The 288,358-nt window shown below is 42.4% G+C and overlaps 3 protein-coding genes across 15 annotated transcripts; 1 reads left to right on the forward strand and 2 right to left on the reverse strand.

The window, feature by feature from the left end:
* Positions 1-3,314: 3,314 nt before the first annotated feature.
* PIK3CA (phosphatidylinositol-4,5-bisphosphate 3-kinase catalytic subunit alpha) lies at positions 3,315-37,812 on the reverse strand. Of its 3 annotated transcripts, none has more exons than XM_027647675.1 (21): positions 37,782-37,812; positions 21,614-22,027; positions 19,882-20,091; positions 18,958-19,208; positions 17,091-17,336; positions 16,149-16,234; positions 14,183-14,288; positions 13,056-13,208; positions 12,820-12,954; positions 11,209-11,333; positions 10,750-10,831; positions 10,111-10,275; positions 9,436-9,539; positions 8,462-8,633; positions 8,129-8,235; positions 7,496-7,617; positions 6,893-6,971; positions 5,867-6,037; positions 5,495-5,612; positions 5,166-5,317; positions 3,315-4,052 (listed from the first exon to the last, which is right to left on the reverse strand). In XM_027647675.1, exons 2-21 carry the CDS (start codon positions 21,963-21,965, stop codon positions 3,782-3,784), a joined length of 3,207 nt encoding a protein of 1,068 aa, XP_027503476.1. In that variant the 5' UTR covers positions 21,966-22,027; positions 37,782-37,812; the 3' UTR covers positions 3,315-3,781. The 3 variants fall into 3 exon arrangements, with proteins under 3 accessions (XP_027503476.1, XP_027503477.1, XP_027503475.1); XM_027647676.1 differs by lacking the exon at positions 37,782-37,812 and adding an exon at positions 37,165-37,505; XM_027647674.1 differs by lacking the exon at positions 37,782-37,812 and adding an exon at positions 28,664-28,821.
* On the forward strand, positions 33,864-53,859 carry ZMAT3 (zinc finger matrin-type 3). Of its 4 annotated transcripts, none has more exons than XM_027647678.1 (6): positions 33,864-33,976; positions 43,360-43,689; positions 45,235-45,354; positions 47,116-47,282; positions 47,394-47,494; positions 48,489-53,859. In XM_027647678.1, the coding sequence occupies exons 2-6, from the start codon at positions 43,420-43,422 to the stop codon at positions 48,698-48,700; spliced, it is 870 nt and encodes a 289-aa protein (XP_027503479.1). In that variant the 5' UTR covers positions 33,864-33,976; positions 43,360-43,419; the 3' UTR covers positions 48,701-53,859. The 4 variants fall into 4 exon arrangements, with proteins under 4 accessions (XP_027503479.1, XP_027503481.1, XP_027503478.1 ...); XM_027647680.1 differs by lacking the exon at positions 33,864-33,976 and adding an exon at positions 38,068-38,269; XM_027647677.1 differs by lacking the exon at positions 33,864-33,976 and adding an exon at positions 39,478-39,551.
* Positions 53,860-89,183: 35,324 nt separating this feature from the next.
* Positions 89,184-234,895, reverse strand: KCNMB2 (potassium calcium-activated channel subfamily M regulatory beta subunit 2). Of its 8 annotated transcripts, none has more exons than XM_027647548.1 (5): positions 139,905-140,840; positions 106,460-106,570; positions 100,245-100,415; positions 97,066-97,261; positions 89,184-91,336 (listed from the first exon to the last, which is right to left on the reverse strand). In XM_027647548.1, exons 1-5 carry the CDS (start codon positions 139,976-139,978, stop codon positions 91,052-91,054), a joined length of 837 nt encoding a protein of 278 aa, XP_027503349.1. In that variant the 5' UTR covers positions 139,979-140,840; the 3' UTR covers positions 89,184-91,051. The 8 variants fall into 8 exon arrangements, with proteins under 8 accessions (XP_027503349.1, XP_027503354.1, XP_027503355.1 ...); XM_027647553.1 differs by lacking the exon at positions 139,905-140,840 and adding an exon at positions 101,292-101,444 and having other exon boundaries at positions 106,460-106,564; XM_027647550.1 differs by lacking the exon at positions 139,905-140,840 and adding an exon at positions 187,733-188,299 and having other exon boundaries at positions 90,326-91,336.
* Between the last annotated feature and the right edge of the window lie 53,463 nt (positions 234,896-288,358).

Consider the following 288,358-nt stretch of genomic DNA (forward strand, 5'->3'; position numbering starts at 1 on the left):
TCTCATTTACAGCAGTGTAAGGAAACAGAACCTCCACTACCTGCAGTGAAGTTACACCAGCACAGAATGGGCGTAACAGGATACGGTAATTAGGGTTGAACACTTTGAAGCTGAGAAAAGGATTTGTTTTTTTCCTGAAACACCAGTAAAATATTTTTCAAATGCCCATCCTGGTTATGGTAAGAACTGCTTAAAGCCCATGAGTGCCTCCTACTTTTTAAAAAAAAATTATTTAAAATTTTTGTAATTATCCTGAATTGTATTATGTCTGCATCCCTATGAAGTTTCCTTTCTTTTACTATTTGATTCTCATAATAACTTCTACAGCTTATGCACAACATTTCATTGCAGTAACTTTTGGAAACAGAGCCTGATTCCTCATACCTCTGTCTGGGCAAAAAGGGTGCAGAACACTGTGTGCTTGAACTGAAAGACATTTATACTCATATTTACAGAAGTAAAGGGCTAGGAAGGGGCAAAGTACAAAGAAAGTTGGGCTCATAACATCTGATAAATTTGAGTTGATCTTTTCATCCAGGCTGGAAAAAGCTGACCATCTCTTAGATAAACGAGGTAAAGCATTGTTTCAACACCAGATAAATAAGGATAATATAGCACCTAATGTGACGTTTGTGCAACAGGTTTACTCAGTTAAAATAAGAGAGACAGCCAACAGGGTTTCAGATTTTGTGAACTAAACTTAAACTGAAACTAAACCATGTTTCAAGAGCTAAACCATTAGTGTGTGTTGACTGAAAAGTAATAGATACAAGGGTAACTTTGCTCTAGAAAGTACAACCACGGTTAGCAGGAGTTAAAATATTCATATGAACAAAAAGGAATATGTAACAGTCAATAAAAAGAGTAATGGGAAGTCTATTGGACTACTCCAAAATATTTAGGAGAACTAAGGAAACAAAACTTCACATTTCCCATACTATTCTTGGAGCTTCTGTAGTGTTCACAAACCCAGGTTTTCCCCCAAACATCAAGAGTCCTTGTGTGCAGTAATCGACTGCAGGATCCCGACTATGAAAGTGTCTTGAAACACCAAAGCCTTGGCTTTACAATCCCCAAAGTCTTTCATAATGTAATTGATTGCACATTTTTAATATATTACAATTTGCCTAATGAAGCCAACCACTCATTACCTCATCAGTACAGCCTGCACAAAGTACAGTTTATTATATACTTATATTCTAATCTAACACCAACTGTCAGCATATTTTATATTACACGTGGTATTGCACTTTCTGAGTGGCACCTCGGTGCGTGTTTGCAAGTGAAGAAGCTGAACCCCCCCAAAGCCCCAAACCTTTGGAATTCACTCCAAGTGCTGCCAATCTAGCAAGTTTAAGATGTTAGGGTGAACATCACCCACAGAATCATGGGCTTCACTAATTAGAAAAACCTCTTTAATAATTAGAAAAACAGTCCTATCTGAAGTTGTGCATAAGGGCAATCTGAAATCCTTGGTACTCTGAACAGTTTCAAAAAGTGGTGCCAATTTCATTAATTGCACACATCGTAATTGTGTTAAAGGACAACGACTAGATTTACAAATATATATTACACACAGGCACAAAACAGACAAAGCTATAAAATGTTTGGTAACTCCACATGCTTTGAGCTAGCCAACATATCTGCTGCATGTTGAACTGCTTATTATTGATCATATTGAAAATCTAAATTGCTATTTCTGATGTATCTTACTGGATTCAACAACCACTTCCAAAGGAGGAAGAAAGAGGAGAAATGGTAGACCCAAAAATGGAGGGTTTAAATGTACTTTCTTTGAATAGCCAGCATATCACTTCCATAATGTGAAGAGTGATTCCCCAAATTTTTTTAAGAGACTTAGGCCAAGTTTACCTCTGGCATTAGTGAGTGTATCCCCCACTACTTCACTGGTACTTGTGTCCTCTTTCACTAGGGCTGAATTTGGTCCCAGGAGTATATCTGGTAACCTTAAGTGACATTAATGAAAACGGGAGTCTTGGACAGATAGAACTGGGCTGCAAAATTAAAAGAGTGAATATGGGACAAATCATGTAAATAAAGAATATATATTAATAATAGTTCCTATTATATAAATAGCCTTTATAAAAAAATAATCTTTCAATAATTTTAATAACTCACCTTTCTTTAGGTTCTGGAAAACATGTATGAAAAAAATCTATTCAGTTCAAGTTAGATTAAAGCAAACCTAAGATGAACACTACAGCTCTCTGTTGCACTAAACCCAATTCTGACCATTCAATTTCCAGGTTAGTCAGCTTTTGGGGATGATAGGGAGTTTCTTTGTGAAGGTATGAATTGCACCCCTAGAAATACTGAGCAGAAGAAACACCATACTGAGTGGGCCTATTTCCTACTGCTTTCAGAAACTGCAGATGACGGACCCAGAAATCAAAGGGTCACCTGAACCCCGCAAATGTTAATGCCTCCGAGCACATTTAAAAGGCACTGTCCTCTCACTATTGTTTTTAGATCTTTGAGCTTACAACTCCTTCTCGTCAAACTGTGTTGCATTTAAGCATTTGCTACCACTTGAATTCTATTTCCACTCTTCTCGATCCAGCATAGTCTCTACCTGCTGTACCAGATCTAAGATAATAAGTGATGGACTCTTTATGTTCATGCTAGAACTATTTTCTTTTTCCTTCTAATTTATCCTGTCAAATGAAAAAAGGAAACATTCTTCCAAGTTTACCTTCTTGGGCTTAAGGCATAACATGAATCATAAAATCATACAATCTGCTGAGTTGGAAGGGACCCACAAGGATCATCAATTCCAACTCCTGGCTCTGCACAGGACACTCCAAGAGTCACACCATGTGCCTGAGAATGTTGTCCAAATGCTTCTTGAACTCTGTCAGGCTTGGTGCTGTGACCACTTCCCTGGGGAGCCTGTTCCAGTGCCCAACCACTCCCTGTGTGAAAAACCTTTTCCTGATATCCAACCTAAACCTCCCCTGACTCAGCTTCATGCCATTTCCTCGAGTCCTGTCACTGGTCACCACAGAGCAGAGATCAGTGCCTGTCCCTCCTCTCCCCGTCACGAGGAAGTTGTAACTGCAATGAGGTCTCCCCTCAGTCTCCTCCAGGCTGAACAAACCAAGTGACCTCATCCACTCCTCTCAAGGCTTCCCCTCCAGACCCTTTACCATCTTCATGGCCCTCCTTTGGACGCTCTCTAACAGCTTAATGTCTTTTTTACATTGTAGTGCCCCAAACTGCACACAGAACTCAAGGTGAGGCCGCCCCAGTGCAGAGCAGAGCAGGACAATCCCCTCCCTCACTGGGCTGGCGATGCTTTGCCTGATGCCCCCCAGGCCCTCCTGGCTGCCAGGGCACTGCTGACTCATATTCAACCTGCCAGGGACCAGGACCCCCAAGTCCCTTTCCACAGCTACTCTTCAGCCTCATTCCCCAGTCTTTACAGCCAGGGTTGCCCCATCCCAGGTGCAGAATCTGGCACTTGCCCTTGTTAAAATTCACACAGCTGGTGATTGCCCATCTCTCTAATTTGTCAAGGTCTCTCTGCACACATCATACTAAAGCTTAATTTTTGAAGTGTACAATTTTAGTGCTATCTGAAACCCTGTTTTACATTATTTTCTGACAGTTGTCTGAACAATTAATCTCTTTTCTTGCCATAAATTCTAGTGTTGTTCATGGTTTGTGCAATTCCTATGCAACCAGTCTTTGCTGCTAACAGGTATTAACAGTGCAGTACCCACAAAGCGGGGTATCAGTTCTTGTTTTCTCTGCTGTCTGTTCAGTTCAAAGCATGTTGCTTTATTGTGTGGAAGATCCAGTCCATTTTTGTTGTCCAGCCACCATGGTGAGCATCATTCATTTGCTTCATGAAGTACTCCAGAGCTTCCTGCTCAGTTTTGTCCAATGCAAGGGTCTTTCGAATGTAAGCAATGTCATCAAAGGACTGCAGTTCTGGCATTCCTGAGCCCAGCATCATGGAGAAAAGGTTGATGAAGAGATTGGCGTGCTGCCGAATTGCTAGGTAAGCCTTATAGCACATCTCCTGAAACCTGGAAGAGACCAGGGGGAAAAAAGCTCAGTGTATTTCCCTACGAGGTGCATGTTACTTTTTCACCTCCAAACCAGTTTTCAGGTAACTAGACACTAAAAACTGGACATTCTTAGTCTACTAAGAACACCGTGATGTTGCTGAGAAGGTACACTCCTCTTCCTACTTAGTTTATCTTCATCTGTACAGGAGTTAGTAGTGGTCAGACTAACACAACAGCCAAACTAAAGTCAGGCTTTCCAGCCTTAAACCCCACGTGCAATTCATGCAACTGTTCAGCACAAATTTATGGGAGTTCACAAAGCCGTTTGAGTCATTGCTACTGACATTTTTCAGATTTTAAAACATGTTTCCAGATACACTGCTGCAAACAGTGCTTTCCTGGTTATCATCAGAGATGTGCTTTTCCTGTAGTTTTACGAAGGCAGTAGCTTTTGCTCCTTAGATACTCTGAAGAACACATTGAAAACAGGGACATTTGCTGTATCACACTGGATGAAAAATACACATTTATGCTGAAATCATTAACTTGAGTCAGGTTAATGGGAAAAAGACTGGACCGCTGGAGAGAGATATTACAAATGACTACAGCAACTATTATTATCATTATCATTATTGTTATGATTATTTTAAAGTTCTCCTTTCTCAGCAGGTTTTGGACAATATCACAAACTACAGAGGACATCTGAAGAGCTGATATCACAGCAGCTACAGGAGGGAGAAGTATGGCTGAGTGACCAGCAAGGCTCTGATGCACATAACACCCAACATTTAAGAATTCTCAGTACTTGCAGTTTTGCAGTGCCAAGAGGATTTTAAATGTTAAATCAAAGAAATTTCAGATGTTTAAAAAATGATCATCTTTAATCACATGTATGCTGACCCTGTAAATCTCAGTGAGATTTCATGGACCAAAGGTCACATAAGTGCTAAGATTACCTACTGATTTACAAGGGGGTGGCTGATCTTCAACTAAAGAATTGGAACATACCCACTGCAAGCCAATTAAAATACTACTTTTCAGTTATAAGGTCTAATTATTAAATGTCACCATAGTAAAGTGCATTTTAGGTACAAAATACTCTGGAGTTTAAATGCTTAAAAGAAGGCTCACCTTTCAAACTCCCTTGTTTTGGTACATTCTTGGGCTCCTTTACTAATCACTATTAGAAAGTCTTGTGTTAAGACAAATGGCACACGCTCTCTTTTATAACCAAATTTTTTCTTCTTGTGATCGAGGAAGTGCCCAAAGTCAATGTGAAACAGCTTGGAAAGACAGAAAGGTATTTTAAGATTAGTAATTCTGCGTTTAAATGAAGTCACAGTAAAATCGATCATTTACTTATAGTTCTGATAGGTTTTTTTGTTGTTGTTTTTTTGAAAACAAACTCATATCAAAGTGAGGATGACCTTAGGGTATGGTTTTAGAAAAACATGTCTTACTTGTCCATCATCTTTGACCATGATGTTACTGTTGTGGCGATCACCAATGCCCAGGATAAAGGTGGCAACACAGTAGCCGGCACAAGAACGTGTAAACAAGTCAATAGCTGCATCATACCTATCCAAAACAGAAAAGGAGACACTTTCCTCAGGTATTCTAATAACACAGAAGTGCAAATTTTCCTTTCTCATTAAAAGAGCTACAAGCAGGAATACCGGGGAAACAAGGGCAGGTAAAAAAAGAAAACAAAACCAAAACCAGGTAGACGTAATTACGGACATAAATTTCCCACTTGATGAACTTTAGTTCTCTTGAAATTTCCATCAAAAACAAGCACACGGACAAGAAAAACAGGCAACAGGAAATCTCACATGTCTCCTTTGTTCTTGTCCTTGAGCCACTGGTGCAATGTATGGCTGTTGAACTGCAGTGCTCCTTTTAAGCCTCCTTTACACTGAATCTGCATGATCGTGTGAGAGCTCCTCACGACCTCGATGAGTCCCACACAGTCACCAATTGATAAACAACCATAAGGCAACATCCTGAAAGACAAAGGTTAGTTCTTTGTTGTTTTGTTTCTTTATAGATAATGGTAGCAAGAGGTGGGAGAGGATGTATTTTTGCAGATTTTTGTATCTGGTTACTCCTTAAGCCACAGGCAAGTGTAACTCTGCAAATACTCTTGGACAAAGCCATAATTCTGTCACTCCTTACAGTACTGGAGACAAAACTGTGACCCACGAGAGATGATGACCAGTAGGTCCTTTTGTCTAGATAAGGAAATGAAAACTGGGGTTTCCTTGACAGTGCAGTGACAGCTGTTACACCCCCACCTAAAAATCCACCATGCAGCAAACACAAATTTGGAAGCACAACCTGTCTAGCATCAGTTTTCCAGAAGCAGAATAGTTTATACTGAATGCCCTGCAGAAGCTGTGTACTCACAGGCTGTCTAGACAAGGAGAAGCTGCACACAGATCACAGTGGGCAATACCTACTGTGGGTACTGAAATGACAACCCCAATTACAAGGAGTCACTCCTCAAGAGGGCTGCGGGTTTGGCAACATGTTGAAAGCCAAATCTACAGACACAATCAGTTGACCACAGTGTGGCTACTGAGCATTAGCTCTTGTATCCATCCCTGGTACGTAAGTCACTCCTACTCACTTGAATAAGACTTGAGCATTTCTCAAATATGATCCTGGGTTTAGAAAATCCAGTAGTTTAGTTAACCAAAGGTTATTAAAAAATCAAATATTGCTCTAAAATGTACAAACATGCCTATTTATAGCATTTCATTTATTACCCTTGGGAAAACAGGAGCAATCTCTGGGAAAAAAAACAATGCAAAATCCATTAAGAATAGTATTGCTTGGAAATGACTTCTAATGCTTACCGAAGGTCAAGACCCTGGTTTTGCCAGATGTTTTCCATAATTCTAATTATCTGAAGTGTCAGCATGTCCTGACGCAAGTCTGAAATAGTCAAAGATTGCAAATTTTGTAACACCAGAATACTTGGTTAGATCTTACTTTACTTTTCCCCCCCAAAAGTATGTCTAAATACATCTAAAGGTAATGAGCTTTCCACAGTTTAGGGTTTGTTCCCTCAACAGAGAAAAGGGTGTTTTAAATAGTCAAAAAATAATATAAACTTGTGGTGGTGATTTTAAAAATATACACTAAAACCATGAAAATGGAATTATAGATTACACATCTGTAGCATCCTGAAGACATCTTCAAATAAAAAGAACAAATATTACACAGTATCATGTTCCACTTCAACAGACTGAACATCTTAGAACACACAAAATTTGTACTTGATTTGAGATAAATACTTATTTGTCCATGTTTAATTTTTCTGGAAAAAAAAAAGGCTTTGCTGATTTTTAAAATTTTTTTTTTATATATGTATTTTATATGCTTAAAAAAACCACTAAAGAATAGGTTAGGAAAATAAACAGATATGTAGCGTTTGAATTACACTTATTTTTCCTTACCATCTCCATTTTTAAATATTATCTCATTGTTCTGAAATAACAATTCAGACATAATATCTGGGTTTTCCCAGTTCAACCACAGCGGCCTTTTTGCAGATGACATTATCCTGCACTCCTCAAGCCTAAAAGAGATAAGATATCTATGAAATAGGCACAATTTGATTCTCGTATCATGTTTCTGTAATACTGTATAGTTTTGTTCCCCCTGTTTTGGACAATATCTGAACTAGTACCAAATTAAAGATGCAGAGGTAACTGACAATCCATGATTTTTAATTTCAGACTCAGACTTAAATTAGTAAGTGCAATGTTAACCATTTGCTAAGACCAACAGAAGACATGATTATGCAGTAAATACTCCTTTGGTAGTGTGTAGTCCTTACAACTGGAAAAAGGACTGCAGTTCCCATCACCTTAAATGAACAGCTAAGGGTCATGTTGTTCCCTCATTTGTTACACCATTAGATTGAAATGACTGTCCTGTTTATGGATTACTCTGCTACAGATTTTATTCAGTGAAGTTTGAAGATACTAACATTTAATATGTTAACTTTTAATCTCAACACTGTCAGTGTTACCATGGCTAAACATTTACTTAAATACCCAGACAAACTTCAGAACTGAATACGATACCGAAGATTTCCCAGCTGATGCGCAGGATTGAGAGGAGAGATAAAACCTTGCAAAGCATCCATGAAATCTGGCCGTCTCATCTGTTCCACAAGGAACTTCATCTGTACCTGATAAATAATCACATTACACAAATTGAAACCTTTAACTTTAGCTCTATTGCCTGAAGGGGTAGACAATGGCATTGCACAGAAAATATCACAGCTCCTAGGATAACGTAAACCTAAACCTCCTGAAGTTGGCATTAACGCTTTCCTAATTCATCACATAGAACAGTTCTAAGTAATTCCTATGACAAAACAGCAACAGTTTTGATACATGGACAGATTATAATACCTTCTGGGTCTCATCTTTCTTCTCCTGCTTGAGAATATCTGTGAGGTTGATCAACTTCTCCATAGCCTCCACCTGCCTGCTCAGATGCTTTAGGTACATTCCACACGCTCGACAGTAGGACTCCAGAAGTAAACCAAACCTCTGACTGACAGTTTTATTGTGCATTTCAGACCTACACAAAGAGGAAGAACAGTTGCAGCTTAGAGACAAGACCACTTAGAGGTGCCAAAAATGAAGCTACACTTGTATCTTCCTCATACAGTCCTAAAATACATTCCCTCAAACAAGTTAACCAGGCAACTTATTCCCTTTTCCTTGATGGTTACCAAGGAAAGCAGAAAACTGAAAGCACAAAGATGCCTTGCTTCTATTTCTGTGTCTGATCACACCAGCTTAGAGCAGCATTTTTAGGTGAGACCAAGCTACAGCCTTGTATGTTGGAGACTGATCTATACTCAGTCTTCTCAACATTAGGAATTTCAAAAGCCCATGTTATATTCAGTAAGGAAGAACACTGAGATATTTGGGCTATCAAGGTCTATAATAAGCCTGTAATAGGCAAGAAAAAATAGTTTTTAGTAAGCTTTTTCAAAGCTTTATCTGGTCAAATTGAGTGGCTTTCATTAGGCCTCATATATTTGTAAAATTATCTGGAAAAAACTGATGGAGGATTGGGCAGCTAAAAATCTGAGAGGCTTTCAGTAGTCTCAGACTACCTTGTTTTTACAATAATCATCATTAGACAAAAAGAAGGACATGCCTAAGTATCTATTATTAACTAGCTTTTGAAACTGCAAGACATGATTTCTATCACCAAACTATGCATTCAAACTCTTAACCAGTATAAACCAATCTTTATTCTGAGTGGTAATATTTTCTTAAGAATGGACATTTAGCCTGCCAAGCCTTTAGAACAACTAATTGTTTATAGGTAATAGGAATCCCACCACCCCCTAACATGACATTAAGCTTACTTTAGATGCCAAAAGAAGAAGTGTCCTATCCTTTGATTGGTCAGTGCTTTCTTGAGTAAAAATCTCACAAGTTGATTATCTAAATACTGTTCGTATTTCAGAACCTAGTTAAGGATAAAAGAAAATTAAAAAAAATCATCTGCAGTTATTATTTCTATGAAAAATATACAGATTAAAGAGAGTTAAATAAAAAGCAATCTATCTTTTATATTAATTTTTTAGAATGACTGATCTTGGTATTAATACTTGCATGTGTTAGGATTTGAACAATATATGCACTGTGCATATATTGAACAACTGTGCACTGGCTGCTTCTATTTCAGGAACTTACCATCTGATGCTTGTTACCAAATATTTTAGCCTCAACTTGCTCAAAATTTTGAGAAGATGCTTCTGCTCATACTTTCCCTTATGTTAGGACAGCTGAAATAGCTGCCTGTTCCAGTTGGTAGAACAATTTTGCATCTCTACTAAAATTCTGGCACTCAGTATCAACAAGCAAAACCACAGCACTACAGAAAATAAACTACATTTCATCTTCACCTAAATAATCCACAAAGCAAACATATTTTTGCTGACCTATTTTTCACAATATCTTAACTTTTGTTGTATTTTAAGCCTCTGTGATCACTGAATATACACAAGACAACAAATACACCAAAATATGTTATATACCTGTACCAGCTGGATTAGATACTGAGACAGTTTGTCATCTGTCAGGGACTTCTCCAGACATCGAACTGCAAAAGCTCGCACCATTGGGTCTGGATAATTACAGTCCAAGAGCTCCATTGCTTGCTCTGGCTTGATTGAAGGCCAATCTTTTACCAAACAGTACATCTGTGGACAAGAAGTCCAGGCATGTTACAAGTTTGCACTGATTAGGAAGAAGCTGTAATACAGAGCCATTGGCAGGTATTGTCAAGACGCAAACTACATCCGAGTAGAAGCAATTTACTTCCTTGTCCTCTCAATCAACAATTTGATATTAGTTGCCAGTTGACTTCATTGTTTTATCCACTACAAAAAGAATGAAAATGAACCCTCACATTTAACTGCAACTGACAAGTTGCAACATAAGAGGGATTCAAGTAATGCCAACCAAGAGAAAAATCTTAAGACTCAGGCTGAGCTAAAGAACAAGAACTCTGGACCAGAGGCATCTGTCAATTATAGTGGCAATTCGAATCATCCAAGTTTTCATTCAATGTATCATGCATACATAACATGTTTTTAACTTCTAGGAGTTTTCTTTAAAATAGCATATTTTAAAGCTTCTTCAAAACTTAAAACTTTTTCAGTGCTTTTTGTTACCTGGGCCACTTCATCTCTAGAATTCCATTTAACAGACAAAAGTAATTTGGGCAGAATTTCTGGAGTATTCACACAATAGTGTCTGCAAAAGAGAAAAAAGTTGCATGTAAAAACCATTATTTTTGTTTCAATGACCACCTTCTATGTCCCCACAGCGTTGCACCTTTTTCTTCCTTTGTCAGCAGAATCCCAAGAGGGGCTGTCAGGATCCATGCATGCAGGTAAGACTGAAGCAACAGGGAAAATGTGAACTCATTCAGCAACTGACTTTTCTCCATGGCCTTAACCAAGACATTCAATACAGAACGCTTTGCAAGCCTTGTCTAAAATACCAACTCCACAGTACAGAGGAAGAGGGAGCAAAACCCAATATAACCCTGACAAATTTAGAGGGAATGGGGTGAAGTCTTGTTATGCCAACAAGGGTTTTTCTTTGGTTTGGTTTTTAATTTCCAATACCTGTGTCTCCAGAGGAAGTCCTTCTCTTGCTCAGTGATTTCAGACAGAGGGTCTCGTGTACAGATGGCTCGCAACTGCTCCTTGTCACTCTCTGTCAATTCGCTGTCTCTGGCTATTCTGTTACTCTGCAGAGAGAAAGTGGTACATTAACCCTCCACACAATTCTTTCTGTTGCCATACAACACACAGGAAATACAGTATTTTAACATTTTGACTAAATCAGCAGTGTGGAGAAATGGCAGCAGTTGATATCTGATAAACAACATAAGGCAGCACAAAATGAAACTGGTCATTTCTACCCCCAGTTTGAGACTGCTGAGAGGAGTGAAAAAGATTCAGAACTAAAACCAAAGGTTTTTCCATATTTAACTACTATGACTTTCTTCTACGGTGTTGTAAGGATTATCACCAAAAAAGGACAAGAGAGTAATCTGAGACCTTATTCTACTTCAGGGGTTTTTTTTTCAATTGTAAAGTGTAAGTTGACTCCTACTTTGCCAGTGAAGTGAGTTTATCCTCCTCATCATTTTTTATTTTTGCCTACAGACAAAAAAAAAAAAACTGAGTTGAGCATATACAAGCCCAGGTAATAGGCTGTATTATAGCAAAGGCATGTTATTTACCAAGAAGCCAGCTGGCTTTGCACATTCATTGAGAGCCCTGCAGCATTGCTGCATAAACCACAGCAGATATGCTACTCTATGAGGGACTTCCTGCAGAGTATGAAGAGAAATCAAATGCCTACAGTCTGTTGTTCAAGATATGTTGATATGTTATAAATATCACCAGAATTCCCAAACTGGACGCTCACTACCACCTACGCAGTTTTTGGCACAGCAAAACTTTCCACCACGAGACTCTTCTTCACACAGATCACAGAGCTCTCTTGGGGAAACTCTCAAGTCTTTGAAGCAGCCTCCAGAAGAAAATGTAAAACAACTAATTTCACAGCCATGGTTTTAAATACAGAGCAATTTTAGCTTTGCTGCTTTTCTTTTTTTACTTCTTTTATTCATCCAACAAGTGCTTTGAAGAAAGCTCCAAACCTCACCAAAAAGCCAACTGTCAACGCCCAAGCTCCCTTTCTTGGAAGAGAAGAGATAAAGGACTACACCCATGTGTGTGCCAGTCAATTCCCTTAAAATTCCCTCTACTTATGATTGTAAGTAGCCCATAAAACAGTCAGTAAAGAGTTTAAGCACCTCTGGGTTACACAGGAAAGCCTATATTTAAAAATGAAACTGCAACAAAGAAAAACAATGTCACTGAGGGAGAATTACAACTTTTGAATAGTTAAACTAAGTAGTTTAGACACCTGAATAGCAATACAAAAATATTAAAAATGCCCTAACATTTTGTACAGTAAGACAGTTTCTCTTTGAAGTGTTCTGCTTGCTGAGTGAAGCATTAGGTCAGTTTACTGGTAATATAAAGAAAGGAGAATATATTACCCATTTTACTAAACACACGACAAAAAACTGATTCCTTGATTTTACAATAAATCAGGGCATAAAAGAAAAAAGTTTTATCACTAACATACTGAGTAAAATAAAGTAATAAATAATACTTTCCTATCTGAGTAGCTGATCTTGGAATGGGGGTTTGTCTTACCTGCCCTGCATAGCTGTAGTTGAATCCCAGTTCACGTGATATTGTCCAGTTGGCATGTTCTTCTATCACAGCCATATCTGGAAACTTTACAGGATTGCTAAACCAATCAAACTCCAGCTCTAAACATGGAGTTTCCTGTGTAAAGGGAATTCAAATTACTTTTTCCGTCGAATGATACTTATTAGAATACAGCATATTTTGAAAATATATTCTTGAGGAAGCTGGCATGCAAATACCTTATTTGGATTTGATCCAGTAACACCAATAGGATTCAGCAAATCCTCCAGCCCATGAGGTACTGCCCAGAGATTCAAAGCCATTTTCCCAGATACAAGAGTGTCTGTGTAATCGAACATGTTTATATTTCCCCAAGCCAAGGGACAGTGCTCCTTAAAGAGATTAAAATATGATTCTTTTCAGGGTCATCTATGAATTACTGCAGAGTGAGTCAGAAGAAACAATATAATCCTCCCAGATCAAGTTGTTACATTCCCAGCTTAGCAGAAAGCAGATTGTGGAAGCTGTACCGTATTTTTCTGTGAATGACTATCACAGCAATCATTTTACAAAATTATATCAAACGAATTGCAAACAAATGCTGACACCTTCCTCACATGAGAATAAGTCAGGATGATGTAGAAAGTTTTTTTGACACAGAGAGACTTTTTACCAAGGCCTGTAGTGAAAGAACAAGGAGCAACAGTTTTAGACTGAAAGCCAATAGTTTTAGATTACGCAAAAGAAATATTTAATTTTTTTTTATTGTAAAGGTGGTCAGACACTGGCACAGGTTGCCCTGAGAAGGTGTGGATGCTCCATCCCTGAAAGTATCCAGGACAAAACCCTCCTGTATAGTACCTGTGACACACACTCAAACCCAGAATGAAATGATGCTGGTGGCTAGAATTAGATGTTGCGTGTAAACTATTAAAAATTACTATTTGAGATCTTTCATCAAATGCTGTAGGAACACAGATTTTCTTTACTTGAAAATTCAGCTCTAAAAGTGTAAATATCGTCCTTTAAAGATTAAATAAGTTAGTAACATGGGTTTACAAAATTAAGTTCAAAGGGATTTCCACCTCAAAACACTAACACTGGTCTTTGTGTCTGGCAATGCAGCATAGACATGATTTACAGGCCTCAAATGATAAGCTTTTTTCTGTGTAGTTTAATTTCCAAACACAAAAATAGTGGTAGCCTGAATAAGACACAAGAAAAAAACCCCACCCTATTTTAAGCAGATTCAAATCAAACAGTGCCCTAAGACTCCTTGCCAGGACAGCATCTACCACATATTTTTCCCAAACTTGATTTAAGTAGCTTTTGCTCATTAGTGCATTAAATCCATGAAGCATTTTACCTCCTTAGCTCCCTTCCGGCCTTTAACGGAGCAGATCGAGAGGCAGAGCCGAGCAGCACGTGGGAGATCAGGAATGTACATGTCATACAACAGCCATTCATTCCATCTGCAGGATTCAGAAAGCAGAATTAAACCAGGTTAAAGGAGAGCATGGAGGCAAGTGCATTCAATCAGGAGTAACACCAAAAGGCATTTGCTATATTCCAGTCTAAACTCTGTATGTGGATAAAGAGTACATTTTCTTACTAAAAAGGGATCTCCATACACACATTTGACCACATCCACTTCTTTTGGGAATGGTAACCTCCCCAATAGCCTTCTAGCACCAACACTGTTTAAAAAATCATGGTAGGTTCAATTCCTGCAACCTAAACATAATGGATTTGCATATGTACAATATATGCAATATAAACCTTACTGATGTCAGGTTTAGCCTGTGAAATATTTTTCACTTCAGGGAAAAAAAGAAACTGGGAAAAACGTGGCATAGCTTTCAGAACTGAATTAAATTTGAACTGTTGAAAAATATAACTGCAAGATGAGGATATAACATGGAAAATCAAATCAATATTCCTAACTCAAAGATTATTTTATTTACTACAGTAGTAAGAGCACAGATTGGTTCTACAGGAATAGTTTGGTTTTGTTTTCATTAGCTTCTCTAAGTAGAATTTAGCTCTCAGTTGGAAGAACTGTGCTTTTGAAGAGGAACTTCTGAATACAGTTTCTTCTCCTAAGCAGATTGTCATGTTGAATTTTCTCAGTTGAAAGAGGCAGCAGCTTCCAAGGACACCATTAATTTTTTCAATGTGTCTGTAGCTACTAAAAGCAGTTTTACATAGAAATAACTGTGAAAGCCTTTCTCTAAGAATGAAGAAATTGGCAGATAAACTTCAATTCACTTTTCTTATGTGTTCATTTCATAAAATAGAGATCTGTGTGATTATGTTAATGCTTTTAAGTCATAACCTTCACCACCTTTCCCAGATTTTCTCTCTGAAACAGTTTAAACTATCAGTTCAAGTACAGCTATATTCAGGGCAACTCAGAAGGAGAGTCTATTTTTCAACAACTATGTATATTATTAGCCCTTTAATTATAAAACCTAATCATATTCAAAGAAAATGTACAGATAAAAATAAAAGTTTCAAAATTTATTAATAAAGACATGAAGTCAGAAAATGCAAGTCAAGAATTACTTCTGCACACATACTTTGCATCTAATCCTAGCAGATGCTGGAATTTCATACCTCCTCATTAGTTAAAGTATGAGAACAGGCAGCTAAAAGATGTCTTCAGTGTTTATATATAAATATATATAAAAATTGGTTTTGCCCTTGTGAGTTCAGGTCATTTTTTTTCCCAGATAATATTGACAGTATGTCAAACACCCTGGAAAATCAGCCCAGCTCTGGCAGTCACTTCCATGTTAGCAGGTGATACCCATCTCTCCACATCCACGTGGTTCCCCTTTGGAACACACTGTGCAACCTCCCCAGAACCAATATGCAGGTTACATCACATCACACTGCCTCGTGCTGAGAGTGAAATCTGAACCTGCAGCTGGAACACCTGCTGCTGATCCATAGGCAAAACCAGAGCTCAGCTTCCTAGAGCTGTGCTGGTTTCACAGTATTAATGAGTGAATTATGAATTATATTTTATATATATGAATTATATTGGTGTTTCAGAGGCAACAATAAATGCTCATGTAAAACTGATCTGTTCAGTAAAGGAACTATACTTTTACATGCAAGACAAAATGCTTGTGTTTGAATTAAATTAATGTTATTTTTATATATAGGGTTATGTAATATATTTTTACAAAACTTAAAGCAAAGGATTTCCAGCCATTACTTCACTCAGGTAGAGCTCCTTGCTAAGTGGAGTCTTTACTCCCTCAGTGCTATCATTTATGATGCCCTGGAAGTCAGGTTCCCTACAGCCACTCAGGTGTTTAACTTACCTGGGATTAGAACAAGGTACCCTCTGAGTATTCACATTGTCACACAAAGGTTCCCCTCCATGGTAGATACCTGTTCTAACATAGATCTGAAAACAACATCCATATTAGTACTGTCTCTGAAATGTTACTATAAACAAATTTTTATATTGCTATCAACACATACCAGGATTACAACCCAGTATCCTTTCGTTTTCAGCAAGTGCAAAACAAAAACAAAACTGAAAACCAAACAGCCCCAACATTCTCCAACCCAAATTAATTCATGCTCTGTCAGGTGTGAAGCCAAGCATATAAGCAAACCCTTCTAGAACAAACATTTTGGTCTTTTTCCTCATTAATTGCAAAACTAGTCCTTAAAAATAAAGTAACCAACTTGAAATGAACACTAAAAAAAAACAACCCTGGAATTTATTCTAAATTCTTCCTGTGCCGAGGTATAGTGAGAGAAAAGACTGAACAAATTCCGAGGAAAGAGAGCCAGGGTTGTAGATGTCTTCAATGGGATTGAACCCTCCACCTGCCTTTTCTGCCTTATCACCCCACACACATCTCTTTTCATAAACACAGACAGCAACACATTATCCAGCATCCCCTAACCAAAAGTACTGTCAATTACTGTAACATCCTTAAACATAATTATTTAGAAGCAACATGGGTTTTCTTTTTCTATCCCTTACATACTCTGCTGAAGGGAACTATGCAAACTGAATCCTGCTTCTCCCAGGCAGAATATTTAGCTGATTACCACAACTTGAACTTTTTAAGCAGTATACAAGTTTCCATATGCTGAAACATGGATATATTCTTCAGAATCGAGCACTTCAATTTAAATAAAAAGTGGTACAATTTTCTAGCACGTTAAATAACTCTTCCAGTGTCAACGCAGAACCGAAAACTCAGGAGGAAAACTATGAGTTGCTGAAAATCATGTGACGCCTTTACCTTGTCTATGTCTCTAATGTTCACATTTACATAGGTTGCACAGAGGATTCTTATTCTGAGAGCACTGTTTATAGTCCAGAGGGATTTGGTTGTAGCCTCTCCGTTCATGTAGGGTGTAGCTGTGGAGATCCGCCTGGAGTAGGATGGCATTGTGAAGGTGTCCAGGGGCAGCTGGGTGTACAGGCTTTCCTTGGCCATCAGCATCAGGTTGGGCATCCGACCAAGCATTATACAGCTTCTTATGTACTGCAGCAAAACAAAACCAAAAAAAATGCTGTATGTTTTAAAAGTCTACACTCCTGGTAATTCAAACCTATGCAGGAAATCAGAAAAGTAAAAGTGCATTTAAAGAGCTCGCTGTGTCCCTGTGTGCACACCCTTTACAGTGTTCATAGTTACAACATCCAAAAATTTCAATACATGCTGGATAGGGTTGCACAGCTGCACTTCATACAGATTTTGTGATATGAACAATGTCTACAACAAGAGGTTGAACTGGAGAGAGAGAGCAGAGCTGTCAAAAAGACCAGGTTTCTTGTAAGCTCTTTAGCTCTGGTGCAGTGCAGTGCAAAGCAGACGGACTTGAGCTGTCCCTGAAAGCAGTTGACATGTTTTTGAACAGCAAGTGCTGTACCAGCCTGCTGTGCAGCCCTAGCACAGGTGACTGGTACTCCTGGTCACAGGCAGGAGCACGAGGCAAATGGCAGACAGTCATTTTTGGTTCAGTTGTGCTTATTACCTTACACTCAGCACTGATCCTGACAGACTCTGCTCCTGACACACTTTAGCTGTAAGGCTGTTGGTGTCCAGTCGGGTCTGAGTGCTGAGAGTATTTAGTCTGGCAACAGCACCACAAAATATAGTGTTAATTCAGGTCCAGCCCTGGAGTTAATGAGCAAGCTCTGCTGCAGCACAGCAAAGGCAAACCAGATGCTTCTGAGGAAGCCACGCTAGATCAAATAGGTCTGGTGTTTGATCTTAAGATGACTCTACAGAATTATTCATGTATGCCTGCACTTGTTCCCCAGCTCCCATAGTACAGAGCTGCTTTTCCCATTACTCAGGATCCCCCACCCCTCCTTCTCTCCTCCATCATCTCCTCTGAAGATCAGACTGTCAACCATTTTAGCTGAAGGAATGGAAGCTGTTTATTACAACAATTCATTCCTCAGAGAGGAAGCAGCAGCAGTCTGTCAGGAAATCTACAGGGTGACATTATTGTCTGTTCCAGAGAGGGCTGCTCAGATGCTCTTCTGGCAAATGTTCTGTCTCACACTCCCAGCACTAACAAAAGCCAGGCAGTGAAGGACAGACCGACACAAGCAAGGCTTAGCAATGATTTCTGTGGTGCTGGAGGTTTACATTTTTTATCTTATTAAAGGAGTGATAAAGATGTAAGTAACAGGAAAAGAGAGTTTTCTCTTTTTCCACTCCTTTAGGACAAGATTTACAGTAGCAACAGTTGTCTCATAATTTACAATCTGATTGAATTTCCTTTGGTGTTGCATCAGCACCATTCAAATCTAACTCATCTCTTGCCATTAAAAATCTAGGATATTTCTGGAAGTACCTACCACTGATTTCTCACTAATGTTAGACTTAAGAAAGAAGAATAAAAATTATGCTAGTGACACAAATTCTAGTTTAAATTACCTTTTCTCCCCATGTTCTTTTGAAAGCACATAAAGCAACAAATATGCACACTACACACATGCATCAGCCAATTTGTTTAAAGGGGCATACACTGTTACTTTCTATGTTTTGGATTAATTTAATGAAAAAGCCAAACCTAAAATCGATTTCTTTTCTCCCCCACAAATCTGGACTATTTTAGTGCAGTTCAAAATACATCCTTTATGTTACTTACCTTGTACTGGCTCAGTGGACATTTTTCTAGCAAGTATTCATCACAGCCACACACTTTTAAGATATATTTGCCCTGGTACTCCAAGACACAAAGTTTCAGTTGTTCAGATGACAACAACATACTTCGTGTTTTCTTCCTAATTGCTTCAGCAATAACTTGCTCAGGCACACAGTCATGGTTGATTTTTAAGGTGTATTTCTGCTTATCGTTGTTTGGTGAGACTATTACCCATATCACCACTATAATTTGCCCTAGAACAAATGTAAAATCATGTTAGGTCTATCTTTTTAATGCAGTTTCAAAACAAAAAGCAGGAACTTTCCCCCCCCCCCAAAAAAAACCCAAACCAAACAACTCTCATCCCCTTCCCAACACAGAGAATTGCTTTCAGTATTAAATAAAGATGTAAGCAAGATTCATAGTCCAAACCGACAGAGGGGTTTATAACTTCTGCAAGGAACTGGGTGCACTCAGTTTATTTTTGACTCTAGTGTAAATGCAAACTTTTAGCCCTGAGGTTAAGAATGTTTTTATTAACTGAATACTACTGACTATTTGGCCTTCAAGAAAACAGCAGTAACTCACTCATATTTCAGGACTGCAAGATAACTCACTGATTCAGCATGATTTAATTCCAGATTTCTGAATGTCATAGAAAACTGCAAAACCCATTCAAAAGTCACCTCTATTTACCGAGTTATATTTCAAGATTTAGTTATCAGAATAGCAAAAAGTGTAATTTTAATTATTCTTTTGAACCCATACTCTATCAGGAAAATTATTCTGAAGAACTTAAGGTGTAAGGGATTGCTATAGTGTACTAAATACAGTACATAAACCAGTGATTTACCTAAGTCACCAACTGTACTTTTTGACTTCAAACACTGAAAATACATTGGTTTCTACTGTAAATATTGATCTTACCTTTGTCTAGTTTATTGTATATGTGTTTGGGTAGTTCAGCTGAAGACTCTACATTTGGAGGGTAGACATACAGTGCTCTGCTGTGCGGTGCATTGGCATCTCGAAGATCCACTGCTTCTTTACAAACATTGAGAATGTTTCTTCTGAAGTCTTGTACTTCTGGATCCTTGACCATGTCAAATTCACAGACAGGCATGCCAATAGCAAAACCTGCAGTGTGGAAGTAGCATGAGGAAATAATTGTAACTGACAATTACAGCTAAAGATTCCTTCTGTCAGCCACAAAAAAAAGCATGTTTTAAACAAAACACAGCATAAAATATGTCTTAAACATTGGTTTCTACATAATTGTTTTATATCATTCAAGAACCACACAACTCTAAAGTTAAGTGCACTCAGCAGACACAGAAAAGGTTAGAAAACAGGTGCTCATTCCCTGAAGATCCTGGAAGCCTTAAATCACTGTTCTCACAGCTGACATTCCTCCTGGAGGAAAAGGACCAGTACTGAACTTCCTTTGAAGTCAGCACAAAGTTTCCTAAGGGGACCAGAGGAGCTGTGACACCTGATTTTTAATAAAACCCTGACAGGATTGTTGGTAGCTATTAGGACCATAATCAACTGTGCTTACAACTGAATGACAGCTATTAATATTTTTGTTTAATGACCTACATTATTTAAGACACACAACAAGCATGCCAAGAGATACTGAACTTAAGCTCTTTGGCAAAGATTCATGTAATAACAGTCCACTTCTCTCAGGTCCTCAGTCTCAGAAGTAATTCCATTTGCTTTAATGGGATGACTTGAATATATCATTATTTATGCATGAATGTTCAAATGGAACCTTTCAATTGTCATGTAGCAGGGTTACCTGACCACCGCTCTCCCCTAGTCCTGAACAGGTTGAGCTTTACAAAACAGAAGCACTTTACTTATGATGCATTCACAACTATTAAATAATTTAACAATTAGGAGCACCCCAGAACAAGTATTTCCAGTTGACAAGTCTCTACTACTGCAGTACTCCCTTGTTAGCAATGAAACGGGAGTGGGGATGTTTGTATTGCCTGAATTTAATACTTAACCAAGATGGTGGAATATATGCCAGTCTCCCTGTGCTTCCTCAGTGGATCATGGAAAACAACAAGCTACTCCAGAGATGACTCAAAACATCACAGTTTGTCTCCTCTCTCCCTCTCCAACCTCAGGTGTTTGTTTCCCTCCTCTTTCCATGCTCTCTTGTCCAAAGGGGAAAAGGGAAGACAAAACCCACCTAAGAAATTTCACTTTCTAAGCAAGCCAGAGCAAACATGTGTTATTGCAAATGTGGTTTAAGATTTGTAGTTAAATCCAGAACTGACAATTCTGTACACTTCAAAACAAATTATGATTGACTTCCCAAAAAATAGAACAGGCTTTGCTCTGTAATAATTCGAAATCTTGATAATAAGAGACAAGCAAAAAGATATCCTCTAACCCACAGGCAAGTAGAAATATGTTTTACAAAGCCAAGGCTTTAAATGTGAATGAATCAGAACAGCAAAAGGAGTTTAACTCAGAGTTTACAAATATTGGTTCTACTATGATCAGCATCCTTGGACATTTGATGCAACAACTGACAGTTACGAAATGCAAATGTGACAAACACAACCCATCTCAATTCTTTATATTTTGAAGAGGAGTAGTTAGTTAAACAGGTTAGCTATGTTTAAATAAAATATAATCTCACCTATTTCTCTATTAAGAATCTTTTCTTCTCTGTTACCTACTGGTTCAATAACTTTTAGAAAAGGCTGAAACAGTCGCAGGTCACAAAGTCTCCGTGTTTCATCAAAAAATTCTTCTCTTTCCGCTTCTTGCGTAACACTTACAAAAATGTAAGAAGATTCATCCTGAAGGAGCTGATAGAGAGGGTATTTTCTTGCTTCTTTAAAGAGTTCATGTTTAATAGTCAGTAAGGTGGCCTCACGGAGGCATTCTAGTGTCACTATCATTCCGTTCGGGAGAAGACACTCCACAAGGATCCTCGGTGGCATCAAGTGGATGCCCCATAGTTCACCAGATGATGGTCGTGGAGGCATTTTTAAGTCTTGAGATAACTTGGCACTCCAAGCCCTTCAAGCAGTGACTCGTACGCGCAAACCTAAGGAAGAATCAGAAATCTGGACATTAAAACTTAAAATACAAACATCGCCAGGAATTTCAGATAAAATTGTTCGAACACCGCTTATAATTACACATGAATATTCGTGGCTGTATTTTACAATCACAAAAAAAGACCTGATGCAACTGATGCCTAAGTAACTTGTATTTTATCTAAATATCTACTCAAACAAAACAGTTAATGGCAGAATCATATTAGTTTGGAAAAAATGCCAATATACACATGGTCTTAAAAATAGAGGATTTTTTTTTTTACCTGGACCTTATAAGTCATGATTATAACATTTCAGTAGCATGAGAGATGAAAATATCTAATATTCAGTTTATTACAGACATTTTTAAACAAACCTCAAACCCAGTTCTTCACATTTCTAATTTGTAAAGAGAAACATATTATCACGTGGATGATATAAACCATCTGCTTTGTTAAGTTTAGCCAAAACCAATGCTTCTATACTTCTTTTTTAAACTTTTTTCTCATCTCAAACCTCTGAAGTATTCAAACAACACTAACATAATAGTTATAAATATTTATTAAAACCCCTAAGCTTGATTTTAAGAATCCATGTACACACAAGATTGGTTGTAGCTTTTCTGAATTAGTATAAGCTACTTACTGCAACAAAATCTTTTCTTCCATGAATGAGACAGAAGAACTGAGCTCCATTAACACTTTTTAGTTGGGCTTGTTTTACTTAGCATCGATTCCCTGTTCCAGTTCCCTCTGGCAGCTGCATGAATGTCTTTGCCAGGCCAAAGGAAAGGAGGGGAACACGTGTCTGACCTTCCAGCTGTGCTGCTCATGCCACCCTAGAGGAGCTACAAGGAAAACAGTATCTGGACAGAGCAGAGATGTCTCATAGCCCAGGGGCCAAGGGCAGATGCCAAAAAAAGAGCAGAACCACCAGGTAGACACACGGTGATACTTCACCAAGAAACACTCGTAATCACTACCTATTTTTGATGTCCTTAACCAGAGGTAACATTTCTGTATTTGCAAAAGAAATCCATCAAGAACTGATGAATTTGTTCAGGATGTTTTCACACATAAACTGTTGGCATCCTGGGACAAGAGTGGCGAACATTTCATGCTGCAAAATACTTGCTCTTCTTTGTTCTGAGGCCTGCTACTTCCACCCAGTATCTCAGATTTTTAGTTTTGAAACAAAGTTCCTTATCTTTGCATTCCTTGCTCTTAATTTTACAGACATCCATTACAGAATCATCAAATGTTAAGGGTTGGAGGGGACCTTAAAGATCATCTCATTCCAACCCCCTCCCACTGCACCAAGTTGCTCAAGGCTTTGTCCAACCTGGCCTTGAACACTTCCAGGGATGGGGCATCCACAGCTTCTCTGGGCAACTTGTGCCAGTGCCTCACCACCCTCACAGCAAAGAATTTTTTTCTAGTATCCATCTAGACTAAACCTTCCCTCTTTCAGTTTGTACTGCTCCTTGTCCTATCACTACAGTCACAAACCCTCTTTGGACTGCCCCTCTATCTTAGTTTTCTTAATAACAGGAAGGAAGGGAAAGCCGCAAACCAACAGCTTCACATCACTTCTGTTTGACCAGCTTTCTGAAAGCTCTCACTGTGGAAAAGCGACGAATGCTATGCTTGCCCCTTTGATCAGCAAATTTTTAAAATATATATTTATATAAATATACATTGTGTATATACGAATAAATTTATAAACATATAAAATTGATATATAATTTCTTTACGTAAGTTAAAAAATAAAATAATGATCCTCACTTCTGCATTTCTACGTCTTGGTACTTATTTTCCGAAAAGTTTTTTTCCAAGTACATCCAGTACCTGCTCTTGCCACACTCCAGTTCTTACAAAGAAGCACTAGAATGAAAATGATGTTTTCCCAAATCCACTGCTTCCTAAGCAACTCTGAGTAGCAATAGGGTTGTCTTTTTTAATCCCTCCTTTGTAGTTGTAGTTTGGGCTTTTAAAAATATCCACACAAGTACTGAAGTGCCACTGCAGATTTAGAAAAATGCTTTTCCACTAATACCTCATGCATATTTTGAAAGGCTTTGCAAATTACTTCTTTTTCAAAGAGAGCTTAAAGAAGCTGTTTTATTTCCCTCATCATTGTAATAGTCTCAGTGAGCGGATGCTGAAATGGAAAGTTCTAAGCACACACAGTGTATTTCAAGAGGCAAACTTGGGAAGCTTACCAATTACAAAACATTACCAGTGAACCCAAATAACACCATTTAGAGTAACTCAGAGGATTCCAAATTACCGATAACTATCCTCAGCCTATAGATAAAAAGAAATACACAGGTTAAATGGCATCTGTTTGATCAGTCAAAGCATGAACAAGACTCCCTCCCCACATCACTGCATCAAGTGCCATCAAATTACATTTCTTAATTACAATCACAGGCAGAAACACATCACTGTTATGGCATAAACCAGCACAAAACCCCCAAACAAACAAAAATATGCAGTTAAATGAACTTTTCCTGTCCACACTCATACAATGGTAGTATAGATGGACCACAGTCAAATTAAATATTTACAACACTTGACTGAGTATATCAGAAGTCTTTGAGTTTCACAATCCTGCTGAGACTCCTCAAGAGCCCATTTTCACTGCAAGAATGGTGGCTCGTTCCACTGTAATTTTTCCTTCCTCCTCACCAACAATTGCCAACAAAGAACCAGAGGCAGCAGTGGGGGACACACACACATACATATTAAATCCTTCTAGCCAAGTGTCTCTCCAAAATAAACATCAGCCTTGGCTTCTTAAATAATTCAAACGATAAATGACAACTCAACACCATTTCTTCAAAAACTTGTGAACGGTCCAAAAATGACATCCCAAAACCTACACTTTTTAGAGCAACTGCACCAAGACAGCAGCTTTTGTTTTAAGCTGGGATACAGACATGTGCTAGAATGGTGCACACAGTCATTCTGTGTGCACATTCAACTCACTCGCACATGTAATCACGCCTCCAGGGTTTGGATTTGGAAAGCAAAAATGTAAACAGAAACAGTTTTGAAGTATAGCTGGCAGCTTGTGTTTCTGTGTACACTTTCAAATCTGGAAGGCTGCCTGGAATAAATAGAATCAATTATGTTCTTCGACAGTGAAAGGACTATAATTTTAAGGGAATTCTAGAGAGATGTTATTTAAGTCAAACTAAGGGTAGAGGCAAACACTGCAAATGAACGCTACACCACACCTGCAATCCCTGACCTTCCAAAAGCACTTTAAACATTTTCCCCCTGCCAAAAGCTTTGGGACACCTGGGCTTGTGCAAAACACTTGACATGTCCTGCACCCTTGTCTCTAAACTGGAGACATGGATATGACAGACGGACTGCTCAGTGGATAAGGAATTGGCTGGATGGTCACACTCAAGAGTTGGGGACAACGGTTCAGTGTCCAAGGGGAGCCCAGAGACAAGTGGCATCCTCAGGGAGATGGACCTGCACAGGCTGGAAAGGTGAGACTGTGCAAACCTTCGGAACTACAACAAGGCCACGTGCAAGTTGCTGCACTCGGATCAGGGCATTTCGAAGCACAAACACAGGCTGGGAGGAGAACAGATGGAGAGCAACCCACTGCCCTTGCTGAGCATCCAGCCTAGAGGTGATCAAGTTTTGAGATTCCATTCAAAAAGAGTAAACATACATGTGGTGGAAGAAAGTGGGATGATAAACAACATACCTTCCACAACACAGATTCCTACTTGCATCCAGATATACTTGCCATATTAATGCTGATTTATATAATCTATTTTCTCACAGGATAGAAATTAGCTATCATCTGATATAGCTGATATAACTCCTTATTAAGAATAAGAGATTCCAAGCTTAGAAAATTTGGTTTTGGTAAACTATGACAGTTTTATCACCTCACAGGTAAAGAGACACCATGCACGTCAATGGGACAATCTATGGAAAAAACAATATTGTTCCCTTTAGGAGACGTATAGCTAAGGCTCTCTCTCATCAGCACAAGGACCTACAGGTTCTAGAAGGAAATTTTTCCACCTCTGATGTATCAACTAGCAAGAAATCTATCAAGCATAGAAGGAAGCAAGAAATATACTGTGCTGTAACATTGTATTGAATGTATAAAGTATGGGTGCTTATGCAAAGAGGTGCACACATTCTAGTGACTGAGAACTGAGTAATTTTGCATTGCTATAAACATCAGCTAGTGTTTCAAAACCCATTCAAAAGGACAGACTAAACACTCAGTGCAGTTTTATCAGTCCATATTTGAAAGTGAATGAGTCATTCAGTAAACTGCTACACTTTAATTGAGGCCCATTAGTTTTTCCAGTCACAAGACAAATCCCATTACACTGTTTTTACAGACAGGATGTAGCAATGTTTTATAATAATTTGTGGTATCTTTGGTATCAGAGAGCTGCTCGTAAGAATTTGTGTCTAATTTGATTTCTTTTCCAGGCAGAAGTTTCCTCTAGAATCCCAGCTTTGCCTTAAGAAAAAGGCTTCTCTTCATTAAATAACCTTAATTCTCTATCAAATTGACAGAATCATGAACTTCCATGTATGAACCCCAAATAAGCCTTTATAAAATACTGTGGAATCCCCAAAACAGAAGTTGTGGGTTTGTGTAGATAAAAGAGTTCCCGGAACAAGAACAACACTTTTCAGAATGCAAGAGACATTTCAAACTTCCTAAATGCCAGAATGTTTTATCCTCATCTTCAGAAACATCAGGAACTCCAAAACATGAAGAAAACTGGGCAGAGTTGCCTGTCTGATTTTGCTGCTGTCCAAACCTGCTGTGTGGTGACAGTAAGACTGCCTCACACTAGATATTTTCAGTACTGTCCTTTTGTTCTTCCCGCTTGCCAAGCTGGCACTTTTCCAAAATCCAGGAAGACTGGTACAAAGATGTCTGAAACTGTCCTCCATGAAAACATTATTACACACAGATTTAAATGGTAGAAATAGTGCTTTGTTTAGAATAGAAAACAGAAGATGGTGCATTGCAGTCGTGTCTCATTTTTTGTGTTTTACTTTCATCCTTATTTCCCAGAAAACACGTGGATACACGGAATTGCTTATCTGATCACAAACAGCAGCTCAAGGGAAGCAAAACAGAAGGGTTTAACACTGTCAAAAACATTTTAGCAATTAGTTTCCCTCTGAAACAGGCAAATAGTTTCCAACACCACCAATTTTATTTGTAGCTACCCACTTCTTCCCACGTTCAAAAACAGGGCCAAGTACATTTGCCTTGCTCTAGAAGGAGCTAAAATTATTGGTAGCATCTGCAGAATTATAGTACAGCAGAAATACAATATCATTCTTTCCTGTGAATGTAAAACCTCACTGGAAATTAGTGAAAAGCAGTTTCAGTTGAGTTAGATACAAGAGCATGGGGCAACTACGTTTCAGAGCTGTTTTCTTTAAAGTTATCTTATGTCCAGGGTTTTTTTTTAAATTTCAGAATACAATATTCTTGTCGGGACTTTCAGATACCACGAATAAAATTAATGGTGAGGTCATCCTGAAAAAAAAAAGAACTCACTATAAAGTATTGCCTAAGAGGTAATATGTGCTTTATGTTACTAAATAAAACAAAGGATCAAACAGCTGTAATAAAACCGAGATGAAGAGTTTAAAAAGATTTATTATTGCTGGAATATTTCTTTTTACTCTCCAAGAAAATCAAAAGAGCTTTGTGAATTCTTATTTTCAAATCCCCTCGCTCACCCTCCCCCACCCATGCAGGCACAGTGTTTATAGCTTCGCTCAGTGTCTGGGAGCCACGAAAACAGGATCACGAGAAAGAAACATTCACAAGTTGCTGATGACCTCTACAATTCCCACTACGACTGTGCTTTTCCCCTAGGGATCCCATGACATACCAAAGGCAGAATGTCTGTCCTAGAACATTTTCTTCAGTTAAAGGCAGAATTAAACAAAGGAAAGCTTGGAATTAAATCTCCCCTTTTAGTCTGAAATCATTCAGTAATTCCATTTCTAGATCCACCTCAAAGGGTAGGACTTTGTCATTTATAGAGGACTAATAGTCATAAAGCACAACAAAGAATTAGAAAAGCAAGGCATCTTCTCTTTACACTTCACATATCTGCTTACTCATTACTTCAGCAATTAGCTTGGCTTGCTGTGTAGCAGGATGAGAATTTCTCTCCCACCTGGTTCTGGTCTGGTTGGAGCTGTTCCTCCACACCAAGGTGTGAGCTCTGGAGCTCAGCAAGCACCACACAAACTCTTTCAAGCTCTTTAAATAAAAAGCCTTAAAGTTTGGCAACAAAATCAGAGCAACATGCCACTTTGTACCCATAGAAATAAGGTTTTCCTTTGATTATATATTTTTCTTTAATACTCCATGGCTGACAAACATTGTTTTATGTGAGCATGAATAGAAAGAACACGAAGCAAAAGCACACCACGAACCATACTCTGCTCCTTGCTACAAATATTAAAGATTTCAATGTCAGCATTTGCATGCAGTTCTGCTTTTGGAAATTAGTGCAAAACGATGCAAACAAATGATTACTCTAGAATGTAATTCATTAAGCTAGATTTGAGAAGTAACAAATGCCGAATACAAAACTAAAAATATAAAAAGTCCACCTTAAATAACGCTGTTTAGTTTTCTTTCCATGTTTCTTCCCATCCTCCCACCTTCCTGGGATATTTGGACCGCAGACAGTAAACAGGATCTTTAAAAACAGGAAGTGCTGGCACACAGACAAGGAACCAGAGCAGAGTTAATCCAGGTGTTCTGCACTCCGGCCGACTCCGACTCTCCACGCGACGGGAGCAGCTGTGGAGCAGACCTGGGATAGGGCCTTCCCTAGTGCTGACCTCCCCGGGGCACGTCACCTCGGCTTTTAGAAGTAACTCCCTCTGCTGCAGCAAGATAAACCTCCAGTTGCACTGAGGAAGAGGAAAGATTTCCTCTCCCACTGTCCATACCCAGAAGGGCAGGGAAAGAACGGCAATAAAACTCCGGAGGTGCTGCAGACCTCACACAGACCCCATTTGCCTCTCTAACACAAGCTACAGCATCAAGATGGTTCAATCCACAACGTTCACCTGACCAGCTCCTCTGGATGGAAGGCACAAAGAGCACTGTGTGTTCCTCAGAAAATGCGACTGAGATTAGGTCCACTCCTGTTTACCAATTTACAATTATCTCTACACAAAATATTCACCCTGTGAGCCCTTTCTTTAATAAGACGCAGCTGAGAAAGACATCAGACTCAGACTGACTTACAGTATCTTGTGTACTTCCCATGTAACATTTCTTAGGATGGAATCTGGCAGCAACTTTAAATTGAGATAATGGCTTTCTGCTATACTAAGTTACTCCAGACCCTGAAAGCAACTAGTGTGTAAAAACAAAAAACTTCTGCATGGACTTACTGAATTCAGCTAGCAGAAATAATTATTTACTGACAAACAGAGGATGGGATGCAACTTCATTTTTGTTAGGACATTTTTAAGGAACAATTGCCTCGGCAAAAGCTGTGGAAGTAGGTTGTTTTATTTTTCTCTTTGTTTGAGCTCCTAAACTGAAAAACAGACACAATACTTTCTCCATTGAGCCATTTCTTAGCTCCCTTTTCAAAACCATTTGTTGAGAGAAGGAAGTTTGTGGCAGAGTTAACACAAAGAGGCAGCCACTGTAATGAAAAAAAAATTCAATTCTGCAGCTAAACACACTAGTGCTATAAACAGCTGAAATTCAGACAGTTCTTAGCAAACTATTCAATACAAAGACACGTGGAATAAGATAGCAGGCAAACAAATCCAGTTCCCTGCAAACCCTGCCCTGTAGAAGCTACACGAGCTGTAACCGCAACTGGAAAACCCCACAGCTTTTCAGAGTCAGTTGGAAACACTGAAGTCCTACTCCATAGTAAACTTGTTTGTGATACAGAGTCAATGGTGATTAACTAAATATTTATTTAGCAGTAGATGATAACCCTGCTGAAAAGTAAGCAGCAACAGTTTTCCACAGAATATTATCAACAGACCTTTATTTACTCCAGAAACAGACTGAGACTGTCCTGCCTACCCCCCACACCAAGTGGGGAGACTATTCAGCTGCAAAGCATTTGGCACCACTAACTGCTCCCATCAGGATTCATCTCCCTAAAAGTCAGAGATCCCACAGGTGTATTGCATCTAAGCACAAAGGAAAACTGGGCCTTCTATGTGACACAACACTGAAGACTAAATTCCTAATTTTGTAAGAGTATCTGACTTCATTGTATAAGTTACAAAGAAACCAAAGTTTCTCTAAAACCTTAAAGAGTGTTAATTCCTGTTCTAGCTGTTGACCCTGGTAGAACAGCCCTTTTCTCCACATTTACAGGTTGGATGCCACCATCCCGATGCTCGAGACACGAATGCATTTATATTTGTGTTCAACAAGTGCAAACAAACATGATTCATTGTCATTAGGTCCTGCATGCTTCAGCCTGAAGTACAAAATCAGCTCTGGTGAACTGTGACAAATGGTTCTTCAGCATCTTCATCCAAATGTTTATCATCCCTGTACATGTCTGTTGGAAGCACCTGATATGATTCGATGTTAAAGTGCTCTGCCCAAATTAAGATATTTAAGGCATATACTGCAAATGTTAGTAACCCTTTCCTTACAGCATTTCCTTGCAAACCACACAAATGCATGATGCATGTGTAGGGCTACTGAGTCATTCAGCTGCTTGCAGTGCATCTTTTTCCTCCACTTCAAGCTGTAACCCAAATTGTTTCTGTAACAAGGTCAGGGTACCCGCAATTTGTATTTAATATATCTAAAACACATGGCTAATGTTTGCATAAATAGATAATGTTAGCAGTTAACATGAACTTTCCAAAGAAGTGACATAAGCTCATAGGTATTTAGGCAGAGACTATCAGCCACATCTCCACAATGGTTTAAAGATTTCCCAGCTTCCCAATTTGGAAAGTCACTTTCATATCCACATTAAACGCTTCGAGACTAAGGCACATGCAACCTACTACAGTCAGAGCTCTATAAGAGGGATACATTTCACAGAAAGACTTTTTAAAAAGCCAAAAAGATACTGGCAATAGTCAGTCACTGCTATTAAGAGAACTTTACACATCTGCACAAACAAGGAAGTATTTTTTTAATACATGGATAGTTCATTGGAAACATTTTGTTAATGTTTTTGTAGGTGTGTATATTCAAAAAAACTGAAAGCAGTTTTCAGACTGGTGAAGTTTAACCCTGGAACAGAAGAGAAGATCACAAAAGCTTAAGTGTTTTATTTAATTTTCACTCATTAAAAAAACACCAATTACAGAAAGGTAACTATCTTGTAAATCATCTTTTTTGTTGTTTAAATAAATAACCTGCTCACATATCAGGACAACAAGAGATTGGAATCTATAATTATGGTTACACTTCTCTTATCACTCTAAAGTTATTTGCAATACTCTCCTATCTCCTGATATAACAATGAAAAGCTTGGAAAAGAGGTGGTGAAAGAAGAGTTGAAGAGTTGGATTGCAAACCAACTTGATCATGTATTTAAGAAGAGTTTCTATAGCCAGGAATAGCTTTTGATATCCCACTTTTTGCGTATCAACTCCCCTGTTTTACTGCTCGTTGGCTTCCGTTTCCAGTTTTCATCTTTATCTCTCAGTGGTAGTTATGCCATTGCTCCCCAACACGTCAAAACATTCCAGCTTGGAGGTATCTAAGATCAAGGGAGTGCTGCTGAGCAGTGATAACAACATCAGTGCTTTATCCTCCATTTCACAGCAAGTTGGAGAGGAAGGCAAGTTATTAGTATTTTACTAACCACAACCATGGCAAGAAGACAAACACAAGAAAAAGCATTAAACTTTACTTTCTCAAATAAAATGTTCAAGCTGATTGAAGCTCGTTCTTTTAGCTAGCAAACACTCATCCAAAAATTCACGCAACTGGTTAAGTTTATCATCTACAATGACATCATTATAATCTCACATATTACTATTTTACACCAAAGTATAGATGTGATTTATTATAAATCAAACTCTGAAACAAACTTTCTAGACTAAGAGCAGCACTCACAGGCACATCCTCAATTACACACCACAATCAAGACTAAGATGTCTGGTTGTCACTTAAAAATTAGCTCTTTTACCTAGACACCAGTGACTTTTTTGGGACAAGTGCTCTTTTACAGCTTAGCATTAAAACTGAAGATTTCAGAAGTGACAGCATGAAACTGAAAGAAGATAAAATACAATATATTAATCACTTTCCTCCCACCAGTGGAGACTGCCTTGATTAACTGGTAAGTGGAACTGGTTGTTCAACATCCACAAAGGCAGAAGAGCAATTTTCAGTTTTATTAGTACCACTTCCACTTTTATAATCCAGTTGAAAGATTTCCTGATTATTCTGTTGAGAGCTGGGAATGTAAATACAAAAATGAAGAATAAGTGGTATGTTTTATAATCTAAGCAGTTTAATGATACCACAAGCATATTTTAGGGTATTTGGAATGATAGTTTTGACTTCCCTTTTCCCAGAGAAAGTTAGCCCTATACAGAAACTTCTTATGTCAGCACTATTAACTTCTTTCAAACTATGCCTGTAGTCAAGAGGCAAGTTAGTTTTTCCAGCTTTAATAAAAAATAACTTAATGGCACAAGCAGCAAAGTTGGATCCCATCACAGAAAACATATTTATTGAGTTTGAGAAAGAAACAAATCATCTCCACTGTGCTTGCTTGGTAATCAAGTCTTTACCTTCTGCTCATTCTCTCTTTTTTGTGCTTGTATTTTCAAGCACTCTGTGTTTAGTTTACCAACATCTTTGCAGAGATCAGTCTCCTCACTTTTCCAGCAAGTCAGATGTCAAAGTCCTAAGGTACGGAAAATTTTGTTCTATTAGATTCAGATCACAGAATAGGCAGGTATTTCTGCTTGTTGTTGATCAGTCTCAGGCAAAATGCTGAATCTTGATCATTTACTTTTCAGTAATTTTCAAAGTTTCTTGCATTTTGAAGAAATTCAAGAATTTGTTTCTTTGTTGACTGCTAATGGCTAAAAGAAGGAATAAGGTTGCAACAAGGAGTAATTTTTTTTATTCCTCAACTTATATCCTCTGCACTCTTCTAATACAACAAATGTAATCTCAGGAGAAAATCCATGTTTCTGGAAGGAGCATGACACAACTTATGAGCAAGAGTTAAAGATCAGGAACAGTCTTGGAACATATTAGGCAAGAGTCATTCATCACCATTAACTGGTACTTAAGTATTGGCAGAAGACTGACTAATGAATATGGAAAAAAACAAATCCAGTTAAGTCTTAATGATAGATAAGTTTTTTGACATGTTGTACAATCTAGGAGACAATTTTTCAGTTTTCTTTCTTTTCCATTTGAAAGGAAATAACCCAAAGGATGTTTCTCTGCCTTATATTTCTTTGCCTTAGAAGAGGGTCATCATATACATCAACAATGTGACTCAGCTGTCTCGAAATTTCAGGGAATTCATAGTCAGTCTTACTCAATTCAGTAAGTCTCCTGTATTTGGCAAATATGCTCTGTGGTTCACAACCCTCAAAAGCTACATGTGCAAGTGTTTCTTTAATCAGAAGCTGTAGGCAAAAGTGTCAAAGTTTTTCTACATAAAAAAACGTGAAGGTAAGGTAATTTAAGGAAATGTGTTAACAGGTAAACCAAAAACCCAAACAGCAAAGAACAGTCTGAGGTTTATCTAACCCTCTACTGGTAAAAAGCAATGAGGCATGAAACCAGAGATCACTGAACCTTAAGTTCTATGTTTGACCCAACTGTTTGTACTTAAACCAGACTGAAGAAGTCACTTCTGTTGCTGCAAGTCAGCAACATGCCAGAGGGACAAGAGCTTCACCAGTGCTCCATCATTTCTCCCCTGCGATGTGACAAAGGTAAGCTGGCCTCTTACAATTTAATTTTTACATTTCTGGAGCTCAGATATGTGAGCACAGTTTTTCAAAGACAGACTATAAATGTTCCCAGGGAGTTTCCTTAGCAGGCATAATTGACCAAGTGCTTTTATTCTCTGCTTTGGTGGCTTTAAGAACACTCTTAATAGAGAACAAGTGATCACGTCTACTCACATTTCCTGTTTGAAACACATGGGCTTCTTAAGACTGCCTTTCACAAAATCTGTGCCCAGAATTAACTAGAAAAATGCTTTTCTAGAATTCAAGTGTAAATATATGCTATATAAAAGAACATATGTTCTGCAAAACCTTTAAGTATTGCTTGGACTGAGAAGTCAGATCCAGAACTACATAAACTGTAGTCAGCCTGCTGCATTTCCATTTGACCACAAGTTAACATGCTGGATTTATAAAAATGCCTTTTTTCCTTTTCTAAAACAGTTTAATTCCCCCTACCCCCCCTCCCCGCCAGCCTTGGTTTTCTGTTGGGTTTTTTGTTTGTTTGGTTTGATTTTGTTAAAGTTAATACTATACCAGTACTGCAAGGAGACAAAAAACCCCCGCCAGTTAATACACAGAATATTATTTCTGGTTCATTTAACACTTCATTAACCATTCAGAAATAGATCTATAGAACAAATTCAGTTGGGAGGAACCTCTGGAGGTTATCATGACCAATTAAATACAGAGAGAAACAAATCTATTTTCTCTCTCCAGTGCTCCCATTTGGATTAGGATACTACAAAGAGACACTTATAACAGAATTCTTTGCTATGACACATTCAACTTAAAAGAGCAAAAGAAAATTCCCGTCCAGTTTTAGCATAAATATTTTTGTGGCCTCCTCTAGTCATAGTTTCAATTTCAGACAGGCATCATCCACTTGGAGCAGCTGGATGTCTGCCTTTTTAAAAGGATGATACAAAACTCCCACAAGCATGGAATGTAATGCATGAAAAGCTACAAAAGCCCCAAACCTTAGCTAACACTAGAAGCCAGTGTGTTCTTCAGTTAGCCAAAGTGTGAACTCTTATTTTTTCCCTAATGCTCCCCATCCAACTCCATCACATACAAAAAAATGCACATATTGCCCACTTTTCCTCAACGGGGAGGATTTACCAGATCTCACACATTTTTTAGTAATTACAAACCAGTAAGTAATAAGATAAGACTTAGTTTCATAAAGGTATTTTAAGACTAAACTGGAAAGACTAGTTTCACAGTATTATTCTTGTCCAGTTATAAATATAAAAAAATCAGTTTCTGCATCAGTATCAAAGTAAAAAAAATAAAATCTTAACTTCCCCTCACTCTAATACATTTCTCAAATGTCCTATTAACTATAACATTTGTAAACCTTCATTAATGTACTCAACTAAGCAAAGCAAACCTACATGATACCAGGCTAGAGATGCTAGTATTTCTTGCATGATTTGGAATTAATGTATCATCGTCCCAATTTCCTTTCCCCTGAAGCAGGCAGAGAAAAGCAATGTGAACAGTTTTCTATCTGGAAGTGACTGATATTTGCAAGATGTTCAGAGTATTCCTGGTACACAGAGAATCTCCACCAGAAGTCTCAAAAACTACATAATGAGTTGACTTTTTATGTGCAAAAGCAGTTTTTTGCAGACAGAATGTCAGCCTTAGGCTTGTTGTTGGGCAATTTACAGATAACTTTAATTTCTTTTTGAGTTAAAACTATGATGATCATCAAGGTTGTTCCACGTTCAATTACATGTGAGCAAGGCATTAAAAAACACACCCCACACTAGAATCCAGGGAACAACTGTGATCAGGAAGTCCATTCCTTATGTGATAACACCTTTTAAAGGTGTTATAACTAGAAACCTCTTGTGATATACTTTGTCTTGTGATGGTACAGCATTAAACCCTTGCTGGTTGCAGAAATTCATATTGTAAAGCTTTCGGCAACTTTTAAAAAGTGAGTTATCCTGGAAAAACTATCCCCCATTTGCTCTCAGAAAGCAGGAATAGCCTGATTATCAGAGAAAGAGTTAACTAAGTATTGAACTACTTTATGACTTCCAATAAAGCACAATTGCTTTGTAAACAGCTCAGCCACACCACCTTTCCCAAAGAATACTCTAGAAAGACCACAAAAAAAAAAAAAAAAAGAAGCAAAACCCAAAAAACCCATTGGTGCCATCATTCATGCAGTAAACTGCAACAAGAAACAGAACATACTTGCTATTAACTCAGAACAACAGTTTGAAGCAGCCAAACAATTAAAACACTTTAGCATGGATTTGTAGGTTGATTTGTTTGCCTGCTCTGAAAAAAACCACAGAACTCTGTCTCCAGGTTGCTAAGAACGGCACCAAGCTAACACCTAAGGAAATGCAGGGCATCTGCAACAGTCAAGTTACAACTGCAGCTCTGAAGTTGCCATATTTACTGCCTTAATGAAAAAGCCGAATGCTTCATGGAACCCATAAGGAATTGTGTGGTTTTATAAATTCCTCTGTGAACACTATGAGCTTGGCTGATGTGTGGTTTGTCTACACTGGCTAAAGCTTCCAAGTAAGTAACCCATCTCAAAAAATTGGCCAATGCCATTGTTTGAGAATAAAGCTATTTACTGGGAAGCTTTAAGTTCCCATGGGGCTTTATTTTAGAACAGCTTATCCAGTCAGTTCCTCATAGCAGACAAACCATTAAATCCCATCACTGAGTACTGGAATATTCCTAGGAAGTAAAGAAGTTTACACCGAAGAACTGGACTTTGATTATTACATTGCATTATAGAATTACAGCACGGAAGCAACAAGTATGAGAACATCTCTATAAATTAACTGTGAGGTGAGAGAGACTAAACAATGATTCAGATCACGATGGGAAAGATCCTAACTTTATCCAGTGTCATAAATTTGAATGCCTGCTATAGCTCAAAGCAGGGATGTGAGAACACAAATAACTAATAGAACAGAATAGCTTCCGTCTATTAAGTTCTAGAAAATCCAGATTCAGAATCCAGTTTAGCACTTCTTTACAAGTTTGCTGCAGAATTAAACCAAGAAAAGCTTCACAGTCCCTACCATTTACTTTAAAACATATACTTTCCTCCTGCTTGTTCTGAATGGGCAGTGTTTATAAAGCAACCTCTGTTCAATCAAAAGAATTATAGAAAAAAAAAATTATAGACATACCCATAACAGCAACAGAAGTAATTGGCCTGATTGCTTAATAACTTCAGGAATACTGAAAACAGCCATGAAAGCCCCAAAGAAAAACAACCAGGTAGTTTGTACTAGTTTGGCCAAAGTTTTGCCAATACTCAGTCTACTACAAAACACACAAGCACCGGTAAGAAAGAGCAGTTTTATAAGCAACATCAGTAAAAGCAGATCTCGGGATAGCATGAAATAAGGTTTTACAGGTAGCACAGATGAGACACCGGCTCTGTCAGCCGAGTGCATCTGGGAGCAGGAGGTTGTATGCCAGGATCCACACACACACCCATCGGGAGAGGCTCCGCTCCCATTATCCACCGTGAGCCCACACAGAGCCCATCCCAAGAACTGCCGGAACACACGGATAGAAAACAGCTCTGTTTCAGGGGTGGACGGACCCACACAGGAAAACAACAACCCGCTATTCCTCCTCTCCCAGGTCGCGTCCCTGGGAGCACCCGGAGCCCGGGATGTGCCGGAGGAGCTCTCCGGGCTGAACGCAGCGCCCCGAGCCCCGCGGGTCGCGCTGCCCCTGCGGCTGCCAGAGCCCCTCGGCCCCGCACCGACCCCGCCTCACTCCCTCTCTCACTCACCTCAGAGCCGCGGCCTCGCCGCCCCGGCCCGGAGCCGCCGCCCCGCCGGGCAGCGCCCGCAGCGCTCGCCGCCGCCCCGCTCCCCTCGGGCCGTGCCTGTGCCCCGGGCGCGGGCGGCAGCGGCTCCGGCAGCCGCTCCCCGAGAGCCGCCGCCTCCCGCACGGGAATAACAGGAAGGGAGCGGGGCTGACCCCGGATGGGGAAGGCACCGCCCGCCGGAACGGGAACCGCGGCGGGGGGAGGCGGGCGCGGAGCCCGCGGGGCCGGAGGTGCCGCCGGACCCGGGTGATCGCGGCGGTGGGTGCGGAGGGGACCGAGGGGACCCGCGGGATCGTCCTGCCCCGCGCTGTCCCCGTTTCTTGCCATAAGGTCCTAAACACCCCCGTGCCCGCGGTCATGAGAGCGGGTCTGACCCAGCCCTGACCCTTCTCCCAGTTGGATCGCCAGTTTTCTTTTACAGTCTGAGCCGCCACTGGGATCGAGTCGCTGTACGTGAGTCTGGTGTTGTCAGAGCGGCCTGCCGAGTGGATGCCCGTACCAGTTGGAAATGGAAGAGAAATCTGTAACATTTAAAATTCGCACTCCCAGCTGGTTTGGGTTTTCGGGGCGGGGGCACCTTGGTGAGAGCCAACAAGACGCAACAAGTGAGGATGGTATTGAGGTGGTGACAGGAAGGAGGGAGAAGGATAACCCGAGTGATTAATCATCAAGACATCTTGGTTAATCGTTCTGTTTTCAAGGGATATTTATCCTTTCATCAAGAGATGGCATAAGCAACTTTTGGAGCCAGGTGTGAACACAGTGAGGGTATGGGTGAATTCTCTTCCTGTTCTCTTCCATGTTCTGAAGGGAGCCTACAATAGTGTTGGAGAGGGACATTTTACCAGGGCTTGGAGTGGTAGGACTAGGGGTACTGGCTTAAAACTGAAAGAGGAGATGGTTAGATTAGATATTAGAAAGAAATTCTTTACTGTGAGAGTGGTGAGGCCCTGGCACAGGTTGCCCAGAGAAGCTGTGGATGCCCCATCCCTGGAATTGTTCAAGGCCAGGCTGGATGGGGCTTGGAGTGACCTGGTCTAGTGGAAGTCCAACCCAAATTTTCTGTGATCCTATGGTTCTATGAATCTGATAAATGGTATGCTTTCAGATCTAACAAAAATTAGAGATAATGAGTGCATCTAACTGATGGATTCCCGGGTGGGTTGGCTGATGGCTGCTGGAAAGTCTGGGCGATGGTTTCAGCCTGTAGTGACTTCTCAGCACTTTCCTGTTCCAACAAAAAGGGGAGAAAAACCAACAGAAACTCCGTATGCTTTTGAAACAGAGTGGCCCGACTGTACGGGTGAGGCCTTTGGGTGGCTCGAGGGGAAATTATTACTCACTTTGGCTGCGAGGGGCGTGAATAAGCTGAAGATGTTTATATATGCAAATCAGGCTAATTGTAATTCCTGCTGCGAAAAACAGGACCTAAAATAAATAAATAAATAAAAAAATAAGTAAATAAAATGACCTTGTGCAGTACCACAGCTGAGCACTGCAGAATATTCGGAGCAACTTCCCGACGGCGTTGCAGCTCGTAATGCCATCAAGTGTGTGTTTCTGGGAGGCTGTTCCGAGCCCGGCCGGCCCCGCCTCGCCCGTCCCGCCCCGTCCCGCCCCTTGGCCGCCGTCACTTCCCGCAGCTGCCGGCTCGGAGCCCGCCGGCCCCGGCCCTGCCCGGCCCTGCTCCGGGGGCAGCCGCAGCGAGGGCAGCGCGGGGCCCGGCCCGCGGTAGGTGCGGGGGGCGCGGGGCGCGGGTGTTGCGGGGCCGGGGCTGCCCGTGCGGTCGGTTCGCTGCCGGGGGGTGGCGGTACCGGAGCCCCCCGGGGATGCGGGTGCCCGTCCCCGCCTCCCCGCGCTGCCGGTCTGGGCTCTGCGCTTCCAGAGCCGTGCGCCGGTGCCGGGAGCTCCTGCTCGGGTCGCGGTTGTTCCGAGGCGGTCGATGCCCGGGCTTGTTTTTTTCTCGTTCTCCATCCCCCCAGACTGCAAGGCAAGCGGCTTGGCAGGGATGTCTGCTAGGAGTCGGGATTTACACCGTGGTTTCTGATACCCCATTGACGTAAGAGATGGTTCTGGGTTACGGAACGCGTGCCCTCATCAGTAGATCAGTAGATGAGGGCGCGCATCAATGTACCTTAAGGTAGAGCTGTGCGTGATGCGTGTTTGTTTGGTGCTGTCTTCAATTCCTGCAGCATTATAAAACAACCTGTCTTTCAGAGTGAAGGTCTGGAGGCCCAGTCCATGGCCAGAGGAAACTTTCTGGCACAATTATGTTAAGTGGTGTCCATGTTTTGTTTTCTTTGAGAAGAAACACTTCCTTGTCTTGAAAATAAAACAGTGAAACTCACAGCTTGTTCATCATTTCTGTAGATTTCATCACTGTTGTTAGTTGCCTCAACTGCATTTAGAAACAAATTCTGGTGGGAACACAGATTTCTCTCTGTGGTTTACACCTATGGCCAAGGAAGGTTACATTGTGCCTTCCCCATCAAACAGTGCTCAGATTTGAGGCCAGGCCAGCTTGTTTCCCAGTACTGTGTTGTTGTCAGAGGTTGCTCCCCATTTCTGTGCCACCAGCAGTGCCTGGGCACTACCAGGCTGTGGTACTCGGGGCATGAAGTCTGGGTCTCCTCCTCCAGTGCTGCCCTTGGGATGCCCCAACGTGAGAGGAGGGAGACAGACTGTGTGCCCTTGCCTCCACCCAAGGACAACTGATGTGGAATGGAAGCACATTCCAGCCCATACAGTGTGTTGGAGAAGGCATGGCTGAGCTCTGAGAGGTGCTATCCTGAGGCAGAATGTCCGCTCAGCTCACCCTGGAGAACTGCAGGTCCTTACCCTGCTTTGGGCTGTGCTGTTAGGAGTCCTTGGTGATGGACATTTCTCATTCCTTTACTGTGTCCTGGTGTAAAGATTTTGCAGCTTCTTACGTGAAGGGAAAGGAGGCATTAAAAATGTTCTTTTACCTTCCCCTGGACAGAGTATCTGTAACAACCAACAGTGGAGGGAGGATTAAAGGGACATGTAATTAAGCTGAATTTGAGTGATAATTTTTTTTTTTTAAATATCAGTAAGAAGGAAATCAACATAATTTGAGCAATTTCAGTGATGAAAGAGTGCTGTCAGAAGATAGTCGCATATGCCAAGTCAAGAAGTTCTAATATTGAAATTGTCCATGCAGCCTTAATTTTATCTTCAGACTACTGCTTACTTTAAGGAACAGTAAATGACCTTAAAGATTTTCTAAGAATATTACATTACATCCTTTCCCCTGTGGATACAGACCCTGTAAGCACTGAGTCCTGTCTTGTATATGACAAATCCCATTTGTGGCAGTTGCAAGAAGACATGATGCAACAAACGCTCATGCAAAATTAAGCAGATGAATCTCGATTGCCATTTACTGTACATTTCTTTATATCACTCTATAAAGTATTTGGCTATACTTTACTCCCATTTTAAGGTAAGAGGCCCATTATACTGGTGTAATAAAACTCTGAAATTAGCTGGCATGCTTACCTGCTTGCACAGTTGATCTAAACTGCCTTGATAGGACTGTGTTGTGATATATTTAACCATCATGAATATGAACTCGGTCCATCTGTAGTTCCACTGAAATTAATTAGTCTACAGAGTACTAGTTGAGGAAACTAAAGATAAAAAAGTTTCTTCTATTCAGTTTAACCAGGAACATGTATGCTGAAAGTGGGAGAGAAGTTAGGTAATGCTCCAGAATTTACACTGCTGATGGATTATTTGCATCAGACAATTCCTGTGTGCCTTCTTCCTTCTTTGTGGTGGATCCCAGCTATTTTTCATGATACCAGTTTTGATTTGTTTTTTATGGTCACATCATGTTAGTTATAGTTAACCTGGAATTTCACAGAGCCTTGGTGGTAAAGGACTATTCTAAACAGGAAAACTCCTGCTGGCTCTATTACTGTCTTAAAACCTTGTCCCCAAGGCAGTGCATGCTGCTCTTTTTAAAAAATTATTATTACTATTTATTATTTTTAATAAATTATTATTACTATTTATTATTTTTAATTTTTTCCTTGCCTGTAGTTACTAATAATGACTGAACTGTCTTGTATCAGTGTAAGTCTGGGTTTGAGGTAAACATTTCAGAAATGTTTTTGTCATTTGAGTTCTTTAGTCCCACTGATCTTTTTTTATTGTGATCTTTTATTTTTCCTAATAGAACATAGATCTCTCTGGGAAGACTTTCAAACATAATACAGTACCTAAAATTGCAGGTATCAACTGGGATTTTCTATAGCTTTAGTATAGAAGGTATTTGTGTCCAGCTAATTTTAGCAGATCGAAAATCCCGGAAGTTACTTCAGATAAATGCTGTTTGCTTCTCCAGGTTCCTAAATGCCTTTGAATTCGAGCTCTATTTTCAAAAGTGACTAATTTTGCAGAAGTGTTGGTTTAAAATGCAGATGGGTCTCATTATTTGCTTAAACAAATGAACAAAGCCTATAGGATAAACATGGTTGCTGCCAATGCAGCCCTAGCTGGAAGTGATCTGCAAAGGCCAAGATAATGCTGCTCTTGATCCCAGTGTGGCAGTGAACAGGATTTGTTATGATAAGAAGCTAATAAGACATTAACAAAAGTAACTGTGCCTTGATTCATAATGTGAGTGTTCTGCATTATTATAGGGATGTTCATCCGGGCTTTATTTAATTATAAACATTAATTAAATAAATCTCTCAGAACCTCTTGTTGGAAATGTAGGGCTAGTTCTAATAACTTGAATTAACTGAGAAATAATTGAATAAAGGCTAATATGAGATAAGTTCTCCATTTTGTAGCAGAAGATGCAGCTTTAAATGCTGCACTGGTTGTAGTTAGTAAAGGAAATGTGAGAAATAGCTCAGGGTCATTCAAGAGAGCCCTTGGGAGCTGACTGTGTACAAGATGTGCTCCAGGTGATTCCTACTCTTTCTCTTTTGTTACTAGAGAAAAGTTATGTGTAGAGATCTCTCCTCTGGAAAGTCTTTGTGAGTATTTGAGGGATAGATGTGTTTATGTATTTTGTATCTACCTATATACAATAAGCCTGCTTCAAACTATTTTGATTCTTTATAAGTCATCATTGCAGTAATACACTGTAATATTTGTTTAGGTCTTGTAGTATGAGTTTGTCCTTAGGCTCCCAAAAGAGGATGTGGCTAGTGGTGGTGTCCATTAACACAGCTTTATGTGCTGTGCTTGTTGAATGTCACCACTTCTCGTGGTCATGGAGCAGTGGGGGTGTGTGCTGTCAGTCAAGTACTGTGGGTGGTCAGGAATCTCCCACCTGTCCAGGAGGGTGCCATGGGATCCACTTCTTGCACAATATCTTTTGATCTGTCCCCGGTTCTCTGGGATGCTGCTCTTCCTGTGGGTTTAAAGGGTTATAAACTGACCTTGTCCTGCTTGGCATTGTGAAAAGGCACAAGGTAGAGGCAGTGGTTACAGAAGTTGCCTCTGGATTGTCAATGTTCCTGTTAGTGCTGCTTGTTTCAGCATCTGTGTCTCTCTGGTCTAGGTCTGAAGACAACACCCTCCTCCTCCTTCAGAAGTAGCATGCCCACAGTCTTCCTGGCCAATGATTCTTCTACAGCAATCAACACTTCTTCCTCATCCTGAGAAGCCTTCATCTCTTCCTATGTCAGTGGCTACAAGGCCAAGAGCCAGCTCACCACTGTCCCCACCAAAGTCTCTCGGACTGGGGCCTTCCTTCCATCACGCACAAGAAGAGGAACTTGCAAAGGTGGTGGAGCAGGACCCTATGCTGGAGGAACTATGTAAGCCCCTGTGCTGTAAGCTTTGCAATGTCACCCTGAATTCGGCCCAGCAAGCCCAGGCTCATTACCAGGTAAGGAGATCAGCAGGGGGCACAGCTTTTGGGGCTCTGCTGCATCTGCAGGTTGTGTAGAGAATCCTGTGCCAGTGTGAGCACTGCCAGCAGCGTTGCTGTGGCAGCACAGAGGGAAGTGTGGGCTAATGCACAAGGACTAACTCAGCTTCTTGAGGGGGTTTTGAGTGCTGCCTTGGGGTGGCTGTGCATCAACAGCAGCATTTGAGTTGGCTTATCTGGAGCTACCTTTGCATCATCTAATGGACTGAAACTGCTCTGTAGACATATCCTCACCCTGCTTGGATTTGTTGGTTGTCCAGACATGCTGCAGTGCTTTCATTTAAGGTATCATCACCGGAGCTGTTTGCAAAAACTTTGTCCACAGGGACAGAGAAGTGGTACCAAGATGGCTTGGGTGAAAAAACAGACACTTGTGATTTTCCCTTTCTTTTATGAGACTTATATTTCACCTCTATATTCAGTAACATTGAACTTGATTCCAGATGTGATTTTGTGAGGCCTGGACAGATTTTTTTCTACTGGATCTAGGTGTGCCATTAGGAAAGGGGCTGCTGCCTTGTGTTTATCGCTGTCTGCTTTCTGAGGCTACACACACCACTGATCGGGAGTGGCCATTTTTGCAAATACTCTCATCGGCTGGGTCAGCTCAGACCAAATTCATTTTGTTTGAGCTGATCTGGTTGAGCTGCCTGAAATAGGGAAGGGACTCTGCATATGCTTCTTGCTGAGAGGTTGAATATGTCAGCCTTGCAGTACCCTATTTTACTAGCACCCTCTCTGCCTAGCGCTGTATTTGTGTGAGATGTGGAAATAGTGACTTATCCACCTGTGAATCAAAAGGGGTTTCTCCATATTGTCAGGATACCACACACAGATCTCAAATTTGCAGTTGGCCCTGAAAAAGTGGTATCCTGCTAGTGTGGGGGTAGGTTGAATTAGTGTTACACTCTCAGTGTCTGATTTCTGCCATGAGGGTACAGGTGTGCATTCGTACTACAAACTTGCATTTATACCTTACTGTGCATCCACAGTGCATATACATATTCTCATATAGCTCTACCAGGTTTCCAGAACACCAAGAAAGAAACACGGAGAACTATGATACATGTTTTCCAAGGGAAAATAAAATATGAAACAGGAGGTTTTTTTACATTCAGTCTCATGTTTTAACTCATGTTTGCAATCTCCTGAAGAAGTGTGTATGTGTGTGTGTGTTCAAGCTTATCCAAAAACTTGCAAAGCAGTTAATATTTCATGTTTAAAATACAGAATAGTGGTTTTAAGTGAAATGGAAACATATTGAGAAACTAATTGTAACCTTACTGAGAAAATCAGTTGCGGAGAAGGCCAAGTCATGCTAGGTGATGAGCATTTTGGAGAAAGGGAGGGATGCCAGCATCTCTTAAATTCAGAGCTGTTATTTTCTGAGTGACCTGAGCTGCCATCTTCATGGCCACTTTCTCATTTTGATTTCTGTATCATTTTTCATTCAGTGTAAGATACTATTGTTAGGACAGTGGTTAATCTGAGTTCTCTTTCCAGGGTAAAAACCACAGTAAGAAACTCCGAAATTACTATGCTGCCAACAGCTGTCCAGCACCTGCCAGGATGAGTAATGCAGTTGAGCCTGCCCCACCTCAGGTTGTCTCCCTTCCCACCCAGGTAAGGCATGGGAAGGGGACTGAGATCATGCTGCTCACTTGTCACCTAACCCCCAGTAAGAATAACTAGATCTCAGACTTTGAGGATTACTGCAGGAGCTGGGAGGGAATTTTCCTTGTGATGGCAGAGGATGGTGGAAGTGGCCTGTTGTGAGCTGTTTGCTTTCCTTTGAAGATGCAGATATTGATCTGCTCTTGCAGCACAATATTGGACTTCAAATGTTCTATTTCTGCCTGGCAAATACTTTGATTCCTAGGTAAGTCTGATGTGCTGCTGATTATGGTTGTTTAAAGGCAGGTATAAAACAGCGTTGTTGGAACTGGGTTTGGATGTGAGGGTGTGGCATCTGCTCTGCACAGTCATCCCTCTGTTGTGTGGGGGAAGCCTACATGGAAAAAGTGCTTTGGTGCTCCTACACCCATTGCCCAGGGCTGTTAGCTAATTCCTCTTTTGTTGTTCCTTTTGAAGTGCTCATTCCTGTGTGTAGAGTGAATGGATTGTTCCCTCAGTGATCCAGATTAATTCTGTTTTGGGCACATTAGAGGCAAAAGAGATGATTTTTGCTTTCTTCTAGAATTCATCCCTTGGGATTGTCATGGGATGTGGCAGCTAACCTGGCTTTTGCATGTGACTGTGCAGGGAAGCACAGCTGGGCCGCGGGGTTTGAGGCTGTGCCTGTCACTTCCCAAAGCATAAGCCTCTGTCTGTAGGGAAGCAAAGAGCATTTGCAAAGTGGCAGATTGTTCCAGACGCTGCTGGAGCCGCCAGAGGGAGACTCAGCCCCGTGTAAATTGGCTTTGCAGCTCACAGATCTGCACTGGGATCAGTGGGGTCCAATCTGGGATACTGGGACTTGGCTGCTGTACCTTCGAGGGTATCTGATGGTGCTTTCTTTGATGGAGAAGATGGTTCATGGCAATAAAAATACCACTCTGTGGCCGCATGAGTATTCACATTGTAAGACAGAAGTCAGAATAGACAGTGTGTGTCTATAAGCTTGAACAGTATCGAAAGAGATGAGAAAGAAAGTCGACTTGTCAAGTGCCGCAGTGACATGGCTGAGTGAATCACTGCTGCTGCACTGTTTACAAAACACTCTTCCCTGGATGTTACATGCTGAGGAGATGCAGTTGCTGCCCCAATCAGTGTATTGGTCTGACTCGACAGGCAAGGTGTCCTTCATATGGCAGGAGCTACTCATGTGAGGCTGCATCTATCCTTTGAAATCTGGATCCAGGTGTCCTCCTACTTGAAGGGTAAGGATCAGAGGTTTGGCACCTTTGCTATTGTTTTTTTTCTTCTTGCTGTGGTCAGGGAGCTGTATAAAGACAGGGTACTGTGGAGAGATTAGGTCCACTGTAAATAGAGAGCACTGGGTCTCCCCCAGTGTGAAAGTCACTATTCATCAGCTCCCAGCAGTCAGAAGTAGAGGAGTTAAATTGCTGCTGTGATATAAACAAGTCTCTATGGCTACTGCAGAGGTACAGGGTGTTTGTTCAGATTGTTTTCCTCTCCATCTGAGGCCAGGGATTTGCCCAGATCTCTACGAATTGGCAGCTTGTCCTGGAGGCTGAGGCAGGAAAAATGAAGTTCTTGTAAGAACGCTTTAGAGAGAACTTGAGAATGTCCTAATCCACGTGCTTTAATTCCAGCTCTCTTGCTGTCTGATGAAGATGATACCGGTCTCAATCCCTGTGCTTGAAATATTCCAACAATTTAACCTTCTTGTGTTTCACATGCTGTCTCTCCCTTTGCTGCTAGATGGGATCCAGTAAGCCAGGTGGCCGAGTGATCTTGGCTACAGAGAATGATTACTGCAAGCTCTGTGATGCCTCGTTTAGCTCTCCGGCCGTGGCACAGGCTCACTACCAGGGGAAAAATCACGCCAAAAGGCTGCGCCTTGCAGAAGCACAGAATAACTCATTCTCGTAGGTATTGTTCAACTTCATGCTCAGGCTGAAAGCATGTGGCAGTGTCTCTGGCAGTCTTTTCCTCAGAAAGCTCTGAATTGCAGCTGCTCGTATTTGTTTAATCTTCAGGGATGCGTCAGAGCTGGGCAAGCGAAGGGCAAGGAAAGAAGGGAGTGAATATAAGATGATGCAGAACAGAAGAAATATGTATACAGTTCAGAACAACACAGGTAACTTGGAGCTTGCATCTGTTCTATAGTTGGAATAGTAACAAATAATAAACAGACTTGTTTGTGTTCTGTTTCTGAGGTCTGTTTTATCAGAGACAGGTTGTGAAAGGAGCTGGTCCAAGCTCTGCTGATCCTTCATGAATGCATGTTTTTTTTCCCAGCTGCTAAAGTTGCTTTGTTTTGTCAGCCTGCTTGTTAGTTCTGTTTCTCAATTTGTAACTTAATTTACCATCTGCCTATCTCTAAGGCTGCTCTAAGTGGTGACAATTTTCCTGCTTTATTTTCTTGGCAGGTGGCCAGGTGCTTTGACTCCTACTGTGGCACATCAACCTGTACTTGCACTCCCATGACCAGAATGAGAGAGCATGTTAGCCTCCCTCTAAGACCATCTGTTCTAGCGTAGAGTCCTTCCTCAGGTGTTAGACACTAACTTTGCCTCTTTACTATGATTTAAAGAGCACAGCATCTATTTCTCTTTTTCATTTTAAGTTGTTTTATGTGCACACATTAACTGAAACCCTGATTCCCAGTGAAGCTTGGTTTAATCATGTCATTCTAACCAGTGTCATGTGGAAAAGATAAAACTTTTAAAGTCCCGTTCAATATAATTTTGTGACTTTTAAACTGAGGCAGCTTATTCTAATCAAAAGACTGTTCTAGTTCTGGAATTGGATGGTTAAAGAAAAATAAGAACTGGTTAATTACTTAAATTGTAAGACTCCTAATTTTCAAAGCCCTATGGATTTGCAGTAAGACTGGGGCATTAAGCCCACTCTACTACTTTATAAAATTCAAGTACTGCTGCCCTGTGTGCTGCACCTCGGTAAATCTGGATATCAGCGGAGAAGTTGTGGGAACATAAGATTCAGACTCTACACAGAGAAGCAAATCTCTGTCTGCTTTTTAATCATTCACTGGGCTTAGAAATTTTCACTGTGCTGCCTCAAGCTTTTATTTCTGACAGATAAAAGAGGCTTTTCTGTTGACTCCTCAGGTCCCTACTTCAACCCCCGCTCGCGCCAGAGGATTCCTCGGGACCTGGCCATGTGTGTCACACCCAGTGGCCAGTTCTACTGCTCCATGTGCAACGCCGGCGCCAGCGAGGAGTTGGAGTTCAGGCAGCACTTGGAGAGCAAACAGCATAAAAGCAAAGTGTCCGAGCAGCGGTACAGGAACGAGATGGAGAACCTGGGCTATGTACAATGACGCGCCACCCCTGGTCGTAGTTTGCAATTAGAGCAGCTTGTCTCTCGCCTGCTGTTTGCCACATGCCCTGCTTTGTGCTCCATTTGATAGGAGTATGCTCTCGAGCTATACATGTAACACCTGCAAACTTAATGGTATGGTTAGATTTTTTTTCTATCATAGTCGGCAGGATGACGCTGTGCAGGACATGAAGTGTTTTTTGATGTTTGTTTGCTAATTACCTAAGGCTCTTCGTTGTGTTGAGTGGCGGGGAGGACTTGGTCTTCTCCTCAGCCTTCTGCATGAATATGCAAAGCCCAAGAAGTGCTGGGAACTTCTGTGGTTCAACCACATGGGTAGACCATGTGCAAAGCCTGCTCCCCTCTTTGCACACCACAGAGCAGTGCTCCAGAATGCCTCCCCCTACAGCAGACTGAATCTCTGGGCAGCTTGTAAAAGAGGGGCAGGAGTAGGGCCTGTGAATGTGTGAATTAGGTGGTGTACTTGTCCGCACATTGCTGCTTCTGGCCCCCATTACAGCCCAGAGTAGGTTCTTTCCACATCCTTGTAGAAAGGCTGTGCATACCTCTCCTCCTTGGAGGGTCTTGCCTCTTACCGCTTCCTCTGCAATGCAGATTTCATTCTGAACATCTGACATTGATTTCAGCTGATTAGCCCCATTCAGAAATACTCTCTTCTACCAGTTAGCAGTGAAAAAAGATTCTCAGTGTTGTTACCTGGACACCTTAATGCACCATGGGTGTAGCTCATCTCCCTGAAGAGAGTCTCTGGGGATCTCAGTGGTTAATTGAGTGAATTGGAAAGCAAACCTGCTCAGGTGAGATGTGCTTTGCTCTGATTCTGCCTTAGACTGAGTAGGGTTAAGAATAGATTGGAAGGAGCTGTCAGCTGTAATGTCTTTGCATAGTGATGTAGAAGAGAGCAAGTGTTGGTTTCTGGCCTGCAGCTCTTGCTCTGGGAGAGCAGGGCTGCCTGGACCATGGGTAGCAGATACTGGTGTATCCCACTTCCATGCCATTCCCTGGATAAAGCCCAATGGATGTTACAGAGCAAAGCTGAAATGCTCATTTGAACCAGAGCTACCAATATTGGACGATTTTCCCCCCCCCTTTCTTTTTCCATCTCAGGATGGGTTTTAATTCCATTCCTTGATGTGACCTTGACTGTTTTAGGGACCATCAAAAATCCAACGTTAGATAGGATTTAGATGTCAGGGGTGATGATTGTTTGAGTAACAGCTTTTTGGTTCACACAGAAGTATTCATGAAACTTGTTAAGCAACTTTTAGGTGTAGACAAATTCAAAGGGTGGGTGTTTTGATATTCCTTAGCAAAAGTAGAAAAGGGATAAAGAGCAGAAGTAGGGCATTTATTCTTCTGCTTGTTTAGATAGCTGTGAGGAGCTGTGAATGGAATCCAGTTCAGTTTTTTTAAAACATTGGCTCCAGTGGCAAGTGCAGCGTGTAGGTGGCCTTTGTTGGACCTGATTCCCCACTGTGCTGCTGCAGCTGTGCCCTGGTGTAGCTTCACTGACTTCAGTGGCAGGTGCAGAGAGAAGGTCCAGGAAGCATCATGGCTCATGTCTCACCCCTCTTCAGGCAGTGCACTGAATTAGATGCAGCTCCATTGGTTTCAGTAACATTTTACCAGGAATAACTTGTACCTGGTGCATAATGTTTAAAGTAACTCCCCCACCTCCTTTTTTTTTGCCATTCTGATCCTGCCTCTTGCATTCCAGAAGGACTTTCTGCTTGCCTTAAAAAATGAAAAATGAGTAAACTAACAAAAAAATCCAGATAGTTTTTATTCATCTTTCTAGTCCACCTTCAAATGATTTGTTGCACTTGGCTGCTCCTCAGAAGCTGAGTACTGTTTTCTTTAGCTACCTGAGCATCAGGCAGCCATACAACCTTAATGCAGCCTTCCTAAATCCAGGCAAGGTGAGCTCTTGCACACTAGCCAAAACCAACCCCCTAGATCATTTCATGCCAACCCTTGCTCTGCAGATACAGGCCGAGCAATGGATGTCCTCATGAGTGGGATTCCCCCTCCTCCTTTGTGCAAAACTCAGTAAAATGGGATTTGTGCACTGGAGCACGTTAGGAGGTAGGGGGACAGGTGCCCAGGTTGTAGAGCACTCACTGAGCAGTTCTGACAGCCTGTAAATCTGTTTCTTCTGTACTTTCCTGCCCCTGCCTCACCCTCTGTGTAGCCTTCAAGAACATTCCTCTTGCCAAAATCTCTCATCAGCCTTTTACCCTCCTCATTTGCAGTCACAAGAGGGCTCTGGTTTTCTCTTTATGCTCTGTCCCTTGGTTTGCCAGTGTGACAACACTGTGCAGAGGGACAGAGGGAGTTAGATGAGCCTCACCACGATGTGCTCCACCAGAGTGATCCCTGCATTATGGTTAAACATCCCTTTGGCTGTAAGTTAAAGCGTGGCATTTTCCACAGGCTGCAGTTAGTAGCAGAAAAGCACCACTTTGTGAAATAGGAGCTGGAGGAGCTGTAGGTACTGGTGCCGTGTGGCTTTATTGCTCGGGATGAGGAGACATTTTTGCTTGCTTTCATGTGTCCCAAAAGTCAGCTGTTCACCACTTAGCTTTGGTTGCTGCTCCTGCTTCCAGCCCAGCCATCTGCTCCTTGTTTGGCATTTCCAGTGACTGCTGGAGGTGTCAGAACTTGGTTTGCTCCAGCTGGTGTTTGCTGGTGCTTTTGGGAGGCTGTATGAGGGAGGTGCAAGGGGCTGTTCTTGCAGGTTCCTCTCTGCATGGGGCTTAGTCTGGTTTTGAGGTATGGCTTCAGTCTGCCCTGAACAGAGAGTCTGCTTTGTTTTGTTAAAGGGATCACAACAGTGTGCTCATCCTGGGAATTTCAAAGTGGTGGGTTACATAGCAGGTATAAAGCAGACAGTGGGACTCAAGTGACAAGAGCAGGACAGGTTTCCTGCGTAGGAGGAAAGATGTCTTGCTGGGAGAAGCAGCTGGGACACACTTTGCCCCAGTGCTCTGTTGTGGTTCTTCCTACAAGTGACCGAGGCTTTCTTCTCCCTCTTCAGCATTGCTAAACAGCTTGTGATCTTCCCACTCTCCCTTCAGCATAGGGAGTTGTTGACTGCAAAGAGAAAACACCCCCCCTCACTATTGTTATTAGGGTTCAGGACAATCCAAACTCACACTTATCTGTAGGAGAAACTGAGTGGGTCCTGATTTTGTTTCTTTTTGTGAAAGGCGTTCTCCAAATTAGTGTTCAAAACACAGATTGAAAACACATCCTGGGCAAAGCCTCTTTGAAATAGATGGGCTGGGGAGAACACTGTACAGCTGAAGTACCATTTTGCAGACACAATTTTTCTCATGTTAAACAAAGTACCAAACCCAAGAAACAGGACTTCTGTGAAGCTGTCACATTGGCCAGTAGGTTAATGACCTTTGCTGCTAGAAACAAAATGTAAATCAATGTGTTCATATTTATTTTACTGTACTGACCACTAATTGATTTGTTAATATTTAAGGCATTATGCTGGTAGGTTGTTTTTGTTTAAGTAGGAAAATTCTACATCGCACTTTGCTTTTGGATTGGAACAATTATTTATTATATTTGTGAAAATGTTTTTCTCCCATATAAGTATTGTTTTCTTTCCCTTGATACAAAAAAACCCCACCAAACTTATACAGGAAAACCCACCCCAAACCCAAAAAAACCCTGAACCAAATCCAACCAGTGGAACTTTGTTTCTTTTTATGCTAAACAAAATGGGGATTTCCTTGCAACTTGTTATTAAATGTCCATTTCTAATTTCTTTTTCCTCAAATGGTTCCTTTACTAACTTGGAATAATATTTTTAGAGACATTAAGTTCATGCTTCATTTAAGCATTTCTTTTAAGGCAAGGAAGTAAACCATGTGGAATCCATGAATTTGTGAGGAGTATGAAAGTGATACTGTTTTGTTTGTATTAAGCATTAGCTGTCGTTTTGCATTCTGCACTAATGAGTAAATGTGTTAAAATCTTGCCTAACACTGGTCTATTTTTGACTTTTGCTTTCTTTACGTACATTGAAAAAAACAATGAAAACTTCTGTGGAGTTGCAGTGTAACAAAATGCAGATTTTTTTTCTGTAAAGCTGCTTGTCTTTTTTCCTTTCCTGGATGCCCATTATAGGGCATTAGAAGGGAAAGCTATTGCCATAAGCATGAATTCATATTTTAGCTTATTAATGCATGATGTCCTTTTGCTACATTACTTAAGTGATGCTCTCACTGTAACCACTGGGAATCTTGCCCGGGTCAGGAGTAAATGAAATACCTGAGCCAAAGATACTATGTTGGCTAGGGCCAGGCAAGGTACATTGCTAAAATTTATCTTTTACTCCTGTGTTTGGATTACAACACTCTCAAGGTTTTGATTTTTGAGGACTGAGTAGCTGGTTCTTTAAGGATTTGGTTTTGCTCCCTTTAAAATAGTTTCAAGTACGTTGACTTTAGTTGAGTAGGAGCAAGCCTTGGAAACCTTCAGGAATTTCATACTGCTGATGTTTTCTCTTTTATGTGTTTTTCGTTTTGTGCTTTTAAAAAAAAGTTTTACAACCACGTGTACAAGGATGCTCTGGATGAGATGGACATCTGCTGCTAGTTATGGAAAAACAAATGCCACAGTTGCCAAAGGATAACAGAAAATGGAGAAATACGGACCTGGTTTCTTTGAAGTTAGTGGCTAAGCTTCTCTTATTTTGAGCTGGGCTGGCTTCTTTGCCACCTGAATAAAGTTGGAATGGAAAATAAAATCCACTTTGAAATAAATGTAGTCAAACAGTAGTTCTGGGATCTCTCCTTTTAAAAACGTATCACAAATAAAACTGTGTCTTTTTACCTGAAATATCTGCAGGTAAAGGCAGGACTGTGGATTTTTAAAAATAAAATCAGTCTGTGTTTTGCAGGGGAAAAATTACTTGATTTAATTTCCTTCTACATCTGTACAGCAACACCATTTGCAAGTGCATGTTTCATCTGGAGCCTTCTTGTCAGGTTGTTTTGTTGTTTTGTACATTTTTCTGTATTTTCTTTATATTGTACTGACCCTTGTGAGGGAATACTTGATTAAAATGATTTTTTTTTTCTTCTTCATTATATAATAAATCATCTTGCTCTTACCGTTGTACAGCCTTGTGTTTGGTATTGCTACTGCTCACAGCTGGACTACGCATGACTGAGTTGACTGAGTTGATTTTAGCCTAGCATCGAGAGTAACTACATGAATATATTTTAACACACTTATAAAGGAGTATAGTTTGGGGTGGAATTTGTTGCTCTGGAGGAGGGTCATTTACTTTCAGCTGTTACTGAAAGCCAGCTGAGGGTTGTCTTGGCTTCAGGAGGGGTTGAGAGTGCTCAGGATCTGGCAGGATGGGAGCCAAAAGGTACAGGAAAGGCTCTATTTGCATTTGCTTTCCCCTTGAGAAGACATCACAAGCTCTGCAATAGCCCCAGGCTGAACCACGGACTGACTTTCAACTCTAACTGTGAAAAGGTGGGGACGAGCTGAGCCCGATACTTACATTTGCACATTTTTTATTTTTTTTTTTACCCGTGTGCTCTCTCCCTCTTTCATTACTTGAGGGCTCCAGAAGAGCATGTGCTTATGCAGCATAGATGACTTTCCAAACAAAAAGGACATTCTGAACTGGAGCCTCGGAAGCAGAGAAAATCTGGTGATTTTGAGTTCAGCTCAGGTAAGAGAAAAGCATTGCCCTTCCTTGGTGCTGCAGCCATGCTGTTGGTGCAGTGACCTCTTGACCTCAAGGGCAGTGTCCTGGTGGCACAGCTGACATTTGGGATGTGTGACTGCTGTTGAGGCACAGCTCTGGGTGTATGAGCTGCTGTGAACAGGGATGTGTCCCTGCACTCCTCTGTCCTCTGTTATTCAGGGCATCAGACCATTACAGAGAATACTTGACACTGGTGGAATTATCCTGATTTACCATTTGGGATGAGAGCTGCCTCAGTGCTTAGGTGACATCTGTGCTAACAAAGCAAGAGGCTTTATGTGTTCTCATTTATGGTAAATAGAGTCATAAAAACTTGTAAGTGCAGTTTAATGTTAAATCTGACCCCAGCCCTTCACTGTCTTATGCCCATCCAGGCTGTGCTGTGTTCGGTCATCCCAGGAAGCAGAGAGGAGCAAACCTCTACAGAGCAGAATGTCCCCATTATCATGTGTTAAAGCACTGCCTTTTTAATTCTTACATGTGGTAATTGTGTTTTGTATCAGTTCCATAGCAATTTGGTACAGCCAAAAACCCTAGTGACACATAGAGATACCTGGGCACCCTAATTCAGAGTCACAGGCATTTGTTCAGTTAGTCAGCAAAGAAAATACTGCAAACCAGAGATGAAAATCTTAAAGACTAAATGTAGGATTTCAAAGCATAAATAGCCCTGTGTCTGCTTCAACAATTACCCTGGTGTCTAAGGATCTCACTTAGTTGTCTTGCAACGTGTTACAGCTGAGGAAGTAAAGTTTGGGGGGAAAAAACAAAAGAGATTTGCCCAGAAAGTCTGTGGCTGAAAAGGAAGATTGAACTCAAGGCCTTTAAATACCAGGTTGCTGATCCTCCCTCATCTCCATCTAGCCTCCCTGTTCACAGGATGATGAAAATGACTGGATTTTAAAACCAATTTGATTAATAACAGTTGGCCTTTCATTGTTTATATAGCAGCTTTATAATGCATTAGGAAATGGACTTTAGCATGTGGTTTAAATAATGAATCCTGGCAGAGAGATCTTCCAATATTGCTCTGCCATTAAACCTTGGTGGAGAGGTAGAAAAACAGCAGCTTTTAGGAGGATTGTAAAGGGTGCAGGTTTGCAAAGCACAGGTTTGGGGGCTCTTCTGTATTCATTTATGTCCCCTTCACATAAATTCTCTTTATTCCTACTTCTAGTTCTGCTAGAGTGTTTAGATTGAATGCTACTTCTCTGTTTGGGAATAGTAATGAGCTGCTGTAACAGATAATACCAAGGATTCATTGGCCTATGCTTCAGTAAATGACACACTCTCAACTGGCCTTATTCCACTGGGCTTCCCTCACTTCTCTACCTGTGTGAAACAGGAGCAGAGCTGTTTAAAGTCAGGGGAATTACATGAGTGTAAAGAGAGATAGGAAGATTATCCGCAGTGTATTATCTGAGACTACGGAATGTGACAGGTGTTTGCAGTACATATAAAGATGTTAAAAAAGTATTAATCTAAGGCTTGCTTCTTAGTATCAAGGTACAAAAAAGGTACTGTGAGGGAAGGAACAAGGTGTAGGGTTATAAGAAGAAATGAACATAGTTGCATGATAAATAAAATATGCTGCATTTGATGTGTCCGTGTAATTCTGTGCAGGAATTCAGTATTTATCTGAAGAAGCCAGACTATGTACGTAACTAAATGCAACAAGACCAATAGTGTGAAAAACACAAAAGTTGAAATGTGGGTATGAAAAAAACTCTGGAAAATCAAACGGCCAAATCCCTGTGGACCAGAAGAGATGATGACATATGGATTAACACCTGATATTTTGCGGAGTCTGGAAAGAATACTTCAGAATTAAGGGACTTGTAAAAACAACATCATGATGCCAAAAATCTCTGTTTGCAGCTGACTAGAGAGTTTGGGGGTTGAGATATCATTTATGACAATAGCTTCTTTTGCTCTGTGTGAACTTGTAGGGGGGGGTATTGTTTCTGCAAAGAGGGAGGATCCTGTGCAAGGCAGGGCTGGCTGTGGTCTCAGTAGCCTTGAGGGATTCATTCCTCTCTTCTCTGACCTGCTGTGTTTGTGCTTGCATGTCCCTTCAAGGACTTTTCTTCCTTGGTATGGTCCAGTAATTATGAAAGATCATTTTCCAGGAGCTCCTTACTGCAACTACCTCTAACATTTTGCAGCATCTCAGCAGCAACGTGTTGGGCTTAATTAGGAAATGGCCAAACTACCCAATACCTGGGAGTCTTGGACAAGTATCTTATGTTTGTAAAAGCTGGTGAGCACCTGCTGCTTGTGGAATAGTGATAATCAGAGCACGTTTGGATTAGCTGGTCTGAATTCAGACAGAGGAACAATGCCATTTGTCTTGAGGATATTGCATTTATTTATGTAGGTGGGATTATGGGTTGCTGTACATTCTGCTGGTCTGTCTGGTACCCATGCTTCTCAGAAGTTGCCTCCTCTTGTGACTGCTCTCAGGGACTATGTCTTTGAGAATCTGTTTCTGACTAGTCTATCTTTGGTTTACCTTGTCACACAGTCACAGAAGTGTAATTAATAGGACACCTTTTATAATGTTTGTTTAACCACTTTGATTTAAAAGTCTGTTTACTTGTGTGAAGCGCAGATTTTTATTATGCAACCCTCAAGTAATTTCTAATGAATGTTGTTGAAAAGTACAGAGAAAAGTGATAACAGAAGAAGAATATAAATAAAAATAAGAGATGTTTCAAGGTTGTGGTGACCCCAGGCACACAAAACTGAGGAGGTAGAAGTGGGAGGAAGCAGTGGGTAGTACCGGTCTGTCTTTTGCCGATCCCATGGTTCCAAGACACACTCTGGATGTTCAGCTGCCTTGTTGCAATTATACCCTTGAAATAATGTCTGATTAAATCCGGGCTGTGCTGCTGACCGTTTGTATTAGCCTTCCCTCGAGGCTGATCTCCTGCAGTTCCAGGCAAGAGGCAGGATGCAGGAGGCTCAGGGATCGTTCCGCGTAGCTGAGCAGGCTGAGCCTTCCCCTGCACTCCCTTCCCACACAGGCAAAATGCAGCAGGCTGGGTTAAGCCCTTGTCCTTGGGGTGGGCTGTGTGTTAGCCTGGTGTCAGCACAGAAGAATGACCATTATTAAAATGTAAAATGTAGCCACATACCCAAAGCTTTGAAGGAAGCGTTGGAGGCTGCGGGTGAACAGAGCACGAAGAGAGGCATTGGCAGTTCAGGGGGGATGTGGGTGCATGGAATGGCATCTCTCCTCTTAACAGGTTTCCTGACAGACAGTTGCATCAGCCTGGAGTCCTTTCATGCATTGCCCAGTGTCTAACACATGGGACAGATTTCTGCAGACGCCTTGTTAATCTAGATTAGCATTGATTTTCAAACAATTCCTCACAGCTGCTGAGAAGTGCAAAGGTGGGGCAGAGCACAGCTATGTGTCTGCATGTGCTGGCTGTATATTAGGGCGTAATAGGCTTCCAAGGGAGGAGTTCTTAATTTGGACAGAGACTATATATGCTAATTATATGGCATCAGTCCTGGCAATTAGCAAGCATATTTTCAACTTGCGTTTTTGACTGAGGTAACAAAGCCAGCATTGCCTTCCCCACTCACTAACTTGAAAGGCTTTGTCTTGATTTAAGAAACGATGTCCTAAAGCTGTTAGGAGAAAGTGAAGCTGTGTTACTGAGACTGTCAGGCTGCCCACTTAACAAACTGCATGGTAAATGGATGAGCAGCCAAGCTCCCTGCAATGGTTCATGAGAGCTTTGAGGTTATAAAATGCCAGCCAGCATTTATTGTCATTGGCACACAACATAATATTCCCACAGTGAATACAGCACGGGTCTTCCAAATCAGAGCATGCATCCCTAAAATATCAGGACCCAAAGATACACCTTTGGTCTGGATCATAGGTTGTCATACTTAAAAGAGAAAATAATGTACACCTCCCAGAAAGGAAAGTAATAATCAGTGGAAGAAACAGGAATGGAAACAAAGAGACAGAAAATTTGAAGTTCCCCTGGGTGATCCTGCCAACCCTCAGACATAAGACTGGCATAGGTTATGAGCAACATTTAAAAACATTTGTCACCTTAATTTGCTTGGATGTTTTCATAAATCTCAGCAGACATTTTAAATTGCTGTAGCATTTTTTGTAAATCTAGTTGCAAGCTATCTTTGAAAACTAGCCTTAACCCCCCAAGTGAGTTAGCCTTTTACAAAATTTAACCCTACAGGGAGGGTCATCAGCATGTGATTGTGCCACTGCAGTTGTAGCCTTTGAGCCTGGCTAGAAATATCCAGAGCAGTTCCCTACACAGAGCTGGGGTTACCTAACTACCTACACCAAAATTAAAGACAACAACCCCCTGTTGCTCCCAGTCCCAAGCCGTATGTTCCACACAGAAACCCATCATCTCAACACTGCAGTGCCACAGTCAAATTGCAAATATTTGAACGTCTTCCTGGAGACTGGCTGAGGTCACTCTGTGCTCAGCAGGTGCTACTGGAGATGATCTAGATTTCCTCCAGAAGGAAGTGAAGCTGTGTCACATCATACAGGAGCATCACTTAATGTTTGGCATTTGGGATGAAACTTAATGTTCTACAATTATAGTGTCGGATGGCTGGCAGCAATTTTTCCAGACAAATATCACATGTCTTTCCCAGAAGGATTCAATCTTTAATATTGTTTCGATGCTGGAGGCTTTTCCAATTTCTGTTTATTAGAAACTACTTATCTGTGTTGGAAGTGCTGCCTTTAACCCAATACAGCTGGTTCCAACAACAGCCCTGTGGAACAATCATGTCTCTAGCTTTTTACTTCCCTGAACTTGTAATATGACCAAAGCAAACTGTCACCTTGCAGAAATTAAGCCTTTGAAGGGCTAAATGAGTTTTAGCTCTTTATCTGCTTTGTGTGGTTTGAGGCTCTTTCAAAAGTTTAACTTTTACACCCTCAAAGCACGGAAATCTCTTTCTGATAATGCAGGGAAGTGTTGAAAGTCAAGGGGTGCACATGGAAAGTCCATGGAAGGAAAAACAAAACAAGAGCTGTGAGAGGCCAGGGCTGTGCCAGCCCAGAGCTGAGTTAAGGAGAGGTACAGCCACCCAAATTTACTCCTCTTTTTTCTACCTTTATGTTATTACCTTTCTAAACCCAAATAGCCAACTGCAGTGGAATTTCTTGCTATGAAGGTTGACTGGTGATGAAATGTAGTATTTTGGGGGACAATCTTGTTCATTTGGAGCACATGTACAAAAACAGGTGCCCTAATTCCAGGCAGGCTTTATTACTTGGCAAAGATTTGCACATTCACAACAAGAGGCTGTTTTATAATCATCATCCTCATGCCCAGCTTTAGGAGCAGAGAATGGGGAGCAGCTGTTTGTTCCATCTTCACCTATTTGAGCCACTGCTTTTTTTTTTTAATGGGACCTTAGTGAAGCTGTGATGTTTTTCTGTCTCAGGAGAATTTTTTTTTATCCCTCTGGAGAAAGAGCAAATGTGGGGTGACTGGGTTCATTACTGTTTCAAGGAAATAAGTAAGATTCAAAGTGTAATACATGAGTGGCAAATCTGACTGTGGTGAATGTCAATGTAAATGCAGTGATGTGCTTAATCCTTCTTTACTAGGGCAGCTCAGGCATTTTTTTGTTTTATTTTATGGGGTAGAGGAGACAAGTGAGCAGTGATAATGTGAGATGACGAGTCACCTTCCTGAAATGCTCTAACAAGTGTTTAATCTTTATTCCTTGGAGGAATGGCTTTAGTAACTAGAAAATTGAGAACAATAGAGAACTGAGGGAAGTTTTGGAGGAAATGGGTCACAGTAATTCATAACTCAAAAATAACTCATACTGGTTGGTATCCACCTTCCCAGGTTCCATTTTTGCCACCTCCCTGCAGGTCCAGCAGCTTTGCTGTGGGCTGTGATGTGCTGCTTGGGTAGCACTGACCAGCCTCACACCTGCTGCAGATTCAAGCCGTAGTTTTCTAACTGACTACTAAAAAAAGTCAAGAGAAAAAAATTACAAAAGCCTCGTAGCCCCTGCACGTTTCCATGTGTTTGAGCCTCCTGGATGCAGAATTCCCATCAGATCTCAACAGGGTTAGGGCTCTGAAGTTCTGGCTGCAACTGGAGGTGTGGTTGCAGAGGTGGCCACACTTTGTTGGGGCTCTACAGTTGCCTGTAGCCATCAAGATGCTGTTGTCTCTGGAAAGATGTATGTGAGATGACTGTCCCCACATTCATGCACCAGTGTCCATCTGTCCTGATGGTTGTACTCCCTAACCCAGCCGGCTTGGCCTCAGCTCAGTCCAGCCTTCCTATGCTGTGATCACACCTCCTGATGGCACTGCAGACACACTTTCAGAAATCCCAAACAATTCCCTCCTTACACCCATATTTCAAGCTCTTATTTAATATTGCCCCCTTTTCAGAGGCTTTAAGAAAGGTGGCAGTGCTTTATTGAGATTGGGTTGTTGTTTTGAGGCAGGCAGAGTGATGGTATTTTATTTTGATTTCAACAGCACAACCATTAGGATTTTGAAAGGTGGTAATATTCCCTGGAAACAGAAGAGGGCAGCTGTTTTTTGGGAAATGAAGACTGCATTGACTATTTTTGAGAATGAAATTGCAGTCACTCAGATCTAGATGAGAGAGGGATTTTTTTTTTCATGAATGAATAAAAATAGCACAGTACTGCAGGGCCTGTGTGAGTGTAATTAGTGTGTGAAATAGCTGGACCCCCATCACCTTCCTCAGAGTCCCTGGGCTTCGTCTGGCAAAATTAGATTGCTTGCAATTTTATTGCAATGTAATTAAAAAGTAACCAAGGGAATACAGAACTCAGTCGTCAGAGATGTTTGGCATCAGACAGAGTAAAAAGCATCCAGCAGCTCACTGGATTAAGAGCCAGTTTCTTTGTTTACTGCCCAAAGGAAAAAAAATGCTCTGAATTGTCTGTATGTATGGAAAAACATGGAAAAATAAGATTCAGTAAATGTTATTAAACCCTCCAGAGTTTTTTTTTTAATTAAAAGATTTTTTCAATTTGTATTAAACAACAAATGCATAAATGCCAAGATAAAACATCCTTTTGGAATGAAATCTATTTTTTATAACCCAAAATAAGGCATCTTAATGTTTCAAACTTCAATGTCCAATGAAATCAATTATACAAGTTTGACAGGACTTTACAGTGGGGTTAAGTTCACCCAAATCTTTATTTCCTGGCAAATATTTAGCTGAAAAGCCTGCAGCTGCTCTGTTGTGTCTGATTTTAGTCCCAGAACAGCTCCCCTGTTGCAGCAGCCTCAACCTCCCTTGTCCTCTAAGCCTGTACACCTATTTTTTTGTGTATGCAGGTTGCACACAGGCAGCACAAGGTAGCCAGGTTTTTTGTAAGAAATTACCCATGCCTGATTTTCCACACAATACCTGTTCCCCATCCAAAACCAGCAATTCCCTCTTCCCAGGTCCCTATGGCCTGGGCTGTGCTGGGGCTATGGCTGGATCCAGAGTCAGGAAGTTGGGTCTATTTTTAAAATAACTGTACTGGTTCTCATGGAAACACATATCCTGGATGTGGCTCTTAATGAGAGGGACAGTTGATTCCCAAGTCCTTAAATCACACATGGAGGGAGCATAGGAGAGGTGCTACCTCTACTAGTGGAGAAAAGTGATGAACAAGGAAGATGGTACAGCAGCTTCTGGAGCTGAGGAAGGCTAAGTATCCACGTGGGACTTACACCTTCCAGTGCTTTCGTTGGTCCAGTTGGTAGGTAATTTGGAAAACTCAACAGTGACTCCTTCCAGCACCTTCCCACTGTCACTGGGTATTTCCAGCTCTGAAAACAAATGGGAATTTTTGTATTTGGCTTCACAGATGAGCATGTGAAAAGCAAATTGTCTCTTATTTTTTTTAAAATAGCTCTGAGGCAGAAATAATTAGAGATTCTCCGTAATGAAACAGTACTGACTGAAAGGGTAGCCCAAAAAACTGCTCTTCTGATGCAGAAAATAATGAGGGCTGCCCTAAACTTTTAATCAGAAGCTCAACTTTTATTTGCAGTTCCTGACAAGGATAGCATCCCTTAGTAATGCTTTTGACAGTTCCAAACTCCTGAAATTAATATGAGAGCAATGAGAATTTAATGGAAGCACTAATTACAGATGCTGAAATTATTCTGCTGCAATTCAAAACCTCTGATGTGGAGAAACTCTTAACACGGTTGGGCTGTCATCTAATTTCTGTGAAGTTTTGCTGTGAAAGGTGACCCTGGCCTTACCCACCTGAATCCTGCAAGATATGGGCATCCTTCCCTCACATTGACTTCCACACCTTGCAAAGAATTAGGATGCAAGCAATTAATTCTTCCTGCTCTGGAGACTGTACTACTCATACCCCTCCTCTGTACTGTTCCCTCCATTTCCCCTCTCATAATTAGTCATAAGGTCCTGGATTCAGGGGCTCACATCCAGGCTTTTTCCCAAAATGCTGGGTGATTATGCAGGTGGATTAAACACAGCTGGCTGTAGCAGTCTGTACCTAGAGTGCCACCTCTGCAGCAGAAATAGCTGAACCACACATGGAAAAGCTCCTGCTTTGCTGTGCTTCGTGGTCCAATCTATTAGAATAGACTGGTACCAGCAATTTGGTGCCACTTCATGTGGTTATTCAGGTATCAGTGGTGCACAGACAGAAGTGATGGCCAGGTAGCCTCTAGGAGATGTGGGAGAAGAACGTTTCATGGAGAGGAGTCACCTCAGTCTTTAATCTACCCATACTCCTGAGTGCACATCCCAAAAATCAGAGATTTTTGGAAAGCAAATTGACGTTATCAGAGAGAATGTCTTGCTCCAGAGACACTTTTCACCCTGAACTTCCTCCAAACCTCCCAGAGGTTCTGCCAGGTCCCTGGGTGCCACTGGGCTGTGGGAGGTGGTCCCCACTCCACAGAACAGCCAGACCTTGGCACGCTGGGCTGGTGGGCTGCGCCCTTGGAACAGTGCCTGCCTCTTTGGAGCCTTCGTGGTGATGCCAGGAGATTGCTGTTGGACTGATGTCATGCTCTAAACACCCAGAAGAACCTAATCATTATTCTTCCAGAGGTTTTGCTGTTTTTTTGGAGGCTGGCTACATGGCAGCAAGCCCACACTGCCCTCCTTGCACATCCTGAAAATGCTTCATCTGGATGTTTAGCATTCAGGAGAACAAGAATTAAATTTGAAGGCTTTAAAGGGAGATCTTCGATTACCAAGATGAGGGGAAGTCACAGACTGAACGACTGGACATGGATTTTCCCCAAAACATGAACATCTTTTATCTATGTAACTTTATTTCCTGTCTCTCTTACAGCCAGCTGTGAAACCTGAATCTTGATATTAGTTCCAACTGTTGAATGTCATTAGATGATTCATCTCTTCTATTAATACAAAAAGTAATACCATTTTCTGCTTTGCACATAATGCCTTTTGAGAAATAGATGAAGACATAAGGGACATCGAAGAATTATTTAATCTAAGCTTTTTACTTCAGCCTTGTGTTTTGTCTCTCCACTGAATGATTACACTACAGTTCCTGCCCTTCCCCAATTACTCTGGAGACAGTGCACAAAGGCAGGAGCCATCTCGTCCTGCTTCAGTGCCCCTCTCCTAAGGGAGGGGTGTGCATCTTTTATCAAAAAGTAATAAATGTCCTTTGGTATAACGGAGTGAAAAAAGGAGGGGAAAATCAACAAGCTGGTTTCAACATGCTCTGTTAATAAGCCAAAGCCACTGTCATAAAAATGTCAGCACCAGCACTGAAAATCGGAGTATAGTCCTAATGACTGAGCTGAAAAATCTAATTTTGGCAAAAAGCTGGCTTGGAGATTTTCCACCCTCTCTGGTCAACGTTCACGGAGTCATGTGCATAAATACAAACATTCCTGGGAAACTTTTCAATGAATCAATATACCCTTTGGCAATAAAGATGGAGAAGTTTTTATGGTTGTGGTAATTCTTGGCATGTGATGTGGATTTTGCAGCTGAAAGACAATGGCCAATTTTATGGATTTTTAAGCTCCTATTAGATTGTGAGGACCTTGATAGGGTGGAATTTGAACACGCCATTCCTCCTCCCCTTCCCCTCTGATATTAAAAAAGGGAACAATAAATCAAAGATGAATTGAGAGAAGTAAAAATGAGAGTCAAGAGAAATCTTATGGTATTAAATTTTGGGGAAAGATATTTGTAAACCAACTACTTAGTTCCAAATATCTCTGTAAAATAATGTTCTCTCTAAACTTACCTAAAATCATGGACCACATGTTGACTTATGGATGCTGAGTGCTGAAGCATTAGTTAGTACTATCAGACAATGCCTGATCTCAGCTCACACTAAAGCTACTGAAGAATTTTCTTACCAAAATTTCTTACTATAGAGAATTTTGGGTGCTGTCAGTGGGGAGACAATGATATTTTACACAAGCATATTAAAAGCTCCAGTTATCCATTTAACTTAGGGGTAGGTGGCATCCTAACAAATCCATATTTCTGTTTACTGAGGTTTGTAAGTGCTGTTATAATGATGGTAAATTATACGGAAAGAAACCAGTTAACTTCCCAGGACTGGGAACAGAAAGTTCTTTCTCCTTTAGTGCCTTTCTTGCTGCTGTCAAAGGTTTATCGAGAGGAAGCTGCATTTTTCTCAGCACATTATTATTGTGATGGTTTCCCCAGCACTGACAGCAACCCCGGCACTTTCTCATTATTTGGTAGATGTGCAAAAGCCTGTTCTGTCTCCCATTAAAGTCAATAACTATCTTTCCTAATTAGCATTCAAATTACGATCGGTTTCCTAACACTCCTATCAATTAGGCACAGCACAGCCACGCTCTGTTGTTTGTTTGAATTCTTCGAAATGAGCCGGGTCCTGAGAGGCTGGGCAGGATCATGGGCAGGAGCCAGACCCTATGGATTTGGGTTGCATCCACTGGTAAATCATGGGCTCTGAAATGCTGCTGGAGGAGGAGGAAAAGGAGACTCTCCCGAAACAGCGGACCCAGCACAGCTGGTTTAATTGCCCTGTTCCAATCAAATGAATAACTGGAAAGTGTCGGAAAGGTAATTGTATCTACAGAAATGGGGCTTTTTTTTCTCCTTTTTCCTCTGTGCTGGATGCTTAGGGCTGTAGTGACCTTGGTACTCAGTGAACTTTCACCAAGAGTTGGGCTGGGGCTCAAAAATCGAGACCTGCAGGTTTCCGAGGCCAATTCCAGCACACGGGAGCAAAGGATAACTGACTGGGATGCTGCAGCTTGGAAAGCCGGCACATTGTACTGCTGGGTTTCCTCAGCTCCAAACACAGTATGTCAAGGAATTGATGTAGATGTTGAGGAGGCACAAAGGGAGTTTGGAATGATTGATGTGTCATCATGACTCCTCCAAAGGACCTGCCAAGTGGGAAGCGGGACGGTGCAATGCAGGTACCGGGGACTGCAGCTTGTGTTTGCTGTGCAAGATTGTTTCTTCAGATTGGGATCAGAGTATTTGCAGTACTCCAGTCAAAAAGAGGAAAAAAAAAAAAAGAAAAAAAGAAAAAAAGGAAAGAACCAATGTGTTTTGATGAAGTTCAAGCACAGAACAAACAGAACAAACCTGGCTCCCTGATGACTCTACCAAGGTTTGCTAGAAATTAGCTTCTCAGCACATGGTGGTATTTGCTAGCAAAACAGACTAAATGATCTAAACCAAAGCACATGGGGCTGTTATAAACCTCCTATGCCTTAGAACAGAAAATTACTTAGCACTGGTGGTTTGCTCCTAACATCCTTCCCCAACCTAATAGAGACCTCTGAAAGGTCTGTTTTCTACTGTGCAAACTCGGGCTGCTGCCTATCTTCCTCTGTCCCCAAAGCTTATATTACATTTGCACTATTTAAACTCCTGACTGTTTCTCAGGCTATTGTGTTTTTCAACCATGTGGTACACTTGAATTAATTCTGTATGTGAGAAATGGAGGCAGACAGAAACCTGTTCTTTGCCCATAATGTGGGAGTGAGGATTATTTCCCCTTGGAGCTCTATACTTCACCTCCTTTCTCCATTTTCCTTATCTAACTTGATAGAAGACCCTCTTGGCAAGGATAGCAGTTGTCCATGTGGAAAAGTGACCTTTTAATCTATATTTTCCGCTTGCTTGGATGCAGTGAGCATCTGGATGAAGGAGTGTAGCTAGCACTACGCTGCCAGAGGGTTTTCAAGGACTGCCAGCAGCTGGTCCATAGAGGTAAGGCAGTCAGCTCCAGACCAGAATGAACCTATTAGCATTAATTAAAAGATAGAAGTATCTAAATGTGATGGAGCTTGCCTGTGTTGCTGCTGGAGATGAATCTTAGTCTTATTTATACCTCTTTACTGTGTATTGAAGGACAAGCCTCAGTCACCCCAGCACTATCCAGTGGTAAAACACCAGTAAATATGGACAACCAGGACTTTTCTTGCAGGATAGACAATGTGAGCTGCCAGAAAATACAAGAATGGTGCCCAGGTGCCACTTCAAGTGTTCAAGGCCGGGTTGAACAGGGCCGTGAGCAACCTGATCTAGTGGGTGGTTCCCCTGCCTGTGGCAGAGGGTTTGTAACTAGATGATCCTTAAGGTCCCTTCTAACACAAACCACTGTGTGATTCACCTGAACATTTATCCAGGACTGCCTGTCAGAGCAGGATATGGGGATTCAGGAGCAGGAAAGGGAGCAGCAACCACCCCCCCCCCCCACCTTCCATCCCCACATCTCTGCTGTCTTTATTCATTTACGTCTCACAACCAGATTTGATTTATCTGGATGTGCCAGCTCAATGAAACTTCAGTTTCTTCTCTTAACTGCTGCGATAATCTCACCTCTGCTGCCTTTTGAAAACAGAAAAAGCCGTGCAGCTAAAATGGCCCATTTCGATGAGCATCTCTGTGCTTTTTCAGCTTTGCTTCACATCACAGAAAACTTCATCTCAGCACCTGAAGCACTGATTTCAATTTACATTAATTTCAGACATACAAAGTGATTCCCTAATGGCTGAGAGCATTGTTAATGTGTGTCTTTTTTTGAGGTAAAGAATGAAGAAAAGGGTCTAAAAGTAATCCATATATTTTATGTAATAACAATTCGCAATGAAGCAAAAACTCTTAATGTCCCCGTGAAAGTTCTTGCAATAAAATATATACAGCCCCCTGTTTGGTTGTTAATTCTTATTTCACACTTTTTATCTGCTGAGCTTTTCAATTTTCTGAGCAAGACAAGAAAAATGAACTCTTGGTGCTCGGTGCACAGAAGCCATCTAATGGAAGAGAAGAGAGTTTCCTCTCTAACCTTGAGTAACTCACCTGCCTTCCAGAGGAAAGGAGGGAGATAAGGGGAAATCCTCATCCTGAGTAGGGTTTTCCAGTTACATTGCAAGGTCTGATGGGGAGTCTCCTGAGGAGAACTTCAAAGACCGGTCACTTAAAACCCAAAATTGTGATACGTATTCTGACAGAAAGGTCACAACTCTTTCTTCAGCTTGGGAAACTGAAAAATGGCTTTATTTAACAGCAATGTACTTATCCCCCTTGGAATGTGAATGAAGATTAATCCTCAGTCACGCTGGGAAAGACTTCGCTTAGAAATGACTGTTATAGTGATTTTAAATTAACATATACAGCATACAGAGTGAATTCTTTTCCTCTGAGTGTGTCCACTCTGGGCACTTTTTACCACAATTTAATTGACTGCCAATTAATGTAAAGTAGTCACACATTTTTAAGGCCAGTGCAGACACTTTCTCACATTAATCTGCGAGTTGGCTGATAATTAATCTGAGACATCTATCCTCACAAACCCCAGAGATAGCTTTACCTATCAGATATGAAGCACTTGTTACTAAAAAACACAATTATATCTTCATTTATAACAGCTGAGAACCAATGTTTAATTAGTTACTTGATATAATTCGTGGACAACTGACTTTCATATAGACAGGGTCTCAAGTGATCTGAGTTATATATTTAGCTTTCCTGTCAGGTTTGTAAATCATCTTGGGAAATCATTTGCTCCTTTGTGCTTCTTTTTTAACCTCCTACTTACCACCAACAAAAGAGAATGAAAAAACGCTATATCAAAGGTAGGAGGTATACTTTTTAGTACTCAATTTGTGGATTTTTTTCCAGTCCAGGAAATCTCATGAAATTTAGTAAAATATTTATCTCCAAATATTAATTCAACCTGAAGCTATTTGTGACTCTCTTTGTAAAAAATGGAAGCATTTTGAGAAGAACCAGGTGTCTACAAAGCATGCTGCTGTTCTTGCCTACACCTGGTTCATCTGTCATCACTTGAACCCAGATGAAGTAAATATACAGGTGCTTTTGTCTTCACCTGACATTTTCCATTCACTCTGTACACAGGCACACGATAATGTCAGCTCGCTACAAGCACAGGATCTGTTTGGTACTTTCACTCTTTGCTTCCCTTGTCCTGCAGAGATACCCCAGCACCCACAGAAACAGCATTACCTCCCTGTACGAGGGTCCTGCACCTTCGTACAGCCCAGCCCTTATGAGGAGCCATCCTGTTTATGGTGGAACATACAGGGGAGTGAGCAGCTCACAGAGACCTCAAAACCTCTCATTTCACATCTCATTTCCGAGTGAGCACAACCACCTGCTTACAGCTGCCTAGCTATGAAAACCATCCCCTTTGCTGGCTAATAACTGTGGTTGAGCCAGCCTAGTCCTTGAAAGAGAAAAAACAGAGCTGGCATAGCCTCCTGCTTTCTGCTGGTACCCACCCACCTCCCAGAGTGCCAGTGACTCATGCTTAGATCTCAAACAACAGATGTGTTGCCCAGTACTGTTGTGACAGATGCTGCCAAAACCATTGGGGCCTCTTTTCTTTGCTGAACTAAAGCAAAATATTTAAGTAAGTGAGACCAAGTGTATTGTTCTGCTCCCAAGGCCCTTGTTGAGCTCATTGCCTCAGGACTTGCACCAACACTTCAATGACTAGTTCTGCTGGGCTACAAAACCCCCAAACCCTAGAGCACGTCTCAAAGTCAGGTTGTTGCAGGCAAGCTCAGAGGGATCTGGAAACCACAGGTTGGACTGGGCTGGCCAATCTTCCTGAGTCAGTCCTACCAAATCTACACTGTTCACTGTTCATACTGGGGGACTGGGGATGTCTGTGAATGTCCTTGTTGCCTATATTGCAGGATGAGCCTCAGCCATTGTACTGCCCCCCAGTTAAGAACAATAAAGCAGCTGTCACCTTCACTTGCAGAGATGAGCTTCAGCTCTGTGATTTCCCCACGCACCCCATCAAAGTCCTTCCAATTCTGTAGATACTCCCATGGCTCAAGGATTAGAAACTTCTGCCAGGCTGGTTGGAGCAAAGCCCCCTCCACAAATATTGAAAGGGTCTTAATCAAAGTCAGTAAGTGCCAGAGCAAAATGAATTGAACTTTGGGGTGAAAAATGGCTTTTATTTTTAAGGAAGGTGGATACTTTCTATTGATTTTTTTTCTTTACTCAGGATTTTGCAGTGAATCCATAAAGCAACTTTCACTGCAATGTTCTTGGAAATAAATGGACCCTATATTATGCACATTCATTTAAACCCAGCAGATCTATTTAAAAAGAATAGGAACTGATTGAGTTAGCTTTCTGTAATTGAAAAGGGGCTTGGCTGTACCAGTCTTTTTGCAAAGTATTTTATCTTCTTGAAAGTTGGATCATCAGCTGTAGTTAACTTCATTTTGCTTTCAAGATGCTTGTTTTGTGCTTCCAGTCTAGGCTTTTCCTAAACCACCCGGAGCTTAACTTTTAGCTTAAGCTTGCACAAACTTCAGTGGATTAGATCGCAACCAGGGATGAGCTGTTAGTCCAGTCTAACCACTACCACAATCCCTGACCTGTGGCAGAGGACAGTGGGGTGACCAGAGCAGCTCCTGGGAAACAGCCCTTGGTAAACATGTGACACCAATGCAGAGCATAAGCTGCAAGGAATTCTGCTTTTTTAGTGGGGATGCTTATTAAATATGTCTGTTGAATGTACACCTGCCACATCTTGTTGCCCTTTTTGTCTCCTGCCTGGACAGCTACACAAACTGTGCGAAGAGGCAGAGTAGCTTTTGGCCCTGGAAAACAACTCCCTCCTTTTCCTGTTTTTTTCTTATAGATGTGCAGCATTCCCAAATCTTTCAGTACCATTTGTCATCTGTGTCTTCTTGCTGAGTTTTTTTTCTCCACCACCACTACCACAGGTCTTAGATGTTAGCTATCCTACTGCCCACTTGCTTCACTTTGATGTCCACCCTCTCAGAAAGAGGTTAATCCTGAGGAAAAAAAAAATTCTCCCAAAGGATCCTCTTTCTTTCCTCCTACTCACATGAATCAGCAAGCAGTTCTGTAAGTGGGGATGGGAGGAGAGCAGGTCAGTGCTCAGGGCATATCCCCAAGCCACTGCAACAGGGGGGAGTTGAGACCTCAGCACTCTTTGATATCAGGAGAGCCCTTTGTTTTCATTCCCATTAGCTCGGGCTGGCTCTGAGGGATGTGGGATGCTGCTCCCCCTTGCTTTAGTCAGACCTGCCCCTTGGTGAGAGGAAAGCTCAGCGATGGCCCCGGGCTGTAACACCAGGGGAAGGTGGGGGTACCCCGAGGGTGCAGCAGTTCACAGGCACAGCTCAGACCACGGTCACACCAGCACAGGGTGCTGGGGAAATCAGTGTGTTGTTGCTCAAGCTTCTGAGGGCACACGCATAATTTTGTGAGTGAGGAAGCAGGAAAAAAGTTGATATAACATCCTCAGTCCCGCTGACTTACACTGGTCCTTTGAGTGAAATCAATATAATCTATGGTACCCACGGATCAGGATGAACAGAACCAAACAAGCAGCTGCTTTGTTAGCATCACCTTACTTGCAGAGAGGGTGCAGGAGAGCTGCCCAGCCCACAGCAGCCATGCTGTGTCCAGGTCCATGGGCTCTTCTCAGGGCTGCTGGATCCTGGCTGAGGTCTGGAAGAGAAGTTGACCACTGACAGGGGTGTATTGCCAGGCCCTGGCAGTGTTTTTCCTGATTTGTAGCTGTGGAGGAGGAAAAGCATTCAGGAATCAATATTAGTGGATTTTAAATTAGGTACTAAATTATCTCACCTTCAGTCACAGTGGATTTACTCCAGAATGATTCCTACAAAAAAATTTACTGTTTTTTGATGGAAAGAAAAATATGGTGAGTACAGCAAACATGTATTAAAAAACAATAAAAATATGAAATAGTAACAATTTGCTCTCCCTTCCCAAATCTATGTAGAGACATCCTGATCTACCTCATGGAGAGTTACTAGTGAAAATATCATGATGTAACATTATTGGGGGAATAACCTCCCCCTGCATTACTGCTGCATGAGTCACAGATACAATAACGATATCATACATAACTCTGGTGAGCTTATAAATATATGAATAGAGAATGAACTGCAAGCTGTTTTTCCTCTTGCCTGTAGTACCAGGTGCCAGTAGCTCTAATCAATGTACACTTACGTATTAGTGCAACGTGAGTGAATCTTTTTTCATAGCAGGAAAAAAAAAATCTTTATTTTTCTCTGATAGAAAAACAGCAATATAAATACTTCATAATTTCAGCCACAGCTGCTCTGTAGCTCTTGTGCTGAATTCTAAGAGATAGTAAAACCCGTAATCATTTCCCTCTTCTGCAGTTTGTAGCCAAAACATAATTACAGTAAAACACCAAGCTCTGCAAAACCCAAGAGGTGAAATTGTGCCCTCCAATAAAAGAGGGGGATAGGGATGAGCTTGAGAATGTCACTATTCTCCATGGAGCTGAGTGCCTTGGGGGAGCAGAACCTGTACAGTGGGCAAACAGCATTATGCTGTAGAAGAAATTCCACACTAGTGGCCACAAAGCCTCATCCACTCAGAAGAACCAGAAAGAAACAGGCAGATATCCAAGGACAGAGCCTAAATACACCAGCTGGGGCAATGGGGGGGTGTGGGAGGGGGTGGTGGTTGTATGGGAATGGGATCCCAGCTGAAGATGATAAGGTTGGTTAAGGCTTGTTGGTGCACTCAGGGTTCCAAATTTCAAAAGAACCAGAGGTAGTAGCAGACTTTGGAAGGTTTTAGCCTTGACTGCTGTGTGTGCCTTGTTTTCCATTACCAGTTGTGCTCCTTGTACCATATTCCTGCCAAGTGGAAGTGAGCTTGGAGTTCTGAGCGTGCTTCCTCTGATAATCTCCATGGTGCTGTGCTATGGCTGTGGTCAGAGATGGGGCTGCAGGAGGAAAGAGTCTATTGGCAGTGCATTAGGAAAGGTATGAATTTCTTAATAAGTTGTTGTAGCTATAGGCTGCTGGTTTGACTCCATCAGCAATTGCTGAAGGTCCTAGAGAAGGATGTCCCAGCCAGCCTGGAGGGTGGTCAGGTGGTCCAGAGGTGCTCCTTGGAATGTCAGATGTGCTTACTAATGAAGAAGGTAGTGGATGGGTCACAACTTGTCTATCAATGGCCTTTTGTTGGGTGTATTTGGCTGTATCCAAGTGCTCTGAGAAGGGCACTGCTGGAGCTGTGTGGGTGGACTGGCAGCTCTGGGAGCAGGGAGGAGCTCTGTTCCCTGGATGACACCAAAGATGTCTGTGACAAATGGTGAGTTGTAGGTGCATGGAAATGCTAATGGGTGGTCACGTTGTCCTAAAGAAAGTGTCTGTGACATTGGTGGTGTGCCCCAGCGTTGGCCTCATTTGCTCTGTCTGCACACGGGTCTGGATGGTGTGAAAAGACTCAGGTTTGTAACTGAAGGAGAACTATGAGCTTTTTCTGAACTGTAGCTGTGAACTGGGCTCTCTGGTCAGTACTGGGAGGCCGTGGCATCAGCAAACATGCTGTAGTGAATACTGGGCTGTCTGTGGGGCTGGGGGTAGATTCTTATGGGAAGTCACTGGCCCCATTCCTGCTTTGCCTGGGTCAGATACTCAGTCCTTACACTCCCTCTCTTGCACTCTCTTTACCCTTCATGTGGCAAATAACTCCCACCAATGAACATCAGAAATTTTTGGTCATGAGCACAGTTATAGACATGTTAATTCTTCCTTAAAGAGACTTAAAAAGACTCAAACTCCATACCCTGATACACACATTGTATTTAGTAATTAAAAGCTCTTATCACACCAAGTTCTGGTTTAAAAATAGTTCACGGCTCCCCCTGGACTATGGAAGGAAAAAGTCATTCTTAAGCAATGTATGATAGAGAAGCCTATGGATTTCTTATCCCTTCTGAAAGCTCAGTGGGGACCCCTTTCCCAAGGAGAGCTAGAGGGGGAAATCTGGAGAGACAAAGTCAGTGAGAGAAAGGAAGAGGGAAAGAAGATTCACAGCAATGAAATATTCACCCTTTCCTAAATAAATTCCTAAATTCACTTAGCATTTCAACAGGATAGATGTGGAGAGATACCCCTAGGGAGGAGAAATGTTGAAGGGCAAAAGGAACAGAAGACGAAGTTTCACTTTGGCTTGAAGCAACATAGTGTGAAGGGTGCTGGAAGGCTGGCAGTGCCACCAGGTTTGTCCCTGTCCTTCTGGACTTGGCAGTGCCATTTCTGGAGCTCTTTGATACAGGGACCACTAGTATACTGGCTATTGCTTTTTGCTCAAAAAAAAGAAAATTTGGTGTGCTGAATGTGGAAACGAGGGTGGGTTTTACATCAAAAGAAACCTGCCTTACACCTTGCCCTGCACAGCCCTCTGAGGGTTCTCTGAGCGGTCTCTTGCCCAATGACTGAAAAATATCAGCATCTCTGTGGAGTATCCATAGTGGGCTGGTGAGAAGCCCAATCCAAGAAGATAATCAGAGAGTAGAAATGAGCATTTATTTCTTCACTTTTCTATTAATTCAGCCTGACAATGCAATAAGGGAAAGGTCACCCCCTGTGCTGGTGGTGTCAGGGTGATGCATGGCTGGGGTGCACTATGTGTGAGGAAGGAGCCCCCTCCTCCTGGCTGTGCTGCACCAGCCCGTGACACGCTCCGCACGCATCACCAAATTACACACACATCTGTTCCAGCACCAATTAGTCATGTGATGTTTGAAACATCAAATATTCTTTCCCTGCTTATCAACACTGTAATTATGGCCTGTCAGGGTTTTATTCTTCTCTTAAAATAAACACCATAATGTTCGTGTTAACTCTTCAGCTCTCTGGGGTTGTGGGATTCCATGGCAGCTCAGGGCATGAGTGGAGACCACGGGGCTCCTGTCCTCGGGCAAAAATGGGGCAGAAAGGCAATGACTTGAACAGGGTGTGCAGTGCTGAGGCCAGGGTTAGGACCAAAGCTCTCAAATATCTGCTCTAAGGCTTTAATAATATGTCAGCTTTTTGGTATGCACGTGATGATATAAATACACCACAGCTACCTTCGCTATGGTAAAGTTTTAGAGCATCCTGGGCAGAATTGCTGATAATTTTTATGAGAACCCCTTCTTTCCCATGAGACATGGGGTTTTTTATTGTGTAATCAAAATTTTAGAAGAAAGAAACACATTTTAAGGGAGTTTGTTTTCATTTTGTTTATTAAAGGAGGGTTTACTTCTGATCCATCAGCTGAAGATATTATTGCTTTCAGTTTAGAAAAAGGGGATGAAATCCAAAAATTTGTTTTAAGTGGTTTTTTTTCTGACATAAAGAAAATTTATTTCTGCAATTTCACCCAGGGAAAACTGGGTTGAAATATGTTTTGTTTTCTCAGCTGCCTGAGCCTGTGTCAATGCCAGCTGACGTCGGGTGTGCAGCATGGGGCACACTGCAGAGTCTTTTGCCTGGACAGGTGTTGCAGAGACTTTGTTTCATTTTGGAGGCCAGAGAGGTCCTGTGCCTTGGTTTGCACCTCTCACAGCTGCTGCTGCCTTTCCCAAGCATTTCCCACTGTGACAGGTGCTGTGAAGGCAGAGAAGCCTTGAGGCACTTTGGGGCCAGAGAGAGGAGAGGTCAAGCTTTAAAGAAGTACATGCAGTAGCTCACCACTGCTGCGAGCTGAATTATTCAGACCCAAATGATCTGGGTCATCTCTCCCAGGCCAGTTCTGGTTTTTTTTATGGGATGAACTTGGCAGTCAGTGCTCAAGAAAGACCCTTGGTTATGTTGGGTCAGGAGCAAGGGGCACTGGCACAGCCAGCTCTGGGAAATCAGCCCTGCTCCCACCCGGGGAGGTGCTGGGGTCTCTGGTTGCTGTTTGGGCTTTGAATTCCCCACTAAATTCACCCCAAAGTAAGTAAATGAGCAGAGAGGCTGCAGGAGGGGTCATGTATGTGCATGGGCTCCAAGGGATATACCTGACTTTGCTCTCCTCTTCTCTGTGACCTTACTCTCCACTTTTCACACCTCTGTTGACTTCACTATGCAGCATTTTGTTTGGAAATCTGAAACTACACAGCACACTGCAGTTAATGGTAATGACATGCAAGCTTGTTTTTTTTTATTATTCTCTATTGCTGCTTAATGACCTAAACATTTTGAACACTTTTGATAAGTTGACTGAGGTGTATAGATTAAATTCCTGGAGTTTCTGATGTGAAGGGCTCTTAGCAATGAGCAATGTCACAGCTAATCTGCAGCTCTCAGGGCCTGGGACATGCTGCAGCAATGTGGGGAAACACAGCCCAGTTCCTGTAGAAATCCTGCTTTATTGATGCTGCTCCAACATCTCCTCTGCAGCAAATGTCAATGCCAAGCAGAGAAGAAAGGTAGTGGGATTGACTTGGACTAAGAGAAGCTCATCTGTGTCCCAGGTTGCTCTTTATGGGTGTCACATGGGACTTTCATTATCCAGTTTTATCTTAGCCTTGGGGTTACTTATTTCTTGAAGGGCAAAGCTTGCTGCTGATTTTCTTCCTGAATGGCAGTTCTAATCTAGTGCAACATTTCAACTGTGTAGACATAGTTGCTCAACTTGTACTTTTGTATCCATCTTTCAAACAAAACAAAAAAAAAGAGCTGTAGTTATAATAATATTAATTATAAGCATATATTAAGAATTTATATTTTCAAGCAACTCTTTTCCTACTATTTATCCTCCAAAGGCAAAATAATAATGTCTGGAAGATTTGCATTTCCTCCAGGAGCTGTACTGGGTGCTGCCTCCCACTGGCTATGTATTAGATTTGGAAGACAAGCTCTTGCACAGGTCTCTGGGCTGTGCTGGCCAGGTTAGCTGAGTGAAAACCTCCTTCACAGGTCCCTCACAGCCCCTGCTCTGCTCAGGGGCTCTCTGACAGCAACGTGGTAGATGCAAACACAGCTGGAATCCAGAGGCTGAGGGGGATGCTGCTAATGAGGGGTATCAACCCACACTGTGCCTCGGCGCAGACTGAGAGGTGCAGCCTGAACAGCTCAGCTGTGTGCTTTGGAAGGGCTACTGGCCATTCAGGGGCTGAATGTCCAAAATGGCTTTAGTGCAGCCTCTAAAAATGCTGTGGTAACCTGGCCCTGCTCTTCTGGGCTCTTCTAAGACCTGAGTTTTGTATGCATGTGCTATTTCTAAGGCAATTTCACAAGGCAGAAGGGGCCCATGGCTGTCTGATTGCCTGAGTCCACACTGCAGCATGAGCTGGGCATGGCAGCTCATGTTTTGAAATACTCATAGAAGTTACATCTCCAAACAGACGTGGGCAAATTGTGACTCCAAGGGTACAAGCTCAACATTTGGGTTTGAAACTGTGCCTCTGTGAGAGAAATACATATTACCCATGGCTGAGGACAGAGTGCCTCAGTTTCCCCTCTCACACGGGCCAGCTCAGCTCTCTGGTAGGCACTGGGATGTGCTGCTCTGCCCCTCATATCCTTGCAGCACCCAGCTCTATCCCTGACTTGCTCACAGGGACCCTCAGGTAGTTGAAACAGCCAAATTCAGATCCAGCTTTCCAGCCCAAGTCGTTACCCAGCCTCGGAGTGCTCTCCCTGCTGAGCTGTTACTGCTGCAGGTTCTGCTCCATGCCAAAACCAATTGAGCTTGACAAAACCGAGTGTGAGTCCTTCAGGTCTCCAGGTCTCCCAGGCCAAATACAACAGTCGTTTCCCTGCTCTCTCTCTCCACTGTTCTTTTGCTCTGTAATTCCCACATCCTCAGAGGCTGCAACTTTCCAAATTCTTCCCTTGTGCCCAACAGCAGTAGGGTGTTCTGGAGTGCTCAGAGAGTGAAATACCTGCTGTAGCCTGGAATGTGTTGCTCTACACAATGGTCTGGTTTGTGATTTCTTTTAACTTAATGGTTCAACTCAGTGCAAATGCCACAGTTAGGTAATGACTGACTTTGGTACCAAACGGACATTTGATTTGTTTACAATAGAAAGTAAATGAAAGTAAGAAATGTGTTACTTTAAATTTCAAAGGGAAAATCCTCATCTGAAGAGATCAAATGCCTTTTTTGTACCTTTTAAGATAAAATGTTGTCGATACTGTCACAACTCCCCTGTGGAAATTTTGCGATAAGAAATAACATTATCTGATAGAAAAATATTTTGCTAAAAAATCAGTTATTGTACTTCTGTGAGAAATACCTGACACCTCTAGAAAAATGTATTGCTAGGGAAGCCTTTCAATGGTTGTACATGAGGCCACAGCTGCTTCTGCCTTGCCCAAGTGAACCTGGCCAAGGCGGAGGGTACAATCCTGCACAAGCAGCGTGTGGCAGCTGGAGGAGGTGGGGGGCAGTGCCACTGGGTCACTTGCTGCCATGGTCTGCTGTCACCTTGCTCATTCTTTGAGCTTTTATGGCCCTGTGGTTTGACACAGGAGAACTTCCACTTGCCCAGTCCCTGCTCAGAGCACTAAATTTGGAGAGCAAATTTTTTTGTTGTCGTGCAAGAGCCATGAAAGCGTCGATTTTCAGAGGCTTCGCTCATGTACTACAAACCCCTCAAGCTCTTCACACCCTTAGCGCTGTCCTTGCAGGTGCCCAGGGCTGGTGCAGGGCTGAGGGGATCCTCTGGCAGTGGCTGTGGGAGGCACTGGGCTGGCTCGGCTCTGAACTGAGTTGCTCGGCCTCAGTCTGGATCTTCCTGCTCACAAATTCCCAGTCCAGCCCGGCAGAGCTGGAGCTTAGCTGCTGGTGTGTGCTTAGATACCCAAGGACAGGAAGGATGCTGTTATCAGCTCTTGTCCCTTACAAGCCCTTACGGGTGAACTCGCGCTGGCTGCCGCTGGCAGGTACACAATTAACCTTGCTAATCAGCAGCTCTCTGAGGAAGGAAGTGTACTGCTCCTGCAGAGAATTCATTTTTTTCCTTCAGGTTGATTGATATTCATGTACTTCAATATTTTACCATTCCTCTCCTAAGAGTATCAGTTCTGGCTGTAGCAGGAAGGATTTTTCCTCTGCTAGAGCAAGGCAACATTGCTTCGTGGAAGCTGGTACCTCCCTGCAGGTCTTATCTGGGCTGGGAGCTGGCGGACTGCTTAATAACACTTAAGAAAATACAGGAAAGGAAGAGAAAGGATCAAAATCTACAGGGGAAAACATCAAGTGAACTAAAGTAGCAGAGAGAAAATTAGGATTCCAAGTGGGATTTTGTGGATCCCAGGAAGTTGTCTGTGCTCTACTGTTGTCTGGTCCCACGAGCCCCGGACTACTGTGGGTCTTCCTAATTCATGTGGTACTTTAAAACTCAGAGATAAACTGAGATGGAGAGTGTTGGTGTCTGTCCCAAATGAACAGAGCAGACCTGGCTGTCAGAGCAGGCTGGAAAAACCTGGATTTCAGTTATTAATTGACAAAGATACAGTATGAAGGAGTGGATGCTGCCTGGTGAACCCCTTGGCAGGACCCAGCCCTGGCTACACCCTCTGGCAGCAGGCAGATGTTTTAGCAGGCTTTAAAAGAAAAACTGGGTCCAAACCATGATGTAATAAACTTGGAACTTATCATAATTTTTCCATAAAACATCCTGTGGAAGGAATCTTTTTTAGCAGCATCATGATTAGCTGGAAACCTCTTCTGCAAGGCAGACCTACATTTTGCCACTTGAGTCACCTTCCAGCAATGAAAGAGAGTCCCCAAATTTTGGGGAAGAAGGACGTTCCAGTCATTAGCACAAGCATATGCATTTTCAGGCTATATTTATGCAAGGGATATGCAAGGGATATTATGCACTACAATTTTTAAAGACTGTCCTTGTGCCAGTCCATCTTAAAAAAGACCATCGGAACATGCTGGTGTGGTGCTCCATCTTTCCAGGGTGCTGGTTCAAGTCATTGCTGGTGCCCCCATTACTTTTGCTCACTGCCTTTAGCACTGCAGAAATGTAGTTGTAGAGGAGAGCAACTCTGTGTCCCAGCACTTGCTCCTCCAGATTGGCTGTGGCTCATACTCTCTATTTAATAAAATCATCACTCCATCTAAGATGCTTTTCCCTAGCTGAATTTATCAGTTTAAACAGCTCAATTAAAAGGCCAGCAAAAAGTCCTTAAGGGCACTGCCTTTCATCACTTGTGAGAAGATGAATGCTGTACAAACAGATTGCAGAGATATGACAAATGGCATTGCAAATAAACCCTCAAAATTAAAAGGAAAGGAAAAATTTCCCAAGAAAATATCTACATCTTCTCTATGTGTCACCCCAAGTAGGTCTGGCATGACAATACTGCCTTGTGCACCCTGGATCTGCTTTTGTCTGATGGGTTGAAATTTCTTCCTTGTGGATCATAAGGAGATTTTGTGGTTGTATCTCCTGCAGAGATTCATCTCCTGTCAGGAGCACACATAGGAAAGTTTTGAACTGCTACATAGTCCCCATCTAGACTGTCTCATCTTCCATAGAATTATGTCATATTTAGAAGGTATAATTTTTTTTTTTTCAGTTCAAAAAGCTTAAGTATTTGCACCTTGCATATGCTTATCTGCTTCACAAGAAACTGGAGATGCTACACAGTACCAATGAGTTATGCATTGAGGTTGCATTAATTCTTTCTATTTCCTATGCTGGAGATATTCTGGAGTCACTGAGCAGGAACTTTGCCAGATTCAAACCAAATGTTAAAAAAAAAAAAAATGAAGTCACTGAAAACAAGACCCAGTGAGAGAGTCTGTTCCACCGTGTCCACTGTCCGTGATGCAGCAGTCACCAGGGGAAAAAATTTTGAAACAACCCAGGTAAGTCAATTAGTTTTGCTTCATGTCTTCCTGATTGTTGCTTCGCCTTATCATGTTTTACCACATTTCGCTAGAACATGGTGATGTGCATGAGGGCTGTTGCTGGTTGACAGCTGATGGTAAATCCAGGTGGACACTCATGGCTTGTTTTGGGGATTGTCTGGGAAGAATTTTCTGTGAGAGGATGAGGATTTGATCTGTCTATGGGGCTGATGGCTGGTTTTGATATTTTTGAGTGCACAAGCACCCTGATCTTTGGCCTGGCATATGTGAAGGCCGGGATGAATTGGAAGAACGTGACGGCTGTAGAGTTTCTGTGTCAATAGATTTCATTTTATTTGAGGAATAGCCAGAGAGAGTTTTTCAGGTAAAGTTTGTTTGCCAATCTGATTCTTGTCTATCCACTTGACCGTGAAACAAATCATCAGGCCCTGCTGGGGAGAGGTGGGGGAATCAGCATGTGTGGGCTCCCAGAGCAGGGCTGGTGGAGGGGAGCAGCCCCTCACTGTGGTTTGGTGACATGCCACTCAGCTGACAGTAGCCATCCAGAGCAAAGGGGTAAACTGAACCCTGCTGCCAGGGCACTGCAGGGAAGCTAGTGGAGACTTCTGTCCTGCACCACTTTCATGGGATTTTAACACAGTGGAGTTTAAAAACTAAAATTAAATTGGCCCTCTCTCCCAGGGGCCAAAAGAGTCTAAAGATGATCAATTTAGAGCTGTCAAAATGTTTCCTTCAGGTTATTTTCAGCAGTAAGATGACCTGCTTGGGCTGTGCCCTGCTCAGAGCAGAGCCCAGTATTTGCATTGCACCAGCCCAGCAGTTTCACCAATGTTTGGCAGAATTGAGCAGGAAAAGGATCAGCAGGATTCTGGGGAAGGGAAGGGTCTCTATCAACCTGCCTTAACTTAATCCTCCCCACCCTCACAGACATCATAGCAGTGTTCTCCTCTTAAGGACATCAGGCATGTCTCCCCCTCCCACCCTTGCTCTGATCATATGGTACCACGGCTGCAACCCTGCCCTGGGTACCATAGCCTCGTAGCTAACTTTGTATGATCCTCTGTAGAAAGCTGTGGAAAACCAGCTTAACCTGAGGGTCTGCTGGTGTCCATCTCTGGGCTGCTCAGGGTTATGTGGCTATCTCTGGATGGAGCTACTTCTGACTTCTCCATAACAGTTCTGCTGGCAGAGCAGCTTTTGGCAGAGGTGCAGTAAGGCATCGAGAGCACACACTGAACGACAAGGGTTAAAAAAAATGCTGAAGGACAACTCATTAACTAAAGGTCATTCATTAGGGGCAGGGCTAGGGGTCCTGTGGAAAATGGTATATCACTGTATAGTTAGAGTCTGTATCATAATGCATATATACCAGCAGCTCAGCATGGAGGCTATTCAGACAGCTCTATTTCTGGCAATCTGTAACTTTGGAATGCTTGCTTTTGCAACGTGAATAATGTTCTTTTAAGTATAGAGTTTAGGGGGTTTTTTTTAGGATGTAATTATAATCTCGTTCTACATAATTTAACAGCATCAGGGCAGGAGATTTTTATCCAAGGCTGGAAGTAATTGCCAGGCTAGTATTGAACAGTCAAGCGACTCGAGGGAAGGGCAGGGCTGTGCATTTTCCAGTCACATAGTGGAGAAGAGGACAAGCCCACCCATGGGCATGCACAGTCTCTGCAGCAGGCAGGATGTCTTGTGAGTTTGGGGCATGTGAGGAGTAAAGATCACCATCAAGATATCTGCACCACAGATGTAGAAGAAATTAAGTGGCTATTTGGACTTACTCAGTGCCATGGACATGGTGGCATGCCCAGGGTGGACTGCCACCTCCTGTCCTGGTCTTGGTGTGAGATGTGAAAGCTTTGAGGGTTATCTCAGGCATATGGCAGCGGGGTTTGGGAGCTGGGGATGTGGTTCAACTCAGCAGAAGGGTTATTGGCCAGTGACTGCATGAGAGGCCCCTGGATGCTTTGGTCCCCTTTGGAGACCTTGAGTAATTTGTGGTGATGGGTCCATAGCAAGCTACTGGTGGTGATGGCCAGCACCAAACCCATAGGGCTGATGACACCAAAGCCTCCTTGCCCAAGCATCTGAGTTTGGGTTAGTGCTGATCCAGTTAAATGGCTCTGATGTTGGAAAGTGGATGGCATCCTGGTTTTGCTTCTCCTACTTTCCTGCATGTATTGATCAGCATGGCCAAGCTCTCTGGAGAGAATCCAGAAGGGGTAGAAGGGGACTCTGAAAAGGTACAAGGGAACAACCAATTTCCTAGATCATTAATTTGCTATTTGCAGTCAAAATGTTATTGGCCCAAGATGAAGGACGGCCAGAGACAGCAGCAGAAATCTGGGACTGCAGATGTTTTCTCTTCTTAAGGTGACTGCTGAGAAACAGAGTTAATGGCAGGACATTGGAAAACCAGGAGCAGTGAGTGCCTTCCAGATTCCTGTGCACAAACCATGTCTACAGAGCCATGGGCACTCAGGATCAGGCACCATGTGCTGTTGGGACAGGGACACTCAGAGCTGCCTGGTCTCCCTTGTGCCCCTCTGCAACATGGGCTGCAGTCCCTCCCTTCTGTCTCCTGTCTCAAGATTAACCTCCTGGCTGGAGTTATCATGTAAAGCCTCGTGGTTTTGACAGGAGAGGATCTGAATTCCCTCTAATGCCAGTTCTAATTTTGATGCTTCTTATCATGGGGAAAGCCTCCTGGATGGCTTCACCAGCTCTGCTTCTATTTCTTCCACAGGATGCTTTGAGTCAAAAGAGTGAAAAATGGAGTGTGATGTAGTATTAGCAGAAACCCAGGTTTTTAAATGAGGTTAATCAAATTCTCCACTCACAGCCAAATCCATCCCAGCTTCTGATGTGGCTCCTGTTCCTTTGACAAGACCTGTACTTGGGGCACTTGCCTACCAGCTGTTGGGATGTCCAACCCCCCTGCTCAAGCAGGGTCCCCTATAGAACATTACGCAGGGTTGTGTCCAGATGGCTTTTGAACAATTCAGTTTTGACAGGGAATACTCAAAACTTTTAGCATCTGGTTCAGTGGGATTAGTAAGCACCTACTCCTTGGGAAGCAGAGATTTGTGAAGCGCTGTGTGTTGTGACCACAAAATGAAAATCCAAACAGGATGTAACACACAGAGTGAGGCCCTTGCATGTCTCATGCCCTGGGAAACCCTTGTGTGGGAGCAGAGGATCCTCATTTCTCCTGAGCAAAGCAGAACATCTCATTTACTCATGTTTGCTGTTTGTCTTTCCCACTCCTTCCTGGTGGCTGTTTAATAGAAACCTTTGACTGATGGCCCTTTCCCATGGTAGTTTGCATGATATGAAACAACCCACTCTATGATAGATTTCCTGGCCTGTTTCACTATCAGGTGGGGGATAATGTCTAATATTTGGAGGCTGAGACCCAGCAACTCCTGTGTGGGGCTGGGACCCAGCATGTGTTGGGGAGGAGAGGGAACGTCTGGCGGTGGGGAACGTGCTGTTGCTTGTACAAACTGATTTTCCCAATGTCTTTGAGCATATGGTGAAGTGATGCTGAGGAAATGGCAAGTAATTACACCCAGGCTCCCTCTGTGTCAGGTTTTGCAGCCTCTGCAGTGTTCAGAGCCTCCTGTTGCATTGTTCAGCTGTCTTGCTGTATTAATGGCTTTGAACTCTTGCTTGTAAGGGGAGTGATTAAGGTGTTGCTGCTTAGACATCAGACTTTGCTTCCTGCTTAATCTGTGATGAATATAACAGAGCTTATATGGTGATTGAAACCATAAGTGCCTTCCATGTGCAAGGGTTTCTAGGTGCTCTTCCTTTTTGCCCGATTGATTTTGGGTCTAAGTTGCTCACCAGCCTCTGGTACGAGAGACCCTTTGCTTGTGATCTGGAGTTAAGTGTGTGGGTAGTTGGATATTAAAAAGTGCTTTATAATCGAATACAGAGTAGTATGTGCAGTTATGCAAAAGAATTGCCAGGTTGGAGACTTTAGGGAGAGATGATGAAACCTCCCACTTTCCTCATACACATTTTCACATGGTAGAATGGTTTGTGTTGGAAAGGACCTTACAGATAATCTAGTTCCACCCCCTGCCATGATCAGGGACACCTTCAATATGATGTATTAGAAAACCTACCCTAAGACACCTAAAGATTTTAGCCTGAGTTGAGTGGGAAGGAGGCTTTCAAATCCACAACGTTTTAGCTGTGTTTTTCCTATTGTGTATATGGGATGAAAAAAAAAATCTTCAAAATATTCTGCAAACTGAAAAACCTGAACAAAGTAAAGTTGAGGCAACATAAAGGGTGAAGTGGGATAGTGATAGATTGCTCCAGGTTCAGATTTTGTTTGTGTATTTTTTCCAAGTTCTGAAAAAAAGGATATACTAGAAAAGGTGTCTTTAAAAATTAAGCTAGTTTTGGGTATACTGAATGGCAAAAACAGTGTTTCAGCAGTTTTCTAACACTTTTTTCCTGAAATGTACTGAAAATTGACCACACTCTTGATCAAAAAAGCCTTTTTTTTTTTTTTTTGCAAGCTGTAGCAGTGGCTGATCCGGCTGTGCTGTACCAGAGGGGATGAACATAAATTTATATACTCCCCAAAATCTGATCTACCTGACTGCCTCTGGATGTGTTTCCAACTCTCACCTGCTTTTCTCGAACTTCCAAAGTTAACAAACCTTTTCTATGTGTTGGATGAGAAAGGTGATTCCCCATCTCTGCTCATGTGTTTTATAAGTCATTTGCTGAGCTTCTTCCTGGAAATGGCAATGATTCAATAGAGTTTGTAGAGCACTTTAGAATGAGTATCTCTTACTCTCTATATTACAATAAAACCACTAGGCAATGAAACACACTAAATTCTCACCTAAACAAATGTAGTTCAGTTAAAAATAGTCACCTACCAGCTCCTTTTATGAAAGTGGAGAACTATAAAATGCAGACAGGCTGTATGGAGGGCTCTGCCAATGTGAACACTTTTTTTTTTTTAAGTGTTTGGAGAAATTTGATTTATTTAAAAAATCCTGGTGTGAATTTACCCATCAACATTCCTGAAATATTTTTTTTAAAATCGTATCTGAAGGATGTAGAAGTCCTTCGTATGAAATGAGGTTTGTTTTACATTCAACAGCTTCAGGTTAGGCACAAAAAACAGTTTGTTGGGTGACTGGCACGTGGCCAGAGGCAGCACAGCTTTGCTGAGCAGTCAGGGCAGCACCCACCACTCCTGGTTCTTATCTGGGACTTGCCAAAACACAAGACAGGACACAGCTTGGGAGAGTCAAATCATGATGGGCCAAGCACTGTGGTGGCTGCGCTCCTGGGGCTAACAGGGCATGGAATCCACTCGCCCAGGGGTTCTGCCTGCAGGGTCCTCCCTAAATTACAATAGCTCAGATAATTAAATCACATGGCCTGACTGGTACATTTTGTGTAAATAAATAAGTAAAAATTAAAGTGGCTTAGTTTAAAGTGCACAGAGCACGTGAACATGAGCAGCTCTGTGAAGCAGCAGCATCTTCTGCGGGGATGCCTCTGCACCAGAGAGGAGCTGATGTCTGGTGGCTGCTGCCTCACACAGGCAATGATAATGGAAAAATGCTCCTTTCCTCCTTCCTGGTACCTCCTAATTCACTAGCTGTTATATTCTTTGAGGTAGGTGCTGAGCTTTGCTTTACTCGTAGTGATTATCCCCGAGATTATGATCACACACATGAGCCTGGCTGCGGCCTGGCTGGAGCTGCTGCTGGTTGTGTCCATGTAATGGAATCTGCACTTCACTGATGGGAGAGAAAAATGAAAGAAAGGAAACATCTTACTGGTCAACCTCACAAAAAGAAAAAAAAAGATCAAAATGTTCACAGAACTGAGCTATTGCTGATAGTTTTGTTTCAGATCAGAGGAATTATTATATTTATTTTTCAAGTTTCCCTAATAAAAAACCCTCCCACACCCCTGGTTTTCAAAAGGCAACATCAATTCATACTGAAAAATGGGAACATCTTGTTTTCAAAACACTGAAACAAAATAATTGATGTTTACCCCTGCTTTTCACTCTTTCCTGCACAACAAAAACAATTTGGCAAAGCTTGTATCCAGTTGTGAGATGTTTGGATGTACCAGAAGCTGTGCGTGGTTTTCTTCTGCAAAATCGAGTGCTGGGAAGTGACAAGTGTTCAGTGGAGCAGAAAAGTGAGGTTTTTTTCCCAGATCTTTGATGGATGATGAGCAGTACAGCAGCTAATGGAGAACTGATGCTACTGTGCTCAGATGCTGAGTCTACGGAAAAATTGTGTTGCTGCAAAGATATTGGTTCAATCCCCTTGAATGGTTGCAGCTAATTTAATAAGGGCATGACTGCATGAGAAGAGAAATTAGCTGAACAATTTTTAAGGTGGTATTACCTTGAAATTGCCATTCTCTTTAGAGGTTATACTGGTACAGTTGTACTACTGTAAGGTTAAAGCTTGTATAGTCAAAAAAGTGCAGGAGTCCTCTTGGACCAGGCTTACACCAGCCAGTTCTTTCTCAGTAGCTTCTTTCGTTGAACTCTTCTGTGGCTGGGATGAGGATGGAGATGAAGAAGCAAATCCTGCAGTATTCCCAGCCTTGTCTCAGTACTTTGGGACTTCATTCCCTATTTGTCCCTCAGGTGGCAAATCACTGCCTCTGTGTCTTCTCGAGATATTTGGGCTCTTGTGTTTCCTGAGCTCTCTCTCCTTGCTCTATTCTCCCAAATTCACACTGGACACAGGTGTACTTCCACTCTGGGTACATTTTTTGAGATAAAGTGATGTCTCTTCAATTAGGAAATCTAAATCAAAATAAACTCTCTGTTGTCCTAGCTTGTGACATTTAGTAAATCTGCTGCAAGGTGCCAAGTTTTGGAGTATTACAGCAGAGATGTTCACACTTCAGCTTCAGATTTAGATGTTCTAGAATAGAAATAAGGCCTGACATAAATAATTTAATTAAGAAAATAACAACTACTAAAAGGCCATGTGAATCTGGTACGTGGAATACTTATGCATATTGTAAATCCCATAAGGGTACCTGTCATAGGCTTCTCATGCCTGTGAATACTGTACAATCTTTTTCATATTACATCTCTCCATTCTGGGGTTTTCCAGCACAGATTGTTCCTTGCTGTCCTAAATGCCCAGCTGGGACATCAAGAGGTGAAATGTTTGTGCTGGGAAGAGTCAGAACCAGTCTTAGAAACAGGGTGGATTTGCCTAATTGCTGAGTTTCGCTGCCATGTTTGTCTCATTCATTTGAGCTGCCTACAGGAACATCAATTCCTTTTGCAGGGGATAAACATGATATTAAAATGGAGCAGAGAAAACAATAGCACAGACTAACATCCCCACTGAAGCACCACCTCTCCTTGGGGCAGCAGGAGTTGTCAAAAATCACATTTGCAGTGCTGACACTTCAGTAGGGGGTTAACTGTGCCAGGAATCAGATGGATAATTCCCTTCAAAATTATTGTTTTACCTCACTCCATCCAATTACTCAAGTTGTTTTGCTATCCCACAGATCTCTCCCTTAATGTCAACAAAATGATTATAGCCTGCAACAGCGTCAAGATGTTTCACCCACAGGAGCTCTGCTGAAATGTTTTATGGCGGGATGTGTTGAAAACAGCGTTTGATGTGTAAATGTCAGGAACAATCAGCTTCCCTGTCACAGAACAAAGAAGCACAAATACAGGCACCAAAAATGTCACACACACAACTAAAGGGCTGCTTTATCACAAGGCACGTAAATCACTGTGTAAATGGCCAACATCAGTGTAGGTGAGGGTGTGGAAAATCCACCACATTTCTGATTTGGGAATCAAGACTGGCAGCACTGTCCTTCCTTTGGCATCTGTGACTGAGTTCTGATGGTGGGGAGATGGACAGGGACAATCAAGGATGGCAACACCAAACACAGATCAAACCTCTCTGCTTGGGAGAAAATCAACTTTACACAGGAAGGAGGTGCACCCTGGGAACCACACGGGCTGTCTAGAAATGGGTCACGATGCCTCCTTGGCTGTGTGGCTCTGGGGGCCTCACTTGGATACTCCCTTCTTGGCAGAACCTGCAGGATAAGGTTTTGTAACCATGATGAGCATCTGCCACCTGAAGCCTCTCACATCACGGGCATCAGGCAGTGAATCCCCATGTCCCCATACTGGTGGTACCACCAAAACTCCCGACAGCCCCGTGCCTGTGCAGAAAGCAGTGGGGCACTGCTGGGATCTGCCATCTCCATCTTCCCATCCACCCTGAGGGTGCTGAAGAATGGGTGGGTCGAATAAAGTTTGTTGTCAGTCCATTAAAGACCTTGTGATTCCAGTCCCTTTGATGCTGAGGTTCCCAGATCCACCGACGACGGTTTCTGCAATTCCAACATATCGATCAAAACTTCATTTTTGCAAATGAACATTTATGAATTCCCTGGTGCATCAGCACTCCTCATTTCTTGGTAATTCAAGCTACAGATAACAGTTTGATGAAACAAGCCACATCTGAAAGCAGAAAATATTGAAATCTAGAAGATTTAATTTAATATTTTTATTACATATTTTTGGAACCTTCATCATACCCCCGTCCCCAAGGAATTTAATTACCTAAGGAAAATTGTACTACTGATTACAAGATTGCAGGTTCATTTTCACTGCTGAGAACTCTTTTTTTTTTTTTTTTTACAGCTCACGTTACACTTGCATGGCTTGTTTTGTAACATCTTGAAATTTTTAATGCCATGTTGCAGAAAGGTACTTATATAGAGAGAGATGAAATAGGCAAAATACTTGTTTTGCAGTCTTTTTGAAGGGAAAAATGTTAGTTTCTTAGTTTGAGTAGGCCTGCATATGGTTTCTTTGAGCTACTGGATAATGAGTTCACAGTGTGCTCCCAGGATCTGCCTTGCATTTGTCCTTCAGGCTGGGCGCAACGCGAGAAACTGAGAGAAGTGTCTTTAAAGCATAAGAAGGAATGTTTCTATAGGAGAATAAAAATAAATTATGCAGAAATCGTGCATGAAATTAAACTGGCAAATATACTGTGGTAAATATTTGACAGAGAGGACAACATTTTAGTCAGAATCTCAGTTTTTCCAATAAATTATTGCACCTGGGCCTTGTAAATCATAATTCATGTCAGCCAGCACTGCATACTGAGTTAAGGTCAGGAGAGACTTCCAGATGTGTTATGATGATTATCTAACAATTCAGTTAATAGAGCCACAGAATTGGATAAGATTTTTGTCAGTTCCCATGTCATAGCAACAGAGACCTTTGACTGAAAAAACATCATGAATATTGGATAAGATCCTGCAGTGCTGCTCCTCCATGTTATGATATTATCCAAGGATGAAGGTTATAAATACATGACTTGTACTGTTCATTTTCCAGTGGGTAAAAACAAAGGAAAAAACCCCCATAAACAAGTTCCAACACACAACTAGATATAATATAGCTTTTTCTTTATATATATATATATCTGTATATATATCAAGTAAAAAAATCTAAAATAGTTGGAAGTAAAAAATGAAAAAATAGCTGATTGTGTTATTTTTTTTCTTTACAATGATATGGTAGCAAATACAAGACAAATGAGTAATAAACCTTTACATAAGGAGTTCTGGTCCCACCTCCATCAATAGGGCTCAGAATAGAATAGAAAATGGAACAAGGTGGTTTTTTTTGGCTACAGCTTCTGCAAGTGACAAAGATTATGTTGATAAGACAGAAGGAAATTATAGCACTAAACAAAACACAACAAAACTCCAAAGTGTTTTCCAAAAGACCTTAAACACCATAGGGCATAATTTACTTCTGAACTGTGGGAGCAAACACAAAGCATCACCAAGTCCTACTGAGGCTGAAAATACTGTACACTTATCTTGGCCTCAGTATACACCTTTTTTGTGCCATCTTACCACAAAAAAAACCCCTTTTATCAGTGCTTTTTTCCCCCCTGCAGCCATTAATAAAAAATCCAAAGCCATAAATCCTTTGAATGGACCAAGCCAGATGTGAGACCTCAATGATGCACAAGTGGTTGGCTGCCCTTCGTCCAGTGGTAAATTTTCCCCAGAATTCTTTACATTGAAAACGTCAATTGACTAAGCTTGGCAAATGGTCACACTGAGCCCTATTTTGGCTGTAGAAAAGAAAGAAGTACTAGTCCCAGCATAAAACAAGATCATATAGACAGTCAACACAAAACAGTAACTTCTTCAGTTGTCTGCATAATAATAACATCATGTTTGCATATAGAACAGCTTTTGCATTATTGCTCTACTTATAAGAATATCGTAAGGAACTTATAACAGACTTGCACATTACAAACTTAAGGTTCTTTGGTGAAGAATGAGAAAACAGTATTTTCGCTGTAGTTAAATTTCAGAGAAGTTTTCATTCCTATCTGTTGATCCTTTGGATTCTCTCACAGAGGAGGGAGAGGTACTGAGTCAGCTTTACCATCGCGACGATGGCGACTCCGCCGATCATCATGCAGGTGGGCCAGAACAGGGAGTGGAACAGCACATTGGAGCTGTACAGTTTGGTTAATATCACATTCTTCTGAACGCCCTCGGGGTCGTAGAAGCAGGAGAAGCGTTGGTACTTCCTGAAGTTTTCCATCACGACATTCACCAGAGACATGGATTCCTCATAATTCTTCCCGCACTTGGGGATGTAGGAACACTGGGAAGGAATCAGAGGGAGAAAAATACAATTCTAAATCAGTCACAATGTCTGTTTTCAGGTGGCAAGCAGGAAAATCTCAAGATGATTATGCTTTTCATGACAAGAGTGGAATACTATTAGGCTAATAATAAATTTATCACAGCAAAACTCAATATTTTGCACATCTACAGAATTTCCCATTGGAGAACCTCCAAGGGCTGTTCAAACATTAATGCTTTAATCTGCACAGTGCCTTGTGAGATAGGTGAATATATTATTATTACTAATTTACACATGCAAAAATGATGAACTGATGAAGTACCTCTTCATCTTAAGTGGCACACATATGCTCACAGTTAGATGGGTAATTGACTCTGTAAATACAAATCTGGTAGTTTAGATCTCATTTGGCTCAGATCAAAGTGATCACAGTGGGCACAAGAGTTCACTCACACAGGAGAGGAATGATGAGAGACCTTTATACAAATTTTCCCATGGGACAAATGCCTCTATAAGAGACAAACAGTCTAGGAGAAAACATAGTTTTCCTACTGACAGCCCAGAGGACTTTCATTCAGCCTTTAGCTGAAGATCATCCTGGGTACCAGGATGGTTCTTTGTGTTGTTTTTGCTCTTGACCCCAGCATAAGTCCAACAGTTCCTTCTCTCTGAAGATGCTCCTTGAATTTCAGTCTCAGTCACAAAGGAAAAAAAGATTTGGGGGTGGCTCTACCTAGTACAGAGAATAGTTCCAGAGAACATTAAAGGCAAGTTAATAAAAAAAGCTACCTTATGGAGTCCATGCACTGAAGATATTCCATGGGACATGTATGACAGTAGCCCTGGGCTGTGCTGACCATTCCCTGCAAAGAGCTAGTGTGGGCTGACGAGGTGGTGGGCAGACACACAAGGGTTGAGGCCATATCTGGACCATTTTTTAACTAGAGCAGAAACCCCTGACCTTGCTGTTGCTGCTGCTGGTCTGGAAGAAGATTGATGGGAGCAGCCCAGGGCCCCTCACTCCTCCTCTCATTCATGCGCTTACACCCCTCCAAACCTGATGGTTTTCTACACCTGCACAGGATTTTGATTAACTGCTTCAGGAAGGGTGGAAATCTGATGCTAATTGACTTTTTATTTACCATGCATGATGGAGGGGAGGAGTGGGCAGCAGGTCACTGCTCCCTCGTAGTTATGGGGTGGCAGTGGGTCCCACCATGCTCCTGCCTGCACTACCAAACCTGCTTGTCCTGGTGAGCACCTCACGTAGCTCCAGATAATTTAATGAGAAAGTTATTTTTCTAAAGGAAAAAATATGTTTTTATTACAATAATGTGACCCATGGCTTTTGATTATTATTGTTATAATGTGCATACTTTATAAAATGTCCCTTTGTTCTTTTTCATGACTCTGCTGTGACTTTTTTTGTAACATACTGCGACAAATCTCTAGTCCTAATTATGATCAAAGGATTAACCTCATAACAGGATTTGATTGATTCATTGGCAAGTTATTAGCACAGAATATGATTTGAAGCACACCAGAAAGATTATCTGGCGCTAGTAGACTGGAGCATTAATGGCAGAGCATGGCTGCACTGCCATTATGAATATTTCATAGAGTTCTAGAAATTAGCGATGGAAAATATCAGAGCAGCAATATCTCATCCATCTTCCTGCTGGTGCATGTCTGCTCTATCCAGGATATTCTCTTGTGCACTGACCAGTTTTGCCTCAAATGTCCAAAGTCACAAGCCCTCTTCCAGTGCCCATGACTCTTCAACACATGATAATCTACTAAGTAGGGGAAATTTCTCAGTGAAGCATACCTCATTTTCTTTTAATAGATTATGTGCTATCACTGTCATAACAGCAGTATTTCATCTTCAAGTGGGGTTTTGTTGAGTTTTTTTTCTTGTTACTTTGTTGCTATACGTTTTTGTTTCTGGAAGTCCCATGAAGTATCTTGAGGGAGGCGATTAAATGAGCACTTGGCCACTTTTGCCACAACACAATTTTGAGAGCACCAAGGCTCTGCCATGATGGTGTCTGCTGTGTTTCATGGTGATTAATGAACAAGAAGGAAGACACAATAATGGGATGTGTTGATGTTTTCTTTGTTTTGATTTTCAGTAGTTTTCTCCAATGCCTGGCAGGGAATTTTATATCCACAATTTTTATGCTGCACCTGTGAATGTCAAACACTTGGAAATCTGCAAGTAAAGAATGTCTGGTGCTCTACCTTAAGTGAGGGTTCTGTGATACAAGTGACAAAAGTGGTTCTTGTGTTACCTGCAATCCGAGCACAAGAAGGACCTACCAGAGAAACAGAACTTACTAAGTTTCCAACTCTGCTTCCTTAATATAAAGGATTGGATAGGTATCCTGCTTGAACTACTTCTGGACACATCTGGTCCAATGCCCTGCTCAGTGCAGATTTGCTCAGGGACTTGTCCAGTCAGATTATGAATATCTCCAAGGACAAAGATCACACAACTTCTCCAGGCAAGCTTGAGGCAGTTTTCTTTAAATCAACGATGTTACATTGAAAAAGCTGTTGCCAGAAAAGCTCCCAGTTCAGGCTGGACAGTGAAATACATGACTCTTGTCATACATCTGTGGTTGGGACTGTTGTCCTTGCTGAGCCTGGAAACTTAGACAGGATGTGCTGTGGCAATCTTTGTGAGAAAGTGGTCAGGATGTCAATTTACATCTATTTTGGAAAGTGCAACAGGTTTGGACCAAGGGTTGGAGCAGCTTCATTTCTTCATTGGCCTGATATTGATTACTCCAGACAGAATTCTCCAGTCCTAGCCTAGACATGGGTCTACTGGAATCCACAGCCGAGCACCTCTGCTCCTCTTCCCTGCACCAGGCAAACTCCCTCCTGGGTTATAAATACCTGAACCTTCGGTGAGAAACCCTGAGAACCACCATAATTTCTGAGTCTCAGGCAGTTACAGCTGATTCTGGTGATTAAATCCTGCTTGTTATCTCCCTTATGGAGCATAGATATAAATCAGCAGCAGCTCAGATGACACGAAAAGAATCAAAATGATATAATATGAGATCAAAATGAGGCCTCTCTAATTGCTTTAACTACCACAACCCTTCCTCATGGGGACAGCCTGGCTCTGTGGTGCGGGCATGAGGAGAACTGGCCGATTTACCTCTCGCAGAGGCTGTTACAGCCTCTGGCAGCTGAGGAAGGAAAGAGTAGCCATGGAAGCATTTAAACCATTTCGTCTGTAGTATTGACAAGGGGCTGGGCTTGTCCTAAAGGCTAAAGTATGCACAGCAAGAGCAATGAAAAGCCATGAAAAATCTCGTGCGCTTTTCTTGGAAAGACTCGAGCAGCTTGACAGGAATCTACAGACTTCCCATTGATTCCCACCAGAGACTGGCAGGAGCGTGCTGTAGATCTCAATATAAATTGTACCTACTCCTTACTGCACCTTCTGAGCTGACAGCCAGGTTAGACAGCAAGTCTCCTGGATAAATCATTATTTAAAATCAGAGTGGATTTTGCTCCATCCACGTTGGCTGGCAGGGAGAGGAGAGAGCCAGGCTCCAGCTGCTGCTGTGTGTGTGTGTGTGGTGGTGCTCAGCGAGCAGAGAGGTTGGTGAGGGGGTGCTGACCTTTTGAAGGTCACTGTTGTTGGCCTCAGAGGGTAAGAACTGTGCTCTGCAACATCTCCAGTGATGTCAGAGCTCAGTGAGCCAGGGACAGCCTTTGTATTTTGTTTATTTAGCAAGGAGAAAGATGGCAACAGGGAGATGAGCAGGTGGATGGAAAGACACAGCTAGCACCCAATTGGAGCATCACCATCCAGTGCTGCTCAGGACTGCTCATCCTGCTGCATGGGGATGCTTTCTGGCCAGGGAAGAGGGAGCTCCTGTCCAGGATGCTGAGATGGGTTGCGCTGATCTGAACTTGGAAACTCTGCTGATCCAAGCCAGATACAAGAAGCCAGGTATTTTATTTTTGCAAACTTCCATTCAAAACTGCGTTTGGATTCAGGTCACATAGCCAGCAGCATGTCAGGAAAACCTAGGAATCCTCCTGAGAGCAGAGATTAACCTGTAAAACAACCTTGGTCTGGAGAAGTATTAACTGTGCCTACATTAAATGAAGAGAAGGTGGCATCTGGGAGAATTTCAAAGTCCATTTCAGCAAGCAAAAATCATCAATAGCAGAATGTGGAGATTTATGCCAAATCTCTTGATTTATTTGAATCAGCGAAGCACAGGGATTTATCTAATCTGTCCTAATCAAGCTGCAGTGTGAGTGTCATGATTTTGCTTGTGCCCAGCTGAAAATGGGGTGTGTCCTACCTGAGGCTGCATGGGCAGTGAGTGCCTCTTCCTGCACTGATGCCAGAGAAGAGGGGAAGGAAGGGGCACTCATCTCCATTTCACACTTCACATCCAGAGGACTCCATCTCTCAGCCACAGGAGTTAATTATCCAGCAGAATAAGCAGCCTAGTGCAACCATGCCGTGCTCTGACTAATTTTAATATCACTTCATCTTAATATGCAGAAGTAATTTGGTCTACTGACTGACTGCCATAAATAGAAACACAATAGGTTACGTTGTGAGCAGGCTGAACTGGGGCTCTGCTGTTCCAGGCTGTGCTTTGCCCATAGTTTGGGGTTCAGTGACCTTGGATTACTGAGCAGTTAATGCAAATCTGGCACCTTTAAGTCTAATGATTTCACTGTGTCCCAGCTCACAGCAACTTGCAGTCCTGGGGACCCAGGCACTGTAGATATGAAGGAAGGTGGGGAGTGGGACATTTCTTAGTCCAATTCTGCCTTGCTTTGTGGAAGGAGCAAAGAACCACCTGTGAAGGTGGCCTCTCTCCTGAGTGTGATGCACTGCCCTACGTCAGCCACACAGTTGTGGCTGTGGCTGGGAGGGAGATGCCTTCTGTGCATCTGCTGCCTCATTACAGCCTCCAGATAGGAGCTCTCTCCATCCCACCTGGATGGAGTTAAGCTGGAGCTTGTATTTGCTGAAGCAGAGAAGTGAATTCTTCTGCAGATTTGTTCAAAATAATTTTTTCGGTTCAATGTCTGGAACAGGGGAAGTTGTGCTATAAAATTAGCTGATTCCTTAGCTTGTTCACACCCCAAAGCCAGGACTTTTATTTTTGTGCTGCTGCTTTTATCTCATCAGTCCCCACTCAGCAAACTTTTAGGATCTTTGCACCATCAGCAGTGGCACAGCTGACCTCAGTGGAGATGCTCAGGGTGCTGAGTTTGTCACCAGAGACGGAGGTGGGGACACGAGTGCTGTTGGACACAGGGCTCTCATCTCTCCCCGCCGCCTTGGCTGGCCCTGCAGTAATGATGCCATTTCCATTCTCACCACTGTGGATGCTCCATGCAGGGAGAGCCATACCTGGGTGGGAAGTCCACAGCTCAGAAAGAATATCAATGTGACAAGTCCTTGGTGCTACCCTGCGCCTGTAAAGCACTTGCAAAGGAGGAAGGAGGCTCCAGCCTTCGAGGACCGCACCCCGTGTGGGATGAGCTGTACTCCCCACATGGGATGGAGGTGGAAAACTGCCCCCTCCAGACATGTGAACTCAGTTTGTACACCAATTTCTACCTTCTCTGCTCTGTATTTCCCAGTGAAGCAGAAGCTGGAAACCTTATGTTGCTTTAAACTGAGGAATGTGTATAACAAGGTGAGCAGCCCTCCAGAAACCCATTTAGGAAGAAATTTTATTCTGTGCTCCTACCTCGGAATTAATTTTCATTGTTTCCTCGGTGTGGTAGAGCAGGAGCTTCTGGCCAGAAGAGGTGAGATTAACGTACACCTGAAGGCAGGGGTACTGAGAGATTTTCCAGCAGTCTGGGCCGCAGTTAAATGAGCAGTTGAACGTTTCTGTGATGGAGGCATTGAGAAGTGAGCACTGAGTCTCTTCTGTCCAGACACTAAGTAGGAAAAAAAGAGATATTAGAGCATGGCAAGAGTGGGCAATAAGCACTAAACACATCTCAGGCTTCTCATCAGGGATATACTGGGGGCATCTTGTAGGAGAGAGTACACATGGCAGGGCTCTGAGCAAAGCCTGGACTGTCTTGCTTCACACCTCACAGACAGTGTTTTATTCTGTAGTACCCAGAGTTTAGGCTTTGGGCACAAAATTACCCTATTCACCTATGTCTATGTATAAATGAAAAGGGAACTGCAACTTTGATTCTGGAGAAGGTGTATTTGAAAGAGTGTCAGCAGAGACATAGAAGAAAACTGAGCAGCTTACCCTGGAGAGAGCACAGTGCACACAGTGCTGCATGACAAGACACCCCGGGCCAAGACTTGAGGGTTAACCACCAAGTCCAGGTCAATTTAAAGGGAAGGTCGGGAGGACAATTTTGAATTGCCAGGGTATGTATACTCATAGGCATGAAGACACAGTAACTCACAAGTGGTACCCCATGCAGCTTGACCTATGGAAAAGCTTTTCCTAGTGGCAGCTTGCTGTTTTCTGTAAGTTAAGCCAATGGTTGTAATCATTCTGGGGGATTGCATCTTATCTCCAATTCACCAGAGGCTAAAACTGCAACGATGGAGCCCGGGTGTGCACCAGCAATGTTCACTTGGGTATCTGGCACATTTAAAAATCTACTGCTGCATTTTTCTTGGGGAAAGGGAACATTGAGGGCTCTTCAGAAAGCCCTTTATGGGCTGGGGGAAGGTTTCATCCAGGGTTTCCCTTGAACCCTAGTCAGTCCCTCAGCTCACCCAGAGTGTGGCTGTCCTGCCCCACTACAAAAGGGCTGAGGGTCTGCCTGCCCCTCACCAAACCTACGAAAGGCTTTACACAGTTAGAGGTATCAAAGATTTCTGACTAATTCTATTGCTATCTTTCTTTGGCAGTAATTCTGCTTGTGTATTCCATTTTACATTTATATTAAATTATGCTATGATTTCTGGAGGGAAATCAAGTGGAAGGATTTTTTTTCCCCTCCTGGGCAGTATTTGTTGGAGGGGTATTGCTGTAAAGGAGAATAACCCCTGAGGAGATCTGGCTATGTGAAGAGAAGTGACAGCAAAGACTCCTGGGTTGTCTTCTCCTCACTTTCACCTTTCTGGCTACTGTTTTATTCATGCAAGGGGGTAATAAAGTAACACCTACCTACCACACACTTGTGAAGATGGAATATTTGATAATCTGTAGGTGCTTTGATATCTTCTGACAATTTTTTCACATAGCTTGTAATATCAATCATCTCTTTCCACATGAGTGATTTTGACCTTAGCAGCCTCTGCAATTGACCCTGATGTTGCTGAAAGGTCTGGGAGAGCAATTTGGAATAGCAAATGCTCTTAGATACTTAACAGGTCTTGAGCTCAGTTTTCAAAATCTGAATTTTGTCTGGACTTGAAAATGTACAAATAACTTTATCACATAAATAAAATGCTGCAAATTAGTACAGCTCATCCTCTTCGCTACTTATTTCTTATCGTTGCATGTAGCATTAAACCTGCATTATACAGGAAAACTGTGGTTTAAACAGGTTTTAAAATGGCTTTTGGTGGTGTCTTTGCAAACACATGCTTCTTCTTCCCACCACCCCCCCCCCGTGTTATCTTATCCATGCAGGAATGTCCTGGGAAGGTGTCCTGAGGTGCTTTCCATTGGCCTTTGTTAACCTCTTCCTGTGATTGGGCGTTCCTGTAAGCCCCTTGAGACTTCTAATTGGTTACTCTGTGAATCCTCCTAAACCCTATAAATGTAACATCCCCCACAATAAACTCTCTCTTGCATCCTCTCCACACCCGGGGTCCTGTGACCTGTCTCCCTGCCCGCCATGGGGCCACGTGCGGGGGGGGAGGGGGGAGCACCTTTCGCCTCCAGGCTCAGGGCCTGAAAAAGCCCTGGGATACCCCTGGAGTTTCCTTTCCCCATCCCTCAAAGTGTCACAATGGTTCTTCAGATGGAGAAGGAACTAGAACTGGGCCAGCCCCACGCCGCGGGTGGGGACAGGAATCCAGAGTTGCAGGGTCAAGAAGGAATATTCCCTTGCAGGTGCACCAAAATAACTGAGGATGTTCATACCAATTAACTGTGGGCACTTACTGTATAGAAGCCTGCGGTGGATAAGCCAAAATGTGCCAGATATTGGCCACTGCCCCAGGGTAGTTTGGGGCATGGCTGACTAATATTTTGATCCCCAGTTATACATTTTTCATTTTCCTAACTCCACCAATCAGGGCAGTAAAAACATCACTGACAGCCTTATTACAGTCTGGGCTGGGTTTTAAATAGGACTGGTGCTTGAAAACTGATTTCAAACGCTGCTAATGAATCACAGGCCAAACCCTCTGCTCGGTGGCAGAGGAGGAAGCCAGAGAAAGCCTCAGAAAAATTAAGTGCAGGACAGTAATGATGAAAGATGATCTTTCACTTTCAGCAAATTACTATATTTCATGAGAATTTCACTTGTTAAGATGAAACTAATAACCTACATGTAAAACTACAGTCTACAAAGAGCTTGATTTCCTTCCCAAATTAATTCTACATCCTTCATTTGAAAGTGTGTTGTTTCTCGAGGCTGTGAAATATTTTTACCTTTTTGTCCTGAGTATGGGCTTTGCAGCAACAGCCCCTGAGAAGGTTCAGCAGACTGCCGACCAGCTGATATGGATATTATACTGGTGTTAAGCTGTGCCAAGTCTAAAGCCTGTGGATCAAGATTTTGTCAAACAGGGATCTAATGCTTCCCTCACTTTCTGCTGGTATTACTCAAATTGCTTTCACCGTAGCTGTGCCTAATTTATACTGGGGTAAGCTAAGGAAGAGCAGCCAGGCCTATGTTGACCAAAGGAAAAATTATAAATCTTTAATAAGAATAAGCCACATGAAGTCAGCTGGAGCAGGGAGTGTGAGATCAGGGACCATCAGGAAATTACCTTTGCATGTAGGAGCGCAGCAGCGTGATCCCCAGGAGGAAGTACATCATGATAGAGCACACCATCATGGCCAGCCCGAGGAGTATGGCCCGGTCTTCTCCAGCTTTTAGGGCTGTGACTGTTTTCCTTTTGTCCAGTAGATCGTGATCCCTGATTTTTTGGTAAATATTTCTGAGGTTGAAAATAATACATTCTTATGTGAAGTTCAAATTTAATCAATGAAGCCTCTACAGGGTGGGCAGTTCCACCTCCATACCCATCTTGTGGGAGAGAAAGGCATAAGGGTCCTCAGGTGTCCTTTTTCAATGGATTCACTCTGACCTGGTGGAAACTTATTCATCTCCAAAATAAATTACAGCCATTTCTGAAAAAGTAAAAACCTCTTACAGCAAATACAAAGATTAGACACTTGTGCCAGCTCAGTAAATCCTCCTTTGGTACAGACTCTTTGGCTCAGTTGAATTATACCATAGGTGTATTTGACCTGTCAATGCCATCTTAGGCCACTAGAATGTGTTCAGGTGTATGAGGTGTCTTTTCTTCAGCTGAATATGGTAACAGGTCTTATGTTACCATATGTAGAAAAAAAACTGAAGGAAAGTAGTCACTAACATTATCTGAAAGGACCACGTTCTGTTTTGATTCCCTACAGGCTACTGGTTTGGTCAATTTTCCACCCTAAGTGTGACTCAAAGCTCATGAAACACTATGGGGATTTTGGAATTGATTTCTGTGGGTTTTTTTGATTGTGAGCTTATTTACTGTATTCATAATAGTATTTCTGGTAGCCTAGTTACTCATTACAGTGAAAACACTCACGGAAAATTATCCACCAGAGCTATTTGTTCTAGGATTAAAAAAAAAAAAGATACAACAAGCCATTCCCCCTTCAGCAGAGTCCTTTGCATTTTCTAACCGTAAGTCCTTCTTTCATCTCCAAGCCTTTGATGATTCAATGGGTCATGAGGACACAATGGTGAAGAAGGAAATATTTGAGTACATTTCAAACACACTCAAACTTTGTGGGTTTAAAATGTACTTACAGACCTGAGGCTGGTCAAAATCTCCTGTGTTTTCTGTTATGGTTCTTTTGAATCATCCAGGCAGCACCCGAAGCATGTGAACCGCACACCTCTGAGCCCTGGTACCACCATAACATGGACACAGTAGTACACGTGGAAGAAGTTCCTCTTCTACTGTCTGCAAAATGGCAGGTGAGCAACATCAACATCACTTTGGGCTCTGGCAAACCCACCACTCATTTAAGCTGAAACCACCAAGCTTCACTCAACCGTGGAAAAAAGCACTGAGTCAGATCAGCCAGATAACTTACATTGACTATTAAGGACAAAGAAATAGAGTTAGACAGATATAAGATCATACATAAACACAGTAAAAAAACCAACAAAATATATGTTTAATCATAGACTTCCTGAGATTGGAATTGAATTTGTATTTAGATGATGAGTCACAGTCAGGAAAAGCACATATGGTGTGGGGTTTTATAGTAAAAATCTTGCTGAGAGGGTACTGCAGTCAATAATCTCCTGTACCTAGGGCCTCTTGAAGTTTCTCTATCCAACTGTAATCTATATCTTTGGATGTCCACGGTTTCTCTTCAAAACCATCCTTTAAAGCTTGTCAATGTTTTCCTAGTAGGAAATGAAATGGTAGTTCAGCCTGTAAAAATTTTCTCTGTTGTTCGGGGGAAAAAAATATATATATTGTGAGCTGGCAGATGCAATTGCCTTCAAAGAAGTAATGTAGAGTAATAATCTAATGTTACTTTTCTATTATTATTTATCAAACTGTATTTAACTCTGAGAGCTGCTATTAGGATTTGCATTGCTCCCAAGTGGAAGCAGACAGAAAGGCAGAGATTGTCATGCAGTTCCAGCACATTAACCGATCACACAGCATAACTTATGTCGGCGTGCAGACATAAAACAGACACAGTGCAATCACTCACTAGTGCCATCGGAGCAGCTAGGACACAACAGGGATACAAATGGACAATTTAGAAACAAATAGCTAATTGAGAACGCTTACAAATACTTCCCATGTGGCCTCGAGCCAAGAAACATGCCATCAGAGGTAAGAAAAGGATGGGCTGAAGGGTACGTGGCAGAAATGAGCTATCTGGCAGGTGGCTGGCAAAGGGGACAGTGTGTGGTGACCACCTGCCAGGTGGATCCTTCATGCTCACCTGCCATAGCAAATAAAGCAGAAGAAAGCTCTACCTCTGAGGTCAGGCTTGGAGCCCTGGTTCAGTTGCTCTTTTGCAAACATTTGTTGTTCAAAGCCCCAAACAACAGCAAAGTGGTAGCCTGGCACACCTCACTGAGGAATTTTTTTCTCCTGAATCCCTGCCAGTCATCAGCCTGGTGACCACCCACTGAGGTGTGTGGTGGCGTGGCACGTGTCAGCGTGTGACACACCAGTTCCATCACAGCCCAGGAGACGTGCTGAGTAACCCTCCCTCCTCCTCCCCCTGCTCGTGCCTGCACAGGGAGATGCCAATTTTCTCTATAGGGTACTGGGAACATCTGTTATCACCAAACTTCAAGATTTTGCCCGTTAGAGCCCTGGTTTGGGGAGCACAGTATGTTGTTGCAATATTTGGCCACTAGGAGAGCAGTCTCAGCATCTCCTTTGCTGGAGCCATGGCCTGGGCACATGTATTTACTGCTGCCTAGGAGTGGATTTTGTGTACCTGTGAACTTTTGGCACAGCCCAGGGACCTCCTTCTGCTCGGTGAGCTGGAAGAATGCTGTGCTTAGCTGGCTGATTTTGGATCCCAGAGCTGCACAGCCACGTTTAGCTGACTGCTATGGGGTGTTTAAGTACAGATCACTGCATGCCAGACACTACTCATCTAGGTGACTCCATCTAATACTTGTGATTACCTGTGACAACTCCCCACATATGACATTGAGGGGAGCTGCTTGCTTTTTTGGAAGTCCCAGGTGTCAGAACACGGGGTCTCTCCACCCTGTGCAAAGACATTTAACAGGAAGCATGCCTCCAAGGACAAAAGGTCTTTGCTCCTCGATCATTTCCATACTGAAGTTCTCCCTTGCTAAATCTCCATGTTCCTTTTGCCAAGTTGCTCAGAGGATATGGGCTGGCTGCTCTACCCGGGCTCAGCTGCCAGAGAGGAAATCTCAGCCGTGACCATGCCTGCTGGGGACAGAGCAGAGAATTCCCTCTCTGTGTCTCTCTGCACAGCAGCAGTGCAGGGATCCCTCTGCAGTGTGGTCAGCAGATCTTTACATGATCTCCTGCTCCAAAATAGGTAGATCTAGGAGCTCTGCAAAGGGTGTTATTTCCTCATGGGAAAGCTAAAATAACAATAACCAGGCATCTGCAATTACTTCATTTTTTTTTTCCAAATAAACACAGATTACCTGCCTTCAAACCCCTCCCCTTGTAAATGGACCACGGTGAGATGCTGAGAGAGGCACTGCCTCCTCCAGCACCATGCAGTCATGGTGCTCGTCAGATGGAAGTGCCTGCTTGTCTAAATAATTCAGAATGACTTTGAATTCACATTCACTTCTCTGATATCACAGCTGTTATGCACATCTCACTCAAATTACCACATGGTGAGGTGTTTACTGACATCACAAATCCTTGAATGCAATGGTCAAAAACCTGTCCTGTATCTTACCTGCAGAATTCCCAATGCTCAGGGACTTTTCCGCTCAGAAGCCAACTTCCTTATGTTTTTCTTTACAGGTATATTTATCTGCATTAGTTTTTGTTACTAGACCTATGGCAACAGGAAATGTCTCTGGAGCTCTCAGAAAAGTCTCAGTGATGGTTACAGAAGGATTCTTATTTATATTAACAGAATTTGTTCACTCAATTTCTTCCCTCTTCCCCACCAAACCGGACCAAACTGAACCAAACCAAATGAATGCTTTAGTTTCCCAAGCTTACAGTGCTATGGAAAGCCTCACTGACATCTGAGAAAGAATGAGGACTTGACTAATTTTTCAAAGCATAAGAAGTGGTGGCTGGGGAACTGTTGATGGCTAAAACACCAATGAAATACAGATATTTTGGTCCTGATCCTCCAAAAAAAGATTCCTGAGAGAAATACCTTCCACCCAGGAGGAGCTGATTCCTCTACAGCAAGTGACTCATTACAGCACAGTTAGTATTAAAGTGCAATCCCTCAAAGGTCTGTGGTTGTAGAATGTGTTAGGTGACAAATTTGCTCATCTACATGACAATCTTCCTGTTTGAATTCTAAAGAACAGAATTCCTGGGAAAGGGTCATTTAAGGGAAGTAATTTCTCTCAAAGGTACCACCTGTTTGATATAATGATGGTGCTGGTGACCTTACATGTGTTGAAATCACTGCCAGACACTGGCGGATGAGTTTCTCCCACTGGTAGCACTCGCTCTGTGTTCACACCTCTCCTCTGCAGTCCTGAAGCTGCCATCAGCACTCTCTTATTTCCATTTTCTTTTCCTCCCTTTCCCTCCTGCATTTCATTAATCACTCACAAGGTACAAACAATTCCTTCTGTACAGCTCCACAGGACCACTTCGGAAATAAACCCACTCCAAGGCTTGACAAGGCACCTGAATTTCCCATGGCTAGTGTGTAGGCATAGAGATACTGCTCCCTGCTCCCTATTTCTGCAGGCAGACAGGGATGAGCTCTGAGGGTTTAGGCTGACGAGATGCCAATGAGTCCTGTTTAGCACAGCCCTCAGCCCAGGTTAATAAGCCCCACTGTAAGGCATGGTGAGAGTCAAAGGCAATGTTAATCAGGAGCACTTGGCTTCCAGCCAGCCCAAAGTGTGGGCAGATATCTCCTCCAAGTGTCTAACCTTGGACCATGACAGTGTTTTAATGCAGGAGAACATTAGCCTGGGGAAAATTCAATTAAAGAAGAGCCTTGCAGAAGTACAGGATGCAGTTAGATAACCAGTTCCAACTGGAAGTTCATGGAAACCTGCTTCCAAGCTGGTCTTTTGATCTTCAGAATGCCTGTTTGGGATCAGATTATCCAATGAGCTGAACACCTATGCAACCTTTGCAGAAAAATTCAGCAAATGGGCCAGTTCTCCAAAGAATCTAAGGGTCCTGAGGGCAGCTCTGCTGCCTGAATTCAGGAGCGCATTTTCCCAAGCAGATGCCAGCAGTAATGTCTCATTAGAATAACTGAGGAGTGTGTTTTGCTAATTGGCACTGTAGATGCACTGATATATGCTTTTGTTTCACTGGAGTCTGATTTTTTGTGGTTACATGTAATAGTGACTGCAAGAGGAACTGAAGGAGAGGAGGGAAGGGGCAAAAGAAAGAAAAGAAAGGCAAATGTGTCCTTGTTGTGACAAGACAAGCTGTCCAGCAAATCTTACTACAAAGGAGAGAGATTTTGGAAGGATGAGTCTGAGCATTACTGACAATTATTCTTTCATCATTGATATTTAACTTCTTTCATTCCCAGCGGAGCACTGGCTTTGTCTGTGGACTTCAAACCTCTCCTTCCCTTTCCTTCTTTTTTGCGTATTTCCTTGCTCCTCTGGGAGATCCAGTAACTCATTTATTGCTGTCTCCTTCACCCTGTTCCCTCCAGCAACACTACTTAAGTGGGCTGGTGAGCTACCAGTTCACTTTCAAGCAGCTTAGCATCCTCCAGCTACTGTGCAATCCTGTCACATGTGTCTGTATAACCAGAAAACATCTCTTACAGCTGGATGCATCATCCAGATGTGTAAAAGCCATGTGGGGCAATGATCTGGCAGGGGGACAGGAAGCACTGTGTGTGTGTGTTGTCTAGAGAGGGTGCAGGAGCAGTGTGGCCAATGGCTGGAAGCAGGGAGGACACCTGCAAAAAGCATAAAGGTTTCACAGAGGTTGGAACTGGGACTGCAAACCTGGGACTGTGGATTAGTGCACTTTTAAATGTGTGTGTGCTGCCCTCAGAGATGGTCACAGTGTGCTGTTGATGTGTGAGAATAAGAAAGACTTTGACCATGGCTATGGCATTGCCCCTCTGCTCTATTTTGGCATGGCATATTAATCCTGGCACTCACTGGCTGATCCTGTGCTCAGTGGAGCAGAAGCCAGGGTTGTGAGGCACAGGATGGACACCCCTTGCATCCCTCCTCCTTCTCCAGTGCCACCACCGGGGAGGAGCCACAGGCCACACTCCTGAAGATTCAAACCCAGAGACAATCAGCACAGGTGCCGTTTACCTTTTCTCATCATGTCTGTAAGATGTAGAGCTCCGGCCACTGGTCCAAATAAACATTTTAGAGGGTTGCCCAGTGTTGGCTCTGCTCGCTGCAGTGGGACGATGGAAGGACCTGGGGGAAGAGGGACAATTTTTGTCACTGCCCATCCAACGTGGCAGACCACATAACATCCAGCGTGCCAAATCCCCTGTGGCCATGCCCAGTGTGCTCTGAAGACGAACTGTTTTTTAACTCAAGGTGAGATGTAAACTAATGGGGATGAGAAATCAGTGAGTGAGAATGGAGAATAAATCCCATTAGCCCCACTGGTAAAAGGTGAGGCTGGCTAATCAGGCTTAGCTGTGCTGCACACTGCAAAGGATTCGCACCATGGGCAAAAAATCATTAGTAAAGAAATGGTAATAGCTGCATCCAGTGTTCTTATGGTAGTATTTCTGGGAGACAAAATGGCTATTGTTTAAGCACATACACACTCATTACAGGATTTTGGTTGTTCTGCAGCTCTCAGTAAGATGAGGCTCTCAGGGAAGGTGTCTGAATGAGGCACAGGTATGAGATGTAAACACAACATTTTGTGGAAATGTAACTGATGTGACAAAGATGTCTTTTCTCATGGAGAAATTACTATCCTGAGGCCATTTGTCCAGACCAGTTAGATACCTGCCCAGGGGTGTCTATGTTTAACTGCAGGGTGTGACACCTACTGCCTTCTCTCAGGGTCTCAGGCTGTATTGAACTTGCTATTGAGGCTATGGCTCCCCTCATAGCCCCTTCTAATCTCCTCCTGGTTTTAGTGAGGCTCAGTTAAAAACCTCCATTTCTGAGAACTGCACCCTTTCTATGAGGGCTGTATTTTTCACTATTTCACAGCACAGCACTTTGTGGTTTTAATGTATTCAGATAAAAGCTTAAGGGGAAAAAAAAAGAAATATTCCAAATACCAAATACTTCAGTGGTGAAGTTTTTTGTACACTAGGGGCCATTCTTTAACTCACTGAAAAATAAACCTGATGGTTGATGCTGTCAGCAGAGAAGGCACACGATCTGAAGAAGTCTGTAATGTCACTATCTACATAATCATGCAAAGGGCTAATTTCAATATTTGCATAGTGGTGAACCAGGAGAATACTTAAATACTATAGAGGTGGCTGCAGGGGAAGACTGACATGGACAGGAGCCAAAATGCATCCATATGCAGACAGGCAGACAGGTGCCAAGGGACTGGGCTCTCCAATTGGAATTAACCCAGAGCTCCACCACAGGATGCCTGGTGCAGCCCCATGCCAAACTCACACCCCAGCTGGGCAGCTGACTGGGCCACACTGGTGGCCCTGTCACCTCCTCCCTGCTGGAATCCTGCTGCCATGCTCAGAAATGCTGTCTTGGGACTGAGATTTGCTTAAAATAAGAGGTGGCAATATTTGACAAAGCTTCTGTACTGCATTTGTGAACAGCAAATTGGACAAAAAGGTGGTCCAAAAGAAGGACGGAGCAAGGAGGAGCATCTCCTCCAGACCATTCCCTGACTGTGGTCATCACTGCAGCCTGAGGGCCAAAAAAGACTCTTCTTTCCTTAAAACGACTATAGTTAAATACTGGGGAATAAACAAGATGAAGCACTTCCTCTCTGAAATAACTACAGTTTAAAAGGTGAAGTAGGATCTTCCAGGATCTAACCAATGTAGCCACCAACTAAACGTTTTTACAGTGATATTGGTCAGAAATTTCAGTTGTAAGACCTTGGGTCTAATCCTCACTCTGGTAGGTAAGATTTGCACCCACATTACCTAAGGCAGCACCACAGTGACCACCCAGCTGGTGTTTCTGCACTAAGCCATGCAGGAGGGCTCAAAGCAACTACCCAAGGGCCTGGAGACCAGATTGGATGCTGGACTGAATCTGTCCCAGGCTGAGTCCCTTAGTACTGGAAAATAAAATTACAGATTTGCCACTGCACCCTCCAGGATGTCACAGATGAATGGCATGACAGAAAAGCCTGGCTGGTTGTGCTGCCACAGTCTGAGTGGTCCCAGAGCCATCAGGAGATGGTGATGAATGCTATTAGAGAGTCTGTTCTTAATTAAGCAAAACTTCTGCACATGTTAGAGGTGATCAGCAGCTTCTGCCACCTGTCTGAGCCTACAGGGACACCTGGGCAAGACTGCCTGGGCAGGGAGGCAGATTTGTAATGTCCAGAGCAAATTGCAGGAGCACTGCTGGGTTGAGAGCTGGGTGAGAGGAATTTGTCCCACTGAGGGGATACCAGAGGATAAAAAGGGATGTCTCTCTTCCCACTAAGTTGGAGTGATTTCAGACTCCCTCATATTGCCAGTGCCCTGGAGCAGTCCATATGTGACAACATTAATGCTGCCTGCTTCATTAGTTGGGCAATCCAAGCTAACTACCACTATTTAACACACAATTGCACACCTAATTTTGTGTAAAATTGTAACACCGATGACATCATAGCAGCTACTCCAGAGGTCAGATGTAAGCGACTAAAGCCCATGGTTCCTCTAGGCAGGGGTTAGATGTAAGGTGGACCTTTTGTGGACCAGTAACAACACAAAGTCCCCAAGACCTCCTTTGGAAGACTTTTGGAGGACACGTAACTTAGAACAGTTGCAATCTACATGACCATGTCCTGTCCCACCAGGTCAGTTAACAAACTTCCATGCTTTTCTCCTCCCCTGGGTTAGTCCCAAGGCAGGTTTGTAAACCTTCTTCCTTCCCTGCCCCTTTTCTCTTTTCTGGGAAAACAAGTAGCACTACTTTTTTTTTTTTTTTTCTTTTCTCTTTTTGCCCATTACCTCTCTGAGTCAGCTGCTGGCAACTTATTTTTATCATGCAACAAGTAATCAGCCTGCTCATTACTGTAGGACGTCAGCCTCACACTCAGAGTGTGTTGTGCTATTGCTTGAACAGACGGAGCATCTAAAGTCATGACAATACCTGTTAAAAACAGAGTAGAAGAGATGCTTCAAGCTGCTTTTTGGCTATCAGGAGTCTGTGGGGAATATTTCTATAGGGCAGGTTATTCGTAAACTCCTGTACTTGATATGACTTTTACTAGAGTTGGAACTCTGGGCTTTCTACCTGACCTTGCCCAAACATCCCCGTCTCCTTCACTATCTGCCCGTGTGGCAACAACACAGTTGTCTCTTGACATGGTTGCCACAGAGACAGGAGAACCAAGCTTTGGTTTTTACAAAACACACCTCATTCTTCATGTTTGGGGCTATTCTGAATAGATATACAAGGTTAAAGAGAGAACCACAAAGTAAAAAGCACACAATCTCCTACAAATATGTGGGCTTGCGACGCCTACACAGCCTGCCCATGGCTGACCCACTCTTCCCATCCTCCCCTGTTCTCATCCTGTTCTTGAACATTACCTTCTGGTGGATCTCATGGAATTCACTAGAAAACCTGACAAGATTTACACTTTTCCAGCTATAGCAAGATAAAGACTTGAGATAGTTTTTATAAGATTAGAACTGCTCTGCCCTGTCCTAAGAAGTCCACCTGACAGCAATCGCCTGAGAGAGGACTTCAGTGTGAAGCAAACATGCCAGGATAGGATTTGCTTCACTTTTCTCCAAAAAAGAATATAATTCTGAGGGTGAATCACAAGATCCCTTAGCTGGTACCTTGGGAATTCTGTTATGTGCTCTGTAGTCCTCACTTTCACCTTGAGCTGGCTTCCTCAGGTTTTGGTTTATGTCACGATTGGTATGAAAAGTCCCTTACCTCTGGGTCCCCACATCTATGAACAGACAAAGAGGGATACTGCAGACCATGTTTCTAGATGGAAAGCTGGTTTTTATATATATGTTTGTTGGTAATTGCCTCTGTCTGTGTTTATGTTAATCATAGCGTTCTGAGACCTTGGAGAACCATTTACGGCACCAAACTAATGAGCTTTGCTCCCCTTATGGCATTTCAGTTCCTGGGCAGTGTGGCCACTATAAAAAGAGAAGCACTTGCATTAATTTTACCTCATAAAAGACACCCTGAGTCATCAAAAGGCAACAAAAGCATTCACTTAAAGATATAATCACTGACCATCTCAGCTTTGTCTGAATACACCCACATCTAGCACTGTCTATACTGACAAGTGCTCTGGATGCTGGATGCTTCCCAGACAGAGGATTCATTTGAACCCTAAGGGAGCTCTCTGTGAACCCCAAAGTTTTCCTACTAGTCCACATATTAACCTTTCCCAGCGTCACTACACAGCTGCCTGTGCCTGTTCATGGACAGATAGAGCAGCTGTTGTTGAGGAATGGGAGATATTTGATCTCTCTCATGATTGGATAGACCGTTTTTTTGGGGTGGTCCCACCCACCATCACCCATGGGATAAGGAAGAGACTGAAACCAAGCACCAAAGGCAACCTGCAAGGAGATAGTGGTTCACTTTGAGGTGAATTCTCTGAGTATGGACAATTAGATTTTACATCCCAATAGGTTTTACGTATGCCTATGTCTGATGATAGCATGTGGCTATATGGCTTTGATGAGCCAGAAAACAGAGAGAAGTATTGTGTGATGAAGGATAGGAGAGTAAATAAAGTGGCCTGTTGAATTTTTGATGTAAAGTGTAGCCTGACTGGGGGGTAATCTGGCATTTAGGTGCCTTAGAGCATGGTACAATCTCCCAGGCAGAGTGGTGGAGATAACTACTGTACGAAGACGCTCCTGTCTGAATCAGGAGATCATCCAGGGGAGTTTCCCAGTCCAGGTATTGAAAGAATGAAAGAGCTGGACCCAGGACCCTTGTCTGCATCCAAAATGGAAGGACAGCAAGCATAGACCAACAAGAACAGCAGTAAGCTGACTCACAAAAGAAATGCATCTGCATTAGCAGAAGACAGTCACCACTTAGGGAACGTTTAAGGCTCTGGCAGCAGCAGCTCTAAATTGTGTAGCAGCAACAGCAATATCAAATGGTGTATTTCTGCCTCATGACTGGACTCTGCTGCTTCCCAGGATAATGGGCCTGGTGCAGGACAGAGGAACATAAATTACTGCTCTTGTTGCAGCATCTCAGGAGCTCCAGCTGCACTAACAGACTAATTCCACCGGCAGATGACCTTGAATTTGGGGTTCCTCATTATGGCAAGGGGAAAGTGGACAATGGGCAGCTGGTGTTAATGTACTCACAAGAGTTTAGGAGAACTGATGGCTAATGATGCTTCATTAACGATTCACCTCTATTTCTGACCCTTCTCCTAAGTCTCCCTAGAGCTTAGAGATGAGAGCTGAGCTCTCCATCTGGATTTTTAGTTGAATGAGGGAGACATCCTGGACACAGGGTGGTCTTGCTGGGCTCCCATGTCACAAGCACGTCTGGGACATTTTATGTCCAAAGGTAGACTATGGGGCTGCCAGTGAAAACAAAAGCTGTGTGTGGAACACAGTGGCATTTGGGTTTGTTTTCAAAGGCAAAATTTCTTTCAACGTGAAATCATCCTTCACAATTGTTAATTCCCTCTCCCCAGTATATAGAGGAGTAGGAGAGATATTCAGAAAGGCTGAGGTATCTGTATCTCCCTGCTCCATGACAATATGCATTATGTTCACACTTCAAAATTAAGTATTCCAATGTAACCTCTGAAGCTTCCAGGTTTCCATTTCATGATGTTTTTCGTTCCAGTGCTGACTTTCTGCGTTTTGAAAAAGCTTTCAAGCCTTGCCATTTAATGATGCCTTTCATCCCTAGGCTTCCCCTTCCCCAAGAGCTACCTTCCTAGTACAAGTCTAAACACCCCACCCATCATGGCTGTAGACTTTATAGTCTTTATTCTTCCTGATCTTTTTAACTTCCTTCTCCAATTTTCTTTTTTTTTTACCTTTTTTTTTCTCTTTTTTTTTCCCCCCCAGTGCCTCTTCCTATATATTACTGTCCCAGTGACAACTCATTTCACTCACCTTGGCCACACTGTCATAGTCTTAATTATTCTGATTTAGTTGATTGAAACAGCAACTTATAAAAGAAATTCCTGTGTCTCCAGGTCAGCTACAAGGAGGGAGCTACTGTCTGTCATTGCAAGAGAGTCACAGCTTCTCTGGTGACCTTCTGATAGCCTTGGAGCAGTCTGACACTACAGCCTCAGCTTCCTCATCTGTACAAGGGATGTGCTAGTCCCATTGCTCTACCTGGCAGAGGACACTTCCAGCTCATCTTCAGGTAGCAGAGCATGCAGTGAAGAGCCAGCTCTTATTACCATCCTCATGTTTTGGTGCTGGTGAGTTTGCAATCCAAGCACGAGGCAATGCCTCCCTTGGCATGTTGCAGTCACGGGGATCAACATTTGTGAGGAGCAGCTGAGGATAATTGTCCTCTTTGCCTGTCAGGATTCTGCAAACATTTTTAGCTTTCTGTGCTGAATTGGAATTAACGTAGCAAGTGACACATCGGACAAGCACTTTATTCATCATCTCAGCTGCTCTCTGGCTTTGGAGAAGGGCACAAAGTGGCATAAAATGGGCTGGCTCTGGGAGGGGGTGCAGCAGTGGCAAGTGCTGGGTCACTCCCATGCGATTCCTATCCAATTGAGCCAGGAGAGTTTTATAGGGAGATCTGTCCTGCCAAAGACCAGGTAGTATTACACTGATGGAGAAGGATCCTGGGGGTAAGGATGAAGGCAGTGAAAGTGCTGCACTACCTCACTTGATGCTCTCCTTTAAATCTTAGCACAATTCTCTGCCATTGCAGAGGGATATATCACCTTGGGTACTGCACTGCACCAGAAGAGCTATATGGCCCTGGACCAGGCTGGCTGGCTAAGAGCATGTGAGTGACAGTGAAGATACTCTGTGGCTTGTGGTCATACCATGATAAGCCAGTGGGAAATGGAGAGGGACTGAGAGAAAGGAGATGAGGTGGAGGCATTGCTTCTCTGCTCCCAGGGAGGTGTTTCTAGCTCCATGCTGAGATCAGTCTCTTTGATGGTCATCAAGAGGGAATGACCTTCTCTCCAGCTGAGATTTTGTGGGTACCTACTTGATTAAGTCTTAGACAAGGCTCTTTTGGACACTAAAAATATTATTTTTAAGAACAATTGATTCCACGGTGGGATTTGGACACCTCTGACTAAGCTGAAGTGGCTTCTTACTCAACTTCTATGCCCCTGCACCGCTGTCATCTCAGGGACCTGGGATTTACACCACAAACTGTGAAGCAACAGGGTGTTGGCACTGCTGTTTTACAAGTGATGGACAGAGGCACAGAGGCTGCTGAGACTTGGTCAAAGGCTTCCAGGAAGTCTGGGGTGGTTGTAGTGGAAAAAGCAGCCTGAAAAATGGTGGACAACCACCTTCCACCCAGTGAGGAGGGATGAGAGCCAACACACATACAGATTCCAGTGTCAGAGAGCAAAGGCAGAGCCTTGCTTTGTGGTTGTGCCAAGTCCCATCCATGGGGACACCTTGTCCAGCTTTGTGAAACTGTGCCTCAGCTTTACACCCCTCCAGAGAAAACCTAATCTGAGAAGTGCACGGCTTTTAAGTATCCCTGAAGAGGGAGCTTAATTTCAGTGCTAAAACCCTGGTGGTGTGTTTGTGGGTAGGAGCGCACAGATAGGAAGGGTGATGTGCTTCTGGGGACACGGAGGACACCAGCAGCTTTTAGGGAAGCCACGAAGGAGAAGTAGATTGCAGGAGCGATGTGGCTTGGGAGAGAGGTGAGGGCAGAGAAAAATAAACAGAGACAAAGCAGCACCCAGAGGAAAAGCACAAAACAGGCAGGGCAGATACAGCAGGAGTGGCTTTTCTTGAGCAGGTCAATCATCTTTTATCTCCTTTGAGTCAGTCCCTCTGCCATCAAGAGCACCATCCGGAACAAAGCAAAGGCAGAGGCGAGCTAAAACTACTGCCCAGCGGGAAGTGAATGCTCTGGCACTATTTATTTTTGAGTCTGCATTTGGATTAGCTGTAAAGAGCTATGTGGATAAGTGAGCAGGCAATTACAGCTGGGACGTGCTGCTCATGAATGGAAACAGCTCCAATCTGCTCAGGACATATTGAAATTCTAATTCAGTTAGATTCCTTTAGTTACAGCACTCATCACAGACACTAAAAGAGATGGGATTAGAAAATAAATACAACCCTTATGTTGCCTTTGGTCTGCCTTCTCTGCTCCCCTTTCCCCCCCTCCTCTCCCCAGTTTTAGCTGTTGTTTTGACTTTACTTTCTGTGGCAAAATACAGCAGCCTGCATTTAGAGTTCTTGTTAATTTTTATGAGGGTCTAGCAGAGCACAGCTGGCCGGACACGTGCGCTCCTAACGGGTGGGCAGTCGGCACCAATACGAGACCACTGCTGAAGTTTCACGTGTCACATCTTACTAAAGACCATGACCTTGGCCATGTTAATACTGCAAAGGTACAGGTGTGACACAGAGATGCTGAGCAAGGACATGATTTGCTAAAAGCTCTTCCCTGGCTTCACCCCTGCTTTAGACAAATGCTCCAGCCCATGCTGCTCCCCCAGTAAGCAGGTTAGCTCTCTGCTTTGGGTATTGGTGTAAAGCTACTTCACCATTGCAGGCAACTGCTTTTGAACCATGTTTGTGCAGGCCAGTTCGTAAAGGATATGATCCAAAACAGTGACCAGGGAAGAGGACCATGAGTGCTGGATTTGCCCTGCCAATGTGAACTGGAAATTCAAGCAAGTTATTCAACTGTGCTGGTTTAGCTTCCCTGACTGTCAGTGAACAGTGCTGTATTAAATCTGCTGGCATATGCAAGGAATAGGTTGTAAATAGTCCTGCCATGCCAGCTTAGAAACCTGATTATGACAGATACTGAGTAGAAATTACTTGTCTTCTTTGAAACTGAGGAAAGGGCTTGATAGGAAAAGACTGATATAATACCACAATACTACTGATACCAAGTCATGGAGCTGGGAAATAAACAACTGTCTGGTAAAAGTATACATCCAGTTTAGTTTTCATGAGCATCTTTCCTCTTTGTCTTATTACAAAAGGGTAAATTTTGCATCATAAGCACACTGCGGTGGTTTGTCATCTTTTCAGAACACAGACTTCACCATCTGTAGCCCTCTTAGTTGAATATGATCAATTGCTGTGTCAAATTCACAAAGCAAAATTTTGTGCCTAAGTGCTGTAGAAAAGCTCCAGACATATTTTTTTCCTGCATACATTTCACGTAATTTTCACAGAAAATTAATATTCTTAGCGTCCTTATTTTTTCAAACATAATTCTGCAGGTACAGCTGCCTATTGGCTCTTTAGTCTTAGTCGTGTGCAACATGGCTACAGCTCTGTGGACCTTTGAACTCATGCATGTGTCCTCTGGAGCTCCCTGTTTGCTCTGCCTGATTGCTTTTTGCTGATTAGTGGCGAGGAACCGTTGTTTTAACAATGAGCTCAGTATTAAGATATTAACTGAATGGAAAGGATTTCTCTCCATTGACTAGTTCTGCTATTCACAGCAAAATAGAGCAGCTGGGTGGGAATAGTGTGGTAGTAATATTTCTAACGACCCCTAAACATGGTATAGCAAGCTAATGCTCACCAGTTGGGGACTCCTGCTGATATATGACCAGATCATTTTTGTAATAGGCAGTGGAGTGAGAGTAAGGATGTCCAAGTCACATATTAGGGACAGAAGCCAACTGGCTGATTAGAAAAACAATGCAAAATCCTAATTCCTTCAGAGAAGGTGCCCCAGAGGATCATTTCTAGTGCAAGGAGGAAGCCTTTCTAGTGGAGTCCTTCATGGTTAGGACACAGATCAAACCCAGTCTGATGAGCAAGGCTGGGAGAAAGAAATTAAGTGGGTCACATTAAGGCAGAGTTACAAAGACAGGGAACACAACACAGATAGTAGTGATGTGCCCACACAACAAAGAGCAGGAACAGCTGCATATTGCAGCAAGGCAGTAATGAAATGCGCAGAAGTAGTGGTGTGAGGTGGATGGGAAATCTGGTGAGTCGAAGAGCTGATGGACTCTGAGACAAGGCTGATGCACTCAGGTTAATGCAGTGCTGCACCAGGCTAATAGGTCAGAAATCAGTGTGAGCACTAAAGCACCTGCTTTGCAGATGAGTTCAGTGTATGATACACTGGACAATACAGATGCAGATTCATCCTCCTTAGAAAAACAATAGCTTGAGAGTTCATGATTCTCTTAATAGATGTGTTCTTGTAATATACTTTTTAGCATAAAACCAATTTTTCTTGAGAGTCAGGAAAAAAGATAATGAGAAAGAACAAAGGCAAGGTCTCTCTAAGACAGAACAGTGTACATATGCCCTCTATGCAGTTTTGAACCAATAAAGAGAACAAAATCTCTGCTGTCCTCTGATGGCCTGAACAGTGAAGGGGCTGTGTCCATGAAACAAAAACCCAAAGTATTTTTGGTCTCAGAACTGGTCTGAAATTAAAACAATGGTAGGAGCAGGCACAGATACTTCCATTCCTCAGATGGCAATAATCTATATTAATTACTGCAAGTGTCCAGTTTCGAACAATGTCACTGCAGTGCAATTACTGTTGAAGAGTATTGAGTTTCCAAGGAGGTGAATGTCTTTTTCTCTCCCTAATCATGATTACTTGGCTTACTACTTGGGCTAAGCTTTTATTTAACCAAGATAAATGGATATTTCCAAAATCAGCGAGTTAACACTATGCATCACATTATTACTCTCTTCCCATATTTCTTGCCTTGACTGCTATTTTATTCAGCTGCTAAACACAAGCAACAATAAGAATAGGAATGAGGAGCTGTGAAGGATCCTATATGGATTAAAGTCAAAAAAAATAAATCTGTTTTTGAGCATTACTTTGTCCTATTCTCTGTTAGCATTTTCCCTTTATTGTTATGCAGCACTATTTTTTTGTTTCATTTCTCTTTCTTGAAATATGAGTGTCCACATCACATTTTTGCAGACACCACCAGCCTGTCTGACTAATATTTGTTGGTTCCTATTTGGAATCCTTATTTATCATTTAAATTATGTGCCACTACTGTAGGTTAACATTCAGAAGAGCAGATGGGGAATTAGAAACAAAACTTCTGTCAGTGATAACGGGACTTCCATGCTTCATTTCCCCCAGGGCACAGTGAATGTTTTCCTTTTCAACAGTGCTGGGTAAAACTGCCTTAAGGAACTGGTGGCAGCAAAGCTGTAAGCTGGCAACACACTGAAATTGTCAGGCTGCAGGAATAGATTTTGGGTTGCTGGGCCATTTGTGGGAAGTTATTTTGTATTAGATCCTGGAAGATACCCATCTCAGTACTGAAGTTCCAGTGCAAAATACTGAGTGAGAATTTCCTTTCTGTGAGAATGAGTAAGAGGTCTGGCATTGAATAGCTTCTCCTATGCAGGTGGGTTCATCTGACCACCTCACTGAACAACTGTCCAGCTTTGGTGACCAGGGCAGATCCAGGAGAAGTCAGAACTCAGGCCTCAAAAACCCTTCCGAATCCCATTATTTCAGAACCATCCTGATCCCCACAGCTGCTGGGGGGATCTGCAAGATGTCGCTTTCCACCCACATCCCACACCCTGACAAGGTAGGGGCGTCCAGGACATGCCACATGTCCACGTGTGTGGATTTGTGAGGTCCGCATATTGTACACTTCCTTCAGGGAAAAAGCTGCCACTTTTCTCCAGCAGCTCTGTGCACCGTCCCCTTTCCCACACTCAAGGGAACCTCACTTGTGTGTTGGGGACTGGCACGTGCGGTAAGAAGGACTTCCCAAAGTCGGAAGTGGTTCATCTGCTGTGGGCTCAAAACTCCTGCTGGAGGGCCCTGTGGCACTTCCCTGAGATTGACCATCCCCACATGCTGCTGGCTTTGTTCTGGGCTGTGCTGCTCATGCCATCCAGCTGCCACCCAGCAGTTGCTGAATGACAGGAACTATCAGGATCAAGACAGAATTCACTGTCCTGACACACCAAATGTCATATGGGAGATTAAAAGCAAGTTCTGACTGCTAAAATGTGCACTGGAGATACATAGGAGACCTGCCCAGACAGCAAAAGCTTGCCTCTACCCTTAAGTGCCAGGCAGGTGGGATTTGTTCAAATAATTATCACAGGTGCAGCCTGCACAATCTCACCTTCCTTGGTCTTTGTCTTTAAGGTGTACATCATTTGGCCAGTTTCCAGCCACCTTCTTCCAAACAACAAAAGGTTTTTACTAAGCATTTGGTAGTGCCATTAATGAAATAAGCCAATAGATGGTGAAAATCAGATCATGTGTATTATGTCCGTATTCTCTGCTCTTTAGTGCAGTTTAACAATTACACATGAATTTTCACCCATTTTAATGCTTTTATGAAAGCTCTTCCTGCCTCCATCTCTCCTAAAAATCCTTGAGCCCCAGTAATAATGTGAGTTACATTTGAATCAAAATGCAGAAAATCTGTGTTTTCACATTGACCTTGAAATCCAGAAGACCATTTCTATTATAAAGGTACTTTATAGCACAGCTTGTGACTGAGGAGGCTGCTAAGGTAAGTATAACCAAAAATGTTTCTCATAGGTAGATATTCTTAGGATACTATCTTGCTCCTAAAAGCTGGTATTCAAATTCTTCCATTTATTTAGCTCCTTTTGAGCAAACATACCTGTAGGAAAACTTGTGAAGGTAAAAGGTAATTCCCTGCTCATGACTTGAGCCATCCCTATTGTAGCATGTATGCCTCTCTCTGTAAAACAGTGTAGTAGGTAAATAAAAGCTGGTAGTCCTCTTCCTAATCTGTTCAGAGGGTTTTTCTCCCCTATTGATTTCATAGAAGCAATTCAATTACAGGAAATATTATCAGAGGCTTCTGTAATAGGGGCTGCATTTATATTGTATAGGGTGTAAAATTTAACTTTCACCCCCACTTACTCCTTTTCCTTACACTGGAACTGCTTTTTAAAAAATTCTTCTTTTAAAGCTGCTGTACAAGCAATGAAGTCTATAATTTAAATGCTCTTTGATATGGACTTCAGAAGAGCCTGGGTACTTGATTCTCTTCTTATTTACATCAGTGAGGCCAGCAGCCGAATGCAGAAGCAAGCAAAGGGCAGGGCAATGCCACAGAACCTGTCAGCACCACAGCAAAGGCATTTCTTCAGTTTTCAGTGGTCCCTTGGGAAATCCTAACAGCTGCACTAATCCTGGATGTAATTGAAGAAATGTGCTCCTTAAACTGGTAGGCGGTTCAGTGTTTAAACATAATGCCTGCTGAAAGAATGCTTAAAAGCTGAATTTTGACCTTCAAGCAAATCAAAAAAACAGATTTTTTTTTCAGTATCTGTATAGATTTAAAAAATGATGGGGAAAGTTTCATCCAACAGTAACTTTTTTTATTTCTTTATGCTGTTTGTATTTATTTTTCCCTTTTGCCACAATGGAAATTCAATCAAAGTCAAGGATTTTATCGCCTTTCCACTCAAATGCCTGAATCAGATGCTTAAAATGTAACACCAGCAGCACCGTGAGCAGTTGATTAAAAAAAATCAACCTTTTGCTCTACAGCCCAGAGAAGTACCTTTTCTTTTTTTCTTTATCCTGGTGCAGTCATTTGCTATCAGAACTTGTGGTGACTCAAAGTGATCTGCTATTGGTACCCTACAGGTTTTGGAAAATGTTGTTACTGGAGTATTTCATTTACCAGGGCTCTCCCCAGTCAGACCAGTTTGTTGGTACAAAGTTCTGGGCTCGCAGCGAGAGCTCTGCTATCAAACGCATTTGGCTACTGGAAATCAGCAATTTGCTTCCTCTCACTCAGGTGCAGAGAAAAGCAAAGTTTAGTTATTCTGGAAAGGGGAAAACTGGAGTGGAACAAGAATGATTATCGCTCTGTACCTTTCCAGGTTTCCTTTATTCCCCCTGGAATTCTGGATTTTGTCTGTCACCCCCTCAAAAGCTCTCACTTCCCTCACTCCAGGAGTGCTCTGGCCCCCCTTTCTACCCATCTCTGAAAAAGCATGGCCCCAAATGTTAGTTTGGCACTACTTGGAAGAGTACCAGCAGCTACCATACGTAACTGACACTAGTTTCTAAGGCTCTGTACTTTCACTCCTATGGAAAACATGGAGCTGATCTAGGAGCACCTAATGTGGGAGCTGTAACTCAATCACAGTGAAAAGTGGCACTGGAAGACCACTCGTAGATTTCAGCAGATCAGATCCCCCGTAGTTAAACTAAATGTCATCACACTGTACTCAGCTGCTGATTCCAAGTTTGCTAATTTGTAAAACAATGTGAATAAGATGCTGCAGTTGTGAACAGAGCAGCTGAATTATAGGTACTTAAACAGCACTGTAGGGATATGAATTCTGTTTATTGCACAAACCTGCCTCTATAATTAATAGAAATAGTACCATTCTCTTACTCTGTTTTCATTAATTCAGACTGATAGCTTTGGAAGACCAGAATGGATTAGGAAACGCATTTTGGAAGAACAAGAGAGAACTAGAGGACCTTCTTGGTTTTTCAGCATCACTCCAGATCTCCTTCTTCAGTGTTCAAGGAGCAAAATTACTAGAAATGCTCTGTGTGTACCAGACCATCTGCCACCATAATTATAGCTTTGTTTTACTTTTCCCTGCTTCTGGGAGGAGAGATCCAAACTTCCACAGCTGCCTGTCTGAACTGAATATTTATGAAATGTACTTCAAAACCTTGAGAAACAGCCACAGTAGTCGTCCAAAACCTTCTTAAACCCCAACAACCCTCTAAGACCAATGCCGGAAACTCTCAATAAAAACTGGCTGCAGGGTTTACCTATCAAGCTGCAAACAATCTGAACAGCCATGTCTCCTTTAGCGGGAATTTTATAGACCTCTTCCCCCTCTCTTAGGAGGTGTAAACATATCAAGATTTAACATTGTGCTTTATTTATCTCAGTGGTATAGTATGTTATCATTCCCACAAAAGCACTGGTGGGAATGATATTTATTGTGGTGGAGAGGAGGGCACTGCATGAAGCAGAGCTGATGCATGCGCTGGGTTAGCCACGGCCAGCGACAGCTGAGCTACAGCACGGGCTTCAGTCTGGGCAATATCTCATTATTTTGGATGCTTTGGGGACTGGAAGCAAGAGGTGTCCAGAAATGAGCATGAAGATCAGACAGCTACACAAAGGGCAGTGGCCTTCCCCTCTCTGTGTGGAAAGCTCTGCCCCCAGCCCTGTCCCTCTCGAGATCTCAGGCACAGGAATAGGTGTGTCAGAGATGACTTATTTTCCCCATGATTCATTGAAAAAACATTAATCTTAATAGCTTCCTAGCACGAAGTACGTACCGACCACTGAACTGCTCCAAGGAGGGCCCTTTATTGATGTGACTCCTTAGCCAAATGTAATGCAATTAAATGATTGGATTTTATTTCGTATATTGACATGGTGTCAGTGACAATTTCCATTCTCTCTATTATTTCTATAAATAAAGTCATCTGCCATAATTAGAAAATATGAACGTGCTAAGACCTCCATTAATTCTGCTCCATATTAATGTAAGAGCTGGGCAGATGTTTATTAATACCTTGTTACACTGCGTTCATCAGCTGTTACCAAAAATAGAAAGATTGAGATCTGATCCCATGCTGAAGGTTAAATAAGAGCAGATCTGGCCAAATCTTGGCTTCTGATTGACTTCTTGACAGTATCTTGCTTTTTTTATCAAAATGCTTTTTAAACCTTTAGCCTCTCTCTCTCTCTTTCTTCCCCTAAGTATCCTTTGGACCCTGTATGAAACTCAGTGATATTCCCCAACCCCAGCGTTGTGTTCAGCAGTCCTCTAGCCTCATCCTGATGTCTGGTGTGGATTCTGTGGAGCTGAATTACATCAGCCTGTGACCAGCCCTCTGCTTCTCCCACCTGGAAAGTATTTGAGGAGCAGTGGTGCCAGGTGAAAGCCCAGGTCCATTCGGTACTGAGCACCTCCTGATGGGTGCTTGGGGAGGGGTGTGAGGAACAGCAGGTATGGGTGGACCTGCATGAAGCTGTGAGGAGGACTGTGACCAGCCTCATGGACCCTCCTGGTATCCAGTGGTTGGTAGGTTAAGACCTGGTCTAGCCTCTGTTCCAAGTCATCTCCCATTGTCACCTTCACTGGGTCTTTTGCCAAGAACCTCCACAATTTTTTTATGTTTCTCTGTTTCTTTTAAATAGCATGCTTTACAAACCGAGGTCACTCCCAATCTACTTCTCCTTTCCCATTTGTCTGGTGTTTTCTGCCTCTTCCCACTCTGTTCTTTCTCATAACCACCTGGATCTCTTCTCTCAGCTCTTACTTCCTGGGTTCAGTGCCCATCAGAGCACCTCTGCCATATGTACTTTGAAAGACTGGTGGCTGGCCCAGGCCCACCCCATCCCATCTCATCTCATGGCAGCTTCAGAGACAACCAAAGCAGATGAAAATAGCAAAACACAAAAAGATTTCATGCCAAAACTTCTCTTGAATTCAAAAAAACCCCATGGGTGAAAAATTAGGCTGTCCAGCTATGGAAAACATGTATGCAGGTACCCATGCTACTCCTTTACTCTCCTCTGGGTAGATTTCAACAACAGTGCTCAGACCTTGCTTTTTACAAAGACTTTTAAAATTCATATACATATAAAAAAATTGAATAAAATCGAGTGGTGCTTCCACCACTACCCATCCCTTGCCCATCTCCTTGGAGCTGGATGTTGCTTTTCTCTTCTCTTGTCTGCCACCTCTGAAATTACCACTTACTTTTTGCACCCTCTTTCCCTTTCTTGGAATTGCCTTTGCAGAAATGCACACAAACAGCTATTTGGGTCAGCATTTCAATCAGTTTTAAATTGTACATTTCTATTTCCTGTGTCGGTACTTCTTTATTATTATTTGTATTGAATCTTTGCCTGAGTGTGTGCATTGATTCTGATAACTCTGTGGGGTGTTTATCTGTACAAATAGATCAACAGCTTTTGGACTGCACTTTCTGAAGGAATAGACTAAAGAGACTTGCTTCAAACTTGAAAGCTGCTGTACTGAATTTATTAATACAGCAAACTATTACAAATGCATGATCCACAAAACTACTTCAATCTCACGCTAAAGGAAGTGAATTTTGTACCTTTTCTTCCTGGTCATTTGTATTTAAACAGTTGCCAATCTTACACCTCCTTTTCTCACTACAAATACCCTCAGTTCCTCAGGGGAAAGAACACTACTGATGTCACAGTGACATTCTTTCCAGAGTTGGCAGGGCTGGATTAATTGCTGGTCCCAGCAGGCCAGAGCATGTGGATCAACTTAGACTCCTTCAGGGGACTAATCTGAAGGGAGGATCTAATAGGAATCAATCTCCCATCTCACATGAGAAATGTTCCCCTGTCTTAAACTGCAGTAAAACAAACCCAGCTCTAATCTGATCTAAATTAAAACCAGGCACAAACTAAGACTAATTGCTATTTCTAGCTTGTTCAAGTAGAGACCTCTTTGCCCTGTCTTCCTCCAAGCCGATTTTGGGCTAAGTGAAAAAACATAGCTCCACAAAATCTTTGTGTGAAGGCACCAGGAATGCAGCAAGATAATAGTATAGCCAGATAAAGGGGATTAAGATTACATCTGGGCTTTTTTAAGAAATAAGGGGTGAAAAAGTTAATGGAACACTCAACTGGGAGACATTGCTGAGACCTGTAAAAAGTGATAAACCAAGATAGCTGGGTGCACAGCAGTTGCATTGTATGAAATACTATTGCATGGCCAGACTTTTCCAGGTACGTTGCAGCCTACTGGATTCCACATGGATTATAGCATGGAAAGCTGCCCAGGAGGAAAGGACTGGGGTTACTGTTTGACAACTGGCTGAAGATCAGCCAGAGTGTGCCCAGGTGGCCACGAAGGCCAGTGGTATCCCAGCTTGGATGAGCAATAGTGTGGCCAGCACAACTAGGGAAGGGATTCTTCCCCTGTATTCAGCACTGGTGAAGCCACGCCTCAAATTCTGTGTTTAGTTTTGGGCCCCTCACTTCGTGTGTCCAGAGAAAAGCAACAGAACTGGGGAAGGGTCTGGAGCTCAAGTCTGTCGAGGAGCAGCTGAGGGAACTAAGGGTTGTCTAGCCTGGAGAAAAGGAGGCTCGGGGGTGAAGTTATCGCTCTCTACAATTACCTGAAAGGAGGTTGTGGCCAGGTGAGAGCTGGTATTCTATCCCAAGTAACAAGCAAGAGGACAAGAGGAAATGGCTTCAAGCTGTGCTAGGGGAGGTTTAGAATGGATATTGGAAAAAAACTCTGCAACAAAAGGGTTTTCAAGCCCTGGAATAGGCTGCCCAGGGAAGTGGTTGAGTCATCATCCTTGGAGGGATTTAAAAGACCATGTAGATCAAGACACATGTAGATGTGTCATGCAGGGACATGGTTTAGTGGTGGACTTGGCAGTGCTGGGTTAATGCTTGGACTTGATGATCTTAGAAGTCTTTTCCAATCTAAATGATTCTATGATTCTATATTGAGAATATGCTTGTATTGTTGTGGAAATTAGATGTTACTTCAATCACCATGGTGAGTTCGAGCGGAATATTCTGTAGAGACAATAACAGCCACTGATAATCCAAATCCAATGGATGCCTGATCTGGCTTGTGTTGAAGCTGATGAAGTATTTCTATTGTATTTAATGGACATTGGCCTCAGCCTCAAAAGAGTGCACTTCAGATTGAACTTCTCTGCCTTTGCAGTGATCTTATTAAATTTGCAGAGTTGGTATTAGATTGGCTCAGTGGTATGAGAACATTACTATTCTGTTAAATTACTTTTTCAGTTAATAATATATTCTTTTCTACAAGGGGTTTTCTTTCTTAAGCCCTTTTTCCCTCTTTGCCTTCAGCTGCTTTGGGAATTCATTCTCCCTTTCTGCCTTGAACTACTACATGCTGTTATCTGGCAGGGCTAAACAGCTCTTGTCTACTTCTCATATGAGTGTTCTGCATGCTAAATTGGATTTTTGTTCCTTGGGCAGGTTGTCCCATTTTTACTGGTGGAACCAAAGCGAGAAGAGCCTCATGGACTATGAGGAACCCTAAATCAAAACATGTTCTTGACCCCGAGCTCTTCCAGGTAGAGGCTCAGCACTAACTTCTGGGGAAGCCTTCTTCATACCTGAGCCTTTTCTGTCCAACATAAAGATACACTTTGTGAGCCCATTCCCAGTGAAACAGATCTATGGGATCCAAACTGTATTATATTATTTGTGGTATTTACACCTGTAATACCAGCAGCATGTTAAGGGCTTTGAAGAGATCTTGGAAGACAAAGTCCCTGCCTAAAGAGCTTAATATTCATATTTTATTCAAAATATAAAAATATACATACTCTGAGTCTGTAAGATACCGGATTAAAAAGGCTTTTCTCCTTAAATTAGCTCACAGAAATCTAACCCCCTGAAGGGAGTGAAGGAGGCAGCTGTGGAGGGAAGGGAGCCAGCACTACTGAGTACAAAGCGACTCTCAGCTGCCTCATCCGGAGATGCACTTTCAGCCTCAGCTTGGGGTCCTTACGGACTCTTTTATCCCTGGGAGCCCAGCTGGGATAAGAGAGGGGCAGATCCACTCTGCCCCATCTGTATGTGTTCTTGTGCAGAAGCGAGTCCCAGCACTGCTCCATCTGGGATGGGGGAACCAGGGGTTATGTGATGGCAATGTAGCCTTCGAATCTGCCTGTAATGGCAGCTCTCTGCACTGGAACAAAATCAGACTGCTCTTCCTTTTTGCCATAAGTCAAGGGTGTTTCTCAGTTCCTCAGTTCTGATTGCTGTGCACAGATCGTGCTATTCCCAATATTTTGACACAATACAATAGTTTGCTATTTCCAGGTGCAACACATCACAGTGCCAACATTCTATATAAAAATAAAATAAATTACTTAATAACAAAGGAAACCTACATAATAGCATATGAAGAAATCTTTTGGAAAAGGTTATACTTCTGCATCAGTGAAGTTTAGTGTGATGGGATACTTTTGCCATAACAGACAGTAGTGCCAGTGAAATGGAGCAGTGAAGTGCTCAGAAAGGGAACAGTGAATGCAGCTAACACAGTTTCGAGGAGAGAAAGGCAGACCCACCACTACATGTTGACAGTTGAGAAGCAAAATGACAAGCATTCAGAGGCCATAAGTTCCAGCCTAGAATTCTCCAGCTGTAGAATTTTAATGTGTTTCCACATGAGTGATATTTAGTTAGATATTGTAAGCACAGTAGTGGAAAATTAGGATTAGCAAATGAGTAAATTAAACTGAAAATTGGGTAAAGAGATTTGAAAGTAAACCTAAGGCCTTCAGTCATGATGGACTTTGCTCTCCAAGGAATTTTTTTTTTTTCCCCCAAGTAGCCTGTGAATTCTTATTGGATTTTAAATTCCCATTACAGACATTAGAGATTTTGCAAGGAAATCTGATGGGGTCATAGAATAACCATAAACGAATAACAACAGAAGAGATGTAAATTAAAAGTGATGGAATTTTTACTTAATGTCCTCTCTTTTGTGAAATGCTATTCACAGATTTCTGGAAAAATTTCTGGGTTTTGTTCCTGGCCACAACACAGTGACAAAAATACTTAACACAAATATCACCGCCACAGTCCCAGTTCTTAAGAACTTGCCTGTTACACTGCCAAAATCCACAACTGTCTTTGCAGGGTTAATTATTTCTGAAACCCGAGGGAGACACAAAGGAAACTGCACTGACAGACACAGGACATAAATAACTCCGGGTATTTGCTGCATGGGGGCGGGAATCACCCAAAGATGGCAGGCAAAGGAGGTGGTCCCTGGTGGACCCCAGGGTGCACCAACAAGCACCTGTACTAGAGCACCCCACCAAATGCACCAAGCTAAACCCACCTCTGATCAATGGCACTTGGATTAACACAGGAGTTGGGATGCTGTGCAAACCAGCCTCTCCTGACACTGAAATGAACCAGACAACTCAAATACGAGAACGGAAAAAGCAATAAACATTACTAAAAGAAAACAGTGGGTTGTGCCCCAGTGACTCTCTAGTATATTGTTTTTCCCACAAAAATCTGGAAGATCTGACACTTCTTGTATTGGTTCTCAAGGAACATTGCAAGAGTATTAGAGATAGGGGAAGAGAGATGCAGAGCAGTCCGATAACTTACCATGATAGTAGCTGCAAGTCAAAATTACATCCAGGGCTTCCTGCTTCAATTTGTGAGGTTTGATGATGCTGATTTTATCAGCAAGGTCTTTTTAGCACCCATGCTTAATCCAGAATCTATTCTGATATTTGTTTAGAAGATTTGAGTAATCTCTTTAAGAGAATTAACAAGTGCTGGAGTCCTAAAGAACAATCTTCTCTCAGCCCTGACTGGAGCAGAAGGATTGAGGTCATAGTTAGGCGAAGGTTTTTTTAAGGTAGTATGGAAACAAATAGAATTATCTTTAGAGTGAGTAGTCACATTATAGAGTATGGAGGCACAAAGCTTGCAAATGAGTTCAGGTTGGTTTTGGGTTCAGTTTTCTGGTCGTCCTGGACACAACCCATGACCTGCTACATGATGCAGGTATTAATAATGTGATACGCAGAGGGGCTTGCTCTGGCAGGTTTCCCCTCTGAGCCACATACAACTGCAATCAGTAGCCAAACAACACATGAATGCTTTGCTGCCTTTTTCCAAAGTCACCATATGCTGCCTGTTGACTCTTCACAGTCCTGGAGCTCTGTGTTGGGATGTAAGGTCTAGCTAAGGGAGTGGATTGGAAAATTCACTGAAACAAAGTCACTGATGCTCAAATGCCAAGCTGTTAAATCTTCAGTAAGTCACGGTTCAGAAATCAGCCATCTTTTTTTATAAATAATTAGTAACCACTGGATGTTTAGTCAAATGTTCACTTGAGCTCTTGGGTTAAGTTTTGGAAGGGGCTTTGAGGAATTGACTTTGAATCTTCACACTCAAGGCTATTCTGTTCTAGTTGTTGCATGGGTCTAAAATAAACCATTTCCACATCTGAGACTATAGGACTGACAACACATCAGATTAGTCCTTCTCTTGCAGATAGGTCAAAGAAAATAATGAAAATCCCATAAAAGCAGCGTTCCCACAAACGTTCTATCATGTCAGACAGAACGGTCACCTAGCAGCTTGTGGCACTGTTGTACTATTAACCCTTGCACCCTTTTCCTTCCCAAAAGGCTGATGAATTTCTATCTAGATCCAGAAACAAAGAACAACATCCTGGCCTGCCAGGGTGAATACTCATCTCAAGCATCCTGCTGTTTCACAGCTGGCAGTAACAGATAAATTTATTAGTTGTCTGAGCTAAGGTTCACCAGATGGAATCACATCCAGCTTAGAGGTAACGCTGGGTTGTCGCAGCCTTAGGAGTAGAGGTACCTTTGGATATTAACTGATCTCACCTCCCAGGCTTTGGACTACCGGAAAATTTGGAACATAATTTGGAATCTTGAGGCCAAATACCCCAAACTTAAGAGGGGGTACTACAACTCACTTCTCAAAGGTTTACTATGAAGTTTGCTATCCAAGCCATAGGAAGGTTGTTATCTTTGTGTGGCTGACAAATTGTAACAGCAATGATTTTAGTGTAAAAACAAGCAAACCTCCCATTAAACTAGTTAGAAGCAGTATTAAGACTCATTCTCCTACTTTTGAGAGACTTTTACATAGAGTTCTAGTAACGTTTTGACATTCAGGGAAATGGCAGCTTATATGAGCAAATGGAAGCACCTAACATAGCATATGGGCAAAGTCCTTGGCAAGGACTATAAAATCAAATATAAATGAGGTATGGGGTTTGTCAAAGCACATTTTCAAAAAAAGACAGTAGGGAACATGGTAAATATTTTAGGGAGATTAACTGGTGGACTTGGTAGTGCTGGATTGGACTCAATCTTAGAGGTCTTTTTCAACTGAAGCGACCCTATGAAATCTCCAAAATATTAAAAATTTTTGTTGATAAATTCACTACATCCTTGGTGGAGCCTCTGTAGGGGTGTGGAGGACCTTTGATCTTAAGACACCCACTGCATTTGTTGAGATCCCCAGTTAAATAACATCCCAGCATCCTCCCTGTCTGGTGGCTGCTGCAGAGCAGGGTGGTGAGCAGAGGTGGGAAGATACTGCGAGATTGTCCAGCCTGGGGGCTCAGAGGGTGCTAAAAGCCCAACTCTAATGCAGGTCCTGACATGTGTCCTTTAAAATGAATGATAAGGACTTGCTGCAAGGCAGCCTGCCTGGAGGAGACAGTCAGACACACATCAAAGGGCCTGTGCAAGTGTGGTCCCCAAAACCACTGTTTAAAGTCACTCAAAGTGAGCTGTGTGAGCTGTCCGAGCTGCCCTGCTGGGCTGGGTGCTCTGGCATGAGCCGTGATGCTCCTGCAGATGGTCTGACTGTGCTGAACATGAGCCCTCAAGGATTAAATGCTTATCTTGGCACTTGCAAAATTCCGTAATAAGAAGGGTTTAAAAGAAAGCAGCCATATGCTTCAGGAAAGGCATCATGCAGTGATCAGCCTGCATTGCTTACCACAGTAGAGAGATGAGGAATCAAATAAAACAGGACCAGGTAGCCTAAACCCCTAAAAACCCTGACTGCTTTCAGGCTCCACAGCAGGAACTCAGCCCTCACCATGTTTTCACGGTGTTCTGCATTCACAAAATAAAACCTGCCTGGCTTTCTCATGAAGGTTGTCAAAATGTCCCAACAGGAGGCTGAAGCCAGAGGTCCTAGCACTGAAAATGCTCATGTTCCAGGACCCTTGCTGGGGGCTACAGCAGGTGCCAACCAGCAGCTACCTCTATTTGGGTGACTGCCAGAGGTACCTTGGATTTTCTTTTGTTGACACTTACAAAACTGTCTGACAGCAAAATGGAGAAATAGGCAGTCGAGCTCCTACAGCCTGTGAAAAGGAAATAAGCCCCTGGCCAAGGGAACAGGAGAGGAAAGAGGCATGTGGCATCTCCAGCTTTCCTAGTGCTGTGTGATAGCAGACATGAGGAATGACCCCTATTGCTTAAACCTTAACACTTAGATAGTTTCTTCTCATAGTGTCAGATGGAAAATCTAAAAGTCTGGAAGTGTGGATGAAATCTACGTTACAGGAAGGCACACAGTCACTAAATTCTCACGAGTCACTGAATTCTAATTTCTGCAGTTCAGTACAGCTTGATGTACAATTTGTTTAATCAGAAATGCTACCTTGCTCCCTGTGATTCATTCCAAATCTATTCCAGGGCAACACTAAACAGATATTGCCCAAACTAAGGGTTAAACCCATGACACTGCCGAAGAAAAACACTGAGATAAGAAATACCAGCTGCCACTGTCTGGCTCATAGGTTTGACCAGAACTTCAAGAAGGAGCAGAATCATCCCCAGTTCAGACTCCTGGTCCCCATACCATCCCACGATCACTTATAACAGCTTCAGGCCATGCTGAAGACCTATGAGGCTCTGAAAGCTCAGCTAAACATTTGGATGATTATCCAGATGGAGCCTTAAGTGCAAATGTACAGTATCTGTTAGCATTAACTAATGCCTTGTAATGGACGTCTGTAATATTCAGAGTTCATTATAGCCTAAAAACACCTGGCCCTATGTCAAACTCATCACTATTTGCAGAAACAAAATCAAGATGCAAAAAACCTGAAACAAACATAAAGGAAGAGGAGGTATTTCTTTGGTGGCTCCTCAGAGACCAGGTTCACGAGGGTGTAGAGGGACCACGTGATTTACAACTGGTGAGTGTATGTAACTCTCATATGGGTATCACATTCATGTACCGACACCTTCCTGTATGTCAGCACACCTAACTGGTTTCGTAAAGGTTAAAACCCACCCTTTCTTCTTTTTCAATCACTGTGACAGCAAATTGAAACCTACTGTTGCCACTAGTGTGTCACACACAAAAAATCTGCTTCTGGTAAAAGTTTCAGAAATGTCTCAATGTTGAGTAACTCAGGTTTTGGTTTTGGTTGTATCTTGTGAGGGGAATTAGAAAGCAGCGTTATTCAAAGTTTTGTGTCACCAAGATATTTTTGGCACGATGTATCCTGACACCATATCCTAACAATTGCCAGGACCTGTAAAAGCGTATGGAAAAAAACCAGTGGTTTTATTTTTCCTGTGTCTATTTGAAGGGTTAGATATAATTGGTAATATAGAGCCTGCTATGACTAGTGAAAGCATTAAATAGATTTGCTGGTGCTTTTTATTATTAACTACAACTAATAATCTATCTTTTCACACGTGAGTGGAGTATGTGATAAAGGCATTCTTTAGCAAGTCTGTGCAATTTACTCTCCAGCCATGACTCACTCCTTACCCTGAGAAGTAAAGCCCAGGTGACCCAGCTGTGGTGAACACAGAGCCATCACTGAGGCAGTTTCCTTAGCAACATGAGCCACACGAAAAAACATCCAAAACATCTTCTACCTCCTGCTTACTGTTCCTTGAAGTTGTTCTAAGTAAGCCGATGCTAAATCTCGTACCTGAATTTCAAAGGTAGAATCAATGTATCACAAAGCAAATTCTTTCACTTGCAAGCAAGTTAACTTTAACTACTGCCCCGACTTCAGGCTTAATAAGGAAAAATAACGTTAATTTTTTAAATCTATTATCTCCAAACACTGCCTGGGCTCATAAACAAATAACAGAAGCAGCTTCTGGATCCTCAGCTGATACTGATTGTCATTAGGGATTTGTTGGAAGTTAAAGAAACCATGGCAATTCAGAGCAATCAGCCCAGGATGAGCTGGGTGTTTATGGGTTCCAGCTGCTCATGATCAAGGCTAGATTAAGAGCAGATAAATAGTTCACCCAGGAGGGGGGGATGGTTTCTTGAGGATTGTTCTGTGTTGCTTCTTGCTGAGATAGTTTGAAGAAAAGTATCTCAGGGGTCTTTTTTAGAGGTGTTGGACCAAAGAACTGTGAGCTGTTTGAAGTTAAGAAGGATGCTTATAAGCAAGTGGAAAAGTGCCTTTTGTGCATTCAAGGTATTGTGTCCAGTAGTCCTAAGTATTTCCTATTTGTGTGTGCATTGTTTCTTAAAGTATCTCTGCTCCTTGTATTGCAGGCTTTTGGGGTAAAGTGTGTATGTTGTACTGCATCAAGATGCCACTTTTTGTGTTCACTGTAATCTACATCAAAGTTCAGAAAGCCTGAATGTATTACTTTCCTACCTGCTTGTAGGCATGTGGTCATGGAAGAAGTGTGAAGAAAGTAGTGTATTGATTTATGCCTATCATTGTCTGATAAGAGCAGATGTGGGTCTTGGAGTTTTAGTTTAGCTGATGGACTGTACTAAACCTGACCTGGTTCTGCTGCTATTACATGTGAGTTATCTTTGATGCAGCTAAATCACTTTTGAAGTATTGTAGAACGTGAAGTGGAGCCAGCTTTGTAGGCAATAATAACAGAATGAGATTATTTAGGCTAAAATGAGTCAATATTTGGAAAATTCCACTGTTGGTAATAAAATCTTGCCTGAGGGATGCTGATTGATGCTGTCTGTACCAGATGGGAGAGTGGGTTTGTAGCATGAGACTGAGCCTGAGTGCTCCTGTGCACACCCCTGATGGGGATGCAGCTTGAGGGGGAAAACATGAGGGTGCAGCCAAGAGAAGACGTGTGAGCACCAAGTTATCTCCTTGGGAAAACAGTAGTTGTGTGTTTCAGCTAAAGGAAGAAAAGGTAATTTTGGAGAAGATGTAAAATGACAGATTTCAGCTCTGGCAGGGCTTTTCTGTGGTGGCCCTGTCCCCACTCAGCACCCAGCATGAGGGTGCCTGGCCTGCTATTCCTGGGCTGTGAGCTCCTGCTGGCATCAGAAGCATGAGGCCTTGGCTGTGTTATGCTGACACTTGTTCTATAAAATTGACAGCAATAGTGAATGATAGCCCATATTTCTGCAATATCCTCTTCCTTGGGACGCCTACCAACATGCCATTGACAATGCTTTTGAAGGCTGGATTTTGGCCAGGTTCTTGGAGAAGCAGTATTTTGGCCTTGGTCCCAAAACAGGGAGCTCCAGTTCATAATGCTTATGATCAGGGATGAGGGACTTGCTTTCTCTTTTCTATGTGAACTACCTCTCCTAAATAAACAACCTGTCTTCACAGCATATGCAGGACTGTCTAGAGGGTCTTTAAGGGTGCTAGCTGCCCAACCTGAGTACCTCCTTGGTCTTGGCTTGATGCTTCAACTCTGAAGCCACTGCTTTCAGTTGAACAAGTGTTTGAGCTCAAATGGGTAGTTTTGGGTGGGAGCAACTGTCTGTAGTGCCAGACAGCAGATCTAATGACATATCACTAGAGCTGTTCTGGGCTAGACTATAGCAATAACTTATTAAATATAACTCTGAGGGAGCCAATTTTGGTGGTGTTGGAGTGATCACAAACATTTGAGGAAAAAAATGAGTCTTCTTTCCATCCTTGGTCCGTTGCACAGCTCAGGACTTCTCTGCTTATTTGTGGTCGGAATTTATTGTTGATTATTGTATTCCTTGGCATGAACCGAAATTTCAGCCTCCAGGTTCATGGCCATTAACCACAGTGGGAAAAAAGTGACCCATTTGTCTCACATAATGAGTTTGCCTGTGGAAGCTGTAGCCACTTTGACTGACTTATGACCGTGGCTGGGTACTCGCATCAGGTGCAAACAAAAACAGCCAGTCTGGACTGGGTGCCTGTGTGTGTGACATGATGGTCCCTCCTGCAGATACTGGGCTGGGAGCAATGCTCCACACCAGCTGTGGCTTACTGGTGCCCTTAGGAAATTTTGCTGCTTCTGTGTTGAGTGTGGTTGTAAAGGTACAAAGGAGAAGAATTCAATACACCTGATCCTTTACAGTGAATTCTGGGCAAGCCTTTCAGCTCAAACTTTTTGTATTGCTTTCTCTGACCACTCTGACATTAGTAATTTGCTGGTCTTTTTGATTTACCAGCATAAAATGAAGCAGTCATGATTTGTACTGCGGGAACTGAAGCTTTTAAGCACCTTATGTGTATGCAAAGGAGACTAATGCATCTGAGACTGTGACTGCTCTAAAGACTACTTTAAATCTTGGAGTGTGGGCCTGAGTGGAGTTTGAACAAGCTGTGTGCTTATGCAATTAAGGCAAAGCTGTGCTGCTTCTTGAGCACTTACAGCACTTGATAGGGATTCAGACAGGTCAGACAACTGCTATGTGGTCATCTCTTTAATCCTCAAATAGAGGGAAATTGGCCTCTATGGTGCATGGAGGAGCAGTGGGTTTCTGTCTCAGGCTGTGTAAGAGCCAGCTCAAATTCTGAGCAGTGACTGCCATTTCAGCAGCACCTGTGCTCTTGTTTTGCTGGTGGTGGTGCTTGTTTTTGTGGATCAGGAGTCTGCAATCAGTTCCAAAAATATCAACAGTACAGTTTGAGCCCATGAGATCAGGAGTGGATGTGCACTTTGAAGAAAGCACTGAAGAAAAAAAATCAACCACTTGAAAAGCAGCATGAATTTTATAATCATGGTTAAGGACTGACAGACCAAGGCACTGTTTTTTCACTGAGTGAAACAGAAAATAAGGAATCAAAATTTCCATGTTCTGTTTCAGGTTTTTCATTAACTTCTGTTTGGAGGCAAACAAGTGCCATCCTTCCCTGCTTCTGCCTCCTACAGGCAAGGTAGAGCTGTAATTTGGAACAGGGCTGTCCTATGACTTTAGGACTGTATAATGATGAAAAGCCTTGGTGAACGATCCTATGGAGATATAAAATGATTAATCTACAAGCATCTGAGAACACTTACAACTTAGCTTTTGGTTTGGTATCTGTTATTGCACTTATGGGGCTGTTAATAATCTTGTAATGCACATCAGGCCTTATCTTAATGATTAAAAAATGATTAAAAAAGGTCTGTTTTATCTCTAACTAGCAAGAAATGCAATTATTTTAAGTAGTGCAAAGTCTCTACCACTCAGAAGTGATATTAAATGGTTTTAATAACTTGGCTGGAGGGTTGTTTCAAGGTGCTAGAAGCACACCATCCCTCAGATGAGCATATTGTGACAGCTCTGGAGCTGGTGTGGGGGCAACGCAGAGGGGCAGGGGGTCACGAGATCAAGGCAGAGGGATGTGAAGAAATGGTAGGAATAAGGCAATTTGCAGTCAGGTGTAGTACTTTAGCTTGAGGACAGCTGGGGAGGTAGCTGGGAAAGGCCTGGGTGGGAAATCTAACAAGGATGACAGAGCTGGGGGACACGGAAGGATGAACATGTGCTTAGTGGAAAGTGAGAGGGCTGGAGATGGGCTGAGGGGGAAAATCTCTTTTCCTTCCACACCAAAACCTTATGCTGACAGAAAATCCCAGAAGCAACCTTTGCTTCCTAATGGTGACCTGCTAGTCCCTGGGAGGCAGGGACAGTGCTGAGACCTACCGGGTCTGCTGGCAGTGCTGGGGTGCTTCCCATTGGGATCCCCCACCTCTGAAACTTCCAGTGCTCCTCAAAACCACACAGCTTCACGCAGAGATAATTAACTGTGTTATTAGCAGGGATCAGACTTCTGTTTTAAGTGGAATAAATCCAACCGTAAGCATGTGGGTGTTACGTAGATGGGCTTAAGCCATTTTTCATTTGTTCTTCCCTCACAGGAGACATGTTTCATCTCCCCAACAGCCTTTACACATCAGCAATAGAGTTAAGAATTAAAGCAGAATAAAAAATAGACAGTTTTTTAACCTTGTCACATCTCTAGGATGGTGTTCTGCTGCTCAATTCAGATAAACCCAGTAGAGAAGCTAATTGCTGATAAACTTTCAAAACTCCAATTAAAGGCAATTTTATATCTCCACTGATATTAGGAAGAATACAACTACTGCTGGACACATAGCAACTAGCAAGACCAGCTTACCAACTGAGGGGTGCAACTTGACCTGCTTTAGAAATGGGCAAGGCTCTGCTGAGCAAATTGGAATTAAACTGATTGACACTATAGAAATTTGGCCTGTTATTCCTCCTGCACACCCCAACAATGCAGCTTTGAAGTGATGTTTGAGCAGTAAGTGGCAGGTATGTGCCTGCGCTGTGCTAAGTAAAGCCAACTTCATCTGAACCCAGCCCAGCAAAGATTATCAATGTGTGCCTGAAGCACAAGGGTTTCAAGAATCTGAGGGGTTGCATCAGAAGTGCAGATTTTTAGTTCTATACTGGAGAAGCTTTACCTAAATGACACCTAAATAATTTTCTGTCCAACTCCCTACTTTCCACCTTGCTTCATTTCTGGTGAAACACCTATTGAAATTGCACTGCCTCATACTTTTGTTAACAACCAAATATTCCACCCAACAGTGTCTTCCTGAGCACACAGAAGTGAGTCCCTGGTCACATGGGAGGCAGAGGGACTTTGCCACTCAGTTCAACTAGCACTAAAACTATTCCTGTAAAAGTGCATTTTTGCAGTTGCACTGCAATATCTCTGCTCCAGACCTCTAGTTAAATCCATGTTAAAGTCTAGGATCAATCTGCCTGGCAGTAAATTAATGGCCCATGGTGTAGCTACTGCTGTGATGCCTCTTCCATTAAGAGAGGCAGCATTGCCTTAAGTGGCTTGTATGTCCAGAATAATGGTGCTCGTGGCACCTGCATAGGGGATGATGCTTGTTGCATTTAAACTAGATTATATGGCCCAAGAGGCATTGCTCAGCCCAAGAGGCACTGCAGAGCTGCAGTGTTCCAAAGGGAGACTTGTGGAACTGGGGACTTCTAGCGTGTCCCTCCATGCATCTTTTCAGGAGGTTTGTGCAGACCCCTTTGCTGATTGGGTTTTGCTGCCTCTGCCTGCCTTTCACCTACAGGGATGTAGCAAGTGTCAGTACTGCTGTGCTTGCAGCCTTGAACAAGCATGCAAAAGCCAGGAGACTCCTTTGCTACCTCTGTCCCTCTGCTGGCACAGCATCCAGCATCTGGCATGGGTACGCTGATCTAGAAAATGATCCTTAAATATTAAGGGCAGAGATGTTGGGCCATTCTGGATGCATGCAAGGTTCCAGTGCACTGGGCTGCCACTGGCATTCTGGATAGTAGCCTAGAAGGCACTGGACCTGGAAAGTTCAGTGCTTGGTGTTGGGATCTCCCAGCAGCCTGCCACTTGGCATGCAAAGCAGCACAGAGAAGGGGTCACTTCTTCAGCTTCTTTAAAAGAAACAGTAGAAAGGGGAATAAGAAACATTTACCAGCTTTGAAGGTGGGAAGGGTGCTGAGGCTTTCTGCTTTCCTTTCCCATTGCTGTGTTCCTTGTCTCTCTTGGGCCCCATGTTGTAAGTCCTACGCTCTCATCGGAAGAGTGCTGGCTGCAGGCTCCCTCCAGAGCCCGTTGATGCAATCTGGGTCATTCAGAGAAGGTTGTCAGGAATGATCCTACACCTCCCTGCTGTGCTGGCACTGAGCTTTGCCTTACAGGGCATGAGAGTTGCTGGGTTGATCCTGAGTCCTGTTCCTAAACCTGTCTGACCCAACCCACTGCAGCCCTGGGGCTCCTGAGGGGTGTCGCCCGGGGTCCTAACTGAGGTTAGGCAATGTTGGGACACCATGCTGGGGACACAGGGGGAAATACGCTGTGGCATCTAGCCACTCATTTTTTTGGATGGCAAGAAGTTAGTGATGGAGGCTAGGACTGGGTAACCCTGTGAGGCAAAACCCACCTGCCAAGGGGCTGCCAGAAAATAAGGGGATTTCTAGCAGGGCAATGAAGCCCTCCTGGGGAAAGGCAAGAGTAGATTATGACAGAGAGCTAATCTGTATGGCTGTTTCATAGGTTTCCCCAGTGCCTGGACTCTGTGCTCAGCAACAGACATTATATGTGCTGAGAATAACTGATTTCTCAGAAGCACCACATAAAAATACGTGGAAGTCTGGAGCAAACTACAGCAGTTTCTTTGTATCTAACAAAATCTCTCCCCATTCCCACACCAGGTTAATATGAGGGGCCAGATGAGCTGTCAAGCACCACAGTTTGGTGGAGGCCACCCTTCACCTGCCAGCTCACATTTCTCATGAATCCTCACCTCTTTCTTTGACCTTATTTTAGGTGTTCACACAGACACGAGTAAACCTAACTCCTAACATGGCAAACCTAACTCCAAAGCTGCTGTTTAGACCATTGTCAATCTTCTACTCACAGCAGCCAAAATTCACAAGCAAAGGCAGAATGCAGGTGCTCCTCCAACCCAGGGACCACACCACAAGGAGTTTTGCTGCTGCTGGTCCCTGTGCTCAGACCAACTGTGCTGCACAGCAATAATCATGAGTAACTAATTTTCAAGACTTTCCAGATTGCTACTATGTGGAAATGAAGACTTAAGTTCCCAACTGGACACTTGTCCTATTCAGCTGCAAGTTTTTATCCAAATTATTTAAATGCTTGCTGCCTCACTTTTTCTATTTGTCCCTGACCTGCCTGTTTGCTATTCTTGGATTAAAATCACTGTGTAGGATACAGTTCCTCTTCTAGCAGCTGCTGCTTCTTGTACATGTTTGGAAAAACAGACTCTGAATGTATTTTGGGGAATATGGATATTCCAAATCAGCTCAGGGCTGGAGTAATGGTACTGCTATGGTACAGCATGATGTCTGTAAGTTGGGTAGTGCGGAAGTTTGTGCTCTGCCTATGGGAAGTTGGTGTGCAAGTCCTCAGTCCTTCTCTGTTTTAAATGCAAACATAAATGACTCCAATTCCCCCTAAAGTCAATAAAGATTATAAATATGAAGTCAAATAAGACCCAAAAGCCCAATAAGTGCATTAAAGCTGGCAGTATGTTTTAATTTACTACTCCTACACCTTTTTGCCTGACACAGTTGGGAAGTGCTGCCAGTGAATGCTGCATGAGCTCCTCTGTGTGAAGTTGGAGGGGAACGGACAGCGAGTTACCCGCTGGCTGTGAGCCACAGCTTGGAATTTCCTGACAGTTTTTCCTTGTAGTTTCACGAGCAGCTTGCTGTCAGGGAGCGTTTCTTGTGTCCCTTCCCTACCCCATATGCTGTTTTCAGTCTCTATTGCAGCATTCTGGAGTATTTTGTTTCCAAATGAGGTCCACAGGGTGCTCTAAGTTGTCCCCTTGTGAAACATCACAATATGCATCACTTAAACATTATTCTAAGCCTCTAACTCCAGCCCACAAATGCTACCAACAGTGAATTCATTCCTCAGAAGAGCAAGTGTAATTTATAACTCAAAACAGCACTTGAAACTGTTTGACTAATAAAATGTCCTTCACTTGACTCCTCAGTTAGAGCCTGGCTCGTGCCAGTCTCTTCTCATATGTAATCACTCTAGGAAATACTTTTTCAGTGTGCGCTTAGTAGCAGAGCCTGAATTTGCTCTAATACATGCTTTAATGTTTACTCCCCAACACCTCATGGCAGCTCATCTAAGCTCTCTGCACCATCCCCGTCCCAAATGCCTCAGCCCATCCTGCAGCTTCCCCCCTTAAGGATCAGGTTTACCTTAGCAGCAGCGGAGCAGCAGTGCCCAAAATGGAGATTTCAATGGGATCTGGCAGGGAGATTTTCCCTCTCATCTACTTACTCCTGTAGTTTCCACTTTTGGGAAAACAGCCTATCTACAAGCAGAAGGTTTCCATATATCTTGTCTCTCAATGTCTTCAAATACTTCTTGCTGCTCTTGTAGTTTCCAGGCAGTTTTAATTACTTTCTGTTTTTAAATAGAGGCGAAGCACCAGAATTCAGTAACTATACAGAAAGAAGACATCAGAAGGAAGTGGGTGTGAAGACCCTCTGGATAAAGTCAGCCCAAAAAAAGCTGAGCTTTCTCTCTCCAAACTTTATTTCATGAAGCTCCTCATTATGCCCACCTTTATAAAAACTCTTCTTCCCATCTGCTCTGCCTGTGCATCCCTGACTGCCGGGGCTCCTCTGGGACATGATGGCCATTCCTGTGAGGGCAGGATGCTCGGCGTGGAGTCAGTGCCTTTGCTGTCATTTGCCAAAATTCATCCCTCTCATCTGCTCCTGGGAAGAACACTGCAGGAGTCAGGCAGAAAAGTGAGCTCAGGTTGGGGCAGTCCCAATATTGTCCTGAGCCCGTGGCCAGTGCACAAACAGGCAGCACCTCTCCTGGCCAACCTTTACTTTCCGAAATGTCAGGGCTGTGCAGAAGCAGGCGTTCAGCTCTTTCTCCAGTGTGCACTCATCCCTGTGTACCCTTGCATGTGCTGGTGTGAAATCAGGGGCTTCCCAGCCTTTCCCTCAGTCACCTCCATCAGATCACTTTGTCCTTGGCTGGTATTTGCTTTTCTGAGTCAAGAGCATGCCAGCGAGACGCTCCCGTTCGTCTCTGGCTGCTTGCTGATTTCCCACGCTGTGTGCTTGCTGTTTGTTCCTACAGCAAAAGCAGAAGCTGCTTCTGCTGGTGTGGTCCACAGCTGGACTTTCCCCCCCCTGCCCTGTTTAAAACGTAAGGTCTCACAAATTAAGAAGCTACAGCCTGTCTAGATCTTATACCAGTCAGTCTCTGATTCATCAGAGAATCTCCTTGGTAACTAGCTGTTCCTCTCTGATTTGCTACTAAAAAGCTCTCCCAATTTAAAGAAAAAATACAGTGAAAGCAGAAAGAGGAGCCACACCATATAGATACCTTATACAGAAGCATATGCCTTGTGTGCAAAGAGCTATACAGGATATTTTCTGATATGTGTGGGAAGCAGCCTCTCTGTGAGACAGCACGCTATTACCCTATGGATGGCAAATGTGCTCCAGCTGCCTTATCTCTGCTAGAAATCCTTTTTCCTGCTCCAGGGCCAGTAACCCCATCTGCAGGGTAAATAATCCCACAGGAGAAGATGAGGTTGGCATTTAACAAGGGACTCAGCAGTTCATGCTTTAATAAGCCAGATTTCTGGCCTTGCGTGGGACAGATTGCCAAGTACAAAGATTCAGAGATGGGGTGACTTTCTGCAGGAGGTGTACCTGGTGCGTTTGATGCTGTCTGATTGCCCTCTGGCTCTGGTAATGAGCCCCTGCTGCCTGATCCCCTCCTCGGCACACAGCAAAGTGCTGCCTGTGCTTTGGTGTCTGTTGGAGTCGGAAGGTGCTCACTGAAGATTTGGGGAGTTTTTTTGTTGGTGGTTTGTTGGGTTTTTTTTCCTAAGAACCAGCATTGCTGGAAAAGTCGATCCCAGGTGAGGCTAAGAACACTTAGTGTTTGAAATAGTGACTAATTGTGCTCAGAAAGTCAGTGTAAGTGAAGAGTTTGACCCATGAATGCCTGAGGCCAAGAAGCTCTGTGGTGAGAGTTGCCTGGGGTTATTAAAAGATGAGGCAATGGTACAGAGCTAGAAATGGGTATTCATGTTATGCATGTCTAGTGCACCTACAGCCAGAAAGCTCTGACTCCCTGTGCATGCTGTGCCTGCTCCAGCAGGACTGTGCTGCTGAGAGTGGGGCTCTCTGTGATGCTGAGCCCACTGGGGTAGAAGAGGGGACAGACGACTCTAAATGAGTGCAGCTGAGCTGCTTTCAATTCTTTTTACCAGGTAAATTAGAAATCAAAAATCATTCCTGGATTTCTCTTGCAAAACCCAGCCAGCAGCCCTTGCCCTGACTCTTGGCAGAAGCAAACAGAGGGAGAGAGGCGGGTCCACAGCCCAGACACTGGGCAAGTCACCTTCCTCTCCATATTTTCTCATTAGCCTTATGCACTTCCTGTCCCATAGCACTAATTCCTCATTGCTACAACAAACAGCAACAAAGCACCAGATCCATGAAGGGTTTTTTATCCCTGCAAGAGGCTTTTGAGCTCACTGTGAGAGCTTGCTCAGCCCTGGGAAGCACTCAGCAGCTGGAGGAAAGCTCCTGCAGGCAGCTCTGGCAGTAGGGCTATTGACACCATGGGTGTCATTGACTTGAGACAAAATCTGTGTTCCCAGAAGTGTTGTGGTGTCTCTAATGTCTGGGCAGGAGAAACCCAGGATTATATACTCTGCTTGGGCAGGCATGATCCAGACCTGTTCAGATTCAGACCTGTGGTTGCAGGTTTTTTAATCTTAGCAGGCAAAAGCTTGTGTTTTAATGTGCTGCCCACATCAGCAAAGCCAAAAGTGCTCACACCTTCATTTATCAAGTAATATGGGTGACAATAAACTGGTTCTGACAAATGAGGGTTGAGATAATCAAGCTCATTTTTGATGCAATTGAACATGTCAGGAACATGACCTCATTCTGTATAAGGGATGAGCTTTTAGATAATCAAAGTTGTGATAGGCAAGGCCTGACTGTCCCCCCTTGATCAGGGGAAAAGGGATGATTGATGCTAGTCCTTTTCCTTCCTGTTCTCCTGCTGCCACTGTGCTGAGGCTTGGGGAGGGCACCTGAGTCCCTGCTGTTGGGGTCTGGTGCTACTGTTTCAGACCTGAAAGGAGATACAAGAACCCTCTCCTCTGCCTCTTTCCTGCCTTTCAGTTTTCTTCCTAAAGCTTCATAACCTTTGCTGCTACCATATCTCTGGGCCCAGGCCTCTTGGTGGGAGGGAAATGGGGGGGCAGAAGGAGCCCCTGATGGGAGCGATGCCTGCAGGCATATCCTGGTTGACTTCATCACCAGGATCCCTTGATGGAGGGAAGGATGGAGAGAGGTCAGGTCCAACAGCACTGGTGCCGGTGTTGGGGTCTCTAATACCCAGTGCCATTCTGTGACCATGGTGGGGCTGAAGCCACTAGCCTGTGAAAAGCAGGATCATTTCTTGTTTTGTCCAGGGGTAGCAGGAGCTCCTCTCCCCCAGGTGAGCATCAGGGCAGAGCCTGGGTGTCATGTCCCACTACACAATTCTCCTGGAGCAGAGGATGCTCCCTCGCAGCCTGTCCTGCCCCATGGAGGCAGTGGGCAGAGCTGAAGATGGACTGCTTACCTTTGCTGAAGCTCTGGAGCAGCCAGATCTGAATTTTTATGTTATACATTTTAATCACACTGTTGTGACCTGCACCATGGCATGGGGAGAAGTGGATAAGCATCAAAACCTGCTTATTCCTCACCCCTCACCTGGTGCCTGCATTTTTCAATCGGTTCCCCTGCAGATGCCTGCAGAAAACATCTCCTTGTCTGGGTTATTGCCCACCTTGTGTGGTTTTGGTTACAAATTCATATTTATACATACATAGAAAAGAGCTTATGTACAGTGTTTTGCTCTTCCTCTCTCCTTTGCAATGTGTTTCTATTTTGGGAAGAGGAGCAAAGGTGGCTGCAGCTATTTATAGCAGGGGAAGGTGCATGAAAAAGGATGCCCGCTGCCTGGATGGGCACAGGGCTGTCTGCCTGAGGGCAAAAGGGGGTCCCTGCCATCAGAGATATAGGGGTTTGTTTGTTTTTTTTTGTGTTTCTTCCATTTTATTTCAATTGCTGGTCTAATGCTGAATCAGATATGAACTTAAAGGACTGTTAGTGGCAGTGAAAAAAAAAAGAAACGTGTGGAGCATCAGCAAGTATTTTTTATGAATCGGATCTTTTGAGATGAAAGCTTCATTACTGTGAAACAATGAGCCCACTACACTCTTAGTAGTACAAATGGGTTTCATTTGTATTAGGAAGATACAAGCTTATTACTTTTAGTTTGTTCCTGTAGCACCAGGAATGTTTAATGTGATAATCAATGTAATTGAGGAACTGAAATTACAGAAAATTGCAACACTCTCAGGAGTGATAATGGCTGCAGCAGCAGCACCACGGCCGAAAGGTTGGGAGATGGGCACAGGTGTGGTTAAAGCAGACTCACATCCCAAGTGTGGATGATCCCCTATCACGCTGGGATCCATGGGAGTGCATCAGGCAGCTCTGGTGCAGCCCTTGCACGAGGGGCACCTGTGTTTGAACAGGTCTTTCCTGAGTTATGTGCAAAGCTAGATAGGGTCACAATTCGTCCAGTTTGGTTTTTGGGGTTTTTTTCCTCCTCCCTCTCCCCCGACATTGCAAAAGGCACACTTTTGACACCAAAACCCTACTGCTGAATTCCCAGGTCATTTTCCTAAGTACAAGGTTGCTAAAGATTTTCAATTAAATGTTTCAGAGTCTTAAACAGAGACAAAACAACATTTCCTCTCCAGCCCGCTGCTCATAAAATGTGATGCTGTTTTGTGAAACTTTTCACCGCTGAAACTCAGTCTGTAGCAGGCACCCAGCACGCTTTCAGCCCAAATTCTATGAAAAGCATAAGTAGCAAGCTCCTTGAAGGACCTGCCAGCTATAGGAAGGTCATCTATAGCCCAGCAGCATGGAGCTCCTACTCCAGCTCTGGGGAGCTGCTGGTTGCCATGTACCAAATCCAATCACTCCTGCACCTCAAGGCAATTTCCCTGCTCATTTCATTCCCTCCATGATACAGTGGTGTTTTTTTGTTGATTGTTGGTGATTTACTCTGTGTGTTAGTTCATAGAAAAGGTGGTGAGAAGAAAGGCAGCTCCTTGTCTCTGCCTTAGCAGCTGCCCCTGGGGCAAGAAGGTAGCATGGGGCACCTGGGCTGCACTGCAGGCTGCCCAGACATCAGCCTGGGCAGTGATGGGTGAGGAGAATACCTAGAACCCAGGGAAGACTGAACATATCTCAGATGCAGACTCTGAAGCTGCTAAATTCAGAGTAAGTCTGAAAGAAACAGCAGCCTGCAAGGGTGCAACCAGGTTTGTTTTCAGCCCTCTCCATTTTAATCTGTTTCATTCCGAGGAGGGAAATTTTCTGTTAGAAAAGTTGCCTTGTTCTAGCAGTGGCCCTCCCTTTTGGGAGAGCTGCCTGAGCTCTTCTCCCATGCCAGGAGACGCTCTCATCTGGCACCATTGGAGCCTGTGCCCAGCGCTGCCCCACATCACAGGGCTTCCTCACACTGCCAGTCTTGAACAGAGAACTACAGAGAAACCAGGTTTGTCCATTAAAAGAACTCACTTTACGATGTGCCATCAGCTGTACCATGAGTTAGATTTAAGCCTATTGCAGTCAGATGGTACTTCGAGGGAAACTATGGAAGGCAGAGCTGAAGGTGGTGACTCATGGGCTGTAGTGTTCATGCTCTTAATGCAATTGCTTACATTACAAAGCAATTATCAGGGTTTAAAATTTCAATAGCATTTGGAAGGCGTATATGCCTGGGGGTTTTCCATTTGCAGAGATGTTTCTTTTATTGTACCTACTTGCCTAGTAACTTCACCATTTTAAGCACATCAAAGTGTTTTAGAAACCTATTTGTGATCTTTGTTGAAAAACAACAGCAATCCTGCCAGCTCCACACAGAATACTTGCTCCCTCGCAAGATGCTCCTAGGGTTCAGTTTGGGTTTTGTGAGGTTTAATGAGGTAAAACCCCCTGTGCAGTGTTTTCTGCTCCCTTTCTTAAATTTTGGCAGCACATCGTTCAGCTGGGGCACTGCACTTCAGTGCTCTCTCTATCACTGTGACACCATCAGCTTCTCCCTGTCTGTCCAACCCCTTCAGGAGCAGCAGTTACTCTTGCAGTAAATTTTTGCTTGGAATAACACATTATTCTTGTGGCCCGCTCCTGCTGCCCTGCAGACAGGCTGGCTGAGGGGTTGGGAAGGGTAAACCTTCTCCATCAGCTGCCAAAGACAGAATTTGCTGCTGATAACTTGAGGTGGTGCCATGGTTGAAAGCAGGGCTTCGGCAGGTCCAGTCCAGCCCAGAAGGGCCAGAAATGAACTGGGACTTATGGGAGGAGGTAATTCAGACAACTCTTATCACTTAGCAAGGGAGAGACTTTCTGCAGAGAAGACAATGTCCAAACCTGACAATTCTACACTTTCCAGTAGTGCCACAGTTTCCTTAAACAGCATGACAGACTAATTATCACACAACAGTTTATCACGTGCACAATGCATATGAAACCACATGGGTAATTTCCATAGTAACCATATGAGATTCAAACACCAGAATATTGTATAGTACCACGCACCTATGTGTCCGTGCAATAAAGCACATATGCCTTTGTTAGCCAGTGTTTTGTTTCTGGGCTTCCAGTCCTTGGCTTAGAAGCATTTGCAAAACCTTGATTACTCATGTGTAATACTCTTGCACTAGACACATGCTTCTGTAATGCCTTTAAGGTTATGTGGAATTCTATTTGCAACCCCTCTCATAAAAAAATAACACAAACCACTTGCTGCTAAATCTGTCTGTCAGCAAGCAAATGCCAGGAACCAAAATGACTATTATTATTACTGTTATTTGCACCATTCCAAAATCCATTAATTTGCTTGTTGCGGTTTTAGGTAATGAACGCTTCTGCAGCAAGGTCACAACTCCATTTTACATCAAATAACTATCTTTACTCATGTATGATACATGAAGCGTATTTCTTGCTTAGGGCATAATGTTTTATTAACATTATTTTCCTTTGTTCTTTCTTACAGATTGTCTATTATGACTCTAAAGATTGCCTTAATGATGTGTCTTTTTTAAATTCAATGCATAATTATATAAAACAGAAATTCATCTGATGCTACATTAATAAATCTCTCACAATTTTTTTTAAACAGGGGGGCGTGCTGCTATTATTTACCAGAAAACATTGATTTAGTTAAACTTCATGGAATTTTTCAGTCACTGACACATGTATTGGTTACGGGCAGAGCAGTGATGGAAATGATGTGAAAGAAAACAGTTCAAGACAAAAAGACTAATGGAAGTAGTAAAAATAGTAAAGATATGAAAGCAAGAAGTACTGAAATAAATATCTGAGATGGGAACTTGCAGGGAAGGTTCACTGCACCTGCGGACGCGCCTGGATGAGTGTCAGCCTGGGTTAATTTGCAGGGTGACAGATGTCCTGGGAGCAGGCAAATGTTGAAGAACAGAGCTGATGTCCCTGGGCCAGGTCTGCTCATGGAGCTGAGCCACTCTCAGGTGTCCTTGGAGCATCACTGACTTACTGCAGCTGTGGCTTTGGCGCTTGTCTTTAAGGATGATTGTGCAATCCCACACGTTTGCAAAAAAAGCCTCACCTCCCTCCTGGCAGCACAAACACTATTTTGATTGACTGATCCTATACTGCTTGATCTGCTTCATCCCATTCAGCTGTTTTTGTCTCACCTCTGGCTCTTCCTTTGACCCCAATTTTCCCTTGATTGACTCTGACCACCTCTTGCTGGGCTTCTTAGTGCTGCCAGGTGTCTCTGGTTCCCCCAGCTCGTCCTCAAGGAGGTTGGTCCTAAATTTATTTAGGCTGCTCCTAAATACCCACCCATGCTACCCTAAGATGTGATTTCACGGTCCCCTTGCTGTGGCTGAAAGTCTCTGAAGGGTGCCCCCAACTGTTGTAGTATCCATGTGCAAGGATGGAGCAGCAACCTGGTCCCCACACCCGAAACTTTGAATTTGCAGGAGGTAAGTGCTGCTGTTACTGTTTTGTAGATAAAAACCCTATTGGTTGGCAGATATTAAGTGTTTTGCTCAAGGTCACAGTGAGTATCTTTGAAGTCACTTGATAAACACTTCATTCGCAGCAAAGGATGTGCTTTGGGCTGTGATCTTATCCTATAACAAATGCTGAGATACGTTCCTCCTCTTTCATTCTAGCCTAGTGGTATATGTTGCTCACAGTTAATAATCAGCGGAAGATCATTAATTTTGCCTTCTGATATATGTTTTTAATTTCTTTATTCATAATGAGTTCATTGCTGCAACAGCAGGAGTGAAATATGTGATACTACTGGAATTTCTTTGTAATTCAGCATTAATTAATGTCCACTTCTTGCACAGCGTTAATAATAACATGCCTAATCTTTCAGAGGCTGTTGTGGAAAATTCTCTTTTCTAGCTAGCAAGAAGTGAGATTTGCATTTTAGCCTTTTGTTTAGATCTGGCCCTGAAGGGGTTTGAAGTGTTGTAGGAAAGCTGGATGCAGCACCTTTGTTATCCAACCTGGCGCCATGTAATTGGGATTCCAGTCCATCCGCTCACCTGGTCTCTTCGTATTTGCTAGTCAGCACAGGGAAGGACAACCCATTTCCACAGAGACCATGATGAACTTTTTATTAGGAAAACAGGTCTGTCAGCCCTTATTCCTCCTCTTCCAGCAGAGTTTTAGTTAAATGCACTGTGACACTTGCTATGTCTGAGACCCTTTCTGTCCCTTTGCATGGGATGGACTCCTGGTTTCTGTATGGTGATTCTCCTCCCCTGTCCATTGTAATAATAACATGCTGCAAGTTTTGCTGGTCTTTGTCTCTCTGGAGGATTACACATGCCATCTAGCAAAACTGGCCATCTAGGGATAAAAATACGTTACTAAAATCAAGTCACCGTTTGCCTATACTGTGAGATTTGTCTTAATACCATTGCAGGGTTAAACCCATTTCTTCACAGGTTAAAGGGATGGATTTATCGGCCTGAAATGCTAATTTTTATTTCACCATACCTTGCTGCTGTTTTATGCATGTTTTCCTCCTCAGCCCTGTCTGAGAGAAAGGAAGGGCTTAGGGTTGGGAGTGACTTGCTGTCAGAAGTCTAAGGCTGTTGCACTCCCTACTCCTGACCCTTTAAAGCATGGTGTGACCTTTTGAGTATACAGAGAGCTGAGAACTTCATAAATGCACACAGATATAAACAAGAGATGGTGCTTCCTTTCGTGAGAGCCCTGTCAGGCTGTGTGAGAACAGGGTGATGTTGCATGGCAAACTTGGGAATTTCTGAGTGACCTTGCTGCTAAAAGCTTCATCTTGTGACACCAGGGAATACCCCTGAACTTGTGTATGAACTCTAAATATTTGCTGTTATGAGGCTGCTGAATGTGCAGCTGTGGAAACCAGTGCTTCACTTTGCATGCTTGGGATAGCATTCCCAAAAGCTCTTGCCGTGGCCCAGATCATAAATACACAGTGTCTAAGGACAGCCTGGGGATAGGACAGCCTCACAGAGTGGAGGGGTGTGCTAGAGGGGGTTCACCTTGTCCCCATGGCCATCTCTGACACCTCACTGCAGGTATCAGGTGTGCCTGAGCTAGAGGAGCAGCTTTGCTGGCTGGGATAGATGCAGCTGGGGAATCCTGCACCCTAACAAGAGTCACCTCTTTACTGCTTATTTTCCAGCCCTGCTTTGCTCCAGGTTGGAGCTCACCCAGTGCTTGTGCAAAGCAGCAATCACAAAGCCAAATTTTGGATAGGCTTTGGGAATGTGGAGGCACTTTGAAGTCTTGTGCACCAGGGATGTACCAGGAGCTGCATCTGGCTGTTCTGCCCCGGGAGGGCAACCAGGGCAAACTGCTCCTTTCATATGTCTGCAGTGTCACATTGGAAAGAAAATGGAGGTGACAATTATTGCAGTTTCCCATCCTTGCTCACCAAGGCTTGGCAGGGAGATGGCACTCATTGTCATAGCCAAGCCTGCCATCTCCTGACCCAACAGCTTTGGTGGGAAAACTCAGAGGGAGGGATATTGGATCATGCTCCATCCTGCTTCACTGACTTGTCAGTTCTTGCTTTTGTTTTTGTGCCCGATTTGGAATATGTGCAGATTTTGGTCAAGAAAAATGAACAAGGAAGAACACTAATTACCACACTCTGAGGGCAATGGCATCACTGTCCCCACATTGCATCTGACTTACTGGGCCTATGGGAGGGGCTAAATACAAATTCCAGCAGCAGTACAAGCTCTTTAGTAATATACCATCTCACTTATAAATGTGCTTCGCAGAAAAATAACTACTTTAAACCTTCTTCTTTGCTACACTCACTGACTAATACAGCCCTGAGTTGGTATAATGCTGTCTTTCCACAGCTCCTCTTTGCATGTCTGTGCTGAATTCATACACAGAAGTTTTTATGAGGAAATGAATTGCTAAAATTCCTAATGAATTTGGTTATCAGAGAGGTTTTTCTAATAAAGATAATATGCGTCAGCAGAGCTGGCAGGTTTTTACTGGGGCAATTCTTCATTGAGTCCAGAGTAGATTTCTGTGATAAATCTTGTCAGTGCTGTCACTCTTGGTCCTAATGGTGTGAATAGCCATTTAGCTTGTGAAAGAGCAGAGCCATTCAGTGGCTCGTGGGTTTTGGCATCATGCTCAAGTGTTCTCCAGCCTTTCCTGTCTTTTGCCAATCTCTCTGACTAATTCCCCAAATTTTTTATAATGCAAGAGAGGCTCCCACAATAAATCTCTTAACCTCTGCTGTTCAGACTCTTATGATAGATGCTGCCTGCTTTCATTGCAGGATGTGATCCCTGCTGCAGTTACCTGGCTGCATTATCAGAGACTGAGGTAACACTTTGTTCTTAGAGCACCTACATGATTTGTTTTATATCTTTGCCTTTCAAAAGCTTTTGAATTGCACTTCCTCTCTGGCTTTCACAGCTAGTTGCAGCTCTGGACTGAACTGAAGCCCAAGCGATAAGCCCTGCTCTGTATTTTTTGTGCAGAGTACAGCAGGTTCATTCATTACAGGGGATGATGCTGCCTGTTGAGCCACCCCCAACCAGTTGTGTATCTCTTGAGCATCACAGTCTGTCTCATGGAGACACCCACAGCCTGAGGCTGTGAGTCCACACTGATGTTTGCTTGCTATCATGAGGAAAATGAACCTTGTTTCCCTGGTCACAGTGTAATGCAGGGCACATACCCTGCAAATGGGGACAAGCAGGGAATTTGGAAACAGCTGGCCTCTGTCTGGTACCTGGGACTAGTGGTTGTGCTCCTTCCTTGCCACGTGCTGTGTGGAACCAGTGGATCCCACACTTAGTCCCACTGTGTCAGCTGCACTCTAGCAAGTGGTGGGAGGGGTTTTTTATATTTCTTCTTTTAAAATATCTGTTGCTGTTCTTACATGTCAACAAACACAAGTGTCTGCAGCAGAGACAGTATCTTAATGAGTTGTTTAGCATCTGTGGAGATCTTGGCAAAAACCAAAAAAATGAATAAATGCTAGATAGTTCAGTGAGACCTGTACCAGATTTATCTAATACTGACCTTGCAAGAAGTCCTTGGATGATATGAACTGGCTGTTATTGGTAGAGGAGAAAATAAAGTTGCAGCAGTTTATACCAGCTGAGCACCTGGTCATTATATCTAATGTTGTAAAAGTTGCTGTGGAAGCACAGGCTAAAATAGCTATTCATCTTTGATCCCTCAGCAATGGAAGAGGCTCTAGTAATCTCTAAGATTATGGTTATAGAGAGATCAAATTTTATATACAACCTGCTAGACCATGTTTACAACATGGTTCAGTTCAAAGAGGAAAGTACTACATGTGCAAAGTGTGTGGGTCTCCTCTCCTCCTCTGTGCCTGTTTTGGGTTTCTAAGAGTGAGTCTGTGGTGCCTTGGAAGTCTGACTTTGCAATGCTGTGGGTGCTCTGAGCTCAAGGCCAGCACTGCTGGTCTAGCACCTGGTATTTCCAGAGGAGAAAGTGGAGCTAGGTAGGAGTTACCACATATTTACTTATTCTTGGGGAGCAGAGATGGAGCCAGGCTGTGTTTGAGAGATGATGTAAAACCATTAGAGGAATATACTGTCCTGCAGGACTGGAGTTAGTGGCTTTGCTGTGACTACAAATTTCCAGGAGACTTTAGTTACACTCCTATGTGGGGGAGGGTGTAAATCACAATGGCACAAATAAACAAATGATCCAATTAGTAGGAGGCACAATTGCAGGCTCTTAGTTTCCAATGCAACATATGCTCCAGCCACTATTTCTAGATTCCCTGTGTATTAATACGTGTCTTATAAGGAGCAATTAATGTGAAAGCTTTCAAATGCCAAAGCAGAAAGTCACTGAGACCAGGAGCCAGCTTGCTTTTGACTGTCTTGGGCCAAGCCTGGGACTGCTCCCCAGGCTTCAGTGGAGTCATAGTGGGTTTGCCCTGGGAGAAAACATAATTCAGACTACAAAGCAGAACAGAGTGAATTTTGTAGTTTTCTTGCCAAAGTCTTGTTCTTTGAAAGTCTGCTTTGGTCTTGTGTAGGACAGTGTAAAAGAATGGATTTGGTAAAGGTTAGGACGTTTCAGTGACTGAAGGAAAATTGCTTTCCTCCCTCAGGTTCCAGTAGTAATGCTATGTATCTGTTCATAGGTTTCTTAAAAAAACTATTTGTGTCCTTCCAGCAATATTTGATACCCTGGGTATCTCACAGGCTGCAGAAAATATTTACTCTGTCTCGTTTGCCCTTCTCTCAACAATGCACATGCACAACAGACAGTTTTGAAGTGTTTGTGCCTTTTGATTGACAATAGAAATCTTTTGCTTTGAGTTTTGGCAGAATGTTCATGGTCCCAGAAAGCTTTTCAGTTAACTCTCATTTTGTTTGCATGACTAAGCAGTGGTTCTGCATCACTTAATTACAAAAGATTTGCAGAGCCTCAAAAGTGTTTCATTACTGAAGAAAAATCCAGCAGTAAATCCAGCTTCCATGGATTAAATTGCTTTAAACTAAAAACCCCAATGGCAACAATTCTTTTTCATAGAATCATAGAATGGTTTGTTTTGGAAGGGATCTTAAAGATCACCTACTTCCAACCCCCCCTGCCATGGGCAAGGACACTTTCCACTAGACCAGGTTGCTCTAAGCCCCATCCAACCTGGCCTTGAACATTTCTAGGAATGGGACAGGCACAGCTTCTCTGGGCAACCTGTGCCAGGGCCTCAGCACCCTCACAGTGAAGTATTTCTTCCTAATATCCAACCTAAACCTATCCTCTTCCATTTAAAAGCTATTCCCCCGTGTCCCATCTCTCCATGCACCTGTCGAAAGTACCTCTCTGGCTTCCTTGTAGCCCCCTTTAGCTACTGGAAGGGGCTCTAAGGTCTCCCCAGAGCCTTCCCTTCTCCAGGCTGAACAACCCCAGCTCTCTCAGCTTGTCTCCATGGCAGAGGTGTTCCAGCCCTTGGAGTATCTTTGTGGCCTCCTCTTGACTCAGTCCAGCAGATCCTTTATTTTGGGGACCCCAGAGCTCAATGCAGTGCTCCAGGTGGGGTCTCACAAGAGGGGAAGAATCCTGCATGATGCCAGATCATGTGCATCTTCTTGGCAATCAACACCCCCAAGTCCTTCTCCTTAGGGCTGCAGATGACTTTTCTCCCGTCAAGTGCAGCCTTAGGTAAGAGGAGACAATGAGGCTTCAAGCCTTTGAAGAATCTGGGTGTGGATGGTGTAAACAATGAGAGATGTCTTCGTGCAAGAAATAATCCAAGCTACTGTCATGGCAATAATGTGAAACACTGACTGCTGGAACTTCCTACCACATCAAATATACTGCCATGAATTATTTAGCAAATCTAATTGAATGTAATTTTGCTATTGGAGATAAGTAGCCGCTAAGCTCAGTCTGAAAAATCAATTTGTATATGCCATAGTACTGATATCCCTCAGAACCAGCCTGGGATCATCCACAGTGCTGCCTACTTTATGCTGCAGTTTCATGCTCTTCTTTTAGTATTAGCTTGGCCTGGGACATCCAACAGCTCTGGGCTCTATAAAAATTTTACATGCAGGGGGATGTAAATCTCCTTGAATTTCCAGGGTGGCAGACCTCTCAAACATTTCTTTGTCCCTTCTGGAGCATTTACAATACTTTTGGGCAGTACAACAGACACGCTCGGTTCACTGCGTGGTGCAGAAGGGCTTGGGTTTGCCCAGAGCAGCTGGTAAGGCTTGCAGTGGATACGCCATGGATCTGCTGAGCCATAGTGAAAGCAATCCAGGATGTAACAGAGCTAGAAAGTAGCTCTACAATGGGAGCTAGAAAACAGTGTAAAGGGGTTCTGTAGGCTAAGAAACCTAGATTTGGTCTATCGAGGTCAACATCATCTACTGGGGATTAGGTAGGATCAAGTAATTAATGAAAAAGATAATTCATACCAGTTTTCTAATCCCTACAGACAGTGTGGATGACACACTTCTGCTGTCAACCCTTCTATATATGTTTTCCTGTGAAGAAGTGCAGAGGCGGGAAGGATGGGCAACAGGCTGCAGAGGTTGTCATTAATACTTCCCGAAGGCTCTTCTCTGCTGGTCCAGCAGCCCTTCTTCCTTGCAGATATTTGGTATGCCCAACTCAATGCCTGCTCTGGCAGCCTCACTGCCAAGGTATGCCAGCTCCCTCTGAGTCCCCTAAAGCATGGAGCAGTGCAACCTGCGCCTGCTCCAGCCCCACCACTGTCACAGGGAGGATGGTGATGCTGCTGAGTCAACTCACTGCTGAAATTATTCCTGGAGACATCATCAAGACTGTTACAAACTTCCATTGCTGCAGTTAGATAATTTGAATGTAGCAGAAAAAGCAGCATCCTGGGTGATGCCCAAACTCTGGTCTTTACATGATTTAGCCTAATTGTCTCCATGGCTCACACAGTCAAAGTATTTGCATGGGAGCTGGTGTGCGATGGGGCTGGAGTTGCAGACTGGCAGGTCCCACAGCTCTGCACAAAGGGCTGGATTCTGAACAAGCTGATATCCCCCTTCCTGGTTTTCCTTGTCGGTTCTTACTAGGAGCATGGTGGGAGGCGTCTTTCTCTTAGGACGTACATCCAAATGACAAAAAAAAAAAAATAGTTGCAGTCAAAGGTAAGTTGACCAGCCAAGGATTGTTTGTTGCAAAATTATCCTCTTGGTCCACAACAAAGTGATTTGTTACCTTGTGAGAGCTCCCTCACATCGTGTGGATGTGCAGGTCTAGGCAAAGTACAATTCCATTTGACATCTCCAGCAGTAGGGCTGAATGACCTCAGTGGAATTTTTTTGCTTCAAAGTGCTCAAACTTTTCACAATAATGTCCTAAGTCAGAGTGATGGTTATGGCTGAAGAAAGGAGGAGAGCTTCTGAAACTGTCACGCTCATTGTTTTAAAGCTCACAAAATACTGTTTCAGTACTTTCAAAGTTAAACTCTTGGACTCTGTTTCAAAATAATTTTCTAGTTTTAAAATGTCCCTTAATTTAAAAAATAGCTGTATTTTAAAATATTTAAAATAGACTTGAAATGAAATGTGGATTTTATTATTTAAATGGAAAATGTCCTTTTCGGATCAACTGCAACTAAAGTTTTCCTCTCTGACCTGCTTTGTCCATCAGACTGGAAACTCCATTATCTCTCCATTCCTACGAGAGAGATTAGATTCTCAACAGATGGAAATGCTGATCTCTGAAATTGGGTGCTGCTTCTGCCAGTGCCCAACCTGGACCATGAGATGAGAGAGCACACAGCTGGGTTGGCCATAGGAAGAGACTACACCAGGGAATCCCTGCTGGGTTTTGCAGCAGAGGTGTGATGTTTTGGCACACAACTGGATTGCTCTTCCTGACAGAGCAGCTTTGATGCCAAGGAAGTAGAGCCTGAGTGCTCCAATGCTTGCAGTTTCAATATGGGTAGCTAAGGTTGTTTCCTACAGTGTTCTTACTTTTATTGCTGAAACATGATGCACCAAATTACTCAACTGCAGCAAGTGGAGTCATTTAGCCTTGTTGTGAGAGTGTGTTTCTGGGTGCATGTTGCAGGGCTCCATCCTGCCCTGCTCCGCAGCCTTTGCCCACTGACACTGCCCTGGTCCCCTGGTGCCAGAGTGTCCATCCACCCTCTCTGACCCTCTGTTGTGGGGAACCTTAATGCTACATTAAAAGCGATGTAGTTGTGGAAATAAGTCATTTTCTTCGCCTCTGAGTTCCTGCTGTGGCTGGAGCTGCCAGTGCAGGAGCAGGCAGAGAGCAAGAGCTCAGATACACCACCCCCATACCCGAGTTGCTGGGCTCAGGAGGAAGCAGGGTGTTGCCACCCACAGCTATGGGGCTGTGAAGGTCAGATACAGCCAAAAGCCATTTAAGCTCCTCTGGCCTTCAAGGAGAGGTGGGCAGATTTGTAGGCAGCTTTGGTCCTAGTAGGAGAAGTTTTGGTATGCTTTCCCCTCTGCACAACATGGGGCACTTCCCACCTCCCCTGCTGTAAATGTATTGTCTCCTCTAAAAACTTTCCTGAAAGCTTGAATTTTGCTTTGCCTCTGCACTCTTTGAAATCAGTACCTGAAATATCAAAGCAGCATGTTTGATTACACTGGACTTGGCCTCTGCCAGGCAGCACCCAGCCCCTCTGCTGAGACAACTTGCTTAGAAATAAATTTTCAGATTAGCATAACTGAAGTGGGAAGGGCTTCTAAAACACTGGTAGAGATAAAGCAGCATGATCAGATGCAACATGCCTGTTTTCTCTGGGATATTGCAACCAGATGTGATAGATGGTCACCCCAGCAAAGACAGATAAGAAACGCCTGAAGGTAGAGCGAAGAAACTAAGAACACCTTTCCCACTGCCTGTTTGTAATAGTTTGTAGAGCACTGCAAGCTAAACTCTGTATTATCTTTAGCCTGCATTATTGTCAGCCTATAGCATTCAAGAGCACTTATGACTCAGAACAGGTTTTATGTGCACTCTTTCTTGTCTTTATGTCAGTACAACTGTGTGACACATCACTGAGGCTGCAGCCAGGTGAGGAAGCTACCAAGAAGGGCTGTGGTGGAGTCTGGAAAACACAATGGGATCCTTTTCTTTGAAGGTGGATTTCCATTTCAAATGTTTCTCCAGGAAGACAAGTCCTTTCCTCCACTGTCCACTTTATCCCCCAGGGAGTGACCCTGAGTCCCAGAGAGCCTCATGTTCCCAACAAGACCTTTGTATCATTATGACCCTGGTCCTCTAAATTTGATCCCAGCACTGAGGGTGCAGTGCTGTATGTACTTTATTGTGTAGGATCTCCTTCACAGATAAACAGGGCAGTTGCTTTGCTCTTGCTATATTTTTTATGACAAAGTGCTAACTAGGAGAGGATGATGATAAACTAATGGGAAAATGAGAACAGTAGACCTACAGAGCATAAAATAAAAGCAGGTCAAAAGATTTGGGAGTTGCATATGGTCATTCAAAAGCAGGATAAAATGCAGAGGTTTTGGTGCTGAAGTTGGAAGTGGCTCCTGTTAAATTTGCAAAGAGCTGCTGGGAGAAAGGCCAAATTCCTACTCCACAGCTGGGTAGGGAAAGGGATTCTTTTCTACATATCTAGACTTGACTGACCCCTCTCTGGCAGCTTTTTTGGCCCTTATTCCTGCCCAGCCTCTTGATTATACTGGCCTTTTTCTTGCTGCAAGCCCTACCCTGCAAGTTCCAGCAGAAAAGCATTTAGCTGAGGTAGAAACCTCTGGAATGACTGCGAGAACTGCTCTGTGGTGGAGGATGAGATGAAGAGGGAACAGGGAAGGCTGTCCTGGGCTTTCCTGGAGCAGGTGCCCAAGCAGCTAGAGTCTGGGGAGAGTAGGAAGAAGAATTGGAGAAGGAGGGGCAAGAAACTGTAATAGCTCCACTCCCTGGTTTCGTAGATCCATGGCTGATTAGGATTGTCCTGAAGAACAAATGTGGAGTTAGAGCTCCAGGAAATCAATCCACAGGAGTTTGTGCATTGATCTGTTTGGAAACATTAACCTGAGGAATTTCTCCATCTACACTTGTTTTCATTTGGGTGCATGTTCACAGGGATTGATTTTCTTAAGATCTGAGCATTGAATTAGATGTTTTTTCTGGATGTACTGGTTCAGTCTCAGCTTTTGTAAGGATGTATCAGCTGGGATTTCACCTAATTCGACTTTGTTATTGAGATTCACTGACAGTTAGCAGTAGGTTTGTGACTGCATTTTCCTCAGCAGCCCTTGAAGGGGTAGAAGGCTCTTTTATCCACTAGCCTGAACTGTGTTTTTGCCCAAATGCTGCAGGAAATGGGGGTCAAACCCAGCTATTGCTGTGCAACAGGGTCGTGTGGCATGACATCCAATGGGCTGGATTGCTACCCCAACAAAACATGGTGGCCTCTTGACAGGTAAAGACACTAAAGTCTCATCTTAGGAAAGTAATGTGTCTAGATACATAAGATGTGCATGTAAATGTGTATGTGTGTGTGTATATATATTTTCTTACCAAACTGCTTTGTTGTCCTCTGTGGCTGTAGAGGAAAGAGAATAAACCCTTAAATAAAGTGAAAGTCAGGTGGCCCTAAGTTCTGCAATTTTGGTGGAAAAAAAAAAAAATTGGGGGGGGGGGGGGGGGGGAGGAGAAAGAGGTCATAAAGTGCACCAGAGGTTTACAGAAGAGGATCCCCATTGCATCTGCTCAGTGATATTGCTGCTCATGTTCCAGCTAATCTCATTTAGCTGCAACCACACCTGCCCTTTGCTGTGGCTGTCTGCCAGTGCCAAGCCCCTCTAATGAAAACAGTGGATATCTGTGCCCAAATTGCTAAAACAGGCAATAATATGGTTTCAGTTCCCCTGTCTTTACCTTCCCCATGTTCCTGCCCACTGCTTGCCACTTAGCCCCAGCGGTCTCAGGATGGACTGCCCTAAATCCCAGGGAGTCTGCTCCAAAACCAGCTGTAAATGGAGCCACTGCAAAGTTACAGAAATGAGTGGCTCTGTCCTCTGTAGGCTTTGAACCTCTTTACCTTTTACCTGTGCATAGCTTGGCATGCAGGGGTCAAGTCAGTGAGATAAGGTAAAATTCATTTCAGTGGTATTTTGCATGCAGGGGCTGAGCTCAGTCTCACTGCATTACCAAAAGCTGATAACAAATAGATATGAAACACCTTTGAAATGTTAACTTATCCTAAAAAGCCCATTTCTTCAATACTTCTAAGCAACACAAAGCTTCATCCTAGACAATCTGCTCCCTCCTCTCTATTTTAATAAGCAAGAAGCATAGTATCTGGCTGGAAAGAATACAACAAATACTTTTGCATTCACACAGCTCAGGAAAGAAGTGATGATGCAAAATTTCAAGAAATCCCACTTTCAAAGTACCAAGATGAACAGAGGAGAAAGCTGGGAGCAGTGAGGTTCCAGGCAGGACTGTGTTTCCTCCCAGCTGTACTGCCCCATCTTTTCCCTATGGGCTGTAAGGGGCTGCTTAGGCTGTGTCCTTCCAGAGGATGTTTTATTTTTGACCTACATTGCAAGAGCAGCCAGAAGACCAGGTTTCTGCCACACCAGGTTCTGTTTAGTGCATCACGCATTTGCTGTCCCCAGCTGCATTTTCCCTGTGCTCCCTCTGAACTCAGGTTTGCTGCTGAACTCCTTGTGTGGGTACACCGTGACCCATTTCAGTTTAGATGAACTAGGTTAGCTAAAGTAGTGGAAAATGTAGGTCTTTTGCTATTTTGCCTTGCTTTGAGCGAAATCCATTGGTTGCAGAAGACCAATCCCTTGGCTGATGTAAGTCAATGTACCTCCTTTGACTTTGATGGAGGCTCGTCTCTTTGTTCCAGCTGCTGATCTTGCCTGGCATCTGGTACACTCTATCCTGTGTGGTGTTTGTTTTAATAGCCTGATAAAACTATTATTCTCAAAGGGAGATAGCGGCTGGTAGCTGTGTGTTTAGCAAAAATCTGCACCCATACAGATTCCATAAGTGTTTGCTTCAAAGATGTAAACACCACATTACCCAATTAAAGGAGTGTCCTTAATAATTTATCAGGCAATTAAAACATTCATTGCCCTTTATCCCAGAGAGCTCCACCAGTGATATATAATGTGAACCTAAGCTAAAATGCTATAATAAATGAACAGTGATGCAATGCATCAAACATAATGGGAACATTAAGGCAATGAAGAGTGGTTTATCAAGAATGGAGGATATAACACAGTTAGTGGAGCTAACTTAATTTCTGGAAATACCACTGCTCCTGAGGAGTGGGGCATGGTACAGGAGATGTCTGCAGAAGAAACCTCAGTAATATGTTCCAGGGAAAACTTACCTGTTACAAAGTTAAGAGACAGAAAATATCTCTCTCCCCAGTTGTTATTAATAATCCTTTTGAGAATGTCAAGAGAAAGGGAAATGAGTAACTGAAAGAGAGGGATTATAGCAGAAGTGGTGTTTCAGCTAGCTCTGACTGCTTCTCATAGTACAGTATTGCTTCACACTCGTGTAATGAAAAATGCAAAACTAAAGGGGGAATAAAAAAAGGCAAATGCTTTTGTTACTAATTCTGGTGTGGATGTTCTAAAAAAAAATTACTCAAGAGGTTGGGAGTCCAATTCACACTGAGCTAAAATCAGATTTGAACAGTTCGTTTCCCCTCTGAAAATCTCAGTCACTATTGTAAAAATACCAGAGCCTCGGTGGCACCAAATCTCTTGTCTGTGCTGTTCCCTCTGCTCCTGGGAGTATTTTGTGGTGTGAAGGTATACCCAAAGACGTGTAGGTCATGCAAACATAGAGTTGGGATGTGCTGCAGTGTGGATGACAGAAGGTTGATAATTTCATCTTCCCATTTTTAACAGTATCTTTAGGTGGGAGGATGATTAAGGGCCACTGTTACTGTTTTTGAAGAACTGTTCTTGAGCCCTTCAATTCTAGCTATGAAAAAGGATGGGATAGAAGTGAATGGTGATATAAAAATGATGGTCCTGCAGTTCCCCTTTCCAAGTTCTGAGGCTAAACGTGTTGGCAAGTGATTTGCTTTAATGGGGAAAACCCACATGAGACTTGTTCTCTGATCAGAGTTTGAGACAGGCTTCACAAACATTCACAGATACTTTAACTGTGAGTATGAATGAGGCACGCTTTAAAACCAGGTTTTCACAATAGCGTTTTTACGTGGGTGTATCTTCGATCTTTTTATGGTGACGCACATCTTCTGCCAGGCTAGGGAAAAAGTGCCTTGTTCAAGGTACTGTTCCATGCCTGCTGGTTTATTTGTCAGTCTGTATGGACCTTTATGATGCCTAAAGAAACTATGGTTATTAATGTTGGAGTCTTAGCACAGCATCTTACATCAAGCAGAGCTAAGTGATGTGGAGCCCACTCCATGCAGCAAGGGCAGGAAGGATGTGGGTTCTATTCCAGCCTCAGCTACCGACTTGCTGCCTAATCTTGGACACTTTGTGCTTTATTATTTTTCCTTTGCTTATGTGGTCCCTTGTGAACTCTCTGGAGAAGGAGCAGCTGCTTGCTGCAGGATTGCTGGGTACTTAGTGCCGTTACTCTATGGCAACTCATAACAATAGCATGGAGGGTTATTGGATAGTGAGCTTTTTATTAAGTAATTTGGAGTGGATTATATGGACTAGAACAGTGTAATGGAATGCAGGCTCATCTCCTCACCACTTGCAGTATACATTAACTCCATTTATTTATATTGCCACTCTTTCTCCTTCGTGGGATGCAAAGGAGACAGCCTCCCACTACAAACTCCCCAAAGATTTTTGGGGCTAGGATCTGCTCTTTATTGCACACAAGAAAACTTCTGCAGTTGTTTCTAGTCTCTGGAAAAGCTGCTTCCAGATGCACATATGCAGCTCTGCCACCCTGACTTGCAGAGCAGCACCTGTGGTGGTACACTGGCCCTTCCTGGAGTAACAGGCTGGGGAGCTGGACACTTATTGGCAGTCCCTTGTCCTAGTTTATAGAATAACCACGTCTGTCTGGATAAAATATTTTGGTTTGTCACACCTTTTTGGAATAAACTTTTTCACTGAAGAAAACTTAAGGACAAAAAATAATACATTTAAATAAAAGCATGAGCTACAAAAACAACAGCAGAATATGCTTTTCAAGTGATACTTAATACAAATAACTTTTTATTGGTTTAACTCATCTTTTAGTTCTCTGTGGGAGGTTAAAGCAGGCAATTCCCTCTCTTAGCCCTAGAAAGGCACACAGAAAAATTGATATCCCCATTTCTGACATCAGGAGACTGTATGTCCTTGTATTTCTCTCTTGCCTTTTGTGCTTAGTTCCTTTCTTTTTGCAAATGAGCATTTGGATGCCATTCAGCCCGATGGGGGACTACAGCTGTTCTTTCCCTCCTCATCGTTCTGGTCACCTGGCTGACATTTCTATCACGTACCTGCACTTTCCCATTCCTGGATTCTGCGTGCTTTTCCTTGCACCCAGGCAGAACAGTAAGACTTTTTGTATTGTTATGAGATTAAAAAAAAAACAAAACAAAACAAAACAGACCCAGTCATTTTAGGACACTCATAACTATTTTCTCTTGACTTTAGATGCTTAAATGTAAAATGGCTTGTGCAGTTTATTGATGCTCCACCTCACTGTGGGGTTATAGAGACTGCTGAACTTCCCTCTGCAGTTAGATACTGCCATTACTTCCTTTCTATAACTGCTATTCCTTGGCATAAAACTTAGAAGAAAACCTGAAACAAAGCCAAAGATATAATATCCTATCCTCAGAAAATCAGAAAAAAGTCAGCTCTAAATTTGCTGTGAAAACATTTGATTTGTGATGAATTTCTAGAGGAAAATAAAAATAAAAATTGCTGCCTTGCAGAAATCACAAGAATTGCAGTAGCTTACAAAAGAAGTGTTCTTTTTGATGATTGCCTGAACCCTCCTCATGTCATATAATTTATGTTAATTAAATGCTGATGGAATCTGAATAAGCATATTGATGGAAGATGTATTTGAGATACTGTTATTAATTCATCATTCAGTAGCTAGTGCGTGAAATAATGCATTCCTAGGCTCTGATTTAGGACATTTCATTTTCAGTATTACCGAGATGTCTGTTTCCAACAGAAATAACCCTTTAATCTACTGTTAAAAAAACCCAACCAAAGCACAGCACAACAACACTAAAACAACAACAACAAGAAGCTCACCAAAAATCTGATTGGAGGCAGCCTGATTGAGCAACTCTGAAGCAGTAATTATTTACGCCTTTCAGAGCTATAGCACATACTGATCCCAATTCTCCAGGTAGTGGACATAAAATAACAATTTAAAAATAATTATAACATTCAAGAATGAAGGAGAACCTCTAAACTCAACAGCATGTGCTTTATTGCACCCCAAGCTTACATTTTGGCAAGTATAAGGACATGGCAGCCTTCCTGGGACTGTGCTTTTGTACCTAAATCCCCACCTTGCTGGTAGTGAGCTGTGGACAAGGTTCAGCAGCCAGGCTGGTGAGCTGAGACTGGCCACAAACTTCACCTGATGACAAAGGGTTGTTGGGACACTGGTGGTGATTGATGTGGATGGCCAGGAGACCTCCAGTGGCCTCAGAGGTGAGGGATGTCCCTGTTCCCCTGCTGAGCCTTGCCTTCTGCCAATGATTCCACCAGCACCAGTGCCTGGGGGTCAGCCTTGGCTGACCCTGACTTGCCACCAAAGTGACTTCAGCAGCTGAAAGCACGGAAAAGGGGCAGCCTTGCCCCAGCTGTTGTTGCATGACCTCTCACAGGATGGTGTAGTTCAAAGCAATTAGGACAGGTGAGTCTCTAGAGTGCCCCACACCGTGCATTGCTGCTGTGCCTGCTGCCAGTGCAGGTGTCTGACAAAGCAAAGCAAAGATGGTCTGGAGACCTCAGACCCTCAGCAAGAGCTGAACTAGGAAAGAAACTCCCCAAAACAGTAAAATGGGACATTTTGGAGTACAAAAGGCTAAGGAGCATGGGTAATAATAGCCTAGAAACTGAATGTTTGCCTTCACTTAAGGGGGAGCACTTCTAATTACTTCTATGTGTTTTAGGTGAGGTCCCAGGTAACTGGAGTGCTCATAGGTGTTCAGAACAGTTGGAAGGTGGGAATAAAAGCATGGGAGCCAGTTCCCCATCATACCATGATGTTTACTGCTGCTGGGGTTGGTTTCATAGGTCATCTCTAAATGTTCAGGAAGTGTCTTATAAAATCATTTTAGGAATCAACAGTGCCCAGAAACTTAACTGCTCCCATTACTCTGAGCTTCACTGGAAGAAGGGAGGCAGTCTGATCTCCAAAAGTGACTGTTCTTTGCTAAAGGGCTGCTCTGTGACCTGCCCTGCCACTTATGCTTAGTGTCACTGAGGGAAAGGACACACACCCTGAGGTTTCTTCAGCTGAGGGACAGGAGAGGTCTAACCCTAAATCCAGGAAGAAGCTAATGGGAGGCAGTGACATACAATTCCCACCAACTCTATAGTGTCTCTAAATGGACTTTCCTAATTTTGTGGGATCACATGAAACTGGGTCCTGATTTTTCTGTGAAGGCTGTAAGCTTTTTAAGGCTTACAGCTCTCTCCCCTCTATAAAAGTGCCATTGCCTCAGGAGGTGGAGAAGCATTGATGTTGACAAGTGTTACGTTAATGCATGAGGTTGTTCACCCTTTCCCCATCACTGCATTGAGCCCTGGGGACCAGTTCAGAAACCATGGAGAAACCTAATGATGAGCTTCTCTGAGAGAATTACAAATGTAATAGAGAATGGAATGAGGTAAGCAATGAAAAGCAAGGTGAAATTTCCTGACTGACTGAAGCTGAACTAACTGTGGACGCTGCTGAAGGAAACTGTTCCCTCCTCCTCCCCTAGATCTGCAGGCTTTGCCACTTCACCCAATACCATTAAATGAGTGGCAAGGTGAGTTGCCTTTAGAGCTGTGGGGTTAGTTTTCAGGTGGATCACCGAGCTTAAGTCAATGGGAGATTTCTTCTCATGCTTAAGATGAAGTAAAGTGGCAGCACTGCCAAACTGCTGTGTAATTGAAAGTGTTACATGGTAACTGATAATGCTGCAGGTTGGATATAGGGGCATATATGACAAATATGCTCTTTCTCTCCAGCAGGGAAATATAGGCTTTGCAGTGCTTATAAGTAACTGAAAGTATTTAATATTAGGTTTTAACCTCCAGGGACCTTTATACTGCATCATCAAGAGAGAAATTAAAATCTAGGAGGAGGTGTCTGAGCATCTGCACAGGAAGGACAGAGGTGTTCCAGATTGCAAACAACCACCTTCCCTTTCTGCTCCCTGAGACTTAACAACCCCAGAGTCATTTTGCTTGCTCATAACCATTCAGATCAGTGAATTCTTTTATTCAAATGTGATGCCTGTGGCTTCTCAAACGGTAGCTGGAAACCTTTCCTTGTGACTCCACCGGGTTGCTTGGAAAAACGTGCTTTTAGCCTATTGTGTTTTGCTAATGAGATCCTGCTATTCAAGTAGGTGTGAAAGGGTTTTGAAAACAGTTTGTGTGTTTGTATACAGCAGGGAGAAGTGGCTGCTCACCTTAATTCCCAGCTCAGGCTGTGCTTGTGAATGGCTCTGACTACCCCAAAGATCAAAGGTGTCTGTATATATAATCTGCTTCTGGGCTGCTCTCCACTAATGATGGTGTCTGGCCCAACTATTAGTAGTTGTAATACATGGACAGGTCTAAGTAAGAGGTACAAATCTGGCAATACTCAGGAATTGCTCTTTGCCCCTTAAACCGTTTGAATTGCTGGAGGATTGAATGAAAAAGACCTTCACAGGAGACACAGCCAGGAACTACCTGCATCTAACACTGGTTGCACTCATGGACTCAGGCATCCCCGTAGCCTGCAAACCTGTGTTTTCCCTGCCTAGCTATCATTCTTTAGGTGGTTTTGTGACAGTAAGGCTCGTGAATACTGCTTGCTAGGGCTGGTATTTGCCTTTGGATTTGGCTTCTTCCCATCCCAGTACAGGGCATGGTGAACCATCAGAAACTGTGCAGTCTGCAGAACAAAGCACAAGAACTTTTTGGCTCCTGCATCGCTTTCACGTCCTCTCTGTTTTTACTGTGGGTTTATGTACATTCACTTGCCTGTGGACTTGTCATCTTATTTGTAACCTATTGTTTTAATTATTTTCTGTGAAGGTGCCCAAAGACCTTGGGGTATTGAGACATAAATACATTATTTATTCATTAATTATTCATTATTGCTAGCTACTTGCTACAATGTAGTTGTCTGCAGTAACTGCCGGGGTGAACCTATCTCCCATGGATAGGAGGGTACCTGCTTTATTTGCCAACTGTTTCTTGGACAGGAGGAAGATTGCTAAAAAAGTGGAGGGGGAAATAGCTACATTTGGCCAATAACTCTTTTTCTGATATGAATCTCCAAGAGTTGACCTAAAAATTATCAGACGGAACACAGGTTCCCTAAAGCACATCTGCGGTTCATAACTATTGCTGAATTGTCCCAGAACTGCCTGGAAAGGGATTTACCAGATGGGTAAAAGGGCTTTAATTTCACTGCTTATGACTGACTTTTTCCACTTAAGAAATGTCTCCTCCTGCAGCTTCACCTGCATCTGAAACCACCCCAGTTATCCCTGCAGTTCAGTTGTCTGTGCTGCATTTTTGTTTGAAATGCAGAAATAAACACAGAAATGTTAAAAATAGAAATAACCCTGAGCTGAAATGATTTCCCCTTCCTAGCTGGCTACCTTGCACACCAGACTTCAGTCATATATCATCTGAGATTGCTGAGGCTGGAGCTACCCAGTGCTCATCTCAGAGAGGTGTTTTTCAGAGATATACCTGGTCTCAGTTGTTCATGGGATTTTACTCATTTCTTGTCTCTCTGTCATCTGATTTCCATGATTTCCCTGCACTGATTGCTACAAAAGAGGGGCCTGAAGCAAACACCCAGATGCAGCAGAGACCCATCTTCTTGGCCAAAAGGCAGTGGCTTCAGCCTGCCTTCCCCCCTCAGTGCTGCAGTTCATTGCACTCCTTAGTACCAAGGAGTAAATGTGTGGTTTAAAACTCAGATCAAGGTGTGAGATCCAGTCCTGGTGGGGACTGTGATCCTCCTCCAGCCCGAGCACTGTGCATGTGGCTGTGGGTGAACTGGGATGACACCTGGTGAGCTGCTGCTGGAGGACACACAGCTTTGGAGAAGATTAAATACAGTCTCTGATGAGTGACAGCTTTAAAGAAGGTCCTTTGAAACCTCAGGGAAGCTTTAACAGGCTACAGGAGATCTGTTTTGCTGTTTTGTTTAAAATAACTAATAATTGCTGAGCTTTTGATTTTTAGCTGGAGAGGAAATCTCTTAATTAGTTAATTGATTGGTAACAGGTCAGAGAAGTTGAAACAGCTCAGGTGGATTGACAAGACCAGACTTTACGGGGATAGCAATGTTGACTGGAGAGGTCTGAGGCGGAGGAAAAATCATGTGTAATACCTAGTGATAGTGTTTTGTCCTCCTGAAAGACGATCTCATCTCTTCAGGGACTATTGCAGCAACCTGAATTTGTGTGAGCTCTTCTGGAAATGGAGCTCACCCACTCAGGAAAATTAAAGCAGGCTGCCGGGCACTGCTGTGACTAGCAGGTCTGGAGAATTTGTTAACATTTTGAGATCATTTCTGGGAGCTCTAAAACTGAGTGGAAAACCTCTTTGGCTTCACAGTCTCATCAGAAATCCCCCCGGGACATTGTGGTCACCATGACTGTCTGCTCAGGAAACGTTTGCATCTGCTTGATTAGTGTGTTGGATTGCTACAGTAAACAAGGAAATTAAGTCTTTAGTGATATGGATGGATATTCTGACAGTCATGGAGAGGGCAGAGAGGAAGTTTGTGTAAAAAATCCTGACACTGGAAGGGTGAATTGAACACCCAGAATTGCTCTCAGCTGTTTAACGGAAGGCAGCTCAATAACTGGCAGGATCAATCCCTATAGATTGAGCCCATGGCTATTATCAACTTTTCTTATGTCCTTGCCACTTGTAAATTTAACTCCACCTCTCAATAATGTTAAATGAAAGGCACAGCAGCACTGCAGAGAAAAGAAACAAAATGATTCCCTAACACGTTGCTCTTTGAGGACACCTCTCCTCTGTACGAAACTTAGCTTCTTCGGCCTGTGTTTGAGTTTGTACCTCTCTTCACTGTCTGCTGCGGTTGAGTGGAGTCACAGTGTGATACAGTCAGGAGGGTACCTATCTCTGTCCTTCCATAGTTACAGAATCCACTTCAAAGAAAATGTTCTTGGGAGAGCACAGCCCATTGCACAGTGGTGAGTCCCTCTAGTAGAATAGCATATATTAAATGGTAATCATTTTAGATGTTTTGCAGGGTAATTCTCCCTCTGCTGCTCTCTCCAATACCCCTGTCCTCTCAGAATTGTGTGGAAACAGGACTCAAGTGTTTTCAGTCTGTTGTTGATCTACCTGCAGAGGTCTAGAAAGCAAGGTGGGAAAGTACTGGAAAAGTGCCTGTCAGCACTCTTGCTTGCACTTGCCAACAGCGTTGGAGCTGTACTGCTTGTCTGCCACCTCCATTTGAGAGGACCATAAAAAGGAGCATCAGCGACCATCCCAAACCATCGGGGCAGTGGCTGAGTGAGGCTGGCTAAGCTGCTGGGAAGAGATGGCTTGGAGCTGGGGTAAGGAACAACAGAAAAAATCTGCCTGCTGCAAGCTCCAAATCTGGCTGTGGGTACAGAATGGGTATTTTTAGTTTTCACGCTTTCCCCACCACTTAGGTGTTCATTTTATAGTCCTCGGGTCTATTTGCCTACAACTGTCTCACACAGCCCTGCCGTCCGCTCCACATCGAACGAGGCACGGCACCAGTGACTTGAGGCACTGGATACGGCAGCAACAGGAGCATCCTATGCCAAATCCACCTCCCAGGCCTGGGTTAATGGAACACTGCTCAAATGCTTGCTCAGTCTAACAGAAAAAAAAAAAAAGTCAATATGTCCTGGCAACTGAAGGCCTTAGTGTGTGACTGTGTAGCGACTACAACAGTGCAGGAAGTGATAAACTCTGAGAGCATCTCAGCATTTATGGGAATAAGGGCACATACGTTATTATTGGACATTATCATATAAATTATCACCTCCTCTATACTTCCCAGTTGTACTATAATCTCTCCAAGTGCTGCTCCTCACCGTGCAAGAAGCAATAAGGGAGCTGGTGCTTCACACTGCTTTCCATACAGCCGTTCTTTTTGGTGCCCGCATGCCTGGAGCACATCCAGAGCCATCTGCCCCACACCTGCGAGACAAGCAGAGCTAATCTGACACTGCATCTGCCCACTCTGCCCAGTGCTCCTCACAAATACAGAAACAGTTCAGACCAACATCTGTAGAAACTGGATCTTGCTGCTGCGTCTGTTTCTCTCTCCTTTAGCAAAGATTGAAATATAAGTCTAAAAGGATCCTACCTTTGACACGTGGTTGCCATAGTAAAGCCAAACTTCTTTCATGCAAAGGTCGTGGAAAGGTAAAAGTTTGTACTTAGAGCAAGTAGGTTCATTACGGGAAAGAAAATAATAGAGGTGAGAGCCTCAGGGAAGGAAAACACTCCTTCAGATATTTCTTCATGGATCATTTGAGAATAAGGAGCCATTGAAAAAGGTTTTAACACATTGCAATTATCTTGCTTTCAACAGAACTTGCCAAAGTCTAAAACCACAAGGTTTCCGTCTGAATGTGATTATGATGGAGATGGGACTCAAAAAATGCAAACAGTGGAAACTGAATCTGATATGGGCAGTTTGCTTGAGGTTGTTTTTAAACAACAGAATTTCTCTCCAAATCCTTCCTGTCTTAGTCTGTCAAGAAGATATATATGTGTGTACAGGATGTGCTCAAGACCTGCATGATATATCACTGATGAATAAAGAACTTTGTAGATGAATACCTGCAGGTTTAAGACATAAACAAACCCTCTTTCCATAGTGTCTTGCTACCTGTTGCAATCTGATGAGAAGAAATATGGCAGGGAACGCTAACAGCTTTTCGCCAGCAGGTTGTCTTCAAATGTGTAATTGGTACCAAGTTGTGACAATACAGAAGCTTGCAAAAATTGTAACTGATGATAAGGTAGCATTTGCCAGAGGAAGAGTTTTCTCCCTGATTTTGCAGATCCTGTTGAGTTAATTTAGCTGATCGTGTAGGGTGGATGAGTGTTGCATCAGCTTATGGCTTTCCTGCTCCCCAAGTGCTGTCCATGTTCCCCTCTTGTCCACTTTTCATGGCTATTTTGATGCCAGGAACAGTTTGCAAGCACTTGAGGAGATTTGCAAAGTGACATTATCCTATACCCAGCCAGGAGGGCTGCTTGCCTCCCACACTCAGTGTGGGAGCACTGGGGTGCAGGAATGGAGCTGCAAGGACACTTCATGGAGAGGTTTGGGCATCTTTCCATTATGAAAGCAAAACAGAACCCATCCTCAGGTCTTTTCCCTGTATGAACACAGTTTTTATCCATTTTTTCTGTTTGTCACAATACACATATGAAGACATCCCCCCCTTGACCTGTGACAACTGGTCTGTGAAGATCATCTGCCACTCACAGTGACTACAAGGTCATTTTATCCAGCATGGAGCAGATCCTGGGGCTTTTACTCAGATTTTTCTCAGCCATTACTTCAAGCCAAAGATCTCCTTTAGACAAACCATCTGTAATTATAGCTGAGCTAAATGTTTACAACATTCCCCCAGAAACCCTCTTGTTTCCAGGTCCCCTGCTTTTGCCTTGCAGAGTGTGCCTGGTTCGAGACCTCATTTTGCCTTGAAGGAGCTCAAAGGAAGCCAAGGTGAGATGCTGTGATTTGACCTGACTCCAGATGAAGTCAATGCAACTTTTCTTTCTCTCATCCTATTCATTTAACATGCATCAGGGTAGGGTTTTCCAGATGGGGATGGTGTTTGCAGTAGTGCTATGGTGTGGTAAACAAACACCCCAGCCCGCTGTGCCTGTGGAAAATAAATTTGCCCAGTGAGGTTGCTGTGCAGGGCACAGGTAGCTGCTGTATGTTGTAAAAAGGCACCAAATATAAGGACCTGGAGGTAGAAATAATAAGCAAGAAACTCTGCTCTGCATGTACATGTGAGGTTTCTGATCAAAAGCAACACGTTTTTTAGATTACAGAAATTATTTATGAAAAGTATCTGGGGAATTCTAACTGGTACAAATGAAAGGAGCTTGTCCTCCCCTCCCTGCAATTTGTCAGTCTCCAGCTTCTCACCTCCTGCTTGCACAACTGAAAACTGGGCTTTTACATAAGGAAGTGAAATTTAGTAAAAAAAATATTTTTACAAAAGTGATCTGATCCCTGCAACTGAGGGGAAAACATTGCAGCTGCAGTATTTAATATAATTTAAAAGCTGATTATTCTCCATGTGGAGTAAGTACTTTCCATAAGGCTTTCTACTACATGTGGCATGCACCCTAATTTGTATTAACAGCTCCTAAGGAGCCATCATAGTTTATCAAGAAAGTAATACGCATTTTAAAAGCACTCAAAGATTTACATGATAAACCTTAATAACTCTGGAATGCATTATTAGCTGTAGTACACTTCCAGAAGCAGTCACTCACTTCTGGCAAATTAGATAATTCAAAGAGCCATGAAAAACTTCAGCTCAGAATTTAGCTGTTGTTTGGTCACTCTCTAGGATTTATTTCATGCATTAAGGGGCACTTTCCACCTCAGCCTGTGTATGGCAAGTGGCTATTTCGTGCATAGGAACTCTGGTATGATTCCTTCTAAAGAAAACAACCTGTTAAGCTTTAAAGCTCATTATTTATCACAAAATGGCCTTATATCTCTGGCAATATTTTCCTGCAATTGTCTTGTCAGCCAGATGCTAAGTAAGATATCGGTATAAACCAGTTTCACAATATCTGTGAAATATGGCTGGGAGATAGTAATGTTACTGAGATGATGTTTTAAATCATGAGGAAAGCCAGTCAGTAAATTGGTGGCTTCCACAAAGCCAATGGAAAAATTAACACTGTGGATAAATGGAGCTAAAACCTGCATTTTCTCCAGCAAGATGAGATCAAAGCAACAGTGCAAATGAAAGTTCAATAATTCTTAATTGTGTTGAAGACTGGGACCCCTATGATACAAAGACTTGCATGGAAGAAGAAAAAATACATCCTAGGGAATAACTACGTTCTCAAAGTAAAAGGATTAACTGACCTTTCCCTGCCCTAGTCCAAATAATCTTACTTTAAATGTACTTCTTAGTGAGACCAGTCATGCCCTTAAAAACGAATGATTTACCCTTTTTTTCCCATTGAATTCTGAACTGACATTTTCATGCTGTCAACTCCATTTTCTGGGTGTTCTGTATTTGCAATTATTCTTGTGTGGACAGCTTCAGTACTAGGGACTTTCTTTGTGCTCCTCACTGGTCAGCCTCATGGTGCTGGCTGGGCAGGAAAGGCTGATGCCCAAAAAAAGAGAAAACAGTTAATTGCCCAGACCCTGCAATTAATTGCCCAGACCTCTGCATCTCTATGCAGCCAGCTGGCTGCCATGGCACTGCCTGAAAGTGGGATTTGGGTTTCCCTTTGGGCTTGTTGTGCTCTGTGGTTTTACACCTTCTCTGCAACTTTGGAGGAACTGAAAATATTCGTATATTCCACTGCTACCTGGAATTAGTGAGAGCAAAAGAATGAGTTTTAAGTGCACTGTGTTTTTTAGACATTTAGATGCCAGAGAGTCTTATCTGGAGCAAACTTGGATAGTGAACAGCTGGTGAGGCAAATTGTTCTGAAAGATTAAAGACCTTAACTTATCTTGAGTGGCACTATAAATGTCTGCCTGCCTTTGCAGGGCATGTGCTGCTAAAGATCAGCTACTCACTGTGGTCAGCGGAAGGGTGTAATGAGGGAAAATGGGATGGAAGGACAGAGGGATAATTTTACCTAAGTGATTTTACCTCTGCATGACAGGACGGTGAAGAGAAGTGTGTGCCAAGGTGAATTACAGCTGAGTGGGGCAAAGCAGGAGCTGGCGCAGGACCTGGCTGGCTGTGTCACAGCAATGACCAGTGACTGCCTGGCAGTAGTTGTATGGTTTGCACTACGCAAAAATTGTTATCTGCTGGACTGCAGAGCAATTGCTATGGCATAATCACACAGAGCTGGTTAGTGAGAAGCAGTGAGTGCCGTGCCCTGATGGCTCCTCACCTGGGCTCCATCACAGCCAGAGTGGGAGCAGTGTGGGCAGCCCAGCACTGCAGGCACCAGCTCTGTGGTGGGGGGAAGCTGAGCCAGTCATTGCTGGCAGATCATCCTGCCCAGATGTCTAACAGGAGAAGCTGGAAAAGGCTGCCTGGGGTGATTCTGGGGATTTGTTTGGATTGTTTGCTGTCTCTGAAGGGCTGCATAGCAGCAGCTGAAGGAGCAAGGTCAAGTTACTGCCTGTGAGGAAGAGAATTGGGCCATCTTCGTTCTCTTAAACAAAAAAACCCAACTTTTTGGGAGTTCTGTGTATCTTGTAAGGCACTGACAACTGAGTTGGAGCCCCTCTGCCCAGGCTGCTTTCAGGACAAGCATGAGTTCATTGCAATGGGACTTTTATTGCAGTGAAAGAAGCTGCCCTGGCTTATCCCCAGCTGACCCGAACTTGTTACCTGTTTACAAAAAGGCTAAAAGTCCAGGAATTCAATTGCAAATCAGAAAAACTGCCCTGTCTCCAAATGAGGTGCAGCTGCTGTTGGGGTAAATGACACAGCTTTGTTTCATGCTGGGGAGTGGAAAAAAGGAGGTTTGGGAAGTGCCACATTCCCTAAGATCTGTGAAATGTGTCTGGCAGCAAAGCTGGCCTTCCCTTGGATGCATTATCCCTGAAACACCACAGTCCTGCCTCAGTCCTTGCCTTGTTTTTATGCTTGATTTACATCTGTATGTCTCTAATGAGGTACCTAAGAGAAAGCACATTCATGATCTTGTCCCTACCCTTCCTCTTGTTTGGCAAGTGCCATGGCAGCCTGGGCTTGAGGGGAGAAAACCTTCTCCTAGTGAAACCATGGGAGGCAGCAGAGAGGGCAAAGGATGATCTGGGATATTTGGAGGCACCTGGAGAGGGAGTGGTAGCAGCGGGGAGGGGATGAGTGCAAATGGGGTGGTTGACTCGCACCCTGGGGAGTTCTTCCTTAGCACAGGAGAGAAGAAGGGGAGTTGAGTCTCAGTTTGAGTCTCCCACTGACACGTCTTTGTTGAGTAAGCCACTCAAGAAAGTGAAAAACAGAGTCTGGACTCATTGCCCCCTTCCTTCCCCTGACTATCTCACTAATAGCAGACTGGCATGAATTTCCAGTTCTGTTAATTACCCCTAATTGCCTGCAGCTTTCTGGCCAGCCTCGCCTCTCCCCAGGAGGTGATGGCAGCAGTGGAAACAGGGATGATTTGATCCGCCAGGAGCTGCTCCTGCTGCTTGTGGCCAAAGACCACCTGCATGCCTCTTTCCCTAGTGCTCAGCACTAAATCACTTTGGACATCCTTGTAACTTCAGGTAGTTGGGGAAAAACGTTTTGGCTCCCACTATAACTTTAGAAACATGCATATAAAAATAATGTTTTTTCTACATGGGTTTATTGTGACAGATTTCTTTTAGCTGCCTGATACAGCAGATATCAACTGGAGCATAATGTGAGTTTCTGGGAGCTGTAATGGGAAAACGAACCTTGAAAAGGGAGTACAAAGTATTCCTATAAGAACACAAAAAAGTTTTCCTTTTCTTCCTACCCTAAAGCTAGACTTTGCTTTGTGGGCTTGGGAAAAAAAAAAAAAGAGCTGATTAAGAAGTTTAGGTGCATTTGGTATCTGTTTACGCAAAATCCAGGGCTTAGCTGTGATGAGATAAAAGCAGATCTGGCTTTATTGTTTCTCTTCTGCATTTACGTGATCACAGAAAGAGCAGCTGTAGCCCTGCTGCTCAGATACGCTCCTTTCACGTTTGGTTGTTGCTTGTATTAGCGTAAGTCAGACTTTGAAATGAATTTTCTGCAAATTTGTTTGTATGAAGTTTGGCACACAGCAAATTCGAAACTTGGCGTGGCAACAGGGAAGGGGAGGCAGTTCAGAAATCCAGGGAAGCGAGGCTGGCAGCATTTCAGCGTTATTTACATTCCTCTAAGATCTTACTCGTGAATTCTGGGACTAGTCAAAAATAAGCTGTGCTCCTCTCCACTCTCCTCCTTCATTAACCTGGTGGTGCTCATTAACTGGTGAGCCTCTGGGTTTTATATGATCCTCTAATGTCCATCACAAATAATTGCACTAATTAAATAGGTAAGCAAATGGTTCAGCGTGGGAGCGCAATTCCTGAGATGGAGTGGACATGTCTGTGGGCAGTGAGAGTACTTTGAGTAATAATATTTAGCAGTAATAAATTAAATTTTGGAACTCCTTAAAAATTCATGCTTCAAGGCTTAAAGTTAATCTCTGTCAGGATAAGACCAACGTTGGCATAGATTATCCTGCATTTACCAGTTAAGGAATTTCTTGTAGCTTCCTTAGAAGGCTGCTATTGGCTGGCTTTGAAGACAGGATTGTGTCTAGGCAGAGCATTTGTTTTACTTGGGTGGCAGCCCTCACACCAGGTGCACTGACCCAGGGCAATAAAGCAAAAATGGGCATGATTCCGTGAAGGTAGGAGTAGGAAACATTAACTGGGGTTTAGTCATTGTGCTGTGATTTGGGAGACTGGTTGCTAACTTTGAGGCTTCTGATGTGTTTTTGTACAATACAGGCAATTTTTCTATGCCTTTGCTCATCTGCTCTCAAATAAGGAAATACAACTCCTTTTCTCACACCTTTTCAGCTGAAACACTAACCCTTCACTGAGTAGGGATCAGTTCTTGCTATGGGCTGGTACAGTCAGTACCTGGCATCCTGGAACATTGAATTTGAGGATTTTCATTTTTAACTGTGATGCTGCTGCCATTCTTGATGATAAGGATGACAGCTGTAGCTTTTCAATTTCTGAAGTTTATTGTCTTCAGCATTTACTTTTATGTTTCATTTTCTTATGTTAAAAACCAACTTTGCACACTGTTAGTTTGATTTTTCAGTTGTGAGGATGGATAGTAAAGACAGCCAGGAGTTAGCAGAAAGTGAAGTAATTTGACAATATCTCTAGAATCTGCACGAAGAAATGAGGGTTAATTTATGATACAACATTTCTTTTCAACACATGTTCTGTCTTATTCATAGAGATTTAGTGAAAAAGATACCACAATGTAAGACACATCTGAAATCTCAGGAGCTGGGGAGATGCTGTCATAAAATTTTTAGCTGTTTTTTCATGTCTGGCAATAAAATAAGTTATAGATTAAAAAGATTAGTTAGAGAGGAAAAGGAACTCTGTTTGGATAAGCAGTGTTTCCTAGTCAAGTTCAAGTGGAAAGCCAGAAATATAACATATGAAATAATACATGAGAGGGAATAGGAAAAAAGTACTACCCTGGGAAAAGCAACCTAGAGAATCTGAAAGGCAGATACTGCTTCAGGGAGGGAAGGTTTGTTTCTGTAGTTACTATGAAACCTCATGAATGAAAATGTCATTCTGCTGTATTTATGCTATTATGCATACTGCAATTTACTGGCAGGCAACAAGCTCTTTGAAAGAAAAACTGATGGTCCAGTTACTGTGATGCTGTAAATACACAACTCAGAAAAAAAACTGCCAGAGAAAGAACTAGAAAACGGTGTGGTCTCTAATTACCCCTCCACCTTTCATTTCCCTGGCCAGGCCACTTTGGTCTCCTTATCTCCACCCCAGGGCATTAGTCATTGCCCATCCAGCTACAGAGAGCTGCAATAATCATCATTCAGTGCCTGTGATACAGCAGTTCATTTGCAGCTGTTCCCGTCCCAATCTTTCATTCCTCTCAGCTGCTCACACCAAAGAGTTCAGAAATATGCCTACAGGAAAGTGAAGCAACCAGAGAGAATGTGTGTGTGTGTGTTGAGTTGCTGGGGTCTGTGCAGCCCTCCCTGTGCGAGGCACCCTATGAGCCCAGCACACTGTTGGGCTGCCTCTTGCTGCATGTGCAACCTCAAAATGCATTTAATTGATCTTTATGGCTACATGTTTGCTTTCCACCTGGCACAGCATGAGGCTTTAATCAGCTACCATGTCACACACATCAATAATAAATACGTCAATTAGCTAAAACTGTGCTTATACGTTCAGTAACTCTGCTATGTTTCGTGTTGCACATGAAGGTACGCCAGTGTTGCTGTATGGTCTCACAAACTGAACACACAGGTTCAGACCTCATGCTGGGGAAGTGCTCCTGTGCCTGCAGCAGCTAATGATGTGCTTCATCACAAAAATTAAAGACTTTCGATATTAGGTGACACTTAAAAACAGGTTTATGCAACTATTTACAACTGTGAAATCCCTTAACATAAAATCACTTGCCCACATCTCGCCTGCTTGGCGACCTGTAGGAAACAATTCTTAGTTGTTTTGTAGGCTGGGAATGAAAGACCAGTGCCCCTCTTCTCAGTTCTCTGTTTCCCAAGGAAGTCTGAAGGCACTCTTGATGCTGAGCTGCTTTGAAAAATCTAGCCCTTAATTCTGGCAACTCTTTGAAGATAAAGTGCTGTTATTGTTGGTGTTTCCAGCTTCCAGCAGATCTCAAATTTGTGATATTGTATTTCTGTCTCCCACCAGCCAGAATAAGGCAGGGCACAGCCACATTGTAATAAATAGAAGAAAGTGAAGTGACTTTGTCAGACCTCTGATGAAATACTTGTTTGTGTTTGATTTTGTATCAACTTTGAGATGAGAATTGGGCTGGGTTTTGTTCATCTTTAGCTGACAAACAGGACTAAAACCCCCTATGCTCAGCCTCTGGCTATTGTTGGCACTGTCCTGTATAATCCCTTCTGTTGGGTTATCAAACTCCATCAAAAAAGTAATCAGAGTTTTTTCCCCTCCACCACTGAGGAATGCTTTTCATATTCTAATCCTTTTAGGGTACGGTGATTTAACACCTAATATTTCAAGACAGAATCTATTATGAAAGCAAAATTAAGCAACATTTATTCTCTGATTTCCTTTATAAACTCCAACATATCTTGGCACACTTTGCTTTTTTAGATCTCTGACATATGCATAAAAGATGAAAGTTATCACTGTAAAAAATGTTAAAATCATTAAAGATGCTGTCACAGGTGACTATGATATTTATTCATGCACATCTGGGGGCTTGTAAGGCTTATGGTGTAGTTCAATAGAAATTACAGAGAGGGAGGTTTTTTTAGTATTAACGGTTGTTAAATGTGTCAAAGCTAGTGAAGTCAGAAGAGGTTTACAAAGACAAATGTACAAGAAGCATGACAGCTGGTGAAATTCATTGATGAATTCTAGTAAGATGGATTGGAAAGAATCACCTCAACTTCTTATGTGTCGGTGGATTTTAAATTAATTATATTTTAACTGCTTTGGAGGCAGAGCTGAGAACAAATTTGTGGAGTCCAACATAAGTGGCTGTTCAATAAATGAAAGAGGCATGGAAAAGTAATCATCATTTTAGCTGTGTACAGGATGAAAAAGAAATCAAACACTGAAAATATTATTACAGAGCCATTAACATAAATCAATGGCGTGCTCTATCCTCAGAATCTTTTTTCATTTCTGGTCATCCTATCTCATCAGGTCTTTAATGGATATAAAAAGAGTGCAGAGATTGACAGAGAAAATTATTAGAGACGTGTAGAGATTTTTGTAAGAGGGGAGGCAACGAACTGGAACTGCTTAGAAAAAGCTTTGGCTCCACTGGGAGACTTGAACAGCTCAGCAAGGCCAAGGCAGGTGCTGAACGTGGTCCCTTTACCATCTTACTCACCTCCTCCTCAGGGCCCCTAAACTCCATAAGCAAGTTGGAATTTTAATTGGAGGCCCCAGAGGCTCAAGGCTGTGGACCTGAGCTGTTGCTCCAGCTGTGGGCCGACCACAGCCCAGGCTGGGGCTCTTTCTGAGGCTGGTGGTCATGGAAACAGTCAAGATGGACCAAAACACTATTGAAAGAGGCACAGTTCTCTGAAATACAGATTGAAGGTCTCACCATTGAGAGCTGGCTCTGTCCCATGTATTCCTTGGTGGAGGCAGGATTTCAAGCCTTTCCTATCAGGTCCTTTCCCAGGTCCCACTGTTAGGGGAGGGTCCAATGCCATGTACCAGCTGGCTCCAGGGATTTTAATTCCCTGTCCTCTCCAGTGCCAACTGCTAAAATGAATCTGCTGGAACTTCTGTACTCTGCTAAAATGTTTGCCACACGATACACATGAATTGCTTAATAGGATTTAAAAAAAAAAACAACCTAGAAATTTCTCCAGGTAAAGAGACCATCTATCAGATTTATTGAGCAAGCTTCATATTTTCAAGGATCTGTTATCTCATGCTTTAAGGTATAAGTCAAACATGCAGCTACAGCAGATTCAGGCAATGGTTCCTTTCTTGGGGATTGCTCTGCAGTTTGTGCTGTTCCTGGGAGGACGCTGGTGGGATCCCCAGACGTGATGCAACTGGGGGTTCCCATGGGTAGACTTCTCATGGCATTTCAGCAAGGGCTGAAATGACCTGTCTCCCCTGCCATTGCATTCGTGGTGGGCTCAGACCCCCACTGCCATGTGGGGTTCTGGCATTTTTCTACCTTTCTCCTCGTAAAGTGGAAGAGAGAAAAGAAACAGAATTTCTGAGATGTAAATAATGTTTAACAAGTGGGCCTTGGAGTTGTAAAGGAACTCCTGCACTTATGCTATAATCATTTTGGTGGTTGATTTAGAGCCAAATCCTGCTGGCCGGACAGAAGCAATTAGCCTGATTACTGCCAGAGGGATACTCACACAATTAAGGTGAGCAGTGTTTGCTCTTTATTCTAGAAACCAGTTGTCTGTGTAAAAGTAGTTGACATAGTGTGGGGGTGCTGAGGCAGTACCATGATGGGCTCTGAGAGAAACCTTCAAACCTGGGCAAAATCTGATGTCTTTCAAAGACGAGGGATGGACAGATGGACCCTGCTCTGAGGTGAAAGCTAAAACCTGACAGTGAGAGACGTCTCCTGGTGTGTTTGCTCTGTGCCACTGTTGTTGCTTCTCCAAAGGAGGGAACTGGCTAATTAGATCTACAATTGCCATTTATCAAAAAGAGCATCTGAAGTCTCCACTGATATTTCCCCACCCCCCCTTTCTCAGTGCTATTTCTAAGGCACCTATCAATATGGTACATAAGTACCATCTGGATACCTGGCTAGTGACCAGCAGGCTGTGATATGTGAAGCTTTTAAATAGAGTCAGGAGAACAGAGAGTGGAAGGAGTAGACAAACAGTACGTTTTAATGGAAGATGAAGAGGGTATAAAATGAATTGAGAAGCAAAAAGGGACAGTGAAATTCCTTTGTTCAAGATTTCCTGCTCAAAGAAGAAATGGAGTATGTGAAATCTTCTAGGAACCTCCCTAAGAATATTCATATTGCCTGGGAAGTGTTCTTGCAGATGAGCAGGGCTGCTGCATTGACTCTGTGGATAAATACTCACCACAGGAACACCTCTCATCTGCAGAGGAAACTTCTTCCTGCCCTGCCAGGAGAACCTCTACACGTTGTGCTGGATGCCAGCATTTATCTGCATTCACAGCACAGATGTGCTGGAGTTTTGTTAAGGGCAAGCACAGCTTTCAGGTCAAGAGTTCTGAATTCCTTAACCCTCACCCTGAATTCAAGGAAATTTAGAGGTTTTATTTTATCCCTAAAGAATCAAATACACTTTACAACATGGGAATTTGCCTTTTGCTGGACCTTAAGAGTTTATGAATAGCCTAGTCCAAGGTTTTAGTGTGCAGCCACTTGTGTTGTCTTGCTGATGATGAATTCACTGACATCAATAGAGTTTACTTTTTGTGTTAGCACTGTCCCCCAGGTGGGTGTCTGTGTGTACACAAAATAATGTCTCAGTCTGGCAGAATATCCTCGCTAAGAAAACTTCTGTTGTCAATTACTGGGAATTTTCCCTGAACTCTGATGATTCTGGAGCAGAGTTTGGACTTCTGGTGTTATGACAGAATTTTGCAGGTTCACAGATGGCTTTTGACAGTTCAGGTCCCAGCAGGGAAAGACTCTTCACTTGAAATCAATCAGCTTTATCACACAGGAAAAAAGAAAAAGGAAACCCACCCGAAACTCAAACCTAGTTTAACAAGGGATTCTCTCTGACTCAGCTGCTGCAGATATCTACATGACAAACATATTCATGTAGGGAACCATCGAAAGGCGGGTGCACCTAACAAAGACATCTTGTTCACGCTTAATGCACCAGATAAATTGTTTTTAAATGCAGAGTTATTTTGTGAGTTCTTAGTGAATAAGCGCATCCACATATGCATTTCTGAAGAGATTTTTAATTAATTGGTTTCAGTCATTTTCTTTTAATAAAATTAGAACAATGATGGAATAGACTGACTGTGGAGTTTGGTCGAGGAAAGATTATACTAATGCACTTGAAATATGACTAAAACAGAAAGCAAGGAGAGATAAAAGCAATTTTTTTTCAAAGCTTGTTTACCTGTGACAAAATCCTCCCAAATCAGCTGCACACAAAATACCCAATCGTCTTAATTAAATTCAAGCAAAAAAGATTTTGCTGTGGACTTCTTGGGATATTTCATAACCAGAGAGTGTCCCCCATGCTACTTTTAGCAAGAGGGGGGGAATACGTGTTTCATGCAATTATTAATTAGGAAAGCAGTAGAACTTTCAAAGAGCAGTGTGGCACCAAGATCAACTTGTTATATGGAAGCAAATAAAGAAGGGGAATTTGTCAGAAGGTTTTCGTATAGCTGGGGCACAATTAACAGGGGTTTTCAAAAGTCAGGGCACCTTTCATTTGCATATTCTCCAGTTAATAAAAGGTTATTATTACAAATGAACTTCCTTTGTTCCCTACTTGGGTTATTGCTCCCTATGACTTGACATACATATGCTTTGTTGGAGGAATTGCAAGGTGTCCTAGTCGAACTGATGTTTTCCACTCAGGCTTTCTTTCCAAAACTCTTATTTCCCAGATCAGTAAACTTTGCCAAATCATAACATTCCTCCATACACCTGCTCTACAAGGAGCTGTTTTTCACAGCCGAATCAATTCTTTCCCTATTGCCACAACAGCAGCTCTGGAATTCTGTGTATAAGTCTAAAAATAACTCGTCAATAACCAAGTGGTCCCCGATGATCAAAGACCAATGAATGCAGACAAACTGTTGCCCTTTTTTGTCCTTCAGTTCTCTTATAACTCCTGGGCTCTGCAACACGTTGCTGTGGTCAACATGTGGTTGTCTGAGGCCTGTTTCTGCAGCAGTCTCACCAGGTCATTAAGACAGAGCAATTTAGGGGTGTTCAGCTGTGCCAGGACTGTGACTTCTCCTTACTCCCCACACCTTGCACCTGGTTATGCTCTTCTCCTGCTTTTCTTGCATCAGGTCTGGTGCTTGTTGACTCCCAGCTGGACTCCCTCAGGAGTCAAAACCAAAGCACAGTTTTCAGGAGGTTTTATGAGCTGAACTGTCTCTGTGGAGGGCCAGGAGAGCCTGGGAAGGTGCATGAGAAGGTGACTGGATGAGAATGGGAAGGCAGTGGGAGAATAAGGGGCAATGCCAGCCCTAGGGAAGCTGCAAGCTGCCAGGACAGCCTGGCTGATCAGTTCCCTGGGCTGTCCCCCCAAAAATCTCCATATACTCCTAACAAGTCAGAGAGTGAGTGTATTTGGCAGTAGCCCTGAGGAACATGCCCTCTCCTGTGAATGGAGAGGGACACATGTCTCCAGAAGGATTTAATATTCCTTTATTTCCTCTGACTTTTATTTAACCATGGGTTGTGATGCTTTAAGTAGCAGATATTAATTAGAAGTGGTAGGGAGTCCCAACGGGACCATACTCCAGGTCTTCTCACCATTTCTACTTTGACTTATTTCAAGTTACTGCTCTGAAAGATTATTTATTCACTCAGGTGCCTGACGTTTATAAGGCCTATTTAAAATTGCAAATAACTAATGGCTGTCAGTAAGGAGTGCCACTCTGCTGAGGCGGAAAATAGCTTGTCCATGAGTAAAACACGGCCAAGTATATTGAATGTTTTCTGCAACACTTCTTCAAGGTAGTCAGTGTTATTTTGTCCCCTCTTTGGTACCACACCTAAGCAGGCACACAAGGACAGTACTATGTGGAAGGCTCCCACCAGGATGGCAACCTTGGATAGATGAACCACTTTGGGCTTAAAAGCAGAAACTTCAGTCCCAGTCTGAGCTCTACTCCTTTAAAAGAGAAGTGGGGAAATGGGACAAATGCTCTTTTGGCTCCTCTGGTCTTCAAAACCCTTCTGTTAGTGGTTGATTTAGGACATGCAGAGTGGGAGGAACACTGAATTCAGGCAAAATTGCTGGGTACCTGGAACTGGCTGGGGCATCCCATTTAGCACAAGCAGAGATGGAGGTTAGTTATGGGTAACAGAACAGCTTTATTATTAAGAAAGAAAAGGTATCTGAAGACCTCATATGAGTTTTAGCAGTATCTAGAGGGAGTTTCAAGTTTAGATTTCATTCCAGACTACACTGAGACAATTTTTGTCGTAGCAAAAATGTCGTACAAAGACTGTATTTGCTCTGGTTTTAGTTCCTCTAATTCTCCTCATTCTCTTACTCTCCCCAGGCAGTATTAATGTGGTGTTACATGTACCCTGATAGAATGTGAACGCACATGTGTTGCCCACAGTGACTCTCACTGTGTGACTCACACACAGCACTCGCAATTCAGGCCCATTTCTATTTTTAGAATAAATAAGGGTATCTAGGATCATTGGACTTTAAATTCATTGAAAAGCTAAAAAATGTCCATCTAACAGGGGCATAACTGTTGGTTAGGTCTGTGCAGTCACAGCAACCCTGTTGATTCAGCACACACCAGACTTTCTATATAAAGTATTTGGACAAAGAGCTCACTCAGTGGGAGACCTGAGGTTTCCTCCTATATGGCATAAGTACAGCGCAAAAATAATTCAAAAGGCAAATGTATTCATGTTTTATAACCTTCTCTCCCTCATTTGTTTCTGAGTCAAAAGAGCTTTGTGTTTTGACAGCTGAATTTTTTTTGTGTCCATGAGAAAAAAACGTTTGACAGGAATTCTTCGCCCTACTGGTTTTCACTTAATTTAAAACACGCACCAGATTAGTTACATAGCAAGTTTTCTTCTTGTCTGTTATTTTTACAACTCTTCCATAACTCTGTAGCACGTCATCAGATCCCTGCATGACAAAAGCTAAACCATGGCACCCCCTTGTTTGATTGGACTTGTGGTGACCACTCATGTAGCGCCTGCACAGGGAGGGACTGGGAGCAACAGGCTGAGTCTGATAAGACCATAAACCTTGAAGTTAATGACCCATTGCACTAGATTCATTGTTAAAAATTATACTTGTGTGTTATGTGTTCCTGCTGTGTCCATCCATATGTACCTGCTCTACATGCTGCTGATCCCCCTTTGCCAGTGGCCATCCTTGTTTTTCCCCTCTTTCAGTGTTTTCTCTCCTATATCACTGTTGATTCTCTCTTGCTGCCCTCCCTGTTGGCTGTCTTCATGTCACACGATGTGTAAGACGGGCACAACAGGAACCACAATGTGGAAAATTTAGAAGTTTCCATTATGGTGTTTTTCCCTTCTAAATTGGCTGCACAAACAGTTTCTACAGGCACTGTGGACTTACACAGGAGAGTTGTGGAGGCTATGGGGACATGGCAAATACTATGAGAGAATGGCCCATGCAGTGCTTGATGGATGATGCCGACTATTCATTTTAGCAGAGCTGCAGGAATTCAAACACTTTTCATGAATATTCATAAGAAATTGAAAGCTGTTTAACCTGGCTCTCACATCTGTCTGGTGGGAGCACTTCAGTGCTTATGTGTTGCTCCTATGACTACTTGCAAGACATGAATTTTAAACCTGACTGCTCAGAGAGTGATGGAAATCCAGTATGAAACCGAATACTTGGTTGTGAAATTTGCAGTTTGTTTTCTGCCAGTTAGCTATACAAATCAGCTAATCAAGGAACACCATAGGACTGAACCAAGCAATGCAGTATGAATTTGCAAACATTTGCCATTCCCAAAAGATCTGTAAGCGAAGAGTTATTTGCTGAAGAAAGCCCCAAATAACATAAGATAAATAAATTAGAAAATTGCCTGACCTCCACAGACAATGCATAAGTAGAAAGGGCAAGTGAGATTCATGGCAAAAAGTACTCATTGAGCTTCTGAAGAATACAGGGAAATCGTTCCTCAGCACAGTGAATCAGTCTGATGTAGTTTGCTTCACTATCTGCTGTACATTGATGGAATGATGAGAGATTTGGAGTCACTTCTGACAGGCTCTCAGACAAATGGGTATTTGCTGCTGGCAGAAGTTTTTGAAAGTGGCAAATTTGTCTGGGATAGTTTTGAAAGCAGATTTAGTTTTGGGTCATGGGATTTGTGTTATGTCTTATTTTACAGTTGAAAATGCCTAAAATATTAACCTCCTTCTGCATTTTGCCTTATCTGGAGCTCTGTGTTCAGCCTCATTCCTTGAGCACCACGGTCTGTATTTTCATTGCATCATTACCAAACTATCCTGCCTCTTATTTACAAGGCAGGGCTATTCCCCTTCCCCTGTCGCAAAGAGATTGGGGGATTTGTCCAAGTCCCCCTGAGAAGTCTGTGGTTGGGCACAGGTTGAACACAATCTCCCACCTCGTCATGGTTTTACACTTTCAGACCCTTCCCTCAGAGAGGCACTGAAGTAAAACAAAGTAGAATTGTCCAAGCCTCTGGACAAACGTGAGGTGAAGAAAAACCATGTACTAGATTTTCACATGCTTTGCGCATTTCTGACACAGATTTAATATCTTTGCATAATGTCTCTTTGATTCATATTGCAAACTGCTAGAACAATTTCTTTGGAAGAAAGTTTTCACTGTTATCATTATGTACTCAGTAGTGTATGTAACACAGGTTAAAATGATTTCCCCCCAAATTTGCAATGCAAAGTAATGCACTTGAGTGAAAACTTGTTGCTTGGATCAAAAGGAGAATATTTATGTTTCTTAAAAGCAATTTTTACCATTCTTGATCCAATATTGCTTCTCTTTGGCACAATCTGTATTTACTTAGACTGAATGCATTTAGCACTTTTGTTGTTGTCATCAGTGTTTTGTTATTAAATGAATTATATCGTGACCTATTTACAATGCAGTATAGTACACTGAAGTTCTCCTTAAAGGGAACATTAGTTAGGATGAGTAAATTTGAATTACTTGGTAAGTCTCTGCTCTATAGGAATTCTTTTTTTAATGAAGATTTAATGAAAACAATCACTCTAACAGAATTCTAGAAGTTGTGAGCTTTTGACAGCAGTATTGTAAAGTATGCTTAATACCACCCACATTAAAGTAGACTTAAAATGGCATCATATCTTTAATTTTAAAATTTAGCACAGCAAGTGACACCATGCCTCTTACTGCAAGATATGACTATCAGTATCTTTAAGTGCATTTTTTAATAGCTCCTGTGAGGAGCATTTCTGCAAGAAGAACATTTTATTGTTGCTAAGTATCACTCACTCTGAAGTCTCTCTGTTGTTTAAAATGAAATTTTAATGAACAAGTTGAAAGAATTCATCAACACAGGGAACATCACTCTCAGATCAAACACACCAAATGATAAGAACTCTGCATATGCATGGAAATAATATTTTCATTCATTCATTTCCTGCTGCTCATCCTGGCGAGGGTCAGAGGCACTGACAAAAACACGAACTCGCAGCCCAGCACTGCCCAGCACCCCGTGCAGACCTCACTGCCCTGTTTGGCCACACAGATCCAAATCTTTGATGTTCAGACATTTTCTTGTCTATTGATGCTAAACAGGCGCATCATAAAAAAGTACATGAGGCTTCTAACTTTGCCTGGCACCTCTTGGACTTCTGGCTGGGGAGAAACAAGCTTTTTCAAGGGGAAGCTTTCCTCTTATACTACTGCGTGTTCATTCAGCCCTTGCTCACAACCCTTTCAGCAACCAGCTAAAGGTCGTGCACATCCTTCCCCACGGCAGGGGGGTTGGCAGGGGGCTGGCAGTGACACAGGAGGAAACCATACCTTTTTCTGTCTGAAACTACAATTCTTGTCCAGCAAAACAATGACAACAGTGCAGAGAAATCTTTGATTATGCAAAATGGATGGACACATCACGCCTTTTTTTTTTGCAATAGGTTATAACCTCAGCCGGAAAATTCCTCCCGCCCCCAATCTTGGTTGTTTTCCCCCTTTCAAATGACATCGGTGGCACTCCAGGTACATTTTACACATTAATAGCATATCTCCCTCATCTTACAGACTCCATAGCTTTCCTCTTCCCCTTTTATTTTAGGGCAGCTTCCCCCTCTCCCTTCTCCTGTCTCAGAAAGAGCCCCGCTGGCTCACTAGAAAATGGGTAAAGTGTTTTCTGCATGACCTCTATGTATTTTACTCCGTGGGAAGAGGAACGTGGAATGCACACTCAGCAGGCAGTGAGATTTGAGCCAGTTTGTCCTCGAGGCATTTCTGCCATAAAACACAGAACTATCCACAGTATTTCCACCCTCGGTTCTCCCCCCATCCCACCGACCCCTCCTCGCCGCTGCCGGCTGCACCTGGCTGCGCTCGGAAAGCCGCGGAGCAAAGCACAAACAGCGGGCACCGAACAGCAACAGCTCCCTTTGTTTCCCATGTAAATCCTACCTCCGATAGTTGTCACATCTTCCTCCGAGGCGAAGCCTAATTATTATTAAACAGAGATCCAGCGGAATCCTCCGAACTGCCACCAGTTGTTAAGCGCTGTCATCGTTTCCTCCTGATGCTTAAACCCTTTTTGACCATTAATGTCACAACCTCTGCTAACTCATCGCTTAGTACTCCCTGCTCAAAATGTCTGAAATAGTTTGGAAGGACAATAGGAATGACAGGCACACTAGACAGCCATGCTTGAAACTAGTTTTCTCCAGCTGACTTAAGGCTGTTTCGTAGTGCTTTTAAGGCATGCACTCCGTAGGGCTTACTAACCTAGGCTAGACATGCCATTCCTGCTTTTATTCAGAGCTGTAATGGGATGGCTGCTGGCGATGCAGCGATAGGTCTAACCCCATTCATCCCTTCGTAGTTTTTAAACCTTCCTGGGAGAGTAAATAGCTTCAGTCATCCTTAAACTTACTGAGGCTACTGTTTCTGCAGATCAGGGTTTCACACATTGTTTTGAAACTAAAGAGAAAATCACTCCCGGGAACGGAAGGTGCCGTAGCTCTCCTGACTGATGCGAACGGGAAGACGAACAGGCAGCAGCATCTGCCCCCGCCGCAAGCTGAGGCTGGCGCAGGAGTTGGTGGAAGTAGTGATTGAAAGCTGAAAGTTCTTAAAACTCTATAAAGGCAGATGTAACACAAAGAGAACAAGGGGGATGTATGGACCGTGCTGTCGTTTGTATGTACAGAGCCACGGAGGTACACTACTCTTCCCAAAAGGCAAAATACTGTTTGCAGATGGTAGGGTCTTGCAATCTAAATTTCTCAGTAAGCAGCACCTTGGATAATGATGGGCAGAAGAAACGAGACCGATGCACAGCATTCAAAGTGTTTATGAAGTGGGAAAGAGGAGGGGCGAGACGATGCTACAGGACCCTGCTGTTTTCAGTAAAATTATGCACATCTCCAGGTCCCAGGTCAGAGAAATTAGTGCTTTGCTGAGATTTTGGAGACATTTTCTTCTTGGTTGTCAGCTAATAACCAGCCCAGGTCAAGATGCATCAGGGCTTGTTAACATCTGCTGTCAGTTCGGTGTTGCTGATCTCAGTGTGGTCCCTAGTGGACAAAAGTAAGAGCCACCAGCACAGGTGTGTCTCTGCCAGCAGAATGGCACACATGGGCTGAAGAGGGGCAACCTGGTGCCAAGGCAGGCTGGGACACAGCAAGTGGGGAATTATACTTTTGCTGCTTGTTCAGCACCTGCCTAATTTTTTGGTACCACCCAGTTCATAACCCTTTGCTCAAAAGGAAAATATCACTCATAAAGACATCTCTGAAATGAATGATGTTTCGAGATATCAAGGAGTAAAGCAAATTACAGTGAAAACCCAGCTATGACTCCCTAACACTCTAGGAATGGAAGGGTTAAGATAGCAATAGTGGCAGATTTGCATTAGATTTTTGAATAGCTGGGACCTGAGGGCACTGAGGGCTGGTTAGGGTGTGACCTTTCTCCTTGGAGAAGCTCTGGTTCAGATTTGTGTTGGTCCTTTGCACTGGTGGCTGTTACAGACTATGTGAAAGCTACCCTTGCATGAGGGGAGGCTGCAAGAATGTCCTGAACCAGCTGGTATGTTCTTCCTGATTCTCAGGGGGAGAAGTGGCTGACTTTAACTCCTCTTTTTTTCCACTTCCCATCCTGCCACCAACACACCTGGTGTCCCCACTGCCCCCCAAACAGCATGTCAGTGTGTGTGCCCAGCAGAGGCGACAGGTCTCTCCTTCTGCCTTGCTCTTCACTGAAACTGTGAGTTAAAGCAAGCTTGTTGATGGTGCAAGTCAGCCATAGCTGCTGGTGGGGACATCTAGGGGTACCACGAACATGACATTTGCCCATGAACCAGTGCTGCTCCCACCAGAGCTGCCTTTGCACTCTCTGCTTCCCCTGATTTGCCATTTCACCCACTGTACTTACACAGTCAGTGTGTTGGGAGGGAAGGCTTAGGGCTCCAGTTTTGTTTCTCAGTTTACAGTGCGGTATTATGAGCACCTTAAGCTTCTGCCAGAACTGGTGAGAGCAAAAGGGATTTTGAATTCTGTGGGCATGAAATCTCAGGGTGGGCAATTATATGCTGACTGCCAGCATGGCTGCCAGAACAATACCTGCTTTCTGAAAAATTTAAGGAATTTTTTCACTGTCACCTATCTTGCATCTTTTGTGTGCAGTACATTCACCCTAAGGCAGAAAAAGGAAATGGAAAAAAAAAGAAAAGTTCTTCTTGTCCTGAGCAATATACTTCTGTCTCACTGTGCTCTTGATTTGTAAGTGAGATAACACAACGGTTCAAGAGACATTTGATTCCTGTTGGGGATACCCACGTCTAAGAGTCCTGACTTTGCTGATGTTCTTTTGAGATCATCAGAACTGAACTGGACACAAGCGTGTTCCATGACAGGTTAAAGCAGGTGATCATTGCCACCCATGCTCACAGTTCCTCAGTTATGTGTGCTGAATATAAGGAGATTCATAAAAAATGGATAACTATCCCAGCTCCCCCTTCCCTTAGGGACCTCTCTGCCACAGTGATATCAAAGACTTCAATTCTTTGCAGTAAGTTTAAGTCACTCATAATTGGTGGCCAGCAGGTGATAACTGTCTGTGAGAGCTGCGTAGTTGAACATTGGTGAAGATGTTCTCATACTGAATGACAATTGAAGGAGGGGTAAACTGTTCAAGGTGTGAGGTGTAGGCTAACAGGGAGTGACCAGAAAGATCTTGTAGGGGCTAGATAGTTTAACATGGCTCAGTCTTAGGGAGATATTCCATGGTACTCCCCCTTTCCTCAGGGTCTTTCTAATCAGTGAGCAGTAACAGCAGCTGCCATCAGTGATGGGACTCATGTACTGTGGCTCTACTGCTGTTGCATTTTTCCGGCACACCAATTTGCTACTTGCTGGCAAGAAGTTACACAAAGTGATGGAGCTGTGATCTGATTGGGTATGGCAATTTTCTGTCTTTCTGGACTGTATTGATGTTAGGGAAGTAAGATTGCCCAGGGAAACAGAGGGCTCACATGTGCTTTCACTCTGCCTTCCATCAGGAAAATCCTATTGACTTCTGTAGGAGAGGAGATTGCTGCTCACCTGTGCAGTAGTGGACCCTCTTTGAGAAAACCCATTGCTTGCAGAAAAGGTACAACAATTTAAAATGCTTCTATTTGTTTCTGACCAGTATTTGCTTAGGAGAAGGCCAAGGAGGATGAAGGACAGGAGGAATTCAGGAGATTTGTAGTTTGCATGCTGACTGTAAGCCAAACAAATAATGAACAGAGCAATAGTGCATAATTTCATTATGAGTCATCCTAATTATAACATGAATTTGATAGACATGTAACTAGAAAGTGTAACTATCAGTTACAAATAAACATTTCTAATTGCAAAGGGAAGCGCGTGATATAATTAAAGCTGCAGGTTGCACATACAATAACCTTTTCTTCTACCATGGTCACAAATTCTCTAGGAACAGTATGAATATATTTTGAAGCTGCATACCTATCAGACAGCATTCCTTCTACCCACTTGCTGAGTCTTTTTGAAACAGCAGCAGGTAGTCTCACTAATCCATAGATACTCGGTGTGAATCGCGCATTAAAGAATTGCAGGAATGATCTGTTGATGGCTCTTCCACGCTGGGTCTCTATGTAGAGTGCCAGTGTTCAGTGACACTCTACAGTGTTAGCCTGGCAGAGCTACAAATGTGACATGCAGGGCAGGTAACAGGTTGTGTTCAGTATATTTAATCACAGTGTAAGTGAAAATCAGTCTAACGAGAAAAAGGATCCTTCAAAAGGGCCCAAATTCTGTCATACACATATAGATACTCTCAGGTGTTGTAAAGCCTGGACTCAGAACCAAGTTTTGCAGAGGCCAGCTATTCCCTAAAAAGAAACCAGTGGGGAGGAAGATAAATTCCTAACAATTGTCTTGGCTACATGCATTAATCCCACCTCTGTCTTTTAAATGAAAGAATTATCAAGAAAGACCATTAATGTCAGTCCCTATATTTATAGCTCTGTCTGGTTTCCTTTCTTTTTCTTATGGTAGAACAGGCAGCACCTGTGTGAATGCAACCCTGTGTTTGGCCACAGTCTTGCAGTCTCCTTTGTGCTGAGAATCACAGGACACCCAAGTGTTCATTTCACTGAGTTATATCACACTGACTAGCTAATCGCTTCCACATGCTGCTTGATTGCCCCCCTATATATGCCAACTCTGCCTTTTTCTTGCACAGCTCTTTTTGAGCCACTTGCCTAGGAGAAAATAACTACATCTGGAATGTTGTTAAATGACCCAGAAGTTGCTGCTTTGCAGACTGACAGTATTTGATGCAAATAGATGGCTTCTTGCTGTGAAAATCTCCTTGGCTGACAATCCATCGGGTACTTTTGACGATAGTTGTCTGAGTTAAAACACAGGCTCATCTTTGCATATTCACACTAACATTCTTACAGAACTGTTGGTATTAAAATCTTCCTGTGCAGTTTCAGCAGAGGCCTTTCTCCTCTCCATTTGTTCACCAGCTGCTGGTGCACATCACTCCCTCTCTTTGCCTTCAGCTTTTACCATCTGCCACCATTAAGTTGCCCAGGTGTCGGAAATCTTCTCACTCTTCTCTGGTAAACATTATTCTGCCTTCTTCTTCACTAATTCAACCTTCATTTATATAGAGGCTGATAGATCAGGATAGCTGTTATCCAAACATCTGCTGCATTTCATACTCTATGGGGGTGGATGTGGAACAGAACATGTATACTTGCTGGCAAAAATAAAGGCTGGTTAACCCTTCCTTCACTTTCTTTTCCATCTTCAACAGCTTACTGTTTTCCTGCATTTCTAGATATGCCAGTTAATTAATACTTGCCAGTTAGGGTGTTACCTAGAGCAAATATATCCTAAAGCACAGCTAATTTTCAGAAACATCAAAGCTTCCACATTCTGCAACAGTGTCTAGTCCTGGGGTATTGAGGAGCAGAAGAGATGGGATGTATCTAAGACAGTTATCAGCAAAAACATCAGAATACACCTTTTTTCCCACTTTAGACTGCTTATCCTGTTGTAAACAGGGGCCACACTACTGCCTTTGGCATGTTTTCTGCCGAGATACAGGTCAGGCATCCTATTGTAATTGCCTGCAGGGGAAATCCAGGCTCAAAGATCATCTTTCACGACAATGGGTAGTGTAAACTATTGAATTCTTTTGGGAGAGATGATGAAATTAAATGTGCCCAATCCTCTTCAGTAAATCACTGAAGATTGACTGTAGGTTTGAACAGCAACAAACCAGAATTCAAAAAACATGCTGCTTACACAATGCTGCTTGCTGGGCCCAGGGACTGTTTACTGCTTAAAGGCTAGTAAAATATGTATCTGAGGATGCAAACCCAGCTGCTGGGGCCAGTCCTCAGTGCGAGTGTTGAGTAATTCCAAGAGGATTTCACATTTCAGACATTTTACTCTCCTCAGTCTGGGTCTCAGTACCAGCGCTTTCAGAGCCTGATTTTGTGTGCAACTCTTGGGCAGAGATGGTTTCCTGCTCTGAGCAGTTCTGCTGAGCAGCAATTGCTGCCTGCTGCTTTTCCATTTGTTAAGCAATGGATTACTGCTCAAACATTTGCAGGCCACATTGGTCTAAGCCCTGTGTGCAATTCTCCAGATTTACTCCTCTCCTGGAATGCCATGATCAGAGGTTGTTTCTTGCTTGTTCAATAATTTCCTGAAGCACTGCTCCAGTCTGTGCCGCTGTGATTTCCTTGCATTGTGATGGATGATATTTTGTGCTATTCACCGTTCACAGAAACACCAAATTGGCCACTTAGATGCTCTCTGATTTTACACACAGTGCCTGGCTGTTTCTCCAACTCCTGATTGCTTTTTCTGTCCATGCTTTCCTATTCCTATGTTAATATTACTTATCCAGCAACTTTAGCAAGATATTGCTAGATAAGTCTTTTGCCTATTTTTCCACCCTTTCCAAATCACTTGCTATGCAGAGCTCTCCTTTCTTCAGGATTCAAGTATCTGCTTTTATCTATTCTTCCTTTTATTCTTTACTCAGCTGCTGCTTTGCTTTGGTGGAATAGTCACTTCCCTGATGAAGCTCATGCTTCTATTTTTGTTCTCTCCCTTTTTGAAAGGTCCTTTGCATCAGTGAGATACCTGTTTGGGTTTCTTTGATGATTTGGTGCTGTATACTGAGCTCTACACTCCAGGAGTGAAAGATCAAGTTGTGGAGAGAGTGTGCAAAGGAGGAGGGAAGGGGACTTTGCCATGCCCCTGTGAGGGAGTTTCCAGTGAAGCAATAGCAGAAGCAGACAGGTAAAGAGCCAGCCCAGGAGCAGTACTGTGGAGAGGCTGTTCTGAAACACTGTTCCTCAGGGTCTCCATTTGTAAACTAAGAATAATCCTCTGCCCTTATAAAGTCCTTTGTGAGCTTTGCCTGAGAACTGAAGCAAGACAGCTGAAATTCAGCCCTCTTAAGCTTGTATTGTTGCTGTCTTGCTGATAAACTTTAAATTCAGAATAGCAAGGGTCTAAAACTGCCTAAGTAGCCTCCACATTGTACAGGGTGTTGTATGGTCACACAGATCTGCTGATGAAGGCACAATGCCTTGATGTCCCCTGGCTCTTCTATCTGAGATCACCATGGACTCTCATGGGGGATGCTGTGGGTGATGCAGCCCTGCTTCACAGCAGCCAGGGAGCAGGAGAGACATTGCCTGGGTGAGTTCAAAGCCAAACCTGTTTGCAGAAAATGTGTACTGGCAGGGACAGGAGAAACCTCGCACAAGATGCCACTTTTTAATTTTATTGATCTATATTCTGCAGCAGGTGCTCAGAGGGGCTCAAGCTGTGTGGCTGCCCCCAGAGCTACCAATGCAGGATTTATGGTTGTGAACACCAAAAATTCACCAAGGCTCAAAATCTCAGCTTTCCTGTGTAAATCTGGACTGACCAGAGGGATTTGACTGTATTTACTGAAGTAGAGTTGTTTGGAATTTATGCCACTGAGGGTCCCGAACATACATCTTCAAATATATATAGGTTTTGTACAAAGTTATTTCTTCCCCACAAAAAAAGGCTTACAGCCCCTGTATAAGCTGCCACCTCTTCCCCATCAGCACAACAGCTGAGGACACAGAACGTGCTTATGAATAAATGACTTAGTGAAAAAATGCTATTTGGAAACCAAGCAGATGCTTTCCAAGAGGAAATAGGCAGAATGATAAACCTTTGCTTTTAAGACAGGCTACAGGGATACTCCTTTGGTATAAACACACATTTTTTCATTGATAAAACAAATCTCCTTTTTCTATCCCCTCTGATGCATTTTTCAATTCTGCATATGCAAAAATATTAATGTATCATCAGAAGCTGAAGTTAAGAGGACTCCAGAGGAATTTAGCCAGTCAGTTATCTCTGGTTGAAATTACCTAACAGTATTTGTTTACATCTGTCTGAAGTTATTTTATGCTCATTAGGGCTATTGAAGTAATGTTTCCTTATTTCTCCACTTTTGGGAGTTTTTAAAGCTGAAAAAAAAAAAATTGGAACAAGTTGTCCATAAATACACCTGTAATCTGACCTTTTCTCTCCTCTGAGAAGTTTTGAGAAGATTCTTTAAATTTTTGTGTCTGTACTTGCTCTATTTTCAGACTCTTAGAGATAACCTTGATTTGAAATTGTGGACTTTAAGAGAGGCACAGAAGACACACTACAAGCTGCAGAGTTCATCCCCACTGGGATGAGGGGCCATATCCTCACTGCATGAGAATTTGTCCAACAATAACAAATGCCTGTTGCAGGGGCTCCCAGCTGGAGCTTCAGAGCACAGAAACCAGCTACGTTTTCATGTTGTGAATAAAACAAACCTGGAAAAACAGTCCCAGAAAGTCTGTACTTGGGCAACTAATGTCCCAGCTCCAGTGTGACCCACAGGATGCTGCAGCACCAGGCTCTGGGGGTGCATTTTAGCCTCAGCTGCCTGTGCTCAAAGATAAAAGCACCCTGGTGTGCCTCAGAGACACGCACACAGGCGCACACACCGCAGCTCTAACCCTTGCCTCACTCCTCTAATCCTCTCTCCTCCCACCCACAGGCACTGCAGGAAGGATGTATTTTCTTTGCTTGGTTTCCATGCTTAGATTTCAAAGACCTCTTGGTGCAGTAAAGTAGTAAAAAAACCCAGTCCCCGGAAATGCAATACCCTTTGGGGGAAGCATGACGGATCTGGTTGTGCAGGAACAACATCCCCAGTGTCCCCTTTAGCTCACACACCATGTCTATTTACCTTTTTTTCCCTATCCCCAGAGTTGCTATTATTTTTTTGCACAGATGACTAAACTGACTCTCCCTCTCTTGTCTTGCTGCTCACTGGCTCTTGCTTGCCATCCTGGCTGGTGCTCCCAGCTGGATCATTAACCCCTATCAGGCTGTTGGGCTTGAACAGGGCTCAGCCTCCAGAAGCAAGCTTCAATGTAATCCCTTAGGAAAGGAAAGGCCACTCCTTGGAGTGCCTACCTGGTTCTTCAGACAGATTGTACCGTTTGCAGAGTGCAGGTGAATAACTGCAATAGAATAACAGGCCCTCAGCTGTCTCCCTAATGCTGACAGCAGGAAATCCACCAAACAAGCGAAGTATCTCTGTCCCTCTTGGTCCAATACAGAACCTCTGCTCTGATCAGGTTTAATGTGATATGGGAGGGTCAGGAAGCTCATGGGAGCAGAGAGGTCTCTTAAGTTGTGAGGAGTGTGGAGGGCACCTGTCAAGCATGGAAGGTGCTACCAGGTATGGAATCCTGGTTTTCTCTGTCCTTGCAGGGGTGTGTGGGGCACCATATTTTGTAGGTCCTGCAAAGGAGCACTGGAAGGATGTTGGGGATATCAGGGATGGCCCCGGAGCGTGAAGCACCCTGTAATGGGGATTTTCTTTCCCAGGCTTCCTTCCTGAGCCTGGCATAGCCTTTCCCACCGAAGAGGGCACTGTAATGTCCCCAGACTGTGGGGTGTGAGAGCATCAATGCCCTGTGTCAGTGATGGGCACCTACCTTGCACAGAGCCTACCGGGTTTAAAATATCTGGTGAAAGGCAGTTCCAAACAGGAGTTGGTGGGAGACAGGGCTGGGCCCTGGTGGGCAGTAGTGTGGGTATATGCCCATGCAGGATGAGCAGCCAGCAGTGCCACTGCTGCTCCTCTTGTCTCTAAGAAAACTAAGGGCAAGCCAAGGCAGGGGCTGTGTTTGTGTATGAGATCAGAGATGAGACACTTTGGTGCATTTGTCAAGGTAGGAGTTCAGGAGAGAGGAATCCAAATTACACCTATCAAAGGGGTAAAGAAATGGTGACATGATTCAGCTCTCAGCTCCACCTGTGTAAATACAGAGCAACTCCCCGGCAGTCGATTGAGTTACTCCTACCTGTGCCAGTGGGAACAAGCAGAATTTGGCATGGCTAAATGCTGGAGAACATGAAGGACCATTGATCTGGAGCCAGCTAGGAACCCAGTGTTACTACACTGATTGCAAATGATGTCTCTCCCACACACCTGAATGAGGAATACAGGTCTGAGTCCAAAAGCTGAAGATGTGCTTTTTCTTTTCTCTCTTTTGCAAAGAAAACAATCATATGCATTAATTACTTTGGCCAGCTCAGTCCTTTCAGGGTTCTTTTCCAGGGACTGCTCTATTATGTCAAGAGCAATACAGCCACTGAACAAAAAGACATTGTCTGCCCAGAGTTATTCATGTGTTTTATTTTAGTAGCCTCTCAATGTTTCAGCTACTCGAATATTCCTTGAAATATCTGAGATGCTGTGAAGAAATTTCATGCCATTAATTTTTAATATAGCCATTTTTAACAAAATAGAGGACCAAGATTCTGCATTTATGTATTTGGTATGATATATGATATATTCTCTACTGTATAACTAGTACTGTCTGCTATAATTCCTTTCTCCGGATGTACAAACTCATTTTACTTCAAAAACAGCAATCCTGATATAGGATTTTTCTCCAGACATTTTTGTCCATTAAATAATAACACTCAATAATATTTGAGTATGATGGGAGAACCATCTAAATATAAGTATGAGCTCAGTTACTGTCAAGCAATATAGTTTTACAAAGGAAGTTTTAAACTGTCTTGAAGCTCTTCTGATTTCAGTGGTTTGATGGGAATATAAATGAGAAGGAAATTTCCCCATTTGCTGACATCTGATTTCTGAATTGTGTTAATTATAACAAGAGCTCCTTCCTTGCATAATCAGATTTGCTAAAATTTCCTTATTTGGTTCATAAAACTGTTTTGTGAAACAGAGGAAATTAAGTGGGGTTTTCTTTGGCACTAAGTTCAAATTTGTGTGAACTTTCACCTAGACTCTGGTAACCTATTAGAGCCTGTCTTTGATAATAATCATGTTTGAATTTCATTACTTTCTCTTCTAATTCCAGTCACTGACCATTTTATTTTTTGTAATAGCAGTAGGAGATCAATTGCCCATGCAAGGCTGTTTGAGACGGTCCTAGAACAAGTGAAATGCCCTAATTTTTCTTAATTTTCATTAAATCACCATCTTTATTGTTGGTGTGTAGTATAAACAGTTAGTAAAATGCCATATTGCAGACTTGTACAGTATGGCTTGGAGGTCTGTCTCAGTAGCCACTGAAACAGTCCCAGTGCTCCTATATCTCACCATGGATACTAAAACTGGGGAGCTGGGAATGCAGAGCCCTGAGGAAGGGCTGTGCTGAGCAAATGAGTGGTAGAGGAGCATCACAATGGATGATGCAAACTTTCTGAGGCATGAGAAAGTGAAAAAGAAGCACAAAGGCCTGATGTGACCTCTGGAAGCCATGGCATTTCTGGGATTAAAACCCTTCCAGCTCATGGCCTTCTACCCTCCTCTGCCCCCATCTTCCTCCCTTACATAAACTGCACATCTTGGGGGCTAATGATCTCTCAGGGACTAGGCCTGTGGAAAGCTGGCACAGTTTGTTGTCTGGCAGGATACAATCACATCTGGTCATCCTGCAGGATAGTAACATTACAAAAATGAGGAGGTGCATGAAAGGTTTGAGGGAGAAAAGTCAAAAAGCTGCCTCTGGCTGAGGCAAGACTGAAGAGGTCCTTGGTGGGTAGGATGAAGGATGAAGGGATGAGGGAAAACAGGGAGACAAAAGATGTTACTATGGATAACTTGATAACATAAATTTAACACATAGGAGTCTATCAAGTCCCCCAACCAGTACCTTTTCCATGACTGACCAAAGGATATAGAAATGCTTTAAAATTTGTTCCAGAAGGCTGTGAACATCTAATTGCCCATTAGCTGCACCATCCAGAAGTCTTTGGATCAAACCCAAACAAAACACATGTAATATTCACAATTTTATTTTTATTTCTAATCATCTGCTTCTATGCACTTTGAAATTCTCTGGCTTTTTTTAGGGAATAGATTCCCTAATTGCCTTGGGAAGAGAGAGAGCATTTTGTTTCCACTGGTCTTGGGAAAATCCAGGTATTACATTATTTTTCTGGAACTTGGTCTGTTTGACTCCTAGACCCCTGAGTCTGTACTTTGATGCTGTAAAAGCCTGATTTCCAGCCACTTTTGAAGTAAAGAATGTAAAAAAGTCCAAACAAAAAGAAAAAAGTAGGAAAGCAGGTAATAGAGGTTAGGTGCTATTCTACTGTGGCTTTGCTGGAGCCAATTTGTAGGGAATCTGGCTCCAGATGGGGCACTGTTGCTGTCATCCCTTTGTATAGTAGTTGCTTAGTATATTTTTGAAGGAAAAATAGGATCTGCGTGACTAAAAGGTGGTTTGTCTGACCTCAATGTTATACAAAGCTTTAGGAAGGAAAAGGACTTCTTTTTGAAGGAAAGGATGCAATAAAGCTTTACCAAAGGAATGTTGTGTCAGATGCATTTGACGATTTTATTTGATAAGATAATTGATTTTCTTGACAAAAGCAGTGCAGTAGATTTAATCTCTCTGGACTTCTACAGGGTATTTGACATAGTGGCAAGATTAGTCAAACTGGAGAAAACAAGGATTAGTGGAATTGTGCAGGAAATATCTGGAGAGCTAGAGAGAGTACATATTTGGGAAAGTTTGGGGTGTAGTGGTGACCCTGTAGTTCCTTTAGGACTGGTGGGGGAGCTTGGTTGCATTTATAATTCTAATGTTTCTGGCAAAAAAAGAAATGCTTTAACATTTTTGGCTGAGATGAAATCAGGTTGGATTAGCACAACAGTGGGGGTTCAGAAAACTGTATTAAAAAAACGATATAGCCTTAAGGGCTGCAGCAAGAGAGATGGAAGTGTGAATAGGGATGTAATCATATGAAGGGCAAGGCTGGACACTGAGGGAATCCTACCATGCACTATTCCTGTGAAATGGGGCTTATCTTTTAGAAACAATAGAGAAGAAAGTGAAGTTAGATGTTCTGGGGTGCCCCAAGGGATTTTTGAACTTGTGATGATGCTTCAGACATCCAATGTGAACATCACTGATCCAGGTCCTGATGAGATCCTTCTTGGAACACTAGACAGGCAATCCTGACACACAAGCTCAGAAAAAGTCTGCTAAAATGGGAACAGCTGCAGAGAAGGGCAGCAAATGCAGCATTTCTTTGGCTTGGAGAGATGTCATTGCTGTCTACAAATGCAGTGGGAAGAAGAGCTAGCACTGGAGGGTGAGAATAGCTATTTCAACAAGAACAGCATTGGAACAAGAACATATAGGTATAAATGGGTCATGGATAAACTCAGCTGGAAATTCTGAGCAGGTTTTCAGCCGAGAAGAGGTGGAGGCAAAGACAAACTAGTTTTATCATAACAGCTTCACTGTTGGGTGGAAGGGATCTTATGAAATGGTGGCCTATGACCGCAGAGGGTTGGTATCAGTGATGCAGAACCCTCTCCCAGCTCTCTGTTTCTCTGCTCCTGTCAGGAGATCTCTAGTTTTGCAGTGTTTCTGTGAGATCCTGCCCCCTGAAAGGCAGTGGATGAGGAGGACTCAGAGAGGCGACTTTGCACCAGTCGGGAGCACAGAAAATATCTACCGAAGGCCAGCTCTGGGAGACCATATCTGAATATCCCTGGTGTGCTCGTTTGTGGGGTGTCAGCATCTTTATGGCCTCTGGAAGCAGTCTTCTCCGAGCTGGGCACTCCAGCCAGGTAGGACAAAGCTTGGCAGGCACAGCAGAGCAGCTGCTCTCTTGTTCCCACCCCACAGGAAAAAGAGTCAGGCTCTCTTGCAACTGGGAGAGTCATGACCTGCGACTGAAACTTTTATCTAAATCCTGAAAATAGAACTGATCTGATCCTCAACTCCCAGCAAACAGCAGCAGCAGGAGGAGGAGCAGGCAAGCATCAGCTCAGCATCGTCAGTTCTTCTCCCCTTGTCCCTTATGCTGTCAGTAGGTGACCTCCAGCTCTTGCTGCTTCTGCCACCTTCACCTGGGGAGCAGCAGTGAACCCAGCCCTGTCCCTCTGAGGGCTGTGGCATCCACAGGCACAGCCTGTGCTGCTGCAGGCAGGGCTGTCTCTGCTGCAGTGCTGCTCACAGCCCAGCGCTCGCAGGACTTGCAGTTGCAGGCCCCTGCAGAGAGTCAGCAGATCGTTTTACCCCCAGCCTAATTGCACTGAAACCTGCAGGGCTGTGCTTAGCCCAGTTCTGGCCTCCCACTAATTGTACCACCAAGGCACAGGGGTGCAAATGGTAGGTCAGGGCTGTGCTGATTCACAACATATCACAAGCATGGCTTGGCACTTTGACTGGGCTTACTCATGTCTGCTGGAAAATGCCATAGCTATGGGCCACAGTGATGCTTCTCAGCAGGTACTGGGATTAGAGCAGAATGATACCATTCTTATGGAGCACTGTAATGTTCTCATTGTACTGGCACAAAGTCTTTAGTTTGTGTAAGGCAGGCTAAATGGGAAACAGCGTGGCTGAGATGTCACGTCACCCATGAAAGTACCTCTTGGCACACTTTCTTAGGAGTGACTGAAGCAGCAAGGATGCCAGTCAACCAGTTGTTCTTATCTGAGGAAACATCTCCTCAATTCCCCCTTTCTGAGGGGAAGTGGAGGGGCAGCACTGACCTCCTTTCTCTTGTGGGCAGTGACAGGGCCAGAGGTAACAGCATGAAGCTGTGCAAGGAGGTTTAGGCTGGATACCAGGCTTCACCCAGAGGGTGGTTAAGCACTGGAACAGGCTCCCCAGGGAAGTGGCCATGGCCCCAAGCCTGCCAGAGTTCAAGAAGCATTTGGGCAATACTCTCAGTCATACGGTGGGATTCTTGGGGTTGTCCTGTGCAAGACCAGAAGCTGGACTTCAAAGTGATCCTTCTGAGTCCCTTCTACCTCAGGATAGCCTATGATTCTATATTCTAACTCATCCTGCAACTAATCCTGCCTTCTGGGCATTAAGTTACTTGCAAAGTCCATAAATTTACTATGATAATCAAATCAGGAAGCAAAGGGGACTCTCTGTTCCTGCAAGTATCTGAACATTTTCGTTTATAAAGTTCAGGCCATGAAGAGTTACTGCACTGTGTCCAGGTGGTATTGTCCAAAACGGAAGCAGAAGTATGTGTGTGAATATCCAGATTCTATATGCATTTGAGAAGTACCTAGGACTTCAGAAGAGAAGAATTAACATTTGCTCCTGGGAAGGTTCTCAGTGACACAGGGTTAAAGATAGGAAAATAAGCCTGTATCTCTAATCATTGCAGAAGAGACAGAATCCCAAAGATAAACAGGCCAGACCAAACCTCCCTTCCTTTTGGTGCTGTGTGACAACTAATAGAGTTTCTGCAGCAGAGAGATCTTCACTGTAGTCCTTTGTAGCTGGCACTGATATGTCTACAGCTTCTCCTTTTTTTTCTGGAGGAATTCAAAAGACTGTGTCAAATAAAGAGCACAAATCTTGTCTTTGACAAAAATAGCAAAGAGAAGAATTAAAAAGACCCAGAGGACAGAAAATTAGTATTTAAAAGAAAGAAAGAAAAAAAGAGAGATACAGCCTCCTTTTTCAGTTTGACTGAGCTTTGGTTTTCATTTTCTAGTATTTTCTATATGAATGCCAGCAGTTCTTGGATTTAGAGGTCCACTGCTGAGTCTGTTACCAATATGACAAGTGCAGACACCTTGGGGCAGCTCCTGCACCCCCAGAGTTATGGAAGGAAGAGACTTGCCCTCCTGGAACTACCTGAGATTTTCTTCCAACAATGAACTTCTCTACAGAAAGAAAACACTCTTCAAAATTGCTCACTAAGGAAATTGTTATGGATCTTGTGAATACCATTTGGAATTACTTGGGTGATGAAGGAATCACTGCCATCTTTTGTCAGTGACATGCAGATACTTTTCCCCAACTTACTCTCAAGGAGAATGCAGCTAAAAAGTCTCTGTGGTTGCTGAATGTGCTGTTAACTTCTTGGGCGTGATTTTATTTCCTTGTGTTTTGGTTTGCTCATTTGTAAAGCAAGTATTTTTCCTAATGCTGAAGGAATTTGTAAAACCAGGTGGTGTCCATGGAGTACTCTGAGTTCCCTGATTCCATTGGAGTGGATGGAGTGCTGCTGCTCAAACCCAAGGTCATGCTGACCTTGATTGCTGGATGTGACTAAGCCACCCTTTTTTTTTTCTTGCTGCTAAAATAGATGCACTGAAAACAGTTCACTCACTTCTGTCATATTGGTAGATTCCTTTTCACTCTGAGCGCTTTCTTCAAGTCAAATGGTCAAATTCTAAAAGGTTTCTGTCCATCCAGTAGATGCCTCAGAGTGAGAGGAAGCCAGCAAAGATATCATCACAGCAGACATAAGCTGCCCCAACTCAGCTATTACAGGAGACTTTTCCCCATCACCTCATCTGAGAACTAAACAGCTGAGAAGTAATTATGCCTAATGTTCCCTGATCTCTTCCCTCTTTGCACATGGCAGGCTATTCTGTTCCCAAAACACTTGCCTCATGTTCATGGCATTTGGCCTGTAGCAGGGAGGTTGGGTCCAGCCCCAGAATGTCTAAAACATTTTCTCCTAATAGATGGCTCACCATAAGCTGGAAATGCGTCACACACCAGCCAGTTATTTCCACATCATAAACTCCTAATGCTTCTTTAGACTGATGGGGGTTTGTATTTGCTAAGACCTGGAAATATGCCAAATATTCTTCCATGCATGACACTTCTTTTATTTTAGCCACTGCTGAGTTAATCGTTGGGTATTTCTGGTGCTTGAAAGCCCCTCCATTTGCTCCTGGGTGTTAGCTCAAAGCACCGAGCTATTCTGTATAGCAGGGACAGAAAACATTTGTGCTGAGATGTGACCTCCCACCCTGGCCATGGGTTTTGCATTGCAGGCATTCCCAGGATTTCAGGGGCTGGGACCTGAGCTGTCCTGACATCTAGGTTCCCACTCAAAGAACTCCTAAATGTTTTCTTTAAGCTCTGCATGCCACCAATCCTATTCCTGTACGTCTCTGCTTTTTTCCTCCTTCCACCAATCTTACCCACTAAAATCCCAGTAGAGAAGCCTGGCTGGGAAGTTCATCTTATCCCTGTTTGCTGGAAAGAGGAATTTGGGAGGGCAGTGAGAATAAGTACAGATTTTCTGTGGTGGCTTGACTTCTGTGCTCAGATCTCTGGCGATCCTGTTGGGATGCAATCAGCTGTTGATCCCAACAACCAAAAGACAATTCCATTCCATTAATCACTTTTCTGGCTGGTTTCTAATGGTCTTATCAACATGCTTCCCGTCTGCAAACTGTCCCATCTTTAAAGTGCTCACCTCTCCCTTTAATTTATTCTTTTAGGGCAAGACTCTGGTAACTGCAGAATTTCCTCTTTTCCCTGCTGACTCCAAGTCTGCTGTGCTTCCCAGATTCTCCAGCTGCTCAACGCTAGTTGAGACTGGGCCAACTTGTCAGTGATAAACCCTTCCTTATTTTTTTTTCCCCTCAGAGACTTGTGTGTACAAAGCTTCAGGCATAAAAATTACTTCAGTCCTGAAGCTTGGCAGACACACCTCAGCACAGCAGCAAATACCTTTGCCAGGTTAAAAACAATGATAATACTTTGGGCCATTTTTTTCAGTACTGAGAGTGTAAAAATAATAGTCTATGTGATGGAGGAGTGCATGAGCTTATTTAACCAGAATAGGTTTGATTTAGCAGAAGGATTTTGCAAGGGATTCATCCTCAGTACAGCCTATTGCAGTGCTTTAAATCCCTCCTCTTTCTTCTTTTGAGGTTAATGCAGTTTGTTCACACAATGATGAGAGTTCTGCAACTTGACACTTTGTTCTCCAAATGCACCCAGGAATCGAGGAGTTAATTATACCCACAAACCTACTTGTATATGCACATATTGCAAATACACACAGGCAGCGCAGGCATGGATTGTTTTCTCTTTGCCCTTTCTGAAAGCTCTGACCTTGGACCAACTCTTCTGTAGCTACAGAACTGCTCTTTCCAGAGCTCTGCAGAGCTGTTCTCCACAAACAAAAGCTTTACCTCCTCAACTGCATGGCACAAAGTACCTGTGAGCCACTGTTCATGAATCCTGGCTTCACAGGCTGACAGCAGACCTCACCACATGCAGTGAATCCTCCAAATGTCAGCTCCCCTAGGGACTCCTTTCAAAGGACAGCAATAATAGTAATTCTTTTCACTTCTGCCATACTTCTCATCACAGGACAGCAAAACATTTCATCAGCACTGGGCCCTGACTGCAGGTTTAGAATAACTTTACAAAAGAGGGGGGTCCTGGCATCCTCTACTCTAGAAGCATAAAAAAAGTCTTGACTCGAGTGCAGACCTCAACAGAACCACCCTCTACAGCTGTGACCTGTTTGCACTGAGCTGTAGGACTAGAAGTCTGGACTTGGCTAGCCACGAAAACAGGACGTCATCCTAGGAAGGAAGGAAGAAGGGGTAAGGCAGTTAGAGCATGAAATGCTGCCTTTACTGAATCCAGACTATGTGAATTAACCAGGTCCATCCATGAGCGTTTTCAAATCACAGCAAACTGCCATAAATAATAGTAAACATAACAGTAAACATAAGTGCCTACAAGATCCCCTCTGCATTATCAGCATACCTCCTGATACAGAATCTTACAGCCATCCCTACTTACACAACTGTATAGAGTTGGACAAAATCTCACACTTCAAGATATATGAAACATCTAAACATTTTGTGATGCCTAGTTTAGACAATGCAGTAAGTTTATTCTGAGTCATAATGCACAACAATTAATGACAAGGGCACAGTTCTTGCCCAAATCCCTATAAGCACAAAACAAAAGCCTTCCTGTTATAAACACAGAATCATACCATATTGCTTAATTCCACTCCAAAACACTTCAGATCCCCAATCCCACTGGAGAGCTTTATATTTATCAAAAATCCAATAGATGAAACCAAAAAGGCATGGCAGAACCCAGCCTGTCCAAATTAAAGCCTCTGAGATTCTCTGTAAATCCATTGTAGAACATAAAAATCATTAATTTATCTCCCAACTTCACAACCTCCTCACAACTCAGTATCCAAATGTGTTATTAGCAGCCATTCCTTTGCAGTTGGTAACAGCCAAAAGGGAATTGGGAGGGAAAGGGCTTGTGGTTACCAGCATGGACGGGGGCACCACAGGAGCTGCACTTTACCACAGGTTTGCTCTTTCTTCTGGGTCAAGTTCCTTAACCTTTTCATGCCCAATCTCCCTCTCTATCCTGGATAACAACTGCTGATTTACTTCACAAGGGCTTTGTGAAGCTCCATTTGTCAGTGCCTGCGATGTATGATTTATTGTCAAAGACATAAACAATCGCATCCTGAAGATGCTGAGAACATCACCTGCATTTTGATTTCTGCCAAAATCTTTTCCTCACTCAGGACAAACCCTTTCTCCTTTGCTAGCATAATAGTATTTTATTCAATTATGATTAAATTTAAACAAGCCAATATGCATGTTTGGGGCCATGAAGCAAGCTCCCAATTACCGACTTTCTGGATCAGGGGAGGCTCAAAGGAAAGCCACTGGATTTGTAATGCAGTGGTGACAAAAAAACATTGCTAGTTTTGAGGACTCTCTGCAAGATGCTTACAACTGGTGGTCCTGTCAGCATCTTCAGCAAAGTGTTACTCACGTCTGAAGGACAGCTTTTAGAGTGAGAAAACGCCCTGCACAGAGGCTTAAAGAGCAGCAGAATAAACATATGTGAAGAAAAAGCTGAACAGAGCCCAGATAAAGTACATCTGTCTCTGTTAATGCCACATGGGGTAAATGTATCTGAGAAACGGAACATAAAAAGAAGTATATTTTCTATAAATCTTGGTAAAAATATTGACTTTGTTTTCATATTTTTTCTTCTGGGGATCCTGGTCTACCAGGCTCCCTTGTTACTCTTACAAAACCTGATGACAAACTAGGCAGTGGCTAGATTTAACATCCTGACTGACCTTATCTAAGTGACCTTGCACCAAAACAGCACAGTGTGCTGCCAAATTTTCCAATTCTCTTCAGTATCTGAAGTCTCAGGAGGTCCATTTCCTAAATAACTCTGCGTCTGTTGACCTTATCACACTGCCCAGCAGCAAAACTGCCAGGCAGGCAATGGGAGCACTTTAGCACACTTGGAAATGGGGGAGCTCTGGGTGCAAAGATCTTCTCTGAAAATGCTGAAGCACTGGGGTTATGGGTGAAGGGGTTGTTGTAAATTACAGAGAACAACGAGGTCTCTGTCACTAACATACCTTTATCTTACAAATTCAGCCAAAAAGAAGTGTTGCCCCACTCTGAAGACTGAACACGGTTTGAACGATACAAAGTGTTGTGCTTTTATAGATGCATGGTTTCAGTTTGGGGAGAGCTCTTCTCAACACAAAAATAAACCAGAGAAAGTTAGAAATGTATCTTGTGACTCTCCAGAAGTTTTATGTTATTTCACTTGTTATGCAAGCCAAAAATGGGTTTAACACAAAATGGCATTGAGTTTTCAATCATTAATGCCACAATCAACTAAAATACATAATCTGTTGCAGTGTTTGTAAACACATGCAATTAAAGTAGAATAAGATTCAATTATAATGGATTATGTGTGCATAATAATGCAGATCATGCAATTCTTATTAGTTGGGCTGTACCCTGAGCTCGGTTCAGGAGGAAATTATATTGAAATGCTCGATTATGAAGAGGAAATTTTAATGAGAAGACAAGGTTGAGAAAATATTACTCAAAGCAAGAGAAGTGAGAGCGTCCGGAGGCAGAATACAAATGACAGTAATACAGAGTCATTTGACTGTGTCTCCGGCTTCATGCAAAGATTAGAGGTTCACACTTGACAGCTGCCAGGAACGAGGTAGGCACAGTTCGCCCCACTGGTTGCCACCGTTCAGGGAGCAGGTCTGTGCTTCCTCTCCAGATAAGCTCCCTACAAGCTTTGCTCATTTTAGGAGTTTCACATGGTGCAAGAGGCAGAAGAATTTAGCTCTTGGTTCTACAAGTGTCTACCTTCTCCCAGGCTGATACTTTTTGGGTGGGGGCAAATAGTACTCCCAAAGGTGTTTAATTTATTTCCAGTTTTTTTCCTCTGATAATATCAGCTTATATCCAAGGTAAATATTATGCAGCTATCCAATCTTTCCCTTTGTTCAATCGTTCATGGAAGGTGTTTTACTTCCCCTGAATTGCTTTAATTAACCATCACTAGGAGTGGGGGAGGGCCAAAGTACATCTTCTAACACACAGAAAATTACTCCTAAAGAGAACGTAGGTGATACAGAACACATAAGAGCTGATCTCAGCTAAAACATGCAGACCTTGTCTCGTTCTGGAAAGAGATATCTCACATTCTACTGTACAAAACCAGTTATAATGGGTACACGTGTATAACAATGCAGACTGTGCTGCACTGATTAGTACACGGCTTTGACTTGACTTAATCAATATTTGAGAGCTGAGAGCAATACAGCATATGAAGTAAAACAAAATAAATGAGAAACCCAGGATGCTGTGTTGCATTAGCCATGCAATCATTCGGTGGCTGAAATAGTGAAGGATAACTTATATTGACTTGGACAAGGCATTAAGGATATCTGCCCTGAGCTTGATGCTGTTGGCACAGAGCATAAAGGTGCACTTCTGCAGAGTGATAACAAATGACAGTAAATGTAGGAGATTAAGCTGGAAATTTTACATGGAGGAGGAATCTGCTGTGTGTGTCTGGTCCCACTGTATCACCAAGCGTAAAATCTCTCAGAAAATCAAGGGAAAAAATGTCCAGGGACCAGAATCCAAATTCTTAATTCTGAACAAATGCTCACCAGAGGAAATTTGAAATTATGTAAAGGAAATTATACTGTCACCACAGCTCATGGTGAGCAATAGTCTCATACATATTCATACATTCATTACTGTCCTGTCACCCCAGTGAGGGATGTGTGCCAGTCCCAAGAGAGCAGTGAGCAGGACGGTGATCTCCTGGCTCTCCAAGGGGGACTGGGTGATCACCCTCCATTGCACATCTTCTGGCTTCTTCTTCACTTTAACTTCAAGTTTTGCAAACTATGAGGCTTCCCTTGTCAGGAGTTGTTTCTGGATATTTAATGTGTTCCCTTTCTCGTTTCTGGTTCCTCATACTTCCTGTTACACCCTACCGTGCTACTTAAATCTTCCCCGTCTTTGGCGTTTATAACTTTCAGCACTAGATTGTAATATCTCTCTGTAGCCATTTTTCTGAGTAAGTGTATTACAAACTCAGTTCTTCCAGTACTGATTTAGCTCCTTTAATCTTCCTTTATAAATGAATCTCTCCATCCCCTTGATAATTTTTGTTGCTCTTCTCTGAACTGACTATAATTTTTCAATATCTCCTTGCTAATGAGTTTCCCAGAACTGAACACAGTGTTCCAGGTGCAGAAACAGTAGAGCAGCACAAAGATGGTCTGAACTTGTGCTGCCCAGATTGCAGGTTTGAACTTGCATTGCCCTTTTCCTGCCATATCTCATTGCTAGCTTGGTTCTTATTTGTGCCCATGAGTTTGAAGGGAGCAGATGGAATTCACCTACTGTTCTCTTCCAGATATTTAGCAGGCAAATTCTAAAATTTCAGGGGTTTTTAGCAGGTATTGCACAACTGCATGCTCTCATCTGCCCTGAAGACCACAGTCTGAACTGCAAGCACTGTCACCCATGTGGAAGTCAAACCCTGTCCCATGTCACAAACTTAGAAAATACCCAAAGTGTACAATTGGATGTGCAATTCAAAACCTTCCATTTAGGAAGAATGCTGAGCTAAAATTGGATTTTCTTAAGCCTTCAGGCTCAGAAGATTTACATCTGCAGAAGCAGACATGCAAAATTATGAACCCAAACCTCCTTTCCTCCTACCAATGAAAACTGATGATCTGGTCTGTTCCAGCAAACAGGAAAACCAGTCACAGTCTCCTGCTCTGTAACTAACTCTGAATTCATTTTATAGCATTCTGACCCAGCTGCTTCACTCTCTGGATCTGTTTGTATCTTTTGTGGAGGATTTAATTCCTCCTAATTTAATCTCATCTTCATATCTTATTAAAATGTTGCTTCCTTCACTATTTCTAGATGAACAGTGACAATATTAAATATAAATTTTAAAGAGTAAGCTTTGTGGTTCTTCTGCAGTCTCCTCATCTTCAACTCCATACTTTGCCACTCAGTGTCTACCTCTCTTTATAGCCTTCCAGCCTGTTTTCAATTAAGAAGACAGTGTTCATCTTCAAGCTGATTTAAATTAATTTTTCTAGAAAGATTTCATGAGGCACAGTATCAAATGCACTGCTCAAATGCAAATATATTAGAGCTCCAGCATTCCCTTCATCCTTTAATTTTGTGTTTCTATCAGAAAAGCAATCAAGTTTGTCTGGTGAGATTTATTCTTGCTGGAGGCTTCACGCTGCTGGAAAGAACTCTCAGGCACCAAACACCCATGCCCAGAATTATCTCTGAGGTAGCTTGATGTATCAAAACCTCTAAAAGAGAGGTTTTTGGGGGGCTGAATTATGTTAACCCTACACTGTGGGCTCAGATGGTTGGCACTTCTGTCATTATTATACCAATGGAAGCCCAGGCAGAGCTGTGGTTTCTGTCTCAAAGAGTTGGGATCTTTTACAGCAACCTGGGGCACAATTTCCCTCCTGGAGGGCTGCAGCCAGGGCTTGTGGTCCCTCCACCTGCTGAAAGCTCAGCAACAGCTCTTCTGTTGTGGTGAGGTCACCCAAGATACCCCAGAAAGCTGTGTGCTGGTACATCTGCCTCAGCACCATCTGCAAAGCATCCTGCTCCCTGCCAGTATCACTCCCAGGCTCTCTCTGTGGTGGCATTGTGCCTGGCCAGGATGGGGACCTCCTGCCTGGAGTCTCACCACAGGTTTAGCAACAAGCTGCTGGCAGCAGTGGCCATTGCCAGGAGGGACTCAGTCACCCAGGGACCACTGCAGGGACCTTTTGACAGGCCAGGCTGTGCAACTGACCTTTGTACTCCTCATCTTCACCACATTCTGAAGCAATGCTGATTAGGTTAGGAAGGGTATAAGATATATATTCATAAAAAAGTATTTTGGGATAATATTGCTCATTTTGAGTGTCTGTATACGCTTTTCTTTAGTCAGCTCTTAGTCTGCTGATCACAAACTAGGGGAAATAATCACATGCAGCATGGAATTTTCACCACTTCCCCCAATAACCTGGGCTCATCTGTATCAGCTGATTTACGTATAGGCTCATTTTCCTTGAAGTATTTTCTCATATGCTATTAAGAAAAGATATTTTATTGGATTTTCCTAATTTCTGAATTGTTCACGTTTCTTTTATCGGTCTCATTAAAGATAGATTCTAGTCATTATTATTTTCGTGCTCACCTTTGTTTACTAATTAATGAACATATCTCCTGTCTAGGTTTTTTTGCTTGTCTTCCACCTATACTCATATAATAAGTGTCTTTCATATTCCCTTTAAATCCTTTGACAGCATGAATTCACTATGATTTCTTTTTTTATCCTTATCATTCCCTACTGAGCTTTAAATGAATCTGTATTCTTGTTTGATTCCCTTCCCACCATTTCCTATTTCAGTACAGGATTTTAACCTCACATCTTTGAGCAGTCCCTTGTGAGGTGACTGTAACTGTGGCAGATAACAAACTTTTTGCGCACACTTATTAGCCGTGCAGACTGTGCATCCCTGATTGCCGCAGAGATTGGAGGGGTCAAATCTGGAGATGGCCCCTTGTGAATTATGGGCACAGGGCCTGGGTCAGGACAGGGACCTCTTTCATTGGGTCCTGCCGAGCTGAGCATCCTCCCATGAGCCAGGCAAGCTGAAGGTGGGCTCCCACCCCAAAACACCAGGCATTAACTCCCCAGAGCAGGCAGCAATACCAGCAAATTCATCAGGGTCCTTCAAAGGATCCCTGGAATACACTCAATGCATGTGCTCTGGAAAAGCAATAAACCTCTCTCTGTCAATAATTACTTCCTTAAATAATTAGTAATTATTTGTATAGTACCTTGAAGATGTTAAGTGCTCTATAAGTGCACACATTATTTTGGCATTTAGGGGTCCTTTCAGTCTCTGCTGGCAGTGCCTGGTTCTCATCATTAATGAGTTATGTGACATTGCTTAGGGGTAGATGTGTCCAGCAGAAAGGATTAGTTGCTATCTCTCCCCACACTCTATTGAAAAGAACCCAAAAACCAAACGAACTTGCTGTTTGCCAGGAAAGGGAATATCTATCTTCACCACTCCCTTAGGGCAGTAGAAATCCTCATCCTGGGCCCCTGGTCAAGCCGAAAAGCTGCTGTCCTGGGGGTGGGGAGCAGAGCGGAGCTAGTCTGACCCATTCCAAGTTCCAGCTGCAAACCCTTCCCTCACTCAATTATGTCTTGGTGGGGTGAGGGGAAAAGGCAAATTCCCTTCTTCAGGCCATGTAAACCATTACATTTTTTGCTGTCAACACTAAAGTGATAATTTTGAAAATGAACAATTTTGGTTTTTAAGAGTCACTGCAGCTCCAGCAGGGACACTGGTGAAGTTATTCTCAAAGCCAGGCTACCAACATATTAAATAACCTCTTTGTGTGATTTATCTAAGGCAAGTGGAAGTGGTGTCTGTGTTGGTGCTGTTTATACTGTTCCTACAAACTTACTTAAAGCTCCTGGCTAATTCATTATTCTGGGAGCCTAATGTAAGGCAGCAGGTACTACAGTTCCCCTGCAGAGTCTATTTTCAATATTAATTATCTTGCTGTGCGTTAAGCAGTTTTTGTTTTTGCGTTAAAAGGTTTATGAAAATTAGATTATTAAAATGATAAAAACTAATTTTCTCAAGTGTAGCCACTCTGCAGCAGTCAACTTGAAAGAGAAAAATATGTGCACTTAGCTGTCTTGGAAAAATGGCACTATAACTAAATTATCATATGGGGAGGAAGGGAACAGTGGGAAAGGCTGCTTTATCACAAATGTTGTTGCTGTCCTGCTGGCCACACGCTTGTGCTTGTGTTGATGGGTCTGTTGCTCATTTTCATTTCCAATAAAGCAGATTTTTGTCTGAGAAATTAATTTCAATATATGACAGGAATGACTATCACTTGCAAACATACCACATCTGCTGTGAAGCTAAGCCTGACTTGACAGCGGGGTATATTTTGACTACTCTTTGAGGAGGAGTGGGCTGATGAAACCTCTCTGTGGCTGGGTCTGGTTTCAGGGCATTAAGCTGGGCTGCCCTCTTGCAGGGGCAGCTGTTCCTGGAGGATGATCTTATGGTTAAAGGAATCTCTTTTACAAACACAGTTACTGTGCCTCAGTTCCCGTGCTGCAAAATTATGAGGAAGCTCTGAAGGAGAGGGATAAGTCACAGCCCTGACTTCTGTGAGACATTGTTATTAGTCTGCTAATGCTGACAGATATCTGGTTTCACTCCTTTGCTCTTTATCCCCGGTGACATCCAGAGGGACTCTGCAGAGCTGTTATGGCTTATTACAATATATTGCTAAATTTGGGGCTGTTGGACCTCAGCAGATTTGTTGGTTTAATTTTGGCCTAACTGTGAACTCTGAAGTGAGGATTGGATGGTTAAGAAAGATATATCCATCCCTTTCTCTCTGAACCAGTGGGCTGGAATTGTGATCCGAGCAGTGCTGCAGCATAGGTGGGTGCAGCTCTCAGAGCCCTGATCTGCCACCCCAAAGCATCCTTACCACGGTTTTCTGTCCTGTCACCTCTGCTGCTTCCATTGCAGGGCACGGTGTGTTGGGTGAGAGAGGGCAAACTGGGCAAACCAGCAGCAATGCCATTCCCATCCACAGTGCTCCACATCCTTCTCTGTGACTCCGGCACAGACCAACCTTTTCCTTTCCCCCCATCATTATAAACGTGGTGACTTTTAACCGGCATAAAATGTTTTACTATAATAAAGTTTCCTGCCTGTCAGGTAGAGGGATCTGCAGAGAATTTTTTAATGCTAAAGCCATGGGGATTAAAGTCACTCTTTTCTTTAGCAGTTGTCACCCCCTCTGCACGTGCAACAATGAAAACTAAAGAGCAAAAGGTGCTTTGTGAGATACAGTGTAAGCCAAGAAGCTAAGGACAAGCAGGAGAATCACTCTGATTATTTTCCATGTTGCATATATCCATTTTACGTGGACCTGTAGTGATTTCTGTATTTTGGAACACTTTCCTTCAATGACTAGTATTCTAAATATAGTTTTTTCTATGAGGTTGTTATCGTTATTTCTATGAACTGTTATTTGTTGATATCATGCAGTTTTTCAATGTCCTAGAATTTATTATGGGTATTAGAGATGCCAATGTTTATCCATTTTACACCTTCATTATCTGATCTAGCCCCATCATTACTCCAGATACATACAATGGTACTATCATTGTTGTCTTGTTTCATTATAATTCCCATTTGTTTAGTGCTTCATTTCTAAGAAATAATTTGTTAGAAAACGTGCTGAAGCATAATCAGCCCCCATATTACATATGTTTGAATCTCAGGCATTTGACAGAAAATATCTGTGACTGAGAGGTAGGACAGTGTCTGTTTTACATCAGTGTTAACAGACTGGGCCAATAAGCACACTTAGTGCTAGACCCTAACTGCCTCTAAGAGCCTAAAAAGCCTATGATGGATACCCAAATCTCCTACATGTCCACAGTGAAGGTTCCATCCCATGTTGAATATAGTCTCTGTCCTTGGAAAATCAGGAATTTGCCATATTAATGTATGTCTCACCTACTGTAATAATTCATGACTGATGTGTATTTGATCTTTTTTCCTTAGTTCTGCTGAACTGAACCTCTGTAAGGCTACAGACAGTTGCAGAGATGGGGAAAGAGGAGAGAAAGAGGGAGGGAAGGGGGGGGGGAAGTAAAGCAGGATGCAGCTGCCTCTGACCAAGATGGACATAGACGTCACCCTGTCATGGCGGCAACTGTTACATTTTTATGTTGAGAAGGATTTTAAGGATCAACTAAATAGAAAGTAAAGCTGAGAGGAGAATGTAGAGAGGAAAGGGGTCAGAAAGACAGCTGTGACATGTGTGACATGAGGGGACTCAGCAGCCTGTCCACACTGACCGGAGAAAGTACGATCCCAGCCTGGGACAAATTGCTGAATGTCCTGCCTGGGAGAAAGCACTGAAAAAGCTGACCTGAATCCATTTTTAGCAGTGACTGTTCTTCTGACTGAAAGTGCTTTCCAGCTACAGTGAAGCTGCACTGTGCTACGAGCAGGTTCTGCTTTGCTGGATTCCCACCAGGTCAGTTCTCAACCATCAGTGTGAGGTGGTGGGATTCCACTGACACTTGGAGCAGGACAGCCTGGGCTTACTCAACAGCCCTTGCCTCTGATAGCACTGTGTAGCTCACGGCAATCTTTGGCCACAAGTAACAGAGAGTCACAGGAGGTCTTACAAGAGCATCTGCTGCAATAAAAGCAGATAATTGTATCTGTATTTTAGAGAAGCTTACAGTGAGTCTCAGTTAGGAACCCCAAACATAGCACTTCATCCCTGTTAAAGGCTGGAAGGGAAAAACCTTAGTTTCTGAGCTTGTGAGATGTCACTAATAAATCAATTCGTGGAGAAAATACCAGAAACAGTGTTGTGGAACAAATTATATGATTAAAAAAATATATTTCATCCAGCAAGTAATTATCACACCCGCTGACATTTGTTAAGATATAATTCAGTGAAAAATAAAAATTGTGTTTCTGCTATAATTTCTGGCTCAATTCCCACAGATACCAGTCCTCAATCTTTAGCCAAAATTTGCTGAGGCATTGTCTGACATAGAAAATGGACTCCTGAGCTCTAATGTAAAAGCTAATTACAGGAGGTACTGCAAGACAGGGCAAGAGATAATGCCTGTAATGCTGAAGAAGACAGGGTTTGGTACACATTCTTTTCCAGAAAAAAACAAACAAACAAACAACAGATATCAGTAATGCTTGCTGCCTTAGATGCAGAAGATGCCCGCAGACACATCCTACTACAGTATTGAAAAGCATAAACTGCCTTCTCTCCTCTTCACTCAAACCCCAAATGCCTGCAGCAACACCAACAAATACCAGAAAAATTAGAAATAACATTCCAGTTCCTGGTGCAAAAAAGCTGTGGCATGTGCATGTGCACACAGGGGGAAGTGTGAGGATTTGGTTGGTAGGTAAGAAGTCAAAATTGATTCTATAAAACATAATGTTTGGAAAGCCTGTCCATCCATTCACCTGGACCTGCCTTGTGCCTGGGCAAAGATGGCAGCTGGGTCAGTCAGTGCAGTGATGCCCATCTAGGGACAGCAGGATATTGTGGGGGCTTCTGTCTCTGCAGGCATTAAGATCTTTGGCATCAGGTCAGAATTCCCCAGATGCCTTTCCCTGCTTAGCACCGGGGAAACTGCACTTTGCTGACAGTTTTGCCTGGAGGCTGTGTGTTCACACAAATGGGATGTTTGCCATGGGCTATATGAAACAGCATAGGAATGAGGGGGCTGGCAAAGGCAGGGTAACAGCATGGCTCTGAATTAGGCTGGAGGGAAAGTGCTGCAAAATGCACTTTTGTGTGGGAACTGCTCAACACTGAAGGCTCAGTCTGCCGTGACGGTTGTGTGCAGGTTGTGGGAGCAATGAGGGATCTGTGTGCAGAAAAGTGCCAGCTCCCAAACAGTGTCCGAGCTCAGGCATCAAGAGAGAACACAGGTACCTGCTCCCAGTGCTCAGCTTTTGTCACAACTCCATAAGTGACTTGGAGCATATTATCAGCTTACAGAGAAATGAGAAATAGGGGATCTTCGTCCTCCAGCAGGTGCAGGGAAGCTGTCCACTGCTTTGTCAGGTAGATGGCACAGGCTGTGTTATAGGTTGTAAAGTACCTCTGCTCCCTGCTACTTTTCAAGCACCATATTCCATATATTCCCACTGGATTGCCTGGGCCCTGCAGCTGCAGCTGAGAAGTGTCTGTGTGGTTCCTGCCAGGGATTATTTTCTATACACAGAAGTGGCAACAACTAAACATCCCAAGCTTAAAAAAGGCTTTCCCTTCCCTGAGGTATATGCTTCCTGTATCTCTTAGGATCATGTGTTGGAAATGAAACATGATTCATCTCATATGAAATTATATGCTCCAGAAAAACACCTTCCAGTTTTTCCCATCACTCTACCCCGCCATCACTCTCTACCACCCAACTAATTGTCACAGCATGCCTGAGACCTTCCCATTCTATGAGCAGCATCATATAACCCTTACATTTCAGCATGCAACAGCCACCAGAGACCACACATATGTGTTAAATTTATTTGTTGAGGGGAGAGTTCCGAGATGGAAAAATTGTAGAGCTGTTCTCCAAGGTTTGTGCCTGATATGCACCATCCTTGCCCTAAGCTAAGATTAATATTTCAAAGGAAATGCAGTCTCCTGTGGGCACTTTCAGAGAGGTCCTGCAGGCCAGCTGAACCAGGGTAAACTTCTAAGATGTACAATCTTCTTGCTTCTTTCTCCCTGCATTATGTATAGTAATAAACCCCTTATATAACTTTGATAATTCTTATTACCCAAGGACAGGCAGGTCTGTTATTTGCTGTTCCAATGCTCACAGCAAAGTAGTGGGATTGTGTTAAGGTTCATCTGGCCACAAAGAATTCATGCTATGTCTTGCACAGCATGGGATACACTCAGGAAGACATGGTTAATACAGCATCTCTGTACTGGCAGTGAGACAAAATTACCTTCCGCAGTTGTCACAGCTGGCATGGGATCAGGTGGGTGTTGACCACCCCAGATTTGTGTTCCTTGGGGCATCAGGGAGGGAGGAACACCACCTTATCTTAATGCAAGGTGAAAATCATATCATGGTGTTGAAGAGGAAAACTGTGAGGTTGCCCTTGGGAAACAAGGGAATATTTATCACTCATTTAGGAAACAGCAGGATGAGACTTGCAAATTGGCTAAATGTCTGAGTAAAGTTCCTGGAGGAGAAGGAATTAATATGCTTTCTGGTACATGTTCTAATTTTCCATCACATTGTGGTAAGCTTATGGTGGTCATGACATGGTTTGTGATAGTGATCAATATCTAATTAGGCAAAATTCTAATTTGCTAATGCCTGAAGCTTGAAGCCTCACCTTCCAGCATCAGCCCCCTGTGCATTATTGCCCTCTGTGACAAATCACTTGTGTCCTTGCTCTTGACCTGGCAGAGTTAACTCCTATCTCGACAATGCCACTAGCTCAGTTTAACCTCTTCTTTTTCCTTTGTGTGAAAAGCTAAACTACAGCTGTCGTTCAGACAAAATGTGATGCAGAAGGCAACGCTCAGGCTTATTCCTTCTGCCGCAATCCCTGCAGGAGATGTGGATGGATAACTGTGCCTGGTACGCTGGTTTACACAAGAATGAACACGATACTTCAAAAAGAAAAAGGCACTTTCTGGTGATCCAGAACTGCTGCAGTTTCCTCCTGCAACATGAGGAAGTTGCTGACATCCCTTTCCCGTTTTTCTCCCCGGGAAATCCATAGCTGGTAGTAGAGCAGCACCTAGAGGCGGCGGATGCCAGGGACAGCCCTGCCCCGAGGACTCTGAGGGAAGGTGGCTCAGGGGGCCGGGGAGAGGTGCTGTCGGGTCCCAGGGAGCACCCACAAAACTGCGGGGCTATGGTAGAGAGTGCCGTTTTCCCAGTGTCACAGAGGATTTGGGGATGAAACCCGAATGTACCCAAACTTCTTCCCTTCCATATCAGATCCACCAGCTCTGTGAGACTGAAGAGACCCACCAGAGAAGATTTCTGGGGGGATCCTTTTGATGACTCATCTTCCCAGCAAGTAGAGAAGGGGAAAGGGAAGCCAGTTTGTGCAGTTATGTCTCCTTCTCTTGTTAAACCAGAGGCTCTCTATTGGCAGTACTCGCACCCCCAGCTTGCCCATTTCTCTCTGCTTGTCTCCCCTGAAGCTTTTGCTGCTTCCCCAGTTCTTCTGCCTGCCCTGTTCTTCCACATACTGACACTGCTCCAAGGCAGCCCCGGGATCTTCAGGGACAAGTTACCCTAGAAAAGTCATGGAAACTGCCCTGCCCCATGGAAGGCCTCTCTGCATGGAAGCAATCACTGCCTTATCACTGAATAATCCCTCCCAATATATGGTGATTTTTCAAGTAACGCTTTCTCATGTGTGTCTGTAGATCTTGATATAAAACAGTTAAAACTTTTCTGGAAGTCAGGCATGTCATCTGATCCTGACCTGTCAAGGAAGAGAGAACTTGCCATCCGTGCAGACACGGTTAGTCATTAGAAGTTCCCCATGCTGCTCACTGGGGTTCAGCTGGCTGCTTCCGGATGGCTGATTCTTCCACCTATTTTTCCAGACACCTTTTTCTAAAAGATTAAATAGTTCTTTATACCTAATATTTTCCTCTCTCCCTCTCAAAACTACTTTTGTGTTCATATTTAGTGACTTCTCTGTCGGACTTTAGCAGCCTTTTGCCAATTGCTATGGATCTGTATTGGCTTTAGTATTTAAGCATGCATGGGAAAATATGGATGCTAGAAATAGTGCAGCAATTTAGTATAATGCTATACACTTCCTTCAATTAGTCTTAATTTCCTTATTAATATAGCCATGTAGCTCAGTGTGCCTACGGTGTCTGCCTTGGAGAGGCATTTCATTTTCATTCTGGGTTTAGGAGGGGAATGTCTGAGCAAAGGGGTAGAATTAGGGTAGGATAAGGAGATCTGAGGAGAGTCAGGTCAGTCCAACCCTTCACAGGGGGCTGAAGCACATTACCAGTTTAAGATTGTAGTTAGTTTCTGCCCACAGAAAGAGGTCTCAAACCTTTGACAAGGGGATGAGATGGCTGTGTGACACCTGCTGTCCAAAAAGAGCTGTGCTGCTTTTCTGCTGGGGGGAATGAGAGAGGGAAATGAGGAACTCAGTCCATGTACTGGAAAAGTTGATGAGCACATGGAGACCTCACCTTGCCCGTCACTCCTTGGGCCAGTGGTGGGCTCATCCTCTTATCCTGAAGGCTGAACCATTCCTGAGTTGCACAACTGGAGTGAGGACTATGGCAAAAGCAGAGCTGATGGAAGGACTCTGCATAGGACAGATGGGCAATATATCTCTAAACTAATACACGTTACAGCAGACGAGCTTTTTGTGTGCTTTTCCAATCCTTCTATTGATCTTATTTAAGATAAGCCTAATCCCAGCACAAACAGAACAACACTAAGGTCAGAAACAACCTTCTAAGACAGGACCTCAGTTCTATGCCACATCTTACTGGCTTTCCTTGTCACCCAAGGTTCTCTCTCTGCTGCTGGTGGCCAGCGTCACTAATGGTGTTACTCTGGCATTTAGGAAGTGCATCTTATGTTCATATTCCCTTTGCAGAGGACCCCTGAAAAATGTGTAAGTATGTACCAGAAGACAGTCCTGGTATAAAATGGACAAACAGGCAATAGAGACATATACAGAGAGAAAGGAGAATGGAAGTAATTTTCACAAGTGAGACAAGTCCCTCGCTGCTGCCCTGCCACAGGACACCCTGTATTTTGTACTTTCCTTACAAGCAGTTGTTTTCTTTCACCCTGTTTTTCCTTCCTTCCTCTCCCATTACATTCAAGCTACACAAGCTGTAGTTATGCTTTGTACAAAAGCATTCATGCAACTTAGTATTTTCACTGTGTCCTACCACCATCAAGCCAACAAACTAATTCATCACAGGCCTCCCTGTGCCTAGCAAGCTGGAAGGCAGTGCCTTTAGGTGTCAGTGCTCATAATGGTTGTATTTTCACTTGCTGGTTCCTAATGTGCTGGTCACCAACCCCAAATAAGCAAGGAACCTTTCTCACTCCTGCAGCCATTGCTGAATCATTAACCAGTCTCCCTGGGTGCTTTGGGCAGCTTCTTGCCACCTCCACCAAGGGCTTTTGGCCACAGAGGCCCTAGGACAGGGTCAAGGTGGTGTGGTCACAGCACTGAGCTGTGGTTACTGAAGGAGAAGGTGCAATTTGCCTTACTCTCATGTGATGAGCATCATCATCATGCAGATCTGCAAACTCCTTGTTTTTCAATCAGATCCTTGTATTCCAGCAGGAAGTGGCGTGTGGAACCAAGCAGGACTAGTGTATTTATTAAAGCATGTCAGCAAACAAATTTATCATCAATACTCATGAATAAGACTGTGCATGCTTTGGAAAGATCAGGAATGTGCCTGAGACTGTTGCTTACTCTCCTGCTTGAGCAGCACCATTAGGAGCCTTCTTTCTTGCTCTTGAGATCAGCTTGCTGCAGGGAAGGATTTATCTCTGTTTCCAACTCTCAAAACAATAAAACTGATAAAATTTTGATTCTCAATCCCTGATTAGCTTCACTGACTAAAAAAACCTGAGCTCTACGGCTGGTTGACATTTTCCGGGAAAAGAGAGATGGATTAATCCCATATTCTTGTCACAACTAAGTCTCTAAAGAGCATTCTGCATTAACCAAAGTTTTCCTTTCCATCATCTAGCTGGTATCTTCAAATGGGCGTATTTGCTACTGCTGCTTTTCTTAACCTATTGGGAAAAACCAATCTAAGCCTAAATTATTGGTCTACAGGGAGGATGAAGAGGGCTGCAGGAAGATATTCTCAGGAGAGGAAGTCACTTAACTGCAAAAAGAAGTATGTTCTGTGCAGGCCTGGGCTCTGGTCTGCAGAGGGGCCAGTTCTGGGAGTAATTTCACTGATGCTAATAAATCAATATGAGTGTGTATGAGATCAAGACCTATGAAAATTGATAAGGGCAACAAGCCAGCTGGTGTGTGCCAGTGTAACTCCACAGCATTTGATTTACACCCATTGGTCCACTCCTGGCCATAAGGGCAGAGTGTATGTGTGCCACAGGGTGTGAGCTGCTGCAAGTTAGGGGCCCTGCAGAGCCCTACTCACCGGGTGCTTCATGGACTCCATTAATTGCTTGAAGAGCAGATGAGCTGTTTGAGCGTTTCCTCGGGAAACACTGAAAGAGCAAGAGCATTTGGAGTGGAGTTTCATGGGCAGGCTGGAGCAGCTGGTGGGCAGCAGGTGGGCTGGGCAGTGGGAGGCAGCAAAATGGGCTCTGCCTGCACACACCACTTGGCATTAATCATACCTGGTGGGTTTCTGAATCCTCCTTCAAAACTTCTGTGGGAGACCAGGCGTGGCGTGACTTTAACTCTGTGAACTGTGGTAGAGATGCTTGTCTGGAAACTACATTAACAGGGAAATCCACAGAGCATGTCAGTTGGTTTTCCAGACTGTAAGCAGTCTGGTTTGATTTTTTAGTAGATATTAGGTCTGATGGTGCTCTCCTTCTTTTTAGTGAAAGGGAGACAAGTAGTAGCTGTCTTGCTCAATGTCATGAATGACTATTGAAGTCAGCATTGGCTGTGAGAGACATTTCCCTCATTAAATTAATTCTGATGTGCAAGATTTCATTAAATACAAGAAAACAGACATTGACCGAGTGTTGCAAAGCCTCTCCGAGCTGCAGTTATTGCTTCTTGTCCTTTGTTTATAAACTAAATCCATATTAGAACTGTACAAGTTGCAATTAACTTAAAAAGTGGCAGTAGCTTCTCTTTGCAAACTCACAAATAGGAATGATTTAGCCTCCACAGAGGGGAAAGTTGTATTTCCCATTCTAAAGGTGGAGGTTTGAAGCCCAAACCTTGCTTAGGGTCTGTCCTGTCATCTAAGAGCCAGGAACAGAGGTCAGATCTCCTGTACTCTAACCCAACCCTGTAACTACAGGGCTATTCTCTAGTCTCTTATTCCTGCAAGCCATTACTCTGTAATCATGATAAATAGACTGGTATAAGTGTTTAGCATTGAATATTTCTGAAGTATAATTATTCCAGCCTCCCTTGGCAGCAGAAACATTACTCTTATGTCAAAGATGAGGAAACAGAGGCACAGTACTTTGTCCAAAGCTTGTAGGACTGTTCAGATCAGAGTCCTACAGCTCTGGGCTGTGGTCCCAGGTCAGTCCTATGAACTGTGTTGCCTCTCAGCGCCAGCTACTGCCAGTGAATTGAATAATAGCTCAGTGGAAGAGGAAAATTAAGCATTACTGACAAAGGGAGACAAGATATGGTTTTCAATGAGATTTGAAAACTGAGACAGAGTGTTGATTAGGTTCATATCACTGTGTGATCTAGAGATGCTGAACAACCAGCTCTCCACAGCTGTGCTGGTGGGAATATCGACCAGATGGAATTACTCCTCCTGAAATGCAGTAACCTGCTAGTACTGCAGTGCTGCTTGGAGGGCATTATTTTATCATGGGAAGAAACAAACAAACCTTTCTTTCTCTGACCCTCAGAGTCTCAGGGAAACCCTTGTGCGATAACATGGTACTTAAATTTTCCTTGGCTGTTTTGCAAAGAAGTTGATGTCAGAGAAGAGATGGAGACACAGTGGAAGAAAGTTTATAGGTAACAACCCTACTGTTATCAGTACAATGAACACCTCTGTACTGTGAGGTCACATCTATGTTGTGATGGGAAAAACTGCAGAAAAGAGAACTTTTGAGTGTGCTGAGCCCCTAAGTGTCATCCTTCCTGTCTCTGACTCTTGCTGTGCCTTGACTGTGTGCTGGATGGAGGAGAGACCAGGAGGCAAAGCAAGTGGTCTGCACTTCCTCTTCAGATCCTGTGGCTGAATGACAATGATCAACTGCACTCAGGGTTTCCCCTTCCAGACAACTGTAGGGAATGTCAGATGACAACAGGGGAGAGTGGTATTGACAGTAGGGTGAGAACTGCAATGAGCTGACAAGTGGTAGAGGCACAGAGAGAGAGAGATGAGGGTGTGCAAGCAACCACATACTAAATGTGCAAGACATAAGACAGAGAGGGAGGATTATGGATGCTGAAATTTTTGGAATGCTAATTTTCCAAGATCGTCTATCTTGGCTGTGATGCTCCCTCTCCAATTACATTATTGATGCTTTGTTATGTGAAATCTAGTTCCAGCTGACTGACATACTGTATCAAACAAGGCACATCATGAATTGGCGTGTCAGCGTGGTGAACTGAAGAGGAAAAAAAATAAAATATCTATTTCTGAAAACTATCTTTAAAAAAACATTTAAACCCCACAGAAAAAAAAAAAAACAAACAAGCTGCCTCTATAACTTATTCTTTACAACTGTATTACCAAATACAGCTTCTCTCTACTCACACATGTCTGCCAGTTGTGCCTGACTTAATGGGGCACCTGGAGTCCAGGAGGATCCCCTCATGGTGAATCCTCTGCAGTTCACATTAGGAATTATCATCTGCAGCTCTGTTGCCCTTTACAGACCACACTGTTGCTCCATAATGACCCAGTGGAATGAGTAAGCTGAATGGAGCTCCATTGCTACTGGAGGCTTGGCTACTCCTTTTAAAACTGAAAAAGCACGTTTTGTTGCAATGGAAAAGATTAGGGAATATTTACAAACATCCTACCTTCCAAGGTTTTGGAAAAACCTTTCAACAAGTTTCTTTGGTTGCAGAATGGTCTCAGTCAAAACACCCCACCTCTCTGGTGCCCTGCTCTGCCTTTAGTGCTGTTGGAATCCTGTTTCCCCTGTGATGGGTAGCCTGAAGAGAGAAGATGGGCTCCTTGCTCTGCCTGCCTGCTGCCAGAGATGCTCCTGCTGACCAGGAGAAGTATGGCCTCTGGGAGCCCTGGCAATGGCTCTGCTTGGGGGACCTTGAGTGACCAAGGGGGTCATAGCATGTGGAGATGGAGATAATCAGGGTACCAAAGGTTTCATGGAAAACAAGCAGGATTTCTGTATAGCTGGGCACAGTAGTGAATTCGTATGGAATCTATATGGATCTTCAGCTGCCTCAAAAAGGAGAAGTGGGGCTGAGGGGGAAAGGATCAGCATTGATTAAGCTGACAGATCTGCTAATGTCACTGTGGACACAACCACTTTCCTTTTCTTTGCCAGCAGCAGCTTCAATAATAAGATGCAGAGGGAGAAGGAGGGAGTGTCAGCACTGGGCTGCTCACAGTGCTGCTGGCAGTATTTAGATGAGAAACTGGTGGTGTGATGGATGGCCATGATACAAAGATACATAGTGATCAGTGCTCTGGAAATGCAGGCAGATTAAGCAGGACCGTGCCTGACTAGTCTGAAGGTGACTCTACTGAGAGCCAGTTGTTAGATACAAATCATTTTTTGTTCCCCACGAATAATATTTGTACAGAACTCTCAACAGTTCTTGCAAATACTTTGGCAGATGCTGCTTTCTCACTTTGACCTAAATCTGCTCACTGGGCTCTGAGGCTTACAGGCAGAGAAGAACTTGTTTGGTCCTGACTATCCAAGTTGCACATCAAGCCTTGGCAGAGCTGAGTCATCCAGCTGTCCTGTTTCCATGTCCCTGGTCCTGCACCCAGTGCCCCCACTGGTTAGCCACTGTACAGCCTGGCACTGTTGTCACACCATGGTCTGAAGAGAAACTCAATTCTTAAGCTCTATACTGCTCTATAGGAGTTTTTTCCTACTTTTACCTTCCTTCTGGCAGCCATGGAGGATCAATACAGCTCTGACTAAGCACCTCTAGCTTCATGAGATAGTGTAAGGCAGCGTGTTGCTGGTTGGTCTGGAATGTAAGCCTTGTGAGATGGGATAGTCTTTGTCATCTTCATAGACAACTGTTGGGGCTGGATTGAATAGGAGCAAACCACAGGTAAGGAATGTGAACCACAGTGACTGTGCCCTGTACCTGTATCAAACCTGATGGATGAAACTAAATCTTTTACAACTACAGTTTTTTAGCCCTAAACCCCCCCTTTAGAGAAGGAGGAGGGTGATGTAGAAATCATGTCTAGACTGATTGGTGTATTGTGTGCAATTGTAGTTAAGAACAGTGTCCACCAAATCTTGTATCTCACACAAGACTTGGCTTTCAAGTCTAATGTAAGACTGCTCAACTTGGATTTAGGCCTCATTCCATCCATTTTCATGGACAGATTCAGATTAACTGAAGGGTGTTTGTGGTTTAATAAGCTTCATGTGTACTGGACAAAGTTAGCTGTGATGGGCAGCTCTGAGAGGAACCATTTGTATAAATATCCAGACATCATTATTTGGATCCATATCTCCCTGGTCATTATGAAGAGGTAATCTTTGACATCTTTCAAAACACCAAGTCAGGCTATTTTGAAGTAGATTTCTGCTTGGAAATGAGTATAAATCTTTCGTTTTAATTTTCTAGGAGTTAAATTGAATATTATTAAAATCTCTAACACTAGGCTTCAAATATAGAACATTATGCATATCTATCTTGTGTTTTCACTTAGCCAGAGGCCCTTCCTTTGCTGTCTATTTCATCCAAGGACAAAAGTAATTTGTTAGGATAGCAAATTTCCTTCCACTCTTGCAAATTAGCATTAGAGCATCACTACAGAAATAATCCATACTATCTGGATTATGGCAATGAAATTGCTATAAATGAAAGCTGGTTTCTGAATTAATATGTAGAGAATATGAGAGAGAGATGTACACATGAGGGACATAACTAAACAGATTTCAGTATTTATTTTTCTGACAGAGATTCTGTTTCTCCTGAAAGGATAATGTACATCTATCTTGCCAGGAGTTTCCTTAGAGGGTTTAAATGAAGAGTGAAGTTTTAAGAACAAAGTGAAAATGGGAGAAGAAATATACTGCCATGGAAAGCTCAAAAATGAGGCACTTGGGGTTTCAGAGACTTATCATTAAGCCCCTCCTACCCCGAGGGCATTCCTGTGTGACCATCAAAATGACACACATGCAGCTGTCTGGCAGTTTGCCACATCTCAGGGTTTGATGGACTTTGCTCTGGGGATGGCTAAACCTCCAGCTGTTCAGCGTGGCAGTTTGTTTTCCTCAAAAATTCACTCAGATGTTTATCTGAATCCACAAAAGCCAATTGTAAATCGTTCCAAATGTTTTTTTCTACACCTTTTCTTACCAAAACCCTAGAACACAAGAAACCATCAAAACCTGAAGGCCTGTCCTGCCTGAGCACCGCTTTGCCTCCAGATTGGGATCAGTGGCTGTATACTGGGATGTACTGGGTTGTGCTGCTGTTGTACTCGTGGCTTAACAGAACGTGTAAGAAGGTTCACCTTATTAATACAGGGGGGAAAAACAAAGTGAGCCCTTCAAAGTGAGCAGTGATAGAGCTGTGGGTGTGTTGGAGGAATCAGCCACCAGCTGGCGCTGCCAGCAAGGGCTCCCAGGAGGGTAGTGTGTGTGTCATGGCTGAGCCATCAGTGCCTGAAATGGTTTGGTTCTCATCAGCTCAGGTATCCTCCAGATCAAGAGATTTAGAGTAATGAAAAACTGTTTCATAATAACTGACAAAATGTAAGCGTTGATTTTGAAAATGCTGCACAGGTTTGATAAAAAAGCAGAGGCATGATGGATGACAGAGAACTGTGGGAACCACAGTTGCTTGAGATTGAGTAAAAGATGAGAGACAGACAGAAAAGGATCTCCTTAACAGTACCATGAATTTGAATAGTGTAAGACTCAGACAATACAACATATCTTTCCCATCCTATGCAGCTGCACACAGATACGGGGATGGTTACTGAGACAATATCTGGTTCCTGCTGATAAAATGTTTATTTGCTTTTATAAAAAAAAAAAAAAGACCTGGAAGTACAGCTCATGATTGCAAACTGAGAAAGAGGACAGATATTTCCAAACCTACTGCCAATCCCCTTACAAGGACATGATTTGACTCCCACACATACTCCCCACAAGAGGAATCCATGACTCAACACGTGGATCTGAACTGAATTGCATTCACAGATTTTTGTTCATTATGACTCCTAAGCTCCAAAAGTAAGAGCCTTTTTTAAAAAAAATAAATTAAAAAGAGACTGGGGGTGATGTTAAAAAAACTCCAACAAACAAATCCTTCTGAAATAATGGGAGCAACTGTACATATTTCTCAGCAGTGAAAGAACTAAAATTCAGATGTATTCTGACTCAGATAAATCTTGAGTTTCCCCTGTGTACAACTGAGACTGTAAACTGGAGAAAGACTGCTGTGGGGAGATGAAAGTTCCCTTGCCAGATGAGGACCTGGCTCTTGTTGCTCAAATATACGCATGTTTTTGGGACTGTTTACTTTGTGATAGACAGCTCTAAATCCAGGACTTTCAATCTCTTAGCAAAACTCCTGAATATAATAAATGCACATGCAATAGACAGGATTCGGGGAAACTCTCAATGAAGTCAGTGGAACCTGTTGCTGTGACTGATTCCACTCAGGTGAGAGCAGAATGGAAGGTGTTACCTCTCCGGCCCTTTGCTTCTTTTTCCAGTGCTACCAGTGACACAGACAAGTGCTGCATCATTTCCAAGCAGCCTCCACACCCGAAATCAGTGAACTCATTAGTCTGCAGACAGGCAGGGCCAGGACACAGTCAGAAATTTGGGGTTAACTGCATTACCCTGGCTCAAGCTTGAACACGCTGATACCAGCCTCTCATAAGAGACCAGAGTTCTTGGGGCTCAGCTGGAGGATAAGGTCAGGAACTGACATTTTTTATTCTAGTTTTTAGAACTTCTGCCTCCAGCTATATAGAAGAAGTCCACTCCCTCATTTAAAAGTTCATATTGTGATAGGAATACTAATGCAATGGAGGAATATGTGTCACTCAAACAGTATTACAGGCTAAGTAGGCAACTGGGTATTTTCTAAAAGTTGTCAAATGGTTAATGTTTGCATGCACAGCCTGTCTTTGCTGGGAAAGATTTCAACTGGCTGTGCATGGAGTGTGTTAGCTCTCCTCCAAAGCTGGATGACTACTCAGGAAATGCAAGCAAAACGCTCCCAATTGGCCTCATCTAAGCCATCCCCCATCACTTATCTTATTTGTCAACTAGAAGCATTAAATCGAAGAAATCATAGAAGAGACTAGAAGGCCCCCTAAAGGTCACTTGGTCCATCTGCTGCCGTGTGGCAGGTTCAGCTTTACTTGCAACCACTTCTCTCTGCTTTATTTAACCTGTTTTCCGAAATCATCAGTGGTGGAGGTTCCAGAATTACTCACCACTAGATATAAAGTAAAAGATGTGCTTCATGAAAAACACAACTGTTCAGCTAGCAGCTTCTCTCTGTGTTAATCTGATGTACAACACATCTACTGTGTAGTTTACTAATCCTTCAAAGAAACAGGCTGATCCTTTCAGAAAATGCGAATCTCAGGATTGGAAAATGGAAAGTACATGCTAACGTTAGCCTGTAAGGTTGTTGTTTTGGTAATGTGCATAGATGAATTTTGCCTAGATGGGATCTTTGGTCTAATGTACTTATGCAGTAGCCTTTAAGACTTTAATTGTAAGAAATGGGATTAGGCACACACTGAGCAGCTCCTGCGTGGTGCCCTATTATTGATTTCATTGAGGCTGCTCAGTGTTTTCTTTGCCTTCCCAAGGCATAAGGTAAAAATGGACTCAACTGTGTTTGGTTCATCCTCTTTTTTCCCCTTTTGTTTTTTTACTTGAGCATATTTTTATGGAAGAGGTAAAAGTGCCACTCAAAAGGCTCAATGCCACAGTCATTGGCAGAGGGTTTCCGGATGTTTCCTTGGAGAGCCTGTTCCACACTTCAGGTCCAGCGACTTCTCCCCAGGACCTACTGGGAATGCACTTCCTGCAACCTCACATCCTACCAGTGCTGTGAAACTGGCACCCTCGTAGAATTCAACACTAGTCAGTGCCAGGGTGACAGAAACATGTAAGGATATGAATGGCACATTATGGATTTAAATTTTTTTTTAATACGTAATGTCCACATCTTATTCTCAGTCAAAGTAGCTGAAATCCTAAACAATCTTGCAGGGACTGCAAGTGGGTGGAAAGGAAGAATGTTTATAAATGGATGAGAGGAAACAGCAGGAAGAAGTTTTCACAGAAGAGGCAATTCAGAGCTAATCCCAGGCTCTGCTGCGTGACAGTGTCTCTGAATGCCCTCTTATTTACTGATGAAGAGCAATTGACTTTTGGGTGTTACTGAATTCTCCTACTTATATGTTTTAAGCATTTTTCCAAGATTGCATACTTCACAGGGATATGTGGGACAAACTGGCAGCAGAAAGGAGCAATTGTAAACTACTTAACAGGCCTGACTGTCATTTTTGTTCACCCTGTATGTGTAAAGCTTTTTCAAAGTAGTTTTAAGGAAAATGAGAGTCAACCTTCCTGAGCTTACACTCTTATGCAGTCTGAGGAGATGGCATAAAGCTCGAATTCCCTTTTTCAACTCATGGAATATAAATCAGAGAATATTAAAATTTAAAAAATAGTTCTGCTTTGGTTAGCACTGGGGAAATCCACGATTCCAGTGATGGAGAGTAACAGTATAAAACTTGTTTATGCATATCAGGTACTGCAGGTTTTACCATCAATTCCTGACTTACCAGCAGCTCTCTAATTAGCTGTACTTTCTTCATAGCCTCATATTCCAATATTTTCATAGACTGAAGCTTCCTAATTTGAAAGATGTATCTTGATGTTGACTGCATAAAACAGTTGCTTCTCTGGCAGATTAGAACTCCCTTTTCCCAGCAGAGTAGGCACATATATACCACCTGCTTCCTAATCCAGGACTTCTATAGTTTCACTTTTTGGCATCACTTAAGAAGCATTGAGATTAGAGAAGGATGTAAGTCAAAAGATTTGAGGCTCTGAGGGGTTGCACTGCATTCTGAGTGTTTGTTGTTTGTTAGAGTTTTGCTGGGTTTTGATTTTTCTTTTTTGAACTTTGTGCAAAATATTTTAATGAGGTGGAATTAGAGACATTGCCAAATTACTGGCCTACCACTTGTCTTTTTCTCCCTATGACTTACCCTCCTGTTTGCAAATGCTCTTGTTTGAGTAGATTTGGTTGAGTGTAGCTTTTCTCTGGGTATTTTAAATTCCTCTCAGAATAAGTCCCCAAAGAGAGAGTTAAGGAAGAAGAAACTAGGAGGAGAAATTCCTGGGGGTAGAGAAATTGAGCTAAATACTTTTTAATAGCATGTATCCAAAAGAGAAACATATCTATCAAAGGGTTACCTTTGCCACTATTTCTCAACAAATCACCAGAAGCTCTGAATATGCAAGAAACATTGGACGTTTTCCCCACTTTTTAAAACATCACAGTATAATCAGAAATAAATAGATTACAGTTGATTTCAACATAGCTTTATGCTGTCCAGAAATAAGGTGGAAGAAAAACCTTCTAGATAAAAGCAGAAATTTCATTAAGAGATAACAAGTGAAACACTTTCTTTGTTAAGCAGTTCAAAGACACTTGCTTTTCAAAGTGTCTGCTTTGATTCCTGTCAAATGCAGAGGCAGTGATATTTGACATGACATTCATCAATTAACTCTTAACATAAAAAGATGTGATGATATTTCTCTAACTGAGGGGATGGAAAAGCAAGACTTTTTTTTGTTTGTTTTTTAAATGACCTTGAGAAATAATTGAAATGGTGTCAGACCTCCAGCAGCAGGTTGTAGAACGCTGGATGGGAATTCAGTTTTTAGCTGTTCCCAATGTTTTTCTTTCAAAAGTGTTTTACTTTCTGACATTCCAGATATTACTTATAGGAATAGTTTTTTCCTGTTTTTATGATACCTCCTGTTTAAATTTGGCTGTTCTGACGGCTTTCTCTGTGACTAGTTGGCTCTTCTGCAGTCTATTCCAACTGAGAGGTTTAAAAGTAGTTTCATTTTATTTTTGGTCTTCCTGTGACTATCAAGTATTATGTTGGCCTTTTTTTTCTAGTTGACTGCTCTAGTGTTTCTTTCTCTTTACTCTCCACTGACTCCTAGCACATTTTTTTTTACAGGAGGATATTTTTGTGTGTTCCCTTCTTCACATGCTATTTTTCTTAGTCTCTGGATTCTACAATTAGCATTATTCTGCTTTTTATTATTACATAGCATAATCTATAGAATGTCTATCAGAATAATCTAGAATAACTAATGAATAACCAGATAGAATGACTCAGTAGTAGGGAAATTTGTATGATCTGCTCCCAGCAGAACTCCCAGGTCTATGCTCTAGCTGAGAGCTCAGGGGAGAAGGGGTGACTGCTTCTGCTCCTCGAGTACCTCAATGTGTCTTTGGTGACTGCAGCAGTTTATTTCCATGTGTCCAAAATCTACCCCTTCAGATTTCACACAGGCTGTGGAGAGCACTTCAAGCTGTGCAAAAAGAATCTGAAAAGCCAGTAGAAATACTTACTGAAATAAGGGAGTTTGAAATCAGGCTGTGAAAATACCTGTACAGGCTATTTTTGTTTTTCTGTATCAGTGGTTCGAGGTTATAACCTTAAGCCTGATCTGTCTTCTGGATTTGTTCCTGACACAGGACTTTCCCTCCCTTCTCTTGTTACCAGCTTGGTAGCTTGGAAGTGTGACTGCCTGTGTGAAAGGTAAATTTCTGCAGCAAGAAGTGTCCTAGAGGCCTTGTTGGAAGAGGGAGGATATACTTTGGAAAAGCAAATATCTGAAGGAGCCATAGCTGCTGCTTTGCAGAGTGACTCAGCTCTCTGGGCATGGGTTTGCAAACGTAAAGGCAGATAAATTCAGTCTTTGCATGAACACAATGGACAGACAGTCATACTTTGAGGTCTGGTACTGACATGTAAGATCTTCCATCAGCTTTACAGAACTTTTTGCTATGAAAAGGGATGAATAAAGCCAGTGGATTTGTTATCCATACTATGCTGCCACATAAATGAGAGGAAGACACTTGCAAACACTGTATGAACACTCAGTCAGGGAAGGTCCCTGCCCCGAGGAACTTGGGGTCTGCATGAGAGAGGAGATCACAAAGGAGGGAGAAACCAGAGGCAACGTGACCAACAGAAAGTTAATTCAGATATCCCCAGTTCAAGGTTGTGCCCCTCTAACACCCCTGCTGAGTTCAGGTCCCTTCAGAAGTTACATATACTTCATGCACCAAAACACAACTCTGCTTTGTGGTACTTCACAACATGAGGGAGCATAGTGTCTGTGTGAACAAAAGATTAAACTGATCTAAAAAGTTTGTTGATTCTACAAAATGTTTTGGGAAAATGTTCATTCTGTTTCATATATGAACTAACTTTGATGTCTCTCACCTGCAATTGTTCACTATCAATATTTTCCTAGAAAACCCATAAATAGGCATAAGATTGAATTATCAGCAAACAGTAGATAACAATGTTTTCTTTTTTGGCAGTCAAGTTTGGAAACCTGGCTCCAAACCCCACGATAACGCAGTTGGAGACCAAAAACATACCATAAGTGTGCTTGCAAAACTAATGTAACTTAAAGTTTGATATTGAAATACTCATTGAATAGGACAGAAAAAAAACCCCTCCATCTCAGTAATTTGAAGATTCTTAAAAGATAACTTAGAAAACAGAAAGAAGTGTCAAGAATATTTAGTCTTGTTTTTTGCCTGTTCTTGACTCACATGTGGAGTCTCATTTGGACATGCATTTCCTTCTTCTCTAAACTGAAACATTCATTGCTATTGTACAACACAATAAACAAGACTCTTTTCATCCACTAACTGCCAGGTATGACACCCTATGAGTAAAAGACCTGCATGTCATCAAATCCTGTACTGAGTAATTTTCCTTTAAAGAAACCATTTTCAATTTATCTCAAAGTCCAGCTTAGTTCTCTGAGCATCCCTGTTATGCCAGTACCATCAAATTTGTATCAGTATTACAGGATTATGAAGTGGGATCCCTTACCCTGTCAACTCTGTCTTCACATTGATACTTCCAGCAGAGCAGGTGCTATATTTTATTAGTTACAGAGATTCACTGTGCATCCAGAACCTGCCCTCTGCACCGTGCTTTTATAACAGGATTCAATGCAGCTGAGCAAATACAACCTCTGTATTATATATGAAGTACAGGGAGATAATAGGAACAGAGTAAATGCTCTGAGTAGATACACTGTACACAGTGAATCAGAAACACAGAGACACTCTGCAAGATGAGGGAAAAGGAGAAGGGAAAATGTGTTTAAGGTCTTCCATGAAGGCCCAGAAAACCCTGCTCAAAGGGTTTCTGTCCCAACCAACTCCACAATCCCTACCGAAGGCCTGGATTCAATTACAACTCCAGTATATTTCCATGCCAGGCTTCAGTTAAATTCTCAACACTGCAATCAAATAGGGGGGAAAGACCCAAACTAAATCCAGTGTACTAGTTGTTAGTAGCACCCAACTAGTGAACTGACAGCAATTCCCCAGCCCAAACAGCTTGATCCGTTTGTTTCGTTTCTACTTACCTCCATTTGTCTCTGGGATATTTAAGGCAAAGGCTCATTTTGTCCTGCAGATTCGGTGCTGCTGCTCAGTATTATTTTGCCAGATCGTAAAAAGGCTCCTGACCAAAAGGAAGAGGAAAGCAATACGTAAAGCAAACACAGAAGCCCAAGAGGAAAGCTACACCCTGAAGACCAGCACTAATAGCAACGGCGAGACTCGGAAGCAGAGAACACTCCCAGTTACTAACTTTTTCCATTGTTACATCTGTTGCAAAACAATTTTGCTGAAAACTTCTCTTCCTTCTTGCAAGCAATGCTTTGCTGTAGTGGAGACCTCGGATAAACTATATGATGAATGTGGGGTTTGGGAAGGGGGGGGGTTGTTTGTTTTTTACCATGTAAGCAAATTAGTGAAATATAAACTGGAAGGTCAGCTGACTGCTTTAAAAATATAGTGCTAGTCAGTAATTATCACAAGGTGCATTTGTCCATACTTCAGATTTTTTTTTTTTTAAATTCAAAAGTCTTCAGTGGAAGCAGACTCCTATTTGAAATAACCACCTACGGGGCTTTCTGGCCAGAAAGTCTCAGTGCAGGGAGAGGTGAACGTTGAGATGATTAATAACTTAATTTTTTAAGAGCTTGATGGGCAGACAGGGAAAATATGCCAAACTGTCCTTGCCTCAGAGGGAATTTTAGTGCCAAAAAAGAACTGCAATGAGAAGGAGAACTCATGATTTCACTTCTAAAGACTTTAAGGGTAGAGAGATGTGTGGAGAGGCAAAGGGATTTACTGCAGGAGCAGAAGCTGCTGGGCCCAGCTGTGTTTTCACACCCCTGCCTCAGTGGATTTAAGCTTCTCCAAGTGCCAGGGCTGTTCCTCGGTGTAGGTCATAGGGTAGCTATGTGTGTGAGCCCACAGAGGCAGCATGGAAACTTTTGTCACTGACATTTAATATGTCTTGGAACAAATAACAAGCAATTTGATTTGAATTAAAAGGTTCTGACAGCTACATTTTGCCAAATGTTAGTCAGAGAGGAAAACTGATGGATATATTGTGTTTGAAAATTCCCAGGGTGCAGCAAATTCATTTGTTTTCCAAAAATCGGGCTCAGGTTCTCCCCTTGCCTCAGAATAAACCTGGAACTACTTCAGGGAGGCTGAGAGAAATTAAGGTCATTCCATTCACCAGGGTAAATGAAATCTGTCTTGAGCCCACAGCCAGGGAATGCTGCATCCAGTAGCAGAGGTGTGAAAGAACTGCTGAAGGCAGCAAGGCTGGCAGTCGTCCTGTTAAATGTAATATTAACCCCCACCCCTGTGTCCCTGTAACCCTCTGACATCTTGCTTTGTAGTTTTCCATCTCCATATGCTGATGGACTTTTAAAAAGTTATGAGTTATGTAAGGAGACACACAGATCATATACTAGTGATAATTCTCTCAGCTCATGGGAAAAAGGAGTCGTCTGGTTCCCATCCAGGATATTAAGAGACCTGAAGGTACTTGGTTCACAAATCCCCATAGATCCAATGGAGCAGGTGTGCCTATATCCTTCATGCTCCTTGAAAACTGCAGTCAGTCAGCATCTCCTCCAGGTCTTGTTTTCTGAAGGAGTCTTCCAATGTGTGCTCCTCTCAGCCAGCAGCAAACCTGAAAGCCTTCCCGTCCAGAGTGCCAAAGAGTGGACATTCAGTAAGGGCTGGCTGTGGAACACCAGCCCAGGAGAAGCAGAAATGCCCTCAGCCCTGGCTTACCCATTTCCTTCAAGCTGAGAACTGATCCCTGGGCAGGAGTAACCCCCCCCCAGTCAGAAGGCAAAGTCAGATGCACCTCTCCCCTCTAATGCAGTGGAGCCCCATGCAAATCCTAGAGCAGAAGCTGTCCAACGTTCAAAGACTGAGGTCTTAAAACACTGTACAATGGGTGAGAAATTATTTTAGAGGGACAGGACAATTGAGTTACCTCATGAAGTCCTTGTGTACAAAACCAGACCTTTAAAAGAATCTAGTTTAATGGTAGAACATAATTTACCTGCCTCTCAATTGCTTTTAATGAGCTTGGTTGGTTTGGGTGTTTGGAGTTATTGCCAGCAAAGGATTTGTTTTGTGTTTGTGCTTTCTCACTGCTTGCAGAGCTGGTGACCTTACGAAGGAAAATCAGTGGAGTAATTCCAGCACAGTTATATTTAAGCTATTGGTTTTCAAAGGGCCTCTGTGGTTCTTGAAGCAGAATATTTTCTTCCTCATTACTAATGCAGCACTGCCAGAAGCACAGGTAATGTTGTCAGGATTACCAAACCCTGCTATAGATGCAGCAAGGACAGGATTTATTGTCAATCCAGAGGCTATTTACAATCCTAAATAGGGAAATTGTCCTATTCTCCCCTGTGTATCATTCTGTATATTAATTCTATTAATACTTGAGCAGATTATATATTTAGCTTTTGTAATTATAATTACTAGTATAATTATTCTGTACATTCCCTCTGTTGCATCGCTGCTTCCTGCACACCTGGGGCACTGGTTTGGGGAGTTCAGTGGGTGCTGAAGTCACTCCCCAGGCACAGAGGACTTTACCCATTTAACTCCCTGTCCCAGGTCTCTAAGATGACAGAGAGCAAACAGACCTTTGACCTTTTGGTGATCTTTGACCTTTCAGTGGCATTTTACTTTTGGGGCAACTTTTGACCACCCACTGAACTTTGACCCCCTAGGGTGACATTTGACCTTTTTAGGTGAACTTTAACCCCCTGATTTGGCCATTGACCTTTTGATGATATTGTTCAACCTTTTGGGAAGACCTTCAATCTTTTGGAATGACCTTTGTACCTTTTGGTGTGACCTTTGAAATCTTGTTGGCATCTTAGCTTTGAAATTCTGGGATGACCTTTACCTTTTTTGTGACCTCTGACCTTTTGTGATTTTGCCTTTTGGGGTGGCATTTCACCTTTCAATTACCTTTGACCTTCTCAGGAGATATTTAGTGAGAACTTTGACCTCTCATTGACATTTGTCCTTCAACCTTCTGATGTGAACTTTGACCTTTTAATGTGAACTTTTACCTTTCAAGGTGACCCTTGAGGTTTTCAGATGACCTTAGATCTTTTTGATGACTTTTTGACCTTTTGGTATGAACTTTGCCCTTTTCTGATGGACAGTGACCTTTTTGTATTACTTCTGGGGATTACCGTTGACCTTTTACTTTTTAAGTATGACCATTTACCTTTTTCCCCCATCTGTTTTGTATCTTTTTTCGAATTATTATTCCTTTTTTAAAAGAGAGACCCAGAACACCCTCCACTCCACTTTTTCTTCAAGAAAATACCCTGCACACTATAGTTTTGTGGTGCTTGACTATCTGTGCTTTGAGAGGATAATACGTATTTCTTGATAGAAGTTGAGTGTTTCTGCACGTACACAAAAGTTCCTCTTACATTTTATTAATGGTTAAAAGTATCTGGATATTCTTATGGATAGAAACAGCTGAATGTTTTTGAGTCCTGCTAATTTGACCTCCTAGTAATTCATAGCAGATGCATCACAAATTAATTATGTGTTCTGGGAAAAAAGATTTCCTATCATCCCTTCTGCTGGTTGCTGCCATTTAATTTCATTGATGCATCTCCTGCTGATTTTGTGTGAGACACAGTAAACCTTTACAGTCTCTTTTCCATCTATTGTTCATAAACATCTGTTGGTGTCAGTTTTAATTTACTTTCCCCTTCCAAGAAATTTTATTTGATCTGTATCCTCATTAATGACTTTTGCATGTTAATATGGGATCTTGCTCTTCTTCTCCACTCCTGTTTTATGATTTGTCAGCAGGGGAGTCTAGCTGAGACAGTAGTATTAGAAACATGGATGTGGAAAGTGGAAAATGTAAAGGGCTGATGTAATGCCCTAATTCCAGGTAGGAATGCTGCACAATATAGGGGAGGTGGTGTTATTTCTGCAGTAGTACTGCAAGCCCACATCTCGTGCCTTTGTTGTCATGTCCTACTGGCATGTTGAAAATCTGGGAGGGAAGAGCTATGAAAACACTGAACACCTTGGAATACCTTACCTGCAGGGATAACCTTCAGGGCAGCCCCATCTGTTTAGCTTTAATAGATGTAAACAGGTAGTGAGAGTCATTGAATGTAGATTTACAAGAAGCTGCAGAATCCTAACTTGAGAGTTTGGTCTCGGAACAATTCTCTGAAGGTTTTGTTGGCCATCCATCTTTGGAAGTTTAAATGTGATCTATCTAAAAATCCTGTGGTGAATGGGCTCAGGGACATTACATATCATTAAAACTACCAATTAAGACCAAAATCACCAGTCTTGATTCTGGTGGATGGGCCACCTTTACTTAACCTGGAAAAGGAACATATATAAATTATATGTGTTTGATAAATAACGTGGTTCTGCTACATTTCCTGAGGATCTCTGGTAACTAAAGGAACTAGAATCAGAACTCTAAAAATACAGTTTGTTTCTGTAAGACCAGCAAAGGCAGCCAAGCAAACACTTCTAGGGATTAAGTGCAAAAAAAGAAATGATGTATCTCATGGAAATAATATTTATAACAGCCAAGATTAAAGAAGTGACCCTGGTCCAGAGGCTATTCCAAGATATTGGGTGATTCTTCATGCAGCTAAATTTCCTGGGAGGTTGTGAGTAATGTTTAGTGGGCATAAGATGCAGTCTCATTTCCTCTGGATAAAAAACATGCTTAAGTGCACACACTGTCAGATTACAGGTGCACTGGAAATGAAAGGGGAAGGCGTATTTCCAGACCCAGTTGGTACATCACTAAAATTCCCTATGGTGATATAAATTCACCAGGGGGTTTTGTGCTCCAGTGTGGATAACTGAACTAGGAATCTTGATGATTCCTTCCCAATCCTATTTTTCCAGACATCATACTTGGCCTGAGGCAAAATGTCTCAGCGTTTCCCATGGGTAATGCCTGGCACCGTGGGGGATGCACTTCGCAGCACAGCCTCCCCAGGACTGCTCACTCCTTAGGCAATCCTGGAATTTCTGCTGTGCTCTCATCTCTTTTGGTATTTTAATTTTATTTGGTAGCAGGGAAAGGAAACACTGGCGGTGTAAGGGTGGGAGGGAAGCAATATTGGATAGTGTATCCCCAATTACAGCAATGCCAGCCCAGAGTGTGAGTGTGTGAGCTCTGGTAGTGAGCCTGTGTGTGCTGCCTTGGTGAAAAGTAAACCCAGTGTCCTGATGGCTTAGGTTCACCTCTTCTATGCAACACTGACTCGGATAATGCCTACCAAGGTAACTTTTACACCTTGTTTTGCAAACTTTCAGCCAGCGTTGCTGTACAAGGTGTCTCCTTGCAATTTTCACCTTAGAAGGGTTGCATTTTAATAGGGAGGAAACTGAGTCCTGTAACCCCAGCTGTGTGTGATGTGAATGAGTAAACAATGGGAAGACATGAAACTCAACACCAGCTACAATATGAGAACAAATAAACAAACTTGATATTTGCCTGCCCAGTGAAACAAGACAGAATTTTAGATTCTCTTCTTGCTACCAGCATACAAAAACTCGAACAGACCTGACCCAAATCTCTTTGAAATCACTGTATGTTGTTGCCCAATTCTTGTAGTTTTTCAGCATAGATGCAACAGGGTAGGTGACTGCTGCCAGTGTAACAGTTTGGAAAGGAAACAAAACACCCGTCAATCCGTTGGAAAATCCATTTGTGTTCTGCTTGGAGCTCTACACTCAGTGTGACCTCAGTTTGTGTCCTTTATTCACGTGGAAATGTTCTTGTCCTTAGCCCAGTTGCCAGGAGTTAATTTCCCTGCAGGGCTCTGCTGTCAGCCTCCTGGTAGCCCTTGCCAAAGCCACTCCCAGTTCCATGTGCCTTCTGTTGGCACCTTGTCTTGGGAACTATGATCTGCAGCAGACCAAGGGCTAGTGAGATCTTCTGCAATGGGTTTTTCTTTGTGCTATTTCCCTGTGCTATTTGTCTCATATCTTCTTATCTTAAAGCTGATTGTTCCTAACCTCACCTTGAATCTGGCACTCCTTTTGTGCTTCTCTCCCGTGCAGTATTGCTATTCTGAATGTTTAAAATCTGGGGTTCTGCTTTTGATTTCACTTTGCTGTCCCAGTGCATCTTCCCTCTCTGGCATTTAGTTTTCAGGCATAATTCCCTATGAACCTCTAAGCCTTGTTCCCACTGGTTCTGCTTGTTTGCTCCAAGGAAGTGCTTTCCATGTAAAGACTTCATCTGTGGACTAAAAGATCTGTGCAATGCACATATGTGAGAAGTGGGTATGGAGGGCAACCACAGGGCTCATGTGTTCAGGGCACATTAATGCAGTTTGTGCTCCAAGTTTCTGCAGCCTTGGTCACTGGGGAATGGCAGTTTCAATGGCTTATGTTGGATAGCCTCCAGAATAGTCCTTTTGTGGGACAGCAAATGGCACTGAGAGGTTTCCACGTGGCTTATGCAAATGCCATAAACATTTTAATACAATTAAAGCATTGAGAAGACATAACTACCGTATGGAATGTCTGAGACATATCCAAATATGAATTTTCTCACTGCACTAGTTTCTTTGGGGTGACAATGATGAGGGATTTCCTTTAACATCTAAAGAGGACACCTGGGCCTGCAATGTTTTTTTTAGAAAGGTTATTTCAACAGTATCTGTTTCCAGAGTCATTGCTTTAGTAAAGAGCCTTTTTATTGAAGTATTATTCATTGATAATGGTCATATTCTTGCCATTTATTGCCAAATAAATATAACAATAAATGAGCAAATATTGCCTTGTGTGCACGTCTAAGCACCTACAGTCACTGAAGGTTATAAGTGCAGGCAGACCAAAACAGCCAGACAAGAACTTAGCCCTGCAAAGTGCTTAACTTGCTCCAAGGGTCTGTGTCCACAGGGTCCCAGTGTCACAGGGTCCCATTTGTCACTGGTGTGCTGACAGACTCTTTCTGAAGAGGCTCAGACAAGGTAGGAATCGGGCTCAAAGGTGGACATCTTGGATAATATGTGCCACAAATTATTATCCACTCTTTTAATTTCACACATATGGGCACTAATGACCACCCCACAGACATCTGCAGCCTCTCCTATGCCTTCCTGGCTTCAGCTATGTGTACAACCCATTCCTGTAGCTCCCAGGGGGTCTGTTATGTTGATGTCACTTGTTAATGTCTTCATGGGAAATGAGCAAGAAAGAAACTCGATTCACCTACCTTTTTAATATATATTTATCTATAATATGTAGATCTAGTGGTTTTGTTCTTGGATAAAATCACATAAAGCACTACTCAGGCCCAGGATTTCTCCAAAGAGGTAGTTTCACATTTTGACCAGTGGAGGCCAGGCTAAGCTGTGTGTTGCTGCTTGTCAAGCATCCAAACACCTTGGATCTCTGGCTGTATGAGCTCAGGGTCCCCTGGCCATAGGTCATACCTTTGCTGTGTTGTGAGTTACAAAACACAGGCTCCAGGCCACTGAGTCTTTCCCTCTGCCTTAGGTGCTGTAAATATATTTTCTTCAAGTCACGGTGCTGTCTGCAGAAGCTGCAGGAATGTTCTGTAAGTTGCTGTTCTTGCACTTAGGAGATGTATAAAATACAACCTTTGTTAGTGTGTCGGAGGAGCCTTGAACATCATCGTAGGCTGTTCTAATTTCCAATCTGTTGAGCTCACATTATGCTGTAAAACACTTTGCCAGAAACTAAAGCACTTCTTTGGTTTGTCTTCTACGAACAGGCCATTTAGGATGAAATGCTGCATGAACCTTTGTGTGGCGATGCTGTAAATTGCAAACCAAGTGTATTCCCCCCATGCCCTGTGATACCTCAGACAGATGCACCCCTCTGTAGAGTGTTGTGTTCCTTCTGCTCTTATTACCACATAAAGACCTGTTTTTTGTGCAGAGGTCAAAGTTACTGCCAGACAAAAGAGTTTCCAGGATATGGAGGTGAACCCTGGGAGCATTCTTATTTTTTTTAATGTCCTTGGTCAGTAATCAGATGAGCAACCTATATTTGCAAAATATTCCTCCTGATTTCCTGACAATTTTCTGTCTCACTTGTTTGGTATTGAACTGGGGAAAGGCTCACTTGTCATGCTATAGAACATTTTCTCCATTGGAGACAGGGGGAGCTTGCATATTAACTATTAGGGCAAGAGAAAGATACATACCCCACTCAGCTACCCCAGCCTGGCTGGTAAATAACAGAGCAATGCAGGAATCCTGAGGTACAGAGGAATATGTGCCTAAGAGAGAAAACAGAGGGCTTCTGTTTCTCACTGGGGTACAAATGTTTCATGAGTGTGAAGCCTCACTCAGCCTCTCACCCAGCCTTTCATTCGCCGTTGCAATCAGAAGACCTTCAGATTGGATGGATACACTTCTACTGGTCTACATCTATTTAACTTGCTATCTGAGCTCTGTGGTTGCAGGGAGCCTGCCTGCTGTGAATACAATGCGCAAATAAGGATTTGCAATCAGATTCAAATTTCATTCTTTGAAAAAATTCTGACTATATTCTCTAAATCAGGATTCTCCCCTACCCCTCCTGCTTTGGATTTGAGCTGTATTTAAGCAGAGTCATCAAGCTCCTGGAGGTGGGTGTGTTTTGCTGCCCTTGTCAAGGATGAAGCAGGTTCTAGAGTGCTCTTCTGAGTCCAGTCCTGGGGCTCTCCAGAGCAATCATCAAAGACAGCTCCTGCTTGAACAAGGCTGGGTTGCACATGGGCATTGATCAGGTTATGGATTTTGTAGGTTTGACATTATTGCTGAACACAAAAGTGTGTGCTTCTTGAAGAGTATTTTCTCTCCTCTTTCGTGTCTCCAAAGTGAAGAGAAACATAATATTAATTCAGAAAAAGGAAAATATGGAAGCTAGTGAAAAAAAAAAAAAAAAAGGTGGATTTTAGAAAATGGTATTAAGTTTCCACCTTAGGAAAAAAAATGTAATTATTTTGGCAATTACTTTTTTCCAAAGGATTAGAAAAGATAGTCTGTTCCATTTTGTAATTTAAAGCAACTAAAAAGGCCCAGTTTTGCAAAAGGACTTTGGTATTGAAAGTCCCTTTGGGATTTGCACTTTCTTCCCAGTTTCCTCTGCGAAATTGCAGGGGTTTGTAGTCACAATTTACCTCTTCTACTGCTCTCCTGAAATCCGCAATGCTGATGATTTTGAGGTGTCTCAAAACCTACAAGAACTACACTGACTTGAGCTCTTCTTCCTTGTCCAGGTTTCTGCTGATGAAAGAGAAGGAAGGAGAAACTGGAGCCTTTCAACAGCTCCCTGTCAGGGCTGTGTAATCCCTATTCAAGCCTTTAGTGGCTGTAGGGAAGTGGCAGGAGCTCTACTTGGCACCATTAACCTTGACTGTCAGGTGAGCCTGCAGGAAGAAGAGGCGCTCTGACTTATTGCTTTGACCCCCTAACATGCCAGGTTAGTACTAGTTTAACTCCAGTAAATTCAATACAGTTACACCAGAGATCAATTTGTTCTGAAATATTTTTGGTGCGTTCTTACAAAGAAGTGTCAGATATTATTAGCAACAGAAGTTTATCTTGTGAGATAGTATTAGGAACCTGATAGAAGTGTGATTTTGTTTCATACTGGCAGGAAGTATAGGAAATGCTGTTTGACTCTCTTCACAGCATGGATTAGCAAAATTAGACTTGTCTCCTTTGCACTAACAAGCCCCAGAACAGAACGTGAGCTGTTAAATGAAGGGAACTCCTTTCAGACACACACACAAAAAGCCGTGGGAAAAAAATTATCTAGGCTTCCAGGAGGACACATTATTACAGAGTTTCTATCTGTAGGGCATCCATTCTGCAGGCTTTTTTGTGCACAATGACATGACTTTGTGTTTTTATTTACATTTTCTGAAGAGTTCATATGGTGTTGCTATGGGGAATGCTGCAGTTGTCTGGGATACCCTTTTATATTTACATCACACACACACAATTCTGCCTATATATTGACTTGATGCTGTTTGACAATCTGTAACTATGATGTTAACAGTTTGAGTCAGGTTTTAATACAGCAAGAATATTGTTATATCTTCATTTTATTTTACCTATTGTTTATTTTTCATTTATTTGAATTTTGCATGAGTAGTGCCTTTGGAACCCAGACAAATTTGAAAGCTGACAAATCCTGTTCTCTGAGGCTGCACATAACACTGCTTGCCCTAGGCAAGATTTGCAGAGAAGCTCATTTCTATATAAGCACCCAAATAAGGGACTACATTCTAACTCAACCTTCAGGACAGTCAGCCTGGATGCCAGTTGTCCCCTTATCGGGTAGTTGAGCATTTCTGGTAACAACCCTGGACAGGCATAGTGAACACTTGAAATTTTCCCTGAAATATTTTGAATACCTACCCTTCAGGCTAAACCCTGAGCTGATGCAGTGAAGAGAGAAACTTTATTAGTTTGCATCTGGTGGGCCTTGAAGCTGGCCCAAACTAGTTTCACTTACAAATAAAGTTCAGGTTCTAGTATAAGTTAGGTGAGGACAATGAGCATGAGTTTCAAAGCTGTTTCAAAGCATGTCTCTGTGGAAATTTGGTTCACAGGCTCTCTGTTCAGACAGTGATGAATAAACAGTGATGTTTCAAAGTATTCCTGGAAATTTCCTCCCACAGCTGTCACCTTAAGCATGTACCATCCTCCGCATGGTTTGTCAGAGAATTGTGTGAGGAAACTCTTGGATTCAGAGCTTGCACCTCAGGCAGCATGGCCTCAGGGTGCAATGAGAAAATTGCTATTGCCACCCCAATAGATTCTTTTAAGCTGGAAAGAAGTGGCCCTTCCATGTTGTTTTATATTTTCTCTGCTTCTTCCTTTTTTCACCCTACCCTGCCCCTCTTAGGCTCTTCAAGATACCTGGCTTCCAAATGTCAGAAGGAAGCCTGACACTGCAAAGGTTTAGAACTTCATGAAGTTTTCAGTGAACCATTTGAGTACCACAAAAGCATCACTCATGTTCAAATGACGTTATTTCAGTTCCCAATAACTGTGCATTTTGACCACATTCATGTTCTTCATCATTGACTCATCTTAGATGTTCACACCAGACTACCCTTGCTCACATGCATGTTTAACAAATTACTGTCTTTCAAAGGAATTGAATAATTTGACATTTGCTCCCAGAAAACATATTAACTGTCTGTCATGTATTATCTGTTATTTCATTAATTATTTATCACTTGTAATCCTTATTTAGGAAATTCTAGTTATTCAGTCATCTAAGAATGGCATCATGCAACTTTTGCCATAATTTCATAATCATATAAAGTGATGAAAAGCTGTCACTATTCCTGGAAGCTGGTGCTGCTGCCTGCCCATTCTTGTCCCTCATTCTACCTGGTCCCTTCTTCCATAACAAGAACTCACTTGCTCTTTCAGAGAAGGAGGCCAAGAAAGTGATCTAGGTTAAAACTAGCACTACAAAGGAACATCTTGTCCTGACAGATGCTTGTGTTGGTGCAGAAAGGAGCTAACAGCACAGGGAATGTGAGTTTTTGGAAGAGTTTGTCTTCTGGTGATCTGTGTAAACTCATTGAAAGTGACTGGGAAAAGGCACTGTAAAACAACTATTACCCATTCCTGAAGAGAAACTGGTGTGCAGTCAAAGCAACAAGTTTGTGACTGCCCTGGATGTCGAATGTGTTTTAACTTCTAGACGTGGTTCTCTGTCCCCAGAGGAAATGTTAGCCTAATTTTATCAATAAAAATTAGATTTATCAAACAATGCCTTTGTCCAGTCCAAGCTGGGACATTCCTGCTCACAAAATGGCTTTGTCCTGCCCCACCCCTTTGTCCCCAGTGCTGTCACTTGGTGCATTTTCTTGTAGATTCATAACCTGAGCTAATCACACAGGTGGCAGCCAGGGGTGTGTGTGCCACTGCAGAGAGAGGAACACCACTGCTTGTTTGACATGCAACTTATTCAGTAAAGAGCAACATGGTAGAGCATAGGTACAAACCCAACACACTTTGAGGTTCTTACAAACAAATACAAAGCACAACATCCAATGCACCAACATCTATATGCATATTTTCGACCTATATTATAAGGGCTTGCTGTCAGTTTACCCCAGCTTTGCCCACAGGAGTCATTGTCATTGCCCTCTGCTCCTCACTCAGGAGCCAAGCACTTTAAATGAAGAAGAGAGTTGATAATGAATAATAACAACAGGGTTAATTATTTTTACTTCTAGGTCAGCAATAGACTGAAACACATTCAGAGATGTAAAATAAAATTAAAAAAAAAAAACAGCACAACAACAAACCACTTGATGTGATAGCTAGAAGGAAAACCAAGGAAGTCCAGCATAGTGCCGATTACTAAACAGCCTTTAGTCTTCCTCCTTAGAGGAAAAGATATGCTGGCAATGACTGATGATCACCAAAGGTGCTCTTGAAACAGATGATTGCATCCTTACATTTCACATCACCATAAGAATGAAGATTAACCCATGACCTGTGTATTTGCCCCATGCAGAGTGTTTCTCCAGCTCCTGATGAAACAGGCCCCAGTTTGGCTCATTTTGCAGGCACAGCTCAGCTACCAGAAGAGCTGGGCTTCCCTGCTTGGTATGCCTTGTCCTCTCATACTCCTTTTTGCTTTTCTTATTGTCTTCTGGATTGTTGACTTTTGCTTACTTACCTACTTGCCGTCCTCCCAATCCTGCCCTGAAGGATGCATACAAGGAGTCTGGTCTTCTATTTCTCTTAACTCTGGGATTAAAAAAACCAATGCAGTATATCTTGACAATGCACATTGTTTTTTGACCTTGAGCAGTGAGTTTGATTTTACTGTCTCCTCCTCCAGTAACCTCAAGTCTCTTGAACATTTCTCATCTCCTCTCCCAAGTCTTTTCCTACTTTGTATTCCCAGAATTGTTTATCATGCAGGCAAGGGAAAGCATCAGTTTACTAGAAAGAGAATTATCCATTTAAACATCACCAGTCTGACACATATTGATTTTATTTTAGTGGGTAACATGTAAAACACATAAATAAAATGCAGGCTTTGGTGGCTTCCTTCTAGGTCAGGTTGCAGCCACTCCATCACTGATACCTGATCATAGCAACATTCAACAGACTGTGCAACTCATCTCCCCACACTAACCCAGCTGCAAACTTTCTCTGGAGATTTTACTTGCATCACACCTTTGTGTGTGTGTGTGGTTTTAACTCCAAAGGGGTACAATGACACCCCTCCAGCCCTCAATACTGCTGAAGTCTTCTTTGAATTTACTTGCTGACAGTGACTCCAAGCTCCACACACCCCATAATCAGCCAATTGTTCTGTCCCTGGCCATTCATCATCTTGGATGTATGCTTGGGAATGGGAAATTTCAGCACCCAAGCATAGAGACATCTTGGAACTGCTGAGAGGTTCACATAGTGCTGAGAGCAAGACCACAAGTGGGCTCGAAGAAAAGTTGAATGAGCTGTTGTCTTCCCCTTAATAAAAGAAGATGCAGTTTAAGATCCCTCAGTTGGAAGTGCCTCATATCTGCAGGGCTGACCACCCATTAACTTCCCCTGCAAGGTCTTTAGGATTAAGCCAAAGCACCTGTAGCCCCATCAGTGGGTTAGAGAGTGTTTTGGATTGTCTTTCAGCACAATTTCCCCCTGCAACACAAGGGCAGTGTTATCTTTAACTGCCCCATGAGATCTTCAAGGGGATGATGATTCACAGCTCTGAAAGGGTCTTCCTGGGCAAGTGGTGGGTGCTAAGGAGAATGTGTTAGTGAGGAGGATAGTCCTTCTTCTGAGGACAGCTGAGCTGCCAGCTCTGCTGCCGAGGGAGTGAGTATCTGTGTGTTTGCCTCCTTTGTGGGTGGCTGCAGTTTGTGCTCCATGGGTGCTGTGTTTGTCCACTTCCCCAGTGCAGAATGGTCTCAGCATGAGGTAGGTGAGCCCCTTCTTGACTTTTGCTTTGTGGCTGCCATGTATTTCCATCCAGGTAGTTGATATATAACCTAGTCTGGAAAAAGAATAGCTCCTTTCTGCAGAAACCTATTGTACCCTGTATTACTCTAACTCTGCACCTTTTGCTTTAGTCCAAGTTGGTTGTGACCTCTGCTGTTTCACATGCTGTTTGTGCTTAGCTCCCGACTCCTCGAAATACCTTAATGCTGACCTGCATTTACTGAGAATTGAGCTTTTCATGGTTTTGTGGAAAAGTACATGCTGCTTTTGATGCTGAAGGGAATTAATGCAGAAAATCAGCACAAGTTGTGTACCTTTTGAAATCTTAAGCACAAGGCTTTCTTTTCATTTAACGTCTCATTGGAAGTTGCTATTTTTAAAAATCATAGAAAAGCTTTTTGTAGTGCCACATACGTCTTGGAAGGGCTTTTTAAGTATCAATGTAATTCTTAGAGAACCTTTTTTTTAATAGAAAAATTTTACCAGTGCTGGTTTTAAATTTACTGTGAGCTGTGCTGCAGTAAGGCAGAAGATCAAAGAAAGTGGCTTACTGCCTTCCAGTCAGCAGAAGTTCACAGGTGTTGTCTGTGACCAGACCTGTTTGTTACAAATTGGATTGAGTTCACTGGAGGGAATGAGCTGAAATAGCTGAGTTACGCTGAAAAGGAAAGAAAAAACATTGTTGTTGGATATGAGAAACTGCCATAAATTTTTGAAGGTGATCACTGTGCAAACAAACCCCTCACCCCCAAATGTCTCTAACTGATTGCAAGACAGCTTCGAAAGTCCAGAGAACTTTGTACTCAGGGTGTAAAATGAAATTTCGAGGCATTTGGCTGACAGAGTAACTTAGCCAGATAATTCTATGGGCCGTTCTTGAAACTGGCAGAGGTTACCCATATTGCTCTTGTGGGCTGTCCAGGGCCTGAACGGGAGCAGTGCATCTCCTAATGGATTCTCTTACCCTTAGTAATGTGTCAGGTATTTTTATTTCTTGACTATACCTAAGAGACAGTCCAGTGAATATGGCATAAAGCAGCTCTTTTCTGCTCTTGTTCTGGGAGTAAGTGTATTTTAATACTTCACCAGTAAGAGGCCATAGAGATTTCTTGGAAAAATCCAGGTGATGACAAGTAAAGCCTACTTTCAAGCTGAGTCTTTTTGGAATATGCTTTTGAAAACTTGGAAAGTTTTCCTGAAGAAAAGTGCACTTATATTTAGAAAGTATTGAAATCAATATTTTGTTTAAGTGCTCAGGAAAAGGAAAAGAGAAAGCAAAGGAAAATTATATCATTAGAGAAAACTGTGAACATATTTTATATTGGTTTCCATAGAGGATATATAGCTTGGAATATCTTCAGATCTTAAAACACTATTATTTTAGAAGTGAAAATAAGAGTAAACAGCTGATGCTGCTTGGATCATTGCCATTCTATAGGAGCCCAGACTTTTCTAGTCCTCAGGACATGAATCAAAATGTAAAATGATGCATGGGGTGTTGTGAGACTTGCAGTACTGCTTATGAAGGCTGTGGCATGGCCAGACCCTTATTCCAAGTTATCAGCTGACCCAGATCTGTCTCAGCCTCGAGGGCTCTGTGCTGTCCCAGTGCCTTGCTCCTGGGACCTTTCCTGAGAGCTTCTGGCAGACTTCATCTCACTTTCTGCTTCTCTCCAAGTTATTCAGCCGATTTATCAGGTGTGCAGCACTTCTTACTCTAGAGGTCAGTATAGTGTTAGGAATGGAAATGATGCATATCCAATTCTTTTTCCCTCATGAGATGTTCCAGGGTGAACTCTGAATCGTACTCCTTCCCATATAAGATGGAAGAGAAATTTCGTACTGGGGAAATGTATTTGTAAAATCACAACAGCCAATATGGGAAGCTCAGAGGGCGTTAAAGAAAACAATCATTGAGGCTCTTCGTTGAATGGAAGTTATGAATGCACTGGTAGTAATTTTCTGAAGCCATAGACAATAACATAATGTGAGTGGGTGATGGAAGAAATTACATAGGGTGAAATTTAGAGAGCTGACAGCAGCCTATGCATCACTTAAGACCTATTTCTGAGGGCTTAATTGCGGCTTAAATAGCACATAGGCCTCGTGCTCATCTTCTGAGTAGAAACAAATTCCATCTAGAATGAGCACCATGAGCAGAACACAAAGTGTAATCTGATCAGCTGTAAAACTCCTGTGCTGGGGAAGGGGTGCTCTGTGCTGGGAACAGATGTGGGCAATATAGATTTATGTTGTAGCACACACTATAAAGGTCTAATGCTGTGTTTCGCCATGGGATGCACTGATGTTACTCCAAAGAGATGCCATGAGAATATCAATCTCTAAACAAATGGGAAAACTGAGTAATGAGCAGACTCCAGGCATTGTGGTAATCTACTCCATTTGTGTGTGAGCTGTGTGGCTGATATCATCACCAAAACAATCCCACTTACAAGTGCTTCAGAGGCATTTACTTCACTTTTGGGCTGGCTTTTTGCAAGTGTTCGGACTTGGTGGCATGAGTGCTTACAAAAGTAAATTTTTAGCTTTGTTGTGTGGCTATATAATAGAAATCAGAACTGGGTGGTCATGTGTGTCTTTGCTACAAAATAATTTGCATGCTGGTTCAGTAAGAGCAGAGAAAGAGCTCTGTACAGGCTCTCTGAGAGGATTCAAACTTCCAAGCCACTTTGCATAGTGCATATTGAACACTTGGTTCTTCAGTCAGTTCTCAGGGTGTTTTTCAAAAACTGTGGTGGGCAGAATTAAAGCTGAACCAATTGAACTCTTCCTTATCTTCACATACTTGTATTTCTTGTAATATTTAACTTTTTCTTTGCATTTCCTGGACTTGGGATTCTTAGTTTTGAGATAATCAATATTCCCTTGTAATTTATTTTGTCATATGTTCCTGATAAGCGTTTTCAACTTGAAGTCCTAATAAATGTTATTTTTGTTAGAACAGAAAATGTAAATTGAAATAGTCTCCTGATAGTCAGTTTGAAAGCAGAAATATAGATGAAATATTAGGACTACAGTAATAGCACTTTTCAAAACACAAAGCTTGATGGATTTAACTGTTTTCTTTTTAATTAAGAAGCAACCTGCAAATCATTGCTGTTCTCTGGAAGGAGATCTGTTATTCAGATGTCTGCTAAATTGTTTACATGAATTCTATTCTGGTTCTGGGTTTGTTCACAAATTGTCTACTTTTATTATTCACAATGTGTGATTGGGCATGTGGTATATTTTCTGCTCTCTGGTTTAATGACTGAAACATTTTGACAGGGAATAGCAAATGGTGAATGACAACTAGAAAACAACATGCAACTTGGGGCATTTGCACTCACTCTCAAGAATATTAACAGTCAGAAGAACACTGCTGAAGCCTGGGTAGTCTGACCTCTATGAATGGTAATGATTCACATCTCAGCCATTTAGTTACAGATGTATTTCACTCAGTTTGTCATTTGTCCAGACTCGTTAAGTCTGCAAGCAAAATCATTGTCTATGAATGATGCATCTTTCAGTCAATCCAACCCTTGATTTACTTGTAAATAAAGTCTAATTCTGAAACCTGGCCACAGGGGAGCAACTTTTCTCATTTCCATATCTGGACGGTGAACTAAAGTAATATTCTTCTGTCCTCCAGGGCTCTTGACACTGAGGCAGGTACTGTATTCTTGTTCAAAGAGTTATAAATGTGGTGCTAAAGCCAGTTTGTCTGTACATTAGCATTAGAAACACTGCATTTCTGAGATACAACACCAAGTTAAGGTCATTTAAAGACTTCCTGATACTTTTATTCAAGTATAAGAATTGGCTTATTTTATTTGATAAGCCTCATTCTCTGTTTCTGTGCAAAACCCATCAAGTTTCTTCACTTCTTCAGTTTGGCAATTGAAAAACGCTCCTATTCCAGGTCAGAAGGTTTTGATATGGTGGATGGTGTGATTCTCACACAGAATATGTGCAGCTTTTTTTTTTTTTTCCTCAGCCTGGGGTTCTTGAGCTGTATGAATGATTAAGATTTCGTAACACTGCAGGCAATATTTTTCCCTTGATCCATGCTGTAGATATCGTTTGCGTTGTCTGCACACATGGTACTTTCATTTACATCAATGGGAGTTCCACATGCTGAATAAGGAAGAAATATTTGCATTCTGGATAAGTGCCTTATTTGGACTCTTGTTAATACTTACTCTGGCAAAGCTCCTACTGTCTTTGATCTTGTTGGAGAGCTGCCTGCTGGGTTTGGATCCCTGGTTTGAAGAGTTGCTAAATGGCATTTTAATGGCAGGGGTCAGCAATGGTTGCCATACAATTTTTCTTGCTTTCCCCAACACAAAGTTATCATCTGAAGTAAGTCAGTGCAGTTCTTTTTGGAAGATTAATAGTTCTCCACCAGTAACAGATTTTCCACAAGCCAGAAAGCAGCACACCCGCTGACGAGTTTATCATTTGAACTTTGAATCCAGTCAGGAAGTTGAGACGTAAGCTCTTCCATGGTGGTGATTTGTGGTATATTTCCAGTTTTCAGGGTCAGGTTATTAACCAGAGTAACAGTGATATAAGCACATGTCGTAGGGAACATGAATCAGAGGAAGCATCTGACAAAGACTTCACTGTGCAGGCAGCTTTCCTGGGAGGCTGTGAAAGTCTGACATGTGTCATGAAGCTCCAGGTGTCAGGCTGGAAAATACCACAACTATTAACAACCTGCATGTGTGTATATAAAACTTTTCTTGGTAGAGTTTTTGGTACTCGGAGGATTTTATGCTGTGGCCTGTAAGGAAGGATTTCATTTTCCTGTAAGATATACAGTTTCTAGAGTTTTTCTTGCCTTTCCTTATCAAATTGAGAGAGAAAACTGGTGACAAGAAACTAACCCAACTACCTGCACTGAGTAACTTGTAACTTTTACATAGGAGACGTGTTTCCCACTTTGTATTTAGTAACAGTGCTCTGGATTGCTATTAAAATAAAGATATCAAAAGAGCATAATTGTCTTGCCCTGTCATCCTGAGAGTACTGAAATGTGAAGTATTGTGGGGTAAAACCTGTACTGTAAAAGATAAATATTATTTGAGCTGTGCCAGCACTGGAAATCATTACCCATAGAAAATCCTGATATTCTGACATGTTTCTGTCCTGAACTGAAATAAATATTGAAAATATTTATGAACAGGGAGTTCCGAAGAGCACTGTAGTATGGAAATATTTAGCCTTTTGTTTAGAAGCTGTGTAAAGTTATAGGTCTTGGGAATGTGTTATGGAAAACGTGGTTCAGGTGTCTCTTGCCTCTATCCAAGTGCAGGATAGTTTTGCAGCATGGTATATCAATCACATGCTATACTCTTTTTCACAGCTTCTACAAAGTACTAAACATGGAGAAGAAACCAGAAAGTGCTTCCTGAGGCAAATTCCAGTCTGGAAAAGATCTGCTTTTGTTGTGGTTTTTTGTTGATTTTTTTTTTCCTCCTCTCTTTGCAAATCACTTTGAGGAAAAATCTCCCAGTCAAATCTGATAATAATAAATGTAGAATTAAACTTCTTATTCAATAATTTTTACTCAGAGTTAAGGTATGGTAAGTTCTCCTTCTATCTGTGTTGTAAGGATCTGTTCAGATCCACTGTGATAGAGGGAAAAGTCTGTCTTTTAACTGTTTATTCAAAATAATGCTGCATCCCCCCTTTGGTAGTGACTCTTAGGTGGATGTAGTCTGTGGATTCAAGGGTAATTCCTATGGAGCAAAGTCACACAAGTTTCGTGGACCAGGTGAATAACATGGGAGATTTAGAAGTACTTGCTATGGGCTTGAGAGAAGAAATATTTCTTTTCTGTTCTGCTGGCTTGAGCCATGCCTGTGTTCAGGAGGTGAAGCCCTTAACTGTGAAGGACCTGCCTCTCTTCTCTTCTGCGTGGTAATTCTTCTGCTTTCCACCTTGGAAGAGAAGGTAGTCCACATTGAGGAGCTATTTTCATATATTTAGATATTAAAATAATAGCTCCCTAAATAAAATATGCACAAGAAAAGAAATTCTACATATTGCATGCAGTTAATTCCGTGCATTATAAAAGGGAGAAATGGAAGCCGTGGGAGAAGAAACCCATTCTCAGGAGTGTCCTTGCTCCCCTGAAGGCTTTGCTTTAGCCACTAGGTGATGCAGCAGCTTTTCTTTGTGTCCTGGGAAGTCGTGGAGGGAGAAGCTTGGAGAGTCTGGCATATGAATTAAGAATGAGTAATTGGAGAAGATCCCCACTCCTCTAGAAGCAATACAGACTAAATAATAGCCCTTGGAAAACTAACGAGATGATAGGATTTCCAACTTTACGTTTTCTAATTGCTTTAAATGAAACCCCATTAGAAACAGCTGGTCTGATTCTCAACTGATATAAATTGTCATATATTTTTAGATTTAAATAGCACTCGGCTGGTCTACCCCAGATGTAAACCCTGGCCTAGATTGTGTGATTGCTATCAGCTTGCAATGGAAACTTCAGCGCTACTTTTACAGGCAAATTTATTTTAATGTATTATCAGGAAAACCCAGCATATTTCCAGGTATTGTGTATCTGAAAAAATAATCACTAATATGAGACTGCTAAGAAGACAGTTAAAGTAATGCACAATATCCACATCATCACTGCTCAGGGCAGTGAGATGAAACTCGAGTCCAAGCCACATGCTGGTAACAGGTAATCTAGGGCTGGATGCTCTGAGCCAAGGGTGTCTTCAGCTTCCTGAATCCAAAGAAAGAGAGAGGCTTTGTATTTTTCAGTGGCTGCTGAGACCCACACAAAACTGGAAATACATGGAGTAAGGTTGTGGAAAGTAGCTTTTTATTAAAAAATAAAATGAATCGTATTTAAACAGATTTAACCCCTGAGATATTGCAATTCTTATTTGAAAGGAAATTAACAAATGATTTGTTGTTCATGCTGGGCCAGATTCTCATCTACCATAAATTCAGACGAAATCCTAAATCTAATTCTTAGTATTTCCTCTTCAATGGTGTTTGGATGACTGTTGAACAGCCCATTGCTAAAGCCCTTTCCAACAGCGTGGTTTTTATAGATTTTTTCACCTTGTCTTACTTCTGGATCTAAGGCTTGAATGAATTGAGTTATGGTATCTGAAGTCTGCACTGATGCAAAATTATGGGCATGAGGAGGTTTACTTGTCTCTTCTGTGCTATGTTTGTTTTCTAAAGTAGGAGGAAAAAAATACAAATAGAGAGGATAAAAGAGGGAGGGAGAAATATATTTTCCAGTAACCATGAGAAAACCAGTGATCTATAGTAGATAAGATTTTTATGGGCAATAGGTCTATTTCTGATCTTACTTAAACTAATTTCAGAGGAGTCAATGCCAATATACATTGCTTTAAAAGAAAGACTTCAAATGAGCTCAACCAAGGAATGAAACAGCACTAAAGTTCTTAAATATTTGAAGCTGTGGGACTTATTTTTAGGGAATAATTGTCTGAAAGAATCGGATTCCAGATTACTTTCTAAATTAATGACAATTTTCCTGCATGTTTGTTGTTTTACAGAATTAGATAAGCGAACAATATAGAGCTTTCTGAGTTATAAAGGTTTAGAAACCTAAAGCCCTGTACTATAGCCATCAATATAAATATATTTAGCAATAAAGCATTGTTATGTTAATCTATATATTGATCAGTTAAAATTATTAAAAGAGGCCCTATTCAAAAACATGGTTTATAATGGGACATTAGTTGATTAAAATTTTCACATTACAGATGACAAATATTCTTTCATAGTAAAAGATTAGGTTAAAACTAGGAAAATTCTAAAAATACAATAGATTTGTTGCTTCCATGTCTCTCAATGCAGACAGTGTAAACCACTGTTCATGTTATTGCTATTTACATATGACTATTTCCTATCATCTGTTCCATGTTAGCCTTGCCACAGTTCAGTGTTTGAATCACAGCCAGGGCTGGAGACTGTTTTGCCAGAGTTGTTTCCACTGCAGTTTAAAACATATGAGGTATTATTAAAATTGACCTTGGGTTTTTTTAAAATTAGTTGTTCTGTCAAAATGTAAGTTTGGGGATGCATTTTATTTGCCCTGTTGGAAAACACAAAGGCGGTGTACAGGAAATCAAGACTGGGGCAGAAAAGTGCAAAACAAGGGACTGTGTAAAGGGAAAGCCCTAAGTGAAGTTGTACTCAGTTGATTTCAGTACCTTAGAGGTCATGTTCTCAGGCTTTTGTGTCCAACTTTAGTGGCTAAAATTTATTTCCTTGAAATATGGAGGCCAAAGTTTTCACATAGTTACATCCTTCCAAGAGGAGTTTCAATCATTAATACTGTAAAACCTGTTGTAAAATGGGGAGGGTGGCCGAGTGAAGGGAAAACACACTTGCATATATTGGTAAGATTCTATTCCAGGAAAGAAAGTAATCAAAATTGACATCAGCTGGCCATCTGTCCCAGTAAAAACTGCATTACGTTCCAGGTTAAATGGATCTAGAAGGACTATACCTTTTTCTGGACACATTTAGTGAGATTTTTTTTCACTTGGAGATTATGTTAATCTATTGATAACCACGTTCTTGAAACCAGCTGAATTGAATGTGGGTACACTTAAAATTCAGAAACATTTGGTCTTGTTTGCTCCTCCTCCTCCTTTTAAAAATTTATTTTGCACTGATGAATGTTGATGCTTTTAGTGAAGTTTCATCAGATAGTTGCTGCTATTGCTAAGATTTTTCTTCAAGAGCTATAGAAGCTTGTATTTATGTTCATTCAGTTCAGACACTTCAGCTGATAGAAACTGTCTCTCTCTTGCTGAAAGCAAATGAGTTTTGCTGATATGTGCCAGGGTTTGTGGGTCTGGAGAGCTGTGGAACTGATTTTCTACATGTGCATATCATTTTTGTGTAAAAGCAGGGAACAAGGAGAGGAAGGAAAAGAAAACACATTACAAAGCATCTTTCCATACTTCATATCTGTTTCCTTCTATCATTCTCAGAAGATTATCCTCTCTGTCATGGATGAGAAAGACAAGTACAGTTTATGCCAAAATCTGGTAATAAATCTTCTTGCTTATATTGCTGCTTCTAGCTCTTTTTCTGGATATATTTTTAAGAGTAGCTGCCAATGCCACTTATCAGTGAGTAGGTCTGAGGAGTGAGAATTTGAGTGAGATGCCTGCTCAGAGGCAAACATGGACACTTTTAAATCACAAACCTTGTACTGTTATTTTAGGACCCAAACTGAAATATGCGTCTTCCGGTATTTACTGGCTTTCCATTGTGGGGAGGCAGACTGTAGCTGTATATGGCTTTTAGTCTCTTTAATTATACCAGGTTTTAATCATCTGGGCTGAAGTTAGAAGATACACTCAAGATTTCAAAACAATAAAGATCTAGGAGCCATTCACTCCAGTACTATCACCAGTTAGGGAAGGTCTGGATTTGCTTCCTTGGTAGCTGGTAACTTCTCCTGATAGCCTTACATGAATAATTCATGTGACAGAATGCAGAGACACCACAGCTTGACCTGTTTTCCCCACGGAAGGAGAGGCTGCCTGCTTTGGGAACACCAAACCTCTCATTCATACACATCCTTCGTGCTGAGTGAAGGCCATGGGAGTACCTTCTGGAGATGCTTTCCTAGAATTTGCCAGGACCTCCTGTGTGCACCTAAGCCCCACTGAGGATACTCCTTCGTTCCTCCAGGGTTCAACCTGACCTCTCTGCTGCAGTGGCAGCTCCACTGACATATGGGAGGCCATTCAGATGCTGAACCTTCTGCCGCTAGGCACCAAAAGGTTCAGTTTTCAAGGCCCTGTCACGATTTCATATGGAAAAGTGTGGAAAGTAATTACCCTAAAAATGCAAAGGAACAAGGGGATTTTTTTTTCTCTTTTAATCCCCTTGCATCTCAGTTTTGCATCTGTAAAATGACAACAATATACTGCTGCTCATAAAAGTGAAGATGTGTCTTGTATTCCTCATGAATCATGCAAATGCTGTGTGATGTCCCATATTCTAGTTAAGTGTACAAGAAAACAAGCAGTGCTATTGTCAGAGCTCAGCCTCGAGAGAGGCACAAGGGAAAAGGCTGAGAGATTTTTCCAAGTGAGGATATCTAAGGAAAGAACTAATTGCTCTTTCTGCAAATGATTTCCACCCTCTTCACTAAATAAGGGGATCTTGAAGAAAGATGATGTGTCAGAGAAGGGTAAAATTTATACTCCCATGCATAGCAGAATGGAATGAAAATAGTGATATCTTTGGTGTTTCTGGACTTTCTGAGTATGAATTAAAATGAGATCTGCAAGTACCTTTGCTGCTGACTTCAAGCTCCAGGACTGACATGGATGAAATGGTACAGTGAAATAGGTATTGGTGGTTTGGGGGATCCACTTGCTAATAAAGTGGATCTTTAGGACTATCCTAAATTCTCCTTTTGTAGCAGCCTGCTTGTGGCTATGTCTCCACTTGTGTCCAAGTCTGTGTTCAGAGTGTGTGCAACCAGGGCCCCAGTCCTGGCTGGTGACCACAGTGGCAGCAGAACCTGAACCTCCCTTCCCTGTTGGGATACATGGCACTGGAGAGGAGAGTCACACAGCTGAAGTGTGAGCACCAGGGGATGGGGTGGGATGTGCGTAGCACTTCAGCAACATGACCATGATTGGTTTGGTAGGAAAGACTCCTCTCATTTGGCAGACCTGGTCCTGTGCTCTCTAGGGCTCCCACATCACACAATCCTTTTCATAAATCCAGATACATTGCCTGTCTGGTGCAGAAATGTTTTATTTCTCTCTCAAGTGTTCTGCTCACACAATGGAAAGTTGTGACAGCGTAGGTATCCTTGAGCCTGCTGAAGTGAGGCTGTTCCTGTTGTGCTGATACGAAGGCCACAGATGAGAAGAGAGGTGGTATGACTCAATCTTATTAGAAGGTATTAAACTACTTCATCTTTTATCCCTACAAGCATAACTGGAGGACAGATGTGGGTGGCTGTAATGTTGCTGTCTCATTTTTCTTTTGTATTTCTGTTGCTCAATAAACATTAACACAGTGTAGGAGAGTTAGAGATTTTATTTAGCTGGAGCTGTAAAAATGCTTCTTCCCCTCAAATTTCATCTCCTTTTTTCCCTTGTTTCACTGATGACTGGCATCATCTGTTCATCTCCTGGAGGGTTTTGAACTCTGTTATTATGATTGTCTCTTGCTGCCCTTGTTTTCTGTGCACATATTCTGTATTCTCGTTGTTTTAGATTAAATAAGCCCAAATCCCATCCCTAGACTTAGTAAATTCAAGCCTCAATATGGGGAAGAACATTCTTAATTTTTAAGATGGGAATTGTCTTGCTGGCTTGGGAATTTTTGAGACTTTTTGAAAAGCAGTGATATTGTTTCCTGTAGGATCTCAGTAGATCATCTTCTTTCATTTTCTGCTTTTCTCTTCATGTTCTCATCTGCCCAAGACACACAGCTCATGGTTTAGCACCTTGGTTTCACAGTTCATAAAAATTGGCCTAGCCTTGCAGTTTTCACTTGAACAAATATTTTTTTACACTTACCTAAATTATGATCAGGTCCCAAAACACTGGGGCATTCTAACTACAACAGTAACTACCTTTTTCAATGTAGATGACTTCTTTCCCCACAAACCTCTGAAACAAATTCTGTGTGAAATTAAACTCTGACCTAAAATGTAGCGAGAGAAGACTTCTGCTTATGTAGATCTTCTGTTTGAACATATTCTTATGCCAAATGCAAAAGAAATAATTTTACAAAACAGAAAGATGAGACTTCTTGTTTCAAACTACCTGATTAAAATATGCTGAATTTTTTTTAGAAGCTTGTTTTCCCTTCTTTTACTAAACCTCTGAGGCAATTCAGTGAATTTGATCTGCACTTGCAAATTATTTCAGTTGAGAAATAAGCCCTTTTTGTGAATAAAATATTTGCCTGAAAAATTCTTGCTTGGCTCTGGAAACGTGGCATATGGGCCTGTGTAATTCCTCTCCGTGGGATGTGTTTAACCCTGGGTGACAAGCATACTGTCAGTGCTTAATAATCCTCAGTGGAGAATGCATCAGGAATAATGTTTTGGTTCTCAGGATCCCAGCTCATTTTATACTCACCTGTGATGGACCCTCACCCAAGGAAGATGTGTTGCCTCAGGGGCTCGTTCCCAGGTGCAAATACATCTTGTAGCTGAAAGTTTCTTTTCACACTCTCCAACCTAAGAAACACACCCACAGGGAATTCTTTACAGCAGAAATGTTGCTGAACCAGGCTTCTTTTAAAATTCCTTACTGCCTCCTTGTTGCTGATTACCCTCCCATGAAGAGGGGGGAATGGCATAACATTTTGTAGTATACTGGGGGAATGATGACCACAGGGTTCCATGACCCTTAAGAACATTTCTGCTGTGCTATGTTGGAACTGTTTTAACTATAGGTCCAGTCCTACTTTAAAGTTATGCTAATATATTAATTTTAATGACTGAAGAAATGAAGGATACTTGGATAGCTGAAGATCTAATACAATATGTAAGACTGAATGAAAAATAAATTAATTTTAAATGGTTTGCAGACATACAAAAGGTTCACTCACTGCATATAACATGCTCAGTATAATAATATCCTTTAATGTGCTGAACTCTTCATGCTTTTCGTGAAGCTGCATCTAATTGTACTGCTCAGAGTTGACTTATTGTGCCACTGCCTTCCTTTGAGAAAAATAGCATTTCAAGACATGACTAGCAGTCTAAGTAGTCATTAATTCTTAATTAATTCAGAATCAAAATTAAAATTCTGCACTGTATACATCAACCTGAATACCATACACAATACATACATTCAGAAGAATGAGCATAAATATAGGTGAGGACTAGTGTGTAAGTATGTATCTATCTAGACCTGAATATGAATATACAGACCTACCTGCATGCCTGTGCCAGAACCAATGATGGGACATCTTGATGTTTGCTTCTGAGGAAAATTCAACTTCATCAGTCCTGTATGCTTTTGATTTTCCCATCTGAAGTGATAAATAATGAAATCTAGAGAAGGCTCTTTGGGCATTCTACGTACAGCAGAATATGAAAAGAAAAAGTGTTTTTGAAGGAAGCCTTGACTTCACTAAAAATTGTTTGTTAACATAAGAAGGAAGTAAATTAGTTTAATCCATATGCAATGTAGTACAGTGAGAAATGACATGAAAACCAAATGAAAATGGCTGTGACAAACTATCTAGATGATGGGGATAGTTTCAGAAGAAATGGAGCACGGGATGTTCAACAAGGGGCTGGCCTCTTTAGAAGGTGAGAATGAAATAATTTTTTAGGGTCTAGGCTAATAAGTTTCAAAACCCTGAAAAGACATGATTGAATACATTCCTTTTGAAGATCTGGAACTGAACCCAAAGCCTATTTGGACATTTTAGCACATGGCAGGTTACAATAATTTTAAAATCCATCCTTTTGCAGCCTCTGAGCGTCAGACTGAGCAGCTGTTTCTCTCTTTTTGTCCTTTCTCTTTTTGCCAGGACCTGGCATTATTTATCCCTTGGGCAGCAGTCACTGTAAATAGGTTTCCTGACCCCTTGGAAACTGGAGGAGAGTGGTGTCCTAAAATTTAAACCTTTTAATGAAGAGCTTAGGAAAGGAATCCAGCCTGTTCAAAAGCCTTTCCACCTATTTATTAGACACAGAGCTACACAGAAATCAGCAGCTGTCAGACTGCCAGCTAAGAAGACAATACAATTCTTTCTGAGCCCCTGACCAATTTTTGTTCATCTCTGGAATTGGTTATTCCTGCCTCTTGAATTCAGTCTCTTAGGAAAAAAAAAAAAAGCCAGCTGAATTTAAAACTATAATATCAGTGCAGCTCTGGCTTCTGTGCTGGTAATCAGGACACAATGTACTGCTGAGGATGCACACTGTATTATGCAACTCATTCAGCCTGTAATTATCCCTGATTCCCCTCCTGTGGTAGCAGAACAGCCACAGACACTTACGTGACCGTTCTGGGCTGTGCAGCTCCTGCTGTTCGTGAACTGCTGAGATAACAAACTGTGCTGGTGGTGGTGAGCTGGCCTTCAGGGATACAAAGGCCTTTAAAATTCAAGTTAATTTATTTTTAGGGTTCTCATGGACATGTCAAATATCTAATGTTTACGGCCCAGGAGCAGGATTGGTGCTGTTGAGATCTTACAATATTCCCTGGTGCTAAATGCTGGAGTGTTTTAAACCTTTCCTTTCCTCTTGGTTCTTCAGTAGAAGTTGGTCTAGGCAGCTGTGCTGCTTGAAATGTTAAATGGTTCCAATATCTTTTCAATTTGGGGTTGTTCAGAGGTCAATGGAGTGATGGATTAAAGCAGGGGGGGAAATGAATTATATTGACTGAAAGCATCTACTGGCAGTAGGAGAAAGCAAGTGCAGTAGTAGGTATGGCCAGAATGACTTTTTTGATTTGCAGGAGCAGTTCCCATCAGAGCTGTGCTTATACTTCAGCCTGGTATGTGGCACTGTTCCTTGGAAAGTCTGTGGGCCAAACTCAGCTGCCTTTCTCTGCCCCAGAGAGAAGGAAATGGGTGGGCAAGGAGGCATCTGGGAGGGACTTGCTGCAGCAGGAATGCCCATCACAGTACTGTGTCTGCAGCTGGTGGCACAGCCAGCTGGGGAAAAAAGACCAGAGATGCCATACTATGATTACCTTCATCCTCCTGTCCTTACCCAGGTACGGTTAATCCTGTCCTTTGCTCTCTTACTGGATTTCTGCTATAAACATGCCAAGGTCATCAGCCTATTTCTTTGGAGAAAAAAACCCAAACATAGCTAACACTTCCTTTCAACCTCATCCAAAGCTGCTGATGTCAGTGGAAGCCTTACTTTCCTTGAGGATCTTTGGATCAGGTCATCAGTGTGGGATATGGTACATAGGACTTTCTGTAACTTATTAAATAGGCAAAATTGGTGCAGCCTTTAAGAGGAGAGGGTGGGGAAAAAAAGTACTAACAAAGATGAAAGCAACTTTGTGTAATTTCAGCTCCATGAAATTCAGAATGGTTTTCTATGACTGAAATATTCAACCTTATTGATTTTCATTTTCTCGTGCTGGATTTCCAAATTGTACAGTTCCAATTATACTTGAATGTGTTGGTTTGCATATTTGCAAGAAGAAAAAGGTAATAGAAGTGAGAATGCCTGAATTATAGCTGCACTGCTTTAAAAAAAAAAAAAATTCATATAGAAACCAGACCTGCCAAGAGTGTGTACCTATGAACCCAGCAAAGACACCCCTACACATGCTCCTTCTGTGGGTATAATTATGGTATTTGCCTTTTAAATCTCTACACGTTCCAGCACGATGATGACTGGAATAATAATTGAAAAATTTCATGTTACCTAGCAATGAAGCAGTTTATACCTTACCAGTGTGTTCTAATGTTATGCCTAATAAAAGATGACAAGACTTGCTTTAAGTCTTAATCCGTCAGCAGCACTATAATCTACTGAGGTGAGCTGTATTTGCCTTCTTGCACAGATAAATAGCATAAAAATTGGATCATTTGGAGAAACTTTGAAGTAATGTTCTGAAACAGTTACTGTGTATGCCAGTTTCCTTTTGTCCTCTGTACCTGGCCCAGCTTCAAAAAGTGCCTCTTCACTGAGGAATGTCACGTTGTGGTAATTGGGGATGATTTCTCTTTGAAGAGGGAGGTCACCTTTTCCCCTCTGTGCTGAGAGGGAGGAGCACATCAGAGACTAGGAGACCAGTCATGGCTTCCACGGATATGTTTGACCTCTGTGTTGGGCCATGGCCAAGGGTGAGGTCCAGGATATTTATTCTTTTTTGTCCACATTCCTTGCTATGTCATTGGTCAACCTTTCTGGGCAAGGACTGCCTCCCTCGTGATGCCAAATGAAAACGTAGCAGCAGCCAGAGCTTTTTTCAGCGACAGTCACTTATTTCTCAAATGCAGGACATGGTCCCTTCCTTTCTTTCCTCCAAACGCACTGGTTGGAAAACATGAACCCACAGAGCCTGTTTACATCTGTGCTTAGTCACTGATGGTATCATTCCTTAAATTAAAGCTATGGACAGTAACTTCACGTGTCAGCAACGTGATCTAGTCACTGTAGAGCTCCATCTCCTTTAATTGGCCCCCAGAACTAAGAATGTACTTTTAGAGAAGCATATGAAAGGTCAATTAATTTTCCCAAACCTTAATCTTGAAATATCTATGTTTATTTGACCTTCCAGTTCAGTCAGATTTGGCGTGAGTTCAACCTCCAGTTAAATGAATGCTGCCTATTGATTTCACACAGTCCAGAGATATCTAAAAGGCATTCCTTCAGCTTTCTGAGGCTTATAAATTGAAGTATTACAAGGCTGCCAGGTGTGAGTTACCTGGACAAGACATCACAAATGAAAGTCCTTTGTGTGGAGTTTTCTTAAAAAATAATATTTTTCAGGTGGTATAGTCAGATCCTGGGTTAGAGGGTCTGATACCTGTGGCAGCCTGGGCTGTTGGTTGATACCTTTGTCTCAATTTTCACTTCTGTGTGTCTGTTAGAGCAAAACTGATCAAAAGGGTTTGGGTAATACCTAAATATTGAAAAGTTTCAAAAGAATGTCAGTCTCCTAGCAGAGAAAAAATAACCATTTTTTCCCATTTAAAAAAATATAAATGAGGAATTTATCCTGGAGTTTTCTTTATGGAAAAGACGCTGATTTCCTTACAAGGCCTTGGAGCGCAGGATCTTTGCATTGCATTGTCACACTTTCTGGGAAGTTTGCATTTCAATGGCAAAAAGATTATACAAAGCATTGAGGATGCTCTGTGTTGTACCTGTCCTTGTATGTGATGAGTAAAGCTGGTGAGAGTAAAATGAGTGGTGTTTAGGTCAGTATGTAGTAACTGAGAACGTGATACAACAGACTTGGAACAGATCATCTCTTATTTATTTTTTAGCTGTTTAATTCAATGAGGTTTCTAACTGTGGTGTTACAGCAGCAGTTACATACTTGGTCTATTTAATCTTCTTGTATTTTTAGTATAACTGTCCCTTCTTGAACACAACTATAAAAAGCTACTTATTCTTTCTCTCAGTTTCAATACATGGTTTTAACTTTTAATCTTTTCTCAAATGACTCACTTTTAAATTGGAACAAGACATTATTGTGTATATTTATTTCATTCCTTTGGTGAATTTTGAAGCCTCAGGAGGAATTACATTTTGCACTTCTAATAATTCTTGGTTTTAATCTATATACTATGTCTTAGTTAGTCATTCTTTACATCCATTGCTACAACCCTTCTTCACCAATTTGTCCTGAATGCAAAGTGGTTTACTCCATTATCCTTCCAGTTCAAGTTTTATCATCTACGTAACCAAAACAAGCTGACCAGCCCACGGGAAATAGTTACCTTCATGACTTCAGCACAGGTTTGTGCCTTTGTCCCTTCAGTACCTGCAAGGCTACATCTAAAGGAGTGTGAAATGCTCCAAAAATTGCCGTGTATCCTACTGACAGGAGTTTTGTTTCATGTATGTCATTTGCAGATGGCATGGCAGCACAGACCTGCTGGTTATTAAACACCTACAGGTGATATCCTGACACTGCCTAGCCATTAAAATGGCTGCAAACTCCATATTCAGACAATTTTCCAGGGTGTTCAAGTAGGTCTGCTTGACTTTTTTCTCCCCCCCATTCCTTTTTTTTTTTTTAAGCTTCTGAAGTCTTTTCAATACTGCTCTGTTTGATTGGGGCTTTATGATGTCTTTTAATAAAATACAAGCTCACTCTTAGAACTACATATCTCAAAGAAAGTCTTAAATTATTAAATTCATAAGGAACTTATTGGACAGTATGTTTGCTGAATGCTACAACTTTATTAAGAAAAGCTTAATGATGTTTGTTGGCCAAGTAATTTGTACACAATGCTGTAGGAGCTCATTAAATTTTTGTCAATGTTATTTAATATATGCAAACCAACTGCTGTTTTAGTTGTATCGAGCTGCTGAATTTTCAGCAGCTCAGAGGCCAGTGAGGGCTGTGAGTCTAGAACTGTGGCATTCACAGTTTAGTGCTTTCATGAAGCTTTGGAACTGTTCAGAGATGTCACTGAACACCTATCTGTGATGTAGGTGGAGGCTGGTCAGCTTGGAGAGGTGTGAGTTGGCTCCAGAGTACAATTTCAAAAGATCCTGTGAATATGCTACCTTTTTTTACTCTTGTTGAATAGCTCCACTGTGGAGAAAGAGACTCTGGTTTCTATGTTCTTGGAAGAGCCATGTAACAGCCAAGATGTACTGGGAACTACATGTCAGCTGCCTCATGAAGAAGTATGATTTTTGGAAACAAGCAAAAGATTAGAACACCTAATTAAACACTAGACAGGTAATGGTAGATCTGCTTGGCTCTGGTGTGAGCAGTAGGATCTTGTAAGCTGTGAAAGATACTCTCTGAACGTTCATATAGATTATATTTAAATGTGAAGTGTGGTCTACCAGAATGAACCGAAGGGTGTGATTTGTATGGATTTGGTATGGGATTGGTTTGGGCACAAAGTGGTGTTTTCCAAAGCACTAAAGCAAGTCAGAAGCCTTAGTCTCACAATAGAGGATGATTTAAGCAAGTGAATTAATTGCTTGAATGCCATATCTGCAAAGGAATTCAGATGTTCATTATAATTTTCAAGAATACATAACTAACCAGGATGCCTACTTACGTTATTCTCAAGTAATTTTCTTCTAAATTATTCTTGCCGTTCTCCTTAGATTTTATACTACCTACTAAACAATTTTACTATTTTGGCTAAATTTCTCCCCAGTGTAAGGGCATTTACTTAACACACTTGTTCCTAGGAAAGACTGCATTTTGCTCTTCATTTCCAGGAGAGAAAAAAACAAAACAACTCTAGATTGTCTCTTTGGAGCTCCTTACCTTTTTAATCTGTGCGTTTTAAGATTCACAGAGAGTATTAGATATTTAAAAGTCCTCATTATTCTGTGTTTGTCAGCTTTGAACTGTCTTTGCCATTAGCTTCTAAATGATCTAAGTCTTTCTGTAACTGACTGGAGTGTTCCTCATTTACTGTTCCCCAGACTTTAACACTATCAATTTATAAGCACTTCTTAATTTGCTTCTTGTTCTGATGTTTTTTGTATTCTGGGCCAGCTTTCTCTGTCACTTGTAGTATTGCAGATATTTACTATTGACCTTGAATTTGTGTTTGATTTTAAAAAAACAAACAAGCTTCCTAATTTTTTGATGAAAAGAACCTGTGCAGTCATTATTATATCACAGTACAATGAAGTACATGGCTGTTTCAGACATTAATCTTTCTGCTAGTGAAGATCTCTTGTTTACCAAAAACTACCCTAAAATCCCTCTTACCAAGTTGCCAAGCAGCTGCCATCCCTCCTACACTAGAGTGGTCTCCTGTTGTAAATGATGCTCTTATCAGGTGAGTTGGTGTGGGTGGGGACAAATCTGTAGTATGCAAGTAGAATTAGCCTGCTTTGTGTTACCTGGCCAATCTCTCTCTGACTTCCTGCATCCCTACTTGTGTCTTCACAAGAGTTAATCTGGGAAAGGAAACTCTCCTCAGGTTGACAAATTTATACTAAACAAAAATGAACAATATTTTCTTTCATCCCTGGCTGAATTCTGTTGCTGGAAAATGAGATCTTGCCAGCACTAGAAAGATAAAGGCAAGGTGCAGGAAGTAGCTCAGGGAAGGATCAGTGGTTTTCATCCACCATAAAAACAGATAAACATTCCAGATCACAGGAGTTCAGCTCGATACAGGGGTATCTGGGTTAAAGAAAGAGAAAGTATCTGGGTGAAAGAGAGGGAAGGACATTGTGAAGTAGGACCACTGCTTTCCTGTGCCTGATGGGAAGAGAAACTTTTCTGGAGGGAGGATGTGATCCTATTGGGTTGAAGTTAACCTTTGGCTGCTAGTCAACAGTGGACTCTTCTAATTCAAACTCTTAAATCTCTGTAGACTGCAAAGATAATGGTGAATGTTTACTTTGAGACCAAACTGGGCAGCAACTGAGGTCTTGCATTGCAGAGGTGGTATTGCTGTTAATTGCAGGCACTGGAAATAAGAGAGGTTACTGAACAAAGAGACAAATAGTTACTCCGCAGACCTCATGATGTAAATCAGGGGCTGAAAATATCAAGGGGTCACGATAGGAGAGAGGGTGGGAGCTGCTGTGGATAGTGAAGTCAAAAAGCAAACTTGACAGGTCTTCAGCTGCTTAATTAATAGGGTGGCAGTGATTTTTATTTATTACAGCAGAAAGAGTTTCTATGGTTTTCCTTATTTCAGTTAGCATAACTCTTTTCAACAGCTAACCATGAGTCTCTCAACACTGAGGAAAATTACATAAATACATTAAATACTATTTTGTAGCAGTTTAATGTTTTTACTTCTTGCAAAAATATACCAGCAATGAAAAAAAAAATCCAAGCATTTTTTCCTACACAAAGTAAAAAATTAAATATGGTACATTTTTGTGGGATTTTTTTATTCACCTCACCTCCCCAGATAGCCCCAGAACAATTTATCTGTAGGAAAGATATATACCGTATGAAAAAGGGAGTAGCAATTATGTTCACTATTCTTGAGTGAGTAATTTGTTGACAACCTTCTGATTAAACTTTCCTCCTTCAACCCAATTTAAATAAAAATATCAATGGAAACAATTTCTGTGAGACAAGTGGAAAAGTTTGTAGGGTAGCTGGAGTTCCATGGCCTTCTCCATCAATGTGCCTGGGTGTTCATTCCATTTATGCAATATTTATCTTGCCCCTGAGGTGTGACATGAATAGCATTTGCAAGGCGTTCCTGCTGCCATAACTTGAGTATTGCGAAGAACTAATATCCCAAATAGGACTGAGCAGTTTATTATGGCAAGTTCACAATTATAGTTGTACACAATAAAATGCTACCAAAAGAAGCTTTTATTTCACTTAGGGGAAAGTTGCTCAGAGTATCAGCAGAGCTCCACAGACGGACTCATGAGAGCTGTGTTTGCAACTCCGGCAAAGAGCTTTGCCTTGACCTTGGTCAGTGACTTCACCTCTCTCTGCTTTTGTTTTTACTCCCACCTCACTCTGCTTTGATATTTGGCTGAGCACCTTGGTGCTGGGACTGGCTGCTTGTTTTTACACCCCCGGTGTGATCCTACTCCCTTCAGCCTTCGCAGTGACCTCTTGGCACAGTGCTAATGGAAACAGTGAAAAGTCACACCTTCCCTTTCCATGGGGCTGCAGGATTGCTAATAAGCTGCATTCACTGATGTGTCAGCGTTCCTAGGTGCAAAGTGGTTGCCCTCACCACTGTTATCACTTCCAGGCCAGGGTGAGTAAAATAGAAGTGCACAGGCACTGTGGGAAGTAAACTTCATGCCTTTCAAAGAGAAGTCTGTCCTGCCTGATAGCACAGATCTGCTCCTAAGAGGCAGAGCAACAAGAACAGTGATTTACCTCCTTGAAAGCATCACATTTATTTTTAAACGTAAAAAGTAATAATGTAAAAATTAAAAAAGGCAGCAGAAGAGGTAGGGCTATAAGGGGTAAAAGCAAAGCCACTGATAGCTCAGTGTTTGCTGGCTGGAGCAGATGTTTATTCAGCCTGCAGCTGCCCTGTGTAGCTCATGCTACAGACTCCCTGCTGCAGAATGGCCATTAAGGGATGTGCCCTCATGCTCTTCCTGAAGCCAGCTGATGGGAGTAAGGCTGAATTGGAAGACATGCACGCCAGCAATGCCAGGAGCAAGAGAAATAAAGATTTCTGCTGATTTTGGTGGACCTGCTTTCCTCTGTCTGACCAGTGACCCATGAAGGAGCAGGTTTCTCATTTGCTGGCCCATCCCTCTGGGAAAGCAGAATATGCTCCTCGTTAGCCAGTGACAGAAGAAGGCATTGCACAACACTGACATCACACATAGAGAAGGGAAAATACTTGTTTTGGCAAGTAAACCAAGGATTTCTAAGAGGAAGGGCAAGGACATGTAGCAAGCTAAATACCTATATTTCTCCTTACTGATAAGTGCAGTTATGACACAATCACTGAGCTGAATAGCACTCCCAGTAATGCACAGGTATCTCCATCAGAAGCAACAAGGTTATTCCAGATTTATGTCAGTGTTCCCAGGAGTTTACTGTGTTTTTCAGTAATCTTTAGAAACAATCACTGCAATGACAGTGAGCTCATGAAAAGGGTAAAATGTAAATATTTTGGAAGCCTAACTCAGCACAGACGTCATTGTGATATTAAAGGAGTTTTTTCAGTAGCCTCTCCAAAGATGAATATCCGTTTATCAATGCCTTTGCTAAATGAAATACATAAAATCTTTACATGCAACACAACAAAAAGTCATGAACAGGATCAGTATTCAGATGGTATTAGTGACATTCAGCATGACAAACTGCGTAGGAAGCTGGTTGTCAAAGTCCTGTGATAGTGAAAATGGCTCTGCTTGCAGTACCAAGATATTACTTATCTCTCCCAAAGTCTGAAAAGCTGCTGAAAAAAATCCCTTATATATTTTTTACTTACATTAGAGGCATCACACCATTAAATAGAAACAATAGATTTCTGTTGCTCTGCGGAGGATATGTGGGAGCAGTCCAGCTTCTCCACTCCAGCCCACTCTCCCAAGAATGAAAAAAACCCAAACCTGAGTGATTGCAACTGTTTATTGTTTTATTTGTTCAGGGTTTTTTACACAGTGTGAAACACAAAGCAGCACTCAGCATTTCCTAAGAGAAATCTGAAAACACTGATAATAAATTCAGAATCTATCTGAGAATTACTAGAAATGGCTTATATCCACACATGGAAGCACACTCTGTCCAGGAGTTCAAACCTGAATTCACAAATATTCTGTCCTGAATTAGCTGTTAAAAAGGAAATCCTGAACATTTCAGGATGATGTATAATAAAAGCAACAGAACTATAAAGATTTATCCTTTGTTTACTTTAGTATGCTTGGAGATTAGAAAGCTCCCAAAAGCACAGGAACCAATAGAGTGGATTAGGAAAAGGATTTAGGTTTTTCAGTTCAGTTGGTTTCAATGGGAGACTGATACTTCAGCATCCTTATACATCAGGACTGAGGTGCTACAAGAAGTGCAGCTTGCCAAACAAATGCAGCAGATGCACAGGGTAGGTGTGTACCAGACCAGAGATGTCCCCATGGTATTGGGAGAAGCGAGGGGACATGGCCAGCAGCATTCAGCACATCTGTGGTAGGACCTGTGCTGGGTCTGGGCCTGACAAAGGACTTGACACCTGAGGGGAGTTAGAGTTCACAGAAATTTCACAGAATATGCTGAGTTGGAAAGGACCCACAAAGATCTCAGGGTCATCTTGAGAGTTAAACCTGAGTTTAGTGTGCTGAGGGGTCTGGTTTCCGCAAGAACATGAAGGTTGTCTCTGTGCCAGAATTAATGCAGGAGAAGCTATAAATACAGTTGTTACTCTGAATTGGAATTCAGGATTGTTACTAAGAGTTGCATTGTGAATGATGCTCGGAGCCAGGCGTCTCCCAAAGTCCCTGGGTTGTTACCAGCACCCTGACTGTTATTTCATATTTATCCAGTGTTGATGCTCCAGGTCTGTGGAACATGCCCATTGAATCAGAAAGACAGAGACAGAAGAGAAGAACAGGGGGAACAGCACAGTGTGCTCTGCCAACGTGCAGCCGTGACCTTCCTGTTTACTATATATATGTATATATATTTTAACATTTGTTAAAGGAATGAAGCAGCAAATCACCAACAATAACAGAAAAATCAATACCCGCCTCTGCTTCTTTTGTGAGATCTGGAACATGACCTCAATCTGTCAGACTGAATTACAGAGGCTGTGGGTGTCAGCAAGGGCTCAAACAAATAGACCTGCCATGCTGCTCATTGATAAAAGGCTTAGGTCTGTACTAGTGTCACCATTGCTGCTGCCTCCAAAAGGCATGGAGGGAACAAGAGCCTTTCAGACCAGAGGCAGTCGGGGACCTATGAGTGTGTCCACTTGCACTTTGCATGTAAGATTGCACTAATCTCCAGAATAAAAAGGGTAAACAAACAGTTTGACAAATACAAGGCTCTGGGGCATTACCTTGCTAATGGATGTTAAATCAAATGGATGAATTTGAATGGAAGGTGATATATCAACACAGGAATGTCATCCTAAAATAGGCCATTGATCCACTAGCTGAGAATCCAGTCTTTGACAAAGGTCAATGCATCAGAGAGAGGAACAACCCCTTCCAAACTCATCATTTTCCCAGGCAACAGTAAAAGGCTGTATCAGTATACAGAGGAAAGCATCCTCCTGTGACTCCAGATGGTAATTAGTTTATACCCTGGAGCATGAAGATTAACATCCCTTATCACTTTTAATTTTGCCAGTGGATATTAAACTACTACAATGAGCTTTTGAATCTTTGAGCAAAATATAATGTGATTTTCATCTTACGAAAAGGAGCTGGTGGGGAAGTACACCATGGTCTTAGTATTGTCCCACTGCTACTTCTGCAAATAGACCAGGCAGGACAGCTGCTTATGCCAGTGGAGGAAGAGGATGGTGACCAGCACTGCTGTCAAGAGTACCATCAAATAAATCACATTGGGGATTTACAGGCACAGAAACAAGCTCACTAAGGAGGAGCTGAGCATAACTTTACTAATATATTCACTGTGAGAGAGAATTAGACCACCTCTAATTTTCTTAATTAAAGATGCTTGGCACCATGAAATGTAGCACACTGAAGATTCCTGAGTAATAAAGGATGAGTTTGTATGGCAAACTGCAACATGCAGAGCAGTGTGGATTTTGGGCTGCTTCTGGCCAGAGTTGTGTCCTGGAAGGCAGAGGCTCAACACTTTAACTTCTCTGCATCTCTTGCCCCAGGCTAGGGCAGGCAGTACCAGCTCAGTGTCCCCTATGCCTGTTGTTCCTGATGTGCCTCAGTTCAGCAAGGCATTGCTGCCTTGCCCCAAACGTCTGTGGAATCGACAGAGCTGCCCATCCTATTCTTCAGAAGTCTAGGTAGACTTCTAGGTCTTTAGTTTGTTGACTTTGCATCTCTACCTTCCCTTCTGGGCAATGGCTTTCAAGCACCTTACTCTAAGCCTCCTTCTCTTAAATAGGTTGTTAAGGCCAATCCAGACAGACAACAAACGGGGCCTTTTGCAGACCAATGTCTCATGTTTCATATCTTCTTTTAACTAAGATGTTCCCTTACTACTTTATTTCAAAATGTGCTTTAAGGAGATGAATATTGCTAGATCCCACACAAAAAAAAAAGGACACAGAAAATATGATCTCCTTCTTCCCCAGCTCTGAGTAGGCAGCAGTTAATTTCACAGACTGGTTATAAACTATGTTCAAAGAGGAAAAGTCTTCCCTTTAATCTGTATCAGCCTTTGCAGCCTTTCTAATGTCATGAAATGTCTTCTCATTCTTGTCCTGTACTATGGGCAGAATAGGAAAATCCAAGGGGCTTTCACTGCATTGTTCATTATTTCATATGCCTTTGTCATTCTGTATCTATCTATGCAGCGATGAAATATTGTTAATAGGGGAGCAGAAGCCTTTTGTGGAGGAGAGGAGCTGATCACCATGGACATGTAACTAATAATATACGTGGTTAAGATTGTAATTTGGACCAAGGCTAGCACCTGAGAAAGCAGAGAGGAGCATACTGTTTTTCCTGATGAAAAGAGCCAGTGCCATAAAGGAAGCGAAATAAAGATGAGCATCCAGTAAGGAGGGAAAAAAAATTCCTCTTTTTGAGATTGTGTTCACCTCTATACCAAATGCCCCTTTTTTTTTTGCCTTTCTCTTTTCAATTCTCAGTGTAGCAGCAGTGCTGTGAGAAGGGCTAATCTTACAGTATTCTCATTTTCAAGACTCTTACGGTAGCGTATGCTCTTGCAAAGTGCAAAAGTCTTGGTGATTTCATATATTCAACAGACCTAGACAAGTCTTTGAAGTTCTGTGTGCCTGAACCAAACCTGAATTTGCAGCCTTCATTACTGACCTGATTCAGCTTCCCATGAAGTCAGCTGGAGTCTTTCCATTTAAGTCAGTGTGACCACTTAGAAGCTAATAGGCTTGCATAGGTTTGTACCAACTTGCTTTTTGGGTATATCCATTAGAATTGCTTCTACACAGACTCAAAAGAGGAAGTGACAAGTAACAGATATCTAAAAGAATATGTGATAAAAGATCACGCAGCCTGAGAGTTCTTGGATTTTCACAGAAGCAAGCCTATGGTTAAAAGTCAAGCACCATATTGAAGGAAATTTGAATGTGTAGTTTTTACCCCAAGTTCTCCAAATTCTGATCTGACTAGAGCTGAGGTGGATGTCAGATCACATTACTCCCTGAAACACAAGCTAGTACACCTTTAGTCAAGTGTTATCCTTATTTTCCATGGAGATACATTCATCTATAGCAAATGAGCATCTGGCTGTTACTGTTAGAAATAAACCTGTCTGGAAGCTGAAATTCCTGTTTGAAACCAGCAAGCAGGGAAAAAAAAAAGGTCAAAAACCAACCTGCTGTGAAGTACCAGTGTGAGGAAACTCCTCACCAGGCAGTGTCCAGTAGCTGGGAGCTATAGCCTAATTTGCAAAGACATTAAAGAAAATGGGATTTTGAAAGGCAGGACTCCCAGACTGGTAGGAATTCAGCCTGGCAGGTGAGTTGTGAGCATCTTGCAGACAAGATGCTAGCTGTGTTTCTGCTAGGCATTTACTTGATTTGCCTTGTTACCCTAACCAATATCTTTGTTTCCATGACCCAATATTCTCCACTGGTACAATGGTATCCCCAGCTCTGTGTCTGAGGTTGCTGTAGTGCTGGTTTCAGGTGGTGAAGTTTCCTGCTCAGGTGTTGTGAGATGCAACTGAAGGTGTCTTGCAGGCACAGCTAATTCCCTGCTACGTGTTTGCCAAAGTCTTATCAGCCATTGTAATGTCAGCAGAGAGCCAGGCTGTCATCTCAGAGATTCACTAAGGATCAGCTTTGGGAAAGGATTATGCTGAATTTTCTTTTCATCTGTATTTATGAATTTTTTGGCTTGGTTTTGCACTGTGCCAATCTTGTGCTTGCCCCAGGGGAAATAGGAACTGCAACAGTCTTCTTGCCAGCCATTTTCTGAATACCTGTGGTAACAGTTTCCAAGGGGCTGTGGGACTTATTTGTTCATGTAAATGGCAGAGTACTGCAGCAGCAGTGTTCACAGTGAACTGGAGGGAATTGAAGGAGGGTGAAGTTGCTACAAATTGAAGAATTAGGAGAATATGACTTAGCCTTGCCTGGAAAATAAGCCACAACACAAAGTAGACCCTTTTAAATGAAGTATAAAAATATGCAAATACCAGCATGGCTGCATGTCTTATGAAATTGTTTTGTGAGCTCAGTTCCTATTGGCAAAAACATCCACATTACAGGGGCCACAATCAGTCGGTTTTAAAAGAGGGTAAAGTTTTGCAGAATGATGGCAAGGCATAATTATCCACTAGGCATTTGTCCATAGCTGTTTCTTACACAGCATTGATGTAGATCTCAGCAGCTCAAGAATGGCAAACAAAAGTCATATTCACCATGCACAGCACTCTGAATAATGCACGACCCAAACTATTTGTCCTGCGTGTCAGGCAAGATGGTAAGCAGATAATCAGAAATATCCTATGCAGGAAAGCCAGCCAAGTGACAGGAAGCATCAAGGATGTGTGAGATATACCAGGATTATCTTACACAGCAAAAGGGAACTAGAAAGAGTTGCTGCTCTCATTCACCCACGCAGGCTTTTGAAGTCAAGCAACTTAGTGTGGTCTGCGGCTCCAGAAATAAATCTGTGGCACAGAGCTGGGTAGAGTTGTGGTTTTACTTGTGGTTCTGCTTGATTTTAAAGAGGTCTCTTCGTAGGTTTCCTTTTCTATCTTTTGTAGTTTAAGCAGGAAACTTCCATAGGCACTGTACTGCCATGAAGTGGCTCCTCAGGAGGCTGGTATGGTGCCATTCAGGCAAACCCCACCACCTGAGGCCTGACTGACAAGAAAAGGTTGACCCCTGAGTTCTAGAGCCAGGTGCTGGGTAGGAGTCAGAGTGCCCGGCTGCAGATACCCAGTGGAGGTGCCAAGTGGCCAGTGGAGAAGCCAATTACTGTCCTCTCTGTTGCTGTTCACTGTGTAGAGTTGTAAAGGAGCACAGGTCACTTGTGTTGGGCAAGTTTAGGAGAGCAGTGTATTTTCATTAAAGGAGGTGGATTGCCTGCAATATCAACCTGATGTAAAAATTTGTAGTCCATGGAGCTGCAGAATATTATATTCCCTTTGATTCTCAGAAAAATAAAGCCATGAGTGCACAAGTAATGACTCTTATCTGGCAATTGATAGGTGTCCGGCTTTTCATGTGGTTCTGTCCTTCAGCTTCTCTGCCTTTGGTGGCACCATGCTAGCAGTTAGGTTTCTGCAGAATAATCACATGCAGCAGTGTGTTTGGGGTTTTGCTTTTTTGGTTTTGTTTTGGGTTTTTGTTTTGTTTTGGTCCTTTTTGTTTGTTTGTTTGGGGTTTTGGTGGTTTTATTCGGGTTTTTTTGTTTGTTTCTTTTGGTGGTGGTGGTGTTTTTTGGGGGGGGGGTGTTTGTTTGTTTATGTTTTTTTTTTTAATTTCTCCCCCATCCTTTTAGTTGTTATTTTAAAAGCAATAAATGGTTTTGCTCTTGTTGCAGCTTAACAAAATTCTAGTCACCCAGCAACACACCATTTGGCAGGTGAAGCCGTGGCCACAGCAGAAATGTAGGGAGAAATACTCCAAGCAATCACAGATGGTTTGTTCTTTTCAGGGTCAGCAGAGACTGGAGAGACCTGTGACTGAGGGTTCTGCTGCCCACCACACAGGAACAGGGTCCAGAGTCCAGGGAATGCCCTCCAGCACTAGCTGTGCTCTGCCATGTACTGTGCCATATATTTTTCTGATAGTAGACAACTGGAAGGAATATAAGCCAAACGGAGCAAATGCATGCACCAAAACCTAAGGAATATATTTTAGCATTAGTTTGTCCTCTCTGAGAGAAGATTCACTCAGAGGCTCACAACAGCTGAGAGTGGTTTGAGGTGGTGTAGAGACAACCACTTCCTTATGCTGACTCAGGCCTCCCCACCCAACATGTGAAAACCATGTTAATTCTCCTTTAATATTCTTCGGAAAAGGCCTCTTTTCATGTTGGTGGGTTGAGGTTTTTTCTTTTTTTCCTGAGGCTCTGCAGGCACAAGCGTGTCTAATTTAGAGGACATTGAGGGTTCCCACAAGCTGTAGTGACGCTGATCACACGGGCAAAGCAAAGCACTCTGGAGGGTCTCCCCTGAAATGGCTGCCCAGCACACTGATGCTGAAACCAAGAGGCAGGTAAAACCCTGGGTAGCCTCGGAGCAGCTCCCACAGTGACAGCTCAGATATGGGACATGCTGGATACTCTGCTCCCCAGTTGAATACGCTTTCTTCTGCCTCTGGTACCAAGCTTTCCACCTTTTTCTTTAAAGCCTTTCTGCAGGCTTGTGACTCTAACACTGGCTATTCACCTCCTCAGTTCCCACTTCTCCTGCTACCCAGGACACATTGCTATGGCACACCAGCCTGTTGGTTTCCTACTTCACATAGTCTTGTGAGATTGGCTGCACCCTGCATTGGCCAGGCTGATTTGTTGTGGTGGGAAGGGACACATGAATCTCCCTTTGGACATGCAGCCCATAGTGCACCCAGAAAAATGTGCTGTGGCAGAATTGGTGTTAGCTGTTAGGCTGTGACATGTAAATGCTGAAAAGATCCTTGATGCATGTGATCAACAAATACAAACAAAACACCAAGTACATAAATAGCTTTGAGAGGAGGCAGTGGCAGGGCTGTGTGTAGTGACCGAGCCCAGGCCTGGCTTGAGCAGCCCTGGCTCTACCCCTGCTTTGGTAAATTACCAAATCTTCCAGATGGAAATAGCTGTTGGGTAGGTACAAGATGTACACAGTAATACAGTTTAAATTTCTCTTTGCTGTGGTTTCTTGTGCCAGTTCTGGTAGTGCTCATTTGAAGCCTGGGGGGATCAGGAGGAGCTAAGGACTTCCCATCCAGTTAATCTCTCAATTGTAGTACTTACTACATTTTTGTCTTAAAATTTAGAGAATTGAAGAGTAGTATGTGTCCCATCTGGTTTTCATGTGGAACCAAGTCTTCCAGATGGTTCTGTTTTTTCTCCTGGGCGATGATATCCCAGCTGCGACAGCAGGACAGCCTCACAGGTCTTTCCGTTGTCACGTGAGAGGATGTCTTGTGGTTCAAAACAGATGAGGAGCATGTGATATGAAAAGGCCTTTGTAGCACAGAGTCACACTACAATAACTCTGTGCTCAACAACAGGTTGTGGTTTGAAGAAATATTGCTTCTGTCAGCCCTGCATAATGGAAACAGTAATCAGCATCCATTAGGTCAGAATGCATTGTCAATCCACAGTGAAGCAGAAAGGACTACATCTCGGAAAACCTTTTCATTAAGCAAAGAAAATTGATACCAGTGCTTGGCTCAGCCTAACACTTTGTTCACGAGGCCAAGTGGGGATAATGGCCGGGTTTGTTTTCCTTTCATTCGTTTCTCTATGCACAGTTATTTTGATCAGGAAACATCCACCTTTCATACTAGATGAACAATTCTAAAAACTTTCTCCCAACATTTGTTATCTTGTGTACACAATCAATGTTTGTGTAAAGAACAGCATTAGAACATAGTTCAGAAGGAAGTATTTTGGCTGTAATTGAATCACACAGTCTCATTCTAGATGAAAAATATTTTTTATCTGCATAGTAACTACAATCTCTTCTTTCTTTGTGGATTTTGTCAAAATAGCTACAGGCCATGTTCATGGGTAATATCGTGCCTCTCAGTAGCTCACTATATGTGTGCATTAATGATGTAGTACTGGCTGTGTGGGGGCCTGCCTAGTTAGTTACCAGTGTATGAAAGGACTAAGGATTGAAGGGGAGATACAAGATGTACACAAAATAATACAGGATAATAAAATACCTTTGTTATGGTATTCTGTGAGGATAACAAAGTATTTAATTTTAAGTCTGATTTGTTAACCAGAAATCATTGCTGTATATCAGCCTTGCAAATACCACTATCTCCTTACCATGATGAACCAATGATGATAACGAAAAAGAGAAAATGGATGGGTGGGCTCTTTCATACCACTGTCAGATCTAATTCTGTGAGTGGTGAATCACTGCTATTCCTGTTCCTAGAGGATTTTCTCTCTCAGTACTTTTCCTGTTGCCATCAAGCTTCTTTTTGTAGAAAGGAATATCCTTCCAAGCCTTCCTTCTAGCCCTTCTAATTCCATGTGTTTTTCTGCTTGCCTCAAACCTCCTTTGTTGATAGGGATGTAATTAGCAGTAGCTCTTTCTCTCACATTTATACCGTCAATAAACCTTCTGGGTTAAAAAAATAACTCAGTTCAGGAGACAGAGAAGAGAAAACACTTTACTTTTACTTTGTTGCAGATGGCTTTGGGAAGCCTTGATATTGTGGGTAGTGAAACATAAAACAAGAGGTCAGGGTCTGGGAATAGCAACACTGTGTGCTAGGTGCAATATCGCTTCTTTCTCTCTCCTTGTATAATTCATGAATGATTGTGGAGAAGGGAGTTTGTTGTAGGGCTCTCCGCTGGGATCTGTGCACTTTTCTCACACATGGGCTTCTGAGGGGGCCTGGGCTCAGTTAGGGGGGTTACACACATGCAGCAGAACTGTCTGGCTGTGACTTGGGGCTACCTCCTTTGGTGTGATCAGTGCATCTTGACTCCTTGATGGCATTTTCTCAGCTGCAGTGTGGACTCCACAACTGATTCACCTGTTCTCCCAGTTCCGCTGGACTGTCTTGTTTGCCAGGGTTTGAACTGGGGATGAAGTGTGCTGTGGCCTGATGTTGTTGGTATCCTTTGATTTGATGTATAGATAACCACAGTCCTGCATTGCTCTGGAAGTTGCTCTCCCCCGGATCAGGCTGAATCCAATGCTTATGAATATGAGGAATGAATGTGAATTTAGGGAATATGCATAGGAAAGATTTGTACTGATATAAAGTACAACATTATATACCATCACCCAAAAGTAACTGTTCTTTGTAGCTGCAGAAAGACATCCCAAACTTCCCAGTGAATAAAACCTCTGTGATCTTGATTTTTTGCTTTTTTCTTGCATTGCCTTCCCCATTGTTTGCCACTCTTACTGCTTACCTGTCTCTAGATATAAATGGCTCTTTTTACTGCAGTAACTGAACATCATGAATTAAATGAGATTGTAAATTCCTATAGGGGACATCTAGCCCCATATCCAAGAGCAGTATAAATAATGATCCATCTAGAAGGAAGCTGCTAGAGAAATAGGAAGCTTTTATCATGGTTACTTCCACAGTATATACACCTGATACTGGGTGTAACTGCCACAAAACTGTTTAACAAGTCCCTTATTGCAAAGCTCTGAAGCAATTCCTCCCCAGACTAGACTTTGTTCTCTCCTCATACATTTATGTCTTAGTGTTTTGGACCACAGTCATACATTATGCTGTCAGCTTTATGGTTCCTTTCTACTATCACTCATAAGACATGTTATGCTTAGTCATAAAATTGCAGCTAAGAAAAAGATTAGTGCATCTAACATTATTAGGAAGCCTTTGTGTCATCATCTGTCTGTTCATCATTTCTTTGGTTTCTCATTTGTGACCTATCACAAATTGAAATTGCTGAGGAAAGTTTTTTCTGGCAGGGAAGATTTTCGTCCTTATCTGATATACTCATTTCAGGGAAGAAGTCTATTCTCCATGTTATTTCTTTCTTTTCCCGGATAAAGCATGAATCTGATTGTTGTACAGCAGTTTTGAGTAGGGCATTTTACAATGGATTTGCCCCTGGACTGAGATGCAGAAACTGAAGGGCAATATTAGTGATTTCAAGAACTCTTGTGTGAAGTGAGGACTGCAATAACCTGAAGGACAGCACAAATATGGAAATGTTTCACAGAGCTGTGGTAGGGCTGTGTTCTCTGGGAGGCAGAGAGTGTCATGAGAGAGAAAGACATAAGAAATATAAGACTCTTGTGTCAAGAGAAGTAATCCAAAATGAGGACTGTGGCTGTTGTTTTCTATTTTGAAATGAAAACAAACTCCGAAATTTATGGAGTTTTCAGCAAATGATGGAGTTCTACAACCTTTTCAGAGATTCTCCCATAGGAAATGTACTCTTAGACTGGATGACAATCTTGTTGATGAAGTTGGTATAAAAATAGTATCCAGTTATGGTCAGAGTGGTAAGGTCTTAAAGAGTCTGCACTGCACCATCTACACTGCACGCCAAAAAAAATGTGCAGTCCTAAAGGAGGGTCCAGATCTCCTCCAATAAACTCTGGCCTAAAACATGAGACTTTGCTTTGCTTTCATGGGCTTTTCCCATCCCCAATGTCTTATTCTTTCACCTCATCTTGAAGCTATCTGTGCTGAAGGAGGTGACATGGTCCATCCAGATCTCCTTACCCAGGGAAGTGTTTGAAAGAGTGAAACTGGCTGTAGGGTGAAAATTAAATTTTCCTTCTTGGGACCAAGAAAAGCAGCTTTCATGGCTGGTGTCCCAGCTCTGAAATTGAGCTGGAGACAAAGAAGCTTTTTCTAAGACAGACTCAGAAAAAAAGGAGGTAAATAAAAATGTAGAAAATGTGGTATTTGCTGACTGCCTCATGCTTGGAGAATGCTACTTCCTTTTGTGTTTTGGCTGTTATATCATAAAAACCTGGAATCTTTTCCTCTGCCTGTGGGTATTGTCAATACAGCAAGTCTGTACCTGGAGGCCTGAACCTTGCCTTAACTATTTAATGTTGTGCAATGATTAGGCCATGTCTCTAGGCCCATTTACTCCATCAGATTAACACATCAGGCAAGAACACATGCTTAGAGAGAAGTATATCCTGACAGATATAATCAAACACCATTTAAATCAAGGGAGACAGTGGTGACATTAATCTACCCTGTTATAACAGCCCATTTAAATGAGTAGGAGGAGGGAGGTGGTACGAGTGAGGATAGATGGTGTGTTTAAGTAGAGAAATGAAATCTGTAGAATGACTTCAGTGGAGATAGTTTTGATTGAAGTCAAGTAGTAAAATGAACAAGTGAGAGAGATAAATTTCTTTAAGATGGAGACACTTCAGGTTAAAAAATGTGTGTGAGTACCAGGGATCTCTAACCTGCTCAGACCCACAAAGATCTGTGCTCTTGACACAGATAAATTTACAAACTAGAACAAAATGGCCCAGATTCCTCATGGAAGCCTAAAAATTTCTTTGTACATTTTACAAATAATTCATCATGAATTTGAGTTAGTAGATTAAGGCCAACCAGATTATAAATAAGAGGATTTTTTGAGACTAGAGACCAGTTTAGGTTGCCAGCTGTGAAGGAAGGGAAAAAGGATAAGGCAGGTTCATGGAGAGCTACTGACCACTGATGTTCCTGAAATGATGCCACTTTTTCCCCCACACACACATCTGACATACAGTTATGAGTCACTAACTGTACTTTCTCAGGAAGTGTGTGACCTCCTTCTGCCAGGACTCTGCAGCTCAGAACCCAGGTAAATCAGGCTTTTAGAGACAAATGCCGCGTTGAGCATGAGTAGCTCTCCAAAGTTGGATAGAAAGTTATTCATGCCCTGTTCTAACTAAATGCCACTATAAATTACACAAAAAGAGATTAGGATTGGAAGGTACTTGCTGTGCTGTTCTGAATGACTAATTAGCTGATGCAAATCCAGTCCAAAGTGCTGTTAAGGAAATCAGGCCTAGGAGGTAGGTATGAGTATTGTGTAAGTCTCACCAGGAAGAACTAAGACTAGACTGAGCTTGCTAGATACAAATACTAAATTTTTTAACTGTAGGGAGACATAAATAATCCTGAGATTACAGTCTTCCTATTAAAATTTTTCCTTTTCAAACTCAGAAATATATCCTGAAGATAAAATTACAAATCACTGTTGCACCTCAAAAGTAATTTGTTGGATGAGAAGAAATCAGTCAAGGAAAAGCATTTTTAATAAAGCACCTTACAAATATGGAAATTCTTTTGTCCAAAACTTTTTTTTTCCTTTAAAGATTGTTTTAGCTGCCATCTTCCTTTGACCTCGATGAAGTCAGTACATGAAGTTTATAGAGCCAAGGGCAGAGGATTCATGAGTAGCAGATGAGCCACATGTCCCATCACATACCTCCAACTGTGTTCAACAGGATTCCTTAAAGCTGGACTGGGATGGGCCTTTCCTTTCTATATGTCTCTTCTGTTTTTCTTTTTTCCTATTTTAGGGCAGGGCACTCTGTTAGAAGAAAAAACATATCTCAGTAGGTTTGCTCTCTTTGTTAGGAGTTTTTCTCTCTAATGTTTTCACTTATATACACACTACACTTTTTTCTAACACAATGACTGGTTTGTCATGCTGAATAAGTTTTCCTACCCTTCATCTTCCATTTGGGAATATGGGCTAAACCTCACAACAAAGGATGTGATAAAAGACAGGCATGGTACTTTCATTAGGAGGACAGGGAGCTTTTGAAGTACACTCCTGAAGTCAGCAAACAAAAACTAGGCAGCAAAGAGCACTGCCTGTTACAATATGCTGCAGAGATGAGACTAAACCCTAAAGAAATATTGTGCTTTTTAGTCACTGGTCCTGCTCCTGAGTGATGAAAAGGATCTGATGACTTTCTCCTGAGTCAGAGCTTTCATTGCCCCTGAGAAAGGGATGCATTGGTTATACAAATGACAATTAATTGAAGTACCTCAGAGCCTGGGAAACTCCAGAGCAGAGACACACAAGCCTTTGTAGGTGGCACACAGGAACTATCAATCAGGAAACTATAACTTTTTTTTTTTTCCTAAGCTGCAATTGTTCCTGTTAATATATTTATTTCTGAAATCCTACATCCAGCCCCTGGAGGCTCAAAGATGATGTGCAATATCATTACAAAGCCAAGCTATCACATTTGAAATGCACTGAATATAATGAGGAAACCCTCATCAAACTAGAGCAGCCACTCTTGCTATTTTGCCTGAAACTGTCTTTGTATCCCACATGAGAGCTCTTCCCCACGCTCATCTTTTAAAGATGTAAGACCTACTTTAGAGAATGACATTTCTGAGTATGGAGGGCAGAGCTCTGAGAAGCCCTTGGGATATTGGACTGGCTTCAGATTCCTCTCTCTGCCGAGTTTGTTCAGCCGCGCTCTATCTTCGGTCTATACGATTAATTAATGTGTGATAGATTAGTAACTCCCAAATAGGAAATCATGTTTTCGCCACAGGCTGTAGCAGAAGTAGCACAGGGTCTTATTCTGACACTGCTTTTGCTGATAAATCCTGAGAGGAGCTCTGCTGAGTCTATCAGGCTGGCAAAGTCATCGCAGGGAATATCTGACAGGGGACATCAGCGAGCAAAGCCACCCGTCACCTCAGGTCTGAGTCAACCACCACAAACACACGGACACACACGTATGCTGTACTTGGACTCAATTCTTTTGCTTAATGGGATGGAAAATAATAAGCATTCAGGGAATAGTACAGCTAAAGAAAGCTCCAGGGAGACATTACAGCAGCCTTCCAGTACCTGAGGGGGGCCTACAAGAAGACTGGAAAGGGGCTTTTTACAAGGGTGTGTAGTGATATGACAAGGGGGAATGGCTTTAAGCTACAGGAGCGTTGATTTAGATTAGATATGAGAAGAAAATCTTTACTGTGAGGGTGGCGAGGCACTGGGACTGGTTGCTGTGATTGTCCCATCCCTGGAATTGTTCAAGGCCACTTTTACTGGGGCTCTGAGCACCCTGGTTTTGCAGGAGGTATCTCTGCCCACAGCAGGGGGTTTGAATCTAGATGAGCTTAAACTTCCCTTCCAATGCAAACCATTCTATGATTCTAAAGAGCAGTGAAGCAGCTGCATATAAATATTAGTGTTTTGTTTAAAATCTTGGGAAAATGCAACCCTAATTGCAAATCTACCCACTATTACTATCCCATAAACGGAAAGATTTGTGGTGAACAATCCTTTGAGATGTATCTTTAAGTGCTATACTTTACCCAATCTCTCCTAACAAAAGAGATTGATTTGTACCAAATCCGAAGGTTGGAATCAAGCACAGTGTGTTTTTTTCTGGAGAAGGTTCCAATGAAAGCTCAAACTACATCAATATTGTCACTGTGGTCTGCAGCACAGTCAGCCTGTAATTTTGTCTTCCTCAGTGAAATCCTGGTACATTTGGATTTATTCACACCCAATCTTGAAATTTTACCTCAACAAGAGGATGGAAACCCATTTCTCTTAGTGGGGTACCAATAACATATATGTGGTTTTATTATATTTGTCTTTGTGCCAGTTCCTTATAGGAGTTTTTTATCATAAAAATCCCCTCACATTTGTATGTAATTTTTTCCCCTCTGTCTAGATCTCACCTTGTTAATCAGTGCATGACAATGCTTTCAGCTGGCTGCAGTCACGTTTCTGAATTCAGTGACTTGAGCTGATATTTTGCCCACAGACCACCCATCCATGTTTGGATATTGTTTTCCATATGTGTGTTGCAGTTTGTGCTTATGGTATCCCATGTGACTGCATTTCACTTTGCTTGGATCATGTGGTCTTCCACTTTCGTCACTACTCATGATTTTCTGAAGTCGGCTGCACAGAATCTCTCTCTCCATCCACTACCTTAACAAGAAAGGGCTCTCCACTGAATACACATATTTAAAGTTCACTTTCCATAAATGTTCCTCAGGATCCTTTGGCAACATATGCAGTTGAAAAACAGTTATGCCAACAAACCTGCTTTGAGAATAGCTGTAGAAATTTGTATTCTGTCCCAGTTTCTGACACAGACTTCCCTTCTAAGGATGGAAAATTGCTCAGTTCTTATCTGTCTCAATTCTCCAGCTCTAAGGTGGGAATAATAATGTTTCCTTTCCCCAGTGCTTTCTCTGTATATTTAGATTAGAAGCACAAAAGGGACACAACTGCTTGAACTATGTTCTAGGGTAACTGCTAACACACAGAATTGCTTCTCTTGGTAAATATTAATATACATAAAAATAATGTTTTCAAATACAAAGAAAAATTAGTTTAAAATTTGAACCAATATTGTTCAAGATATTGGTATTTTCCAAAGTGTAATTAGTAACAAACAAGGGGACTTTTTACTTCATGATGTTTGCATCATTGTGTTACTTTACTGTGTCATGTTAATCCTGGTGCTAAATCACTGTGCATGTCATGCATGTCCTCCAAGAGGTTTTCCCAGACTGCTCTTGATATGGTGCAGCCCTCAAGCCTGCAAATGAACAAGACCTTTCTACTTTGTCAGCACATCATTATTTTTTTTTTTCATGGCTACTTAGAAAGAGGGTTTCACTGTAACTTGCAATTATAGTTGCAGACGAGGCCACTAGGTAGTCTGCCATTCCCCGAGAGTATTTCCATACTGTTTACATGTTCCTGTTTTGTTTTGATATTTAAGTGTTCTGAACAGTGAGAACAGCTGATTGGGAGGCTATATTTCCTCCTTGTAGGAAAAAAAAAAGAGAAAAAAAAAGAGTGAACACTTGGATATATTTTTTTTAAATCATCCCCAGCCTGTTCTCTTAAAAATTTTTTCCAATTTTTGTTCTCCAGAAAGGTATTTACCATCTGAAACTGAATGCTCTCCAAATTAAACCTGGTGGGTTTGGTTTTTTTCATGGAAACCTCGACTTCAGTAAAAAAAGTAATTTTCCTTCAGGAAGGCAGCATGACCATTCCTGTAACAACGAGCACATCACACTAGGATTGTTTTGGTCATGTATCCGTGGTGCTGTTAAATGCAAACAGGGCTCTGGGTCACTGAGAGCCGCTCTGCTGCCAAAAGCTGTACACCAAGTACAGAAGTATGAACATCTATTTCTCAGGCACTTTCCCATACTTTTTCATCTTAAGAAATATGTGAGGTGTTGGTAATTTTAAAAGTGGTCAGCAAGCCTCTTAGCTCAAGATTCGTACATTTAGTTTCTGTCTTACTGGGAGGAGAGTGTTTTGTGTCTGAAGCCGTTCAGCTGAGCAGTAAATTCTCCTCTGATTTTGAAAGTGTAACTAGTGGCTGTTTAATTGCCTTTATTCCTGTTAACTGCCTGCAGTATATTTAATTTGCTGGGTTTCTAAGATATTTGCTTTGTTTTTAACAAGCTTTGAGGTGTAGGTTAAGTGATGTCTTTATAGAGTATCTGACTACAATCTGCTGAGCTAAAATTTGTAGCTCAACTGTCTCTTTTCACATCATAAGCAATTCACCATTTTTATGATTTTACCTCTACCCTGATTGTGGAGGAGGGGGAGGCGAGGAAAGAAATTCTATAGATCACCTTGCAGTCTGAGCTTTGTGCCTGGGAAAGGATTTTCCTGCTAATTACCAGAGCTGTTAATTCTGTTGTCAGGTTTGACAGTCGAGAGATAGTGACTGCCAATGCCCATTTCCTACTAGTGGAGTCAAGAGGTAAGAGCAGGACTGTAAAAGGATGAAAAGCAATTTCAAAAGCTTTGTGCTTTTCTCAGTGTAATATTGCAAGATTTCAACAATATTCTGTTTCCAAAGGAGGGATCAGCTCCTGTTTACTGAGTATCCCTGGAGGGATAGTGGTGAGGCACTCTTGGCTGACAGGTT

Source organism: Corapipo altera, unplaced genomic scaffold (assembly GCF_003945725.1).
Source record: "Corapipo altera isolate COAL_440 unplaced genomic scaffold, ASM394572v1 113, whole genome shotgun sequence".
NCBI lineage: Eukaryota > Metazoa > Chordata > Aves > Passeriformes > Pipridae > Corapipo > Corapipo altera.

Coding starts and splice junctions, on each gene's coding strand:
- ZMAT3 (XM_027647678.1), top strand. CDS start 43,420: ATGATTCTTCTACAGCAATCAACACTTCTTCCTCATCCTGAGAAGCCT. Junction 45,355..47,115: donor TTGTCTCCCTTCCCACCCAG/GTAAGGCATGGG, acceptor CTTTGCTGCTAG/ATGGGATCCAGTAAGCCAGG. Junction 47,283..47,393: donor GCACAGAATAACTCATTCTC/GTAGGTATTGTT, acceptor TTTAATCTTCAG/GGATGCGTCAGAGCTGGGCA.
- PIK3CA (XM_027647675.1), bottom strand. CDS start 21,965: ATGCCTCCACGACCATCATCTGGTGAACTATGGGGCATCCACTTGATG. Junction 14,289..16,148: donor GTACCTTGTTCTAATCCCAG/GTAAGTTAAACA, acceptor TGAATCCTGCAG/ATGGAATGAATGGCTGTTGT. Junction 11,334..12,819: donor ACTACAGCTATGCAGGGCAG/GTAAGACAAACC, acceptor TTCTCTCTGCAG/AGTAACAGAATAGCCAGAGA.
- KCNMB2 (XM_027647548.1), bottom strand. CDS start 139,978: ATGAGAGGGAAAATCTCCCTGCCAGATCCCATTGAAATCTCCATTTTG. Junction 100,416..106,459: donor TACAGACATGATGAGAAAAG/GTAAACGGCACC, acceptor TTTCAACCTCAG/AAATATTTACCAAAAAATCA. Junction 91,337..97,065: donor CAATGAAAATTAATTCCGAG/GTAGGAGCACAG, acceptor ATTCCTTCCCAG/TGTTCCTACATCCCCAAGTG.